The sequence below is a fragment of the Mustela lutreola genome, chromosome 1 (assembly GCF_030435805.1).
Source record: "Mustela lutreola isolate mMusLut2 chromosome 1, mMusLut2.pri, whole genome shotgun sequence".
Lineage (NCBI taxonomy): Eukaryota > Metazoa > Chordata > Mammalia > Carnivora > Mustelidae > Mustela > Mustela lutreola.
The window spans coordinates 124,130,332-124,418,689 of NC_081290.1; the positions used below are offsets into that span (position 1 = coordinate 124,130,332).

The window sequence follows — 288,358 nt, forward strand, 5'->3', positions numbered from 1 at the left end:
TGCTTTTATAGCATAAGTGGGACCTTAAAAAATATTTTCCCAAGATCATCCATGGAGAAATTGACTCAATTTACAGAGCTGTGATTCCTGCCAACCTTCTGAAATCTACTTCTCTGTCTTTTTAAAAACAAGGAAGAAAAAAAAGCCAGAAAAGAAGAGAAAAATCAATCCTACTCATTGGTCTGCTTTTGACTTCCCTAGTAGAAGATCTTCCTTATAAGTATAAACAAATAGGTTAATGCAGCCACTATTTTAGAAGTTTATACACATAACTTTCCCAAATAGAGTAGAAGTATGTACAGAAGTCAGAAGGATAAGAACTGAATCTCCAAAAGTGTAGACTCAAAAGAAAAATGACAGGTTTTACTGGATTTCATATTGACCTTAATTTATTACCTTGAGGGTTTCTAGGTGGGTATATTTTGTAGCTCTATGTGGTAATAGTAATTTATACTTAATGACTATAGTTGGGCCTTTGTAGATTGTTCTAACCTTCCTACAAGCATCCTTAAGTAAGAAATAGAATTAAAACATGAAAGAAATGGAAGTTTCCAAGTGAGTTCTCGCTTCTTCATCTTTAGAGACAGTGTGGTACATTGGAATGAGAGTCCAGTTTTAAGTCTGGATTAACAACGTACTCCTCAATCTCAGTGTCTAACATGTAAAATGGTTACAATAAGATTAATCCTTGTTGTGTTTTTACATAAGACATGCAAGTAAAATCAGTGTCCAGTGATAGCTAGGTCTCCTTTCTTAGACATAAGAAATAATATTTTTATTAGAAAATGTTCCTCCTTCCCTCCCTCTGGGAGGACACAGCACAGGCATGTGGTTTGGCCATGGTCAGTGTTTCTGTGGCATCAGAAGGCAGCTTTTCTTACTCCAGGCACCCTGGAGCCAGAGCCCATCTTGGTGACTTAGAGAGCTGAAGTTAGGCCCTGCTCCTCCCACTCTTCACACACAGCCTACTCAGCAGCCCTAAGTAGATGATGGGAAGGAGCCAGAGGTGTGCCAATCAGACAAAGAGCTTCCCATGTGGAGGAAACAGCAAGTGTGAAGGCCTGGAGAAGGGGATCAAGCCTGGTAAGCTTAGGGAACACCAAAGCTCCTGAGCTGAAGAACCGTTACCAAGGGGAAGACAGGTAGAAGATGAAGTCAGAATGTTGAGGAGGAGCTAGATCTCACTTCCCTGCAGGACAGGGATAGGAGTTGGGATTTTAGTCTAATTTTAGAGGAAACCACTGGAGTGTTTTGTACCTAATCTGAATTCTGATTTGTGTGTGTGTGTGTGTGTGTGTATGTATGTATGTGTGTGTGTATGTGTGTGTGTATGTGTGTGTGAGAGAGTATTCCTCTATTTGCTAAAGGAAATGCTACCCGATGAATTCTGCTTTAAAAAGATCATTTTGGCTGTTGTAACACCAGATGTAAGGGGCAAGAATGGAAGCAGAAAGACAGGTAGAAGGTAACTGTCAAAGTCTACCTTGGGCACCTGGGTGGCTCAGTGGGTTAAGCCGCTGCCTTCGGCTCAGGTCATGATCTCAGGGTCCTGGGATCGAGTCTCACATCAGGCTCTCTGCTCAGCAGGGGGCCTGCTTCCCTTCCTCTCTCCTACTGTGATCTCTCTCTGTCAAATAAATAAATAAATAATCTTAAAAAAAAAAAAGTCTACCTGACAGATGAGCTACTCTTACATCAAGGTAGTGGTTGAGAAAGACTAAGTATGGGGACTATTCTGGAGGTGAGCACCCTAGGACTTGATTGATCTGAAGAGTATAAGGGAAAGAAGGATTAAAGATGACCTCTTGAATTTTGCCTTGAGGAAATGGGGAGATGGTACGGCAGTGGCCTAGAAGTTAGGAAGATGGGGGATGTGCAGGTCTGCTTAGGTAGAAGCAAGAGGGACATTAGGTTTGAGATGTTTATTAGACCTTCTGGTGGAGATGGAAAGTAGGCAGTTGGGAATATGAGTGTGGACTTCAGGTTAAGGCTAAAATGTAACTTGGGACTCATTAGATGTTACTCCTACTTTTAGAAGTTGAACATTGAAAGAAGGGACTGCAAAGCCACTTGAAGAGGCATAGATGGGCACTCACAGCTGTATGTCACACACATCATGAGGGCCATTCCCAATGACCTAACATGACATACCTGGTGATGACACTGTCCGTTGGAGAATGAACCAGTTTGCTGATTATAGCACATCTCTGGAGCCATCAAATCTTTTTTTTTTTTTTTTTAACTTTTGTTGCTTTTATTTATTTTGCTAATTTAACTGATATAAAATGATGCATCATATTTTAATGCACTTGTAAAATAAACCACCTGCTTGTTTGCTATTTTTCCCCTTGTTATATGAGCACTCTGTTAATATCTTTCCAACTGGCTATTGTTAGTAACGATTGCTTACTTTCATTTTGGTTTTGGTTGACTTTTTTTTTTCACTTGGGATTGTTTTTAGCTACTAATAAAAGAAAACTTGAGTACAGTGAGAAGGGGTTACTTCTGCTTGCCCAAACAAGTTATCTAAAAGCAGGTGATCTAGCAATTCCATGATTCCAACATGGCTCCATACTTCTGGGTTTCCAATCCATTGTCCTCAATGTGTAGCTTTCTTTCTCAAGCTTGCCTGATGGCTGCAGACCTTTGCGCATCACATCTATATTCCAGCAGGAGGAAGGACACAGAGTAGAAGACTTGTCCTAGCTGAGCCTATCACTTTTCATCATGAAAACAAGAGCTTTCTTTGAAGCCGTGCCAGTAGAGGTCTGCTTATATCTCATTGACCAGAAACAAGCCAAACAGCCATGCCACGTTACAAAGGAGTCTGGGAAGATGACAATTTTTGTATTTTTTTTGTTATGTTTTATTTTGTTTATTCTTTGTTTTTCACTCATGCATCATTCATTTAATCATATTTAAGCCTTTAGCATGACCACATTCAGGGTATCCTGTATAAATCACATTTTACTCTACCTTTAAAAAATTTTGTCTTTAATTTCTTAAAAATGTATTATTTATTCATTCATTCATTCATTCACTCATTTGAATTGGGGGGGAGAGAGAGTATGAGTAGGGGTAGGGGCAGAGGAACAAGCAGACTCCCCACTGAGCAGGGAGCCTGATGGGCTTAATCCCAGGACCCTGGGACCGTGACCTGAGCCAAAGGCAGACACTTAACAAATTGAGCCACCCAGGTGTCCCCAAAATGTATTTTTTAGGTAAAAGCTTCTATTATTTTTAACTTTAATTTTTGCACAAAATTTATCCTTTTCATTGTACAGCCTTACGAGTTTGGAAAACAAATCAGAAAATGACTGTTTTTAACTGTGAATACCGCTGGTTGGTGTTTTCATAATGGAAAAGGACCATTACTTAACACAACAGAGTCATCTGAGCAAGGCAAGGACCCTTATTAATGCACCTAATCAAAGTTTCCTGAGATGAGATGAAATGGAATAAAGTTAGCAAACAATTGGTCTCCTTAGGTCAAGGGGACAATTTGCCTCTTAAGAGTACTTGATCATAACCACTAGGTTTCTGTATTCCTAAGAGCCATCCCTTCTGGGCCTTTTCTCCCAGCAAAGATGAGGTTAGGATCCCAGCAATGAAGGTGGTGGTGGTTTGACGAAACACTTGGTTTTATTGTCATGACTGGATGAAGCCCAAAATGGATGTGTAGCAAATAGTTGTTTATGTACATTTTCATTAAGCATTCCCATTTCCAGTATTTCTAAGTGATAAATGACCAGTGATAATAAGTAATTCAAATAATTGAATATCAGTATCAACCTTACCATATGAAGGAAAGGTCAGGCATGTTCCCACAATGTGAATACATGATAATATCATTACTAGCATTTATTGAGCACCTATACTAGATGCTTACCATATAGCATCTCATTCAGTCTTCACAACCACCATGTGACCTGGTGTATTGAATCTTCTCTGGACTAGAGACAGATGATTTAGACTTGACACTTCACTGTCAATTTTATGTAGAATGTGTTGAGATGTAACTCACATTTATAGATTTGCTTGGTTTTCATTAATATTCATTAAGAAAAAACAAACAAGGGTGAATAAAGTAAAAAACATGTCAATATCTTGTATGTTTCAAAATAAGAGTAGATTTAGTAAGTTTTATGTGTGCATGTGTTTTAAGTTTAATTTTTTTTAAGGTTTTTTTTTTTTTTTTGAGAGAGAGAGCGCATGGAGGGAGGGGCAGAGGGAGAGAATCTTCAAACAGACTCTATACTGAGCGCTGAGTCCAAGGTGGGGCTTGATCTTATGACCCTGAGGTCACCATCTGAGCCAAAACTGAGAGTCAGACCCTTAACTGACTGAGCCACCCAGTGTCCTTTTCATTCTTTTTTTTTTTTTTTTTCCCTTTAAGATTTTTATTTATTTATTTTGGGAGAGAGAGGCAGAGAGAAAGAAGTTTATTTAATTTTACAGTAATCTCTACACCCAGTGTGGGGCTCCAATTGAGTACACCAAGATCAAGAGTCGTGTGCTCTTCCAACTGAACCAGCCAGATGCCCCTAGGTATATATATATATTTTTTTTCAACTTAACTTATGTGGATCTAATTTAAAATTGATTAACTCTAGTAAGCTATCTCCTTAGTGCCTCTTCCATGCTTTAGTTTTGTGTAAATAATTTGCGTATTAATTCATGTTTATAAGAATTTTTTTCAATTAAACTTATTTCTACATAGTTCTCCACAACTTTGCCACTAAAACTTGGATATTTCTCAGCCTGACTGGGCTTCAGTTTCTTCTTCTATAAAATTAGGCAGTTGGGCTATTATTTCTTGGCCAAAATTTTTCCAGCTCTAATATTCTGTGACAATTGAATATTGCCTACAGGCAAATTATGGAGTAAATGACAAAGGAGTCTTCTTTGGAGAACAAGTTTACTTCAAAACATGGATGCTACTTAGTGGGCCATAACTTTTCTGTTATTCATGAGTCAGCATGAAAACTACCTCCAGAGAAGGCTAAGTAGGTCAGATTTATCTAAGAAGACAGCTGTGTAATTCCATATCCCTCTCCAGCCCCATGGCACTGTAGATACATAATGCTGGCTTTTTGAACAACAGTCAAAGAGCATTACCCACTTTGTAAAGTACACAAGACCACAACCTGAAAATGAAGCTGGCCTTCAAAAAATTTCAGAAGGAGAACAAAATAAAGCTCTTTTTATATATGGTCCACAGCAATTTTCTTCTATCTTTAAGGTATATTCATGGATTCTGTGATACTGGTTAGTGTGAGCAAGACTTTAAGTAAAAAAAATAAGATAGTTTAAAAATCAGTCAAAAAGAAAAAAAATAGTAAAAAAAGTTTTGTACCATGACTGCTTATTAAACCTGTTTCATAAAACCTGTTAGGTCATCAGTATTTGCTTGCTTTCTTTCTAAGTCCTAAGAGGACTTAAAAATACATAATATAAACAGGCCAATGAGAGAACTTTCATTTAAAAACAAACTTGGAAGGTGCAGTTACTGTCTACTTTGGCTATGCAAATTTTTTTTTTTTTTTTTCCAGAAGAGGACCCCTTAACACAGTGGGAAAACCTTCAGAGCTCAAGGGGCAAATACAAACCTAAGAAGTAAAATGAAGAAAAAAAGGGACACATTAGAATGGGATTGAAGATCCTTGACGCAGAAAGGAAGATGCCAGCAGGAACACATGGAAAAGGCAGGGAACAGAGTGAACATTGGAGGTGTGGAAGTTGGATAATGCAAAGTGACTTTTTCCTTGGGAGAGAGAGGACCCATGATTGATTTAGTCCTTTTTTGGCATCTGTCCTGCTCTTTGACCATTGCTTTCCCATTGTCTGGACTGTAAGGCACCAGAAACAATTAGAGAATCAGTGTAAGCAGACAGGTGTGCCCCAGCCACTGCCCCGCTTACTTCTACACTGCTCATATTCTCCACATTTCATACAAATCACTCTGGAAGCAGCAATCTAGTTCAAAAATCTTAAGACTGCAAATACTTCCAGGTAATGCAAAGCGATTCCTGAATAAACCTTTGTGATATCGTTCGCAAAGGCATGGTCTTAAACTTAGATCTCAGACATTAGGTGTACTTTTGGTTATAGGCATCAAAATACTGGGGTTAGAAAATCCGTTCTCAAGGGTTCCGTGTTTCATCCAGTTAATGTTAGAAACAGGCAACTGACCACGTCCTCGATCTCAACCGTGTTTCAGAAGAGGCTAGCCGAACTTTACAATATGAATCTTACGGGGGGTATCTGCAGGGTCTTTAAAGCTATCAGTGCCCTAAGAGGAGGTTTCCCCACCTGTCACAACCTGGACCGTCTCCATGGAGGCTGCCGGGCACACCACCGCCACGCCTCGCTGAGGTCAGCCTCTCGAGTCTTGGGAGAGCTCTTTTTATTCTAAATTACAGACTTTGCAGCCACCGGATATCCTCGCTGCATAACTGGCAGTAGCCATGTGGCTGCACTAGCGTTTCCTGACAACCACTGCATTATTTCCACTAATATCCTGTCTGAGGCCTCTGGTCGGGCGACTCCCCGCTCCCACCGTCCAGCGGTACCCTTTCGCTCGTGGATAATAACCCGACTGTGCCCGCGTGCCCAAACAAAGAGGAAACCACTCGAAAGTTCCTCAGATCGCACTTGGCGACAGTGGCCTGCTACTGCCTCTCGACAGCTCTTCAGCGACCACTGCACGGCCGCAGACAGAGCCCGAGGACCGCGGATCTGGGAAGGACGCGGCCGCCTGCTGAGGGGCGGGCCCGCAGCCGTGGGGTCCGCGCCCGGGCGGGGCGTCCTGGGCCGCCGCGTTCGCATTGTCCACGTCCCCCCGCGCCCCGCCGCGTTCCGTCCCTCCCTATCTGTGGCGCACACGCGCGCAGAGCGAGCGGCGCGCGCGGGGCCAGAGCAGCAGCGGCGGCGGCGGGGGCGGGGCGGGGGCGGCGCGGGGCGGGGCGGCGCGGGGGCGGGCCCGGGGCGAGGCAGCCCCGGCGCCAGCGAGCGAGCGGCGAGCGCGGCGAGCACCCGAGAGGAGCGCGAGCACCAGCATGGCGGGGCTCCGACGCCCGCAGCCGAGCTGCTACTGCCGCACCGCCGCGGCCGTGAACCTCCTGCTGGGCGTCTTCCAGGTCCTCCTGCCCTGCTGTCGTCCGGGAGGGGCTCAGGGACAAGGTCAGCCTTGCGCCGCCTGTGCTCGCTCGCCCTCTCCACCCCGCCCCCCCTTCTCTTTCTTTTAGGGAACTGCTGAAATCTATAAGACGGCGAGGGGAGGAAGGGGAAAGGGGCAGGAGGAGGAAGGAAAGCGGTTGCAATTCTCGGCTGATAACATTTTCTGACCGCAGCGTCCTCTCCCGCGCCCCCTGCCCTCAGACAAACAGAAAGCTGGGCAGTCGTGGAGCCTGGGGACAGCGGCGCGGACCGCTAGCCGCACGCGCCCCAGAGCCTTTGTGCGCGGGCCCCGGGCGCCCCGGGCGCAGCCCCCGCTTTGTGTGGCGCGCGCTGGGGCCCCGCCGCGGCCCGGCTTCCTGCAGCTTTGTTCCACGAGCCTGGCCGCCCGGGACCCATCCCGCAAACGCCCGCCCCAAATGCTGCGGGATGCGGAGCGCCGTGGCCGGCGGAGCAGCTTCCCCATCTCCGTATCCCCAGTACGCGAACCCCAGACCTTGCACGCTCCCCGCGACAGGGGGGCCGCCGACTTGCACCCCGCTCATTGTGCTCTTGTCCCCGGCTGGCTCCTCCGGGGGCCGACACTTTAAGGAGAGGGTGACTTGTTTTGGTGAGGCGGGTGCTTGGGGGCACGGCAGGGAAACAGGAAGCGTTTCTTTTCCTTGCATTAAAACGCGCTGTATTTTTTTGGTTGTTCGTGCAGCGATTGAGCCCTTGCCCAACGTGGTGGAGCTGTGGCAGGCAGAAGAAGGGGAACTCCTACTGCCCACTCAGGTGAGGACAGCCAGGTGACAGGGCGGGTGTGGGTGTGCGAGGGAGGAGCGGCCGCGAGGGAGGCCGTCGGCCCTCCAGCGGCACCCGCGCTCGGGCCGCTTTGCAAGGCAAATAAACGGTCGGGCCAAGCCTGAACACCTGGCAACGGTGGCCTTCCCAGCCTCCTCCCGCGCCATGTGACAGGGCGTGAGTCACGCCCGCCCCAAGTTTAGGAGGTGGGAGCCCTGGCCTCCTCAGCAGGGCCGCGGGTCGGCCAGGGCAGCCTCGTGCAGGGGAAGGGCGGGCCCCAGGGCGGGCTGGGGGCCTGGGTGCGCGAGGGGCGTGTGCCCTGTTCCCTAAGTGAGCCAGAGCCCTGTGCCCCAGGACAACAAGGAAGACTGATTGCAGAAGTGTTAGTGAGTGGCACTTGCCATTCTCGTGAAGTGGCTTTGCAGTGAAGATGGGACTTTAAAAGGTTGTAGTCTTGGATTTTTTCCAAGTGCCTTTAATTCTCTTAACAACTTGAATTTCAGGTTTGGGGGGTTCTCCCCCCCATATGATACAATAATTGCATGTGGAAAAATAATTACTAGCATTTCATTGAGAATCCGTGGCATCATACAGGGTTTATTTAGGGCTGCGGTAGATACAGTTCTGCAAGGCGTTGTGTTAAGGTTTAAGGTCTAACGTTTGAATGCAAATGTGCACAATAAAATATAATATTGTCAACTGCTTTTCAGCAGCGACAGTAGTGATCCCTGAATACTCTTTTTTTTTGGAGAGGGGAGGGTTTAATTATAAGGGAATATTCAGCTTGTGTGGGGTAATTTTTAAGATGTTCATTACTTCCCACATTGGTGACAGCACTTAATTCTATGTTGTTTCTTGCGGCTCTTTGGAAAAACAGGATGTCTAGCTGTAAGTCCACGGCTATGCAGTTTTACATTTGAGTTTCTCCCTCCTATGTGAAGCATTAGAGTGCTGGTTTTGAGACATTCAGAATATTCACTTTAACCAGGACTAATGAATAACAGCTTCAAGGCAGAGAGGTGATTTTTAGAGGAAAATTTTCCTGGACCTTCCCTGAAGGCCAGCATGCTGAATAAGACCAGTCCTTTGAGAAAAAAACCTCATCGGGATGGAGAGCAGATAGTCTGTCCTTCTCTTAAAAGTTTATTCCCAAATGGATTTTTTTTTTCCCCTGATTATAAATAACAGATGTGTATTATGGAAAGTTTGGAAAATACAGAAAGATAAAAAGAACCAAATAGAAATCGTTAATGACTCTACTGAGAGATCCACATATAAAACTTGACGGTTTTACTTTTTAAAAATATAGTTATATTTGTGTGTATCAGAGTTGTTTAAAAGCAGCATTCGTGACATTCTGGGCTGGAGACTTGTGTCTTGTGGAGACTATCCTGGGTGGAACTCTGTGTCTTGGGGGCTACGAGATGCCCAGCTGTTAAAGCATCTCTGTCTCTACCCACTAGATGCCAGTGGCACTTTCTCCTCCCTCCCCACCCCCCCTTGTGACAGCTAAAAATGTCCCCAGACATTGCCAGATGTCCCTGGGGAGGAAAATTGCCCCGGTTGAGAAGCACTTGTGTATATCTATATGCATTTGCATTTTTTACTCAGTTCTGGCCTGTGCTCCTTACTGGTTAGTGTTGGAAGCCAACCCAGACAGAAAGGAGAGTAAATTATAGACACTCGTTTGTTGTAGTATTAGTTGAAGATACTGTGCTCAGAGATGGAAATGTCAAGGCCTATGATGTGATTAATGATTTTATTTATAGCCTTCAGAGTTGTTTTATACAATTCTTAATTTGTGGTTTTGTTTTGTTTCATGTAGAACACAGTTTGTTTTGGTAAGAAAAAAAAGCACATAATTTAGAAGTTGTCTTTCTGGACTACTCACTATAAAAGCATTTGTAACTAAGCTATTTTAATCAGAGCTATAATGAAAGTGAAACTGATATTCAAAATAATTTTCTAAATACTTCGCCTCTGTCTATATGTCTGTCTTTTAGAGACTGTTTTACCCTGCATGTACCTGGGTGGGGGGAGGGGATGTATATGGATCTATCTATGTAAACTGTAGGTAAACATGCATATGGATCTCTCCAAGCTGCATATATATACACACGCACTCGTATGTGTATAAACTGCAGAGGGTTCTAAAGAAAGTTATTTTTAGTGGATTCTCTTTAAAGTATTTTGACTTTTTTCCCCCCAAAACTCCCCTATGTGTCATGGAGTCAGCTGAAAAGAGTATTTATAGGTGTTTTTAAATTTGAGCATTTCTGCTTAATTAATCTGTAGGTTGGGCTCCTTTCAGTCAGGAACACTCCAAGGCAGAAGCTAAGATTTGTCAGTGATAGGTGAAGTGGGAGCACCAGAGAGCGTGGCATTAAAAAATAGAATATTAACATTTGTCACCATGAATTATTTGAACTGTTGTTTATTTTGGAAATGTTTTCTGGTGATTGGGTCTTTCTTTTTTTCTTTTTCTTTTTCTGATGGGTCTTTAAGTGACCAAAGACTAGAAAAAGGCATCATTAGTAAAACCAAATACAATAATTAAATTGTTATAACCTTAAAGACCCTCTGGATAGGCTTCCAGGTTTTGACTGCTGGTTCCATCCCTTTTCTCAGTTTCTTCATCTGGAAAATGGGGGTAATTCTCTTAGGATCAGCAGTGCTTGAAGTATCCGGAACTTAGTAAGCACTTCACGTATGTTACCTATTCTTTTGGTATATATCTCAGCTGACTCCTAGATTCGGTTGCTGGAGGGCATGGGACAGCTTTCCTGCTTTCCAGGGCCGAGAATTCAGTACTATCATATGTCTACAGGTGTATAGATATGTTATGTTATTTGTATTTTTTTGTTATATGCTGTTTTATGTGGTCAATAGTTGGCGTAGGAACATAAAACACTTTATCCATGACAATAATGAGAAAGAAGGAAAAAAACGTAATTTTATTCTTAGATTTACAGAATTTTTCCTCTCTTCTGACTTTACTTCTCCCATCCTTTAATACAAAGTGGTGATGGTTAGGAACCAGACACATGTTTTCATTAGCTTATTATCAGGAAATAATGGCCTGTGTGTGAGACACTGCATTGTGTACCTGCTCTATTCACCTTCAAGGTACAAACCCTTCTGTGATCCCCTTGACCTGCTCTGACTCTCGGGCCCTTCCTGACCTTGTGTGTCTTTCCAGTCAGTACCCTGGGATGCTCCCTTTAGCAGGCCCCACATGTATCTGTTGAATGAAAGGACAAAGGCTATCGCCGTGCCGTTCCCATTGGAGCCAGTCCTTCCAGACCTCTAACTCAGTGGTTAGAGGTCTAGCAGTGGCACTGTTGTCATTTCTCTCTATGAGTTTGAGTGTCTGGATTTCTTCTTTGCCTTGCCTGTACCTTCTTGCCCTGACTGGATTCCCTGTAAGAGAGTTTGGGCTTCTAAGCTTGGTGGTCCCATTGTGGCGGCAGTTGAGGAGAGCCAGTTATCAGTGTCTTGTCCTGTTTATGAGGTTAGTTTCAAAGGTGGCTGGCGGAATGCCTTAAGTGTTGGTTTCCTACTGTTCTTTGTTTTTGTTTTTGTTTTGATATGAGTGCTAGCAGCAAGAATGGCAGTCTAGAATTTTTTCTTCTAATCCATTCAGACTTTGCTGAGATGAGAAGGCTCCTAACACCTCCGGTTAGATTTGAGACACTGACATTTTTGCTGAATACAAGCAGCTGTTACCTGATACAGAACCGTTTTGGTCTGGTTTGGGGTGGCTAGGCTTAGTGCTTTTCTGGCCTTGTTTGTTCGTCTAGCAGACACTTATCATGGGCCTGACCCAGTTAGACCCCTGGGATACAGCAATTATAAGTAAGAAAGTCTCTGCCTTTAAAAATCTCATGTCTTACTCCCTTAAGTGTGATGGTATAGGTAACGGAAACTGGTAGAAAGAAATGTACTATTGTACATTGAATATCTGAATTCTTTATTATCTCAGGTACTGTGTTACGTAATCACATCTTGCTCCAGTCAGTGAATCATTGACTGGTATTTGGAAATCTTTTTGTCATAGAGATTTATTTTTAGTTTAATCTACTTCCACTGTCAACATAAAAAATAATACCTAACATGAGTTGAGTATCATTGGCATTGTTTCAGCACTTTATGTGTTACTGATACTCACATTCATATACTTAAAGTGTGAAGTGTTATGCCCTGACTTTACAGATGAGAAAACTGAGGCACAGAGTCATTAGAAAAATTACCCAAGGCTGAAGGAATGGGCCAGTGGTATGATTTGAATCCAGGAGGCCCTGAGCTTCAAAGCCCATGCTAGGTCACTGTGTGAGTTTTTGCAGTCTAAACAGTATTGTGGTGGTAAAGTTCCTGGGTCTGAGGGAGATACTTTTGTGTTTTGTTTTGAATTAGAAAAATTTGTTTCGTGAAGTTTTAAAAAATGGTCATATCCACTAGTATTTTTGAAATTTTTGTTTAAAAATTTTTTTATGGGGCATCTGGGTGGCTCAGTGGGTTAAAGCCTCTGCCTTCAGCTCAGGTCATGATCCCAGGGTGCTGGGATCGAGCCCCGCATCGGGCTCTCTGCTCAGCGGGGAGCCTGCTTCCTCCTCTCTCTCTGCCTGCCTCTCTGCCTACTTGTGATCTCTGTCAAATAAATAAATAAAATCTTTAAAAAAAAATTTTTTTTTTATGGAGGCATAATTGACATTTTACTTTCAGGTGTGCAACATAACAGTAAGTCTAGTTACCATCTGTCACCATACGTAGTTACAAAGCTTTTTTTTTGGCTTATGATGAGAACTTTAAAGATTTTTTTCTCAGTAACTTTCAAATTTGCGGTATAGTATTATTCACTGGTCGCATGCTATACATTACATCCCCAGGACTTCTGTACTTATTTTATAACCGGAAGTTTGTACCTTTTGACCAACTTCACCCATTTTCCCTGCCACTTCCTAACCCTCTTGGCTCCCCAGCAATCACTGGTCTGATCTCTGCATCTGTGAGCTTGGCATTTGTTCTTAAATTATTTTATTTATTTAGAGTATGATCGGCAGGGGGCTGGGGGGGAAGGGTGGGCAGAGGGAGAGAGAGAGAATCTTTGGCAGAGTCCATGCTAGCATGGGGCTCGATCCCATGACCTTAGATCATGACCTGAGCTGAAACCAAGAGTTGGAGACTCAACTGACTGAGCCATCCAGGAGGCCCTGTTTTTGTTCTTGTTTCTGAAATTCTGTATCTGAGAGCAACCACAGGTATTCTCTTTCTGTTTGACTTATCTCACATAGCATAATGCCCTAAGGGTCCATCCATGTTGTTGAAAATAGATTGCGTTTTTTTAATGGCTGCATAGCATTTCATTATATGTATATGTACATATATGTTTATATGCATGTACACATATATATGCACACACATACATACCACATCGTTGTCCCTTCATCTTTCAGTGTACACTTAGGTTGTTTACGTATCTTGGCTGTTGAAATACTGCTATGAACAGGGGGTACAGATAGTTTTTTGAATCAGTGTTTTCAGTTTCTTCAGTTAAATACCCCAAAGTGGAATTGTTAGATCAATTTTTAATTTTTTGAGGACCCTCCATACTGTTTTCCAGAGTAGCCACACCAGTTTGCCTTCCCACCAACAGTGCATGGTTGTTAATTTTTGTCTTTTTGGTAGTAGCCATTCTAACAGGTGTGAGGTATATATCCACTAGTATTTAAGGAACAGCTAGACTGTACTTAGCTCTGCAGACATTTACAGAGCATGTACTGTGGGCCAGGCACTGGTCTAGGGGTTGCAGATGTCACGTTGAACAAAAACAAAACCCCTGCCCTCATGGAGCTTGCAGTCTAATGGAGGCATATAGATGGTAAATACGAAGTAGAATAGATTATATGTTCTTTAGTCTGTTAGAAAGGCCTGTATGGTGGCAGACCAGAGGAAGATTCAGCTGATGGGAGCTGGAGTTTTAATTTAACAAGTTGAAGTAGGTTGGTTTGAGAAGACCTAGAAAGCAGTGAGAGATTTGGAATAGTTAGTGCAAGGGCCCTGAGGCACTGCCAAGAGGGTGGGGTAGCGAAATTATAGGATTTGGCTCCCGCCTTTGAGAGCCTGGTGGTGGTGGGGAGATAAGGCTGGTACTACCCTGAGATAACATTCAAGTGCTGAACTGTAGGAACTGAAAGGAAGGAGGCGGAACAGTGCATCTTGGAGGAGTCTATTACTGGCTTAGGGCTGGGAGGGCTGCTTTGATGCCTGCATTAGGGAGGTGTGAATGGGACCTCCTCTAGATCCTTACTGGAGTGACAGCTTTTAAGCAGATGCTTTAGCTGGGAGTCCAGAGCTCCTGGTGAAGTGTGGCTGTAGAGATTGGGATGGGTATGTCAAGGTCATTTGACAGTTGCCCAGTTCCAGGTTATGGAGCTTAGAGTACGTCTGAATCGCAGCTAGGGAGCGGTGGTAGGCTCTTGATATGGGATGCTGGGTCCATACCAAGTGGGTGGAAAGTTGTGACTGATGTTGCAGAAAATCGGTTTTGCGGAGACAAAAGGGGTGGACTGGAGGCAGTGGTCTTAAACAGAGTGAAGAGCGCCATCTGTGCTGGTCATGGAGGCCTGAGGTACTGATGGTGTGGGCTGCTTTGCTGGCAGAAAGGATGGAGAAGAAAGCACAGGTCTGTACCATAGTTCTGTTGAGTGAGTAGGTCTTTATGGCTGGAGGTTAAGGAAAGAGAGCAGTATAAGGTGACCCTAAGGTTTGTCCATAGGTCAAGGAGTGCAATGGTATCCTTGACAGAAGGAAACCAGTTAGAACAGAAACCACTTGGCAGGGGCCCGGGATGTTGCTATAAGTCAGTGTTGATCATTACTGTTTTGGGGGAAGACAAAATGCGTATGTGCTAGAGGCATTTTGTGTTGTGGGGCACCTGCCATGTGCTGGCCACAGCCTGGTGCTGGGCTCCCTAAAGGGGGAGGAGTCTTGCTCTTGGGAAAGATAGGCATTCCCTGAGCAACCACATCTATGATTGAGGAGGAGTTGGGTCCAGTGGTGGGGATTTGGGCCCCACGGTGATAAGCTTGTGTCAACATTGTGAGTGAATTGGTGTAGGGAGTCTGGGCCCAGGAGGACTGTAGTGACAAGTAGGAAGGCAGGGGGTGGAGAGGCAGTAAGTACCAAGAGCAAGAAGCCAGAGAACCAGGAAGGCTCGGTACTCCTGAACCCAGCAGTGACGAGCTCCGGGAAAGAATGGGCAAGACTCTGTCTGCCAGACAAATACATGTAGTATTTAATTGGATCTACCCTTGTGTTTCTATTTCAAGTGACTTTTCTTTTTACCCTCCTGGTATATGTCATGTGGTCAGATTTTGGCCTGGTGAGTCTGGGAGAGGATTTTGGAAGTGTTTTTGAGTGTGATGTTTATGCCATTTATAAAATTGATTAGCCTTTTTATGTTGATGTCAAAATATGTCAGGTAGTCAGGTATCCATGTAGGGGATTCTGAGCTAACCAATCCCTTTTCTATATATATATATATATATATATACATATATATGTATATATATATATATTTTTTTTTTTTTTAAGATTTTATTTATTTATTTGACAGACAGAGATCACAGTAGGCAGAGAGGCAGGCAGAGAGAGAGGGATGGGGAAGCAGGATCCCCCCTGAGCAGAGAGCCCAATGCAGGGCTTGATCCCAGGACCTTGAGATCATGACCGGAGCCGAAGGCTGCAGCTTAACCCACTGAGCCACCCAGACGCCCCTCCCTTTTCTATATTATCATTAAACTTTATTTTATGCGATTCAAGTTAAATGTTAAAAAAAAGGCTTTTGGAGAGAAGAGATGTCAAAGTAGTTTTGAGATTATGTTTAGGTCATGACTTTAAGCAGGAAGAAACTTTATTTACACTGCCTGAGGGATTACATGGCAATTTATGGCTTTTAGGAGTATCATTTTTTCAATAATGAATAAATATTCATTAATATACCTGCTGCTATCAATATCCATAAATATTCATTGAATACCTGCTGTGTATCAGGCACTATTTTTTATTTTTATTTCACTTAAAAAATTTTTTTTTCCAATATTTTATTTATTTATTGAGAGGGAGTGGGAAAAAGGGGAGAAGCAGAGGGAGAAGGAGAGAGAGAGAATCTCAAGCAGACTCCATGCTGAACATGGAGCCCGATGTGGAGCTGGATCTCACTACCCTGAGATCAGGACCTGAGCTGAGATCAAAAATGACACTTAACCAGCTAAGCCACCCATTTTTTTTAAGGCACTATTTTTAGACATTCGTTACAAGTTCATCATCCATGTGAAATTTAAGAATTATTTCTTTTGGAGATTTTTGCGTTCTTTTGAAATAACTGTTAAACCGTGTTTTTTCGTTTGTTTTTATCAATAGGGTGATTCCGAAGAGAATATGGAGGAGCATTCTCAAGAACAGAGGTAAGAAAAACAACAGGAGCAAATACCTGCATTCTCAACATTGCTGCTCACTTTGGATGCTGTCTGAAGTCTTGGTATATGTACGTTTATGTTTACATGTTTAATAGATCAGTGATATGCCTTGCTTTTTGGCGTTGGGGTGTCTGTGGTCTCTAATAATTAATATATCTTTGTTTGAAAATAAGGTTGTACAGAAAACTGTTAGAAATATCTACCCCATCCCTGATATTCAGCTTTGCATTTTCCATGGCGTACTTATGCTGCCCCCCTTTTCACAAATACCTGTTTAGCATCAGGCATAGTGCTGGGTGCTGTGTGTAAAATAAGGACCCAAACCCGTGTTGAATGTAGTGGTGGAGTCAGACGTTACTGTAAACAAAACAAAATGGTTGTGATTACACTATCGACAATCAGATTGCCGTGGTATAGAATAATGAGGAAGATCAGGTGGGGCCCCTCTTAGCAAGTATATTTGAGCTGAAGGCTATGGAGGACTAGCCATGTAGCAAGCAGCAAATGAAGGGAGAGTGCTCTGGGCAGAGGGAGTGGCAGGTGCAAAGGCCCGGAGGTGGGAGGCACTGGCAGCATTCCAGGAACTTGGAGAAGGCCAATGTAGTATGTAGGATACTAAGGTAAGGTAGGACCTTAGAAACCACAGTAAGGAGGTTGGGTTTTATTTTTTTTAAGGGTGGTATGATTTGTTAATGGATTTAAAGCAGGGGCTAGCAAATCTAAAGGTGTAAACTAGATTTTTAAAAGAATACCTTGGGACAGTTGGTTAAGAGTTTGCCTTCAGCTTCTGTCATGATTCCAGGGTCCCTCTCCGTTTGCCGCTGCCCCCTGCTCATGCTCACTCTCTGTCTCTCTCTCTCTCTCTCAAACAGATAAGTACAAAAAAACAAACAAACAAACAAACAAACAAACAAAAAAACTTCGGTGGTGGAGCAGTCTCCGTCACTTGTCATACTGGGATGTCTGGTCGCTTGGAGGTACACGGAGACTGGGCACAGGGATTTCTTTCGGAGAGTCAGCTTCTAGATCTCATTATCCATATAGTCTTCTAAAGCTGATCTGTCTGAGGTTCCAAGCTATCCTTTTCTACCTCCTCTTTTATAATCTCTTTTCCACTTCATAGGAGAAAGACAGACTTCTTCCCTAGCCCCCATCTTATATGTGCTCCATATTGGGCAAACAGAGGCATGATTTGAAATACTGGCATTGGTTAGGAGAAGCGATTAACTCTGACTGGATGACAAATTCTTTTCTAACGCTGGTGGTTTTCAAACCTGACCACAAAATTGAAGGGCACAATCAAATCAGCAATTGATAGATCATCAGCAGTTATTTTTTAATGATAGATCACTCTGCTTTTTGGGTAAACAGGGAGTTTAGAGACTATAAGGACAGTGCTGTAACAATTCTCCTTCCATTCACACCCATTTATGTGAACAAGCTTTTTCAGGGCTTACATTTAAAAAAAAGTAGACAAGAAAAATAATAGTCACATGAATCAAGGATGGAGGTAAGACACTTTCATCCATTTCTTTAAGGAATGCATTTTCAGTAAATTTGTTTCCTTATGTCTAATCACCTGTCAAGACTTACAAATTTGTTGGTTTGATTGGTTGTTTACTAACGAAAATTATACTGGTAACTCAGAAGAAAAAAAATATTTAACACTTAAACCCAGTAAGTCACAGGAAATTTTTTTTCTTAAGACTTTATTTTTATTTATTTGACAGACAGAAATCACAAGCAGGCAGAGAGGCAGGCAGAGAGAGGAAGGGAAGCAGACTTCCTGCTGAGCAGAGAGCCCGATGTGGGGCTCCATCTCAGGACTCTGGAATCATGACCTGAGCTGAAGGCAGAGGCTTTAATCCACTGAGCCACCCAGGTGCCCCAGCACAGGAAATATTTTTAAAAGCCCAACATTTCAGGTGAAACACATAGTTTTGTTTCAGAAGCCTTTCAACATAATGATGTACATGTTAGGTTAAAATTTTTGGAGGGAGGGGCTCCTGGGTGTCTCAGTTGGTTAAGTGTCTGCCTTCAGTTCAGGTCATGATCCCAGGTTCTGGGTTGGAGTCCCGCATTGGGCTCCCTACTTAGTGGGGAGCCTGCCGTCTCCCCTGCTTGTGCTTGCTCATTCACTCGCTATGTCTCTGACAAATAAATAAATAAAATATTTAAAAAAAAAAATCCTTGGAGGGAATATCCAGCCATACAAGAATGCCTATTGGTGTGTTTAAAAATATGGACGATGATAGGACAACTGGCTGGCCCAGTTGATACAGCAGGTGACTCTTGATCTTGGGGTCATAATTTGGAGCCCCATGCTGGGTATAGAGATTACTTAAAAAAAAAAAAAAAAAGAATGATGGTAGATTTCATTGAGTATTGTTCAGATTCCATTGCATATATATATTTTTAAAATATTTTATTTATTTATTTGACAGAGAGAGAGATCATAAGTAGGCAGAGAGGCAGGCAGAGAGAGAGGGGGAAGCAGGCTCCCAGCTGAGCAGAGAGCCTGATGCGGGACTCCATCCCAGGATTCTGAGATCATGACCTGAGCTGAAGGCAGAGGCTCAATCCACTGAGCCACCCAGGCACCCCATCCATTGCATATATTTTTAAAAGTGATGGTGAGTTTTATTTAGAAAACTGTTATTTATAATATGGCAGAAATGACATTCTATGCAGCCATTTAAATTCATAATATAAAATTTTAAATGTGGGATAAATATATGAGGCAGAATTGAGAGTTTGCCATTGTTTTCTGTTTGAGTGTAGGGGAGGGAGCAAGGAGAGGTGAGGATTGCTGGTGGTGGTTCAGACGAGGCTGGTGGGAGTTGGGAAGTTCTGAGATGGATTTTGGGGGTGGAACAGATTCATCAGTTGCTGAATCAGTGGTAGAGCAGGAGGGGAAGAGAAGTAGTCACAGAGGTCTTCTAGAATTTGGCTTGAGCATCTGGAGGGGATGAAAACTGAGATGGGAAAGGAAGTAGGGGAGGGAATCAGGAACTTTGGTTGCCTCATAGGAATGTCAAACTTGATTTGACACGTTCCTGAGGAAGTGGTACTGTGAGCCCCAAGCTAGGAAGCTCTGGGCAGCCTCCAGGGGTGGGCGTATCCAGCCTGTAGGCAGCCCGGTGTGCGCCTTAGCTTTTGTTCTCTTCTGTAGATTGCTGTGCTCTTCTTTCTCATCAGTCACAACTGGTTACTTTCCTCTGTTTTCTGTCAGACTTGAAGGTATCAGTAGATGTTATCCCCGTGGGTCTTTTTACCTAGTGTCAGAGTGCTGGGGAAGGTGTGTGGGGTGGGAGAATGGCAGTTACTCAACACAGTGGCTTTCAAACTTTCTGACAGTGACTCACGGTAAGGGATATATTTTACATCATGTGCACCTAGCTACCCATACACATATATCTGGATGTATGAACTGAGTACCTGTACTACCTGAGTCATACTCTTTTTTCTTTTTTTTTTTTAAGATTTTATTTATTTATTTGACAGAGATCACAAGTAGGTAGAGAGGCAAGCATGGAGGGGTGGGGGAAATAGGCTCCCTTCTGAGCAGAGAGGCTGATGCGGGGCTCAATCCCAGGACCCTGAGATCATACCTGAGTTGAAAGCAGAGGCTTTAACCCACTGAGCCACCCAGGCGCCCCTGTCATACTCTTTTCTATTTCATTTTTTTATTGTGATGAAATATATATAACAGGTCCCATTTAAACCATTTTTAAACGTCAGGTCTGTGGCATCGAGCTGATCCACACAGCTGTGCATCCACTCACTACCATCCATCCACAGACTTTTTCGAATTAATTTTATTTCATGTAAAAAGAAATGCTGGTTACCTCTACAGGAATGATTTTAAAATTTCTTAATCATGAATCCCATTTTGATCAGCCCTGATTTATATGTTTCAATCTCTCAATATTAACTATTTTGTAGTATTTTGCTCTTACATTATCGCTAGTTGCTTTCCTTTTAACTTGGCTTCCAAACCTCTTCCTCTTTGTTTCTTCTGGCTTTTTTTCCCTCCCGCCCTCCCACCTTTGGATTTGTTCCTCATGTGTAAAGACTAGATCACGACAGGGGTGGATGGTACTCTTAGAGAATTTTCTTTGTGTCTGTTTCCTGAAGATGTAGGTTCTGGAGCTCTTTCCAGGAATTCTCACTGTAAGTGTAATGTCCTGTGATAGGTAAATGAATCACCTAAGTACTTAGTATTCATTTACCTTTACTGCACTGTTGAGAAATTTTTTAAATGAAAATTTTAATACCTCCAAAGCTCATATAATGTCTTGCTGTAGTTAAAGTAGAACTTCTGTTTTAGAATGTATTTAGTTTTACAGAGAGGCTGTGAAGATGGTACAGAGAGTTCTCATAGAGCCCTCATGCACTTTACCCAACTGCTAACATCTTCCATTACGGTGGCACATTTGTTAGAACTAAGAAGTCAACACTGGTGCGTTACCATCAACTAAACTCCGCACTATTTGAACTTCACTTATTTTTCCCTGATGTCATTTTTTTGTCCAGGATCCCATCCAGGATGCCGCATTACTTTTAGTTGTCCTGTCTCCTTAAGACTTCTTGGTTGTGACAGTTTGTAATATTTTCCTTGTTTTTGAAACCTTGCCTGTTTTGAGGAGTACCGCCTCAGGTCTTTTGTAAAATGCCCCTCTCTTTGGGGTTGCCTGATGTTCTTTCTCCTGGTTAGATTGGGGGTATGTGGTTTGGGGAGGAAGACCACACCTATAAAGGGAATTGTCATCACATATCAAGGATTTCTCCTGTCAACATGGCTTATCGCTTTGATATTAACCTTAATCACCTGGCTTTTTCATCTCTTCTCATGCTACACTCTTTGGAGGCAAGTCATTGAATGGAGTTAAACTCCACCTACAGAAATTATTTGGAGTTCTTCCCTCATTTATTCATTCAGTCATTTATTTATATCAGTATGGACATACTTATTTTACTTATTTTACGCTTTGGATTATAATCTGATATTAGATTTGCCTTGCTAGCTTAATGTCCTGCCTAAATCTTATTGTGAAGTTATTACTGCCTCTTTACACATGGTTTTAAACATTTTTGTGATTTTTGGTTTTAATTATTACCCCACATACTAACTCTCTATTGATAAATAAGACTCTAAGTCAGTAGAGGCAATGCTTGGGAATTCTGCACCACAAATGCCTCGTCTCGAGAGGCACCATCTAGAGGACCACACTGCAACTCCATATAGCTGTGGCCATAAAAGAGAGTTTCAAGATGTCCCAAGAAAAGTGTAGGTGGCACTGACATCTATCCCTGGTGAGAATCTGAATCTGAAGAGGGCTCTGTGTCTCAGTCGGCAGCCTGCCCAGGGTGGGGCCCAAAGCAGACCACCATTACTCTTGGGGTGAACGGTTCTGGAGTTGCCACCTTATGATCTCAAACACACTTAGGGAAAGCTTTCAGGGAAATTGGCCTCAGTGAAGATTTTGTTTGTATTAACTTGAGTGAATGCTATGTAATTGCATTTGGTTGAAAGCCAGGAAAGCAATATCTGAAAGACTTTCTCCCCTCTTGCCTCTGAATCCACGTTTTTCTCCTGGGTGTTCTCAAATACCAGCAGTAATCTGTTCCTTCGCTGAAAGTGAGAGATTGCATTTGGGATTCAGCAATGAGAGCCAGTGAGAGCGGACTTCAGCTCTTGCGGGAATCGAATGCTCTCTGGGAAGCTCGTCTGGCTCTCTGTACATAGCTCCCATAAGCCTTGCTGGCGTACATTAGAATGTGAACAGTGTGAGCAGTGGTGAGGCGAACAGTATAGTGTATCCACATTTAAAATGGTGATATGAAAGTCGTAAATACTGACTGGTCAAGTACAGTGTGGGACTTGTCATTGTGTTGTATTTTTTTTTTTAAAGATTTTATTTATTTATTTGATAGAGAGAGATCACAAGTAGATGGAGAGGCAGGCAGAGAGAGAGAGGGAAGCAGGCTCCCTGCCGAACAGAGAGCCCGATGCGGGGCTCGATCCCAGGACCCCGAGATCATGACCTGAGCCGAAGGCAGTGGCTTAACCCACTGAGCCACCCAGGCACCCCGTGTTGTATTTTTTTGATGTGATTTTATATGATCAGTTAACAGCAGCAAACTGTGTTCTTCTGAATCCGTTTTGACATCAGTTAAAGGCTGAGCCTAAGAGTCAGGACATGAAGAAAGTCTTGTTAACCTTTCAGCAATATACTGAAAGATATAATTGCAGACAAAAATGACTTAATTGCTAGGGAAACTTCCTTTTGGCAGCGAAGGGGATTTCAGAGCCCCCACAGGGAATGGAACTGCTTTTCACTTTTCTTTGTTCTCCTTTAGAAGTTGAAAGCTGTTTTTTCAGTATAACCCCCCAGTTCCTTACCTGTTGACAGGATCCTAGCTTTTTAAGCTGAGCATGCCTCCCCAGGGTTCCACTGTGGACATTCTTCTCTTCCCATCTGTCGTTTTCTCCGAGGTGATCTCACCTGTTCTCTTGGGGCTTTACCTAAATAGAAAGAACTTGAACTTGGATTGTACCTTCTAGCCAGGGGGTCTTACCTGTCCGGCTGCCCACAGAGAGCTCCTTTTAGCTTTCAGGTGCTGCTAACTTAACTGAGCTCTCAGGCTCAGTTCCTTCTCAGCCCTCCCCCCCATTGTGCACTGTACATTCATTTGTGTAAGCCAGATACCAGGATGCCCCTTGACTCCTTCCCACTCCCCACCCTAGTGTATGACCAGGTGGTGGCTGGATCTCCACATGGTCTGCTACCTCTATTTTATAGCTACCCAAACCTGTTCTCCACCTTCCCACCTGAGTAATGTATCTCAGTGATACTTCCTTTCCTGTCCTTACTTCTACACACAACCTTGCCCTTTGTGACCAAGTGTAGACGTTGGAACATAGCATAGAAGGCCTTCTGTGATCTCGGCCATGCTCACTTCTTCAGCCTTCCTGCCCCTGCTTCTCCCTCCCCTCTTTCACATGGACTCCTGCTCTCCTCTCTTCTCTTCTCTTCTCTTCTCTTCTCTGGCTAAGCCCCTTACCTGACCAACTCCATATAGTACCGGCACTTGTAACACAGGGTCTATCTTTGTTTAAAATCACCTGTCTTGGCATTGTCCTGAGTCTCGATCCACTAATTCCTTTGCACCCAACCTAGTACTTAACATCTAGGTGAAGAACTGCTGAATGAAGGGAGGCAAGCTCCTGATACAAATTTAAGTCTTTTTTTTTTTTTTTTAAGATTTTATTTATTTATTTGACAGACAGAGATCACAAGTAGACAGAGAGGGAGGGAAGCAGGCTCCCTGCTGAGCAGAGAGCCCAATGCGGGACTCGATCCCAGGACCCTGAGATCATGACCTGAACCGAAGGCAGCCGCTTAACCCACTGAGCCACCCAGGCGCCCCAAATTTAAGTCTTTTAAATTGATAACTTACATCATTTCACACGTTCTTTGTATCCAAGCCCACAAACCATATTTGCCATCAGAATCAAAGCAGTGGTATTAATATTAGAGGTTGTGGTTTTTAAATTAGGTCATTGCAGTTGGTATGTTTTTAAAGAAAATGGGTTATTAGCTCTATTGGTGCGTGCCCCGTGGTACTTTCTATAGAGTTATGTGGGCCCTGGGAAGGATGCAGAATGAATGCATTCAGTCATGGGCTGCATGACCCTCACAGTCTAAAGTAAATTTTTATTGATTATAAGAGAGCTGCTAATATAGATATTCTTAGAATTTAAACTTTTCAACAGGGTTCTTGGTATATATTAAAATTGTTTTCAAGTCACAAAATACATTTTTTAGGTTTTTTTTAATTTGTTTTTAGGTTTTGAAATTTTCAGCAAAGCTTTTTGAGACTTATTTATATAATTGTTTAGACCTCAATTAGAATTAATTAGAAAAAATAGTATAGTAGGATCAGTATCCTAATTCTGATTTTATTAAAATTATTACTTCTAGATTTATTTTTCTACAGACTTTGGAGTGATTAAGCTTGTGCTAATTTATATCTTTATATTGAAAAAGATATTTGGGGGCGCCTGGGTGGCTCAGTGGGTTAAGCCGCTGCCTTCGGCTCAGGTCATGATCTCGGGGTCCTGGGATCGAGTCCTGCATCGGGCTCTCTGCTCAGCAGGGAGCCTGCTTCCTCCTCTCTCTCTCTCTCTGCCTCTCTGCCCACTTGTGATTTCTCTCTGTCAAATAAATAAATAAAATCTTTAAAAAAAAAAAAAGAAAGAAAAAGATATTTGAACCAATTTTAATAATTCCAGGTATATTTTAAAGGGTTATTCTAGATTAAAACTAAGCAAAACATTTCATTAATGTTCATGATCCTGAAACCATAAAGTAGAATCGAAATCTCAAGAGCTTGGGTATGGTCCCTAAATGTGGCATAACTTGTGCCAGAAACGTCCCTAAACATGGTGTAACTTGTGCCAGAAACTTGATGTTCATTACTTTAGACTAGGAATTGCCTTTAGGCGGAGTGTCTTAATCCAACACTCAAAGTCTGACTCTTAGCTTGCTTCACAACTGTCTCAGCTCCTTGTCACAAATACTTCACAGTCAGGTGTCTTCTGAAGTCTGTTCAGTGGGTGTGCATCCTGAAGTAAGAGCTAGGCAGATTCAACAGCCCAGGAAGACTTGTCCATGGAAATGACAACATGGGTATTAAAAAGTACATAAAAGATTTCTAAGGAGCTTCTTTCAGATCAGAGCGAAGGTACCACTGTGAGTGAAAGAGAGACTTGGATGTTTTGCCATTTTAAACCCAACCTCCATTTTCAAGAAAACTTACAGCTGTATAGTTAGAGATGAGCTGACACTGTGGTTGTCTTAGGTTTCTTTGATGTTGGGAGAATTGTGCTTTGGTTGCTCTTTACTCATCACGATGCGCTGATGAGAAATAAAAGTACTTTTCAGATGGATCCCAATATACTGACAGCAGTATCCATCAATGCTGTGGAGGCATTCTGGATGTGCTGGGACACCAAACTTCATATTGCTTAAGAGGGTGACAGAGCTTGGGATTTCAAGGTTCAAAGGAGAAATAGAATTTCCCAAGGCAGTATTCTCTGTCTAGGAACATAAGTATTAAAATAAGAGGGTCTCCCGGGAGCTCGTTACTCTAGTTTTAAATGAATTGTCATCAGATTGTTTTGTTGTTGCAGTCTTCCACATACGAAATAAGACTCTGGAGTAATAGTGATTCCCACCCCCACTCTAGTAGGTGTAACAAAAGAATGTTGCCACTTCACAAATAATTAACTATAATAATTTAGACAGTATTTCACAGATGGTGTGCTCAGTAAAGATGCTTCTGGAACCATTGTTTTTGAATTGCTTTGCAAACTCATTTATGAATGATACGGGGAAAGTCTTGTTTATTGTGGCCTTTCCCAATGTTTTCTCCCAAGTAGTGGGGATGTAGTTTTAAAAAGTCTGCTATGAATGTGAAAATTCTTTGAAATTAAAAAAATATATTTTTTTAATTTATTGAGAATTTTAAGTCATTTTAAAATTACTCTCTGATCGCTTTTTTTTTCCCCCTTCAAAAATCTTTTAGTAAAATGTATGTTTCGGGAAGATTGCTGTATTTACCTCATGGGATAATTTTCTGTGCTACACACATACATATCCCAGTTGGAGAAACAAGGTTTTAGTGCCATATATGTTTCTTCCCTCACGGCCAATTCCTGTTGTTTTTACCCAGTTTGTTCAGATATTTCAATCAGAAGACATAGCTCTGGATGGCATATGGCTCTTGGGCTAAACCTAAACATTACCTATTAATAAACTGTGGGGACAACACCAAACTAAAAAGCTTCTGCACAGCAAAGGAAACCATGACCAAAACAAAAAGCAACCTGTGGAATGGGAGGAGATATTTGCAAATGACGTATCTGATTAAGGATTAGTATCCAAAATATATACTGAACTTACACAACTCAACACCCCCCAAAATGAATAATTCACTCAGAAACGGGCAGAAGACACGAACAGACATTTCTCCAGAGAAGACATCCAGATGGTCAACAGATACATGAAAGATGCTCTATACAACTTACCAGGGAAATAAAAATCAAAACCACAATAAGATCCACCTCACACTTGTCAGAATGGCTAAAATCAAAAACACAAGCAACAACCAATGTTGGTGGGGATGTGGACAAAAAGGAACCGTTGTGTACTGTTCATGGGAATATGGGAATGCAAGCTGGTACAGTTACTGTGGAAAAGAATATGAAGGCTCCTCAAAAAAATTAAAATTAGAAATACCATATGATCCAGTAATTCCGGTACTGGATATTTACCCAAGAAAATGAAAACACTCGTTTGAAAAGATATATCCACCTCTATGTTTGTTGCAGTGTTATTTCAATAGCCGGGATATGGAAGTGTTCCACTGAGAGATGAATGAATAAAAAGGAGGTTTTATATCCATATCCATAAAATGGAAGATTATTCAGCCATAAAAAAGAATGAAATCTTCCCATATGTGACAACATGGCAGGACCTAAAAGGTATTATCCTAAGTGAAATAATTCAGATAGAGAAAGATGAATACCATATGAGTTCTCTAATATGTGGACTCTAAAACACAAAACAAATGAATAAGGAGAAAACCATACTCTTCATTACAGAGAACAAAAACGGGTGGTTGCTAGAGAGGAGCGGGTGGGGGATGGGTAGAAGAGGTGAATGGGATTCAGAGGTAAAAACTTCTAGTTATAAAATAAGTCACAGAGATGAAAAGTATAGCATAGGGAATATGGTCAGTAATATTGTCATCCTGTTGTGTGGTGACAGAGGGGACTATACTTATTGTGGTGAGCACTGAGTAACATATAGAATGGTGGAGTCACTATGTTGTATGCCTGAAACTAATATAGCATATGTCAACTATACTTCAGTAATTCTTTTAAACTTCAGAAAAACTTCACCCCCCCACCCCAAAACTAAATTTTTCCTTAGGAAAGATGATTTGCCACCTGTGAAATGTTCAGAGAAAGCCACTGCTGCATTTGAAGGTAGTTCCCGGAGCACAGCTTCAGTAAAAACCAAACGTTGTGTGTGGCTCTCATGTTGAACATTGTGCAGATGTACATAGTAAATAATTCATGTTGATGTAACGCCTTGTACATCGTTAACTTTTTGGGTTGTACTACCTTCTGGCTGTTGGTTCCTTTAGCTGCTACTAAATTACTGGTAACAGGTGAAGTCCAGTTTGAATAACAATCCATCGTTCCAATGAACAGTTACGGCAGATGTATGTAGCATGAAGCTTTGGTGAGGTAATTCCTCTGGGATCAAGACTGATCTATCTTGCTCAAAACCAAGTCTCACTAATCCAGTTAATCCTTAAAACCTGGATTTAAGTGGTTGCCCTTGTATTATACTTGGTAGTTCACAAAATATTTTTACATGAATTGTCCTTAGTTAACTAGGAATTCCCATTTTATAGAAAAAGAAACAGATTGAAAAAAGCAAATCAGTTTAAGATTACAGAGCTACAAAGTGGCAGAAAAGCACATAATCTGAGGTGTCCTCTCTCAAGAAATACTTGTTTTTCTTCATCTAAAGTGATATAGGGGTGCCTAGGTGGTTCAGTCAGTTAAGCCTCTGTTTTCAGCTCCCTCTGCCCATTCCCCCTTGGTGGGGGGAGACCTGCTTGTCCCTCTCCCTCTGCCCCTTCCCTACCCTCGCCCTCCCTTGTGTGCTCTCCCAAATAAATAATAAATACAACCTTAAAAAAAAAAAAAATTGATACAGGTTGGAACATGACTTTCCCAATTAGTCTGCTCTCTGTATAAGGAGACCAAACCTAGGATTGATATGTGGAAGCACCTGAATTTTTTTTTTTAAAGTAACTGAATTCCCTGGTATTATATGGTTCCTAGCAAACCTCTGAGAAAAATGAGTCTGCCTCTTATAAGGGAGACCCAGAACTGAGACTCGAGTACAATAACACTTTACTGTGTGTTAGAGAGTTTCTTTCATTTTCTATTCTTCTTTTTTAAAGAATTATTAAGAGAGAGATTTGCATCTGCACATGCACACAACGCACAGAAGCAGGGGGAGGGGGAGAGGGAGAATCTCAAGCAGACACCCTACTGAGCTTGGAGCCCTAAGCTGGGCTTGGGATCCCATGACGCTGAGATCATGACCTCCGGCGAATTCGAGAGCTGGAGGCTTACCTGTTGGGGCCATTGAGGTGCCCCACCATTTTCTGTCCTGTTCTAAGTGCTGCTTATCCCCTGACATTCAGCGGCATGGTTTTTGAAATCATTGGAAAATATAAACCTGGAATTTTAGAATTACTCTGTGGAACACATACCACTGTAATGTGTGCGGAAACCTCTTTAGCCCTCTGGATGGGCATGTTATCCTGTTTGCATTGCTTTGTGATTAGATATTTTTGGCTTCAAGTAGAAGAAAACCCTGACTCAACCAGCTCAAACAATGAAGAAAGTGTTTTGTCACCTAACAAGAAGCCTGGAGGCTGGGTGGGTCTAGACTGGTTTACTAAGCAGGTGAGCGTCAGCACTGGGCAGCCGGGTTCTTCCAACTCCCTGTTCTGTGGCTAGCTCACGGTGCTGCCCGGCTCCCTTCAAGGTTGCTGAGGCTCAAGCCTCATAGCCTCAAGTCCTCCCCTGGAATCACCAAAGGCAGGTTCAAAGAACCTTCATCCTGTGCCTCTTTCTCAGGAGCGCCCCTCAGCGACCTCCCCTTCCATCTCACAGGTCAAAAAATGGTCCATGCTCACCTTGAACTATGCCTTGAACTACTCACCCTGGTCCGCAGGGTTTACACAGTCGCCAGGGAGTGGTGCTTACTGACCCTGCTGAGGCTGTCCCTGTGTGGGAAAAGGGGGTGGATGGTGGGAAGGCTGCTGGAGGTGCCTGCTGGCTCCAGCCTGGGGTTTGTTGTCAGGGAGGAGTGACAGGTCTCGGGCAGTGTTTCTCAAAGAGGAGTTCTGGACCAAAAGAATCGGCTCAGCCTTGGGAACCTGTTAGACCAGTTCCCAGAGCCTACCCTGGGGCCTACTGAATCAGAAGCTCCAGGGGAGGGGCCTGTGATCTGTTTTAACAAGCCCTCCAGATGATAACACTGTGTGCTCTAGTTTGGGAATCCTTGGTCCAGTGTAAGGCATCTGAGGAAGAACATTCCAAAATCCACTTTGGCTCAAGATTAAATAATGAACAGCAGAAACGGTCTTGTTGGTAAAACAGTGGGGTGGGAGTTTGGAGACAGAGGTTACTTTTTTTTTTTTCTTACCTTTCCAGCCTGGCTTACTGTTACTGGCCCAGTATTTGAGCAAACCTAGAATACATATTCTTTTCAGATGGTATCAAGTTTCAGCCAGTTGATCCAATTTTTCTAAAAGAGCTCTATCATGGGTATGGGGCTAGAAGGTGGGGTTCCACTCATCGAGGTCTGCCATGCTCTGGCACACCTAGTAAACAGGTGGGCGAGGCCATTGCAGGTCAGCTCTCAGGAGAGAACGAAGGAATTTTCTCAGGGATAATTCATTCATTATAAGGGAAATGAGTCTGGCAGAAAACCTTGGCCCTGTAACAAAAAGTCTCAGTTATTGGATGGGAGTGGCCACTCACAGTACAGGCTGGTGAGTGTACTCAGATCTGCCTCCTGGCCCTGCTCCCTCTGGGCACGTGGCTGTGTGTGTGAGACTGAGAGTGTGTGAGCCTGTAGGGGGGATGTTGGGGCATGAGGAAGGATATTATTTAAGTAAAAACTGAAAGAATTGTGCTGAGAATTCTGTGAGAAATGGGAGTGGGAGGAAGCAGAACCGGTACCGCCTACAGGGAAGGGAACTTCCCCACCGCTGGTCACAGACACTTGGACAGGAGCAGGGTGGTGCCCCAGGGACATGGTGGGAGCTGAAGGGAAGGAATGAAGTCTGGACGAGGGCCTAGGATAGCGTCGCTTGTCCTTTAAGAGAGATTCCCCAACCAAACCACAGACTGGGGTTTCCCTGCAGCCCTTTCATGTTGCCATGGGAGGATTTGCCGGCTGAGGCGCAGATGGAGGAAGGCAAGAGAAGGAAACCCAAGTTCAGGTGCAGTGTATTCCTTTTCCTGGGGCTGCCATAACAAAGTACCACAAACTGGGTGGCTTAAAACAGCAGAGGCTTGTTCTCTCCCAGCTCTGGAGGCCAGGAGTGTGAAAGTAAGGTGTTGGCAGGGCTGCGTTCCCTCTGAAACCTGTAGGGGAATTTTCCTTGCCTCTGCTTCTGCTGGTTTACTGGTAGGCTTCGGTGTTCCTTGTCTTGCTGCTTACATACATCATTCTGGTCTCTGCCTTTGTCTTCACACAACATCCTTCCCGTGTCTCTCCATGTCCTCTCGTGGCCATCTGTTTAGAGGGACAGCAGTTGTCTTAAAGGAGGGGCTCCCTCTTCTCCGCAGTGGCCTGATCTTAACAAATTATGTCTGCAAGGCCCTATTTTCAAATAAGGTCACGTTCTGAAGTACGGTGGGGTTGTCCACTTGTAACACACACTCATTTGTGGGCCCGTGTAAGGGTCTCCTCAGCTCCTTTTTCTGCTGTTCCTCAAGTCTGGGGTTCCTGAGAAATAACTGGTGTTGGGCTGGTGCTCTAATTGATTGGCGGTGACTTTTGGTTTCCTGGAGCTGCCCTTCCGGACCGTGGGGGCTTGAGATTGCCAGAGCTCCAGGGGCAGCGGCAGGCCCCATGTGTTTTCTGACCCAGCTCATTGAACCTGGCCTTTTGGTCCAGTGGACTTTATATTTCTGAGTCATTTGTTTTGCACATCTGCAAGAGCCTATCCAGGGGAATTCTGTATGCTATTTACGCAGTCATGAGTGTCAGGAACAAGTATCTTCTCTAATGGATTTTTTTTTTTTTTTTTTTTTTTTTTTTTTGCCTTGTGGGGAGTAAGTGGGAAGATTGATGAGCATTTCAGTATGTACCGACGCTTCACGGGCAAAGCCTTGAAATCAAGCTGTACTCCTTTGATGAGAATCCAGAAACGTGTGGTTTCTGAGACCCCTGGCAGGCTGTGCACGCTGTGCTGCGTCTGTGTGTGGCCTTGCCTGCAACCTGTTTCCTCATCGGTTTCAGCTCAGCACAGAGGAGTGCCTGCGGGTTGCTTCACAAGCCTAAGAAGATTCCCCGGAGCCTTTTAAGGGTTTGGTGGGGGAATCCTTTTGCTGTTTCCTGGAAGCCCGTGCCTGAAGATGAGTCTCTTTCTGCTTCCATGTATTTTAATGGCAGGCGGCTGGGTGTCTCAGTGTAACCCTGAGGAGTAGCTGTGTCATCGTGAACTTAGACACTTCTGTCATTCACTTTCAGGTGGATGAATGGCACATCCAAATTGCCTGTGAGTTTGGCTTTCATGTAACTTAATTAGCAGATTTGTGTTTTGGGAAAGTCTGATCTGTGATCTTGAAATTGGTTAGGGTTGGTGTAATTCATGGGTAATTGGGCACCTTCACAGTGACTCCTCCCATCATTAGAGGGCTGGGGTGGTTTGTGGTGGCACTGGGAGAAAGGGAGAAAGCTCTGGCTCCCCATGCCTTAATCTTTTAATCCATTTAACCTGGGTTTTCAGTGCCGGCTTCATTTTAATTTGAAAGTATGCTAAGGTAGTTGGGAAAGGGTTTAATTTACTCACCACATTTAGACCATAATTAAGGGAGGAAGGTTATCCCCAATTGCCCACATTTCTTAAAGTTACCGTGGATTCAGTAAGGGTCCCTTAAAGTTACACTTCTCTTTGTTGGAAACCAAAATTCTAGTTTAAAAAAAGAAATGAGGCTAAAAGCAAACAAAACAAGCATAGCAAAACCAAACCCCAGTTCAGAGATGTTACGTGGGTATGATCCTCATGAGTTCCGTAGTGTATCCGTGGCACGTAGACTAGAGGTTATGGGCACACAGATACCAAGTAACACACATCAGTTTCTTGCTGAGTTCAAGGTCTGTCACTTGAACATGCATTCTTTACAATGTCTTTTTATTCCTGCGTTTGAATTGGGGATAAAAGGGAAAAGTGGAGAAGGAGAGAGATGCTCCAGGAGACCTGAGCACCTGTGATAGTGACTAATAAAAGAGAAGGGGGAGTAGGTAGGAAGTAAGTGCATCAGGAAACTGGTTAAGAAAAGGAGAGTCTGGATTGCGGGCGCTTTTTGTTTACACCCTTCGTTAGGGATTTTGATCAGATAGATGGTGATTATTGTGTTAATCTTATGAAATTAAGTCACCAGTGTTTTGTGTTATTTTCTCAGTGGTCCATGTCATTATTCTGTCCTCTGTAATCATTCAGGTGATTGGTAAAAATCACTTTTACTCCTCTAAATCTGTTTAGGGACAACTTTATAAATATTTTTTCCATTAGTCATTTTATTCCAATCTGTATGGTTTGTGTATTTGTTTTCTTAATATAATTTTTTTTGGGGGTGCCTGTGTGGCTCAGTCCGTTGAGTGAGGTCAGGTCATGATCCCATGAGTTATCAGATCATGATCCCAGGGTCTTGGGATGGAGCCCTGCATTGGGCTCCTTGATCTGTGGGGAGGCCATTTCTCCCTATGCCTCACTTTATCTCATGAATGAATGAATGAATAAATAAATAAATAATAAAAATCTTTCAAATAAAAGTAATGCTTTTTTAAAAGTTTCTTTAAGTAGGGGCACGTGGGTGGTTCAGTGGGTTAAAGCCTCTGCCTTCGGCTCAGGTCATGATCTCGGGTCCTGGGATCAAGCCCCGCATCGGGCTCTCTGCTCATCAGGGAGCCTGTTTCCTCCTCTCTCTCTGCCTGCCTCTCTGACTACTTGTGATCTCTGTCAAATAAATAAATAAAATCTTAAAAAAAAAAAAAAGTTTCTTTAAGTGATATCTACACTCACTATGGGGCTCAAACTCACAACTCCAAATCAAGAGTCATGTGCTTTACCAAGTGGGCCAGTCAGGTGCCCCCAAATCTCACCTTTTTTTTTCCCTCTAACCCAATCAGTTCAGTACCTTTTTTTTTTTTTTTAAAGATTTCTTTTGGTCTTCTGAGTAAAGACTTTTAATACCAAAAAATTGTTTAAGCTATTATAATATTAATTTTCTATACCAGTATAACTTTTGGAGTATTTTTTCTTGTAATGGCTAGTTTTAGATATATTTGGCAGAACTCAATAGATGGTATTTCTACCATAAAGTAGAAACCTGATTAAGAGACTTTAGCATACTTATTATGGCAAATAAATGAGAAATAGCTAGCTTTTAATTTTTATGGAAATCGGAATCCTAAAATTTTCATAGACGTTGAAGCCCTGGAAAGTTAAGTCTGTTCTGTCCTTCAGGGAGGGATGCTAGGAGGGACAGGCTGACTTGAGCATTTTGCTTTATGCCACTGAACATGGGTTGTCAGACTGGCCTGCTGCCCTTGGGGTGACATCCTCCCAGAGAAGGTGTCTTACCCACATTTGTACAAAAGCACCATATGGGCCAGTCCTGAACTTAATTCTGCCTGCTCCAGTTTTATTATACTAAGCATGTGTTTCTTTTGGAGCCTAAACAGTTCATTTAGAAATTAAATTAAAATGTTAATTATTAAAACTAAGTATGCTTTCACATACTGGGTTTTCTATGCAGACTAACATACTACACTTTATAGTTTAAAGCACATGGCCATGTGTTCTCATTTGCTCTAAGCTTGTAGATTGTATCTCATCTGGAAGAGGGGGGTAATGAAACCAAGATTCTGGGTGTAGAAACATTTATTAACATTTAACATTTCTGTTTGTTTGTTTGTTTGTTTGTTTTTTTTTTAGTAAGTACTAGCTCATTCGTAGGAACCTCTCAAGAGAAAATAGCCTTATTTCAATTTTACTCTGACTTTTGAGACTCATGCCTCTCAAGGTTTCAGTTCTCACCACAAATGAGAGGTGCTGGGGCTGAGACTGGAGTCCAGGGATCAAGCCACCAGACTTTGAATTTCTCACACTCATGGGTGTGATGTTAGTTGAAGTGATTAGAAAATTCTCACTTACTCTCATTTCTTCCTTTAGTTTCCCTCTATTCTGAGATGAGTAGAAAGAAAAGCAAGATAGAATAGTATCATCTAATTACATATACTGAAATGTTAATTCTTGTAAGCTGGGGAAAAGGCAGAATGGAGTTATGGAAACTTTGACCTAAAAAAGAACATTTTCTTTTTTTTTTTTTTTTTTAGAGATTTTTTTTATGTGAGGGATAGTGCAGGTGCCAGCCAGGCAGGATGTGGGGGCAGGGAGGGAGAGAGAGAATCCTCAACCAGACTCCAAACTCCCAGATGAGCATGGAGCCCTGACATGGGGCTGGATCTCACAACCCTGAGATCACCACCTGAGCTGAAATCAAGAGTTGGACACTTAACCTACTGAGCCACCCTGGTGCCCCTAAAAAAGAAGATTTTTTTCATATAAGTATTTAAGTTAGCTCAAGGGGGCTGATCAAAACATCCATGATGATGGTGACCTGTAATTAACATGCTGGTTTGATTGTAGTTAATTCTTAATAGTTAAAAGCCTAGGACTAAAATATTTTTCTTTTGAGTTCACCCTGGATTAAAAAGAGAGGGACCTTGTTGAAAATTTGAATTTTTTACTCACCCCTGTCCAAATCATTACATTTTCCAAATTAATGATGCTTCAATTGGAGAGATCTTCAATGACCATTTTGAATTTATATTAAATAATAATATGCACAAAATTTTGTTTAAATCATTGTCTGAGTCTCAAGGTTATGCATAAAATATCTCAAGCTTGCCAAATTAGACTGGGGAAAATGAATGTTATGCTGTAATTACTGATTAAAAGGCAATATGCTCATAATAGGAAACTGGAATTGCATGGTTACTAGAAAGCCCCCAGAAGCATATTGGTTAACTAGTAGCTTAAAAACACAGGCTCTAGTCTCAAGGAATGTATAGTTTGAAGAGAAAGAACACATGATTTTGGTGGCACATGAACTAATGTATGTTTATGAGCAAAGTTTATAGTTTAGTTCTTTTTACTTGTCTTTTTGGGGGCTTTATACCTATAATGTTGGGTGAGGGCTGGGGGCAAGGTGGAAAAGCGCCAAAGAGAAAATGGGATGAGAATAGGTGAGTGGGAGAGTGGTAGATGGGAGATGAGCAGCAGGCAGAGGTAAGGAGGAGATGGCTGGACTGGGGTCCCTGTCTTCCCCCTACCCTTACTTCACAGGAAGCTGAAGAAATGAGCCAAGGTCAGGAACCTGAAGTGTTCACGTGGGCAGAGCTGTGAAATACTATGCTGAGACACAGGCGGATATGGTAATATTTACCTGAGGTCGGGTATTTTTTCCAACCTCAAGGTAGGAAGTCACTCAAATGGTGTGCGAAATGATGTGCTTGGGGCCAGACCACCTTGATCTGAATTGGACATTCTGCTTCTCAGCTGGCTGCCTTTGGCAAGTTGCCAACATGCCCTGTGCCTTAGTTTCCCTTCTTTAAAATGTGGATATTCTTAGTAGTACCTGGTGGCAGAGTTAAAAATAATTTAACTGGGGTGCCTGGGTGGCTCAGTGGGTTAAAGCCTCTGCCTTCAGCTCGGGTCATGATCTCCGGGTCCTGGGATCAAGCCCCGCATGGGCTCTCAGCTCAGTGGGGAGCCTGCTTCCTCCTCTCTCTCTGACTGCCTCTCTGCCTACTTGTGATCTGTCTGTCAAATAAATAAATAAAATCTTTAAAAAATAATAATAATTTAACTTTATTTAAGAGTTAAATAAAAATACATAAGGCATTTAGGACAGATGGGGCACAGAGCTGCCCTACACAGCTGGGGGTGGGACTGAGATGGCCCTCACCTGGTGGGCAGCGGGTATGCTGGAACATCAGTGCATGGCTCTGGCCCACACCCTTTGCTGGCTTCCAGGAGAGACTGCTCTTTTCAGGAATTGTTGCATTTGAAAAGCTGGAACTAGCGTGGGGAAGGCCCCTGGGCTCAGGGTGTGACCCCATCTCTGTAGTAGCTAGCTTCCCAGCTGCGTGATCTTGAGCCTCTGTTCTCTTATCTGTAAAACTGAGCACCCATCTCACAAGGTTGTGAGGGTTCTTTAAAGGGGTTACATATACATTGGCAGCATCTAGTGTGTGTGTACTTTAAAGATATTATGCTTTCGGGGTGCCTGGGTGGCTCAGTGGGTTAAAGCCTCTGCCTTCAGCTCAGGTCATGATCTCAGGGTCCTGGGATCGAGCCCCGCATCGGGCTCTCTGCTCAGCGGGGAGCCTGCTTCCCCTCTCCCTCTCTGCCTGCCTCTCTGCCTACTTGTGATCACTCTCTCTGTGTCAAATAAATAAATAAAATCTTAAAAAAAAAAAAAAAGATATTATGCTTTCAAGAGTTTCTTGAGGAGACAGTAGGATGTGTTTACAAATATGTAAATGTATATTTACATGAGGAAAAACATATTTTCCCCTATTTATAAAAAACATATAAAAATATTTTTCCCCTATATATAAAAAACTTATTTTCCCATATTTATATAATCAGCCTACTTTATGTTGGGAAAGAAGTAGAAACAATTTATACCGAGGGCATCCATGTAGATAACGTTATAATAAAGTATTGGAGAAAGATGTTCATGACACTGAATTTTTGACAGAAAAATATGGACAGATTACTGGGGTGATCATTTTGCTGCGTGTACAAATATTGAATCGTTATATGGTACACCCGAAACTGATGCTATTTGTCAGTTTTATCTCAATAAAAAAAAATCTTGTAATGAAATCTTGTCATGGCCCCTCCGACAGTTCCATCTCCAGCCTCCAGAACGTCTGCTAGCCCTTCCTAGGGTTCCCTTCTCCAGACCCATAGTCACTCTTGTCCGAGAAGACTACTTCCCACTCTTCAGGTGACACTACCCGAAGCAAGGGTGACAAAGGTACTAATGTTGACCGAGCCTGGGCCAGGTTCTGTGATAGAGTTCCCCACATACTGCTTTGTCTTGTCCTGATAATGGTTCCCAGGGACGTAGTTCAGAACTCAGAATGACCGATATGCCACAGGGCACACGCGCAGTCTTCGAGAACGCCCTGGGCAATGAATGGTCAGTGTTTTTGTTTGGGAGTAAAAGATTATTTTTATTTTTGCTTATTCTGCCATAAGGTACATTACTTTAAAAAAAAAAAAAAAAGATGCCTTGAATTAGGGAAATTCACATTAAAAAGAGGAAACCGATAAATAATGACTTGTAATCCTTGATACTCTGAATGCTGGGAGCCAGGGAGAGCCCCTTCTGCCAAGGTGGTGTTTACACATGGGATGCCCTTGCTTCAGGTAGTGTGACCTGCAGAGTGGGAAGTTGTCTTCTTGGACATGAGGAGTGACTGTGGGGTGGGGAAGGGAATCCAGGGTATTGAGGAGGGTGGAGGTAGAGCTGTGGGAGGGGCTGTGACAGGGCTGACAGCTGTGGGCAGATTCTGGCGAGAAAGTCTAGACCCAGCTCTGAGCCAGGGTGCTGGGAGTGTGGGGGGTGGAGCTCTGCCAGGTGTTTACGCATTAGTTGCTCAATCCTGGGGAGGTGTGAGGGGGTCCTCGGAGAGGAGAAGTAGCTCCTTGGCAAACACGTAGGAAAGCATCTCAGCATGTTAAATGAGGGTGTCTGGACTGGTGCTTAGGGAGTAGATGTCAGCCCAAGCCGGAAAAGAAGTCTGAAGATGAATTCCTAGAATGCCAAGCCAGCCTCACTGCAAGGGGTGTCCCTAAGAACCGGAGAGGTGGTTGGTGGAAGAGAAGCCCATGCAGAGTCAGGGTATCAAAGTAGATTAGGCTATAGATTTAATGGATAGAAGTTCTTTAAAAAGGATCAACCAGTACTTGTCCAGGCATTAGTTCAGAAGACTGGTCTAAACTACAGTTTCAAAAAAGGAAACACAAGATTCTTAAATTACTGAACACTTTATTTAGGCCACTCTATTACAGTGGGGATGGGGAGACCCACTGAGCCAAAGGGACGGTAACCTTCCAAGAACCACCCCGCCCCCCACCCCCAATCTTATTACTCATCTGCAATGGCCATGCATGCCAGGGAGGACTAACCCTCCCCCCAGCCCCAGAGATGTATTCCCGTCTAAGTCATCCCCTTTTGCATAGTTGTGTGTCTTGTGTTACCATGACAGTGTCATGATTGTCCCCTCCATGTTGCCAGCAAATAGTTTAGGGTTAGATGTTTATGAATGACAGTTTTGAAGGCAGTGTTATTTGAGGACCTGAGGGAAAGTTTTCCTCACCTCAGCACCAGTGAGAGTATGCTGCCGAGGGGATGGCAAGGTGGGACATTTCCACAGCTGGACCTGCCTGTCCTGAACTGTTTAGGACTTCATGTCCTGGGAGTCATGTGAGAGAAATCCTTACTTACCTTCTTCTGAGTTAGGCCTCAGCTGCCTGAAGCTGAAAACATCCTGTTACTCCTGTGTCAAGTCTTTGAGAGAAACCTGTGACTCTAACCCAGTTTAAAGCTTTTTGCTCCATGGAATCATCGACCTAGAGAGTTAATTTCACTAAATTGGGTCTCCCATTTTGTTATTCATATTTTCAGAGACATGTTTTTAAAGTCTTCGTCTCAAGTAAAGCATTTCCCACATTACAGTTCAATTTCCGGTCTGTTGGAGCTGCTTTGTCCTGTTCTGGAAAAGAAAGTTACTTGTGTGCTGAACACACAGATATGAAATTATAGCATGTTGACACAAATACCTCACACAGAACAACCACCAAACGAACCATGCAAACCTCATGCACAACATGTACATAGCAAGCACAGCACACACAGCCCACACTCAGACAACACACGCATACCCACAGAAGACAGGCACATACCATGCACGGACAATAAACGTGCTCCCCAGAAAAACTGGCTCTTCTTGTCATGGACTTCATTGTTTCTACCTTTTTTTTGGTTATTGTTGTTGTTAGATTTTATTTATTTATTTATTTATTTATTTATTTATTTAAGAGACCAGGAGAGACAGGGAGATAACATGGGCATATGAACAGGGAGGAGCAGAGAGAGAGGGAGAAGCAGTCTTTCCCCTGATACAGGATTCAATCCCAGGACCCCGAGATCATGACCTGAGCCGGAGGCAGATTCTTAACAGACTGAGCCACCCAGGAGCACCTGTATTCTTTCCCACTCTTTACTGTTTTCTCTGTTTTTAGAGAAACAGAAATACTTAAAAGTGTATTCTTTTTCTTATGAAACATTTCAAAAATAAAGAGAACTTGAAAGGACTATGCAGTGAGCACCCAGACACACATCTCCTGGATTCAGCTTCTCCTGACATCCTTAGAGCTTTCACGAGCTGGGGCCTATGTCTGAGCATTTTGAAGTTTTTGGCTAAAAAAAGAAAAACGTTATGTTGCCTTCTCTTTTCATTTTGTCAGTTTGAAGGCACAGTTCCCTTTCAGCCTGCCTGCTATTCCCTGAGTCTTTGTTAGTTTGGGGAGGCGGGTGGGAGAAGGTGTAGGAGGATGAAAAATGAGCATCTTGCTTTCCTCACAGACATTGCTAAGTGGGCTGTGGATGGAGCCAGGAGTTTTGAGGAGTCCTGTGCAGGAGGCCCTTCCCTTCAGCCCTGTATATGGTTTTGCTGCTCCGAATGAGAATGAAGAGACTGAGGGGCCCTCCCCTGCTGGGAACTCTTCCTAAAAGTCCACTTTGGGTAGAGAAGCAGATTACAGTCAGAGCCAAGGAGGGCCGAGGCCAGCCTTCCCTGCTCTCCCACTCATTTCCGGCTCGCTGTTTAATTTGAAATCCTGGAACATGTGTTTTAGTGAATCGGTTCATAAAAATGTTTTTGCAGGATTCTAGAAGGCTAGAGGCTGTGCATTATTTAGTACTCCATACATGGATAATTGCACTGTGTGAGTGAGTGTGTGTGTGTGTGTGTATGTATGAGAAAGAGACCAAGACAGAGTGTGTATATGTAGATTGTATTTTTGGAGGTGGATAGGGAGGTAGAGGGTGAAGGCAGTTCTTTTAAACTCTCTCTTCACAAGATACACTTAGCACTTATGCCAAGGGTGAACAATGAAGAGTTGAGATTCCTTGGCCCTCTGGATCCCCAGGGTCTTCTCACTTGGCCCTTCTGGGCAAGGCTGGGCCTCTTCTGTTTCAGTCCCTTTGGAAACTAGTTAGAAGGTGGAAATTGAGAAGTTGCCATTTAGAAGTTTATATAACATATGCAAGAGAGTCTGTTCTAGACTTTGCAGTTATATCCACTTTGAGCTTTTCCCAACCTCTCATGCCTACTGGAATTAAGTGAAAGCTCAGCATACTGCACAGCATAGCTCATTCTGCATTGGTAGCATGTATGTGGTGTGTAAGTCTGAACTGGGTTGGTTTTTTTTGCTTTGAATGCAGTCTTAACATGGAGAACTTGGGTTTCCTCTCATTTTCTGAAATTTTTACCTGGCTTATCCTAGACACAACCCATTTTTTCCCTCCTTTAGTATTTAGAGAGGTGGGTTAGACCTGAACTTATTGTTTTATCTTCTGAGCCCTGGTCCTGGGTAGTGACTTTCCCACAGAGACAGCAGGGTTAGGCCAGGCTGTGGCATATCGTTCTCTGGTGCATCGGTCTGGACAGGAGTCATCTAGCCCTGCCAGTGAAGAAGTGGTGTCCTTTGATGACACCCTTCGCACTTGATTGATGATTCAACTTCAGCTTGAATACTTCATATGACGGGGAGTTCACCACTTTGGGAACTCACTTTCCATATTGGAGCGTATCGCTTTGTTAAGCTGATGTTTGGCTATGATTTCACGTTTGCCATCAGAGGCCTTCCAGCAGTTGATTCCAGCCTGCCCTCTGCAGCAACACAGAACGAGTCCACTCGCTCTGCCATCAGACAGATGGCAGTTCCACACAGATTTGAAGACCATTATCAAATATCTCTAGGTTGATTATATCCAATTATTATTTTGATACTTCAGGCTAAATCATTCCTCACTTTTTTTCCAGTACTGTTATTTTGATCTAAACTTGTTTTTATTTTAAGTTTGGCCAATACTGGATAAAATGATTCAGTTGTGATCAAAAGGGTGCCATATGCAAAGAATTGTTTTTTTCTTCCTTTTTTGGGTCTCGACTCTGCTTGTTTAATGAGGACTAAGATTTCATTAGTACTTGTATCAGTCTCTTCCTACAGGGTCTGTGTTGATTTTTTGGCCAGACAAAACCAAGAACAAAAACCAAAACAAAACAACCTCTTAAGACTTTCTTTTTCTCTTTTTCTTTTTCTTCTTTTTATCAGGAACCTGTTAGGTTCTCTTTCTCAACACAGACTTAAAAAAAAAAAAAGTCTTCAAGTATTTACATTTGGTCTTGTTAGGATTCCATTTTGTTGATTTGGACCTACCTTAGCCTGTTGTGACCAAAGGAAGCCACACATGTGCGCGCATGCGCGTGTGCACACACACACACACACACACACACACACACACGCTCTTTTATTTCTCATTGTGAAATTAGTTCCAGACTAACCACATGACTTAGTCTCCTCTCTCCCAAGACCTCATCTGATATGACAGGACAGGAATTTAAAAGGTAGAAAAAGCTCATAATGAATAAATGTTTGGGAGAGGAGCTCTTAGTTGTTACAAGGAATGTCGAAAAAAATTCTGGAAGATCAAAAATGGGTGAAGATGATAACTGACGGAGGACCTAGAGAAAAGCCTACAACGGGAAATATAAGGGGATCTACTAAGCATGACAGGATAAAGAGAAGTTTCTCCAAGGTTTTAGGGGGGGGAGAGTGGGCAGGGTTTGGCAGGGTGCAGTTCACTAATGAAGACACTACAGTGGGAACTAGGTGCTTGAGTGGGGATAGGGGCTTAGCACTCCCACCTCCCAAGGCTGTTGCCAATATTAAAGTAAATAATGTATGTAGTTTGTTTCCTGGCACATGGTAGGAACTCTCAGAATGTGTGTGCAGGTGTTAACGCCTCTCCTGGCCATACCTGCTACTACTACGAAGGTGAAGAAGTGTATCACTTAGGATTAGGATCAGCTTCACGAGACAGAAAACCTGGTGGCATAAACAAGGTAGAAGTGGAGTGAATGGGAAAGGAGTTTGCTTCTGGACCGCTCATTAAGTCGTCAAGCTCGATGGTCCATGGTTGTCAAGGTTTGGCTCCTTCTGTCTCCCACTTCAAAATGACTGCTCAACCTGCATAATCCTGTTCCTGTCACTTCCAGGAAAGAGAAAGGAGCTTCAGTGGCATTTGGCCTTCAACTTCCCTTTAAGGTCACTTCCTGGAAATAGCCCCAGAATTCTAATACACATTTCATTTCCAGAACTTAGTCAACATGATGGCCTCTTTGGTGCAGGGTTGGCTGGGAAAGGAGTCTACTCTCCCACCATGTGCCCGGTTTAAGAATGTAGGGAGAGGGTAGTTGGGTTATGGACATTGGGGAAGGTATGTGCTATGGTGAGTGCTGTGAAATGTGTAAGCCTGACGACTCACAGACCTATACCCCTGGGCAAATAATATAATATATGTTAATAAAAGTAATTTTTTAAAAAAGGAGGAAGGGAAAACAACTGTTGATGGCAGCTAGCCATTCCCTTTGTCACAACAAGCCTTTACTCACCAATATATTAGGACCTCAACTTCTGGAATATAAGATTTGCTCCAGCTCTTTGGGATTTAACACAAAGGTCCATTAACCCAGAAAAGCAGACTTTGGTTGACCTGTGAATTATTATGTGTTAGACTGGGCATTGAACCACAGAAGCTTTTTATATGGCTAACGTGCCTTTAAACATACCCTGCTGAAAAAGCTTAACATTACTTTTGAAAAGATCTGCAGATAAGGGAAACACTGGAAATCACTAAGACTATCTTGAGCGGCTGGTAAGAGTCAGACATTCCCCTCTGGTAAGGAGACAGTTCCTGCAGATTGCTTTGACTGTTAGCAGCATTTGGTGTTCATAGCTTGTTACTTGATCTCTCTGCCCTGAGAGTGCTAACTCTGCCGTCACTCCTGGGAAATCTACATCTTAGATTTTTCACATAATTCCCTTGTGTTTGGAGGATAGCTATGGGGTCCGTGACCTTATTCCTAGATATGAAATTTCTAGAAAGCCAGTTATTGTGAAGTCTCATCTTGCTGGATGATTTTTTTTCCCCCTAATCTTTCTGACCATGTTTATTTCTATTGACCCAAATACTTGAGATTTATTTTTAGTTGGAACAACTCAGATGCCTAAAGGTTAATCTTAAACTCTATAAATTATACATTAAAACAAAGACATAATTTCAGCTTCTCACACTTAACTTGGAGAATGCTTTCTCACTTAGGAAACTTTTCAAAAGGCTTCACACTTAGCAAATGTCCATGTGATGTTTTCCATTGCTGTAACTTTTCTTGTTTAATTCACTTTTTCCCATTAATCATTTTTAAAATGCAAGGGAATTTTCACATTTCAGGGATCTGGTTATTATTCCTTCCCGTCCTTGGAGCATAACATAGCTTTTATTTTTATGTATGTATGTATGTATTTAAAGATTTTATTTATTTATTTTACACAGAGAGAGCAATCACAAGTAGGCAGAGAGGCAGGCAGAGAAAGAGGGGGAAGCAGGCTCCTCACCGAGCAAAGAGCCCAATGCAGGGCTCGATCCCAGGACCCTGAGACCATGACCTGAGCTGAAGGCAGAGGCCCAACCCACTGAACCACCCAGGCGCCCCATAACCTAGCTTTTAAACATAAACTAGGATGGAATTAACTGAATTAAATAAGAAAGAATTAAGGTTCGGTGGCACAAATGGGCAGCTATTTGAAATGTAGACAAAATAAATCAATTCTATGAGTTACTATCATTTTTCAAATTGAGACATTATGCAACTGCTAGGATACAGCTTTGAAAAATCTGTTAGGCTGTCTTTTTGGATACACCGAAATATTAATAGGTAAGAAAAAAACTGCGTATATACGAAATCAATGCCTTAATTCAGTTTGTGGCCAGAGCCAGGACCAGGGGTTGGAGAACCTGGGTCCTGCAGGTTACTAGTAAAGTGGTTTGGGGCAAGTCATTTGACTTCTGAGTATTTCATTACAAGAAGCAAAATAAGGCTGTCTGTCCTGCCAGCCTCATTGCAAGAATGTAATAAGACACTGGTTGTAAAGTGCTTTGAAAATGCTTAAGGGTCATAAAATGTAAGGGTTTTTTTTCTTTTTTTTTCAAAAGATTTTATTTATTTATTTGACAGAGAGAGATGACAGGCAGGCAGAGAGGCAGGCAGAGAGAGAGGAGGAAGCGGGCTCCCTGCTGAGCAGAGAGCCTGATGCAGGGCTCGATCCCAGGACTCTGGGACCATGACCTGAGCCGAAGGCAGTGGCTTAACCCACTGAGCCACCCAGGTGCCCTAAAATGTAAGGTTATATTATGAAAGAGTCATATAACTGAGACTAAAAGCAAATCTTTTTTTTTTAAGATTTTATTTTTTTGACAGAGATCACAAGTAGATGGAGAGGCAGGCAGAGAGAGAGAGAGAGAGAGAGAGAAGCAGGCTCCCTGCTGAGCAGAGAGCCCCATGCGGGACTTGATCCCAGGACCCTGAGATCATGACCTGAGCCGAAGGCAGCAGCTTAACCCACTGAGCCACCCAGGCGCCCTAAAAGCAAATCTTTAATAAGAAAACAGAAAACTCACTGCTTTTCAAAATACATTGTTTTCACTACACATATTGAAGCCTTTGCTTTTAAATGTAGAATGAAGGCTAAATGTTTTGATTCTTTGTGTTTTATCTTACCCAAGAGAAAAATTGACTTATTAGAATGATATTATGTTGCTTGGCTAGTGTAATATAAGTTTTCTTATTAATGAAAACGTTTTTCATTTATGCCCTAGAACTAGCAAAATGTTGTGATTCTTTTAGCTGGACTATAAGATTTGTCTCTACAAAAAGGCTTTTTTTTTTTTTTTTGAATGAGTGAAATTTAGCATATATGACAAGTAGAATCCGTGACTTTTTGCCTCTTCACCACTGGCAACATGCCACTTTAAGGATGGATGCATTCCCTTGAATCTCAGCTAGTTTTTCCAGAGTGACCAGCTAAGAGAGTTTAGAGTTCAGGGAGCCGTGTGGGAGGAGAGGTCAAGGTTGGCAAGGTGTAAGATACAAGGATGTAGGGCGAGTGTCAGGGACCCTGGTAGGAGGATTAAGACAACTTAGGTGTATTTTGTGCTCATAGATATAGATATTTGCAAATAAAGTATGCTAGACTGTCATGAACTCCAGCACTATAACTTCAGTCTTAAACTACAGTGTGAGTAAAAACATGTTTGTGCATCATTTGAATTAGTGTTTGAAAGCATATTATGTACTGAAGGGAAAAAGAAAAATGTCCTGTTTCTCAGTATTCAAGTTCATGTTCTGTTTGGAGGATAAGTTTTGAGCTCATGCCCTGTTAATGGATGTGGGATATTACTATAATTTTATCACCCAGCTAAAATGTCTTATATCCCTGAAATGAGTTGGTGGTAAAATTGTAAGAATTCAGAAGAAGGGAGCCAGTTTGGGGTGAGAATGGTGAGTAGGGCATGCTCAGGATGTCAGGAGGTGCCTGGCCAGAGCATGGGGCATATTTTGTGGTTTCAAACATAAGTCTCCTGGAGAGGTCATACCAGATTTCGATAGCTTGAATTCTTGCCTGGGGAATGAAACTATTCCAGGAAGCAAAAAGGATCAGAGGGAAAGTGTTGGAAATAGAAGACGGTAACAAAGAAACAAGAACTTATGTATAGTTGAGCTGTGAAGAAGAAAAACAGAATTGTGCAGCGGTACTCTTTTTTATTTATTTATAGATTGTATTCATTTTTAGAGAGAGAACATAGACATGGGGGAGTGGAGAGGGAAAGTCATAAGCAGACTTAGCTCTAAGCATGGAGCCCGACATGGGGCTTGATCTCATGACCCTGAGATCACCACCTGAGTTAAAACCAAGAGTCAGACGCTTTAACCAACTGTGCCACCCAGGCCTCCCAGTGGTACTAATATTTAAAATCCAAGAAAACGTTCAGAAAAGAAAAGAAGACTTCAGTGCCCATGAAGTACCTGGGCAAATTAACGCAAAATGAGCAGCTTGGAGATGCTGTCTAGATCAAGCATTACACTTCAGAGAAAAGGAAACAATAGTCCCAAGGATTACTTGCAAAAAGATTAAATAATATGCAAAGGCAAAACAAATTTAACTGTCCTCGCCTTCCTCAAAATGACTTTCAAAGCGAGGTCACTGTGGAGATGCCTTTTCAGAAGAGCTTATGGAAACTGATAACTACGCAGTTCAATCCAACCCACCCGGCCCTCAGTTCCTCAAGTATCAAGCCTAGAAAACCAGCTTTACCCATACATCACCTCAGGGAAGAGTGTACTTTGGAGCCGTTGTTAAGGAATCTTTTAGAGGATGGACTTCATTTAAGCAAGAATGACTAGGGAAACATCAGCAAGGTGACTGAGCCCCCCCCAGCAGATCCTAAGACTAAAATCTTTGGAAGGGGGCGCCTGGGTGGCTCAGTTGGTTAAGCGACTGCCTTCAGCTCAAGTCATGATCCTGGAGTCCCAGGATCGAGTTCCACATTGGACTCCCTGCTCAGCAGGGAGTCTGCTTCTCCCACTGACCTCTTTCCTCTCAGGACCTCTCTCATTCTTTCTCTCTCTCTCTCTCTCTCTCAAATAAATAAAATCGTTTTAAAAAATAAATAAATAAATAAAATCTTAGGAAGGGCCAGGGATGGGAGAATGAAAACCTTCCCTGTAACTGTAATTGGCTTGTTTTCCGCCTCAGTGTGTGTTCCTTAGAAGCAGTTGCTGAGACAGAGTTTGTTGTACAGGATATTTATGAAGGATTAACACTTGGGGAAGGGAGGGGGCAGAGGCAGGGTTGGGTGGCTGGAAAGGTCAAATTGCAGTATAGGTCTGCATCTCTGAGTCCAGTACCACGGGGAACTTCGGGGTGGTTATGGCCCGTCAGGGCTGTCCAGTGTTGGGCGCAAATGGTTGGGCTCCTTGTCTTCATCAGTCATTCAATGTGGACTGCCCTTTGAAGGGCATGTTTTTGGGTGGGTGGCGGTCTGTGGCTGAGGCATACCTTGAAGGAGCTGCCTGGTAGAGGCTCTCTGCCCATAGCCATGTGGGTAGCTCATCTCCAGGTCTGCCATGCTTGCTTTTCCTTTAGTGGGAAGACAGTTGTCAAAGCAATCATTCAGAAGATGAATTTCTTCTCATTGGTGATGGTAGCTGCTCCCTTGCCAGACCAGTTATAAACATGATTCAGCCTTGATCCTTGGACTGGCTGTAACTTAGTATCCTGCTGCAGTGAATGCCTTTAAAATTTGTAGAATTGTGGGGCACCTGGGTGGCTCAGTTAAACGTCTGCCTTCTGCTCAGGGTGTGATCCCCGTGTTCTGGGATCGAGCCCCACATCGGGCTCGCTGGTCAGTGGGGAGCCTGCTTCTCCCTCTGCCTCTGTCCCTTCCCCTTTGTGCCCTCTCAGAGAAATAAGGAAAATCGTAAAAAATAAATAAATAAAACATGCAGAATGGATTCTATGATTGGCAACTAAGAACTTGACACATGAATAGAATGGATTGTGTGGAAAACATCCTAGAGGCTGGGCAAACAGTTAAAAGACCACTGCATAGTCCAGGTAGGGACTAGTGAAGGCCTGAACTAGAAGAGGCTTAGTAGACCATAAGAATGGATTTAAGAAGAGTGTAAAAGAAGGAATAAATCACACTTAAAATGGTTAGGATAAGGAAATGGTGGGGAAGATCAGATCTCATTCAGCATTACCTCTGGGGGATGGATTTGGGTGTGACATAGTGATGATTGGGTGTGTGTAAATAATAGGCAGACATACTTTTCAATTTATACCCTACCGTATGCTGTATTTATTATATGCTTAAAATATTTTTATAGTTTAAAAAAGCTCTAAGTTTTGAACCAGGAAGATTAGAAACATGGTAGTGTTCAGATATCAAATTTTGGTATGTATATTGTGCATGTGTTTGAGCCTATTTTTTTCTAATAGAAGTCGTCACAATAAGTCAGATGAAGGAAGGCTATGAAGACCAGAAATGTAAAGTTAGAAAATTAGATACATGTTCTATCTGAATCTTCCATTCAGAACTTGTAAAGCACAGTGTGCTAAGGTCCTTAAATATTTTCTTCTCACATCTGCATTGTAGATAATGTCATCTCCCAGTGGAGATTGATTAATGGTGTATCTCATTGGTTTCCTTGAATTGAGGAATGTTATTTATTTAATGTTTGCTTTAGATGGCCTTTTTAAGCAGAATCAGGCCTATAAATACAGAGAACAAACTAATGATTGCCAAAGAAGTAGGAACACAGGTTGAAGGGGAATGGGAGATACAGGCTTCCAGGTATGGAATGAATTAAGTCACAAGAATAAAAGGGTATAGCCTAAGGAATATAGTCGGTGATAGTGTAATAGTGATGAAATGGGAGAAGTGGTAGCTACACTTGTGATGAACATAACTTAGTGTATAAATTTTGTCAAATCATTAAGTTGTACACCTGAAACTAATGTAATACTGTGTCAACTCTACCAAAAAAAAAAAAAAAAAAAAAAAAAAAGAGAGAGAGAGAGAGAGAAGAGTCCTCTTTTCCTAAGTCAAAAAGATGGTACATTTTATCTGCATAGAACTCTACCACATATAATGCTTTTTGAACCATTGGTAATACTATTGGTGGGAATGCAAGCTGGTGCAGCCACTCTGGATAACAGCATGGCAGTTTTGCAAAAAGTTGAAAATAGAGCTACCCTACGACCCAACAAACTCACTTCTGGGTATTTACCCTAAAGATACAAATGTAGTAATCTGAAGGGGCACGTGTACCCAAATGCTTATAGCAGCAATGTCCACAATAGCCAAACTATGGAAAGAACCTAGATGTCCATCAACAGATGAATGGATAAAGAAGAAGTGGTATATGGAATACTATGCAGCCATCAAAAGAAATGAAATCTTACCATTTGCAATGATGTGGACGGAACTAGAGGGTATCATGCTGAGTGAAATAAGTCAATCAGAGAAAGAGAATTATCATATGCTCTCCCTGATATGAGGAATTTGAGAGGCAAAGTGGGGGGTTTGGGGTGTAGGGAAGGAAAAAATGAAACAAGATGGGATTGGGAGGGAGACGAACCATAAGAGACTCACAAAACAAACTGGGGGAAGGGGGTCAGGGAGAGGGTGGTTGGCTTATGGACATTGAGGAGGGTATGTGCTGTGGTGAGTGCTTGTGAAATGTGTAAGCCTGGCGATTCACCGACCTGTACCTCTGGGCATATAATACCTTATATGTTAATAAAAGTGTCTTGGTTTGGGGGAAAAATACATTAGTAATAGATCTTAAAATTAAAATAGGTTAGCCTTGGGTTAATCTATAAATCAGAAATAAACATCACTCCTCAATTAAAAACTAATTTTAATATTTAGATAGTTATTAGTTCAGTGGTTCTCAACCCTCATCTTACTATAGAATCCCTGGGGAGTTTTTTGTTTTTTGTTGGTTGGTTGGTTGGTTTGTTTTAATATTGATGTTACTGGCCCTAGCCTAAATTGATCAAATCATAATATGGACAGTCAGAGTTGAGACTGCTGCATCAGCTTGCTTTTGTAATAGACCGACAGCTGCTTCTATGGTGCCCTTGTTTTGATCTTGCTGACGGGAATATGATCTGTCAGGAAAGGAATGACAGTGTTCATTTTGAAGAAGACCAAATTTTCATTTCATTTTATTTTATTTTATTTTTAAAGATTTTATTTATTTATTTGACAGAGATCACAAGCAGGCAGAGAGGCAGGCAGAGAGAGAGAGGAGGAAGCAGGCTCCCTGCTAAGCAGAGAGCCCGCTGGAGGCTCTATCCCAGGACCATGAGATCATGACCTGAGCCGAAGGCAGTGGCTTAACCCACTGAGCCACCCAGGCGCCCCCCAAATTTTCATTTTAAAATGTAAACACATCTGATGATGCGAAAAGGTATGACAATACCTTTCGATATTAAGATTTTGATACCTGATTCTCATTTTTCGAAAAGTATGTGTACGAAACAGCCAAATTAGAATCTGGCTTTGCATAATTTTTTCTTAATTTTTATCCTGTGCTTCCCTGTCATTCCCATCTGCCTTTGACCTTGAGGTCTATTCATGTAGGAGTCTTAAGAGCAGTGGCCTTCAGATCCAAGATGATGCACATCTGGGGATACTTGGAAGCCTTTTCAAGGGACTATGCATGCACCTGTAATTGAAAGAGAATTCATTTCAGATTCTTAGACCTTGAAAGTAATCATTCCTAAAATTGACCTGTGTCAGAAAAATGCTCTTGGCCCAGGTGGTTTGCTGGTTCTCCTTTCATACCTCCCTTTTCAGAATTACCTGTCTTTAAAGGAAAGACAACTTCACATTTCCCCTAATCATCAAGGTGCCAAGCAGAGGGATGAGGAGAATATTGGTGTGGCTGCTGAGAAAGGGAATGACTCTAATAGAAAATGGTCGTTTTGCAAATATAAGTTTCCTGTTCTTTACTGTCCATAAAATTGAGAGGAGATTTATGGAGTGTTCAGCTGATAAGTTATTAAATATCATACCCATGGATGCATATTATTACTCTTTGCTACAAAAATCTTCCACCTCCATCTACCTGTTTATGTGAACCCCTTTTCTCAATGCCTTCATCTGTAAGAACTAAACATAAGAGATTTCATGTGGAATCTTGTCTCAGTCCAGTAATAATCTACAAAGAATGAACTAATACGAGGGAAAGTCCCATCCATGTCATTAAAATAGACATTATTAATTATATATTGAATAATTATTTTCAATTATATTGAATAATTGTATTATTTCTTGGTCACTTTTGTCCTTACAATAGTAACTGTATCGAACTCAACTTAAAAGAAACTTTTAACGTTGAATTTTATGGTTAAATACCCAAATCTCAGTTTGTTTACAGATTTTTGTTACAGAGAGGTAGGGTAGACTTAGGCATAAAAGTATATATAGTAAGACTGTTGTAGGGAAAGTAAAACAGAAAGATGAGCTCAAGGAGAAAGGGATATGATACACAATTTCCAAGTTTTGAAGAGTTTATTCATTTATTTTTTTAAATGAATGTTAGTATGTGAAAAATGCTGACGGAATTCAGACTAGAATACTTTTAAAAGTGATGTAATCATTTTATCTAAAACTCAATATTTACAAAATGCCAGAAAAAATATTCTTTGCATCTGTTTCAGTGTGCAATTTTGAATGTTAACTTCAAATGGTGTAGAGTACATAGTTTTTCGGAAACCTTTTTGGGATTATTCAAACAAAAATGTGAAGAACCCTGGCCAGGCTTATTGTGGGGGCAGGGTAATGAGGAAGACAGGGTCATTATTTTTTTCCTTGCTTGAAATACCTGGAAAGAGGATATTGCTGTACATTTTTAAGCCTCTCAGCAGTAATTTAACAAAAGAAGATTATTTGCCAGATTCTAAACAGGACATCCAAAAATGCACTCTCTTTTCTAAAATCCCTTAACTTCTTAGGCCCAGAGCCTTTAGGCCATTCCTGACATCTCCATGTCTTCCGCCCTCCTCCTGCTAAAAGTTGAATCCCTTTTAGAGGCCTTATTTAGATAAGCAGGCCATTTGTGTTATCAGTATATGTTAATGGCTTTTGTTTTATTTTTCTAAACAAAAACTTCATTTTTTTACATTTATTTTTGAGGTTGTAACACTGACACACAACGTTATACTCTGAGTTTCAGGTGTAGGACATAGTGATTCCACGAGTGTATCCGTCATGCTATGTTCACCACAAATGTTAACTATCAGTTAACGGGGTTTTAACTTAGTTTGTCACATGCAGATAGTCTTCCTGTTCTGCTAATTTCCATTTTTTATCTGCTGGTTTCAGTTATCAAAGAGTCTAGAGAGATTGGGAATGCCTAAGGAAGTAGCTGGAGCCCCTGGAGAAAGAATTCGGATATACTGTGGTCTAATTGTGGCTCTATTGCCAGCAATCTGCTTGAATTTACAGTTCCATTGCAGACTGTCTTGTTAGCCTAAGGGGGCGGAAATCGGTGTTTGCCTTTCTTGTTGTCTTGGCCACAGCACATTTGTGTACTTATTAGGGAAAATTGCAAGACATAACTACAAAAGCTTATTTCTGTTGGTTCTAGGTCTCCACACTGGGTAGATGAGGAACTCTACTTTATCATTTTGGGGTTGACAGTTTCAAAAAGACAGAACCAGAAAATATTTATCAAATAAGTAGACTGAAGATTGAAATATGGCAGATTTGGTTTGGTTTTTATATTTTGTGGGCAGATTAGGTATTGGGGAAACAGTATAGATCATCTTGTTTTCTTATGTTTATTCTGAATTCCTGTACTGATGTTTCAGTAGCTGTCGTAACATAAAAATATTTAATAATATAACCCTTGTAAAATTGGTCTCCATTCAAACATGTCTTCCTACTTAGTATTAGCTTATGTTCACCGATTTCCCATCTAGTAGGTAGCTAAGATCTTTGTGTTGGCAGTTGAAGACAAGAACATTGACAAAGAGTGATTATTTGATGCTTCAAAAGACAGCTGTTTAAATATCAAAACATTAGGGGATACCGTTTTGAAAATTACTAAGGCCCTTAAATGTTTTAGCAAATGTAACTCCTTCTGTGTCCTGTCTTACTAGTTTTTGTTAAGAATTGTGCTAGAAATTCTCAACTCTTGACTCATTCTTTGTTCCTGATGAGACTTACTTAAGGTACAGTTGGGATTATAACAACATTTGTTAAATATAAAATGCTTATTTTCATAACTTAGTTTTGTTTTTTAAAATGTGAAGCCCCAAATAATTCATAATTCTCTTCTCTCTCTCTCTTATACTGTTGTGGATTTTAAGTGGCTTCCTTTGAGTAGCTTTTTTTTTTCCCCCAGGTACTAATTTTCCCTCAAAGATAGCACAGCACAGGCTTTGGCACCATGTACGTTGGTTTGAATCCCAGCTCACCTCCTGGCCATGGGCAACCTTGGCTGGGTAAATCTGTGCAAGCTTTAATTTCCTCCTCTGTAAAGCAAGACTAGCTGTAGCTTTCTCGGAGTGTTGTTGAGGTTTCCCAACAGCATGTGTGTAAGGCGCTTAGTGAGGGCCTATGTGATAGCCAAGGCTCCATGCTGGGACCAGAGGCTGCCATGAGGTATTGACCATGTTACTTTGGTATCTCCGTCCCTTTGGGCTTGGCATTCGTCTCAGCTGTGGTGAGAATTTCTTCTTCTTCTTCTTCTTCTTCTTTTTTTTTTTTAAGATTTTATTTATTTATTTGACAGACAGAGACATAGCCAGAGGGAACACAAGCAAGGGGAAGTGGGAGAGGGAGAAGCAGTCTCCCCACTGAGCAGGGAGCCCAGTGCAGGGCTTGATCCCAGGACCCCCGATTGTGACCGGAGTTGAAGGCAGATGCTTAACAACTGAGCGCCCCCGCCAGGCACTCCAGAAATTGCTTCTTAATGATGTGAAACAAATCAGGAATGTGAAGTAATGGAAGTAGGAGGGCATGTTTCTGTTTTCAAAGTGGAAATACAGTAGTTGTTTATATTTTAAAGGTTAAAATGGCTAATTTTTGAGTGCTTGCCCTGTGCTGGATACTCTTTACAGCCCTCAACCAATGGATGCTCATTTAACTCTTCAAATACAACTGGGAGTTAAATGCCATTATGATGGGTACCTATCACTAACCCCATTTTAGACTAGGAAGTCAAAGGGAGTACCTCCTCAGGCCCACCTGGCAAGTGTAATGCCTGTGTTTAAAAAGTTTTCTCAGGAAATACTACATAAATAAGAAAACTAAAGCCACCATAGAGTACTGAGATCACTGTTTTAAAAAATAGCTTTATTTAGATAGAATTCACAGTTCACACAGTCCCGTGTAAATGTACCTGTTAACGGTATACGGTTCGGTGGTTTTTAGTATATTGGTCCTTGTGCAACCATCACCATAATCTCAATTTAGAACAATTTCATCACCCCAGAAAGAAATCTCATACCCACCTCCAGCCACTTCCCATTACCTCCACTGTAGTCCCTGGCAAGCACTACTCTATTTTCTGTCTTTCTGGATTTGCTTATTCTGAATACTTCACAGGCGTGGGATCGTACAACAGGCAGTCTTTTGTGACAGGCCTGTTTCACTTAGCATCATATTTTTGAGGTTTATCCACATTGTGACATATATCTGTACCTTGTTCCTTAGTATTACGAACTAGTATGTCATTGTTTGGATGTATGGATTTTGTGCATTTGGGATGTTTCCAGTTTTTTGGCTGTTATGAATAATGCTGCTATGAACATTGATTGGTGTATAGGTTTTGGAGTGGACATATGTTTTCAATTCTGTTGGCTGTGTATCTAAGAGTAGCTTTGCTGGCTCCAGTATAAGTCTCTGTGTAACATTTAGAGGAAGTGTTAAACCGCTTGCCAAAGTGTCTGCACCATTTTACATTCCCACCAGCAAGGTTGGGGAGGTTCCAGTTTCTCCATCCTCACCAGCACTTAATTACTGGACATTTTGATTCTAGCCTTGCTAGATGTGCTGTGAAGTGATATCTCATTGTGGTTTGGATTTGCATTTCCTTAACGACAAGTCATGTTTAGCATCTTTTCATGTGCCTAGGGCCCGTTTGTGTTATTTTCTTTGGAGAAATATCTATTCAAACCCTCTACCCATTTTTTTTTTAAAGATTTTATTTATTTATTTGAGAGAGAGAGAGTGAGAGAGAGCATGAGCGAGGAGAAGGTCAGAGAGAGAAGCAGACTCCCTGTGGAGCTAGGAGCCGGATGCGGGACTTGATCCCAGGACTCCAGGATCATGACCTGAGCCGAAGGCAGTCGTCCAACCAACTGAGCCACCCAGGCGTCCCGTCCCTTTGCCCATTTTTAATTGGATTAATTGTATATTGTTTAGCTATACAGTTGACCCTTGAATAACTTGGGTTTGAAATGCACAGGTCCACTGATGTGTGGACTTTTTCAGGAAACCCAGTACAGTACCGTAACTATATTTTCCTTATGATTTTTTTTTTAAGATTTTATTTATTTATTTGACAGACAGAGATCACAAGTAGGCAGAGAGGCAGGCAGAGAGAGAGGAGGAAGCAGGCTCCCTGCTGAGCAGAGAGCCCAATGGGGGCTGGATCCCAGGACCCTGAGATCATGACCTGAGCTGAAGGCAGAGGCTTTAACCTACTGAGCCACTCAGGCGCCCCTCCTTATGATTTTCTTAGTAACATTTTCTTTTCCCTAGCTTACTTTTTTGGTGAGAATATAGTATATATATATACAATATATAATATATATATATTTTATATATACTATATATATATAGTATATATATATATATACAACATATAAAATACATGCTGATCAACAGTTTATGTTAGCGGTAAGGTCAACAAATAAACTGTTAGTAGTTAAGTTTTTGGGTAGTCGGAGATTACCTGTGGATTTTCATTTTGTGGGAACAAACCCCACATTGTTCAGGAGTTAGCCATATACTGAGGTTTTAATGTATCCTTCCAGAACTTTTTTTCCATTAATAGTGTGTATTGTTTTTACTGTGTATTTTTAAATGGGATTATTTGACATGTACAGTTTTGTAATTTTTTCTTTCTTTTTCCAGTTTTATTGAGAAGGAACTGACATATGCCACTGTTTATACAAATTCAAGGTGTGCAGCATGATGGCTTGACTTCTTTCTGTATGTTGTGATTACCGCAGTAGGTCTAATAAGTGTCCATCATTTTATGTAGATAAAATAAAAAGAAAAAGCAAAAAAAAGAACAATTTTTTTTTTCCTTGTGATGAGAATAACTTTTAGGATTTCCAATCTTAACAACTTTCCCATATCTTACTATACAGCAGTATTGACTATAGTCCTCACACTGTATGTTACATGCCTCCTAGTTATTGTAGCTACAAGTTTGTATCTTTTAAACATCTTCCTCCAGTTCTCCCCACCTCTGGTAACCACAAATCTGATCTCTCTTTTTCTGTGAGTTTGGTTTGTTTTCCTGTTTTAGAGTCCACATATCAGTGAGATCATACAGCATTTGTCTTTCTCTGTCTGACTTATTTCATTTTAGCATAATGCCCTCAAGGTCCACGTATGTTATCACAAATGGCAGGATTTCCTTGGGGGTTTGTTTGTTTGTTTAAGGCTGAATCCTATTGCATTTGTGTGTGTTATGTGTGTCACAACTTATTTCTTTATCCATCAGTGGACACTCAGGTTGTTTTCATGTCTTGGCTCTTGGTTTTTTTTTTTTTTTTTTAAGATTTTATTTATTTATTTGACAGAGAGAAATCACAAGTAGATGGAGAGGCAGGCAGAGAGAGAGAGAGGGAAGCAGGCTCCCTGCTGAGCAGAGAGCCTCATGATGCAGGACTCGATCCCAGGACCCTGAGATCATGACCTGAGCCGAAGGCAGCGGCTTAACCCACTGAGCCACCCAGGCGTTCCCATGTCTTGGTTTTTGTAAGTAGTGCTGCTAGGAACATGGGGGTGCAAATATCTTTTTAAGTTAGTGTAACTTTTAACCTTAATATATTGTGACCATCTTTTCGTGTCTGTATCTGATCACGTCACTTGTAATGACTGCTTTGTAGTTCATTATATGAATGTTCCGTAATTTAAAGTCACATACTTTATATATGGGATGTATTTGAAAGGGGGAAAAAAAAAAAACCCATGACACTGCATCTCCAGCTTTGAGCACTTATGCAGTCGTTTCTTTAGGATACCTTCCTTACTAGAACTGGAATTGCTGGGTCAAAAGGTGGGCAGGTTTTAAAGCCTTTGAAAAATATTCCCTGAGGCACCTGGGTGGCTCAGTTGGTTAAGGGGCTGCCTTCTGCTCAGGTCATGATCCCAGGGTCCTGGGTTGGAGCCCCTTATCAGACTCTCCGCTCAGTAGGGAGCCTTCTTCTCCCTCTCCCACTCCCCCTGCTGTGTTCTCTCTCTCCTCCTATTTCACTGTCAAATAAATAAATAAATTTTTTTTTTTTAAAGATTTTATCTATTTATTCGACAGATAGAGATCACAAGTAGGCAGAGAGGCAGGCAGAGAGAGAAAGGGAGAAGCAGGCTCCCCATTGAGCAGAGAAGCCCGATGTGGGGCTCGATCCCAGGACCCTGGGATGGTGACCTGAGCCGAAGGCAGAGGCTTAACCCACTGAGCCATCCAGGCACCCCAAATAAATAAAATCTTTAAAAGAAAAAAAAAATTCCTAAGTGCCCTCCACGAACGTTGGGTTCCATTTTATACTCTGCTGGTTTCCACACAACCTTCCTAACGCTATCAGTATTTTTGTTAATTTTGAGTCTGAGGGCCCCAACTCGTATTCCATACTTCTTTAAATTTGCATTTATTTATTAATGAAGTTGGTTGCAGTGTTTGTTTCCCACCATTGTTCCCTGAGCCTGTGGATTTCCTTCTGTGCCTCTTCCAGATAGCTCTCTGCCTGGGCCCCCCGATCTAGGAAATTTTCCTACCTCTTCCCCCACCTGCACAGACCCAAATACCTTCTCTCTCTCATTCTCAATTGCCCACGTCCTTCCCAACGCCCTGGGAGGGATCGGAGGAAGGTGTTCACATAGATAATGTTTTTTAATTAAATTTTCAGAAGTGAGATATTATTGTGTATTTTTTCTTCCTTGAGCCCCTCCAGTAACTTTCAAAACCCCATAAAAGCTGGATCTCCCTGCCTCTGGGACATGTTACATGTTTAATTCAAAGTTGGGTTGAATGGCACCCGTGAAGTTTAGTGCTCATTAGCTTTTTTAGTATTTGCAAAGGAACTTCTGTTCATCAGAGAGCCTTGGTTCCTAGTAGGGTCATGAAAAATATGATAGCGGTAAAAGAAATATGCTCTGAAGGTTTTTAACAGTTAAGATTAATTTTGTGGGTGGTATGTGTGTTTATGCAATCATGTGTTCCCAAACCTTGTTAACCAGAAGTCAGAAATCTATTTTGGTACATTCCTGATTTCCTGTGATAACCCAGTCAAATTACTCATTGTCCGTATAGCCTCTATCTTAACTCACTCTGATTTACCTCTTTTAAAGCCTTTAAACAGAGTAGGAATCTTTTAGAACCCTATTTTTTAGGTCTTGAAAATTTGCCCAACTTGAGTGATGGGGCTTCAGTGTGATTAACTTTACTAGTTTTCCACATTTCCTGAACTAACCATGTGTGTGTATTGACTAATGGGGTGAAAAAAACTCAATAAACTGTTGAACAGAAATTTCTGACTTGATTTCAGTGAGACCTGAGATCTGGAGCTTGGGGGAAAACACCCAGGACTTTCTGTGGACTCCAGTCTGGTTTGCTTTTAGAAGTGAGGTTGCTCAGCAGGTGTTTGAAATCTCACGGGTTCCCTAGAATGTGCTGTACTCTATGATTGGAGGATTGAACACATAAACTTTACAATGTCTCCTCTCATTTTCCTGAACACCTTTGGGGAGGGAGCTCTGGTGGTGGATCCTGCAGAGTATTTCAAAAGACAGTGTGGCAGCCAGCAGCGAGGTGGGATGGCCAAGAGCAGATCCAAAGAGAAAACTGACTCAGAAGAAGCTGAACCCATGTCAAAGTCTGTGAAAATAGGGAGCAGACACAATTAGCTGAGAAACTGTTAATGGAATAGAAGAGCTTGAAAATGGTGAATAAATTAGTTTTTGTTTCAGCACTAGATCCTTCTGGGGAGAAAAATGTATGTAACAAGTGCGACGTTGGAGGGTCAGAGTGTAGACTAGCGAGAATCTAGCGTGACACGTGGTAAGGGAAAATTGGGTAAATTATTAAGAAATTTCATCATGATTAAAGTCATGTGTGACAGTTTCAAAAAATCATACCAGGCTTTGCTGTATGTTGGCATGTTGACTATAAAAGTGAGTAGCCTCACTTGATGTTCAGACTCTCTTTTCAGTATTCCTAGGATATACGGGAGCTAGTTTTGAGCTTTCAGAAGGAAGCTGTGACTCCAGGGGACACTACTTAGCTACAAGTCGATTGGGCCTCCTCTCTCTTTTTTGCTCTTTGCAGGGCGGGCACCTGGAAATCCTGGTTGTTAAGGCCGTTACGGATCTCCAGAGACTTTAACCTGTGGTTTACTTGTTATAGTTGAAACTTTTGAACACCTTTCTTACATTTCCTGTGATTGGTTTTTAGCCTCCCTGTGTGGTATTCTTGTCCCTGCCCTCCTGGGGGGAGAATTCTATATGTAAAGGACTTGCTGAATTGGTGATATGGTCAGACAATCTTAGGAACACGTGAAGCGTGTGCTGGTGAGTCAGAGAGGTGTTGTGGCTGTGTGGGTACTACCTTTTGTTCTTGGTTGAAAGCTTTGATAGGGAAAGTTCTTTGGGATTTCAACAGCAGTTGTTCTGATGTCATATGTAAATATTGTCTTTTTGAGTTGCTTGCTTGGGGCCAAGCTTTTGGTGAAAGTTGCTGAAGTGATAGAGGCCGCAATAGAAAATTATTTACTGGCATTGCATACTTATTTTTGAGCTTGAATCTGTATACATAGGTCTCTCACTTTTTTAAAAAAATATTTTATTTATACATTAGAGAGAGAGGAAGCACAAACAGAGGGAGAAGCAGACTCCCTGCTGAGAAGGGAGCCTGACCCGGGGCTCCATCCCAGGACCCTGGGATCATGACCTGAACCAAAGGCAGATGCTTAACTGACTGAGCCACCCAGGCGCCCTGGTCTCTCACTTTTTATTCTTGGCCAGGGAATGTGAAGATTTCCTCAAATTTCAGGTTACATTAATACCGTAGAACAAGGAAAGCTGAGATAAGATTATGCAGACACTTTAAATTGCCATGGAAGGAATTTGAGTGTATGTACCTGTCCAGTTCTTATTAGCTAACACATTTAGACTATGGAGAATGAGTAATTTTAAACTTTTATCCTTGGCTCCACATAGGAGGGGAACAACAGGTGCATGGAATTTTAAAACAGATGCATGAATTTAGTACACACGTAATTTGGCCATTTCCCTTTGGCAGGGATAAAGGAAAAGGGGCTCCATCCAACAATAGGGTAAATGGCTGTTCTCCCCCTCAGAAGTAAGGGGCTTATCAGGCTTTCAGACAGAAATTCACTGTGAGTCTCTAGGAAGATGGCCTGTTGGCTCCTTACACACTTTTTTACACAAGGACACTGGAAAGCCTGCTGCCCTGGGACTCTGTGATGTGTCAGAAACAGGATTCAGTGTGGTGGACAGATAGGGAAGCTTGGCCTTCCTCGATCACAGGGAATTTACACATTTATGCATGTGAAAAAAAAAAACAAAACCCACCAGGGTAAAGCCCAGTCCGTAAATGCCAAGCGAATCATCCAGCTGCCATTTGCTCAGGGAGAGAGATTGTCAGGTGTACGCTATGTGGGGGCCCACAGTGAGTGAGGACTCATGTGGGGGACAGCCAGGGCTGGTTTCCTCATCTGGGCTAACTCTGGGGCTTTGGGGGTCTCTGGAGGCCTTGAACCTACATGGTTCATCTTTGTCTGTTGCCAGTTTTTCTTAAGACTCAGAAGGAAGAATTTTAGAATAAAAGTTCTGAGTATTGTGGTCAGTTTGCATCCATCTTAAAAATAGAGGACTAGGGCACCTGGGTGGCTCAGTTGGTTAAGAAAGTGCCTTCGGCCTCAGGTCATGATCCTGGAGTCAAGTCCCACATCAGGCCCTCTGCTCATCAGGGAGCCGGCTTCTCCCTCTGCCCCTCGCCCCTTTCATGCTCTTTCTTTCTCTCTCAAATAAATAAAATCTTAAAAAAAAAAAAATAGACGACTAACCTTTAAACATTTGCACACATCAGGCTGGAGACTGGGAAGACCCTAGATCCCTGGTGCATTTCATTCCCCACTGTCGGGGTGGTTAGTGGGGAAAGTTTGAGAAGCGCTGATGAGAGACTAAGAAGGATCAGCTCCTCAAGTCTCCTCCTTTTTCCAGTGACTCAGTGGGTTTAGGGAGCAGTGGTTTTGGTTGGGTGATAAAGGATTCTGTTGTGCTGGGGTCCTTGAGCGAGATGGATTCATTATTAAATGCACATTGGGCTCCCTGCTCAGCGGGAAGCCTGCTTCTCCCTCTCCCTCTGCCTGCAGCTCCCCCACTTGTGTGCTCTCTCTCCCTCTCTCTGTCAAATAAATAAAAAAAAAAATTTTAAGATTTTATTTATTTGACAGACAGAGCAAGAGACAAAACACCTGCAGGGGGAGTGGGGGAGGTAGAAGCAGGCTTCCCACCAAGCAGGGAGCCCGATGTGGGGCTCCATCCCAGGACCCTGGGATCATGACCTGAGCTGAAGGCAGACACTTAACCGACTGAGCCACCCAGGAGCCCCTGAATTCTTTGCATTTAATAATGAATCCATCTCGCTCAAGGACCCCAGCACAACAGAGTCCTTTATCACCCAACCAAAACCACTGCTCCCTAAACCCACTGAGTCACTGGAAAAAGGAGAGGAGACTTCAGGAGCTGATCCTTCTTAACTTACTGAGGCTCCCAGGTGCCCTGAAGATTTTTTTTTTTAATTATTTAATTGTGATAAAATATATATATACTATAAAATCACCATTAACCAGCCACATCACTGGGCTACCAGCACCATCAACTCTCCACAGGACTCTCTTCATCATTCCCCCTCCCCCAGCCCCAGACAGCTACTTTCTATCATTATAGATGATACTCTAAGCCCCACATGTAAGGGGAGATTTATTTCACTTAGCATAATGTCCTCAGGGTTCATCCATGTTGTAGCATGTGTCCCTTGTTCTGATTGTTCCTTGTCTTTTATTCCTTATGCTAATTACAGAAGAAATACACGTTTACTTTACAGTCTTTCAGCAGTATAGAGAAGAAAAACGTTCCATGATTCTTCTACCCAACATAAGTCTTGCTGTGTTTCAGTACGTGCTTCTGCTAAGACTGCCTCTTAAAACAGAACAGTCTAGAGTGAAATCTCCCCTCTGCTGGGGCCTCTGGCCTCTTTGGATGTGAGGGTAGCTGTTGAATGTAAATTTGAAAGACAATGAGAAATGAATATCATTTAAATGTCTATGGAGCTGTGGTGACAGGGGGTGGTAGGGGAGAATGTGGAGGGGTGAGGTGGGAACCCGCAACCACCTTTTATGAAATGGGACATTCTCATCTTTGAAGCTTCAGCTTGTGGGTTTTGAGTTCCTGTTTGTGCCCTTTAATTTCAACTTTCTAAGTTCATCAGTTTGTAATAAATAGATGTCCTGGCTTTCATTATGTGCAAATATGAAGGAGACCTCCTCGGAAGCGCAGTTTCTTCCCTCCAAGGTGGGTGGGTTGGGAGAAGAGCTCTGTGCTAACAAGCACGGGGAAGGGAAGAGACCCAGCATAGAAGGAAGGATATATGCAGTGCTGAGAGGCTGTGCTCTCTGGGTCCCCTGAGACTCAGCCCCCCAGTCGCTTCCAGGAAGTCCCAGAGCCTTGCTTCTTCTGCCAGAACTTCTGGTGCTCTGCCCGCCTGGTTCTCAGTCTTTAGTTTGCCTCCATGTGGTGAGATGGAGTTCTTTAAGAGCACAGTCCTGTTACTTTCTTATTTTGGTGTCCCTGGTGTGCTTAGCTGGGTGCCAGAGCCGGAGATGGTCTTTCATGGGTGTTCCCTCCAGTGAAGGAAGAGCCTGGCCAGAAGGTGTCTGCTCCTGCGTCTCACATGGGGCTCTGCTGTCTTGATTGTCACCGCAATTCTTCTGTCCTGCAGGGCTCCCTGCTCCCCCACTGGGCCCCTTCAGCACCAACTTTGCTAGGAGCTCTGCCTTTGGTGAGTTAAGTGATTTTTAAAAAGGTAGAGGAAATCCCTGTCACCTCTGCCTCAGGGCTACAGAGATCCTGGGTTTCCCCTCAGCCCTCTGTGATACTTGGTGGTTAGACTGGGACTGGACAGGACTAAAGAGATTGAGCAGGTTTTTGTGGCATCGTCTAATTAACTTAACCATCGTGTAATATTTCCATGGTCCTGTGTTTTTCTTTGGTCTGGAAAAGTGCTTAAAGGCCATGTGACTGTAGGATGACCTTTTTTGCCTTTTAAATTTGTTGTGCCTTTAGTGTTCTATGTCAAAATAAGACCTGAAGTCTCCTGTGAGCATAATTCCCAAATGTTATGGCAGGCATTGGCAAACCCTATTAATTAAAAGTACCAGAATTATGTTGCTTTTTAAGTAGTAGTTTTGAGTCTTAAGTATTTTCCGTTTGTCTCTCTTTTGCTGTCTTTTGAATGGAATTCCTTTTGTAAGATGCAAGGTTAGGAGCTTTGCCTTAGGTTAGGGAAGGGGGTATAGTTATCTCAAGAATGAAATGGACAGCAGAGAGAAGCATAACAAACAAAAAATCAAAAATTTGAAGGAAAACATCATTGCATTGTGTAGGAGGAAACCAAATCTGATGCACACGTGCAATGTAACGCTTGGGGCCAGGAGAAGCGGAAGTTTTTGAGGAAGAGGAATTGAGGCTTTACAAATGCAGAGGCAGACATTTGCAGAGTTGGTTGGCTGTTTTGCAGGGTGTGCTGAGGAGAGCAGTCAAAGGGAGGTTGGCTGTATGCTTTCTAACTCACGGGTCAGGTTTTGTAGTGGTGTTCTCAGGTGATCATTGTTTAACATATTACTGTTGATAGGCTTGTGGGAAATGTCTACAGTAAGCTAGTGTTAAAAGAAAATGAAAACTTACCTCCAAATCAGGACCACACCCAGAAATGAAGCTATCATCTAGATTATAGGGAATGTTTTATTTGTTTTTTACCCCTTGCTCAGGGCGATACCCAAGGTTCCATTCAGAAGTCTTAGACAAGGGAATCCATTCTAGTTGAATATCAACCCTGCCCTTCCTTCATGACAGAATTTCCCATTATATTTCTCATTACCAAATTCATATTTGTGATAGCAAGCTTAGTAATTCAGAAAAGAACAAAAAGGATAGAAATCATTCTGTGAGCCCCACTCTGCTCAGTAATACTGTCTTGCCTGCACCTCTCACGTTAGGTACGCAAGGCTGTCCTTTTGTCCTTCCCAGATTTCACTTCTGAAGTTTGACTTTTTCTGTCCCTCCTGCAGAGAGTCTAATGGGGAGTTTGGTCACTGGCTGCCCAGGAGTGCCCTTCTCAACCCTTCTCAACGCTTTGCGTGCCGAGGACTCCCTTAGAGTTCGTGTGGTCTGGGAAAGGGCACTGATGAACCTGCGTTGAGTCGCATGCAAGTCCCTGTGGCAGGGAATACTGGGTCTCTAACTGGAAGGAGAGAATGGCCAAAAGTCATGGTTCCTCTGGGTTAGCAGTTAAGTATTCTCCCACAATACTTTGTAAATTTTTAGAAGACAAAAAAAAAAAAATCGTTGTTAGTAATGAGCACACAGATATGGCATCTTTGCAGGTAAAATATGTTATATGGGAGTTACGCTTTTTTGCTTTATCGTTGTCTCATTTTAGACATAGCTTAATAACAGTGTATGCTTCTTGTCTATGTTAAGGGACTTTTGTAAAGAAAGTAAGCTTGTGTGGTAGCACAAGGATTGGTTAATAGGAGGCCTGGGTTTGTTTCTCATTTGGCTTCTAATGACATTTCTGTTGTTGGGCAAGGGATCATTTGGGTTTTCATTTACTGGCCGAGAGAAGGAGAGATTTAGAGAGATTTAACATCAAATTCCAATGCTATGGCTTGATTTTATCACTTTATATTATTTAGAGGGTTTGGAGTTGTGTCATAGATTTTGTGCAACATGGTCATTACTGTGATTTATTTGGTGTCTTTGGCCAGGATGTGACCCTTCGATTTTACTGCACTTCCCATGGGAAGATATGGTTATGGTTTCTAGGAATGTGCTGTGAAAGTAAAGCAGGGATTGTCTCTGGGTAAGAAACTTCATTGGGTGGCTCTTCTGATGAAGACAGCAGTATTTGTGTAGTGACACACACTTAGCATGCTAAAACAGCATGGCTCTCCAAGTATTTGACAGGTGGCTTTTTACAGTCCCTTTGTGTTGGTTTTTCCTGCCTTATTGGAGCACCTTACATTTATTTCTCTCTAGTTTCATCTTTTTGGTACCACATTTTTATAATCTGAGAGGCTTTGATTTTCGATCTTGTTTATTTTAGGGTGTTAGCCACACCATTAGTTTGAGCAGCTGCTTTTTCCTGTGGTCTGTTCTGAATTTCCTGGCCATGCTGAAAGACATTGCGTACTAGGCCTGTGACGTCCATTCACTCATTGAGATTATCTTGTCTCTGTGAAATGGAGAGCATTGTGGCTACGGATGGAGCTGTAGAACTGGGAGTAAAATATTGTAGCCTCAGCTTACTTCAAGAATTTGGCATTAGATAATATAAGATGTATTGCAGCCTGCCTCTTTGAAAACTGTATTGTTGAGTTGTAAAAATGGGAATGTATTGATAGGGAGAATCTACTAGATGAAAACAGAACGGAGAGTAAGGCTGTATTTGAGCTCCTAGCAATTGGCATTGGTAGATTTGTGTGGGTTGAAAACATAAGTTTTAAATTTAGTGTATCCTCTTCCAGTGACTGGAGAAAACTATGTGGCATGTTTTAAAATACTGAAAAAAGAGGACCAGTTTTAAAATAAGGAATGTCCAGTCTGGTTGCAGTAATGCAGATAAACCCATCCACCTATGGAAATTTAGGGGGAAACCTCTAGGTTTAAAAACAGCAAGACAGTTAAAATTAAGGTGAGAACAAGCGTCAGCTTAAAAGCAGGTAGAGGAGGAAAAGACTTATTTTGGAACTTAAGGAGGAAATAACTGTCGCTTCCGTTTTCTCTTATGTTGTTCTTTCTTTAAAACACTGGTCTTGTCTCTGTGGGTCCCCTTCCTGGACCTGTCTCATAAAATGTTTATATTGAAGTTGCTGTGTATCAAGCAAAGCAGTTGACAATGCACGCTTTGGTTTTAGAGTTTCCAAGACTAAGGGAAGTAGCATAGGGGAAAAAGGAATTGGTTTGGGCTTGGCGGAGCTGACCCCTCTCTCAAAGAGTATGGCCAGGAGATAGGTTAGAAACTCAAGAGAAATGATAGCCGTAGTCCTTATCTGATGATATGTGCTATAGGATTGTTGGATTGTTGCTCCCTTTCTGTAGGGCAGCTTTGCATTTAGTCTGATCTGGGAGGATCACATCGTCTGGAAGTAGGGTTCAGTGAGGTGAAGAACAACCTCCCATTGCTTTTACCCCACTGTCCAGCACTGTCCAGTACCCCACTACTCCAATGTTTGGAGACCATTCATCAGTTCCATTATCTTTAGTGATCTGCTGGGTAGTTTGTAATTAATTGTTCCTTGATGCTTAGGAGGAATGACATTTAATCCAGTACCCATGAACTTTGACTTTCATCTACAGAAGGTGGAAACTTTTTTCAGTTAGTTGGCTAACTGAAAAAAAAAAAAATAATAATAATATCAATAGTAATAAAATGGGATTGTTCTGTTCCTTATTGTATTGAGTTGGTTGTATTTGCAGTAGTAATAGAAATGATTGATGATGCTGAATTTTCTATTTAAGGAAATTGCATACAGCACGCTTATAAAATGGGGAGGATGGAATGGAATCCTTTTATAAAAGAAATAGAAGTGAAGTTTCCACTTAAAACAAATTAGCAAGTTTTCGCGGGTGTGCCTGTTCTACCTTGAGCATAACTTGAAGAGAAACCTACTCTATGTATATGTTTCCACTTACTGAAAGTGAATGTGTACAGTGAGAAACTTATGTGCATTTCTTATTCAGAAACCGGTGCTGCTGCTTTGGAAGGCCAAAAGATGTGAAAAGACAATGAGAAGAGAAAACTGAAACACTGGGTGGGTGGGGGGGAGGATCTTCATGTAAGCACAAATATGACACCAAGTTAAATCTAGGAGTACAAGTAGTTTGCTCACAGGAGAAAATAAATTAAGAAATTAAGGATGCATGTGCATCTTATACTATAGTGTGCTGTCTGACCTGACTCCTTGTGTTAGGAATGATTTTATTTGCTTTAAAGCTCTCTCTTCACTCCTCACCCTGGCCGGGTAACTGTGGGAGATTTTCCGTTATTCAACATATGCCCATATTTTGAAGTCATACGGTGTTATTGTATTAAGTAAGATCTGATTGCAAAAATGGACACTGTGGGCTGTTACACAAGATGTTACCATATGTTCATTCCACGAGACCTCACACATGCTTTAAGAAGAGAACAAACGTTTTTCTTTCAAATCCAAGTAGTTTGTAGTTAATATTGGGGTCAAATATTTTAGTTGCAGCATCTAAAATTCTTGCTGTGTGTGTTGTTCTTTTTCCTTAGGTCTCTGCTGCTCCTCCGAGGAGAGCAGCTCCTCCTGGTCAGAGGCCTTTATCCTTGTGCTGTGGTGGACATACAGTTTAGAAAATACTGCGTGAAAAGTACTGGTTGAATTTGGGCAGATCTTGATGATGTGATTACTAGCGTTTTCTTGTGAAGGTGGCGGTAATATATTTTTTATTAATCCTATCCACTTTGTTTAAGTGGCATCGATTTGGTAAATGACGGGGTTTGGGGGCAAAGGTCCAGTTTATTGGATGACAAAAATCAGGACCCTATAAAATACCTAGAGAAGGCTGCATTATGAGTGGAATCAGAAAAGAAGAAAGATAATAGGTTCAGTACTGGGATCTGAGTGAGCTGTCGTTCCCACAGGAAGGGGACATGGAGAGAAGAAAGGCCAGAAGAGGTCCTGGGGGTGAGGGAGACAAGAGAGTGTTCAGGGCTGTGGAGTGGGGGAGTGCCTTCTCAGTTGGCTGCGGAGCTGAGGTCCTCTGCTCAGGGCAAGGCTGGCATGCTGGACTTGGTTCTGGTGATCACTGTTGACTGCAGTAGCATCAGAAGCACGTTTAGCTCATGGAAGTGGGCCTCTGGGGGGTAGCAAAAAGTGAATGAGTCTTCCCTACTTTGACTTAGTGGCTGTGTGGCATAGGACCATCAGTGGTGGCAGAGATAGCTCTCAGGTCCTGTGATCCCAGCTGATGGGATGTTCCTGACTCAGTAGTCCTAGAACTGCATCCTGGAGTGGTACACCTCCCTAGTGTGACAGGTGGCACACCTCCCCAGTGTGATCAGTATTCTTGCTGGGGCCGCTTTCCTCTTGTTCTGGGAGTCCCTTCTAGAGGCCCAGCGGAGAGACTGCTCCCTTGAACCTTCCAGCAAGCTCATAAGCATCTAATTCCCTATGTGAAAATCTCTCTCTGCTTAAAATAGCTAGCTTGTTTCCTGATTCTCAATGAGACCGAAGAATTTTGTGATGAGAATGAATGAGCTGCGTTGGAAACAGACGTTTCCCTGGAAAAATCCCAGAATGAGCAGCAGAGAGATGGGTAAACGGATCTGTGGTTCTGTCATGCACATGCTACTTCTGTTTTCCTAATGGGGACAAGAAGACTGGAGTTGCCGGAGGGAGTTGTTCTAACAATGCGGATTTCCAGGCTCTATCTCCTGAGATTCTGACCCAGGAAGAGGTGATGGATTCCTGAAGTCCATATTTTAAAAAAAGCTGTACCTGGTTATCTCTGAAGGATGCATAAATTGGATACCAGTGGACTAATTTCTTGAGTCTAGGAGCTGTGCTCATGATGATCTCTTTTTTTGTTTTATTTTTAGAATTATTTATTTATTTGAGAGAGAGCACACTTGCTTGTGCCCGCCGTCTGCTAGAGGGGAAGGGTAGAGGGAGAATCTTCAAGAGAGAATCTTCAAACTGACTCCTGCTGAGTTCGGAGACTGAGGTGGGTGGGGCTAATGGCACCACCCTGAGACCATGACCTGAGCAGAAATCGAGAGTCAGAGGCTCAGTTGACTGAGCCACTGAGGTACTGCATCATGATCCTTTTTAAAGATTCCATTGCTGAGGATTAACCTTTTCTTGAATTTAACAGGATTAATTCTGTGACTACCACCATAATGTGGTACTATTTCTAGAGTGAAGTGTGCAGGATTTCCTTCTTTTGTTATTACTAGAGGAAAGAAATATATTTCTGAAGTGTTACTGAGTATAGGATAAAAATTGAGTTGTTTCTAGCAAGAGTTAACAATTTAAGGTGAAGTTTCTGTATTTTATTTATTGTATAACTATGGTATTTTACACTATAATACCACCATTTTATTGTATAAAATACTATTAGTACATTTTAAAATCTCTGTTTATAGTTAAGGGAAAATCACAATGAAAGCTATTTAAAACACAGAAGTGCCTCCTCAGAAGAGAGGTCAAAGGATTATTTGGAGAACTGGCAAATTAGGAATAATTTAGTGGTTTCAGGGTTCACTGAGCTCTGTAGACCAGGTGATTTAAGGATCAGGGCTCACATGTCCACGTAGATTAATATGGGGATGGAGATAGCAGGTGGGTAGAGGACCTTTCTTGGTGTAAATAGTGTTCTGTTCTTACTTGATTTCTTCACCCAGCACCCACCCCCACCCCCAGAAAAAAAGAAAAAAAACAGTCCTGATTTCTGCACTTGTCCTTCATCCTCTCATGCTGGCTTTTTGAAGGTACAAGCTAACAGATGAAGAAGGAAGTCACCATTATTCTGTAGTCTAATAGTGCCTACTTGATTGAAATTGATTAGCCCTAGAAGACTGGAGTCCTCATAGCAGCGGGGGCTGTATGTCAAATGGGCCTCCACAGACGGGCGAGACTGCTTTTCCTCTGCAGCTGCTTGGCTGCTCGAAATTAGGCAGAATGATTTTGTACTTGGATAATGGGCAGGAATTAACTGCAGCTTACCAAGTGCTGCATAATGATGGGAAATGTGGAGGGCGCTAATCAAATGCATCTGCATATGGCATTCTCATTATGTGTAAGAGGCATCTGTGTGCACAGAAAGGAAATCAGCTTGGAGGGCTTGGGTGGGTGTATGTTGGGGAAGAGGAAGGGGCCTCCTCTGTCCCTTGCCACCCTGAATCCTGATGGAATGACTGAACAAGGAGGCTGGCACTGTGCAGTTGCTTAGGTTCTTAACAAAAGCACAGCTTTATTGAGACATAATTCATATACAGTACGATTCAACCATTTAAAGTACACTATTCATGGTTTTTAGTCTATCTGCCAGACTAGGCAGCCATCACCACAATTTAATTTTTGAACATTTCTGTCCCTTTTAAAAGAAGCTATTGGTTCTTTTGTAAAGAAAAGGTAGTTTGCACTTTTGAAGAGACACTTTTTTCTGTTTTGTTTGTTTTTTTCTGTTTCTTTGGTGGGGATAGAGATGATATTATGCCCTCTGCAGAATCAGCCTATTTCTCAGAAAGCATGTGTTTTTATATATAGTCATAAAATAGATTTTAATGTTCCAAAGGTTACTTGCTTTTCTGACTTTCGGATCCAACCTCATGAGTTACATTTTAGTTACTAGTTTTGTCTAACTACTAGTTGGGACCTTTTCAGCCTCAGGTGACAGACTCCAATCATTCGGTTAAGCATTAAGGGAATTTGTTAGTCCTTTTAATCCAGAAGAAGGAGGGTTGTTGACTCCAAGGAGTAAGTGAATTTCGGGATTCTCCCTCCCTCTCTTGGATCTTTTACCTCCATGTTGGCCTCATGGAGGACTAGTGTGGGGCTGGGGTGCACCTGGGTTCCCCTCTGGTGCTGATCCAGGGTTTGGTTTTAGGGCTCATCTCAGCTCGACTTGGGTTTTGTGTACCCAGTATTTATAAATACAGTAGGTTTTGATTTCTTCATTCTGGAATTATGAATCTACTCGCTTAAGCAGCGGGACAAAACAGTCATCTCAGCCATGCTGTGGTAATTAGTGATGCGGATTCGGGTGGTGTCAGGGATTTGAAGCAGGCCCTGGCCCTGGATGCTTCCTTCTTAAAGATTCTGCCCAGCCATGGGTGAACAAAGCGGGTCTCCTGTTCCTATCTTTACTCTTCCAAGATGTTCTGTGCCTGATCCACTGCCTTATTTTCCTCAAAAGGTTCACTATCCTGTTTTTAAAAATTTCTTAGTTGACTTCTTTTTATGATTTTATCTATTTGAGAGACAACAAGAACAGGGGAAGGGCCAAAAGGGGAGGTAGAAGTAGGCTCCCCACTGAGCAGGGAACCCAGTGCAGGGCTCAATTCTGGGACTCCAGGATCATGACCTGAGTGGAAGGCAGACAGATAGATGCTCAACCTCTTAACCAACTAAACCACCCACGTGCCCATTAAATTTCTTAGTTGTCTTGACATCTAGACATTTTGTATACCCTTGACATGACTAGGCCTGACTTTTTTTTAAGATGAATAAAAAATACAACCTAACTGATTTCTAATACAACTTAACTGGTTTCTAAGACTGTTGTATACATCGTCCATTCATTTGTTCTTTCTTTTCCTTAGAATGCAATTCGGTAAAGGTTTAAATTGAAATTTGGAATTTTTTTTTCTTTTCCTTTCTTTTCTTTTCTTTTTTTATGATCCTGTGGTTCTGCTGTGTTATGGTGAGACTGACTTTATACTGGATAATTAAAAAGGTATTCTGAGGCCTGAACTGTCATTTTATAAATCCGTGACATCAGCTGAAAAGGTTTTCTTTTACTTACCAAATCCTATCCAGCAACTGTTCTCTTGGGACACGTTGGCCCACAAGACAGACCAAAATCCCTGTCCTGGTGGAACTTGCCTTCAGATCGGGGATGGGAAGGAGGCAGCAAACCTAAATACAATAAACAGCTGAAACCAATGGGTGTTTGAAGACCCTCTGTGGTATGAAGGAGGTTGGGCAAGGGAAAAGATGAGGACTGTGGGTGGGGTGGGGACTGTCATTAGAGTGGGGAAGCTTTTCAGAGGGAGAGATTTTTTAATACAGATTTGAAGGAGGTCATGGGGTTGGCCATGAAGTTGTGTGAGGGAAGAACTTGCTGACAGAAGAGCCCCTCCAGAGGCTCTTGACGGTGGGAACTTAGGCCTGGGAGCGCTCACAGAGCAGACCACCTACCAAGGAGGGGAAGGAATTGAAGGCAATGAGTGGGTGGGGGTATGTGTGGTGTAGGGTTCAGGGGAGACATTAGCAGTGGGCTGTCTTTGCGAGGGTTCTGAGCAGAACACAGTGAGATGATCTGACTTAGATGTGTAAAGGCTGGTGTGGGGCCTTGACAGCAGGGAGAGCCCTTGAGGTCTGTTGAGGCCTTGCAGCCAGGAGTCAAGACAGGGAGATGAGCATCCTTTGGCCATCCCGGAGGCAGTGAAGGTGGTGAGGCTCTGGATATGCTTTGAAAGCAGAACTCATAAGATTTCCAACAAACTGATGTGGGGGGAGAGGCGGAGAACAGTCCAGGATGATTCTAAGAGTATTGGCTCGAACAACTGAGCTGAGATGGCTATCGACAGAGCCAATGGGGTAAAGAGTTTTGTTTCGGACTTTTTTTTTTTAATGCCTTGTAGACATCCAGTTTGCTTGGGGGTGCATAGCCAAGGGGTGGGACTGGAGAGAGGGCTGGGCTGGAGATGTAAGCTTGGGGTGATGTTTGGATCCTGAGATTGGACCAGATCAGCCAGTGAGGGCACATAGGCAGGAGAGAGAAGGCTTTCAGCCTGGGGTTCTCTGTCTTGATGAAGTAATGAAGGAAGAGGAGTCCCTGGGGGACTGTGGAATCTAACCAGTGACTTAGGGAAGTAGAACAAAGTAACAACCCAAGTGTTCTGGAATTGAAGCTTCTGTTAGCTTTTAAATAACTTTATAAATGTGGAAATGTGTTCTTGGAATTGATCAAAAGAAATGATCATAAGTGATGTTTAAAAAGAGTGCCTTCCTTTTGCTCTTGAGTTTCCTAAAACCACATAACTGAAAAATCTTCATTATTCTCAGAGATGTTAAACCGCTTAACAGTTTTGGAGAATTGGGGTAGAAGGAGATGTTCCTGACATTGCCCTTAATTTTAGTCCTGCCTTCTCCTGTTCTTCTGTGTATTTTTTTTTTTTTTTTTAAGATTTTGTTTATTTATTTGGCAGAGAGAGATCAGAAGTAGGCAGGCAGGGATGGAGGGCGATGCTCAGTCCCAGGACCCTGAGATCATGACCTGAGCCCAAGGCAGAGGCTTAATCCCGCTTAGCAAACCAGGTGCCCCTCCGTGCATTCTTTGGTTGTAATCATTGTGCACGGGACAGTTTTGTTTCTCTTTATTTGTTGGCAGCATTTTTTTCGTGTGCTATTATTACCTGCAATACATAGTTTTTATTAGGTCACTCCACGTTTTTGGGGATGAGAGTACCTTGACAAAAGGATGGAGTGGGTCAAACTGTAGGCACTGGTTATCTCTGCTTTCCCCTCCCTTCTCTGCTGGGCCCTGGAGTATGCTCTGGATTCATCCTGGTCTTTGTCTAGGGGTGGAGAATGCCTAAAGCAGAGGGGGAGATGTTAGAGATGGAGCTGGGCTGCAGTGCTGGGGCCAGTTCTGACCAGTGGGAGGGTAACAAGCCCACAGGGCCAGACAAAGGGAGGGAGGGCCTATGAAGAGAGGCCTCTCTCCTGGGCTTGAGTGACCACAGGGCCACTCTTTCTTCCGTGACATCTTCAGCAATAACACTTGAGTGCCTCAGAGGTTTGAAAGAAAAATTACAATTTAAAAGGAAAACCTCTCATGCACTATTTGCATGTGAGTGGCGCCTGTATAATTAAGAACAATTAAATTCCCTGGGCTGAAATGAAAGGGTGGCTGCAGCTACTTTTGCTGCTGTTCCAGGGGAGTGCAGCCTGGAGCTGTCAGCTCTCTTGAATTAAGTTGGAGGCATTCTGCCTGCCTGCCTCCCCCAGCCACCTAACCCCCTACCCACCCACCCACCCCCCCACACACAGACACAATAAATTCAATTATAAAACAGACTCTTTTAACCTTGTCCTGATTTGTTTCTCTGGAGTCTTTGGAAATCAGAATACCAGTCTTTACTATTTTGCTTTTCTTCGACCTTAGAACTGATACTTCTCTAAACACTCTGCTGGGTGCTTTGCAAGCTCTTTACATGTAAATTTCATTTAATCCTTGCAGAGGACCTACCTACCTATCTTAATTTTCTAATAGTGAAAACTGAATTCTGGCCACAAGAATAGTAGGTGATCTCTTGTACTCATCTTTCTAGTTAATTCCGCTCTTGTGTTTTGGTTTCTGATGGGGATCCAGTCACCTACCGTAGGCCTTGGGAATGCAGCAACCTTCTTTCATTGCTTAAACCTTCTTGATCCTTGGAGTCCTTCCTCCCAGGACAGAATAGGAAGCAGGACACCATTATCTCTGTTCTTCCTCTTCTGGCTTTGCAAGAGCTCTGCAGTTTGTCACAGGGCTGAAGGACTTTGGGTACAGCAGGAGGATTGTTGCTTTCTGACCTGGGGCTCCCGACATTCATCCCCAGGGAAGGAGGCAGTGCATGTCAATAATTGAGTGTGTTTCAAGCAGTCTTTGAAAAGTAGGCTAGTTTTTATTCCTTGCCTTCATGGCAATGTAAATGGTATTGGGCTCTTATTGGCAAGGCCCCTTCGAGGACTTAATCCTAGCAGATCAGGTGGGGACAGCACCTGTGTGTTTCTTCTAGCACATCTTATATTTTTGGTGTGGTCACATCAGTAGGGAGTGCCCTCCTACCCTGGGTTCCCTAAGTGTATCATAGGGGTCCTTCCAGCTCCCTGCATGGGATTGTCCCTTCATATGTGCTTAGGAGCAGAACGATAGGTTCTAAACTATAAGGTAGTTTCTGTGTGCCCAATCCTAAAAGTGGTTCATACACAAGCATTTCTCATTTTACACCAGCTTGTGAGCAAAGCTACTGAAACCTACTACCACAGTCAATGACTTTTCCCAGTAAAAGGCGGCCAGGAGCTATCCTTTCTTTACTTAAAAGTTTCTTTGTTTTGCCATCAGATTTGGGTTACATTTTTTTTTTTTTTAAAGATATTATTTATTTGACGGAGAGAGAGGAATCACAAGTAGGCAGAGAGGCAGGCAGAGAGAGGGGAGGAAGCAGGCTTCCCGCCGAGCAGAGAGCCCGACGCGGGGCTCGATCCCAGGACCCTGGGATCATGACCTGAGCCGAAGGCAAAGGCTTTAACCCACTGAGCCACCAAGGCGCCCCAGATTTGGGTTACTTTTATTGCTTTAACTATGTAGCCTTCTGATTAATTAGGAAGCTGTGGTTCTGGACCACATGAAAGGGAGGCGGCACTGGGAGCCTATGGGGGGGGCACCCCCACCCCTGCCCCGGGGCCAGCAGAGGGGGGAAGGGTGGGTAAAGTTACCTGGTATTAGTTCTGTTCAGCAGTGGCTCCTGCCATTTCTGGTGTTTGAGAAGGGTGAGAAGCTGTTTTAGTTAGAATTAAGTTTTTGGTAACAGAATTTTAAGATACCAGAGGTTTAAAACAAGATGGATCAAAAATATATGAAGAGCTTACCAGACTCAACACCCAAAAAAACCCAAGTAATCCAATCAAGATATGGGCAGAGGACATGAACAGACATTTCTGCAAAGATATCCAAATGGTCAACAGACACATGAAAAATGCTCCACATCACTCGACATCAGGGAAATACAAATGAAAACCACAATTAGATACCACCTCATACCAGTCAGAATGGCTAAAATTAACAAGTCAGGAAACAAGATGTTGGCGAGGATCCAGAGAAAGGGGAACCCTCCCACACTCTTGGTGGGAATGCAAGCTTGTGCAGCCATTCTGGAAAACAACATGGAGGTTCCTCAAAAAGTTGAAAATAGAGCTACCCTACAACCCAGCAATGGCACTACTGAGTATTTATCCCAGAAATACAAATAGAGTGACCTGAAGGGGCACGTGCACCTGAATGTTTATAGCAGCAATGCCCATAATAGCCAAACTATGGAAAGAGCCAGATGTCCATCAACAGATGAATAGATAGAGAAGATGTGAGATATATACACACAATGGAATATTACTGAGCCATCAAAAGAAATGAAACCTTGCCATTTACAACAACATAGATGGAACTAGAGGGTATTATGCTAAGCAAAATAAGTCAGTTGGGTAAAGACAAATACTATATTGATTTCATTCATTCGTGGAATTTGAGAAACAACAGATGAACATAGGGGAAGGGAAGGAAAAATAAAATAAGATAAAAACAGAGAGGGAGGCAAATAATAGAGACTCTTAACTCCAGGAAATAAACTGAGAGTTACTGGAGGGGAGGTGGGTTTGGAATGGGGTAACTGGGCGATGGGCATTAAGGAGGGCACCTGATGTGATGAGCACTGGGTGTTGTGTACAACTGATGAATCACAAACTCTACCTCTGAAACTAATAATACATAATATATTGATTAATTGATTTTATATAAATTTTTAAAAATAAGGCAAAAAAAAAAAGTAGTTTTGTCTCTTCTGTGAGAGTCTGGATTCCACAGCTTTTGGCGCCAGGAAGTGTTCAGGGACCACTGCTCCCTCCAGGTCATGCATTGCCTTCCCTAGGGTCCTGGGCCTGGTACTCAGGATGCAGGGCGGAGACACTTGTATCCATGACAGCAGGTAGGAGGAAGGAATGAAGGAGAGGTCCAGAGGGTTCCTGGAAGCAGCTGCACAATACTCCAGCTTACCTCCCATTTGTTGGAACTTGGTCCCATAGCCATACCCAGCTGCAAGGGAGCCTGGAAAAAGCCAGCAAAAAATGATATATAAGAGGGAGAGAAGAGATAATAAGGCCTGAAGAACAAATTCCTGTCACACAGAACCCTGGGAAAGAAACCACGAAACCTTTACCATTATCTCTCCAGGGGAGATTGTTTTTGACACAACACGTTTTTAAGCCTTCCCCACTCACCCGCTGCAGTCCCTAGGGAAAAAAAATAACCCAGCCCCTCTGATTTGTAGTAAGGTGTACTTGTCTTTCTGGGAACATTCTAGTCTAGTTTCTCCGGTGTCAGTATTACTTGGGTTTCACATGAGAAAAACCAGCGCCTGAGCCATTCTGACAGGGTGTTCTGTCCTACAAGACGTGAGTTTGGGAGTTGGAAGCCATGCTCTGTGGGCAAGGGTGTGGTGTGTGCCATGGTGTTTCGTAGACAGCTTGACAGGCCAGTTAAAAGAGCTGCTGCTACATTAACAACAACAACAAAAACAAACCAAAAAAATCAGAGGGCAGTTTCACTTTTTGTTTCACTTTTAAAGAAGAACTGACCTTGTTGGAGAGTGACTTGTCCAGGTATTCTGAGAAACAGGAATGCCTGGACACACAAGTTAGCATTGGACGAGACTAACCATCGCCTTGCCTTCCCAATAAGCTCATGCCATGAGTCGTTCACTTGCTCTGGCCAAGAAGGCCACGATAAACAGTTAAAAAGTATTGACATTTTTCACTAAAGTTTTCCAACAGGATTGCTAATAGTCTCTGTAATTGCCTGAAGATGATTTTGCTATATTGCTCACATTGGGAATTAAAAAAAAAAAAACAAAAAAAAAAACTGGGGCACCTAGCCAACTCAGTTGGTAGAGCATCTGACTCTTGATCTCGGGGTCATGAGTGCAAGACCCAATGTTGAGTGTAGAGATCACTTAAATAAATAAAACTTAAATTTTTTTTTTTTTTTAATGAGTTCATTGTGTTGGAATTAAAGTGTTGCTCTGGGATGTGAAATGACATAGTATTATTCTTTCATTCTACCAAGAAACTAAGAAATTGCTTTGCATACGTCAGTGTTTTTCCTTCTTTGCCTTACTGTGGTCTGTGTGCCTTAATTTCTGTTTCTCCCCTTGTCTGGAATTCCTCCTTCATTTCACCTGAAGACAGCGTATCCAGCCTTCCAAGCCCTACTCTGTGCCACCTCTTCCAGAACACTTCCTAACCTGCTCCACACCCATTTTTTCCATCTCAGGGACTGTGCTCCACCTTGTCTTATATGCAAGACCATAAGCCTTTGGTTCAAACTGCTTTGGCTGTTATAATCTCTTAATGCAGGGAAACTGAAGAAATTAATGGCAGTGTGATTTGGCATTGCTGCTTTCATCATGTGAATAAGTATAACTATCCAGTTGCTGAAAGGGTTGTAGATGAGCTTTAAAAAATAGCTGGGTCTTAATGTTCAGAGAACTAATATTTAAAGTTATATGGACACTTCAGTAGCTCATATTTGGTTTTCTAGAAATAGCCATAGTATTGCAGAAACTTGGATTGTCTACCTGTGACTGAGAAGGATAAGTCCTTCATCCTGAGTCTCCCCATTCCCTTAGTGTTCATGTGAATTTCTGCCTTGGCTTCCACTTCTGATTGTAGCATCTGGCCAACTCTTTTGCTGCTTAGAGACTGAATTCCTTTTTCATCCTAACTTGGTGTCCTAGAAATGGAAAGGTAGTGCAAAATGCATTTGGTGTTCTGCAGATATAAAAGTTACAATTATTTTAACATATAGTAGAATCTAGGAAAATGTGTTATTACATCTTTAAACTGTAGATGGGAAGCCATAAATTGCACTAAGGCTTAAGTTGGAACAGGAGTTAGGAAACATGGGCTTAATTATTGGCCTCCTCTTTCATTTATTTATAAATTTATTTTGCCTTTTCTTTTCTTTCTTTCTTCTTCTTTTTTTTTTGCAAATTTAGTCCCTTAGCTAAAGGAGTTCTTTATGGCATGTGGATTGTGATGTAAATACAATAATATATTTTAAAATTATTTGAAATGAAAAGACAGTGCTCTTTGAGGGTTCCCAGATCCAATTCCAATGTGCGTGGGTGTTCCCCCACATATAACACCAAGCAATTCTAGGACACCAGCAGGATGTCCAAGAATTCAACTCAGTTCTGACTCAAAGATTGCATAAGTTAAGGGCTCAGACCTACAAGACAGCCCTCTCCTCTGGCTCCCACTTCAGATGACAGTCACAAGCCTGTTGGCATTGTGACTGTTACTTGTGCTTCTGACTGACAGGTTCAGATTGGTGGTTCCAATGACCTTCTCCTTAGGTTTGATTAATTTACTAGAATGCTGTCAGAAATCAGGGAAACACTTAGATTCATACATTTTTTAAAGGCTATCATAAAGGATATGAATCAACAGCCAAAGGAAGAGACGCATAGGACCGGGTCTGGGGAAAGGGCGCTGAGCTTCCATGCCCTCTCTACACCTTCCACTCTTTCTACCTCCCTACCAGTTCACCAATCCAGAAGCCCTAGGAAGTAGTCTCTGGTTTTATGTGGAGGCTGGCTTGCTTGCTTGCTTGCCTGCTTTCTTTCTTTCTTTTTAATTTTTAATTTTTTTGAATTTCAGTGTAACAGAATTCATTGTTTATGCATCACACCCGGTGCTCCAAAATAAAGATAGATTAAGTCACTGGCCATCAGCTGAACCAATCTCCAGTGCTGTCCCCCACCCCTACAAGAGGAGGTTGGGGCAGAGAAAGAAAGTTCCAAGTCTCTGATCACAAGGTTGTTTCCCCTGGCAACCAGCCCCCCCCCCTCAGTTGGGTTCCAGCATTCATTAACATAACAGAAGACTCCTTTATCACCCTTAACATTTGGGAAATCCCAAGAGTTTGGGAGCTGTGATCCATAAACTGTGGACAAAGACCAAATATATATGAGAAATAAATAGTAACAAATGACAGTATTGCAAATGCCTTTTGAACATAAGGTCCTCTTAGTGCCACTAGAAGGCAGGGACAGATCTGAGGGGTGTGAATGTGTCAGGTCCCCACAGGGCCTTCAGCATCCATTGCATGGGGAGTTCAGAAGAGTACAGGAGTCAGAATCTCCACAAGTCTCCCCCCGGGCAGGTAGGCCATCAGTCACCAAGATGGGCAGTCCTATATCCACTGAGGATAAATTTCAAGAGCCCCCGTGGATGCCTGAAACTCAAATAGTACTGAGCTCTATCTGTGCAGTTGACCCTTAAACATAGTGGGGCTGGAGGTACTTAACTCCTGGTGCAGCTGAAATAACTTTTGATTCTCCCAAATCTTCACTACAGACTGACTGGTTGACTGGAAGCCTTATTGATCACCTAAATAGGCTTTTAACACATTTTGTAGGTTCTGTGAATTACACACTGTATTCTTACCATAAAATAAGCTGGAGTGGGAAAATGTTAAAATCATAAAGAAGAGAAAATTCATTTACAGTATCAAATTTATTGAAAAAAATTTGTGTACAAGTGGACCCATGCACTTCAAACCTGTGTTCAAGGATCAGCTGTGCTGTTTTTATTCCTAATCATACATACCCATGATAAAGTTTAATTTATGAATTAGGCACAATAGCAGATTAACACCAATAGTAACAAAATAGAACAGTTATGACAGTATACATGAAAGTTATATAAATGTGAGCTCTTTCAAAATACTTTATTGTACTGCACTCACCCTTCTTGTGATAATGTGAGATGTCAAATGCTGCCCTAGTGAGATGTAGGAGGTGAGTGCTATAGGCTTTGTGACTTAGCCTGAGGCTCCTATTGACTTTCTGGCTATGTACCAGAAGAAAGATTATCTGCTTCTGGACTGGGGGTGATGCAGGTGACTGAAACCACAGCAAGAGCAACCATGGCCTGGGGGAGACTAGTGGGCGGTGCCCTGTGATCCAACAGTGGAGTCCCAGCCAGATGCTGAACTCTGCCATGGATTCCATTGGGACAGGGCTGGAGGCCGTCTGTGGGATGGTGTCTGGTACATTTGGAAACCCAAGGCAGGAGCTCAGCAGAGGGGTCTAGGCCACAGATATACAGTCTTGGGAAATGAATCAGTCAAACCACAGAAACCAGTTATGGCTGATTGAAGCAGGAAAGGAATTTATTGAGAAGATGTTGGGCCGCTCTCAGAATCTCTAGGAAGACTGAAGAACCAGGCTCAGAAAACAAAGCAAGGAAGTGGGTTGTAGCAGATAGAAGCACAGCCAGGATTGTGCCATGGAAGCAGATGCCGAGGACACTGCTGTCCTTGACTTCTGCCCCGCTGCCTGGCTGCCCAGCTCATTCCCAGGATGATTCTCTGCTTCCTTCCCTTCCATGTGGCCCCAGCTCCCGATGCCCTCTTCTGGCAGGCGAATCTGGCCAAGTCCCAGTCACATGTCAGCATCTTGACTACAAAGCAGGGCTAGAAAAATGAGTAACTGGCCCTTTCAGAATCCAGGAGGGGTGGCACTGGGAAGTCTGTGGTTAAAGTAAGGAAACCTGGATGCTGCACAAGGAGATGACAGATGTCCATATAGGAAAGCATCACCTAGCTGGTGATAGCTGAAACTTGTGGGTAGATGTGACAGGCCAGAGAGAGAATTTAGGGAGCACTGAGGGGACAGTCATGTGGAGGAGAGGAGCTTGACAGGGAGCTGAGAAGGAGCAGCACAGAGGAAAGGGGGAGACTGGGTGAGATTTTCTAGAAACCAAGGAGGGACCCTTCAGGAGAAGAGCCAGGCAGATTGAGTAACGTCAGCACTTGCCTTCCTGGCATGTCCTCACTGATGACCTCAGCAAAGCATTTCTGGGAGAGTGAGGGGGCAGGACACCAGCGACATTGGTGGGAGACAGTGTAACACAGGGGCTTCTTCCCTGTCAGTCACCTGGCAGCGGAGTGGGCTTTGGCTGGTTGTTTAAATGCCCAAAACTTCGGTTTCTTTGGGTATGGAAATGCAATAATAATGGTGTCCACACAGGGTTCTGAGGATTACATGGGACAGTGCTGGGCTCAGCATCTGGTACACTGTGAGTGCTTAGTAAGTGTACTTGCTGTTGTTACCTTTGCCCAAAGCTGAAGGGATGAAGGTCAAAGGGTTTTCCCAAGTGACAGAAGCGTGAGCCTCTCCTGTGTCTAAGTGGAGAAGGAGGACAGCAGGAGGGGACGTTGAACATCCTGGAGAGGGCATGGTGGGTAAGGACCTGTCATCAACCCAGGTTCCATCCAGAAACGTGCCTTAGAACCTTAGTCTTTGAGAGAAGGAATGCCTGCCTCATCCATGGGTGGTATGAACTGGGAGAATGCCTTTGCAACTCGAGGGACAGATTGGTGTGCACAACTTTTGTCCTGGCCTTGGGAACATGCCATACCCCAACACGCGGATATCCCATTACCAGTGAGAGTGTCTCTGACAGACTGCTGCTGGTATTATTGCTCCAAGGACTTTCCTCTTGACTTTGACCTTAAAGTCAGAGGCTTTCTGTAATAGAAGCTAGGAAAATCATGTCCAGCCAAATAGTTTTTTCCCCCCATTTTGGGAATTCCAGGGGGAAAATACTGGTGTCTGCCTTCACTGTCATGTGGTTCTTCACCAGTTGTTACTTCTCCAGGAAGAATGGCCGTTCTGACCTTAGGAGATGTGCGTGTGTCTATCATATTTTTCTTCTGTAAACTTCTGGGAGAAATATTTTTTAAGTTAAAAGTAAGAGCTGAAAGCAGTTTGTAGTACTAATATTACAATGTGGAATTTCATAACTCATGTACTTCTAGAACTTACTTCATAAATCATGCAGTTTGGGCTTTTTCACAGTGGTCTGTAAAGCTGGGCACCATTGAATCACAGAAGTGATCAGGGAGGGCCGCTTCTGGGCTTCCTGTCCGTGGGGACCTGTGGAGGTCTAACACTGGCATTGGCAGGCTTTGGTAAGGGCTGCCCAGGCAGGAGCTGTTTCTGTCTATGCAGGGGTCCTTTCCAGTTCTCCTGTATAACGGAAAAGTACTGAAATCCCTCCAGGTTCATGGGAATAACAGCTGAGTCCTGAAAATACCTGCTGTTGGCTCAGGGTCCAAGGGGTCTGACAGTGTACGAATCTCTACCTTTGTGAATCTGTAGGTCTTTTCCAGCATTGGCAGCACTGGTCTCTGATGGGCACCCCCAGTTCTCCCAGCTAGGGAGAAGAGCCCAGGAGGTAGCTCAATAGCATAACAGGTTTTTCTTTGAATGTTTCAGAGTCTAGACAATAGTATTATTATGCTACGGTCTCCTTTGTTACCTTTCTCAGGCAGAGAGGGTTTTGCAGAACACATGGGAAGCCAGTCCTCTTGTCCTGGTGCTCATCCAGTGCCTATAGCCTGGTCATGGCCCTCTCTCAATGGACTGAAAGAGTTTGCATGGAAAAGGCAGAGAGCTGCAGCTGTTAGGGCTTTGAGAGGCTAAGGAAAACCAGGCCATTTAGGAATATGGAAAACCAGACAGTTCCATCCTCCCTGGAGCTGGTCACCATTGTTTCTCAGATCCCTGTCAAAGCTTAATTTTTACCTGTTCAGCAAGGGTGACAACAGCCTGTGTGTGCTATTTTCGGAAACTCGTTTGTCTTCTCCAGAAACTGATTAAACCTTCAGGTCCCTTTAGGAGTAAAGGCCCGGCACAGACCTACAGTGCATGAGACCCTTTTCAGGGCACATTGTGGCGCATGTTAGGCTTGTGTCCTCACCCGCGTTCTCGTCCTCCAGCAAGGCCTCATCGTTGGCTGCCCCCCTTTCTGCTCCCTCCTGTCCTCACTCTTCCTGCTCAGCACTCCACCATTCAGAGCTGCCAGGCCAACTGTCTAGTGTGTTTTCCTCGCTCGGATGGTGTGCTCCAGATGTGGCCAGTGCTCTCCTTAGCCTCTTTGTCTTCCCTCTTGCTGTTAGCTTTGTTCAAGTGGCCTCCCTTCAGTTTCCATTTGAGGTCACTGTTCTTTGAAGCCCCTGACTCCTCCCACCCCCACCCCCGAGCTTTCCTGGCCATTTCAGAGATTTCTGTTCTTCTCTTTGAATTTTCTTGATCTTTGAGTTTGGCTTATTGGCCTACAAGCCTTGTCTGGTGTCCTGGATCATAAGCTTGAGGGGAGAATCTTCCTCAAGCTAAGCCTCTGCCCCAGGGCAGCCAGTCCATACTGAGTGTAGGCCAGGAGGCCAGGTCTGCAGCTGCTGGGCCCTGTTTCTCATTCCAGAGAGGTGGAGCACTGCATTTGCCCTAATGCGTTTGTTGGTCAGATAGCATTTCTGAATGGCCAGAACAGTTGGTTATAGTTAATCCATTTCCATGTCGGAGTCACTGGACTGAAATGTTTCAGTGAGTGTGTCTGATGTCAGAGATTTAATTTTCCTAGGAATATGGAGTCTGGGCATCTGAATGCTCCTGTAAGGATGTCAGAGCCGTGCTCCTGCAGTTTGCCAAAGAGGAAACTCAAAACGGACCTGGGACCTGAACCAAGGTCTTCTCTTTTCCACAGAAATTCCTTTTCTCTTATGCTACCCACTTTTTGGAACTGTTTTTGTTGTTTTGTTTATTTTTTATAGAAAGAGAAAAGAGCTGAAGTTTCTGGAAAAAAAAAAAAAGAAGATAAAAGAGGAAAACATTCAGATAATCTTAGGTGATGATATTCTTTCCAAATATCATGTGTAGAATTCCTTGTCCACATGTCCTGCTGGTGAGATAGGAGTCAACACTGGGACAGCCAGTGTCCTCAGAAGGGCTAAGAGAGTGTGGGGGGCAGGGTTCCTATAAACAAGAGCTCCCTCACCTCAAATAACCGTCACCTCGACTCCTCTCCCTGTGCTCCTGTTAGGGAAGCAAAATGGCCCTTTGTTTATTTTCCTCTTCTCATAAAGGGCTTTTCCTTAGAATTATCTTGTTGGTGGGACTGGGGTGAACATTAGAAATATGTGGCATGAATTTATCATTTGTTTTTGTAAGATATCTGAGTTTCTTTTATGCCAGATGAGGGGAATCCTAAGAGTGAAAGAGGGCAGGTGAGCTGTGGCGTAAGGGAAGCATTCACACTATTGAGGGACACACATATGAAAAGGTTAATGCTGACTTTTTGAGTAAGGGAGAAAAAGGAGGGAATTTTGTCTTTTACTGCTGTAACTCCTAAGGCTTAAGTTACTTGGATGTCATCGAGTTGGAAATGAAACTTTGGCATCTTTAAACACAGTGTAATTTCTTTGCCACCAGTGATATTTGAGGATGGTTGTTGATGTCCACAGTTGGCTTAATTTTGGCAGTTTGCTCTGTCTTTTCCCCCTTCAGTTTTTAACAAATACTTGAGGGCGTGTGTGCGTGAGCAGGTATTGTCCAGGGTAGTATCTACACTAAAGCAGTTTTATCTTTGAGAACTAACTTTTTAACTCAAGACAGTGATGTTAAAGCTCCTTATAACTTGATCTCCTTTCCAAATTGTCAAAGTCAAGTGAGCTGAAACTGACCAAAGAGAAAAAATAAATCTGTTCTGTGAGTTTTAGAGAGAAATAGTGACATGATTTTACTTCTCCATGATAAAATTAAAATAGGGTTGTTTTTTTTTTCTGAAGTTAGGGAAATGCTGACCATGTGTAGTTTATAGCTTTAAGGTGGACCGTACATAGCTGACTACTGTTGGGTTTGTGAAACTTCCTGATTGTGGGCTTTAAAAATCTCTGGTTATGATAGGAGATGGCCCAGGTTTATGTTTCATTTGTTCTCTCTCTCTTTTTTTTTTTTGGATGTTAAATAGTTGCATATTTATTTATTTAATAAACATATAATGTATGTTTATATTTCATTTGTTCTATTCAGAGAGAATTACTGCTACCCATTCGGGACTTTTAAATCCCCAGGTCAGCTCTGACTCAAATTCGATCGGCTTCTCCATCTGCTCTCATTACTTTTCTTGTCAGGTGACAGTCTTCCTCTAAGTAACATGATCTAATATTTATTGCACTTTTAATTTTAACTATGTGCCAGGCACAAAGCAAAGGCATTATTCTCTCATTTTAACCTCAGGATAATTATATGGTAGATACTGTTGCCATCTTCATTTTAAAATTGTAAGGCTGGGACTTGTGAGAAGTGATTGACCCGCTCAGGACTAGAGAGTGGTGACCTTGGGCCTGGAATTTAAGTTTGTCTGCATTCTGAAGCCCAAACCCTCACCCAGCCACTAGACTGCCTTGGTTCCTTGGGTGGGTCCTGTGAACTTGGATAAGCCTGAACTACATACTAGCTTCAAGTTTCTGACCTCAACAGACCTGCATTGGAATTCTGGCTCTCTTAGTAGCTATGTGATCTTGAGTGAATTGCTTAAATCCTTAAAACCTTGTCTTCATTCTGAAGTTGGGTGTGAAATCCAATGTAAGTCCACTTCCGGTGCACAGGACAGAGGAGACTATAGTTATTTTGCTTAATACTTATGCAGTAGCCTGACTTTTCTAAGACAGTTTTTGGCATGTGAAGTTGCCTGTTTTGTTTTTCTTCTGGGATGCTGAGCCCTGGCCAGCTCGATCTGATGTTCACATTTCTTTACATCTGTCACTTACTAGGATTCTCCGAAACATTTCTGGAGGCAACTAGGTGAGTTAGTGGCCTTTTTGTACACAAGTTATGGAGGGAGTCCTGGCCTTTTGGGGTTGGAGGGAGACCAGTAATCAGCATGCCTCTTCTCTGCTCAAGTTCAACACAAGTGGAGAAGTGGCAGAAGTTGGGCTGGTGAAGACTGAACTGTCCCCTTGATTTAGATAGGGGCAGTGAAGTGGAGGGAGGAAGGGAAGATTGCAGCCAGGATTCTCCCTGTCAGATGAGGGTTTGGGAGGGGTTCTCTGGTCTCTTGTTGTCTGCACCTTAAGGGAAAATGGGAGACCAGCTTGCTGAAGGTCACAAAGCTTCTATTGGCCAGTGGCTCTGAAACTCAGATGTCCACTCCTGGACCCAGTCTTGGGACCATGTTTGGTGGAGCGCTAGGTGGAAAGATTGTATTTTGGAAAGTTTGCTGGAGTTTTTGAAAATAGCTACACTTGTTACATTTTGGGGCTCTTCAGTTAAATGTTTTTGAATTACATGGCTTCCGAAGGTCATATAAACCGGGTGCCTGGGTGGCTTAGTTGGTTAAGCATCTAACTCTTGATTTTGGTTCAGGTCTTTATCTCTGGGTCATGAGGTTGAGCCCTGAGTTGGACTCTGTGCTCAGCATGGAGTCTGCTTGAGATTCTCTCTCTGTGTGCATGCTGTATCTCTCTCTCTCTCAAATAACTATTTTTTAGAAAATAAAATGTCATATGATGACTGATAGTTTCTTGGTGTATATATCACACATACACACATACACATACATATCATGTGCTTTGCATTTTATGTCATTAAGTGTATTTATGTATGTGTATGTATATTGTGTTATTATGTTATACATATGTTTTTTCTTCTGTTTGTTTTCTTTATATGTTTTTTTGTATGTTAATTTATGTCTTGGTTCTAAAGAAAAATCATTGTAATGATTAAGAACTGCAGAAGGATATGACCTGCCATGTGAGGTTTTATGTAATGATTATTCTTATAAATACAGATTTGGGGATGGTTTCAGCATTGAGGAGCAACCCTGTCTACACTCCCCCATCCTTTCCCTGTTACAAATAGTCTACTAATTTAGAGACCAAATCTCCCTCTCTAGTCGCTCACCCCCACCCACCTTACTTGTATGTCTTGTCTTGATTTAAAGTTTATGAAAATAGTCATGTTACTCAAATGCATCCAGAAATGAAGCCTATTAAAACAGTCTGTTTTTTGGTGAACACTTATAGAATCTATACATTTGATATGAAGTTACATTAACCATCATCTAAAAGTATCTTAAATTTTTGCAGCTGTAGAATTATATTAGACTTCTCATAATTCAGTTTTTACATTTAAAACCAATTTAGACTCATCTATAAGGAAGGAAAATTATGGCTCATGAGAACCATTGGCCTAAGTATATATTCTTAACTCAGCATTTAAACCTCAAAACTACAACAAAATTAATCTGTCTTGTCTTTTCTTTTTTAGCTTTTCAGACAAACTGTTCAGTGGAAAGGGCTTACATTTTCAGCCATCAGTTCTAGATTTTGGAATTCAGTAAGTATCTTTTCTTTATAATTCTTAATAAATTGTTTTATTTACATTTTTTGTTTTCAGGATATCATTTATATATATATATATTAATATATTTAAAATGTATTTATATATAGCACATTTATATATCTATAAATAAAATGTTAAATACATTTTAAGTATATTAGTAATATGAGGGATATTGATCCTGGGACTTGTTCAGAGGAATATTTTTGTGAAAGGGAGAATGTAAGATTGTTTTAGCCATTTCTTTTTTTTTTTTTTTTTTAAGATTTTATTTATTCATTTGACAGACAGAGATCACAAGTAGGCAAAGAGGCAGGCAGAGAGAGAAGAAGGGAAGCAGGCTCCCTGCTGCTGAGCCGAGAGCCTGACACGGGGCTCCATCCCAGGACCCTGAGATAATGACCTGAGCCGGAGGCAGAGGCTTAACCCACTGAGCCACCTAGGCGCCCCGATTTCTTCAGTTTTTAATAAATACTCCTTAAAATGTGATTGGAATTTAATAAGAAGTGATTGAAATTTAATAAGAAGTCAATATTAAGTGACTGGAATTTAATAAGTCAATATTGTTTTTCTGTAACAAATCAAGTTATTTTATAGTGAAAAATACTATAATTATTGATGGTTTTGGAATTCTTTGCCTTAGATCCATTTGCTTGTTTTTACTGCTTGTTATGCTTTGTTATGCACAGTGCAGACATTAGTTGCTCCATTCAAGATTTTGAAACACAGTGGGAAAGACAGCATATAAGCTGCAGTTACTTACTCATCCTAAGTACAATGATGCCCTCATCACGTTCAGAACCCTGAAGATGAAGGGAACATGACTTGATTGTTGGTTGAGGGACGAATCTGGGAACTTGGAGAAGTTAGGAGAAGGGCGATGCTGAGCAGAAGGGAGAACTAAAGGACTCTTGTAGGCTGTAATGCTTACAGTGGTTGAAGTTGGAAACCTCTGGTATTCAACACCTTGGATGTAGAATGTCTTGGCTCTGAGGAGATACTGTGCCACGTTCCTAGAGTTTCAAGTATGGAAGTAAAAGTGTTTAGGTGTCAGAGCCCCGCTTGCTTCAGCAGCCTGGAACATTCATTTCATGAAGAGCTGTTTTGAGTTACAAGAAGAGTTAGGTGAGTGAAGTAGGCATGGTGTTGGGAGAGCACCTGGGACGCCCTCCTTGACTCCTCTGGACGGCCTTCTTGCCCTTTCCTTCTGGTCAGCAAAAGGTTAGAGCTGCCGTAAAGGAGAAGGAATGTTAAACGTAGAATTAAGTACCGTGTTGAGCTTTTAATGGTGATTCTGTAAAGGGAAGAAGAGAGGAAAGTGAGAAGGGTGCTGGCTGTCTTTACAATATTCTAGGTGTCTGCCTCTTTGTGTTTGAATTTGCACATTTTTACTGTTCAGTAAAGAAGTGTTCAAAGCTGAATTTATGAAAAAACTTCACTGGTTTGAGATTCTGAGAGATCGCTTTACTTACGTGAAAAGTCTTTATGGTAAGTGGGAATTTTAATGCAGGACCTACTTTTACAAATACATACATTGTCTATTATATACAAATACAGCATTAATACCTACAAATACAACATTGTTTATTACATTGTATGTTAACTAACAAATTTAAATAAAGATATGGAAGAGAAAAAAGAAAAAAATATTACAGTCTGGTAGATAGTGTAAAATGAATAGTAGTAAGTACAGTTAGATGAAGGTAACAACTCCAGTTGATGGGATGCTGGCTATGATATATTTCCTCTTCAGTAAGATAAAAGTCCTGAGAAGAGTGCACATGGATGGATGGATGTCTTGGCTACAAATGTTAACTGGCTATTTGCATCCCTTTCTGGCCCTGATAACTGGAAGCGGGTTGAAAAGCAAATGTTTTAAATGTTTTATTTACAAAGGTTATTAACAAAGGTTAATAACAAAGGTTATTTAGCCTTGTCTCACCTTTGGATGATTCAGTTTTGTTTGTGTAGTACTTTGTAGTTCTCAAAGTACAGTTGTATCTCTTGTCAGCTGAGTCTTCTATCAATCCTAGAAGGATAGTGGAATACTGGGGGGGCAGGCATTATCTGAGAGAGAGAGAGAGGCAGAGAGTTGTGTGTGTGTCATTTTCAAATTGTACTTGAGCATGAACTGCAGATGCTCATGAATTTGGTGCATTTCACTAGAAGTGACAGAATAAGTCTTCTCCAGCACATACCTTTTTTTTTTTTTTTTTTTTTTTGGTGAGCTCTAGGATATGATTATGGGAATAAATTATTTTTTCTAAAGTTTTTTAAAAATCTCGGTAAGAACAAATGGTAACCTAAATTAGAATGCTTCTTTATTTTTTTTTTTTTTGAGATTTTATTTATTTATTTGAAAAAGAGAGAACATGAGTGGGGTGAGGGGCAGAGGAAGAAGCCAGCTGCCCACTGAGCAGAGCCCAATGTGGGACTCAGTCAGGTCCTGGGATCATGACCTGAGTTGAAGGCAGATGCTTAACCGACTGAGCCGCCCAGGCATCCCAGAACATTTCTAAAATTAGTCAAATTCTTCCTTACTTTTTACATATGGTCTATTTTATAGGCATTAGATTCGAACTTCAGCCAGAGAGTTCTCCTCCTGATTTCTTCACTGCCTTTGTTCAGCTTTTGCTATTGTTTATTTCAAAGTTGACCTTGGGCAAACCCCACCCCTTTTCATCACTGCAGTTTCCCTCTGGGATGAAGAATCAGGATCTTGTTACTCACCTGCATTCTGCCCACTTCTTAGGGTTTATTGTAAGGGTTAATATTCCACTGGTCCGGAGATTAAAAGTGCTAATCATTCATAAGAGATTTTAATCATTCTTTTGTAGTATTAAATTAGTAGAGTATCTTCCAGTTGTCACTAGTGACTGAAATTCTTATCCTCATAACACTTTTAAAAATAGAATTAAAAATAGAATAAAAATAGCACAGTGGTAACTAGGTCTGCGCTAGGTCTGGTGAGGTTTCTAGTGGATGCAGTCATGGGGCTCTGTAGAATTACAGTTTGGGGTCTGATTTTCTAAAATGTTTTTGTTTGGGCAATATCTGTATTTTTTTAAACTAAACATCTTGTATTCCAATGATACAAAGCCTTGAGGATAAGTAGTAATAACTTTGCTGATTGAGCCTTGTATTTACATAAAACCTTAAATGATGAAGTCTTTATTTAATTTAACTTAGTGAAGGGAGAGGGCAAATGTGAGCCCAGTACACCCAAAGCAGAGCTCTCAGAGGTGACCCCTTAGGGTAATATAAAAAATTTTAGTTGTATTAGATAAGAACATCAAAAAAATAATAAAGAATCACATTAGTGTGTATTTTATTTATAACTGGATGTAACGGACTTATTTTTTAAAATACACATTGGTTGTTTTAAATTTTCAGTAGAGACTTGTGATTAAAAGTAGGAAGTGTGGGTACCTGAGTGGCTCAGTCGGTTAAACATCCGACTCTTAATATCGGCCTTGGGTCTTGATCTGAGGGTCATGAATTCCAGCCCCACACTAGCCTCTGACCTGGGCATGAAGAGAAAAAAAGGAAGAGGAATATGAAGGATTTTATGGCGGGATATGGTAGTTTGGAAATCCCATTGTCCATAAGACAACATGTACTTCATTTTCTCTAAAACACACAGTTCTTGGTATCAGAGAAATCAGAATAAAATCAGACAAATACAAGTATAATGTAGATGAATTTTTAACATAGAATATAGTTTTATTTCTAGGCCATGTTAAGGAGAGCGGTATATTTGGGTCTCTGCTTCTGAGGAGGGCATTACATCTGGAGAAGGGGCTTCAGTGAAATGTATGTGGCTCTCTGTGTATGACCATGAAACTGAACTGGTAGGAATCTGAGGGGAAGGATTCCAGGGACCATGGCAGGGAGGCGGGCCCAGGTGGGCCAGTGATAGCTCCATTCCTCTGCAGTTCCTTTGCTTTCCTTGCAGCGGATGGAAAAGAGGAGGAAGGGAAAAATCAACATGAGCATCCTCATCAGTGAGGGTGTTTGCTGGAAAGCAGATATCCTTACCTTAGAACGTGAATGTTTTGAAATTATGTCTGAAACTTCTCTGTGCGTCTGTCTGTGGAGGGAGGAGCCAGAGCTTTCATCAGAATTTTCTAGAAGACTCATGATTCAAACGGATAAGAGCAAGCACTGGAAAGTGCTGCTGAGTTTGGTTCTCAGAAGAATGGTCTTTAGCAACAGTTAAGTTTTTCCTTTCATGAGACAGGATAAAGTCTCTTTGTAAGTAGAAATCCATTCCCCCCAAAAAGCCTTTTTAAACTTATCACTCAGAGAAGAAACTCTCAAAAAACCTGGGTTTTTCTATGAATACAGCTTCTTATCCAAACCTGTTTTCTTTTGAATTAGAGCCCCGTTAGGCGAGTACCTAGTTCCTACTGTGTATTTGCAAGCATGTAACGGCCTCTGCAGGTTGAATTCTTCCAACACCAAAGTCGGAGAGGTGTTACCATTGGTTGGCATAAGTGTCTCATAAAAGAAAGGATTCTTTTAAAAGGTTTTGACTTGTGAATTAAATGTTTTATTAATAGCCGGATTTAATCACTGCTGCTTTTAGCTTTAATGAACACCAACAGCTTTCTGGGTTGAAAGCATATACATGGTGCGTGGGTGGAGCGGTGGGTGGATGGCCGTATTTACGACCACACAGTCCATTGGGTTTTTTTTCTCCTTGTTCCCCTCCTAGGTTCCTGGGTCACCCTGCAGCAAAGATTCTCTATGCTTATAACCCTAGTAGGGATAGGGAGGTCGTGGTGAATTCAGTGTTTACAGCTGCTAGACATTTTCATGTGCCTCCTGTTCATTGCAGGGTAAGTGTTGATATACTCTTGGAAACTATGCTGTGGGAGGCTGCCAGGCTTTCTTGCTTTCTTTGGCCTGCATTTTTGACTTTCTGCTCCCTGTCTCCCCTTTTCCTGCTACCCACACTCTTTCCTTCTGCGTGTTTGCTTTAGCGTTTATTTTTTCAGTTGTCCATAATTTTGGTGGCTCTTGATATCTCCATGGGGAAAAAAAAGTTTAGAGTCTAAACAAGGTATAATGTTGTATATCTAATAGGACATTTTCATGATTAAAGAAACTTAATATTATGGGTCTTGAAATGACGACAACTGCTGAACCCTTTAGTAATCATTACAAGTTTTTAGAATTGTGATCTCTGCCTGGAGAACCTACTAGAACAGGACTCCTTTCTAAATACAGGAATAGGAAGGAGTGAATGGCTCCTTATAAAGTTAATAGGCAGCAGAGAGCTACCAATCCCTGTTCTTCCTCGTTGTTTAGATTTCAGTGGTCTTTAACGTTGAGTGAAGATCCCAGTTACTAGTAGGTTTTATTTGTTTATTTAGCTTGCTTATGTCTACCCGATACATTTTTTTCCTTTTAAATATGGGACTGAGGAGATGGTGCAGTAGGGAGCCCAGGATTTTGTTTATGATAGTCCAGATAGACGCAGCTCCTGACTTTCTTTAGGAATTGTCAAATTTGTACATTGCTGGCTCCTTTTACTTAGGTGGAGTTAGAACTGTGTTTGGTAAAGGCCATTGAACACATGGGTGCAGAAGTGGAAGGAAAAGGAAGAAGGTGAGGGCATAGGATTCCCAATCTGAAGTGAAAGGACTTGGCAGCTGCCTTGTGGTCAGTCTGTGGTGTGTTCTTTGAGAACATTCTCTTCGATTATTGGATTTTGATCCATTTGGTGATTCTGGGACTCATGATACTTCTGAATCAAGGGTACAGAATAGGCATCTGTTAAGGGGAAATTGTCAAAAAAGGAAATCTCTGAAAGACATTTTTTTACAGAGGTTCATTCCAAATGGCTAATTTGGTACCTTCCCTTCAGGTAATTCCAGCAATGGGGAAAACATCCTTCAGAATTATTTTCTTACCTACTGAAGAAGGAAGCATTGAAAGTTCTTTATTTATTAATACCTCCTCCTATGGAGTCCTTCCCTATCATGTAAGTAACTTTCCCCTCTCGTCCCTTGATTTGGTTGTTGATTTAACAGGGGGGTTGGGTATTTTATAAAGGACTTTTGTAAATGTTGCTGCCTGGTTTATATCATTAGAATGAAAGATTGTTAATGACGTAAACTCCCCAGCTTTCCCGCTTCTTCTACCTGCCATGCTATACACAGTTGGCTGTCTTGAGCCCAAAGCACAGAGCTGTAACTCTCACTATGGATCTTTGAAGGGCATTGGAACAAAACCAGGAAGTCTACCATATTATATTTTTATTATAAAATTGAGTGGGCTTTCAGAGCTCTGCCCTGACCTCATGCACAGTCCAGAGGGAGAAGCTATAAAGGCAGTCCCTAGTGCTTCTGCCTCCTTCCCTCCTGGGCTCGGGAATATTTCTGATCAGGGGATATGGATTTCATGTTTTGGGGGGACCAGTTCTCGGGGAGCTCACTGTTCATATCAAGGCACCAGGGATGGAGGGGGAAGAGTTTTTTTGTTGTTTTTCAGGAAGTAGTTAGGAATATTTATCTTAAGTGGTATCTGACATCTTTAATAGGATGTGACATCAAGCCAAGATCTATCATTTTTGTGGTTAGTTCTTACTGGTTTCCATTAAACATTTGGTTCCATATCAGAAAAATTGTTTATTTTTGCAAAGGCTTGCTATAGTGAGGAACATTCAGCTTAAATATAGCAACTTTTGTTGCTTTCTTTTGTAAACAAAAATACATGTAATAATTGGATTAATAGAGTCTTACAGGCCACAGTGGTGAATACAAATTTCCTTTCCAAAGGTATTTTAACATTATGGCAAATATGTTTCAAAATGAATAGGGGAGTAATTAACTTTTTTTTTTTTTCGGAAGGTATCTGGAATTGGCACTCGAAGAGTCTCTACAGAAGGGTCTGCAAAGCAGCTACCAGACGCTTACTTTCTGCTTCCACAGGTCCAGAGCATTCGACTTTCACAGACACAGGTAATTTTAATAGATTTATTTTGAATTCTGGTATGCACTAAACTTTGTAGTCCTCTAAATTGAGGTATCTTTTGCTGCCCTTTTTATATAGGATTGTTAGGGATGTTAAACTCACCAGGTTGCAGAATTGGGTTTTTACTATTTTTTGCTTTTTTGGAAAAAAAACCCTGATATATATATATAGAAATAATATACATATGTGAAGTGTTGGTGGAATCTACGTACTTCTTGTGAAAGGCTGTATAATCTATGGTGTTGCTTTCCCATAGTTAGCTTAATCTTGTTTTTGATCATTTGAAATGTTTCCAGTTTCTCATTATTATTACCATTAGGCCATGTACAAGTTTTATAAGTTTCTTTATTTCCTTTTTGGCTTTCCTATTTCCTTGGGGTATGTTTTGTAAGGAGAGATTCCGTAGTTAAAGAGTATGAACCATTTTATAGAGCTTGTTAAATCTTGCCAGGTTGCTTTTCAGGAAGACAGAACCTCTGTGGTCACCAGTAATGGTATTTTTTTAGGAATGTCTTACTGTCTTCCCCTCTCCCTGCTTCCAGTCTTTCCTGAGTGGATCTCAGTGGAAAGAAATGTCGATGTTTTAGAGTGTGTATCCAGTCGACCCTTGAACAGTGCAGGGGTTCTGGGGGCCCACCCTCTCTGCATTTTATAATCTGTGTATAACTTTTGACTCCCTAGAAACTTAACTACTAATAGCCTACTGTTGACCAGAAGCCCTACAGATAACATAGTTGACTCACATGTTTTCTGTGTTGTAGATCTCATATACTGTATTCTTAGAAAAAAGTAAGCTAGAGAAAATATTATTAAAATCATAAGGGAAAATCCATTTACAGGACTGTACTCTATCAAAAAAGAATTTGCATATAAGTGGACCTTTATAGTTCAACTTCTATTGTTCAAGGGTCAAGTGTAATGATAATTTAATGTTATTTCAATATGCATTTCATTAATAGGGTATAGAGTTTGATCACTTTTCCCCCTTGACTTATTTCCTGGTGACTACGGATAACTTGGGAAATGGAGAAAACTCTTGAACCAATGTAGGATGAACTTTTCCACCTTACCTATCCTTTTTTCTGATTAGTGAATAAAGAACATTGCTAAGAACTTTGTGTGGGTCACAGTAGTATCTGGGACTTTCCTTCATTCAGTAGTCTTCTTGAGCCTCTACTATAGGCATGCACTGTTTTAGCATTTCCATCTTCCTGGAGCTTCCATCCCAGTGGGAAGACAAGCAAAACTAATTTACCCGAATGGAATGTCTGGGAGATTTGTCATCATTTTGGATAATTCTTGGGGCTTTTTAGTATTATTAGTTGTATTATTTTAAAAAAAAATTATTTTTTTTTTTTAAGATTTTATTTATTTATTTGACAGTCAGATCACAAGTAGGCAGAGAGGCAGGCAGAGAGAGAGAGAGGGGAGGAAGCAGGCTCCCTGCTGAGCAGAAAGCCCAATGAGGGGCTCAATCCCAGGATCCAGAGATCATGACCTGAGCCGAAGGCAGAGGCTTTAACCACACTGACCCAGGCACACCTATTATTTTTATTTTTATAAAATTGAATAACACCCCTTCCTAGGACTTTAAGGACAATTACTTAAGGTTTGCAAATTTGGATTTGGTTTAAATCCTAAAACCAGTGGGAATCTATTGAAAGGTTTCAAGCATAAGAATAGCATGATCTGACTTGCATTTTTTGTAGGGGTTGAAAGGCTGGAGTAAATGTGACTTGCATATGCTGATAGCATAGGTTTTTCCTGCTGAACATTTTTAGCCTTATCTCAGGGCCCTCCTTCAGCAAAGGGGGCCCACTGCGAATGGCCAGGTTTCTCTGGTTACTGAGACTGGAAGCTTTGAATGCCAGCTTCTGTGTTAGTGGTAATAAAAGTATTGAAACAGAGACAGGTGTTCAGATATCTTAGTTAATAGGGGTTAATTGAAGGAAGACAAGGCGGTAAGTAAGGGAGAGGGCAATGACCCTGCTGGCCTCTCCACGAGATCTGCTGGAGACTTTGTTATGAAGAGAGCTTGCACGTCAGGCGCTGTACCTGGCAGACCTTGTCTGCTAGCTGTGATGCCCACTGCCCTTTCTTGGGTCCAGGCTGTCATCGTCTCTCTCCCAGGCAATTCTGATGGACCCGTAACAGACCTGCCAGTGTCTACTCTGGCCTTTTCAAAAGTCTCTGTCCCCCAAATTCAAATTGGACCACACGTGGGATGTGATAAAATGCACTACATTTAAGAGTTTGTAGCTAAAACTCAAATTTGGGGGGCTGATCTTTTGTTAGAAACCAGTATTTTGAAGATCTGAATATCAAAAAATATCTCTTAAAAGGCGACTATTTTAATCTTCTATTTTTACTGTGATTCAGAAAAAAGGAAACTATATTTTTCAAGGCTTACTATATCAAAAAAAAAATAAAAACAACAACAAACCCTACAACATTAGACTAAAGAAATCATTATGGCACTCCTCAGAAAAAATTCTGACTGTGATATTTCTGCATGGAAACTACATACATATATTTGTGTGTTGTGTTTTAAGTGGGCATAAAATTGCCAGCTAACCTTCCTCAGAAAGAAATGTCTTCATTTTGATATTCTCTCTGTCTCAAGGTTTCTTCATTCTGTTTTTTTGGTCGAGAACCCAACATCTGGGTAGTGTTTGAGTTCAGCTTCCTTCAAAAGGGGTTAGAGGGTCTTTTTATGAGAAGGTACTCATAAAATCACCTCTGGCTCAGTTTAGAGCTGGAAGGTAGATCTGCTAGAAGGCTGGGGAGTAAGAAGGCTTAGGCAGAAATTAGGATGTCCTCAACTTTGCTTTCACTTACTTCCTTCGCTCCAGATGAAAAGAAATAACTTTATTGTGTCTAGGAATAAAATTTGAAGTTGAGAAAAGAAATACAACTGCTTCATGTGAGTCCATTGAATCCTAAGAGAACTGAAACTAAGGTGATAACAATCATTTAAAAGAATTCTCACTCAAACAATAAGAGGGCCAAATAACTTTTAGATTTCTTTGAGTAAAAGGTACAGCCTGCTATACGTTCTGGTTGATGTCACATCTGAGCCTAAATAGAGTTGGATTTCAGTTTAATTGCATATTAAAAAAAAAATTACCTGGCTTAAACATAGGTAACAGGAGACAAAGACATGCACACAAGGATTTACCCAAGGATTCCTGAATATAAAGTGTCTAGAAGGTGAAGGCTCCAAAATGAGCAGATGCTGCTTGATTCTACCGAGCTATAGACTTGCTAATCAGGGAAGGAAAAACAGCTGAAGTATTTTGCAAAGCTAGGAGTGTTGTTCAGCAAAGCCCTTCTGGTGCTCTGTGGAGGAAATATAAATGAAACGGCAATTTTAACATGACCATGAGCTATTGCTTTAAAACGTCAAAGAAATTTGAGTTGTCAACATCCTCAGTTGTCAGGAGGATCACGGAAGGCGTCAGCTGTTTTGCGGCTCCAAACCCAACACAGTTCCATGGTGAGAAATTAAGTTGAAAGTAATCAAGAGACAGCTGTGTACAGCTGCAGATCACTGTAACGTGTATGGCTTCACACACCTGATGCAGGTGCCTCCACTGTAACTCAGACATCGAGAAGCAGAATGAGGTTTTGGTCATGTGCCAGGATGGCTAGGAGCATGGAGAGCTCAGTACAAATAGTGACAGCTGTTCGTGCCTTTCCCTCACTTAGAACCTCAGCTCCGCAGGGCAGAGACCATTGCTCTACTGACCCCATCATAGGTGCTCAAATAACAGGCATCGGCATGACTGTGTGAAAGTCATTTTACACATCCAGGGATAAACAGGAAAATTACCAAATAAGATTATGGAGTACAAAAATGTACATAGTTTCAAGGAGGCTTTAGGGAGATTGCTAGAAAAAAGCATTTAAATATGTTATTAGTGGAGAGCTAGGGCTACACAGGGAGGCTTCTAGAACCTTTGGGTTAAATTGCATGATTATAAACCATTTTTCCCAGCGTGCTGTGCTTTACGTCTCCAGGACTTATTGCTTTTATAATCAGGAGTTTGTACATTTTCACCACTGTCACCCGCTCTGCTCCCCCTGCATATCCCACCTCCGGCAATCTTGAATCTGTTGTCTCGTGAGTTCAGTTGTGTGCGTGTGTGTGCACGCACGCATGCATGTGTGTGTGTGTGGTTTTTTCCTCCATAGAGTCCACATATAAGTGAGACCATGTCTGTTTTTCTCTGTCTTATTTCACTTAGTATAATGCTCTCTGAGTCCACCCATGTTGTTGCAAATGGCAGGCTTTCCTTCTTTTTTGACTGAATAATATTGCATTGGATATACATATCACATTTTCTTATCCATTCATTCGTTGACAGACACTTAGATGGTTTCCCTGTCTTACCCATGATTAAAAAAAAAATGATCGGGTGGCTCAGTCGGTTAAGCATCCAACTCTTGATCTCGGCTCTGGTCTTGGTCTCACAATCATGAGTTCAAGCCCTGTGTGTTGGGCCCCACCCTGGGCATGGAGCCTACTTAAAAGAAAATGCTACAATGAACATGAAAGTGCAGATATTTTTCCCAGTTGGTGTTTTCATTTCCTTTGGATAAATACTCAGAAGTCGAATCGCTGGATCATAGGGTAGTTCTGTTTTCAGTATTTTAAAGAATGGTTGTATTGTTTCCATAGTGGCTGCCCCGTCTTACATTCCCACCAGCCACCAAAGGTGCACTAGGGCTCCCTTTTTCTCCGCATTCTTACAAACTGTGTATATGCGTATGAAGAAGTAAATGTTGATGGAAGACAGGGGAGCTCTTTCCACTGGGGATCTGCTATACTGAGTTTTTCATATACAGGAGGTTGTCACGGCTCTTCTCTCACACTTCCTTAAAATTGCTTCCTGGGGTAACAACTAGAAATTTTATGGCATCACTCACATATCCTTGCCACTTGCTGCAGATCACCTCATGCGAATATACTGTGACGTCCATCAGTGTTACTCTCACGAAAACCATTGAAAGATTCAGGTAGCTGGGGCAACTGGGTGGCTCAGTTGGTTAAATGTCCAGCTCTTGATTTCAGCTCAGGTTTCTTGGTCGTGAGTTCAAGCCCCACATTAGGCTCCATGCCCAGCATTTATTTATTTATTAATAAATTAACAAATAAGATTCAGATAGCTGTGACATAAGTTAAGTTTAGGTAATGCCCCAAAATTATGGATTTATTTTAGGGATACAAGCTGGAGGAAAAATTAATTTCTTGTATGAGATTAAAAAGCCAATCTTATACCTCTGTGTGTTTCCAAGAAGCCTTGGATCTTTCCACTGAGCCACCCTACCTTTTTTGGAAGCATTAAATGAGCGTCTGTAAAGCATACAGGACAGAGCTTAACCTCCAGAGTATAATTTTATTAAAGTACTCTGAAAAGGGCATTATTTGGTATTTTATCCTCCTTTTCTAAAAGAGCATATGTTTAGGAAAATTGGTCCAACTGTCCATTTTATTTAATCTTCTCTCTACTATTAGGGGGAAAATAGTGTTCATATTTGTATTGTCATATAGATCATAATTGCTTCTGCCCTCTTTTTTTTTTTTTAAGATTTAATTTATTTTAGAGATAGCAAGACAGTGCAGTGGGGGAGGGGCAGAGGGATAGGGAGAGAGAATCTACCAGCGGACTCGCCGCTGAGCATGGAGCCTGATGCGGGGCTCAGTGCCATGACCCTGAGCTCATGACTGAGCTGAAACCAAGAGTTGGGTGCTTAGCTGAGAGTGCCACCTGGGGAACCCCTGCTTCTGCCCTTCTAATATGAATATCCTAAGCTTAAGATACCAGTTTGTTGCTTGGAATAACAAAAAATGGGTCTATCTCATGGAATAAACTAGGGTGTCAGTGAACAATTATTACCTAATTTTTTTGCAATATAGGCTCATTTTGGTCTTTTTTGTTTGTCTTTCACCTACTGGTATCTGACTTTTGCATTTTTCTTGCTCAGTTGAATCAGATGAAATGGCTCGCTCACTTCTGGAAACAGATATGTGTGTGTGATTCGTCTTCTCTCTAGATTCTTACTGGCCTGGTGTGTTGTAGCGGCTGCCGAGTTCCGTGGAGAGGAGGGTGTATGTTTCTGTCAATCTGCTGCACATGTGTGTTTGCTCTTAGGAATAAAGTAGAGGAACATGAGGACTTGAGATTGCTTTTAACTTTTTAAACCTTCTCATCTGGCCCTTCTTTTTCATTTATTTTGCCCTTTATGAAATAAGGGTTCCTAGCAGGTGAGAAGTCACTGTTACAGTGGGTCCCAGTAAGAGTCTGAGGTCCCTCTCCTTTTGCTGTAGTCTTGTCGTTATTTGGCCCTTGGCTTTTTCTGGTCATTCTCCACTCCAGTGCATGTGCCACACCGCTGCTCTAGCATTCTCCAAAGCAATGTCCCTCAATGCTTCCCTGGGCTCTGTACTATCTGACTCCCAGAGCTTGGCGTAGGAGGCCCTTGGCCTCTGCTCCAGCTTCCTCGGCAGCCCCAGATGTCCCCTACTTTCCTCCTCCACGCTGGCCTCCAAAACTGCTCACTGTAAGAATATGCCATCCCTTCTTACATATACTGCCTTCCCTTCATAAGCTCTCACCTCCTGTAATTCTCACAGTCCTTCTCATTCCATCCTTTGAGACTCAGTTCGGTTTCACCCCCTCTGCAGGCTTCCCAGGGTCCCAGGTGAACCTGTGCTCCAGTCCCACGGTACTCTTTTTAGGCCCTTGCTTGAACATTTGGGGCCCCGGTCCTCTATCATTTCTCTCCCATGCTTTTCCATGAGGCTGGCTGGGACAGGGCCTCTTTCCTTCTCCTTTTTACAATCTCACCATCAGTGTAATGTTCAGTACACTGAGGGCCCCAGAGTTTATTTGTTTGTTTGTTTTTTGTTTTTTAATTTATTTTTTATTTATTTTCAGCACAACAGTATTCATTATTTTGCACCACACCCAGTGCTCCATGCAATCCGTGCCCTCTATAATACCCACCACCTGGTTCCCCCAACCTCCCACCCCCCCTCTTCAAAACCCTCAGATTGGTTTTCAGAGTCCACAGTCTCTCATGGTTCACCTCCCCTTCCAATTTCCCCCAACTCCCTTCTCCTCTCTATCTCCCATGTCCTCCATGCTATTTGTTATGCTCCGCAAATAAGTGAAACCATATGATAATTGACTCTCTCTGCTTGACTTATTTCACTCAGCATAATCTCTTCCAGTCCCGTCCATGTTGCTACAAAAGTTAGGTATTCATCTTTCTGGTGGAGGCATAATACTCCATAGTGTATTGGCACCACATCTTCCTTATCCATTCGTCCGTTGAAGGGCATCTTGGTTCTTTCCACAGTTCGGCGACCGTGGCCATTGCTGCTATAAACATGGCCCCAGAGTTTTTAATAGATAGGTGAGTCAGTGGGCGTCCGACTTGAGATCCCCAAATAGCGTATCTACCTGTCGTTCCCTGTAAGATTTGTATGACTTCACCTTTTCACCACATCAGCCACACTGACCTTCACCAAATTTATTCCCAGGGCAGGTGGTAATATTCTTATTTTAGAAATTGTAGAAGAGACTCAGAGTTTAAATTACTTGGTGGAGGCTGAGAGCTGAATAGGGATCCATAGCACAGCTCAGTCTGCTGTAGGATTTTCTCAGATGTGCGAAGCATCATGATGACTCTAATATCTGTTGAGTCTGTAATTCATGTTCCACAAAACACAAACAGCAAGTGAAATGTGGTTTTGGGCCACATTTTTGTAATGGTAATAAAACCGTAGAAACACCTTAAAGGCTCAACAGTAGAGGGAGGATTCGATGAGTTTGATTACATCAGTATGGCAGACTATTAAGTGATTCTTCCAAGTTATAATCATGGTGCTTAATCTGACAAGTGGATAGTAGAATAGAAGGTAGGCTCTACTTGATGATTGTAACTGTAAGATAGAAGGTGAAATAGAATACATAAATAGAGTTGTGTTAGGCTTGTGAAAAGTGAAAGTTTTTATTTTTTAATTTTTTTACAGTGCTATTTTGGTTCTAAACCACTGAGATTTGAGGAGTGTTTCTGTGGTTTATTTGAGCATAATTCAAAGAATATTTGAAACTGGCATTGTCTCAGAATCTGGCCTAGAGTCTCACTGTTGCAATTGGCTTGTCTCTGAGATTTACAAGGACTCAAGTTATTGTTATTAGGATCATTGTAAAATAATGTTTATTGCTAAAAATAAAATGGTAAGCCAAACTGGGAAACCCAGAGAAGTGTAGAAGTGAGAGGAAAGCCCATGGCATACAGTCTCACCAATTAAAGGGGTATGTGTGTCCTAACATGGTGTCATATTACCAAATTATCTAAAAGTGAGATTGTTGTTACAAACAATTACAATGTAATCCTTAGATAAGGTGGGAGGGGACCAGAGGACTGAAAATTTAGAGGTAAGACCCAAGACCACCGTCATCCTTGGCAACGAGAACCAGGACCGATGTTTTATCATCTGCTCTCAGTGTGCTTTCTGAGTGTGCATGCCTGTGATAAGGGTTCCACTTCCCCACCACAGTCTAGTGTTGCTGGACGGTGTGAAGGAGAGCTTGAGAGCTTCTTTCTGGGTGTGCAGTGTGATACCTAATGCACTTCAGACTAGGAGTTCCTCACCTTTTCAGATGGACACAGCCCTCACTTTTGGAGTGGTGATGTCAGGCCCTTGTGCCTGCCTGGGACAGGTGTTGGGCAAGTGTTGCTTGGAGCCCCATGCCTGCCAGGCTGGGGGAGGGTGCCCCAGGGTGCTTTCCTGCTTCTCGCCTTACAGATGCTGATCCCTGTTAATTAAGTGTGGCAATCTGAAAGGGAATCTAAAATCACTATGGGGCGGGGACCAAGGGAAAGTCTTTTTAATCACAATTCCACAAAAGAGAAGGGGGCACATTTCTCACTAAGTTGCAAGAGTCTGATCCTGGATTTTGAGATGGAAGATTGAGAACCGGGAAATGTAACCTCTCTAGTGGCCCTGTTTTCTTGATGGGCTTCCATAATTAGTTAAATGGAAGAAACAGATTTTCTGAATGTGATAGCTGAGAATGCCTACAAATCTGTGTGTCATCAATAATGTATTTAGTACTGTTTCTTTGTGTGATAAAAGTTATTTGATTTTTTTTGAACATAATATGATACAGTGTTAGTCTCTGGAAAAGTATTACTATGTGTTAGATAAATGCCATTACTTAATTTTTGTCTGTATACTTGCCTCTGAATATGGCTTTTATTTTGTTTTTATTTTTTGGAAATAGAATCTTTATAAGGGATGTGTGCATTTTTAAAGTTGATACTGGACATTAAGAGAAGGACAAAAGAATACTAATATATCAATAATGAATACAGTGCTATAGAAATAGTACACATAGGGAGCAAGTGAGGAGCATTTACATGCATGAAAATGGCTTTTAAAAGCAAGGGAATTGGGGGGAAAACGCAAGGAATTGCTTAATTTTATACCTTTTCCTCTTTTTCGTCTCATCCCAATGAGGATGATTCAAGGGGATGGGACTGTGGGAAGTGGAGAATAGGGGGCCTGTGAGTGGAAGGAAGGGGAGGGAAAGACTGGAGGGAGAAATGCCTAGGTGTGTGGGGGTGGGTATCTCTTCCTTCTGTTCGACAGAGCAGGGAGTGCCTCCCCTCCGTCTTCTCCCTGTTGCTTCTCTAAAATCTCTGCTGTCTTGGCAGGAGCGAACAGTGTTCTTGGAGAGCAGTTACCTGATCAGTTCTTTAACTCGGCACTTACCTTGTTTCTTTTCTCCCTCCCAGGAGAATTGGCTGGCTCCTTACGGAAAACCCCGAGAGATCCCTAGCATAATAAATACAGTATTCAGAAGTTTCTGTTTTTAAATGTGTATTTTCCTTCGCCAAGATTATAAGCTCCTCAAGAGCAGGAATCCTGTCTTAGCCAGTATTTGTTTTCTGATTACCTAGCACAGTCTGACCATATAACACACAGTGAATAAGTGACCTTCAAAGGAAAAAACTATCATTTCAGCTATTTATGAACTTAAGAGACAAGAATCTTTTTTGACTTCTTTCAAACATTCATTATGTTAGAATATTCTAGAAACTTTTGTTGGGGTATTTGAAGATGCCCAACAAATAATGCCTGTATTCCTGGCCAAGTTCTAAACTAGTGGACGTGTAGTTAGGGGTGGTGCCTGGGTGGCTCAGTAAGTTAAGTGTCCAACTTTTGATCTCTGTTCAGGTCTTGATCGCAGGGTTGTGAGTTCAAGCCCCACACTGGGCTTCATGCCAGGCATGGATAATACTTAAAAATAGAAAATGAGAAGTCAGGGAACCAAAATGCCAGTCATATTGCTGATAAGCCACATTCTTATGTATCAGCTGAGCTCAGAGAGAAAGTTACCAACTCTCTGTTCCATTGGGTAGATCACAGAGTGGCCCGTCAGAAGGGGGTTTTGAGTCTGAAGGACAGACCCTCTTCTCAAGAGTAGAGAGGAAAGAAACCAGCTCCTCTGTGAGCCCCTACCCTTCTCTGTGCTGTCCTCAGTACAGCATCATGTTCTGGCAACCCCCTCTACCTCCAAGGGGAGAGGAAGAGTTGGGGCAATAGGATAGGTGAATTTAGGGAAAGAGAATCCTTTCCTTGTAACATTCCTCAGTTTTTGTACCTGTGACCCACAGGGCTTGCCTGTTATCAAGATGGGGTTTTCCTTTCCTCTGGCAAGGAGATCAGCAGACTCCTGGCAACTGTGCTCCCACTGTCCTTGGTCTGTTCCTCCTCCCACTGGAACCAAACCCCCATTTCTTTGATCCTCCTCAGATTGTTGGGGAACATTGCTGAGTTTGCCTCTTGAAAGCTCTGAGACAGATTAGAATAATTCACTAATAGTCCATTCCAAAGGCACACTGCAGTTAAGGTTGAAAGTTCATGTCCTCATCTGTTTCCCATTCTGAATTCTTTTCAAGTATGATATTGAATACAGCTTATCAGAGTTTTTGCAGTGGTATCAAATAACAGAATTAAGATACTCCAATAAAAAAACACCAGCCATATAAGTATGTCCCATCATAGAGATTATAGTGTAGTGAATAAGGTGCATTCTAAAACCACACCACCTGGGTAAAAATCTAGGTCACCTCTGAGTGACCTTGGCCAAGTTACCTAACCTCCTTGTGTCTTAATTCATCTAAAATAAATAATAATAGAGTACTTCATAGGATTGCTGTAGCTGTTGACTAAATTCATGCTTATAAAATGCTTAGAACTAGTACCTGAACCCTAACTAAAATTTGCATTCATCACTTAACTTAAAAAAAAAAAAAAAAGATATTTTGACTATAAACCTTCTCCTATTGTGAAACTCTTGGAGAATTTTTAAATTCAGAGATTCAGTCCTCTGGCAAGATGTGAAAATTCAAGTCTATAGTCCCATATCAAATTATCTTGGCTTGTGAGTTAACATTAAAAGAATTTGAAGCCCTCCCCAGTTTCTTATTTTTTTGGTCTTAGCCCGAGAGGTTTTCCACACCTGTGTGAGCTGGGGAGCCTTCAGCAGCCAGAGCCCGGGCCTGCTCTTGCTAGAACGCATGAGTCTTCCTCAAGTTATACTGACTTAATATTAAGTCACTCCGGGCTCCTGGCTGGCTCAGTCAGTAGACCATGATCTTAGGATTGTGAGTTCGAAGCCCACGTTGGGTGAAGAGATTGCTTAAAAATTAAAAGGAAAAAAAAATCTCAAAATGTATCAAGTCTCTTTTGAGCCTTCCTTGAGTCTAGACTCTTAAGATAAACAGGAATATCGGGTATCAACCTGCCATCCACCAGATTTGGAAAACATGCCTCCCATTCCAGCCCTCAAGGGACTAATTCTAAGCAGAATGATTCCTAACACTTCTTCTGGCCAAAAAGAGGGATGGAGGATGGAGAGCATCACCTTGGTTTTGGCTTCAGTTTATGCCAGTTGTTTTGATTCCAAGACCTTTGTATTTAAACTCAGTGAGGAGAGATTGCCCATCAGGAGGCTGCCTTGGGACCTCAGGAGCTTGGGGAAGTGCCCCTTGCACAGACCAGCTCCTCTCAGGAGCGAGCCCCAGAGGCACTCTGGTCTTCCCTCTGAGTGAGCACTTGGCAATGGTGGCAGCCTGGTGACAGGTGTGTTTTTGTTCTCCTTCCTGTAAGAAGCCCTTGTTTCTGGAATCTCTGTGCTGGAAGGTGGGGACACCCTGTTGAGGACAGAGGGCTGCAGTGCCTGGGCAGGGGCACTAGGATCTGTGAGCACAATGGTTTCCACAGCTTCTTACAGTAGACTCATTTAGGTTTCTGGAACCTACTTTTTCTTCTTCTTTTTTTAACAAGCCAGTCATAACATGGTAGGATTCTAGCATTAACTTGTTAGTCGTGGCAGTTTTTACTTCACAATGTGAGGTTTTTTTTTTTTTTTTAAATTAACATAGAATGTATTATTTGTTTCAAGGGTACAGGTCTGTGATTCATCAGTCTTACACAGTTCACAGCGCTCACCATAGCACATCCTCCCCAGTGTTCATCACCCTGGAACCTACTTTTTAGAGAAGGCTTTTCCCTTTCAGCCCCACCTGTTTCCAGTGGAGCATTGTTCTCACCTGATTCCTGGAGGGGAGCTGCTACTGACATTTAGGAAGCTTGGGGCCCGGTGGGGATAGCGTGTTGGCCGTGAGCCACTCACCGTCTCCCCCAGGTTGTGAGCTTGCCTCGCTTTCTCTGCCATTCGGGGCTATTCCTCCAGAATGTGCTTGACTTCTCCTGGCCCCTCTTCCTCTCAGGAAGGCTCAGTTGAGTTTCTAGCTATTTTTTTTTTTTAAGATTTTATTTATTTATTTGACAGAGAGAGAGATCACAAGTAGGCAGAGAGGCAGGCAGAGAGAGAGGAGGGGAAGCAGGCTCCCTGCTGAGCAGAGAGTCTGATGCGGGGCTAGATCCCAGGACCCTGAGATCATGACCTGAGCTGAAGGCAGCGGCTCAATCCACTGAGCCACCCAGGCACCCTGAGTTTCTAGCTATTTAACCAGCTTCTTTTGTTGGTCTTTTTCTTTCTCAAACATCTGTAAGGCTGCTACTGTTTTCTGGAATTGGCTAAGTCCTTTTTTTTTTCCTTGTTCTTTTTGATCTGTATTTTATATATATATATATATATATATATATATATATATATATACACACACACACATACACACACACATATACATGTACATGTGTGATTTTATATATATATATATATATATATATACTTTTTTCTCTTCTCTCTAGATGTTTCTTTAGATATTTTCTTGGGAGTTCTCCTAAAGGAAGAGAGATGAAAATCAATGAGTTCTGGGTCTGCTAAAAGCATCTGCTTTCAAACAAATCTTCTCTTCCCTGTGTTGGAGAGTCTTCCTCTGGAGATGCTCCTATCATACCAACATCTAAATCAGGCCTGGGGGTCAGTCTGTCTCCATAGTCTTGCCTGGCTCCCCTTGAATGGGTTTCCTCTTCTTGCTGCGCCTTCTCTTAGATTGAGTCCTACTTCTGTGAACTTCATAAACATGTTCCTCCAGGGCATGGGCCGTAGCTGTGTCTCCACCTTGTATTCTCTGAGCATTCTGCTCTGAACCTCCTGTCCTCTGTATCCCTGAACCTCTCCAGATCTTATGTAGTTGTCCTGGGTTTAGCTGTCTCAGTCCTCAGCTGTTCTTACTGTGGATTCTGCACCTGGCTTTACAAGTGCCTTTCTCCATACCTCCTGTAATGGAAGCCTGGTTTCTTCAGGGGGAGCAGTTCCTTTCTGCTAAGGTCTTGCTTTTCTTCTTTAATTACATTTTTTATTTTTTAATTTTTACTTATTATTATTACTTTTTTTTAGAATTTTCTTTTTAAAGATTTATGTATTTGAGAGAGAGAGCACAAGTGAGAGCGAGCACAAGCAGGGTGAAGAGCAGAGGGAGAAGCAGGCTCCCTGCTGAGAAGGGAGCCTGATGTGGGACTTGATCCTGAGACCCCGGGATCATGACCTGAGCTGGGGTCATGATCCAACTGAGCTTAACCAACTGAGCCACCCAGGCACCCTATTCCATTTTTTAAATGCTCCAATGAGCACAAAGGTCTCTCTCCCTCACTTCAGTTAGCTACCAGGCTATGTCCATCTCTCTGGATTCTGTTGAGCTGGACTTTTGAGGCCTCATTTTCTCAGTCATGTTCTGTCTAATTGTTCTCTAAGAGGTTAATCTTTCTCTTAAGGGGAGCTCTCACTCCCTCCTTCTTCCTCCATCTGCCCTTTTTGTTCATCTTGCTCTGATAGGAAAACTAAATCATGTGTCCCTAACCTTCCAGCACTTCTCTGATGTCCAGAGTGAACGGATTGTTCTAACCTTAGTGGTTGCTTTCTTTGTGCATGCGGTTAATTCTGTCAAATTGCTTGTCTGCCTCAACTCAAGATAAGAGCATCTCTTCTATCTGATTAGCTTATTGCTTCTTTATTTATAAAATCTGCCATCTGTCTGTGTATCTGTCATTTTGGATCTTGAGCATCTAAAACAGTGGTTAGCATTTAGATGATTAATAAATCTGGAGCCAGTGTGATGGGGAGGAACTTCTGAGTCTGTAGACCGGCCCACATGAATTTAAGTGAGAATTTAAACTCTTTCGTAGTTCCAACTCTTGGCCATGAAGATAATGCATAAAAAAGGAACAGAATTTGGAGCAGCCTGTCTGTACTGTCTGTCTGGAGTTGGACCCAACAGTTTCTTCCAAGATCTGGCAATAAAAGCAGATGGTCCAGCTCTGGGAGCTCTCTCTATTGTGAGAGGAGTCCTCACTAGAACATCTTTTCCTTTTCCTTTTTCCTTCTCCCCTTCCCTTTCCCTTTCTAGTGGTGAAGTATATGAACCATAAACTACCATTTTAAGTGTACAGCTGAGTGGCATGATGAAGTACATTCACACTGTCATGCGATCATCACCATCACCCATTCTAGAACTTTCTCATCTTCCCCAACTGAAGCTCTTACACCCACTACATAGCAACGCTCCATTAACCTTTCCTCTCAGTCCTCCCCAGGACCATTAGTCTGCTTTCTGTCTCTATGAATTTGACTGTTCTAGGCCCCCTCATATAAGTGGAATCACAGAATATTTGTCCTTTTGTGTCTGGCCTATTTCACTCTGTTACAATGTTTTCAGGGTCCATCCGTGTTCTAGTATATGTGTCAGATCTTCCTTAAGACTAGGTAACATGCCATTGTATGGATACACCATGTTTTGTTTAGTCATTCATCCATGGATGGATTTTGGGTTGTTTCAACTTCTGACTACTGTATGTAATGCAGCTATGGATTTGGGTGTACAAATACCTGTTCGAGTTCCTCCTATCACTTTTGGGCATATACCTAGAAATAGAATTACTGGATCACTTAGTAATTCCATGTTTGATTTTTTTTTGAGGAACCACTATACTGTTTCCCACTGCGTCATCCTTTCTTCCATAGCCATGGCTGACTTTTGCCATGGCTACTCTTATTTAGGTAAAAGCTACACCCACATTGCTCAAGGTCTAGCTTCCACCGCCTGCATCATGAAAGCCCCAAATTCTGTGGAACCTGGGCCCAGGGTCAAGACCTGAGCCAGGCCTTCAGGACCTGCTTGCCATTTGCTCAAGGCCCACAGCATCCAATTGTATAAAAATAGCTGCTTGCCTTTGGATCAAGTCACCATATGCCACATGACCTACCAAGGTGAAAATCCCACAAAGCTCTCCTGAAACTGCCAACCCAGCTTGTAACAGCGAAAAGCCAGCTTCCCAAGTGCAAAAGCTGAAGTATTGCACCATGTAGGCTACTGGCATTTGGTCCAATGACAGGTCTCAGTATCTAAATGCTAACTTGCTTTCCACATTGCTTTTTGCTAACTTGGTTTCACGGTTTCTGGCGCATTTCAGGAAGGTAGAAGCTTGTGGGCAACACATGGCTCTTCTCTTTTCTTGGGTTCTAAACCAAATGTGAAATAAGACAAAAAGAACTTGAAGTGTTTTAGAAATGACAACAACAACCCTCTTCTCTTAGAAACCAAAAGAGTGTGGAAGAGGAGTTTCCCTCTCTTACAACCTTGATGTGGGAAAAACCATTTCCCAGAAGCATTTAAGTTATTTTCTGTGAAGTTTTACTCATTTAATGCATTAATTGTGAATGACCAAATGAAAACAATAATACTCCCTTTGGAAGGTCTACCATGTGTTCTGTGTGTGCTCTGTGGGTTTTGTTTCGGGCTCATAACATGGCTGTGACCTCACTAACTCTGTTTTATCAAAGAGGAAACTGAGTCTTAGGCAGGGTAGAGGATGCCCCTAAGGTTTTTTGTTTGTTTTAAGATTTTATTTATTTATTTGACAGAGAGAGGTCACAAGTTGGCAGAGAGGCAGGCAGAGAGAGAGGGGGAAGCAGGCTCCCCGCTGAGCAGAGAGCCTGATGCGGGGCTCGATCCAGGACCCTGAGATCATGACCTGAGCTAAAGACAGAGGTTTAACCCACTGAGCCATGCAGGTGCCCCACCTCTGAGGTTGTGGCCGGGGTTTCATCTCCAACTGAGTTAACAGCAAAGCCTTTTCTGGAAAAGATGTGGATAAGAGAAAATGCAGCACATGAGCTTTTATCCCTCTTCCCTTAAAACAAAAATGAATTTCAGCCATTTCCTAGGTTTTTACAGATATTTTAGCAAGGGGTCTGGCAGGGTAGATGAATTTTGTTTCAGTGGTTAAATATCTGAGGATTAGCAGAGCAGTGGTTAGGAAGAGGGCTGAAGCCCAGTTGCTAGAGAGGAGAGAAAGCAACCCTACAGTGCTGACTAATAACTCCACTGAGCCTGGCTGTTGTACAGGAAACACTAAATTAGGAGTTGGGTTACAGAGCGTGGCTCTTGTATGGAAGGGACCCAAGAAAGGGCCTGTTTTATGCAAACTTACTTGCTGTATAGATTGTGTTGTACCTAGCACTGTAGATGGGGCCACTGTCTGGAATGGTCACATGGCTTATACAGAATCTGGATTCCTGCTGAAAGACATTTACCTGGAAAAGAACCTTTAAAATTTAGCATTAAAAATTGTAGAAGGGGAGAAAAGTGAGACCTAATATTGGAATTTATCTATAATTCTTTTATGTATTCCTCAAATATTCCTTAAATGCAAGTTTTCTGTGTGTGGTCATTACTGCCAACGCCCTGATTTCAAGGCTCTTGATCACTCTGTTTGTATCAGTGTATTATAGATTCTCATATATTTTTGCTACGATATTGGTTTATTCTTGTTTGTAGAAGTCATCTAAGAGGGCTGGATTTGAAGTCTATCATTTCCTTTCCTCTTTACTTATACATGATACCCCAGATGACACTCTGCCTGGGCCTGCTGCCCTCAGACCAGTTTCTTAGCCAGAAGAGAACTAGGTGATTTCTTCTCTCTCAGATCCAGTCAGCTAGAGTCATAACACAAAACCATGGGAATATAAGCCATTACAAAAGGGAGTTTTTAACCCTGCCATTTTCTGGACTGTTGCATTTTCTCCTGGTAGGGTTTTTAAATACATGTTTCCATGGTGAAGAAATTTCCAGCTTTTAAATTTAGGAGAAGTATACTTGGTCTGTTCTGATTTACTTAGAAAAAAGTACTGACCTGTGTTAAAGACCTGCTATTTTTTTTTTTTCCTGGTTTCCATTAGCTAACCTTAGGACCTTTGATAAGTCATTTAAACCTGCCAAACCACATTTCCCCCCAGCTTCTACAAGGGAATAATACCATTGTACTGCATGGAACAACCAAGAAATTATTTTATTTTTTGGCTGTGAAATTTATGAACTAATTTGTTAAAGTGATTTTGGAGGGTTTGAAAAGTAAAGAAGTAGGTTTCTCTTTTCCTTTTATAATCTGCCCAGGCACACACACAAGGGGATGTCCCACCGTCTTAACACATGTGCTCAGCTGGGGTCCTTTCAGAGAAAATTGTGTGTGTGTGTGTGTGTGTGTGTGGTCCTTTCAGAGAAAATTGTGTGTGTGTGTGTGTGTGTGTGTGTGTGGTCCTTTCAGAGAAAATTGTGTGTGTGTGTGTGTGTGTGTGTGTGTGTGTGTGTGTGTTTGCCCTAAGTAGCTCATGTTTTGGTTATAGTTTACTTTCTTAAGTCAGGATTACATTAGTTTTGTTCTTTTGATGAAGACATGAGCCTTTAAATTGCTCTTTGAGAAAAATTGGCCTGCTTCAAGGACAGTTTGGAGGTGTTGGGACTCCCCCTTGTGGGACTCTGAAATGTTCTACAACAACTGAAACAATACAGTAGTGTATTTTTATTGCCCTTTCGACTAAGAGAGGAGTCTTACTTAAAATGGTAAATAAGAAATTGATCCAGAAACTTACCAAGAATGACCAAATACTGGGCTTTATATTACATCAGATCACCCTGCAAATTGGATTGTTTCATCGTGTTCAAAAATCCTAATTCTGAACTTATAATATTTCAACATTTGAAGAAATATTTAGGTAAGAGAATTACCTTCTGAGGTTAAGGCTTATAGTTAAATTGCTGTAAATTTTCAAAAAACACAACTATTATAAATGCATATGTTAAAAATGTGTTGATAGGGGTTTTTCTTTAAACTTTTTTTGTGGAGGGTAGTTTTAGGTCAGAAGTACATGTCAAGAGACAGGTTTTGGTATATTCTTTTATTTTGTAGCCATTGTTTATTATTTTTCGTTTCTTGCCTATTTCAGACTTAACCTTTTTCAAGCAAGCATCTGTGGCTGTGTGCCCACTTCTCTTTATTCACTAACTGCATATTGAATTTAGTGGTAGGCTCTACAGTAAAAGCATCAAACAAGGTGCTTGCAATCTTCTGGGAAGACAGACCTGGGCAGGTTGTCAGGGGAAAGGTGCCGTGGGTGTAAGTAATGGGCAGTTACCTCAGCTACGGTGTCAGGGAGAACCTTGGTGAATGGGATGTTTAAGCTGGACATGAAGGTTTAGCTTAGTAGAGGAAGGCTGGATTTGGGGATGTGAGTCCACAGCAGAAGGATGAATTTGGAGGTTGAAGGCAAACAGCAGAAAGTAGACTAGTGAGGCGAGAGCATAATTAAGGTGGTGAAGACTTGGGAGGTGCCTGAGTTTTGTGGCTACAGTAAAGGATTTGGTCTTTGATGGGCTTTGAGCAGATAGTGGCGTCACCTGATTTGCATATTTGTAAGCTCACTCTTGATGCAGTGTGGAGACTGGAATGGAGAGGACAGAGGTAGACACAGGGAGAACGCAAGCCCACCTGTCTCCTCCCTCCCTCCCCTCCCTTCCACGAGGACAACTGTCCCTAAACTTTTTCTGTAAAGGCCTAAAGAGTAAATTTTGGCTTTGTAGGCCATGTGATTTCTGTTGCAAGTAGTCATCTCTGCAGTTGTAGCATGAAAGCAGCCATAGACAGTCCATAAAAGAATGAACACAGCTGGCATCCAATAAAGCTTTATTTACAAACACAGGCAGTAGGCTGGACTTGGCCCATGGGCATAGTTTGCCGACCCTTGATCTCCAGGGTATTAGGAATGAAGAGAAGTGAATGGATTCAAGGGTACTGAGGAGGTGGGGTCAGTATAACTTGGTTATGGTTTTGTTTGAGAAGGGTAAGTGAGGAGGTAGAGCGAAGTTGGTGTTCAGGTTTCTGTCATAAATAACTATGAATAATGGTGCCAGGGCAACACGCACAGCAAGGGTAGCAGCTGTCTTGGCGAATGTGAGCATTGAGGAGGAGTGGACATGGGTATGCGGACAGGGCTGAGCTGGAGAGAGAAGTGCAGGCAGCTTCCGTGTCTCTTCCCTGGGGGGAGAGAGTGAAGAGGGCAAAAGAGAGAATCCAGAACAACTCTAACATCTTGAGAGGAGAGAGGAAGAGCCTCAAAGAGGAAGGAGAAGAACCAAGAGATGTGGATAATGGGGTTAAATTAGCAGATGAGTTGGACAAAATGAAAAAAGTGTCTATTAGATTAGTGTGTGAGCAGGTCTTTTATAACTGGCTAAAGCAGTTTCAGAAGTGGTGGGCTTTTTCTTTTTATGTCTTTGATGGTGGGACTCATTTACAGAGAGACAAATTCAGAAATCTGGTTCTTCCTTAAGATTTTAGATTCCATTTACAAATGGTATTGTTCTGTTTAAGTCTAGCAGATACTAGCAATTGCTTTTTAAAAGAACTTCTGGTTAATATTTGGTCCCGCTTACAAGCTTGGTTAAACTTCTTAACTATCTTCACTGCATTTTAAAATGCATTATATTTGACTCCAGTTTGGCTACTTTAATCACTGAATGACAATTGCAGTTGTTAAAAATGTGTTTTTTAACATAATAAACTTAGGTAATTCTTAATAAATCTGACAAGTCAAACACTACTGTGGTTCTTCTACTTGATACTGAATCTTCCTGGAGTGAAGAAATGCTTACCCACAATTAAGTCAGCCAAGGATTTGGGGAGTGCCTCTTACTGTACTGAGATTTCCTGGTGTCCTGACTGTGGCTGCCAAGCTGAGTGCCTTTTTAAATTTTATAATCACTTTGCCAAACACATCAGACCTAGCAAAACAGGAACTCTCGCAGCCATTTGGATTTACATGCCTCACTACCTGACTGCCCTGTGCCTTCACTGTCTGCATCCCCCTCCCTCCCACCCACAGGGCTGTATTCCTGGATTGGGGTTTGCATTTCCTCCTCTTAAAGATACATCAGTTATCATCCCAAGCAGCTGTTCCGATCTCTGCGTTTGATGAAATTCTGCATTCTTTTCCTTTGCCTTGGTCTCTTCCGGCCGTAGCTCTTTTACATATTAAAAAGGATGAGATGACCAGTGGAATGTTAGACTCCTCTGAGGGTCTTGTTACCACTTGTGACATCATTCCACTAATGGAAGGCTGGCATAAGAACAGCTAATTGGCTGTTACTGGGTGAACCTACTTTGAAATGAAAGACTCCTATGTTGAAACAGAACGTTCAGAAAGTATATGAAATGCCAAACTACAGTGTTCCTGTGTATATTTAGAACATATTTATCTCCTTTCTGCCATAATAGGAATTTTCATGTTGCCCAAGGGAGAGCTTATGATTTCTATTAGAATGTAAGCTCAGTGACAGATTTTTATGTCTTATTCATGTTCATTTCCAACTACTAGAATAATACCCAGCATTTAGTAGATACTCAAATATTTATTAAATGAATCAATGAATTTCCTGAATAAATGATAGATTGCTTACTATGAATATGAGATTGAACTTTTTTGCCTCTTAAGTTTTTAACCACCTTCTTCTTTTAGGCGGAAACCACTAATACTAGCCTCTTGCAAGTGCAACTGGAATGCAGTTTACATAATAAAGTGTGTCAACAATTAAAGGTAAAATAAAAAATTCAGTGTTTTTATCTTCCCTTTCCTAACTTTTGGTTTGGAAACCAAAAAGAAAATGACACATTCTCTTTTCAGAAATGCGCATGTCCTTACCATAGTGTTTTTCTTTTTCTAAAATTTGAAATCACAAAGCTTTGGATGATTTTTTTTTTTTTTTCCATCCATCCAATCTCAGAGTTGTTATATGGAATCCGATGATGTTCTGCGGCTACAAATGAGCATAATTGTCACCATGGAAAACTTCTCAAAAGATTTTGAAGAAAACACACAAGATTTGTTAGATCATCTTTCTATTATTTATGTAGCTACAGATAAATCTGAGACCTCAGGTAAGGTGGAATCTTTTAAAATTTTTATTATGATACATTTTGATGAGCCTGCATCATCATTTACCTGAAGGTTGTATAATTGCAGTGCAAAACCAAGAGCCTTTGCTTTCTCTCTTAAGAGGTTGAAACAGGGGGCGCCCGGGTGGCTCAGCTATTAAGCATCTGCCTTTGGCTCGGGTCATGATCCCAAGGTCTCTGGGATCGAGCCCTGCATCAGGCTCCCTGCTCAGCGGAAAGCCTGCTTCTTCCTCTCCCACTCCCCCTGCTTGTGCTCCCTCTCTCGCTGTGTCTCTCTCTGTCAAATAAATAAATCTTAAAAAAAAAAAAAAAAGAGGTTGAAACAGTAACTGATCCTCAACCTGCAGCTGCTAGTAAGGTTGTGTTATTTTGGAGTACATTAAGTGGCAACCAGGAATTATTCTGAATTTCCTTGGGGATACCTTTTTTTGGCATTCTGGTGAACAAGTTAAACAGGCACAACAATCTAATATAAATATTCACAGAGTATTTTAAGTCTCGCATCTCGCGCGCGTTCCATTGTTACTGATTTGCAGAAGCTCAGTTAAATCACGCCGTTTCATTCTTTTAATAGTTGATTGGGTGCTGGTTGCTCCTAGATGCCTAGCAAGTTAGGATAGTGTGAATTTTAGTGTTCATTTCTGTGAATTTTGTCTTGGAAAATGTGTGTCCTGTGTACCAGAAGTTGCCTAGTTCATCACTTTAAATTTCTGAGAACTTTGTTAGGCAACACATATTATATGGCCCTTGACGTTTATATTATCCATTGGTTAGCAAGGCTGTGCTGGTATATATGTATATATATGTAGTTGTCTGTATATATATACATACACACATGCACACACATACAAACACATATCATATACATATTCGGAGAAAGAATTGGTAGCAAAGTGTACTTTTATTTGGGAGTCTTAATTGTCGGTCAAGCCTCATTTACTTTCCATTCCTCCGAATTGGTTATAGTAGTAATGGTTTAGCAGGAAAGCTGCCCTGTCCTTGGGTTCATAGTTTTGGTGATTCTCAGAATGGCCAGGTGGACAACAATGGAGAGAAGACCCCTGTCCCATAGGAGCACTTTTTTTTTTTTTTTTTTTTTTTTAGATTTTATTTATTTATTTGACAGAGATCACAAATAGGCAGAGAGACAGGCAGAGAGATAGGAAGGGAAGCAGGCTCCCTGCTGAGCAGAGAGCCCGACGCGGAACTTGATCCCAGGACCCTGGGATCAGGACCTGAGCCGAAGGCAGAGGCTTTAACCCACTGAGCCACCCAGGCGCCCCCCATAGGAGCACGTTTGATGAGGGTGAAAAGGAAGACTGTGCTTTGAGATCTGAGGGTTTTGCTTTTCCTCAAATGTGACCATCTAAATAAGGAAATGAGGGGCTAAGCAACAGGAGGATATAGCTTTTTTAAAGCTGTCCCATTAGTTAGGCTCATCTACAGGAGTAATAGTATGACCTAATTTCTCCACTGACAGTTCATCATTTAGGGATCCTATATTGGTAAGTCATTCTTTTTGTGTGGATCTTTTTCTCTTGTGACTTATAAGGATACCCAACAGAAAATAGCTCCCAGTTTCAATTGTAGTGTTGAAAAGCGAGTCCTGTTTTGTATAGAAATGTGTAATATGGTATTTTAACTGCTATATTAAGGTGCGAGAATTAGTTGCCTCTGTGTTTTAATCTCGTCACTCTGATTCTTTTGGACAGATGATTCGGCAGTAAATATGTATATACTACATTCAGGAAACAGCCTTATTTGGATACAGGTAATTGTAAATGCTTACAGAGAGTAAACCTTAAACTGAGAAGTGTGTGTTTAATTGCAGAACGTGAGAATTGTTCAGGAACAGATACAGGAACACTTGTCTCAATTCTCCTTTGCTTTAATTTACACCCATTTTCCCTTGCTGGACCCCATATTAGGATGAAGGTTATCGGCACCCTCTTCATACTCTTCTAGACACATACGCTGAGCAATTGCTTGTACGCCAGTCTGAGCTACTTAGCTCTTTGAACAGATTTGATTCAAATTGGATAAATACCCAGCTAAGAATAGTAACTTGGATTTTTTTTTTTCATGTAGGATGTACATCATTTCTCACAGAGAGATGCTCTGTCCCTGCAGTTTGAACCAGTCCTCCTACCTACTTCGACAACCAACTTTACAAAAATCGCCTCTTTCACTTGCAAAGGTACAGTTTTTAAGAATATCAGAGATTGTCTTTTTTATTTTCATTATCCAATTACGATCATTCTTTCTGGGAAATGACTTAGAGCTATAGAGTAATAAGCGAGGTTTTCAGAAAGTGAATGGGTTTGAGTAAAATACTGCAGCCTGGGTGCCTGGGTGGCTCAGTGGGTTAAGCCGCTGCCTTCGGCTCAGGTCATGATCTCAGGGTCCTGGGATCGAGGCCCGCATCGGGCTCTCTGCTCGGCAGGGAGCCTGCTTCCTCCTCTCTCTGCCTGCTTGTGATCTCTCTCTGTCAAATAAATAAATAAAATCTTTTAGAAAAAAAAAAGAAAAAAAAATACTGCAGCCTTCAGAGGTCTAAGAGGGAATGATGGAAAAAATGATTGTGGATTCAACTTTTATTCTGCCACACGTGTAAGATTTTGCATTTAAAGGTTAACTGAGTTGGTGATTTGAGAGAGCAGGATATACATGTGTTTGGTGGAGGGGCTGCTTTCACAGTTCGAGAATTCTGCTGCCCTCGTTGTATTTCTTGGTGTAGAACGCAATACAGATCTCGTGAGCATAAACCCAGTCCTTGCTTTGGGTTCTTATTTATTTATGGCAGAATTCTGTAAAAAAATGCAGATGGTTTTAAGCATATGAAAACATGCCCTGCTTCACTTATATTTCAAGAACTGTCAATTAAAGCAGCAAATGAAATATAATTTATTACTTAGATCAGTAAAGATAAAAACATTGTCAATATTCTGTGTTGGTAGTGATTAGTGGAAAAAACAGTTGTTTTTAACAAGAGTATAACCCAACACAGGCTTTTTTGGAGGGAAAATTGACAGTCTGTGAACTTTTAAAATTCACATAGATGCTATTTGATCCTTCTCCATCAAGGAACCATCTATAGATACACTCATGTACATATGCACAACTGTACCTGCAGAAATGGGCCCTGCCGGGGAGGCAGAGCAGTGTCCCCATCCATCAGTAGGGGGCTGGTGAAATTGTCATGCATTTCCAGGAGGGTGTGCTCCGCAGCTTTTAGGAGACACACGAGCAAGCATTGTGTGCACACTGGGTGCTGTTTAAAGGGTGTCTGTGTACTTGTGTGTGTGCAGAACACTGGATGAATGCATAAGAACCTGCTAGCAGTTGTTAACGATAATTGGGGACTCAGGTGAACGATAGACTCTACTTTCACATTTTCGTTAGTGTTTGAATACTTTTTGGAGCCATGTATGTAACTTAAGAAAAGAAAAAAAAACAAAGGACTAGGGGATCCTGGGTGGCTCAGTTGGGTAAGTATCTGCTTTCAGCTCAGTCAAGCCCTAAGTAGGGCTCCTGGCTCAGCACGGAGTCTGCCTATCCCTCTCCCGCTGCCCCTTTCCCCCCTCGTGCTCGATGTTTCTCTCTTGTCTCTCTCAAATAAAAGACTTGAGTATTATAAGAATTCTGTACCAGTACCTAACTATTACAGCCTAGCTCATGGAAAGCTTAAATGTGGTTTTGATAATTCACAGTGTTTTGGACTTCATTCCTACTTTCACTGTGAAGCTCTTTCTTGCTGTTTTGGTTGTCTTGCTTTCTTGCTCATGTCTCTACGTGCTTCTCTTCACCCCACCCAGTGGAGCGTCATGTCTCACTTTTGTCATCCCTGGCAGAACTACTTCCCTATGTTTAAGGTGAATGCAGATTTTTGTAAAGAGAAGCCACAGTGTTCTCTCTCTCTCTCTCTCTCTCTCTCTTTTCCCCCAAAAGAAGAAATGAGAGGTTGGTTTAAAAAAGGGGTGGATGTGGGGGGAGGGTGGAAAACACCATGTTCCAGAAGATTGGCAACAAGCCAGTGGAGAAAAAGATAGGAGTGTTGAGAAAGGATTTTACCACTAATATCTGATGCACGGTTTTAATGGAGGCTGAAAAGTGGAGTAATTAGGAAGTATAAATAAAACATAGATACTGTTTTCTTTCAGGGTAAGGAAAGAAAAGAGGGTTACGCTTCACATTTATTTCTTTGTGTCTCGAAACAGCTACGTCGTGTGACAGTGGAGTTAAAGAAGACATGAAGAAAATAAAAAAGACTTCAACACTAAAAGCATGTCTGTCCTCTCCTGTGGTTCAAGGGTAGGGTGATTCCACTCTCCCTCAAATCATATGCTCATTTGTTTACTTTCATCTCACAGGAATTTGAAAATGTGACTCATAAGATGTGTATGATACTCTCTCTCGGGACTTGCCTTCCATGCATTAACCTTGCTAACAAGCAGTTGGGGGCCTGGCTGCAGAATGGGAGAGAGGAAACGGATGGTTCAGTTTGAGGCACAGGTCCTGGGCCAGGGAGCCAGGTGTGGGAAAAGGAAGAGACTGTGCCTTTGGGTCCTGGCTTTGCCCTGGCGGCCTCCATGAGCTGGTCTGGTCCTGGCCTGCTCCCTTATCCTCTGGCCTTTGGGTGCTCCCCTTGTGGGCATGAAAGTTGAAGAAGGCCATCTCGAAGCTTGTTTCCTAGCACTCCTGACCTTTATTCTCTGACATTCTATGATGCTCTTCTTTCTGCACTCTGAGGCACGGTGAATGCTAATGGCCATCTCACACTCCGGGCTGATGGCATGCATGTCCTGTGTTCACAGGTATTTTAGAATGGACTCCTCTGCAACCCAGTTTTACATAGAGGCTCACGAGAACACCTCGGGAGTTTGGTCAATGTGGTACCTCAACCATTTTGACCGCAGTGTTGTATTAAAAGATGTGTTTGTTTCCAAGGAGACCAAGCATGTTGTAAAGGTATGAATGGTATTTTTATCCAGGTTTTATCCCATTTGAAGCTTTGTATAAGGTCAGATGCTGTGGAATTAATATTTATAAAATACCATTTTACTTCTGATTTTTAAAGCAGGTATTTTTCTTTTAATGTTTTCAGAGTTACTTCTGGGATCTCCTTTATTTTTTTAAACTGTTGTTCAAGATATATTCTGAAATGATATTTGCTCTTAGCATTGTTCAAAAAGATGACAATGTATAGCTTATACTAAAAAGATTATATTTATTAAAAGTAAGCTTAATTAATGACAAAGTAAACTTTTTCAAAATACCACACATGAAAATTTCAAGATCGCTTTCGTGAATTTTAAAAATAGTAGCATATAAAACATTTAAAACCTGTCATTTGTATAAAAAAAATGTCAGTCTTTGACCTGGAAATAAGTAAGATTATATTTTTAAAAGTACAGAAGAACTTTAGTATCACGCTTTCTAAGGGTCTTAATCATAATTAGTGATAGGAAAAGTAATTTCTCTTACTTTTTTTCCTTTTAGATTCTGAATTTCACTGGCCCTTTATTTCTACCTCCAGGCTGTTGGAATATATTTTCTTTGAAACTTGCTGTTAAAGACATTGCCATAAACCTATTCACCAATGTGTTTTTGACTACAAACATAGGTGCTGTTTTTGCAATACCTCTACAGATTTACTCAGCCCCATCCAAGGTATCATTTATAACCCTATGTGTTATAACTTTCGTAATAATTACTGTCTGTGAACTTAACGGTGCTTGGGTTTTATTGGCAGTTAAGTTTATGTTCTCTAAGTCTATCTAAGAATTTTGAAGGGTAGTACCAGGCCATTTTTAGATGGTCAGTTGTTTAGATAGGAACTCTTTATTTGGAAAAAGTTTCTCTTTTTCATAAAGTAATTTGAGGTTTTTGAATAAAATAAGATAATACAAATAGATAAATATCATTTTCATTTGTTTCCAAAATTTGAAGAGCAAGGAATATATGCTTGGTATAGAAGGCACAGTTGAGCTTTTGTTGCATATCAGCAATGAATTGAAGCAAACTAGATGGTTAAATGCTTTAGTTAGGCCTCTGGTAAGTGACTCCCTGTTGCTTGTAATCCTCGCATTTCTTTAGTGGGCCAAACCTAAAACCTGAAAGGTTCTCAATTTAAATGCTTTCTAAAACCTGGGTAAGCCTATTTAATTTAGATCTTATCTTAAACATGTCTCATTTTTTTTTCTTAATGTTTATTTATTTTCATTTGGTTACTGTTATTGCTTCTTTTTGATCCAAGCTCTTACTGTATAACGCTGGGTTCTAATTTTTCACTATGAGACATTCATGCAACCATCTTTATGATTTTTCTCACTTATTAGCATTGGTGTTTCATAGGTAGAAATGCCTCATGCTTAGCTACAGGCTTATAGGTAGGACCTTAAACTACACAAGATGTCAGGTTAATTCCATTCATCTGTATTTCGAGCAGGGGAGATTTCTTAGAAACTTCCTTTTTCCAATCAAGAGTCGCATTTTAAGAAGAGCTACTTGTGGGAGGGAGGAGGCAGGTTTCACGTATATTTGGAGTAGCAAGTCTGTGCTTTCCCAACCTGTAAGAAGTGAAACATCAGTTTAAATGTCCCAAGTGGCTTAGGAGTTACTATAGATTGGTATACTGCTTTTCAGAAGATTACAGTTAAAAAACAAAAACAGAAAAACCTATCAGGAGCGTCCTGAAATTAACCTCTACTTCAGAAGGCACCTTTGTGTTTTTGGGACCCAAGGATTGACACTGTGGGCATTGATGTCTGTGCAGAATCCCCTACCGTGATCCTTCCTATAAGAGGGAGTTCACAACTTTCATTCAAGCAGAAGGGAAGCCAAGAATTCACTTTCTTGTTGTTTGGCTTCCAGTTAAAGAGAAATTCGCCAAGGTGGAGGCCATTGTCTGCTTCGCATTTGAGTGCATTAGGATTTTTATGTTTAGTGTTGTGTTTTAAGTTATTCATATATTACTTTTCAATCTAGGAAGGGAGTCTGGGTTTTGAAGTGATAGCACATTGTGGCATGCATTATTTCATGGGAAAATCAAAAACAGGTAAGTATTTTGCCCTTAGGCTTTCTGTAGAAATCTAGTTTGGGGCTGGGTGGGAAGTAGTGAGGAAAAACAGCATTTGTAGATGGAATAATCAATACTGTAAACATAATTTTATCATATTTTATTCTTAAAGAGCATGATGATTCACAGAATGACTTGAAATTGTTAAGAATCCTCCAAAAAATCCCCCAAGGTACTTGGGTAAATAATGTCCCCTTCAAGAGCTTGGATTTTTTGTTTAAGGGATTTTTTTCCCATACACATAATTTGATGGTCACAGCAACCTTGTATCCAGGAAAAAAATGAAAGGTTCTGGTTCTGTTATAAAAGGGCTGACAAGTTAGTAAAAATAACCTGTTGGGGTTGCATTTGAAGACTTTAGTTATAGGAGCCTAAACATCTCGCAGGCAGTGCTAGTTGTGGTATGGGACTGAAATGCACAGGGCTGATATAGAAGCTCTTTCTAAGCCTTTTCCTGCCTTCTGGTTGATTAAAATATTTAATGTAAAGAGACTGTTATAGTACAGTACAAGATGTCTTTGGGGAGATTCCCACTTGTTCATCCTGGTACGATCTTTAGCACAGATCAGACAGAATAGATAAGCAGAGAGAGCGAGGTAAATGGGAGGCCAGGTTGTAAATATAAACACGCACCTTCTTCAGGCCCAGCCCTTGGTCTGTGCCCTTCTTTAGGAGGACCGTCGTTGGTCCAGCAGCACTGATCATAGCAACCGAAACACTTGGGTGATGACCAGCTCTGTTTACAGAGAAGCAGTTTAGCCTGTTAGACTGAAAGCTGTTAAAAATGTTCTAAGAATACTTTTAACTTGTTTCAGGCTGTATTCATGAGCCATGTGTCTTTTATGTTATTACCTTTACATAATTCGATTTAGTTTTGTTTTATACATGTTTATTTGATTTGATATATCATCTACCATTGGGTTAGAGGGACTCCTAGTAAACCAGTCAGAGGAAAGGGGTGGGTGTTGATTTGCTTGGCAGTCCTCTCAGTTTGAGAAGTTTGACAGCGTTCTTTCCTAACTGAACTGCATTTCCTGTACATCTAAATATTACATCTGATCTAACTTGTAGAAAATCCTAATTGGGAAGGGAGTCTTTCTCTGGATCAGTCTACCTGGGACGTGGATTCAGAATTTGCCAATAAATTGTATGAAAGATGGAAGAAATTTAAAACTGGTGACGGCTGCAAGTATGTCTTCTGTGTTCACCTTTCCTTCAGCACTGGCTTGGGGAAGAGGACACTACTGCGTAGTACTTTATTGAAATTGCATGACTGAGTTTTCAGTAATTAGTATTTCTCTTCGGCCTTTTATTTTGACAAATTTCCAGCCTCAGAAATGTTGCAACTGTAGTGCTGTGAATACTCAAATATTCCTCATCTGGATTCAGCCATTGTTCACATTTTACCACTCTTGTTTTATTTCTCTCTCGACCTCTGTATCTTTGTATACACCCCCCCCACACACACACGTTTTCTTTTTGCTCAGTCATTTGAAAGTAAGCTGCACATTATTGTACTTCAACCCTCAGTAGTTTATTAGAAAATATTTTATTTCCTCAGGAGAATATCCTCCTATGTAGAACTACACTACCATTATATACCCCACAAATTTAACATTGATACAGTCAAATTACCTAGTTACACAATCTGTGTTCGGATTTCTCTGTTTGACCCACAAATATCCATTATAGCTGTCTTTTTCTTGTTCCTTTTTTAAAATCCAGGACCCATTTAAGGGTCATGTATTGCATTTGGTCATGTTTTCTTAATTTTCTTTCTTTTTTTTTTTTTTAAGATTTTATTTATTTATTTGACAGAGAGAGATCACAAGTAGGCAGAGAGGCAGGCAGAGGAGGAAGCAGGCTGAGCAGAGAGCCCGATGCGGGAATTGATCCCAGGACCCTGAGATCATGACCTGAACCGAAGGCAGCGGCCTAACCCACTGAGCCACCCAGGCGCCCATGTTTTCTTAATTTTCTTTAGATATGTTTCTTTGGCCCCCCTTCTTCAATTTCATAATGTTGGCACTTTAGAGAGAGTCTTAGCCAGTTGTCTTATAGAACCTTCAGCACTGTGGGTTTTGCGAATTGTTTCTTCAAGTTTACACTCACATTAAACAGTTTTGGGGAAGAGTGTTGACTACTTGGTTAGTCTCTGAAAGGACATAATGTCAATTTGTCCCACTATTGGTGATAAGTTGAATCACTTGACACTCCCCATTGTATGTGTGACAGAGCTCTCTCCATTATAGATGGATTTTTCCTTTAATAAGTAATTAATAAGTAATACATGCTATGATAATTTAAAATGATAAATTTCCTGTTCCCTAAGAACATGTCACTGATAATTCTTGTGCGGATTTATTCGTTGTTAGAGTGATGGCTGCAAAATGGTGATGTTTCTAATTATTTTGTTCATTCTACATTCTTTTTGAGCATCCCTGTGGATTCTTTATTCATTAGCACCATCTACCACAATTATTATTTCTGCTGCTAAGTTGTCCCAGATTTGGCCAGTGAGAGCCCCTTTAGGCTACCTTGTGGGTCCTTAAACATTCTTACCATTCATTCTTTGAGCATTCCCTTGCTTTCCAGTAAGACAGGATGTTTCAGGATCATTTTGTACTTTCTCTTCCCCAGACTCAGAATAAGCCCTGTTTTCCCCCCCAAGAACCCTTGATCCTTTTAGTGGGATTGGTATTTAGTGATTTCATTTTTTTCCTATGTCAAAATGATTTTTCAAAGTAATTTCTTTCTTTATGAATTACACAGGAGGACTGTTTTAGGAATGACTCGGTTTGGCCGCTTGAAGAAATCCAAGGAGTCAGAACCCTTTGTTTTCCTTCTGCCTCGTTTGATTGCAGAGCCCAGCCTGGTGTTAAACTTCAGCGCAACTGCCCTGAGGAGCACCGTGGTGAGGGTCGCGGGTCTCCTTGTCAGGGACGCCTCAGCTCTTGGGTTCTTGAGTTACCAGTCTTTCCACCTTGAGAATACTGTCCCAGAACCAAAGATAATTTAAATTCATTTTAAGTGGCACACGTAAGCTTTTTAGTGCATTTAGTAGGGAGATACCACAAGAACAAAATGAGTAAAAGTCAAAACAGACTGAAAATGCATGAAATAAATACACTTTCTGAAATTTGTTTTCAATTCAAAATCTATCTGCCAAGAAAGTGTTCAATTATGAACAGAATAGATCTTTTTTTTTTAAGACTTTATTTTTTTTTATTTTAAATTTATTTTTTAAGATTTTATTTATTTATTTGTCAGAGAGGGAGGGAAAGAGCGCGCGCAAGCAGGGGGAGCAGCAGACATGGGGAGAAGTCGGCTTCCTGATGAGCAGAGAGCCTGATGCTGGGCTCGATCCCAGGACCCTGGGATCATGACCTAAGCTGAAGGCAGATGCTTAACTGATTGAGCCACCCAGGTGCCTTTTTTTTTTTTTCTTAAATCATTTCTCCACCATCACGTTGCTCTCTGTCCTTAGTGTGCCGACTCCCTCCCTCGTGTGTGTCTCCCTCGAGGAGCTAGGGAGGCCCAGAGGAAGGCCCAGGCAATGAAGGGACAGCAGCAGGCTTCCATGTGCGTCCCCCGTCTCACTGCCAAAGAGCTGCCTGCGTCACATGTGGTCTGGGTGATAATTTCCACGCTGTGAGGCACTCACTGGGTTTCTTAGGGGTGGCATCTGAAGACTCTCAAAAAGATGTTCATTTTTAAACCATTTCAACTTAAAAGTTTCCAGAATAGTACCAAGAACTCCTGATCATGCTTCATCAGGATTCACAGTTTTCTATGTTTGCCACATTTGCTTTATCATTGCTTTTCTCGCTCTGCACATACATACCACACGCACTTTTGTGAGCCATTTGAGAGTATCAGATGCTGTGCCCCTCTTACCTCCACTTCCATGGGATTTTCCTGAGGACAGGAGCATCTTCCCACCTGCCAGAGTGTAATTATCAGAATCAGAAAATGTGACATCAATCAGCATAATGTTACCTGGTCTGCAGTCAATATTCAGATTTTCCCAGTTATCCCACTCACATACTTTATGGTATGTTTTTTGTTTTGTTTTGTTTTTTCCCGCCAGTTCAGGATCCAGTTCAGGATCTTGAATTGTGTAATCGTGTCTTTTTTGTCACCTGTAGTCTTCCTGAACCTTTTGTTGTCTTTCATAGCAGAGACATGGTTGAAGTGGGCAGGCTCTTTATTTTCTAAAATGTCCCTCGATTTGATTTACATGATGGTGCCTTGTGAACAGATTCAGGTTATGAATTTTTTGCAGGCTTATTTCAGGGGCAATGCCTTGTCCTTCTCTGGGTTTTGATTTGCCTTTCCCCATATCTAGGTGAAGTACTTTGTGGTGAAGAATCCTTCCTCTTGGCCAGTCTCCATGCAGCTCCTGCCTCTCTCCTTGTATCCTAAGCCTGAGGCTGCAGTGCGTCTGCTCCATAAATGGTAAAGCGCCTGGTAGAAGACTTTCTGACAGGGTTTGGGAAATGCTGTTATAACTCAGGATTATTCCAAGTCCTTCACATCTTTCACCTGGAACCTGTATGTGGGTGTAAACTGTATTAATCCTGGTACCTGGATCCCCATCTCCTCGGGGCATAGGCCTCAATGGAAATGGCCACTTCCCTTTGTCAGCATGTGGCACCATGTGGCAGCTTCACTGTACTATGTCAAGGCTAGTTCCGAGCAGATACTATTTTCTTTGACCAGGGAATCTTTACAACTGTGATTTTCCCACATATACTCCTAAAATTTAGAATCTAAATCACAATGATCTCTGGGCAATTCAAGAAAATGTGTGTAGGGTGTTAGTACATTTTAATCGAGCATTAAAAAAGAAAAGATGATAATCCTTTTCATTCATGGCTTGAAAGATGTTAGATATTCACGTCCTACGTGATTTTTACGAAGCAATCACAGTTTCACTTAGAATGTTTTTTTTCCTTGGCTTAGTAGAACCTACTCTGATCCCAGGGTTTCTCAATTTCAGCACTACTGACATTTTGGACAAGATGATTTTCTGTTTGGGGGAGGGGGGCTGTCCTGTGTTTCGGAGGATGTTTAGGAGCTCCCCTGGCTTCTCCCCAAGAGGTGCCAGTAGGACCTCCCCAGCTGTGGTAAACAAAAATGTCTCCAGGTACTGCCAGTCATCCCCTGGGAGATAAAATTTTCCTTGGTTGAGAGTCACTTCCTGTCAGGTTCCGAATGGACCATTTGGAGAAAAAAAATGCTTCATATTTAGAACTTTTTTTACCACATGCTTCTTTACTTTGTGTGCTGCCAAAGTCATTCATTCATGAATATTTATTGAGCACTCCCATTACACCAGGTACAGTTCTGGGGGTGGGACATGGTAGTGCCAGGACGGGGTGAATTGTGTATGCAAATAGGTGGGCTCACATAATAGGTGTATGTGCACACATCTTAGTCTTTCTTTTATTGGCAATCTGAATGCTATTTCAAACGTTTTTTCTCTTTATAGGTTTGGCACCGATATGCAGATGATTAATTTCACAACTGGTGAATTCCAGCTCACCAAAGTTTGCCCTTACCGGGTAGGATGTCCTCTTTAAATAGCAAAGGAATGCTAAACAAACTATACACATAGTGTATGGGCTTTACTGATTTGTGTTTCAAGTGTCTTTAAATAATATATGCAGCTCTCTTTTATATTCTAGACATTAAGCATACATAGCAGATTTTTCCAATTAACGACTGCAGCAGGAGCTGCACAGTTCATGTTAGCCTGTAAATCATTTTAATTTGATAGTTTGGATTCATGTGACTGAAGAAATAACAATTGAATCAGGGCTATGTAGAAAACCATAAAACTTGAAACCCGGGAATTTACAATTCTTTTAGATTCCCCATCCAGTTTTTTTTAGGGCCGCATAAGGTAAAAATACACTTAAAAAAATCTTCTCCCACCAAACTGGCTTCATGTTTTTAGCAAGTCACTCAGTTTCTGTGATGTTCACCTCATCTGTAAAAAAGGATTTCTCTGAAATACTTAAGCCCCTGGGCACTCATGAGGTCTTGCACAAGTACTTAGGAGGAGGAGTAAACATGGTAAACATGGTGAAGATGTTGTCTGGGGACTTGGCAGCCTTGTTTCTTAGTTTCCACTCAGTAGTTCCTTGGCTCTTTGTAAGGACCTGAGTGTTTTCCTTACAAGTATCTTATGTGTGAGATCAAGTCAGACACAGAGCATCTGTTAAATGAGTACAAACACACACGCAAGCACACATAGGCACACAACTATATTTCTAACACACACATATTTAAATGCCTTGGGTATTTGCTTCTTTCTCCGCACTTAACCCTCTGAAGATACACTGTTGGCTCTAGGTGAACTTGGATAACAGAAAGAGGGAAAACAGATAACCTCCAACTCAGAGTTAAAACTCATCAAAGCAAGTTTTTAAGTGGATTTTTAACAGAAACTTAAAATGGGAAATACATTACAGCAAATGTTCTTTCTCTTCGTAAGTGGTCTAGGCGGCAGCACGGTCTTGTTTTTGTTAGCAAGCCTGCCAGTGCTCATTCCCTCTCATTCTCTTTTCCACCGAGCAGTGTCCCAGAGCCATTGGGAGGTAAATTTGTCCAAAATACTAAGACATCTTTTGCCCCAGGGGTTGAACCATACATAATTTACGATTCCAAAAATAATGCCAAATTTCTTTTACATATAAATGTTCTGTTCAGATTTGAACAAATGGTGCAACTCATTTGTTTTCCATCTGTTATCAAAGGTTCCCCAAGGAAACAAAAGGCACACCTTTTGCCATCAAGGTCTCTATTACCATCAAGAATAATAAGAATGCCTTTGAGACACTTAGAAGTTTAACTCAAAGTTCTTATTTGAACTCTGTCATGTAAAGAAAGGCTTGTGTTTTTATGATGTTGGTGTGCTTTTAGAAATGTAATGCCTTTAGTGAAAAGCAGGGGGAATTGCACAGTCAGGATTCCGTACCCAGGGTCATAACATGGGCTTGCTATGTGACCCTGAGCAGATTCCTTAACCTCTCTATAGCCTCCTCTCTCTTGCTTTCAATAATGCTAGAAGATTCAGTAAGGTTTATGGAATGTTCAGCATCTTAGAGACCTTATCATATTCTCGTGCCCAGCATATAAGAACTATTTAATAAAGAATGTTTTTATTAGAGTTTTAATACTAAAAATCAGCAGCTTTTTATCCAATATTTATATTAAATCTATGTAAAGCCAGGTTTCTTCCCTCATGAAGTTTATAATTCTAATGGACACGAGCCAAGTACCCACTATTTCTTCCCTCAGATAGCATGGGGACATGCCAGCAGCAGTTTCAGGATAAAACACATTGAAAAATGAAGAATACATTGTTACCGTGCAGATGTGTGATTGTAGCCCTAAGAAACTAATAAATTGTTTTTAGTGAAAAGGAGCTGGGGAAAGCAGTGGAAAGAAGAAAAATAATGAAGAACTCAATCTTGGATGCTAAATTCAGAACACAAGATCTGGTCAGAGTTAATCTTGGGGAAAGTCAAGGAGGATGTGAAGAGAGATCTTTCTCCTGAGTGCAGAGACCGAATGTAATAAAAGATGGTTTCTGTATAAACTGAAGCTCAGTATGAAAGAGAAATGTGGGGGTGTCCAGCAGCAGAGAGGTATCTGGTCCACTCCCCGTAGCGTTCAAGCAGGGGCTGTTTGTTCTGTTTTCCGAGGGATGTGTTACAGTCAGAGCATCTTGGCAGAGAAGGCTGCTTCTGGCCACAAGTCCCCTCTGAGCCAGGAAGCAAATCCCCTTTTGGACATCCGTGGCCAGTTGTCCTGCAGCCTCTTCCTACACTTCTCAGCTGTGGTTCGAGAGCTGCTTATTGGTGTGAGCTCTCAGGGTAAACAAGCTGAGTAGGTCGATGGGGGTAGTCTCATCTGGACATTAAAAGAAGAGCCGTCATGGTCATCCTCAAAAATGCATGTAGACAGAAGCTTGTCTTACAGGATTCACTGACTTGCACGTATTAAATTTGCAGGGCATGCATTCTGAAGAGTCCAGGGCTGGTATCCTCCACTTACATTTGCAGCCTCTGGAGATGAAAAGGGTCGGTGTTGTGTTCATGCCAGCTGACTATGGGAAAGTTACATCACTCATACTAATCCGGTAGGTGTTTCCCCATCCCGGAGCCCATTTCTTTCCCATCCCTTCATGCATCCAAGTCTCATCTCAAGAATCCATAGTCTCTTTAGTTAAGGGCTGACATTAGTCTCTTAGTCAGGAGGGTAGGGATGAGGCCATGTTGCAAGTCAGGAAGAGTAAAGGCTGCCTGAGGCTCTGTGCTTACTTCGGTGGGGCCTCTGGCCTTGTAAGGTGGAGGCCGCATGCCCTTCTCCCCAAGAGTCACAATGTATTTTGCTTACCATCTCCTCTGTTGCAGTCTCCAAGGGCAGAACACACACACACACACACACACACACACACACCTCTGACCTTGGCTTGGAAAAGTAATTGAAACACTACTGTGTATGTTTTCATTCCACAGTGTTTGGATTTACTCCACTCTCATAGCTGCCTTGCTTGTGCAATTTCTGTAACCCCAAAGGACAATGGACTAAAGATTATTGAGCCCATTGGCTTTTTAAAACTTCTTTTTCTTTCTTTTAAATGACAGAGGTTGCTAACTGATTTAAGCACCTGATGTTTTTCATTGTTTAATCTTTTTCATCTTTAGGTAGTCTGTATTGAGAGTCTTCTTTCAAAAATTTACAGTAAATACAGATCTGTGTTGATGTTCTCTGCATTGGTGAGAGGTCCAATTTTTAATAAATGACATTTTAGTTTCTTTTTAAAGCTTTTCTAGTATCAGCAGGCAAAGACTTTCATATTCTGAGCTTCCTTTAATATATCACATGATTTTTTTCTACAAGTGAATGCCCTGAAAAAGGAAAATGTACTAAAGTTTTTAAAGGAGTGTGTTCTGTTAAGCATTTTAACTTCTCATGCCCTGTAGTGTCTTTCATTTTAAACCCATTCTTCTTTGAAAATCTAAGGTCTGGGGAAGTATAGAGATCAACTTTACCTCATCCCAGGTTAAACTCTCTTGGCTTTGAAAAGTCTAAATTATTTAGAGTACTTAATTTATTTTTGATGTTTCTGTATTGATAGTATTTTTCTATAGACAATAGCATAACATAACTTAAAGCCTTTTTAATGGTGGAAGATTGTTAATTCTTTAGGTAAAGATACAAAGATATTGGGGCACTTGGGTGGCTCAGTGGGTTAAGCCGCTGCCTTTGGCTCAGGTCATAATCTCAGGATCCTGGGTTCGAGTCCCGCATTGGGCTCCCTGCTCAGCAGGGAGCTTGCTTCCCCCTCTCCATCTGCTGCTCCCCCCACTTGTGCTCTCTCTCCTTCTCTCACTCTCTGTCAAATAAATAAATTCTTTAAAAAAAAATACAAAGATATTGGTGTATTTTGCATAATTAGGCATGAATTCCTTCTCTGCTTCTACAGTATTTATGTTAATGAGGACTGGCTTTCACTCTAGTCTGCATCATTTAAACATCTGTCCATTTAACTTTTTATGTCCTAGCAGTCATGCTTTGAGTTACTGAGAAGGCAAAGCTAGTCTGAATTTGTGTTTGATGACTAAGAACTCGAGTAGATATAGGTTATTTATGGGGAGACATTATAAATCTTTGGTTCAATAGAAACAGTAGGATTCTACTTCTAAAGTTATCCCAAAAGCAGAATTTCCTATAGTCACGATTACAGTATAAACTCCTTCATTCACTCATAAGCACTTTTGGTCAGTTAGTCTAAATTTGGTAATATTTCTCAGAGGTCTCCAATTTTTCAGGGTTCCCCCCCCCAGTTTTTTTTTTTTTTCTTTTTCCCTCTTGGAAGTCCAGTCACCACCCTGGTAGCTGATTATTAGAAAACACGGCTTTGCATTCCTGGTGATGAAGAGCGTTCACTAGTTCTTGCTGTGGGCAGCCTCACCCTTCCTGGTGCTCAGGCAGCTTCCATTGCCCATGGACACCCTCTAATTCCAGGAGATAGCCAGAGGTAACACACTATTTAAACTAATTTCCTCTTTCACAACGATACAACTGTTTGTGTCAGCAAGGAATGTTTAAGTCTAAATACACTGTGTCTTGTGATTCTATTGTAATGCCTTTGTGTTTCTATGTGTTGCCCGAATAGGAATAACTTGACGGTTATTGACATGATTGCTGTGGAAGGGTTCGGAGCCAGAGAGTTACTGAAAGTGGGTGGAAGGCTTCCAGGTGCAGGAGGTTCACTCCGATTCAAGGTGCCTGAGTCCACGCTGATGGATTGCCGGCGACGTGAGTTCATGCGCGTAGCCCTCCAATGGGGAAGGCTTGGTGCTAAAGGCAAGGGCAAAAGGATTCCATAATTGACAGTAAATTCATGGCATTGATACAGATAATTAAATCAGGCGAACATACGAGCATATATGATAGGCTAGTACTACTTAGAAAAATAGCCTTAGATATTTAATCCAACTTAAATGATACCTAGGTAAGAAGTATAATTGCTAAATCATCAGCATAGTGATAGATATTTAAGATAAATAGCATGAAATGTCAGTTTGATTATCAGCTACATCTTCATAAAAAAAAAAAATCATGTCAAGAAGAGTTAAAGAAGAGTTAAAGATCTGCTAACTGGTAGAATTTATGCAGTAGTGCAAATTCTCCTTATCTGTGTCACCCAGGACAGCAGAGATGTGTGGTTAATGAGCATATAAAAAAAGTATCGCTGGTGTGAGCTGTTAAATTTACTTAATTTTAATTTTAGCCATGTATATCTAGTGACTACTGTATTAGACATTGCAGATTTGGAAACTTATCTAAACATTGCATTAGAAATTTCCAAATTGTGCATGTATTTAAAGCAAATGCTTCTAAAATAGTTATATTAGTTTCAAGAACTTCCTCAGGAACCAAGACAAAAATCAAACAATAGATGTAAAATGTTTTTGGTAAATTCCTTGTTTTCCTATTATTATCTTGAATTTCTGGAACACACTGAAAACATTTTAGTGTAACACCATGCATCCTATGGAGAAAGCTGGTTGGTGAAAGTATTAGATAGTTTGTAGCACTGTCTAATGCCTGATGGGAATTTCTTTTTTAAGAAAACTCTGCTAATTGAGCATTGAGTTTGAAAAGATTTATTGACCTTTTGTGTTCAAAATTCAGAGTATTTACTTTTTTATTCATTCATTCAGTAATTTAGAGTTGACCTTGAAAGATGATACTAAGGAAAATTATAAAAACTACAGACCTAGATAAAATTTTAGTTGTTATATGGAAAAGATTGCAGGTTATAAATTTATAGGAATAATTTAAAATTGTGCTAATTTTTTTTTTTTAAACTTTCCATATAAAATATGGTCTCACTTTGTTGCAGGGACTTAGTGACTTACCCTCTGAATGTAGTGGGTATTTGAACTGTGTTTCTAGAAGCACAGACCTGTGCCCTTAACCAGTCCCTGTTCAGTATGAGGATCCCAGGAGTGAAGCGTGCATGGTGTCTAGGGGTATCCCAGTTACTTGACTTCTGAGAAGAATAAACTTGTAACCTTAACTTTTAATAAGTACAAGAACAAAGAAGAAATTCTAATTACTTTTGGTACCTAGGAAGGTCTTTTAACTTAAGAAAAATCTTAACTTGTTAAATGTTTTTATTGTATCCTGGTAGTGTTAAGAGAATCTATGACTGTTCTAGAAATTAGAAGTCATACTTTGAGCTTACATTGAATTTTTTTTTCACATTTTAATAATATAGGTCATGGTTTATTGATTCAGTAAATGTTGATTCAGTAAATTATTCTGAAATAAATTTTTGCAGTTCATACATACTAAATATCACTTTTTGTCCTCACTAGAACTGAAAGACAGCAAGCAAATTTTATCTATTACAAAGAACTTTAAAGTTGAGAATATTGGACCACTTCCTATAACTGTGACATCTCTGAAAATTAATGGATATAATTGCCAAGGTTATGGATTCGAAGTGCTAGATTGTCGTCAGTTCTCCTTGGCCCCAAACACATCCCGGGATATCAGCATTGTGTAAGCATTGGGTTTTAACCTCATTTAGGTTTTGTGGTGCATTTAATAATGTGGGGGAAGAAAACCTTTTTTTACATTGGTAAGACATGTTAAGTTGTTTTTATATAAACGTTTATTGTAAGTAAGAAATATGGCTGCTGTTGCAACTATTTTGTTTTGTGCCTAAAATTAAAACAATTTAAGTTCATAAAGATGCATCTTTGCTTATCAGGTTTACTCCAGACTTTACCTCTTCCTGGGTCATCCGCGAGCTGACGCTTGTCACGGCAGCAGACCTCGAGTTTCGCTTCACTCTCAATGTGACCCTCCCTCATCACCTATTGCCCTTGTGTGCAGATGTGGTTCCAGGACCCAGCTGGGAGGAGTCGTTTTGGAGGCTTACGGTCTTCTTTGTCAGGTACGCTACCACCTTCAGGAGAGCCGCATGAAAGTGTATTTTGCTTGGGTGTAAAAAGCATATGAATCATCAAACAGCATATTCAAAGACTGTGAAAGTGAGTGGAATTTACATGGCTTTTTGAACCTCAACATATGTGAAGTAGAGTAGTAACTGATGAGCTTTAAGACTGTAGGAGAGTCACAAGACCTTGAGGTGTAAGAGTTCATTGTGCTCCCTATACTTCCCTTAGCAGTCGCAGTGGAAAATATGGATGTTACTGCTGTTGGCTTGGTGCAGTGGCAATTTGAGATTGGAAGACTATGATGACCTTTCTGGAGTGATTTTATCATGAAAATGCCTTTGAAAATGGAATTGGAATGTCAAACTTACAAATGTGCACATTTTTAGGAACTCGGAGCTTTTTAAATCTTTAATTCACATCAGAATTATGATGTGATACATTTTATGGAATTCATTGCTCTATATTTAGATCTTTTGCATCAACCACTCATTGCTCCTCTGTAAGAGAGCTGGTCTTTTTAATGTCAGTCAGGACCATGCAGTAATGAACCTCCTTGCTTTCTTCCTCAGTTTGTCCCTATTGGGTGTAATTTTAATAGCCTTCCAACAAGCACAGTACATTCTTATGGAATTCATGAAAACAAGACAGAGGCAAAATGCTAGCTCATCTTCACAGCAAAACAATAATCCGATGGATGTAATCAGCTCCCATTCTCACAAGTAAGAATTCTTGTTGTGTGTGTATGTGTGTGTGTTCATCCTTTGATATTACTCGGTTCTGATTTTGAGATAATATAAATAATACTCTGATTCCAGGTTTGTCTTCATAAAATTTTCTTGAAGTCATGGTGTGGCAGCTATAATCGTTTTTACAATAAGATAGACTTCATAGACGGACTTAGTTTGTTAAACTCATGGGCCTTTGGAAGAAGGAGAGCTAGGACCCCTTAATATACTTCTTTCTCCTGGGTCTTGAACCAGAAGGGTAGGGTTTGATTCCATTTGGCTTTCTGTTAAATGTCTTTCTTCTTAATTCAGAAGCAACTGTAAGAACTTTCTTGATACCTACGGCACCTCCGATAAAGGCAGAGGAAAAAGCTGCCTTCCAGTGAACACTCCACAAAGCAGGATCCAGAACGCCCCAAAGAGGAGCCCAGCTACCTACGGTCATTCTCAGAAGAAGCATAAGTGCTCAGTCTATTACAGCAAACACAAACCCAGCCCATCCATCACCAGCAGTGCCATCGCCACTACTGAGGAGAAACAGACTCCAGCCCTGGGCAGCTCCCTGTCTGCCCCGAAGGAGGACGTGTGCACTGAAGTCATGGGTGAGAACTGGATCAGCCTCAAGTATGCAAGTAGCATCAGCGTTGACCTGCAAAAGAATTTAACCCTTTCTAAAAACTTACTGAATAAAGAGGAAAACACACTGAAAAACACAATTGTTATCAATAACACTTCTTCAGAATGTCACATGAAGGAGGGAATACAGACATGTATGTTTCCTAAGGAAACGGACATTAAAATTTCAGAAAACATAGCTGAGCTCAAGGAACGAGAGCTCTGTCCTCTGAAGACCTCTAAGAAACTACCTGAAAATCACTTGCCAAGAAATTCACCTCAATACCAGTCAGACTTGCCAGAGATTTCCAGGAAAAATAATGGTAATCTTTTCATCCTCCTGGATGATTCTTTTTTCTGGTTTGTCTTCCATCTGTTGGTTACAGAATTTGATCTCATCTGTGACTTTAATTTTAATCCTGAATGCTGCATTTTTAGTTTACGCACGAAGTTTTAGCAAAGGTAAAAATGTTGAAATATGGCTTGTAAAATGAGAAGTTGAGGACGAGGCACCACAGTTTTAGAATGTCGTGGGTAAAGAAGCTTACTTTTTATTTTTAGTACATATGTTGAGAGTGATGTGAATGTCGTATTTTATTGTTGGGAGGATATGAACGCTGTTTTTAATTATTTTCTATCATGGATTTGCAAACTCTTGGTGAAAATCAGCCCATAAAATATTTCTGACTGAACAAAACTTACCAACTTTCTATATTTAGCAGCTGCTACCATCTCATGTTTCCTGGCTCTGGTGCTTCTCTGATTGTGTCCCTTGGTTAAAAGAAGACAGATGTTCTCTCACAACAAGTACAGTTAGTGAAGGCATAAGCAGGACGAGACTCAGAAAACATGTAAAATTGTCATTAAGCTGTAACTGACCCCTTTGGTCTTTGGCATAAGAGCCAGTGCTTCTTTTTCTTGGCCATTCTGACCATTTTAATACGCACACTTCTGCACTCATTAAAAGATTTGGGGGGCACTTGGGTAGCTCAGTCATTTAAGCACCCGACTCTTGATTTTGGCTCAAGTCATGATCTCAGGGCCTTAGGATCAAGCCCTATGTCGGGCTTCATGCTCAGTGGGAATCTGCTTGAGATTCTCTCTCTCCCTGTCCCTTTGCACCCCCCCAATAAATAAATCTTTTTTTAAAAAGTCAGATTTTTGACACTTTTTAATCTGGAAAAGCCAGTTACCTTTGTTCTTATTTGAAACATCTAAGTATAAATAGCTTTGTATTTATACTCCCTATTATTGGAGAGAAGGTACAAAAGTGTTGTAGATGGGCCAATTCTGATGAGCTTTAGGCATTTAACTAAAAACCCAAACTGAATTGTAAGTGTTCCATAAGAGGACCTCTCTCGTTGGAAAGAAAGCTGGAGTGCCCTGAGCGGAACGTGGTTTAGGCAGCTGCACCTGTATTCCTGGTGCCTCTCGTTCCAGCGGGCTCACACCATTACCCCAGCCTCAGTGTGTGTTTGAGGCGGACTCCCGTCTGCGAGTCAACAGTGCCCCCTCCACTCCCGCCCCTGCTGGGTTCTCTCCACTCGGCATGGGAGGACACACTCGGAGTGATGCTTTCAACCAGATCTTCAAATGACATCTTAGCATACGTTGTCTAAGCATGTTTCACGGTGGGGCACACAGGGTGCCTCTCATTCTGTTTCTATAGGGCCCAGACCACAAAACCTTTGTGAAAGGGTGAAATTAGGTGGTGAGTCCTACTGGGTTTTTCCTTGTTTTCTCCCATTGAGGCCCAAGCACAGTATTTGACCTCAGCTGCCTTGACACAGACTTAAAATCATAGTTGTTTGGGGTGCTCCTATGATCCACTGCATCCCTGAGTTGTCTGCATAAATGTGGCTCTGAACACCATGGCTGTGGCATTGTGGACAGATGGTGGGGGAAGGACCTTCTGCTGCATCGTGGTTGAAATGTAGAGGCGTGGACCCGAGTTGCAGGCCTGGAGTGGGTCTGAGGGTTTGAATTTGTGCTTCGAGACTTTCCCGTCCAACACTGATATTTAATGCCCAGAGTCGATCCTTGATGACCCCATGTATTAGCACTTCCGCAAGTGTGAGTAAACTTAATGTGGAGTCCAGAAACACAGGATTTGCTTTTATCACCATAGATGGCGGTTCTGCCCAGAATCTTCGCCTCCGGCACAGATTACTAGGCTCTTTGTGTTTTAAATGGAAACACGTATCTCCCCATGCGAAGTCTCTTAAAATTGCTCTTTGGTGGGATCAGTAGCACGCTAAGTGCTGTCAGAGTGACTGTTGATCAGATCAAATAAGAATTGTTGAAAGAACTTTGGCTTCCTACCAGGCTCAGGCCAACGCATTCAAAGGTGCTAATTCACAGGGCTGTGTTTCTCTCCAGAATGAAAGTGTCGGCAGGAGAGTCCTCACAGGGAAAGCTGTTCATTGACTTGCATTTTGTTCTGTTTTCCATTCACAGCACTAGTCTAGGAAATATCAAAGAGGTTTAAAAACTAAACATATTGCCTGCCATCATTTTAGAATTTAAACATTTTAAAGAATTGGCAATTTTAAAAATAAGAAAGGACTGAATAGAGGAATAGTTTGAAGGCAGGGTATGGAGGGGTTTTTTTTTTCTTTCTTTCTTTCTTTTTTTTTTTTTCAGTAACATCAAGGGTCTGGGGTTCTTTTTTCACATTTTAAAGGAAAGCATTGTCATAAACTGGCAGATGGTGAACAGGCATATATAATTGGCAGGGAATCCATAATGTGTGAAGAATGCTCAAGGATGAGGAAGCCGTTTATACATGAGAACTTTCCAAGTTTTCGCTTCCAACTTTGAGCTTTAGTTCTTTTTTTTTTTGAGAAGTGTTTTTCTTTGTGAAAAACATGTTTCCATCTTAAAATCATTCTAGAATCTGAAGAAAATAGCTTCAGCTTTAGTAGCTGAACTTCGCCCAGCGGATGGCAGGAATCCTCAGTTCCTGCACTTCATTTTCCATGTCCCCCACCAGAACGGGGATCTTCATCTTGCTCAGGGGAAACCAGCCAGCGTGTTGGCCACATCCTAGCTATTTCTCCTAAATGACACAAATCTTCCGGTAGAAACAAGTCCAGTGATAAGATTGCCTTTGGAAAAAGTGGGGGGCAGGCGGTCAGTTTCCTAAGAGTGCCTGAAGTTATTTTATTAACCTGACAGATGTCCTTGAGGCACCTGAGGAATTGTGTCTTCTATTCTGAGGCTTTTTTATTTTTCCTGAAGGTAACATATCGTGTGAGAAAAAAACGTTCCAAAGCATGTATTAGTGGGTCTGGTGCTACTTGCTCATTTTTTGGGTTGAGAAACCCAGAATATTTTCTGAATAACAGAAATGTGCTTATCCCTTTCCTGTGCTTTCTCTGCCCTTCTTCTGAGAGGCCTGTGATAAATCATAAATTAAAATTCCCCATAAAAATGAAGTCTGTTGACAGATGCTTCAGAGCTCTGTTTTCACACACTTGCTTTTGGCATCCACCTGTCAAACAACAGTTCAGTTTTTCAGACATTTGTTACGTGTTCCAGAGTCTCTTGAGCATCTGACAAAAGTAAAACTTTATATGTCATGTAAATGATCATTTAAATATGTCTCTTTTTCAACTACTTATTATTTTCTAATTGTATAATCAAAATTCTAGATCTGTATGATTTTGATCACTTAATTTAAGAGTAATAGCTCTGGAATTAAGGCTAAAGATAAGCAGCTGGCCTCAGCATTACAAAAGAGGAATAGAGGAATAGTTAGATTATTTTCTTGCTTTCTGCTTATATTAATGTGAAGGATAATAAACTTTTAAATTTAATAATGCCCTAAGTCTTGGAATTAACAATACATGAAAGATTTCACTGCATTCGATAGATACCTCCAAATTCTGAAATACCAGTATTTGAGAAATTAAAAAATATAGCCTCATTGTCTTATAGATACTAATAACTTGAAGATTAGCAGTTTGCTCAAAATAAACTTGATTGGATTTGATACCCTAGCAATTTAAGCAGGATTCTGGTGAGTTCACTTGTTATTTGTTTTATTCCCTTTTTTATCTTTATGGCTCAAACACTGACTCTGTGAGATGGGTGTGAGAAAATTATATAACACCATAAATAATCATGCTTAATAAGATGACATGGCTTGGCTTCCACAAAATTTCTAAATTCTTAGATATTGTCATGCTAGAATTTGTCAAAGACTTAATGAAGAACTTGTTAGAATTCCTTTTACAATTGGTCCTGATTCCCAGCCCCATGGGAGGTGTTACTAAGAGTTTGTGTTTTACCACTTTTGGGGGGTAGTTCAGTATTGGATATTAAGTTCAGGTCCTTCCTGAGAAAGTTTAATGATTAATACTTTTAGTGCTGTTCTTGGCCCGATAAAAGCTCAAGGAAATCCATTTTTTCATGAATTAAGACTCTAGGAAATTTAGTGGCACATTTTTGGGGAGAGTATATGTGTTCTGTTTCATATGTATGGTTTGCAAAATCCAAAGTGATGTCCTTAGTTATGATTTATTTTTCTGTTTCGGACCCTATCATCTTGGCTCTCGGCTCTTTCCTTTACCACTTCATCATGGTGGATATTTTCCTCTGTAGGTGTCTTAACACCCAATTTGTGTCATAGAGGAATTAATCCTTCCCAGTGTTTTTATAGTTACGTAATACTTACACAATTTTCCATTAGCAAAATAAAAGTATGCTTACTTGTCAGTGTTATTGGCAAAATGTATGGATCTTGCTTTGAGTGAGGTCGACTTAGGAGTTTCAGAATTGGAGGGCATTTGACTGCTTTCATTCTGTGGGCAGAGACCTACCCCGCCCCAGGGCCCCAAGCAGGGCCAGATTGGAGCCTCTGCGGAAGGTCTGATCAGGCGGGCATCTCACCAGAGCCTGCAGCCTGCTTTGCTGTGAAATCTTTGTACTGTGGTCATCTAAACTTTCTCAGACTGCCCAGGTATGGTAAGGGAATTCCTAAAGAAAAAAGGAGCAGGTGTTGCAATACTTTGTTTCCTATTAGGACCCTGAAGCCAGTTACTGTGGGGTGGGGTTGAAGTTTATCTGACTTTATTTTGAAGTAGGGGATCGAAGAAGAAATATACTGATGAGTGAAGTCACTTGAAAGGAAAGCGGGGAGAATCATTGTTTTCAGGTGAAGTTTCTACCTGCACCAGCTTTTGCCATGTGATTGGCCTGCTGGTCATTGTCAGCTTGTAGGCACTGGTCACCTGGAGCAGGTGAGCACAGACTTTGGAAAGAGGGCCTGCCCGGAAATAGGTCCTTTGTTTTTGATGGGGCCCTTTCCATGTATATGTCCTCCAGTTCCGTCTTTGTAACAGTCAGAGTAGGCAGAGAAGGTGGCATTTGCATCTTATAAATCAGGAAACCGAAGCAGCTCGGGAAGCTTGAGATTTCCTTTGAAAATAATTTGTAGCTATGTAGTCATTACTAGAAGGCAAGTCCTTAGCCCCTCCCCCCCTTCAACTTTAAAAAAAAAAATGTGATAAAATAGACATAACATAAAATTTGCCATTGTAACTATAAAGCTCAGCAGCATGAAGCACATTCACAGTGCTGTACAGCTATTACCATCATCCATTTTCAGCACCTTTTTGCCATCCCAAAAAGAAGGTCTGTACCCATTAAACAGTAAGTATTTATATTTCCTCCCCCCAGCCCCTGGTAGCCACCATTCTACTCTTCATCTCTCTGATGACTCTAGCTCCCTCAAACAAGTAGAAACATTCAGTGTTGGTCTTTTGGGGACTGGCTTATTTCACTCAGCATAATGTCTTCTGGGTTCATCCATGTTGTGGCATGTCTCACAATCTCATTGCTTCGTCTTTTCCATCTCTGCCGTTCTTGAGTGTACAGTTCAGTAGTGTTAAGTATAGTCATGGTGTTGGGCACTGATTTGTTCCTCTTTAAGGCTGAGTGGTATTCCATTTTTTGTGTACCACATTTCTATACTTCTTTCCTTCCATCCATGGACATTTGGGTTGTTTCTACCTTTTGGTTCTTATGAATGATGGTGCTGTGAATAATGGGGTACCTCCTCACCTTTTTTCCTTGACCTCTTTTAAAGACTGTTTGTAGGGGCGCCTGGGTGGCTCAGTGGGTTAAAGCCTCTGCTTTCGGCTCAGGTCATGATCCCAGGGTTCTGGGATCGAGCCCCACATTGGGCTCTCTGCTCAGCAGGGAGCTTGCTTTCCTTCCTCTTTCTCTGCCTGCCTCTCTGCCTACTTGTGATCTCTGTCAAATAAATTTAAAAAAAAAATCCCTTTAAAAAAAAATAAAGACTGTTTGTAGAATTCTTCAGGTAAGCCCATTTTTACTGGTAAACATACCTAGAACATCATGAATGTCAGGAACAATCCTCAGGTCTAAATATCATTAGGGTAGATGGCTTGGTGTAGGAAAGAGATTTAATTATGGAAACGTGAATGGAAATAATTAGCTAGAGATTCAATCATTTTTATTTATTCAAGGGAATAACCAGCAAGTGCCTGTCAAGAATGAAGTAGACAACTGTGAAAGTTTGAAGAAGGCTGACACAAAGTCTTCCTCAGAAAAGAAGATTCACAAAGCATCGAAAGAAGACATTTGTTTTGAGAAACAGGATGTACCTTCAGTCGAGGTCTGTATTTCTTTTTCTCTTGCCTCTTAGAACAAAATCCATATTTAGGGCTGAGAGGGCAGTTATCGGTCTAGTAATTGTACATGTGTATTTCATACCTCTCAAAGGGGGTTAGTTATCATGCATTTGAATTTGCATTTATAAATTGTGAGTTTGAGGTGCTTGGAAAGTTTTATTTATTTTCTAATTATAATAGGAGATACTAAAATAATTTATAGTAACATCAGATAGCTTTTATTCTCAAAGGAAACTGTTCTTAAGCAAATGGGTTACCTTCTGGCAAAGCTGATGGAGTAGAAGCAGTTCACCTGTCTCTTCTCTCCAGTTTTGTCACCCAACATCCATTTTAGAGCCTGCTCTTGCTGAATTGGAAGCATAAGCCAAATGCTCAGGAGAGGAATGCCTGTCTGGCTTAGGTGAGTGGGCCTTAGTACAACAGAATCTCAGAAGAGAGCGCGTAGTTGGACACAGAGTTAGTTGGACACAGAGTTGCACATTGTGCTGGAGAGCAGAACCAAGCCCTGTATCTCAAAGGTGAAAGCAGACAGGTCCACGATCAAGGTGGGAAAGGTATTTAGGAGAATTTATCTAGTTTACATCAGAACAGAAGTATTCATGTATTAGTATAAGCCCAGTGGAAAAAAAATAGCATTCTAACTACGCTGATATTGATACATACCGTGTACTAAACACACACACGCGTGCGCGTGCCGAGTAAAAGTGAATGAAAGGAATAGAACATGGAAGACAGGGAAAGATCCTAATCTAGAAGAAAGCCTAACTTTGAGAATACTTCATACTACAGATAATGTACTCAATAAAATAAGAGTTTTTTTTGAAAGGCAAATTAAGATTCTAGGATGAGATTTTTAAAAGAGATATTATAAAAGCTAAGTAACTAAATGAAGACCCAAACGACATTTTACAGACAGCTGCCAAAAATGGAATTGCTGACCCTGAGAAAGGCTTTGAGATCATCAGGGTGAGTGTGAAGGAAAAAATTGAAGAGCTGGAAGCATTTAGATATGGGACAAAGAAAGACAAAGCAGTCCAATGTAAGAATAATGAGTGTTTCAGTAAGTGGCCCAACAAATGGGTCTGAAGGTATTCAGAGAGGTAGTAGAAGAATACGGTCCTGGTAGGAGGGCAGAACTGAATTTATGGAATGGAAGGGCACACTATATAGAGGAAAAATTGATATGTAATAATGGATATAGGCAGAGCCTGGCTAAATTACTGATCTTAAAACATAAACAATGGTGCAAAGTTAGGAAGATGGAGAAACACTCACTCAGGCTCACTCCGACTTCATGGAAGCATCTGATCCAGGGAACAGTGGAGCCATACCATTCAGAGAATAAAAATGTGAACAGGAATATTCCAGTCAAGGAAACACTCAAGTACAAAGGCAGCAAGGAAGAGGCATCCTTAAACACAAGTGAACTCCTCATGAGCCTTTCTTAAAAAATGAAGTTAATGAAATTTAGCCGACCAAGATAGATGTAAAAATAAAGACGCAGGACTACAGAAGTTGTGTTAGTGGTCTCTTGTTGAGATTTCTCTCCATTTTATATCCAGATCTAAGACGAAACATTTGGCAATTATAATTGCAGAACAGATTGCGTATATTACAACTTTAATAAAGCAAAAAAGTAACATAAAGCTGCAGAAGCTGCAGGAGGTGGTATTGAATGGTAGGTGACAATGAGTTTTAATTCAATGGTAGAGAGTCAATACTGTGTAAAACTGAACATATCATTGAACAGAGTGAAAACTTGGGAAAATGTCTTTCATGGTCTTTTGCCTAACCTTAGAGAGATCCTTAAGGCACTAATACAGCATGTGGAGAAGAAATAATTATTTGAAAGTTGGCATTTCCCTGGATTCTACTTCAGTTTCTTATTTTAAATTCAAATAAAACTGAACATTAAACTTTTATTTAAAAATAATACATTGTCGTGATCGCTTCAGCAGGACATATACTAAAAAAAATAATAATAGTTGTCCCAGTATTATAAATTATTCCCATCATCTGTGTTGCCATCCAAATGTGTCTGTAGGTTCATAGAGAGATGGCAAAAACAAGATCTGCCAAAAAATCAATGGCAGACTGTTATTCTGAGTAGTGGTGTTTGCAGTGATCTTTTTCCTTCTTTATATTTCTGTATTTTTGCTTAAACTTTATGTATGACAAACACAATTTTTCATTTAAATAACATGAAAATGATGCAAAATAAATATATCCTAGACATCTCAAACTGGGAATTTGTAGTCTTTTAAGGACAAGACATGTCCAATAGTTAAGTGCCCCCTCCCAATCAGGACAGAGTGGAAGGGATTTCAGAGAGTGAAAAGTCAGGTGAGCCTGTAGCGGGCACAGGAAGCTCCTAGAGGAGGGAGAAATGTGGACAGGCAGAGAAGGGAAGGTAGGCAGTGGCCCCACTGAGCCCCACAGCATAATCAGGAGGAGTAGGAAATCTTTGGGAAGAGGCTCAGTCAGGAAGGGGAAGTAATGTGAGGGAAAATGGGAGTCATTCCAAATGCAAAGGCCTTGGCTCACCAATTTCAAGTCTGGACCTTCTCCACTCCTTCTCGGCTGGAAGGGCAGACAGGGAACTCGGTGAGCCCGGGAGTCGGAAGTGACGGTGTCTGTAGAGAACCAGAGAGAGCATGGTTGCTTGTCTGCTAAGGAACTTTAGAGCCCGAGTCTTAAAAGCACATGTGTCCAAACAGAACATCTTTTTGGAAGATTTGGCTTCAGGGTGTCCAGTTTAGGGGACCCTGGTGCAAAGGACAGGGAGTAGGGAAGGTTTCTGGACTGGGGGGGTGGATGGAGTGAGGGTGGGTAAAAATTGGAAAACAGCCTTGAGGCTGAGATTTTCTTGAAGGTCACAATAATGTTTTTCAATTCAGGTTTGCAAAGATGGGCAGAATGCCTATTACAGAGATCATACAGCACAGTTTTGTAAATGCTTGAATGAATGTGTGAATAATGGATTTCTGGAAGATCAGTGTGAACATTTTGGAGGCTGGGCTGGAGGGGCAGGAATGGACACCAGCTCTCTTCTAACAAGGAGGCTGTTACTCGACTGGGAGGTGTGACGTAAGGCTGCGCTTGGGCAGGAGCAAGGGGGAAGGACAGGAAGAGTAGGTAAGAGTCTAGAAGAAAAACTAACAGGATTTCCCTGTCCCTAATTGCATAAAGAGAGGAACTGTCTTCTCTTACATAACTATTTGCAAAAATAACTCCTAAGTTTTAAGTCCAGCTAATGAGAAGATGGGGAATTTCTGACTTACACAACAAGTTCATTTTTCTGTTTACCAAAGTCGTGTTGCTTGTTAAGAGCATGGACTTTGCAGCCACAATTGTTGGGTTTGAATCCTGGTCATCATTTATTTGCTCTGTAACATTGGGTGAGTTACTTAATGCTGCAGTTTCCTTATCTGACACATGAGGGTACTAAGAGCATGCCTCCCTCCTAAGTTTGGGAGGAATGGCTGAGTTAACGTGATAAATGCTTGGAGTAGCTCACGTACCAAGCGCTGACCAGGGGTCAGCCCAAAGAGAATGACTGTGTGATTGCGACCGACAGTGGGTGTTACAGAACCAGAAAACTAGGTATTATATGGCAAACTTGGGCCTAGAGCTTGAGATGTGGGAGCCGTGGAGGTTAGAACTGAGAGGCAGCACCGAGTTCTCTGCGGTGTGTGTGCACAGGGAAAGCAGGGCCGGAACATGATGCTGGGTGGTGGTGAAGCTGCAGGTGGCCCGAGGGTGCAGGTATAGCAGATGTACAGAAAGCGAGGCCCTTGAGACTATGAAGGGCCATGCTCTCCGCAGCAGAAAGAAGATTTGTGAATTTGGGGGAAGAGGGAATGGGTCAAGGAAAGAAGTGAACCTCAGCAGCCCCTTGCCAGGGGCTTCAAAACTTCCATGTGGCCCTGCGTGAGATGGAAACCAGCCCTGAGGTGTGACCACGCAGTGGCTGACGGCCTGCATGAGGGTGGAGCAGCCAGGACTCGCGCCAAGTCCGCAGGTCCTTCTGAGGGCCCTTAGGAGGGGGGGGGCCCGAGGAACCCTGCCTCTTGGTGCTTCCATGAGTGGGCGCCATTCCTGGACTTCAGACACCGCTTCCCACCCCCACCCCCACGCCAGACTCAGCCCTCTACGCTTGTGCCCTGACTCCAGGCAAGTTTCTTAATTTCTTCCTGTTGTTTTCTTCTCTGGGTATTGTCACCATTCGATCTTTGGGGTCCCAGGCCTTGCCTTTTCTCTATCCCAGGAGCGCAGACTCGGCTTATATACAGTCCCAGTAATTGGGTAAGCTCCTCCTTCCTTTTCTGGTCCGGAGCCCGTACATCGAAAGATGGCAGCCAGCCCTGCAGGAAAGCTGCGGGGAGTTGGAGGATCTGGGGACCATAGACCCCATCTTTTTTTTTTTTTTTTGGCTGTCTCCGTGACTCACACCCAGTTTTGCTAAAAGCTCTTCTTTAAAACCCTGTGAGTATGCTTTCCATTTCATTGTTCATTTGAAGAAATCGTTCTCAATAAACACATTCCCAAGGGCAGTACTCAGTGTTTGTTTTTCTTGTACATTCTTAGGGCCTAACTTTGCAGCTTAGAAAATTACATAAATCTGTCTATAGTATGTGGAAACATTCCTCTAGATTTATTGGCAAAGAAGATTGAAGCCCAGATTTGAGAGCTACAAACTGAATTTTAACCCTAACCCTGCTGTTTTATTTTTTAAAGCAGATTTTTCTTTCTCTTAGAAAAGGAACTCATGATTATTACAATAGCATAGAAAAGGGGGTGAGAAAAGTCTATACAAAATGAAATACTTTGTACATTTTTCTGTATTTTTCATGCAACTTTTTAAAAAAACTCAGGACCATCATTATGTATAGGTAGCTTTCTTAATAATGTTATAATTCTACACTTTCTCATGTTCAGAACAAGGGGAACTTTGTTTCCAGTGGTTATATAACATTCCATCATTTAACTATGCTCTAATCCTAAACCATTCTCTTGCGGTCAGACATTAAAGTTATTTACAGCTTTTTATTTTCATAAATAGCACTCTGATGATTTACATTGTTCTGAAGTCTTCCCTAGATACCTAAAGAATCCTTGTTAGAGATTTCTAGAAGTAGAATTGAAGAGTGTCTTCCTGCGTGCCCCAGATTGTTTTCTGGAAAGGTGGTCCCAGTTCTCATTCAATCAATGCCATGGGGCAATGCTGGCCTCCCACCAGCACTGTGCATTCATTGTTCCTTGCAAAGACTTGGTCAGTGTGATGGGAGAAAGTTTTCATTTTCATTCCAATTTGCATCTCTTACCAGGGAAAAGTGAGTGCTTTCCTTCCTTTCCTTTTTTGCAAAATTCTGAAAAAATAAGTTAAAAAGTCATCCATCCAAAATCCTAGCCCTGAAATCTCTCCCTCCCTCGCTCCCTTCTTCCTTATCTTCTTTCTTTCTTATAATTTGGAACTGAATGTCTCACCCAGTTCCACTTGTGCTGCCCAGAGGCAGACTCTGTTAAGAGCCCTGTCTCCCTAGCCCGCTCCCGCGCCAGCCCTCTCCTGGTGTCTGCAGACACAGACAGGCAGTATAAACACACTTGGGTTTTTTAAAACCAGCACGGAAAGATGAGCTACAAGCTGATCTATAATTTTCCTTTCCTAAAAGCATACTTTATTGTTAAATATTTTGGATGGAGTCTTCATGGTTTTTAGCCTTTTATATTTCTTTTGCAAATTTGCATGTCGTGTGCTTTGCCCACTCTTCTGTTGCCCGTGTTTTTCTTATTTTCCGTCAGAACATATGGCACAGTATTGACTCTGCCTATCAGAAGCAATGTGTGGTTTTTTTCCTTCGTCTGCCCTTCCCTCTTATTTTTTATTTGCTGTTACTTCTATACAGCAGCTCGAAGAATGTTTTGTGGAGTCAGTGATTCCTCTCCTTTGATTTCTTTGTTTGCTTTTATTGAAGTTTCAGGAAATCTTTTTATTTGCCCGCCGCATAATCAGTGAAACTGTTCCTTCTAGCAGGGATTTCCAAGAACTTCACGAGTTCAAGTAATTCAATAACGTGAGAATAGGACATCTTCTATAAAGTGCTGGCTCTGTGTCAGGTTGCTTGCTTCTCACAACAGCCCGTTGAAGAAGATGCAGGAAATGGAGGCAGAGAGAAGCTGAGTGACTTGCTCAAGATCGCACAGCCAGTAAAAAGCGTGGGGTGAGCTTCAGTCCAGGCTGTTTGACCTCAGAGCTGCAATCTTACTTGCAACTCTCCCTGGGCTCTTCCCCTGGTTGGGCCCGCCTCCCCCCTCTTTGAGACTCCCTCTCCACCAAAAAGCAAAGAGCCAGAGTCTCCTTTTATTCTCCCTTTCATTTCTTGCAGGTCTGTTGCTTTGGGTCTCTGGTGTCCTCCCCTGCCCCCCGCCCCCCACCATCTGCTACATCCAGGGCTGGCCTGTTCACCTCGAGCCCATGCAGGGCCCTTCCTCACTGCTGTTCTTCCCTCCCTTGCTTTCCCCCACCACACACAAGTGTGCACACACACACAAAGGCCATTCACTCGTTTTTCATTCCTCCATATGTCCTCTGTCTCTTCCCCCTTTTGTCCTCACTCTTTTCCATGCCTTACTTTGTTTGCTCATGGATGTTGCTTCTCGTTCATTCCACACACCCGAGTCCAGCGTGCTGAGCACTCTTTGGATAATCACTCTGGCTCATATTCAGAGATAGCAACCATGCCTCGGACCGCCCTGTTCCACGTCTCTGTAGTCCCTCTGGTTTGCACAGAATGGCATCTCTCACCAGACTGATCGGAGAGAGGCAGCCAAGTGTCATAGTGGCCGCTGACCAGTTCACTCTTTCTCTGACCCCTCTTAGAAACAGATCCTTTCTTTGTATGTGACTCTCGAGGGACAGAAAGGCTCAAGGACTTGTGTGATGAACAGTTTTTCTTGGCCCCAGGAGAGGGGAATCCTTTTCTCTCCCAAAGCTGGAAATATACAAGGACCAGTACATGAATAAATACGGTAGATAGCCAATGTTTAACTTTGGAGAATGTCTGATCATATGTTATTAATGTGTTTGTTGAGCCTCAGACTTCAGCAGTTAGCATTAAGATCCTGTAAGATAGGGCTTTGTGTGTTTAACCTGTCTTGTTTTTAGAATACCTTCAGAATCAGAAAAAAGTTAATACTTAACATACTTAACATAAAGTTAACATACTGGGGGAGAAACTAAAGGAGTATTAAGGAAAAAACGAAAATCCCATTAGTCTGCCACATGTGCAGTTACAATTTCATTTTCTGTCTAGTGTGTATTGTAGTAAGCCTCCTGCTTTAATAGATACCTGAGGCTTTGGGTACCTCAGATCTGTAACATGTAGGCATTTGAAACCTCTTATTTTTCTTCTTCCAAGTCATGTGTGTCAGCCAGGTTTATGTTAGAACATCCTGCATTTTCCAGCTCTGATTCTTGGACCAACCTTCTCAAAAGAGAAGGTAAAATGAGCTGGGCTTTATTCTTTATGAAATGTGAATCCTAAGGGTCCATAGGAATATACTCACCGAGTTGGATTTGCTTCTGGGAGGTCCCCGAGGATGCGATTTTTGGGTTCTCCATTTGCGAGCTCTGTACCACCTCCCACACGACTACAGTACCTGAGCTGTAGGGGTGGAAGGAAGCGAGAGAGAGTATAAGAGGACGCAAGGCAGGAGCTGCTTCAGAACGCTCTCGGGCAGGGGACTTCTCCCCTTGAGCCAGTTAACAGACTGTGCCTAACATAAAAGGAAAAGGCCCAAATTAAAAAAAACAATTAAGTGTGTGTGTGTGTGTGTGTGTGTGTGTGTGTATAAATAGGCGTAAATATATACACACACATATGTAATTTTTTAAAATTTGTGTACACACACATATAGAATGGATAGATAAATATGTATTTCATGCTAAATTAAGATTTGCAAAACCACATTTAAAAAACATGAGACACATTCTTATTTATAAAAGCTTAAACTATTTGACGCACTCAATGGATATCGGCGGTCTCCGAAAGTTTTTCCGTAAACAAATAAAAACAGCACTGGACGAATTAACCCTCCGTTGAGTTTTTACATGACTTTTCTTCGGTAGTAACTCATGTGAATTGCACATACCAAATTAACAGGTGAAGTCGGAGAATTTATTGCTGCCGAAGTTAACAGCAAGCTGACCCTAAATTGCTAACAGATGTTTTTCCTTTTTAGCCCCTTTGGAATTCTGTAGGCAACAATTGTTTCTTCTTTTTGCCTAGAAGAGAGGTAGAGAAGGCAGGGGAATGAAAACAGACTGGAGATTGAGAAATGTATGTCTCCATTTTCACCAGTGTTGGAACATTCTGAATTTGTATAGAGTTGTTCTGCGAAAGTTTAAAAAAAAAAAAGTTTTTTTAAATGTACATTTAGTCAGTTTAGACCTTTATTTAAGGTTTCTTTTTTTTCTGTAGCAGGAAGATCCTTATAGGAAGAAGAAGCTTCAGGAGAAAAAAGGAAATTTACAAAATTTAAGTTGGAATAAAACTCGAACGTGTAGAAAAAACAAGAAACGGGGTGCTGCTCAGGTCTTGAGGTGTGTTCATTTTTACAGTCCCTTTAAAATGTTCCTCTGTTTTTTTTATTCTATAATTTTACACCTAGCTGTTATCTTTTGGTCTTATTTTGGTGATGTTGGATACTGAGAATAGAATATTGACGAAAAAGTCTGTTACTAAAATTAATATGTATTCTGGTTATATTTTCCTTTATATTATTAACTACCTGAAAGTGAATAGATTTTTTGTCTTTTTAACCTTAAAAAAAGGCTCGAAGCTACAGGAGGTTTTAAAAAGAAAGAGCACGAGGCCTCCTCTGTGCCCCAGCTTTCAACCAGCCCATGAAGGGCCAGAGGGTTCCTGAGGCAGGGGAGGGTGAGACCAGCTGGGTGCCGGCAGGCCTCCCCTTTCCCACGTCACCCTCGCGCATGTAGTGAAAGAGAAGAGTCACCATTCCCAGAATCTGAGGTTCAGTCCCGCAGAAGCCAGGTTCTTACACAGTTGGTAAAGGACAAGCCGGAATTGGTATTCTCCTCTGGAAACCTTGCTTCCTTGGGTTACTCATCTCCCTGAGCTTTTGTTTGCTTATCAGTAAAATGAAGGCTCTGGGTAGTGTTTATGCGGGAATCCCCTGTATTTTTTTTTCAACAGGTCAGCAGTACCAACATTTTTTTTTTAAAGATTTTATTTACTTATTAGAGAGCACAAGTGGTGGCCAGGGAGTGGGGGGAGTCACAGAAGAGGGAGAAGCAGACTCGGCGCTGATCAGGGAGCCCTGCCCCTGTGCCAGGCTCAATCCCAGGGCCCTGAGATCATAACCTGAGCTGAAGGCAGATGCTCAGCTGACTTAGCCACCCAGTCGCCCCAGTAGTGCACACATTTTGACTTAAAATCCACCTGGGGGTATAGTCTCTGAATTTTGATTTCTTGGGTTGGACTTCTAAACACTCAACATGTGCCCAAGTCGAGAGACCAGTAGAAATTCTTTCTCCTGCCTTTTCCTCCCTGAGTCCACGGATGGAGCTTTTCTGGTGTCTCTTGCACTGACAGTGCCTCTTTCAAGGACCATAGTTTAATTTAGGGAAACAGTTCTGGCTCCCTAACTCTTGTGTGTGACTGTCCTTCAGCGGGGAATTAAAACCTAGCCCCTGGGCTTGAAAGCCTCTTTCCTCCTGAGTAGTCCCTCCATCTTCACTGCTCTGGCTTTTGCTCCTTTTGAGTTCTGTCATCTGGGGATTTCTTTCTTATAGGCTCAGCTAGGTATTTGCATGTGTTTCTGCCCAAGTGTTCTCTAGTGGCTCCAAATCTTCCTGTGGAAGGGGCCCCACCTTGCTACAGTAAGGCTTGTCATGGGAAGGGGACTCCGCAGCGCAGCCCACGTGGAGGCAAGGACCACCGCATGGGAAGCACATATGGTGCTGCTCACGGGGCTGTCCCTAGGTCCCGAGGCGGCTGCAGCCTGGAGCTGAGAGGCAGTGATTCGGCATTGTCATGTTGTATGCGCTGCTGGCGAACAGTCAGCAGCTCCAATAAAATCGTTAAAAAAAATAATAAAACAGCAAAATCTTAGTCTTTTTTTTATTCCTCTCCAACTCAGTGTCTTCTCCCCCAAAACCCTAAGAAAAGAGGTCTTGAGTTGTCCTAGGTTCATATTTTCAGCTCTGATAAGTCCTGGATATCAAGGATGGATGGATGATAACATTTGGATGTGACCTTTTTTGATTCTTGTAGGCCTTCTGAGCAGAGTGAATTAAAACTGGTGTGTAGTGAATTTGAAACGTCTGAGCTGAGCGGTGATATCAATGTCAGAAACTGGTGTATACAGGAAAATCCTGGGGAAGTCTGTAAGCCAGATGCTGGCGTTGGAAGCAGCTTACCAGCTACACAAGGAGAGGCAGGTATGTAACTACAGCGAGTGGTGAATGCTTCTGTCGGAAGTTCGGTTCCTCCAGGAAGTATCCTGTGTAAAGCCGTGGGTGTTGAGGAGATTATCACTTTCTAGGCACCTTAGCTTATGGAAGCCCGAATGGACCGCTGTCAGGATGAGCCTGGAAACCTGTTTTGAACCTGGACAGCCTCGAGTGTTGCCTCCTCCTACCTCCTCCTTCCCCTAAAACCTGGTCATTCTCCACTCTCCCTATGCAGAGTGCTGAAGGCACAGAGCTTGCTTACTCTCGGGGGTTGACCAGGAGAGAACCGTCTTCTTCTCACACACCTGAGCCAGGTGGTTCCTTGGTTTCCAAGAATGGCTGGGCAGTGTCTCTGGGAGTGGGAGATAGAGGGCGCCCAGAGCTAGGTCCAAGGGAGGGCAGAGAATGGTGGGAGGCTCAAGGGCCATTGAAACTGACTGTACATGTGGGGGAGGGGGTGGGGAAGTTGTCATCCTCCCGGCTAGCACCTGTGTCTCCAGACACACGTCCACATCAGTGAGAGCAGGCTGGCAGACACACAAGCTGACAGAGTTAGCGAGTTTCTCTCTCTGTCCTCTCATTCGTTCCCTTGACACACCTGTGCCTTTTTGGTCTTACTGGAAGTTCTTTCTACCCACACATAAATCATGCTTGGAAGCTCTTCATGGAAATCTTCATAAAAGCGAGGGGCATATTACCTATAAATTTCCAGTCTGGTTGAGCAGCTGTTTGCCTCCCTGGAGTGTTTATTTCCAGAACCATCGTTCAATCATGGTTATCATTGGTATGGACGGCCTGAGCCCCAGACAGGTGGGAATGTCCAACCCATAGGCAGAGTACACAGAGCTCATCACCCACCGTCCCTTCAGGTCCCCTCATTGGTCTCAGGTAACTTCTTCCTTCTCCCTGGATGAGCAGAGGGAGCCAACCCTGAAGCTGAATGTGGCCTCTGTCATAACATCCCCTCTCTCCTTTGAGGAGACATGGCAGCTAGAGGAAAATTGTTTAAATGAACGTGATGTCTCTCTGCCTTCCTACAGAGGGCTACTACCCGAAGCCTGGGAAGAAGTGTGTGGAGAAGCCTTGCTCTGACTCCAGCTCGGACTGCGGCAGCTCCTCAGGCAGTGTGCGGGCCAGCCGGGGCAGCTGGGGCAGCTGGAGCAGCAGCAGCTCCGATGGGGACAAGAAGCCTGCGGTGGGCCCTCCGCACTTCCTGCCAGCTGGTGAGTCCTAGGGGCCGCCCGGGCCCTCCGAGCAGACCTCCCCGCTGGCCTGCCTCCCCCCATGCCCCTGAGCCCTGTACCAGGCCTAGATCTGCCTTCCAAGCCTGGAGCACACACAGGACTGCTGACTGGAGTATTGACTTAGCTGTGGATTTGATTCACTCTCTTGATTTTTCCTCCTTCCTTTTTCTCCCCTCTGCATCCCATCCATCATCATCATCATCATCATCATCATCATCATGTCTATCTTTGAACTGGCTCAAAGAATGTCCACATTTGTTTCAGTACTTGTACATTTTTATTATGGTAAAATAGTTGTAACAGAATTTACCATTTTTAAGTGTACCATTCAGTGGCGTTAAGAGCACTCCTGATGTGTAACCGCCACCACCATCCATTCCTGGATCTTCTCATCAGCCCAGACAGACTCCACACCTTTAAACAAGGGCCATCCGGTCCCTACTCCTCCAGCCCCTGAAGCCTCGCCACCACTTCCTGTCTCTGTCTTCCTGCCTCCAGTGATTACTCTGCTGTCTAAGTAGAATCACACAGTGGTTGTCCTTTTGTATCTGGCTCATTTCACTTAGTGTAATTTCTTCAAGGTTCATCTGTCCTTTCTTTTTAAGGCCCAGTAATATTCCATTGCAGGTATATGCAGCATTTAAATCATCCATTCATCTGTTGATAACCACTTGGGGTGTTTCCATGTTTTAGCTCTTTGAACAATGCTGCTATGAACATTGATGTCCTCTCTTATTTTTGAGAAATTTGAAGATTTGGGACAATTCAAGGAATTAACTTACTTTTGTTATATTTACCCTTTTTAAATTTAAAATTTAAATTCAATTAATTAACCTAGAATGTATTATTTGTTTCATGGGTACAGGTCTGTGATTCATTGGACTTCTATAATACCCATTCATTAGGGTTTTTTTTTTAATCCTTATAGTTTGTCTCACTTTGGCTTCCTCAAGAGAATCACTGTCCACTCTCATGAACTTGGCATGTATTCTTTTAGTCCATATTTTGTTTACCTGCATGCGTCCATCAACAGAGTATAGAACGTTTGTGACTTACATAAAGGAAATCGTACTTCAGTATATCATTCTGCGTCTTGCTTCTTTCTCTTGGTGTTTTTTAACCTCCATGACTATATAAAGATGGAGTTCATTCCTTTTCACTGTTGTTTTCAAAATAGTAAACTTAGTCTTTGTGTGAGGAAACGGTGATGAGATTGAGAAGCTCACAAGTGTGAGGCCTTCGTTTGCTGGTCACACTGGCATGGCTCCCACACAGCCTTGAGAGGGAGAGCCAGTGGCCCTGGGCTCAGAGGGGTTGGCGGCTTATTCCACACCCCAGTTTGCTCACCACCCAGAAACCCTGTCTTCTCCCCCAGACAGGCTGGCTGCTTCAGGCAACCAACAGCTCCCTTCAGCAGGTTCTGGGCTGTCGCTCTTCTCTGTCTCCTCCCAGTGGTGAGACCAATAAAAGAAGGTCTTTTCTGAGAGATGGGGCACAATAGCCATAAAAACCTACATAAGGCACCCAGGTGTGTCTTCAGACTGTGTTTCTTTATCAGCTTCCCCAACCCCCAGGAGACTTTGAGACACTGATTTCTTAATGATCCTCCATAAAATTTTAATATCACTGATATGCACTGTTTATTACTGGGTACTGTGCTTTAGGCACAAAAAGATAAGATATTGGTGCCCAAGAAACACAGCAGTCCTGCCCCCTCTGGGGGACACTGCCATCGCCCACAAGGAGACACTCACAGACTCAGATGAAGGCAGGCAGGCCCAGGTGCTGTGAGAGCAGGGATGCATGTGGCCTGAGGGAGCTTGGTTTTCACAGCCTACACCAAGCACAGCTCCATCCACCGCTGAAGACAAAGGTTGCCGGACAAAGCATAACTAAGGTTTTTAAAAATCAGTCCTCAGTAACAAAGAATAGAAGTGCTGCTTTAGCTTGAGGAAGGCCAACGGGAGCAAGATGATAATAATTACTGATGGTGTTGCTGTATAATGGCTTAACATGTTTGTAAGTTGTCTGAAGGTTATGTACTATTGGGAAAATGTCCCCAGTATAATTAATGGTGTAAGAGACCGTAAAGACAAAGTACGTATGAAGCATGGCCCCAGCTTTCCACACATGTATACACATAAAAGAGTTTGTGAGGAAATATAACTCATGCTCAACGGCAGCATGATTGCAGATGACTTCCATGTTTCTTCTCTGAACTTCTGTTTACTTCCATAGACTTCCTACAGTGTCACTTACAAACTGCAGGGGTCGATTTATATAGCAAGATTTCTTTTATCAAAAAATCCCTATGAGAAACTTACATAATATTAATGGCTTCAGCTTTTTTCCACAACTGAAACACTGTGAATCCGAAATTCATAGATTTAAATGTTGAGTTTTTAGCAAGTTTTCAGTGAAAAGAGAAATATAAGAAAGATTTTTAAAAAATGAAATTACTGAGGGGCGCCTGGATGGCTCAGTGGGTTAAAGCCTCTGCCTTCGGCTCAGGTCGTGATCCCAGAGTCCTGGGTTCGAGCCCCACATCGGGCTCTCTGCTCTGCAGGGAGCTTGCTTCCTCCTCTCTCTCTGCCTGCCTCTCTGCCTACTTATGATCTCTGTCTGTCCAATGAATAAATAAAATCTTTAAAAAAAAATGAAATTACTGAATATGAAAATCAATCAGAAGTGAGAAGTCGTTCATTTGGGGTTAGTGATATTAGCAGTGTGCACTTTTAACATAGTACAGTTGAATTAAACTTGCAAAACCTTGTGATAATTGTTTTTGCTTTTACACAGGAGACAGTGTTCCGCAAAACGACTTTTCTTCAGAAACTCCCATCTCCTTGAATCTTTCTCATAACATCTGCAATCCCACGTAAGTTTCTCACTCTCTTGCTTTGACAGCGTGTTTTATATACTTACTGTTTTTTCTGTCATTGTGCTGCTGCTTTGTAGTTAGTTCTGCAGTGGAAATAGGAAAGATTTTTAAGAATGAGAGAAAGTAACTTCCAATTTTGCTAATAATTCAGCAAGCAGGATCCTTCTGGGTACATATGTTCCTTGTGGAGATGTTTCTGGGAGCCCATTACTGCCAGTGATATAGCCACATTAGAACACATCCCCTTTCTGGGGGGCCTGGATGGCACAGTTGGTAAAGCGTCTGCCTTCAGCTCAGGTCATGATCTCAGGGTCCCGGGATCGAGTTCTGCATTGGGGCTCCATTAGGTTCCAAGCTCAGGCTCAGTGGGGAGTCTGCTTGTCCTTCTTCCTCTGCCCCTCCCCTAGCTTGTGTGCCTGTGCTCTCTCTCATACAAATAAAATTTTAAAAAGAAAAAAAAAACAAACCCATCTCATTCCTGAAAGCAGAAAGAGAAACAGCAGTTATTGCAGGGATGGGCATCATTCCTTCCTCTGGAACTTAAAATAAAATGGAGCCCTGATGATGCAGGGAGTTTTGCAGGAACAAGCAGGTACTGACATGGTTAGGACTCCCACTGTGTGATGGTTGCTGCCGCATCAGACAAAACAGACGAGTGGCTCTTATTGAGCAGGACAAGAGGAAGGGACACAGTAAGCAGAGGGTTTTCGAGGGAGAACGTGATCATGTTTCCATGGGCTCCAGTCACATGGTGAGAGGACAGGGGGCTGTCGTTACCATTAAATAGATGCACGTGTGAAAAAGGAGGTTCGGCAGAGGGGGCGAGGCAAGCTGTCTGTGGGGGGTGTCTGCAAGCAGGGAACCTACGCTAACTCAGGACTGACTCCACTCAGCACTGCCGGCTGGTGCTGGGCAGACGGGAACCTGCCGTGGGCCTCAGTTACACTGATTTTGTTGTTTATTAAAAACAGGCTTTGCTGGGTCTTGGAAATTTGGTAACCTTAACCCTTTTCTGGCCATGTACCTTTGTGTCTCTAGCATTTATGTTTCTTGACGGAAGAATTCCTGTAAAACTCAAGACATGGTTGAATAGAGTTGGTACATCCTTTTACAGAAGAAATCGTAGATCTTCATTTTCTGGCTTTCTCCACAGAAACATGAATGATCTGCCACAGTATGCAGAACCTCCCTGTCCCAGCCTTCCTGCCGGGCCTACAGGTGTTGAAGAAGATAAAGGTAGGGCAGACTCTCACTCCAGACACCAGCCGGGGGTTCCTCCACATGGCAGGACAGGGAGCTTGTGGAGACGAGTAGGTTGGAGGCAGGGGCAGGGCCCTCTGGTCCAAGCCATGTCACTGGGCTTCCATGCACCGGCCCCTCAGGACCCGTGTCATCAGGGGCCTCTGACTGCACTGCCTCTGCCTTGTAGGCGAGGCTCTTGCATCTCCTGTCTCTTCTAGTGCCTGCTTCCCGCATGGCTAGGGTCGGGGATTGTGGCAAGATAAGCCTGGTGCTTACTCCCGATGGCATCATTGAGCTCTAATACACTTGTTTTTGCATGTATAAATTCTGCTAGATGTGAAAACTGCCCTGCATCTTGGAGCCGACTTTGAAAGCATGGGCTTCTGTGCCGTTCTTTGGATACATTTTGGACTTGCTATGGTTGAATTGTCAGTGGAACAGTGGCATTCTCCTTAGACCCCATCTTCCTGCTGTATACCTGAGAGTATATCCCAAAAGGGATCAGGGAAGGCAGAAATGGTCAGCATGTGTGGGTGACTTACAGGAAGTGTTTTCTAGAAGTAGAGAAGGAATGTTGTAGAAAGGATGGGATGCGGGCTGAGGAGGGAAGAGGGGAGATTGAGAGGACTTGTTCCCTTCCTCAGGTCTTTACCCAGCTGGAGACCTGTGGCCCACGCAGCCTGTGTGTGTGACAAGCAGCTTCAACTGTGCTGTGGAGAACCGCGTGCCTGGCGTGATGCAGGGCCCAGCTCCCGTGCATAATAGGTATGGACTCCCTTCTCTGATCATTGCCTTGCTTAGCGGCAGGACTTGCTGAGGGGATTGGAGTTCAGTCTGTTAGATGGGCCTTACAAAACTGGGGGCCAGGCTTCCTTCCCCAGTGCACCTCATCTGGATATCTCCATCTGCCTGTTGGAGTTGCACTGTGGTGTCTTAGAAAACAACAAAGCAGGAGGGAGAGAAACATGAAAGGAAAGAAGAATAACAGAGCTGTTGACCACATCATCACTTTCCTCAAGCTGAAAAGATGGTCTGTTAATAGAGGCTGATTTGAAAACACAGTCACTCACGATTCCTACCACCTGATGGAGCAGTGCTTTCCACTTTTCCGTGGCATCCATCATGAACACATTTAAAACATTAAGAAAGATCAGATAGTTTGCATATTGAGAGGCCGTTCCACTCGAGCTGTTTCTTTAATTCGCTGTTGGATGTCAAAGACGTTCAGCAGTGAGAACGTGATAAAATGTTGGCATCTCTGTCTCATCACAGAATCTGAAGTTTTCTTTTTTGGTTCCTTTATTACAGTGGTATTTACTCTTTTCTATCTGTCATGAGACTCCGGTTTGTAACTGTGATCAAAGTATCTGTTGCGAATCAGTCTTGATGGTTGTGGTTCCCCCCCCCAACCTCCTGGACAAACAGCGACCCTGCTTGGGGGTGGGGCACTTTAGAGCAGTACCTGCAGGTGTTGGCCAAGAGTCTTGGGGTAGTGCAGTCCTCTCCCAGAGTGCTCCAAAAGCCACAGCCTTGGATCTGCCTTGGGTTAGAGTTAGCCCACCTGGGTGACCAAGGAAGCAAGCTCTTCGCCTGAGCCGTCCATCCTACTAGGCCGAGTCGTTGGTGGGGAACGTTTGGTCGGTTGGGAAGTCTTTGATCCCATGACTCAAGAAAGTACATCTTTTCTCTTCCAAAACTGAGGGATGAGCAGTGATTATGGTGCTGGATCACAAAATCGTTTTCCTCTTTCTTTACATGGTCTTTTGACGTCCTGTTTCTGAAACGAGACCTCTTGTGTTTTATAGCAGTTTCATTGACTGGAGTGCAGCCTGTGAAGGCCAGTTCCCCAGCGTGTACTGTCCATTGGAACTGAGTGATTATAATGCCTTTCCGGAAGGTAAAAGCTGCTTGAACAATCTGATGCCATTCTTTTACTCAGAAAAGTCAAAGCAGGAAGCATGTGGGCCTGAGGCATTAACTGCAGAAGAACGTACTTCCTTTTTTTTTTTTTTTTAAAGGATTTCTTTTTTTTAAAGATTTTATTTATTTATCAGAGAGAGTGTGGGAGAGAGCGAGCAAAGGCAGACAGAATGGCAGGCAGAGGCAGAGGGAGAAGCAGGCTCTCCGCTGAGCAAGGAGCCCGATGGGGACTCGATCCCAGGACGCTGGGATCATGACCTGAGCCGAAGGCAGCTGCTTAACCAACTGAGCCACCCAGGCGTCCCAGAACGTACTTCCTTAAAGCAACTTAGATGTAATTGACACAGAACATTGTATTAGTTTTAGGTATACGACATAATGATTAGCCTTTGGTACGTACTGGGAAGTGACATGCAGTCTAGTCTAGTCATCACGCATCCTCGAACATGGTCACAAATGTTCTCTCTTGTGAGGAAAACTTTTAAGGTCTCTCTTAGAGCATCTTACAAATACATGAGAGGATATCGTTAATAACTCTGCTCACCACGACCTTACATTATGTCTCCAGTCCTGACTCATCTTATCACTGGGAGTTTGTACCGTTCAAGCACCTTCACCCATTTTGCATACATCCCACTCCCCTCCACCCCTGACCCCTGCCTCTGAGAACCCAGTCCATTCTCCATATTCATGAGCTTGGTTTTTGGTTGTCATATGTCTGCTAGGAATGTGCCTTTAAAAACAAAACAGATGAGCATAGGGGAAAAGAAGGAAAGATAAGACGAAATCAGAGAGGAAGACAAACCATGAAGACTCTTAACTCTAGGAAACCAACTGAGGGCTGCTGGAGGGGAAGTCGCTGGGGGGATGGGGTGAATGGGTGACGGCCTTAAGGAGAGTGCGTGATGTGATGAGCACTGGGTGTTACGTGCAGCTGGTGAATCACAAATTCTTCCTCTGAAACTAATCATACACTGTATGTTAATTACATTGAATTTTTTAAAAAAAGAAAAATGCGCCTTTAACAGTGAGAACCTTTGAGAATGACCTTACAGGCAGCTGCCGAGTAGCTTCATGTGGGTTCAGTTGTGCAGGCCTGCCGTGTGTAATTCAGATGGCCTCAAAAAGCCCTCTCAACCTGGCTGTCTGGGAGTTTCTGCAAGCAACCCCGATCTATTTAGTCCTTTGGACTTGGTAGACCTGGGTCCCTTGGATTTCCATGGACCTAAGATTGTAAATTATCCTTCGGGAGTTTGAGGCTTTAGATGTTTGCTATACTTTCCAGGCAGACAAGTCCTGTGTGAAGTGGAAACATGCACGTGCTTATTCCTCAGCAGGGTCCAACTCTTCTGACCCTGAGTGGTGCCACAGAAAGATGGAGTGGAGAGCCAGGAGGGGAAACTGGGGGAAATGGCTGGTGCTTGGGCTCAAGCATTGGTAATGATAAACAATAATAGCTGTGAGATTTCCCTGATAAGCTGCAGAATGTTCTTCTTATATATTACAGAGCGATCTTATATATTAAAGAGCCCCCATAGTGGGGCTACCTGTTCAGGGAAGCTCTAAATGGCCTGAGAAGATGGCTCTCACTGGAGTCTGATACCTGCCTTGCTCCATGCTAACCACAGGGGTATGTTGTGGTGACATCCTTCCCAGGCTTGGGAGGCTCCTGTGTATCACAGCGGCGCCCCATTAACCCCAAGTTGTGTTTTCTGTGGTTTTGGTTACCGCAGTCAGCTGCCTTCCACAACAGATGAACCTCCTGCTCATGTTTTGTCGGAAGGTCTCTAGTAGCCTGATGCTCTGTCACAAGGTCTTTCCTTCACCTCCCCTCACCTCCTCATGTAGGCACTTTATTATCTCTCAGCATCCCAAGAAGGGTGGGTGTGGTACAGGATACTCTGAGAGGGAAAGAAAAGGAAGGCACATTCCCATAACTTCTGTTACAGTGTGGTGTTATTTTATATTTTATTAGTTAATCTCTTCCTGTGCCTACTATATAAATTGTACTTTACCCCGGATATTTATGTATAGGAAGAAAACATAACATACATAGGGTTCAGGAGGGTCCGCGGCTTCAGGCACCGACTGGGGGTCCTGGAATATATCTCCCATGGCTAAAGCAGGGACAGCCGTACCTTCCTACTTAGCTAAGAAGTGCTGGTTTCATATTGCTCTGGTATCTCCATACAGTGTACGTTGCAGGAGGCTGAGGTTGGCCCAACAGGTAATAAAAGCAAATGTTAAGGGCTGGTAAGAATCCTGTCACGGGTCCAATGCGCAGGAGTCTTTATTAGAAAGCCTGTCGGCTAATCGTCAAATACAGAACAATCAAGCCCAGAGGACGGACCTTCCTTCCTGAGGGCTTCCCAGGTAGCCTATCTTATCTGCTAAATAGTTTTAACCTTGAGAATGACAGTGTAAACTACACTGGCCTTTACCTCAGAGGTATGGGAAGGCCTTAAAAACTTTTGGCCTGAGGGGCGCCTGGGTGGCTCAGTGGGTTAAGCCGCTCCCTGCTCCCTTCGGCTGGGGTCATGATCTCAGGGTGCTGGGATCGGGTCTCGCATCGGGCTCTCTGCTCAGCAGGGAGCCTGCTTCCCTCTCTCTCTCTCTGCCTGCCCCTCCATCTACTTGTGATTTCTCTCTGTCAAATAAATAAATAAAATCTTAAAAAAAAAAAAAAACAACTTTTGGCCTGAGAATGAGAATTCAGATCTCACCGTAAAAATGTTTACCTGTGTTGTCTTCCACTTTTTGTAGAAAACATGAATTACCCCAATGGCTTCCCTTGTCCTGCCGAAATTCAGACAGACTTTATGGATCACAGCTCTCCTTCTACCTGGAGCCCCCCACCCAACATGCCGACTGCCTGGGGACACGCGGGTCTCCTCAATTCTCCGGTCAGTGCTGTGACCCCGGGGCAGCTCCAAGTTCTTTCTGGTCCTTCTTTAATCCTGGTCTCACTTTGCTTCAGGGTCAGGTTCAGATCTGTCAAAGCCTGGCTTGTGTCCTTTAGATCCCAGAAGCCAGGCTAGCCACCTTCTGAAAGAGCCTTAGGCATAGTCAGACAGGTGGGGGCTCGCAGATGTGGGTTGTCTAGCCGCCCTGAAGAGAAAGGCCACCCAGAGGACACGGAGGAGCAGTGATGGGTCGATAAAATTGAATTCGGGCTGGGAAGCCCTCTGTGACCCAGCTGTGTCTCAGTGGTCCTGTGCTCAGAGAGGGTCACTCACTGGTCCTGAGGGCTTCCTGCCTGTCAGCACCCAAGAGCCCCGTGCCTCCTCACTCTGGCATCCACTCAAGACATGTTTTACAGACCGAGGGCATTTGACCTAAGGGTTTTTTCTTGGGTTGAAAATAAGTTTATCTAGGAAGATGAAGATTTCACAACACTCTGAGAAAAATGGCTTTGAGGCAACCCAGAAGGTTGAGAATAGTTTAATGACTTCCCTGTGACTTGGATGGGTAGCACTGTGGTGTCCAACTTTGATGTTGGCTTTCTAAAATCTCTAAAAATTTCTAAAAATTTCTTTTTCCCCCTCCTCATGTACACCTCAGCCCTACCTCACGAGCACCCGAAGTTTGTCTCCAATGTCTGGACTTTTTGGTTCCATCTGGGCCCCACAAAGTGACGTATATGAAAGTTGCTGCCCCATCAGCCCCACCACGGAACATTCGACTCACATGGAAAACCAAGCTGTCATGTGCAAGGAATACTACCCAGGGTTTAATCCGTTTCGTGCCTATATGAACCTGGACATATGGACTACCACGGCAAACAGGAATGCAAGCTTCCCACTATCTAGAGACTCAAGCTACTGTGGGAATGTGTGAAAAGAATTTGATTTTTAAACAATGTGAATAAAGAGGCTTGTGTTTTGATTACTAGCGTAAACTGGTTGTTGAGATAGATTATGACATTGGTGGATATTTTGGCACTTTTATATGAAAATAAATTTTTTTAATGAAGTCTGGGTGCTCTTTTTTTTTGACCCATTACAAGTCACTGGTAGGAACTTCAGCATCCATATGTCATAATTTCTTCATAACTCAAGAAGGGTGTCAGATATGCCAAATGTTTTCAATTGGGAAAAGGGGGGATTCTAAGAAGGTGTAAGAGTTAAGAACGGAGGGACTGCTATGGTTCTCCCTCCTTGGGCATTAGAGTCCTCCCCCCCACCCCTGGGGAACTTCCAAAATAACATCCATCTGGTGACATTCTCAGAAATTCTGAATGAACTGACCCAGTGCTCGAGCCGTCAAGTTTTGGCTTCAAGTTCTCCACGGACTGCAACACACAGCCAGGTTGGGATGCCTGCTGAGCAGCTTGCTCCACTGCCTGGACAGACCCTGCTCTGGGCGGATAGTGGCTCTTCCCAAGCCCAGTGGTCATGGTAGCTGGGCGAAGCAGAGAACCAAGCACTGCCCTGCCTGTTCAGCAGAGTGAGAATGTTCCCTCCCCTCTGTCCTGCCAGTTTGGGGGCAACAGCAGCAGCGGGCACATTCTGGTAAGTGTTTGCTTTCCCCCTGAGTGAGCAGGCTTTCTCCAAATGCAAATACAGGAGAGTTAAGTAACCAAAGCCGGTTTGCCAGACCAGTGTGTATCTGCTTGTCCGTGATTTTAGAAATCCGTAAGATGGTGGAAGAGTCTGTGTGCATGTGTAAACTTTGGAAACATTTTTAACTTTTAATAAAAACTTCTGATTTTTCATTTTGTCTCGTCTTTATTGGAAATTCAGTAGGAGAGTGTTTCGAGTAGAGTGCTGGGTATGCTGGCTTTGGATTTCTCTTGGCCATGGCTGCCATGGCGGGGGCAGAGAGGAGTGTGGTGGGGGGGGAGGGGCTGGGACAAGGAGGGCAGGCGGACTGCAGACCTGGGACTGCCCTTCCATGAGACTGCTAACTGGCATGCACAGCTGCCAGAGACTACTCAGGTGGCCAAGTTCAAATCCTAATTTGGGTAAAGCAGACCTCCCACCCCCAATGGGGAATAATGTTAAAATAATTTGGATTCTAGGTATATACCCAAAAGAATAGAAAGCAAGGACTTAGAGAAATGTTTACATACCCGTGTCCATAGCCACATTGTTTACAAGAGCTGAAAGGTAAGAACAGGCTAATTGTTCACTGACAGATGGAAAATCAAAACATGATATATACACAGAATGAGATATTCAACCTCAGAAAGGAAGATGATTCTGATCCATGCCATAACGTGGAGGGACCATGAACACTCGACCCTCAGTGAACTAAGCTGGTCACAGGACAGCTACCATCTGATTCTTCTTGAATGAGGTTCATAGGGTGGTCAGATTCACAGAGACAGTAGGATGGAGATTCACAGATTCACAGACTGGGGCTGAAGGGAGGGGGTGGGGGTGGTGGTTTCATGTGTACATTTTCTGTTGGGGAAGATGAAAACGTTGGATGGATGATGGGGACAGTTGCACAACAGCATAGACGTCCTTCGTGCCACTGACTTGCACGCTTCAAAATGATTAAAATGGGAAGTTTTGCATTGTCTTATTTTCCTACATACAAAATAATTGAGATTGATGAAAAAGTCCCAAAGCATTTTCAGAATCAAATTCAAAACTATCAGGGGAGAGGGTGGGAGATGTTAAAAGTACATTCTGTTCAGTGTGATTGCTGATCTACTTTATTTTTCTACTTTCATCCATCCCCCAATTCTCCATCAGGAAAATGTGAGAAAACAAACTAAGCTTTTATTTCACTCCATATGAGGAAAAAGTAAATGTCTTCACTTTGACTGGAAGATTATCTTTAGCCCTAAGACCAAAATCAAAGGCTGTGTGACATGTGCGCAAGCATAAGAAGCCAACTCAGGGGTGTGCCCCTAATGGAAGAGGTGTGGCTTTCTCTTCCTTTGTTCTCCCTTGGGCATCATGGCGTGGACTCCTGACTCAGCTAAGGGTCTGTGTCATAGCATCAAACCCAACATAGCTTTCCCCACTTGTCTGGTTCCCTGTTGTCTCTAGCACCTGTTACGGGATCTGGTATATAGTAGGGAGTGTAAAGGAATAGGAGGGAAGAGGGCTTACAATTATCTGGCAGTTGGAGTGAGTCTTAATAAAGAATAATCCAGTTCTGTGGTTGAGAGAGAAGCAAGGGCCACCAGAAAAGCAGCCAACGGAGGAGAAAATGTTACCACAATTCTTCACACATGAGTGAACTTTGAGATGTCAATCTCCGTGCCAAGAGCTCTTCGTGACCACTGTTGTCACCCTGGATTACAGTAACACTGGGGAAGACTTGATAATCACTTGAGTAATCAAGGAGGTAGAGGGGAAGACTGGCCCTGCCTTCCAAGACCTTCAGTTGGAATGGAGAACTCACCAAAGAGCCGGACCTTTGGGGTTCCTGAGGTCTAATTCCAACTTCACCACATTCTTAGTTCCTCCATGCCTTAGTTTCCTCTTCTGTAAGATGGGGACGACAGTGGTAACATACCTCCTAGAGGATTAAATGAGTGTTTAGATAGTAAACCCTTGGCTGGCTGCAATTATTTGGTATAATTACTATTGTCAATTTCAATGAAACAACAGGATGCATAGGAAATGAAGTCTGAGGGTTGATGGGGGCAAGTGAGGTAGGCACGCTTCATGTTGCTGATGTGATTATAAAATTGTTGGCAATGTATATCAGGGAACTTGAAGACTCTTCTAGGAATCGGCTCCTACAAAAATAGTAAAAGATGTGCACAAAAATCAGATGTTAGTTTTCTCTTGCTGCCATTAAAAATTCCCACAAACATGGGAACTGGGTAGCTCAGTTGGTTAAGCGTCTGCCTTCAGCTCGGGTCATGACCCTGGGGTTCTAGGATCCAGCCCCACAGCGGGCTCTCTGCTCAGCAGGAAGCCTACTTTCCCCTCTTCCCACTTCCCCTTCTTGTCTTCCCTCTCCCACTGTTTCTCTCTCTCTATCTCTCCCTCTGTCAAAGTCTTTAAAAAATAAATTCCCACAAACTTAGTTGCTTAAAACAACACAAATTTATCATCTTACAGTGTTGTAGGTCAGAAATCCAACACAAGTCTCACCGGTATAAAAGCATGTTGGTGTCACTGTATTTATTCCCATGTGGAGGCTCTAGGACAGAATCAGCTCTCTCCCTTGACCTCTCCAGCTTCTTGAGGCCACCCACGTTCCTCTGCTCGTGGCCCCCTTCTCCATCTTCAAAGCCAGAAATGTAGCATCTCTCTGGTAACTGCTTCCATTGTCACAGCTCTTATATGAGCTTAACCAGGAAAGAGTCTCCTAATTTCGGAATCCATGTGATTAGATTGGGCCCAGATCATCTCCCATTTCAAGGTCCTTCATTTATCCCATCTAACAAAGTCTTTCTAAAAATGGGGGCCATTTTTCTGCCTGTCACAAATAATGTGTGAGCATATTTATTACAGTGTTTAGAACAGTGAAGAGTTGGAAATAAATACTCAGGAATCTTTACAGTACAGATGTTAGAATTCTAGGAAGCCTCTAAAAACTAAGACAATGACAGGCAGTGAAAGAAGTAGGATACAAAGTTATATACAGCATGACTATGGATAGTTGTTTACATATGAATATGGATACTTTACACAGTATGAACATGATAGTTGTATATAGCAGAATATGGACTTGGAGAGAATGGTGTGCCATCTGGTGAATGGGTTTGTGAGTAATTTTTTTTTGTATTTTTTTTGTATTGTCTATTATAAGTAGGTTATGATTAGTTTATCTCCCAAAATTTTAATTAAATCTGAAGGGAAATTATTTTATTTAACAGTGGGGAAAAGTAAGCATATTAAAAACAAATGCTAAAGTCTTAATAAAAGTTACATCATGCTATAAAAGGATATAATTTTAAGGCAAAGGCAAAGTGAAACTTTCACTAAGCATTCCCTAATAAAAATCCTATAAAGTGAGGTATGTGGTAATTATGTGGGCTATGATTAAAGGCACGTAAGAATGTCTTTAAATACTTGTATAGCCAATATACAAAGTGCAAGGCAGTCTAATTATGATGAATTGAAATATTAGACAAGCATTATAAAAGTTACTTTAAAATACAACTGTTAAAATATACATAATACTTATACACACTCAAATTAACATTTCAGAATAACTTCTGTTTGACCTGGATATTTGAGTAATTTAATCCTCCTCCTAGAGTACAGAGAAGATGTCAGTAAAATAGAATGTATTATTTATGGATGTAGAATGTACTCATGACTTATAAAGGGAAACTCTTGCTTTTGAAATTTAGTAATTTAGTAATTGAAAACTTCGCCCAGTGTCCCCTCATCTGGCCAGTCGGATGTGTATGCCTTCCCTGTAGATGTAGAACTTACTTAAAATCTTGAAAATGATGGAAGAAATGAACCAAGCAGGGTGACCTCAGGCTCGGTGGGCTGCCCCACCCCCCCACCGGCGTGGGAAGGGACCCCTCAGGCTATGACTCCATAGTAAAAGAAAAGGAGCGAGTAGTCCTGGGTCAGGCCAGCTTCCCCGTCCATCGTGTGTTCTCGATCCACAGTGCTCGGAAGCCAAACCAGCCACTTGTTTGCCCTCCTGCTTTCCTTCAGGAAATTTCATTACATCAAAATGGGTAACATTTCAGAACTGAGTTGGTGTTCTTTGGGACAGGCTGCGTTATGGGCAGCAGTAACTGATCCCCGCGCACGTTCAGAGGACCCTGCAGGTCAAAGGCCCTCTTGTGTGACTCTCATTCAGGCTGCTCTGCTGTCCCCATAAGAGGACTCCTTCGTGTCCACCCTGCAAGAGCGCTCTGGGAGGACTCAGCCCTCAGTGTCCCCTGCGCGGGCCAGGGGCAACTCACCCAGCTTCACTACTCACAGCCCATTGGTGGGATCTGGTCACATGGTCCCACGTGGTGGTGGAGGGGAATAGGGGCCTCCATGCCTGTGGTGCGCAGTAGCCATCCCTCCAGGCTTTCATATTGGGTTTGGGGGTGCTGACACCGACCATAGCGAATGGGCATCATAGTGCCAGCCCAGGAGGCTGACCTGCAAAGAACAGTGCGTGCTCCCTACGTGGCTTTTATTTCAGAAAAACGTAAATTTTAGTAATGGTCACAAATGTATGTCAACTACTGAGGAGCTCTTCAAACAAACAAACACTTTACCCTACTAACTTGAATGCCCAAAATCTTGGGAGGGGTCATGAAAGGGGTCATTGCCGGATTAACTCAAAGTAGAACTTTGAAAAAGAGTTTGTAGTTACACTGTGGTAAAATGTCGGCTTCCTGATAGGAAGTGGAAGTCTAATAAGCTTCTGCTGGGGACTGGGAGAAAGGCAGGAGCTGTCTTGAAGGCCCTGGTTTCTTGTGAAGGCTGCTCTGAGGAGGTTGCAGGGAAGGACACTGGCAATGACACTGGGAATGATGCGGGGCGGGGGGACAGCCTCGCTGTAGGAGTTGCAGGTGAGGCTGCCTCCAGGGGCTGTGAAAGCTGTGGGTGTGCGAAAAATAAAGGCTAGGCTGGTGTGGTAGCAGGAAAGGGACTTGAGAGGCAGGTGGAGAAATGTTCCAGAGAAAAATGGCTGTCAGGATGAGCCAGAGTGAGCTCGGCAATGTGGACGGTGGCCATAACATGATAGCCAGGACCAGAGGTTTGTGTTCCTACCCAACCAACTCATTTCAAAATGAGGTGGGATGATGCCCTCAGCAACCACTGTCCTCCCTCCTCTCCTCACTGGGTTATAACCTTCATCTCTATCTTTAATGACTTAAATGAGACTGATTTTTAAATCCATCATTTCCCTGCTTTTGAAGCAGAAATACTGTTATTGGTTGTCCTTTCTGTAGAAAATACGCTTAATCAAAAGGAAAAAAGAAAAAAAAAAGAATCATAATAATCCGACGACCCACTAAGAAGCACTTAACATTTTGGTATGTTTCCTTCCAAACTTTTGTGTGTGTGTGTTTAAAAAATGGGATATAGACACTATTCTGTTTTTCTCACTTCAAAAGCTACAATTATTTCTTTTTTTTTTATTTTTATTTTTTATTTTTTTATTTTTTATAAACATATATTTTTTATATACATATATTTTTATCCCCAGGTCTGTGAATCACCAGGTTTACACACTTCACAGCACTCACCAAATCACATACCCTCCCCAATGTCCATAATCCCACCCCCTTCTCCCCAACCCCCTCCCCCCGGCAACCCTCAGTTTGTTTTGTGAGATTAAGAGTCACTTATGGTTTGTCTCCCTCCCAATCCCATCTTGTTTCATTTATTCTTCTACCCACTTAAGCCTCCATGTTGCATCACCACTTCCTCATATCAGGGAGATCATATGATAGTTGTCTTTCTCTGCTTGACTTATTTCGCTAAGCATGATACGCTCTAGTTCCATCCATGTTGTTGCAAATGGCAAGATTTCATTTCTTTTGATGGCTGCATAGTATTCCATTGTGTATATATACCACATCTTCTTGATCCATTCATCTGTTGATGGACATCTAGGTTCTTTCCATAGTTTGGCTATTGTGGACATTGCTGCTATAAACATTCGGGTGCATGTGTCCCTTTGGATCACTACATTTGTATCTTTAGGGTAAATACCCAATAGTGCAATTGCTGGGTCATAGGGCAGTTCTATTTTCAACATTTTGAGGAACCTCCATGCTGTTTTCCAGAGTGGCTGCACCAGCTTGCATTCCCACCAACAGTGTAGGAGGGTTCCCCTTTCTCCGCATCCTCGCCAGCATCTGTCATTTCCTGACTTGTTGATTTTAGCCATTCTGACTGGTGTGAGGTGATATCTCATTGTGGTTTTGATTTGTATTTCCCTGATGCCGAGTGATATGGAGCACTTTTTCATGTGTCTGTTCGCCATCTGGATGTCTTCTTTGCAGAAATGTCTGTTCATGTCTTCTGCCCATTTCTTGATTGGATTATTTGTTCTTTGGGTGTTGAGTTTGCTAAGTTCTTTATAGATTCTGGACACTAGTCCTTTATCTGATATGTCGTTCGCAAATATCTTCTCCCATTCTGTCAGTTGTCTTTTGATTTTGTTAACTGTTTCCTTTGCTGTGCAAAAGCTTTTGATCTTGATGAAATCCCAGTAGTTCATTTTTTCCCTTGCTTCCCTTGCCTTTTGCGTTGTTCCTAGGAAGATGTTGCTGCGGCAGAGGTCGAAGAGGTTGCTGCCCGTGTTCTCCTCAAGGATTTTGATGGATTCCTTTCGTACATTGAGGTCCTTCATCCATTTTGAGTCTATTTTCGTGTGTGGTGTAAGGAAATGGTCCAATTTCATTTTTCTGCATGTGGCTGTCCAATTTTCCCAGCACCATTTATTGAAAAGGCTGTCTTTTTTCCATTGGACATTCTTTCCTGCTTTGTCGAAGATTAGTTGACCATAGATTTGAGGGTCTATTTCTGGGCTCTCTATTCTGTTCCATTGATCTATGTGTCTGTTTTTGTGCCAGTACCATGCTGTCTTGATGATGACAGCTTTGTAATAGAGCTTGAAGTCCGGAATTGTGATGCCACCAACGTTGGCTTTCTTTTTCAATATCCCTTTGGCTATTCGAGGTCTTTTCTGGTTCCATATAAATTTTAGAATTATTTGTTCCATTTCTTTGAAAAAGATGGATGGTACTTTGATAGGAATTGCATTAAATGTGTAGATTGCTTTAGGTAGCATAGACATTTTCACAATATTTATTCTTCCAATCCAGGAGCATGGAACATTTTTCCATTTCTTTGTGTCTTCCTCAATTTCTTTCATGAGTACTTTATAGTTTTCTGAGTATAGATTCTGTGTCTCTTTGGTTAGGTTTATTCCTAGGTATCTTATGGTTTTGGATGCAATTGTAAATGGGATTGACTCCTTAATATCTCTTTCTTCTGTCTTGCTCTTGGTGTAGAGAAATGCAACTGATTTCTGTGCATTGATTTTATATCCTGACACTTTACTGAATTCCTGTATAAGTTCTAGCAGTTTTGGAGTGGAGTCTTTTGGGTTTTCCACATATAGTATCATATCATCTGCGAAGAGTGATAATTTGACTTCTTCTTTGCCGATTTGGATGCCTTTAATTTCCTTTTGTTGTCTGATTGCTGACGCTAGGACCTCTAGTACGATGTTGAATAGCAGTGGTGATAATGGACATCCCTGCCGTGTTCCTGACCTTAGCGGAAAAGCTTTCAGTTTTTCTCCATTGAGAATGATATTTGCGGTGGGTTTTTCATAGATGGCTTTGATGATATTGAGGTATGTGCCCTCTATCCCTACACTTTGAAGAGTTTTGATCAGGAAGGGATGTTGTACTTTGTCAAATGCTTTTTCAGCATCTATTGAGAGTATCATATGGTTCTTGTTCTTACTTTTATTGATGTGTTGTATCACATTGACTGATTTGCGGATGTTGAACCAACCTTGCAGCCCTGGAATAAATCCCACTTGGTCGTGGTGAATAATCTTTTTAATGTACTGTTGAATCCGATTGGCTAGTATTTTGTTGAGTATTTTCGCATCTGTGTTCATCAAGGATATCGGTCTATAGCTCTCTTTTTTGGTGGGATCCTTGTCTGGTTTTGGGATCAAGGTGATGCTGGCCTCATAAAATGAGTTTGGAAGTTTTCCTTCCATTTCTATTTTTTGGAACAGTTTCAGGAGAATAGGAATTAGTTCTTCTTTAAATGTTTGGTAGAATTCCCCCGGGAAGCCGTCTGGCCCTGGGCTTTTGTTTGTTTGGAGATTTTTAATGACTGTTTCAATCTCCTTACTGGTTATGGGTCTGTTCAGGCTTTCTATTTCTTCATGGTTCAGTTGTGGTAGTTTATATGTTTCTAGGAATGCATCCATTTCTTCCAGATTGTCAAATTTGTTGGAGTAGAGTTGCTCATAGTATGTTCTTATAATAGTTTGTATTTCCTTGGTGTTAGTTGTGATCTCTCCTCTTTCATTCATGATTTTATTTATTTGGGTCCTTTCTCTTTTCTTTTTGATAAGTCGGGCCAGGGGTTTATCAATTTTATTAATTCTTTCAAAGAACCAGCTCCTAGTTTCGTTGATTTGTTCTATTGTTTTTTTGGTTTCTATTTCATTGATTTCTGCTCTGATCTTTATGATTTCTCTTCTCCTGCTGGGCTTAGGGTTTCTTTCTTGTTCTTTCTCCAGCTCCTTTAGGTGTAGGGTTAGGTTGTGTACCTGAGACCTTTCTTGTTTCTTGAGAAAGGCTTGTACCGCTATATATTTTCCTCTCAGGACTGCCTTTGTTGTGTCCCACAGATTTTGAACCGTTGTATTTTCATTATCATTTGTTTCCATGATTTTTTTCAATTCTTCTTTAATTTCCCGGTTGACCCATTCATTCTTTAGAAGGATACTGTTTAGTCTCCATGTATTTGGGTTCTTTCCAAACTTCCTTTTGTGGTTGAGTTCTAGCTTTAGAGCATTGTGGTCTGAAAATATGCAGGGAATGATCCCAATCTTTTGATACCGGTTGAGTCCTGATTTAGGACCGAGGATGTGATCTATTCTGGAGAATGTTCCATGTGCACTAGAGAAGAATGTGTATTCTGTTGCTTTGGGATGAAATATTCTGAATATATCTGTGATGTCCATCTGGTCCAGTGTGTCATTTAAGGCCTTTATTTCCTTGCTGATCTTTTGCTTGGATGACCTGTCCATTTCAGTGAGGGGAGTGTTAAAGTCCCCTACTATTATTGTATTGTTGTTGATGTGTTTCTTTGATTTTGTTATTAATTGGTTTATATAGTTGGCTGCTCCCACGTTGGGGGCATAGATATTTAAAATTGTTAAATCTTCTTGTTGGACAGACCCTTTGAGTATGATATAGTGTCCTTCCTCATCTCTTATTACAGTCTTTGGCTTAAAATCTAATTGATCTGATATAAGGATTGCCACTCCTGCTTTCTTCTGATGTCCATTAGCATGGTAAATTCTTTTCCACCCCCTCACTTTAAATCTGGAGGTGTCTTCGGGCTTAAAATGTGTTTCTTGGAGGCAACATATAGATGGGTTTTGTTTTTTTATCCATTCTGATACCCTGTGTCTTTTGACAGGGGCATTTAGCCCATTCATATTCAGGGTAACTATTGAGAGATATGAATTTAGTGCCATTGTATTGCCTGTAAGGTGACTGTTATTGTATATGGTCTCTGTTCCTTTCTGATCTACCACTTGTAGGCTCTCTCTTTGCTTAGAGGACCCCTTTCAATATTTCCTGTAGAGCTGGTTTGGTATTTGCAAATTCTTTCAGTTGTTGTTTGTCCTGGAAGCTTTTAATCTCTCCTTCTATTTTCAATGATAGCCTAGCTGGATATAGTATTCTTGGCTGCATGTTTTTCTCGTTTAGTGCTCTGAAAATATCATGCCAGCTCTTTCTGGCCTGCCAGGTCTCTGTGGATAAGTCAGCTGCCAATCTAATATTTTTACCATTGTATGTTACAGACTTCTTTTCCCGGGCTGCTTTCAGGATTTTCTCTTTGTCATTGAGACTTGTAAATTTTACTATTAGGTGACGGGGTGTGGGCCTATTCTTATTGATTTTGAGGGGCATTCTCTGAACCTCCTGAATTTTGATGCTTGTTCCCTTTGCCATATTGGGGAAATTCTCCCCAATAATTCTCTCCAGTATACCTTCTGCTCCCCTCTCACTTTCTTCTTCTTCTGGAATCCCAATTATTCTAATGTTGTTTCGTCTTATGGTGTCACTTATTTCTCGAATTCTCCCCTCGTGGTCCAGTAGCTGTTTGTCCCTCTTTTGATCAGCTTCTTTATTCTCTGTCATTTGGTCTTCTATATCACTAATTCTTTCTTCTGCCTCATTTATCCTAGCAGTGAGAGCCTCCATTTTTTTTTTTTTAAATTTTTTATTTTTTATAAACATATATTTTTTATATACATATATTTTTATCCCCAGGTCTGTGAATCACCAGGTTTACACACTTCACAGCACTCACCAAATCACATACCCTCCCCAATGTCCATAATCCCACCCCCTTCTCCCCAACCCCCTCCCCCCGGCAACCCTCAGTTTGTTTTGTGAGATTAAGAGTCACTTATGGTTTGTCTCCCTCCCAATCCCATCTTGTTTCATTTATTCTTCTACCCACTTAAGCCTCCATGTTGCATCACCACTTCCTCATATCAGGGAGATCATATGATAGTTGTCTTTCTCTGCTTGACTTATTTCGCTAAGCATGATACGCTCTAGTTCCATCCATGTTGTTGCAAATGGCAAGATTTCATTTCTTTTGATGGCTGCATAGTATTCCATTGTGTATATATACCACATCTTCTTGATCCATTCATCTGTTGATGGACATCTAGGTTCTTTCCATAGTTTGGCTATTGTGGACATTGCTGCTATAAACATTCGGGTGCATGTGTCCCTTTGGATCACTACATTTGTATCTTTAGGGTAAATACCCAATAGTGCAATTGCTGGGTCATAGGGCAGTTCTATTTTCAACATTTTGAGGAACCTCCATGCTGTTTTCCAGAGTGGCTGCACCAGCTTGCATTCCCACCAACAGTGTAGGAGGGTTCCCCTTTCTCCGCATCCTCGCCAGCATCTGTCATTTCCTGACTTGTTGATTTTAGCCATTCTGACTGGTGTGAGGTGATATCTCATTGTGGTTTTGATTTGTATTTCCCTGATGCCGAGTGATATGGAGCACTTTTTCATGTGTCTGTTCGCCATCTGGATGTCTTCTTTGCAGAAATGTCTGTTCATGTCTTCTGCCCATTTCTTGATTGGATTATTTGTTCTTTGGGTGTTGAGTTTGCTAAGTTCTTTATAGATTCTGGACACTAGTCCTTTATCTGATATGTCGTTCGCAAATATCTTCTCCCATTCTGTCAGTTGTCTTTTGATTTTGTTAACTGTTTCCTTTGCTGTGCAAAAGCTTTTGATCTTGATGAAATCCCAGTAGTTCATTTTTTCCCTTGCTTCCCTTGCCTTTTGCGTTGTTCCTAGGAAGATGTTGCTGCGGCAGAGGTCGAAGAGGTTGCTGCCCGTGTTCTCCTCAAGGATTTTGATGGATTCCTTTCGTACATTGAGGTCCTTCATCCATTTTGAGTCTATTTTCGTGTGTGGTGTAAGGAAATGGTCCAATTTCATTTTTCTGCATGTGGCTGTCCAATTTTCCCAGCACCATTTATTGAAAAGGCTGTCTTTTTTCCATTGGACATTCTTTCCTGCTTTGTCGAAGATTAGTTGACCATAGAGTTGAGGGTCTATTTCTGGGCTCTCTATTCTGTTCCATTGATCTATGTGTCTGTTTTTGTGCCAGTACCATGCTGTCTTGATGATGACAGCTTTGTAATAGAGCTTGAAGTCCGGAATTGTGATGCCACCAACGTTGGCTTTCTTTTTCAATATCCCTTTGGCTATTCGAGGTCTTTTCTGGTTCCATATAAATTTTAGAATTATTTGTTCCATTTCTTTGAAAAAGATGGATGGTACTTTGATAGGAATTGCATTAAATGTGTAGATTGCTTTAGGTAGCATAGACATTTTCACAATATTTATTCTTCCAATCCAGGAGCATGGAACATTTTTCCATTTCTTTGTGTCTTCCTCAATTTCTTTCATGAGTACTTTATAGTTTTCTGAGTATAGATTCTGTGTCTCTTTGGTTAGGTTTATTCCTAGGTATCTTATGGTTTTGGATGCAATTGTAAATGGGATTGACTCCTTAATATCTCTTTCTTCTGTCTTGCTCTTGGTGTAGAGAAATGCAACTGATTTCTGTGCATTGATTTTATATCCTGACACTTTACTGAATTCCTGTATAAGTTCTAGCAGTTTTGGAGTGGAGTCTTTTGGGTTTTCCACATATAGTATCATATCATCTGCGAAGAGTGATAATTTGACTTCTTCTTTGCCGATTTGGATGCCTTTAATTTCCTTTTGTTGTCTGATTGCTGAGGCTAGGACCTCTAGTACGATGTTGAATAGCAGTGGTGATAATGGACATCCCTGCCGTGTTCCTGACCTTAGCGGAAAAGCTTTCAGTTTTTCTCCATTGAGAATGATATTTGCGGTGGGTTTTTCATAGATGGCTTTGATGATATTGAGGTATGTGCCCTCTATCCCTACACTTTGAAGAGTTTTGATCAGGAAGGGATGTTGTACTTTGTCAAATGCTTTTTCAGCATCTATTGAGAGTATCATATGGTTCTTGTTCTTACTTTTATTGATGTGTTGTATCACATTGACTGATTTGCGGATGTTGAACCAACCTTGCAGCCCTGGAATAAATCCCACTTGGTCGTGGTGAATAATCTTTTTAATGTACTGTTGAATCCGATTGGCTAGTATTTTGTTGAGTATTTTCGCATCTGTGTTCATCAAGGATATCGGTCTATAGCTCTCTTTTTTGGTGGGATCCTTGTCTGGTTTTGGGATCAAGGTGATGCTGGCCTCATAAAATGAGTTTGGAAGTTTTCCTTCCATTTCTATTTTTTGGAACAGTTTCAGGAGAATAGGAATTAGTTCTTCTTTAAATGTTTGGTAGAATTCCCCCGGGAAGCCGTCTGGCCCTGGGCTTTTGTTTGTTTGGAGATTTTTAATGACTGTTTCAATCTCCTTACTGGTTATGGGTCTGTTCAGGCTTTCTATTTCTTCATGGTTCAGTTGTGGTAGTTTATATGTTTCTAGGAATGCATCCATTTCTTCCAGATTGTCAAATTTGTTGGAGTAGAGTTGCTCATAGTATGTTCTTATAATAGTTTGTATTTCCTTGGTGTTAGTTGTGATCTCTCCTCTTTCATTCATGATTTTATTTATTTGGGTCCTTTCTCTTTTCTTTTTGATAAGTCGGGCCAGGGGTTTATCAATTTTATTAATTCTTTCAAAGAACCAGCTCCTAGTTTCGTTGATTTGTTCTATTGTTTTTTTGGTTTCTATTTCATTGATTTCTGCTCTGATCTTTATGATTTCTCTTCTCCTGCTGGGCTTAGGGTTTCTTTCTTGTTCTTTCTCCAGCTCCTTTAGGTGTAGGGTTAGGTTGTGTACCTGAGACCTTTCTTGTTTCTTGAGAAAGGCTTGTACCGCTATATATTTTCCTCTCAGGACTGCCTTTGTTGTGTCCCACAGATTTTGAACCGTTGTATTTTCATTATCATTTGTTTCCATGATTTTTTTCAATTCTTCTTTAATTTCCCGGTTGACCCATTCATTCTTTAGAAGGATACTGTTTAGTCTCCATGTATTTGGGTTCTTTCCAAACTTCCTTTTGTGGTTGAGTTCTAGCTTTAGAGCATTGTGGTCTGAAAATATGCAGGGAATGATCCCAATCTTTTGATACCGGTTGAGTCCTGATTTAGGACCGAGGATGTGATCTATTCTGGAGAATGTTCCATGTGCACTAGAGAAGAATGTGTATTCTGTTGCTTTGGGATGAAATATTCTGAATATATCTGTGATGTCCATCTGGTCCAGTGTGTCATTTAAGGCCTTTATTTCCTTGCTGATCTTTTGCTTGGATGACCTGTCCATTTCAGTGAGGGGAGTGTTAAAGTCCCCTACTATTATTGTATTGTTGTTGATGTGTTTCTTTGATTTTGTTATTAATTGGTTTATATAGTTGGCTGCTCCCACGTTGGGGGCATAGATATTTAAAATTGTTAAATCTTCTTGTTGGACAGACCCTTTGAGTATGATATAGTGTCCTTCCTCATCTCTTATTACAGTCTTTGGCTTAAAATCTAATTGATCTGATATAAGGATTGCCACTCCTGCTTTCTTCTGATGTCCATTAGCATGGTAAATTCTTTTCCACCCCCTCACTTTAAATCTGGAGGTGTCTTCGGGCTTAAAATGTGTTTCTTGGAGGCAACATATAGATGGGTTTTGTTTTTTTATCCATTCTGATACCCTGTGTCTTTTGACAGGGGCATTTAGCCCATTCACATTCAGGGTAACTATTGAGAGATATGAATTTAGTGCCATTGTATTGCCTGTAAGGTGACTGTTATTGTATATGGTCTCTGTTCCTTTCTGATCTACCACTTGTAGGCTCTCTCTTTGCTTAGAGGACCCCTTTCAATATTTCCTGTAGAGCTGGTTTGGTATTTGCAAATTCTTTCAGTTGTTGTTTGTCCTGGAAGCTTTTAATCTCTCCTTCTATTTTCAATGATAGCCTAGCTGGATATAGTATTCTTGGCTGCATGTTTTTCTCGTTTAGTGCTCTGAAAATATCATGCCAGCTCTTTCTGGCCTGCCAGGTCTCTGTGGATAAGTCAGCTGCCAATCTAATATTTTTACCATTGTATGTTACAGACTTCTTTTCCCGGGCTGCTTTCAGGATTTTCTCTTTGTCATTGAGACTTGTAAATTTTACTATTAGGTGACGGGGTGTGGGCCTATTCTTATTGATTTTGAGGGGCATTCTCTGAACCTCCTGAATTTTGATGCTTGTTCCCTTTGCCATATTGGGGAAATTCTCCCCAATAATTCTCTCCAGTATACCTTCTGCTCCCCTCTCACTTTCTTCTTCTTCTGGAATCCCAATTATTCTAATGTTGTTTCGTCTTATGGTGTCACTTATTTCTCGAATTCTCCCCTCGTGGTCCAGTAGCTGTTTGTCCCTCTTTTGATCAGCTTCTTTATTCTCTGTCATTTGGTCTTCTATATCACTAATTCTTTCTTCTGCCTCATTTATCCTAGCAGTGAGAGCCTCCATTTTTTTTTTTTTTTAAATTTTTTATTTTTTATAAACATATATTTTTTATATACATATATTTTTATCCCCAGGTCTGTGAATCACCAGGTTTACACACTTCACAGCACTCACCAAATCACATACCCTCCCCAATGTCCATAATCCCACCCCCTTCTCCCCAACCCCCTCCCCCCGGCAACCCTCAGTTTGTTTTGTGAGATTAAGAGTCATTTATGGTTTGTCTCCCTCCCAATCCCATCTTGTTTCATTTATTCTTCTACCCACTTAAGCCTCCATGTTGCATCACCACTTCCTCATATCAGGGAGATCATATGATAGTTGTCTTTCTCTGCTTGACTTATTTCGCTAAGCATGATACGCTCTAGTTCCATCCACGTTGTTGCAAATGGCAAGATTTCATTTCTTTTGATGGCTGCATAGTATTCCATTGTGTATATATACCACATCTTCTTGATCCATTCATCTGTTGATGGACATCTAGGTTCTTTCCATAGTTTGGCTATTGTGGACATTGCTGCTATAAACATTCGGGTGCATGTGTCCCTTTGGATCACTACATTTGTATCTTTAGGGTAAATACCCAATAGTGCAATTGCTGGGTCATAGGGCAGTTCTATTTTCAACATTTTGAGGAACCTCCATGCTGTTTTCCAGAGTGGCTGCACCAGCTTGCATTCCCACCAACAGTGTAGGAGGGTTCCCCTTTCTCCGCATCCTCGCCAGCATCTGTCATTTCCTGACTTGTTGATTTTAGCCATTCTGACTGGTGTGAGGTGATATCTCATTGTGGTTTTGATTTGTATTTCCCTGATGCCGAGTGATATGGAGCACTTTTTCATGTGTCTGTTCGCCATCTGGATGTCTTCTTTGCAGAAATGTCTGTTCATGTCTTCTGCCCATTTCTTGATTGGATTATTTGTTCTTTGGGTGTTGAGTTTGCTAAGTTCTTTATAGATTCTGGACACTAGTCCTTTATCTGATATGTCGTTTGCAAATATCTTCTCCCATTCTGTCAGTTGTCTTTTGATTTTGTTAACTGTTTCCTTTGCTGTGCAAAAGCTTTTGATCTTGATGAAATCCCAGTAGTTCATTTTTTCCCTTGCTTCCCTTGCCTTTTGCGTTGTTCCTAGGAAGATGTTGCTGCGGCAGAGGTCGAAGAGGTTGCTGCCCGTGTTCTCCTCAAGGATTTTGATGGATTCCTTTCGTACATTGAGGTCCTTCATCCATTTTGAGTCTATTTTCGTGTGTGGTGTAAGGAAATGGTCCAATTTCATTTTTCTGCATGTGGCTGTCCAATTTTCCCAGCACCATTTATTGAAAAGGCTGTCTTTTTTCCATTGGACATTCTTTCCTGCTTTGTCGAAGATTAGTTGACCATAGAGTTGAGGGTCTATTTCTGGGCTCTCTATTCTGTTCCATTGATCTATGTGTCTGTTTTTGTGCCAGTACCATGCTGTCTTGATGATGACAGCTTTGTAATAGAGCTTGAAGTCCGGAATTGTGATGCCACCAACGTTGGCTTTCTTTTTCAATATCCCTTTGGCTATTCGAGGTCTTTTCTGGTTCCATATAAATTTTAGAATTATTTGTTCCATTTCTTTGAAAAAGATGGATGGTACTTTGATAGGAATTGCATTAAATGTGTAGATTGCTTTAGGTAGCATAGACATTTTCACAATATTTATTCTTCCAATCCAGGAGCATGGAACATTTTTCCATTTCTTTGTGTCTTCCTCAATTTCTTTCATGAGTACTTTATAGTTTTCTGAGTATAGATTCTGTGTCTCTTTGGTTAGGTTTATTCCTAGGTATCTTATGGTTTTGGATGCAATTGTAAATGGGATTGACTCCTTAATATCTCTTTCTTCTGTCTTGCTCTTGGTGTAGAGAAATGCAACTGATTTCTGTGCATTGATTTTATATCCTGACACTTTACTGAATTCCTGTATAAGTTCTAGCAGTTTTGGAGTGGAGTCTTTTGGGTTTTCCACATATAGTATCATATCATCTGCGAAGAGTGATAATTTGACTTCTTCTTTGCCGATTTGGATGCCTTTAATTTCCTTTTGTTGTCTGATTGCTGAGGCTAGGACCTCTAGTACGATGTTGAATAGCAGTGGTGATAATGGACATCCCTGCCGTGTTCCTGACCTTAGCGGAAAAGCTTTCAGTTTTTCTCCATTGAGAATGATATTTGCGGTGGGTTTTTCATAGATGGCTTTGATGATATTGAGGTATGTGCCCTCTATCCCTACACTTTGAAGAGTTTTGATCAGGAAGGGATGTTGTACTTTGTCAAATGCTTTTTCAGCATCTATTGAGAGTATCATATGGTTCTTGTTCTTACTTTTATTGATGTGTTGTATCACATTGACTGATTTGCGGATGTTGAACCAACCTTGCAGCCCTGGAATAAATCCCACTTGGTCGTGGTGAATAATCTTTTTAATGTACTGTTGAATCCGATTGGCTAGTATTTTGTTGAGTATTTTCGCATCTGTGTTCATCAAGGATATCGGTCTATAGCTCTCTTTTTTGGTGGGATCCTTGTCTGGTTTTGGGATCAAGGTGATGCTGGCCTCATAAAATGAGTTTGGAAGTTTTCCTTCCATTTCTATTTTTTGGAACAGTTTCAGGAGAATAGGAATTAGTTCTTCTTTAAATGTTTGGTAGAATTCCCCCGGGAAGCCGTCTGGCCCTGGGCTTTTGTTTGTTTGGAGATTTTTAATGACTGTTTCAATCTCCTTACTGGTTATGGGTCTGTTCAGGCTTTCTATTTCTTCATGGTTCAGTTGTGGTAGTTTATATGTTTCTAGGAATGCATCCATTTCTTCCAGATTGTCAAATTTGTTGGAGTAGAGTTGCTCATAGTATGTTCTTATAATAGTTTGTATTTCCTTGGTGTTAGTTGTGATCTCTCCTCTTTCATTCATGATTTTATTTATTTGGGTCCTTTCTCTTTTCTTTTTGATAAGTCGGGCCAGGGGTTTATCAATTTTATTAATTCTTTCAAAGAACCAGCTCCTAGTTTCGTTGATTTGTTCTATTGTTTTTTTGGTTTCTATTTCATTGATTTCTGCTCTGATCTTTATGATTTCTCTTCTCCTGCTGGGCTTAGGGTTTCTTTCTTGTTCTTTCTCCAGCTCCTTTAGGTGTAGGGTTAGGTTGTGTACCTGAGACCTTTCTTGTTTCTTGAGAAAGGCTTGTACCGCTATATATTTTCCTCTCAGGACTGCCTTTGTTGTGTCCCACAGATTTTGAACCGTTGTATTTTCATTATCATTTGTTTCCATGATTTTTTTCAATTCTTCTTTAATTTCCCGGTTGACCCATTCATTCTTTAGAAGGATACTGTTTAGTCTCCATGTATTTGGGTTCTTTCCAAACTTCCTTTTGTGGTTGAGTTCTAGCTTTAGAGCATTGTGGTCTGAAAATATGCAGGGAATGATCCCAATCTTTTGATACCGGTTGAGTCCTGATTTAGGACCGAGGATGTGATCTATTCTGGAGAATGTTCCATGTGCACTAGAGAAGAATGTGTATTCTGTTGCTTTGGGATGAAATATTCTGAATATATCTGTGATGTCCATCTGGTCCAGTGTGTCATTTAAGGCCTTTATTTCCTTGCTGATCTTTTGCTTGGATGACCTGTCCATTTCAGTGAGGGGAGTGTTAAAGTCCCCTACTATTATTGTATTGTTGTTGATGTGTTTCTTTGATTTTGTTATTAATTGGTTTATATAGTTGGCTGCTCCCACGTTGGGGGCATAGATATTTAAAATTGTTAAATCTTCTTGTTGGACAGACCCTTTGAGTATGATATAGTGTCCTTCCTCATCTCTTATTACAGTCTTTGGCTTAAAATCTAATTGATCTGATATAAGGATTGCCACTCCTGCTTTCTTCTGATGTCCATTAGCATGGTAAATTCTTTTCCACCCCCTCACTTTAAATCTGGAGGTGTCTTCGGGCTTAAAATGTGTTTCTTGGAGGCAACATATAGATGGGTTTTGTTTTTTTATCCATTCTGATACCCTGTGTCTTTTGACAGGGGCATTTAGCCCATTCACATTCAGGGTAACTATTGAGAGATATGAATTTAGTGCCATTGTATTGCCTGTAAGGTGACTGTTATTGTATATGGTCTCTGTTCCTTTCTGATCTACCACTTGTAGGCTCTCTCTTTGCTTAGAGGACCCCTTTCAATATTTCCTGTAGAGCTGGTTTGGTATTTGCAAATTCTTTCAGTTGTTGTTTGTCCTGGAAGCTTTTAATCTCTCCTTCTATTTTCAATGATAGCCTAGCTGGATATAGTATTCTTGGCTGCATGTTTTTCTCGTTTAGTGCTCTGAAAATATCATGCCAGCTCTTTCTGGCCTGCCAGGTCTCTGTGGATAAGTCAGCTGCCAATCTAATATTTTTACCATTGTATGTTACAGACTTCTTTTCCCGGGCTGCTTTCAGGATTTTCTCTTTGTCATTGAGACTTGTAAATTTTACTATTAGGTGACGGGGTGTGGGCCTATTCTTATTGATTTTGAGGGGCATTCTCTGAACCTCCTGAATTTTGATGCTCGTTCCCTTTGCCATATTGGGGAAATTCTCCCCAATAATTCTCTCCAGTATACCTTCTGCTCCCCTCTCACTTTCTTCTTCTTCTGGAATCCCAATTATTCTAATGTTGTTTCGTCTTATGGTGTCACTTATTTCTCGAATTCTCCCCTCGTGGTCCAGTAGCTGTTTGTCCCTCTTTTGATCAGCTTCTTTATTCTCTGTCATTTGGTCTTCTATATCACTAATTCTTTCTTCTGCCTCATTTATCCTAGCAGTGAGAGCCTCCATTTTTGATTGCACCTCATTAATAGCTTTTTTGATTTCAACTTGGTTAGATTTTAGTTCTTTTATTTCTCCAGAAAGGGCTTTTATATCTCTCGAGAGGGTTTCTCTAATATCTTCCATGCCTTTTTCGAGCCCGGCTAGAACCTTGAGAATTGTCATTCTGAACTCTAGATCTGACATATTACCGATGTCTGTATTGATTAGGTCCCTAGCCTTCGGTACTGCCTCTTGTTCTTTTTTTTGTGGTGAATTTTTACGTCTTGTCATTTTGTCCAGATAAGAGTAAATGAAGGGGCAAGTAAAATACTAAAAGGGTGGCAACAACCCCAGGAAAATATGCTTTAGCCAAATTAGAAGAGATCCAAAATCGTGAGTGGGGAGAAAGGGGATAAAAAGAGGTTCAAAAAGGAAGAAAGAAAAAAGAAAAAAAAAAAAAAAAGAAAAGAAAAGAAAAGAATTTTTTTTAAAAAAGAAAACACCTAAGAAAAATGTAAATATATATATATATATATTAGATAAACTAGTAAAAAATCGTTAAAAAAGAAAAAGGTAACAGTTAAAAAAAAAAAATTTTACCCGAAGGCGAGAAAAAAGAAAAAAAAAAAATGAAAAAGAAAAAATTAAATTAACTGCAAGACTAAAACAAATCACAGGAAAAAAGCCATGAGTTCCGTGCTTGGCTTTCTCCTCCTCTGGAATTCTGCTGCTCTCCTTGGTATTGAAACCGCACTCCTTGGTAGGTGAACTTGGTCTCGGCTGGATTTCTTGTTGATCTTCTGGGGGAGGGGCCTGTTGTAGTGATTCTCAAGTGTCTTTGCCCCAGGCGGAATTACACCGCCCTTACCCGGGGCCGGGGTGAGTAATCCGCTCGGGTTTGCTTTCAGGAGCTTTTGTTCCCTGAGCGCTTTCCGTAGAGTTCCAGAGGACGGGAATACAAATGGCGGCCTCCTGGTCTCCGGCCCGGAGGAGCCGAGAGCCCAGAGCCCCACTCCTCAGTGCGCCCTCAGAGAACAGCGCCCAGTTACTCCCGTCTGCCTGACCTCCGGCCGCGCTCCGAGCTCACCGAGGCTGCGACCGGTTCAAGGTAACACGGAGCTGCGAGCTTACTGTCGGCTCTGTCTCTGTAGCCGGCTTTCCCGTTCCAATACCCGCAAGCTCTGCGACACTCAGACACCCCCGATCCTTCTGTGACCCTGCGGGACCTGAGGCCACGCTGACCCCGCATGGGCTTCGCCCCGGTTTAGCCTCTGGAGCGATGTCCCTCAGCGGAACAGACTTTTAAAAGTCCTGATTTTGTGCGCGGTTGCTCCGCCGCTTGCCGGGAGCCGGCCCCTCCCCCCGGGGTCTATCTTCCCGTCGCTTTGGATTCACTTCTCCGCCAGTCCTACCTTTCAGAAAGTGGTTGTTTTTCTGTTTCCAGAATTGCTGTTCTTCTTCTCTTCGATCTGCCGATGGATTTTCAGGTGTTTGCAATCTTTAGATAAGCTATCTAGCTGATCTCCGGCTAGCTGAAGCAGTCTCAGCTTGCTACTTCTCCGCCATCTTGACTCCTCCCCAAAAGCTACAATTATTTCTAAGTGCCTATTAGACAAAATACTGGCATTTCATGCTCCTTGTGTCAATACCAAGCCTACCACTTACAGTCTACAGCTAACACAAACCTCTGCCTCAGTTTGTTCACTGACAAACTTATTCATTCAATATCTCCGCATACAGTAGGGGCCTACGTCACATCACTTATGATGTTTTTATTTCATTAGCCCTGGTACACTCTGTAGGTAGCCTGTGACCTCCTGGTCTGCTCACTCAATGAAATCGAGCATCTCACATGGGCCATATTTTGTGTTTTGCTCTGGGCATACCCAAGTGAACAAGGTAGGCATGGTCCCTTTCGCCAGGGTGTGGACACTCCAGAGGAGGAAATAAACAATACATCTGTGTATTAATTATTTATTGGTGCACCTCAGAATTTAGTGACAACATTTACTACCTCACAGTTTCTGTGGCTTAGCTTGGGACTTCTGCCTCACAGTTTCTCAGGGGCCACAGGCAGGGTGCTAGCCAGGAGGCAGTCACATTAAGGCTCTGCTGAGGGAGAACTTGCTTCCAAGCCCTTTGGTGTGATTTCTTGCTGGTGGTTGGCTACCGGCTGCTTCAGTGTTTGGCCACATCCACCTCTCCATTTGATCAGCTTCATCAGAGCAAGCAAGTGGGGGGCGGGTGGATTAACGTCTTTTAGAATGTAAGCTCTGAAGTGACGTCCCGTCGCTTTGCTGTATTCCATTTGCTAGAAGCAAGTCCCTAAGTCCTGTCCAAACTCAGGGGGAGGGATGACACAAGGACATGAATATCAGCAGATGGGGATTTGGGAAAGCCATTTTAGAAGGCTCCAACCATATTCACAAACAAGACAATTCCCAATTGTGTTCAGCACTAGGAAGGAAATCGAATAGGTGCAAGACAAGCCCCCTGGAGCGTTGGGAGGTCCTCCTGAGTGAGTGGTCAGGGAAGACCTCGGGAAGAGGTAACAGTTCAGCAGAGACCTGAATGACAAGAAAGAGCCCATCTGAGAATATGCCTTCCAGACAGAAGAAACAAGAAGTGCAAAGTGGGAGGGTGGGCTCTCTGTGTTGGGGGAAGAAAGTGGTGGCCAGTGTCACGGAGCAAAGTGAAGTGAGAACTTTCTAATGAACCCATGAAGCAAATATTATTTACATTTTAGAATAAAGAGTAATTTCTCTAAGATCACACAGCTTGGAAGTCCCAGAGCACACAAATGGATCTGAGGTTGGGTCTACCTGATGTATTAACTTGAAATCCAGATTTTTGCCACACCAGTACCTTTCAGTTCATTGCAGAATCTACTAGAAGAGATGATGGCGAGTGATCAGCCACCCCCGTGGCCCAGTATCTAAAACCAAAATAGTCCTGAAGGAACTGGGATAGTTGGTCATTGCAAAGGGAAAACATGGCCAACAGGCCCTTTAATGTGGCATGAAACCCAGGTGAGCCAGCAGCTGGGTAAGACTTGGCTGTGTCTTTTGTAGCTAAGAGAATAAACTGAGTCATAACCCCACCTTGTTGCTAAAATCAGAAGTTTATATACTGCTGCTTTGTTTCCTTTTATTCTTCAGTCATTCCTGTGAGAAGAGCTGGCCTAACGTGCAGGCAGGGAATCTTCAGGTAGGGAAAGGCCCAGGCTGGTTTGTGTCGGTCCTCAGCCACTGAGCAGGACCTCAGGTGTGGGGCAGGGCTCCTTGCTCCCTTGGACAGTTTTCCCATGGGCCCTTCTGCTTTGGGCCTACATCCTGATAACTTGAGTCCCTTCCTGAATCACAACTCTTTCTCCTCTTGACCAAAATGCTCAGTCCGGTGCCTGGCCTGGAGAAGGTACTTCATGAAAGTTCAATGCTGAGTGACAGGACATTTACGTGTACACAGCAGAGCAGGATGTGTCTGAGCAGCAGAAGATGGAAGCTGAGCTGTAGCTATTTTTTTTTAGAGGAATGATTGATTATTATTAATTTATTTTAGAGGGAGACAGGGAGAGAGCCAGTGCACATGGGCGAGGGAAGGGACAGAGGGAGAGCACGAGAGAAACAGACTCTCCACCCAGTTGGGGAACCCAATGCAGAGTTCAGTTCCACCACCCTGAAATAATGACCTGAGCTAAACCAAAAGTTGGATGCCTAACTGACTGAGCCACACAGATGTTCCATATTTATTTATTAGTGAGGGAGGAGCGGGGAGGGGCAGAGGGAGAGACAGAGAGAAACACTCTGCTGAATGGGGAGCTGGACATGGGGCTCAACCTCACAGCCCTGGATCATGATCTGAGCCAAAAACCAAGAGTCGGACGCTCAACAAACTGAGCCACCCAGGAGCCCCTGAGTTGTAGCTATTTCTTTGCTGTTCACGTTGCCATAGGCTGATGACCTGAACCAGGGAGTCAATGACTCTAAGATAGCCCCAGTGGGACTTGGCATCTCTCATCAAGGCAGTGGTTTCTCTACTTCTTCATGAGATCTGACGCTACAGACCAGCCCTCCTTTTTGAACCTCTCCTACTATAAATTCTCCCACTGGAGGTTTTCCTCTGTTCCCCATTACTCCTCCTTTTCTAACTCCTCCCCTGGCCTCCTTATTGCCCTGTGAGTGAATGACAATAAGACTGGGCCCTGGGCCTTCTTCTCTCCCTCTCTAGAGGACGCCACACTCAGCTGTAACTTTCACTTTCACTCTATGCTGGTGACCTGCTAAGAGGTCTCAGACCAGACTGATTTCAACTGGACACAGGGTAGATCCCATCCACTATCTCCCCTGGGGTGCACAGCACCTCTCTGTGGGCAGACTATACTTCTTTGTCCCATCATCAGGCTTGGCCTACTGTCTAGTTTGGCCATAGAAGGTGGGCAAAGTTGACAATGTGCCAATTTCCAAGAGGAGCTCTAATAGGGCCTCTGTCCCAGGATATAGCAGGTAGACACTAAAGTGGATATCCTCCTGTCAAGTGTAGGGGGACCCGTGACTTACTTGTAACCAATAGAATGTGGTGAAGGTGATGGGATATCTGTCACTCCCATAAATATGTTACTTTGTATAAGACTCCATCTTGCTCGCAAACTCTGTTGCTGTCTTTGAAGGGGAAAGCTGTCATAAAGTAAGGGGTCATGTTGGAGAAGCCCAAGTGGCGAGAAAGTGCAGGTGGCTTAGTCTAGGAGCCAGCAATGACCCCAAGCAAGAAGCTAAAACCTCAATCAAAACGTAAGTAAATGAATTTGGCTGAAACCAGGAGGGATCTTGGAGGTGAATTTTTCCTAGTTTAGCTTGTGATGAGAGCCCTAGTCGGTACCTGGATTTCATCTGGATAAGAGCCTAAGTGGAGGACCCAGTGAAGCCATAGCCTGCCATGTGGTCTCCCCCTCTTCCTGACAAGAATTGAGCTCACGAGGGTGGAGAGTTTTGTTCTGTTCACATGTATTTCTTCAACATCATTGCTTAGCATATAGTGGGCATGCAATAGATATGAATGAAAAAATGGGAAGGAACTTTTTTTCGCTTAACTTAAAAGAGAGATAGCTGCCCATAACAAATTCATTACATAAAAGATATACACGTAGTAAATGCATTACATATACTTATCACATGTATTGGAATGGCTATAGCAGTTAAACTTTGTCACAGGATTATGATCGAATTCCAAGGTGCATTAGGCACCAAGCTGACAGGATTTGATCCATGGTAGAATTAACTTTATGCTAAAGCAAAAAGTAGGATCATACAAAATGAGTGTTTCTTAATCCATATCAACAAAACAAAATTTCCACTGGTCTTACCTGTGTCATGAGAAAATGGCTGTCAGTATTTTCACCAGACATGTCTGGAATGGTCTGACATACAATTTAGGCTGCATAATGTATGTGAAGTCACTTAGTGGAATCCGGTGTTTTAAATATGAACCTCAATGTGTGTCATGAGGACAGGCCTCAATTTGGCATAGAGCTGTTTCTCCTTTAGGCAACTTCATAAACATATTATAAGTATTTATTCTATGATGGTAGTTAAAATTCTCCCGAGAAATGCAAGAGATGAGGAGGCAGCCAGAAATCAGATACGTGGATGTTCTGTGGTAAATGTTCTATAGCAAAGTGGCTTCCCTCTATCAACTATCAAATTTCTGGATTCTTTTCCACACAACTTGTGGTAGAATTACGGTCCCCCAAAGATGTCCACAACTTCACCTCTGGAAGCTGTGAACTTATTATGTTGCAGGGCAAAGAGGAATGAAGGTTACTGCCGGTGGAATTAAGGGGGCTAATCAACTGGTTTTGAGGTGGAGAGATCATTCTGGATTATCTGGGTAGGCCCAAGGTAATCACCAGTGTCTTTATAAGTGAGAGGAGGCCGAGGAGTCTAAGTCCTAGAGAGAGCTGGAGGGACAGAGCAGCCGGCTTTGAAGATGGAGGAGAGAGGCACGAGCCACGGAATGCAGTGGCCTCTAAAAGGCAGAGAAGGCATAGGAACAAATTTTTCCCTAGTGCCTCCAGCAAGAGATGCGGCCCTGAGGACACTTTGCTCTTAGTGCAAGGAAACCCATCTGGGGTGTCTGCCCTCCAGCTCTCTGTCAGATAGAAAACCTGTGTTGTATTAAGCCCCTGAGTTCATGGTCATCCGTGAACTCAGCAAAGGGAGACAAAGACAGCACTGTGAGGAACAACGAAGTACTGGAGATTTTGCCCTAATTGCGAAGGAGCCCGTCTTATTTCAATGGATGCTGGCAGAACACATGTGACCCCAGAGACAAAGAGAAGCTTCTCATTGACTGATGGCAGAACAGCTGCTGGCAGGTCAACATTCTGCATGGCTCACCGAGCCCAGACTCCCACAGGGCAGCATGAAGACGGCCAGGTGACTTCTGCTCAGGGGCTCAGGTGATGAGAGAGGAACCTTGACACTAGGGAACTCAAATCATTCACACTGGGCAGCAAGCACCCCTGTCCTTTCCTCCAAGGGAGGTGTCCTGTCTTCCAAGCTGAAAAGCCATAACAGTAATAGGCATGAGGACAGTGGTTTGAGTTTACAGATGACTTTTCACCTCTACCATCTAATTTAACCTTTATTTTAAAGATTTCATTTACTTATTTGAGAGAGAGAGAGAGCACAGGGGTGGGGCAGAGAGAGAGATTCCATGCTGAGCAGAGAGCCCAATGAGGGGCTCGATCCCAGGACCCTGGGACCATGACCTGAGCTGAAGGCAGACGCTTAACCAACTGAGCCACCCAGGCGCCCCTAATTTAACCTTTCAATAACCCCTTAAAGGTTCCCAAGCACCTGAGGCCCTGAAATACTGAATGACACACTTGAGGCCACCCACCCAGTAAGGGCCACCCACCCATCCACATTTCCTGTGGCTTCCCATTCTAATACTCCCGGTAAATAGATCCATTTGTGCAGCTTTTCTCCCTTTGAGGGTATGAAAGTCTTGTAAAAGAGTAAATTGTTATTCAGGCTCTCACTCTGGTGACCTACAAATGGCAGATCCTCAACTCAACCAAGAGAAAGAACATGGTCTTTGGAATTAGATATCAGTGGTTCAAATCCTGACGATGCCTCTCTAATGTCTATGAGCCTCAGGCTGCCAATCTGCACAACGGGATCATAATTCTTTCATAGGGATTTTAAGAGACTTGTGCCTCATGAGTCATGTTGTTCAGATTCAGGTTGTCTCTCCTGGAACTACTCGCTCAATTTGTCTCTTCCTCACGACTGCAAGCTTCTTGAGGTCAGAGGCCATGGCTTTTGTGCTGGTCCCCCTACCAACCAGCACTGTGCCTGATGAAAAGACATGCTAAATAAGCATGTGTTGACTGAAGGAGTCTACCTGGCCCCCAGTGGGAGCTTGATAGTTGCCTCTTTCCACTTTCCCTCCATAAAACCTTTCGGAATCTGCTTCCTGGACAGATGGCAGCATGCCAGACAAGACAAGGGACAATTTCCATACCAGAGGAAGTCTGGGTTCTCCACAGTCACTTTCGTTTCCTAAAACTGAAATTTCTGTGATACATATTATGCAAGAGCAAATAAGGTAGCTGCTCACTGGACAGCCGGAGCCAAACAGAGTCACCCGTCCTGGTTCCTGGCATAGCTGGCGTGGGCCCAGTTGTGCAAGTTTCTGAGGTTTGAAACAGAACAACTCTTCTAGTGTTTCTGCGAACACCAGGGAAACATCTCCTGGCAGACCTATCCTTCATTCTTGGAAAAGAGAGCCATGCCCCTTTCCTTCCCAAAGCCAAGTCCCATGGCTCTCTCCTGTGAAAGTGAATAATGGTAAGTCACTGTTGGGCCCACAGACTAGGGCTGTAGCCATCCCGTAATGAGGAGGTAAAAAGCCTCCACAAATGCAGGCTTCATGAACTGGGTTTCTCCCCACCTCCTTTTTCTGTCCCCTCCTATTTCCTGGACTCGATTCTCTACTTCTGATGGGATTCCCCTTCTTCCCAAATGCTTTCCCTTTTCTGTTCCAGCTGAACCTGCAGGAGGCAATGCTCTGACCTTTACCCATTCCAGCAACACCCTTACTTTCTGAGGGAAACTGAGCTCATCCCAGAAGGAAACAATGTTCATATCAAAGTCAGAAAGCCCAATAATAATTGCATTTCTTAGTGTATGTGCTTTTTTCTTTTTCTTTTTTTTTTTTAAGTTTTATTTAACAGAGAGAGAGATCACAAGCAGGCAGAGAGGCAGGCAGAGAGAGAGGGGGAAGCAGGCTCCCTGCTGAGCAGAGAGCCCGACATGGGGCTCGATCCCAGGACCCTGAGACCATGACCCGAGCTGAAGGCAGAGGCTTAACCCACGGAGCCACCCAGGCGCCCCAGAGTATGTGCTTTTTATCAAAGGGGCTTATTAGTACAAGTGAATGCTGTTTCTGGCACAATTTCCATAGAGAATTGTTGGCCAGTTTGTCTTTTCCGGGTCCCTCAGGAACAATTCTTGCTTGATAATGTCTGCCTTTTTGAAAGTAAAGTAATGGGGAGCGTTAGTGATTTTATATTCGGTCTACACTGAATCAAGTGTCTCCTTGTCCTCTGGGTTATAGAGCTCAGTGGGTCAGAGACTAGACGGGTTTGCAGGCTGATCCTTTGAACAGTAGTCATCTATCTGATAATTTCCCTAGCAGTTCTCTTAAGATCAGAAACAAATGCTTTTTAGGAGAGTGAGGGAAAAAATTTACCCAGAAGTCCATATCCATTCACATTGTTTAATTTTCTCTTTTGAATTTTTATTATTTGTCAACGTAGCTTTGAAGCTGTGTGATTTAAAAAAAAAAAAAAAGATTGTATTTATGTATTTGACAAAGAGAGAGACAGCAAGAGGAGAGAGGGAACACAAGCAGAGGGAGTGGAGAGGGAGAGCAGGCTTCCCACCAAACAGGGAGCCCACAGCTGAGCTTGATCCCAGGACTCTGGGATCATGACCTGAGCTGAAGGCAGCAGCTTAACTGACTGAGCCACCCAGGCATCCCTGAAGCTGTATGATTTTATGTCTAAAAGTTCCTCAGTCAACTGACCAACAATTCCCCTTTCTCTTCTCAATTCCCCCATGGTTACCTACTTTTGCCTAATGTTTGTGCTCAGATATTTACAGACAGTTGTGCTTCTCCAGTTGATTTTCCATAAAACAAGCACATTTATTCATTTGGCTCTACTTACCAAGTAACCCATATCTCGTGTTTATAGATGCTGGTACCCGATGAGTCCTGCCTGGGCCTTGCCTGATTTCCATGACTCTCTGACATTCACTTCTCAGGGACAAGACTCGGGTGCAATGGTGCAGTTAGCAACAGGACTCACCATCTCTCGTAACCACTGCACCACACTGCCTTCCTGTGCTATCCTCCTGATGTCAGGAAAGTTTTAAAATCACTCTGAAATATTTTTCTCACAACAGACAAGAACTATTGCATCCTAACTTTCCAATAGACAGTCTGGACCTTTCGACAGATGAACAGTTAAGGTAGAACTCGAACCCACTGGACCCATAGCATGCTCACACTGATGAGGTGGTATTCCCACTGTTCCCTCCATACCTGGGGATGTCATCAGAAAGCCCACAAGGTTCTTGGGGGGTCAGGGTAGGAGCTCCTTGAATCAGGAAATTAAAGGTGACCAGAACCAGAAGTGACTATGGGATATTCTTTTCCCCAGGACAGATGTCCTCATTATTTGCATCCTGCCCTGTCAGCAACTTGATTGGACTGGCCCAATCTCCAGCAAACTGGAGTGGTCGAAGTTCCCGTAGTCTAAATCCTAGGGCCTTTCCTAACAAGAACATCTAATACTGAGCCTTTACCAGGTTCTGGGTGCTGTCTTCTGGATAAGTATCATCCTGTTCCCCCACCCACGCCATTTAATACATGTAAAAACTAGGACTTGTGATCTGCTGGGTCATAAAGCTAACCTGTGCAAGAGACACAGCACCAACCCTCAATAGGCCCAGTCCCCATCAGGCTGTGGAGGTGGGGCACAACCAGGTGCGTGGAGCCCTGGAAATCAGTCAGTTCAGCTTTGGGTGTGTGCTGCCTGGGCCACGGTTGGTGGGTGCCCTGGATCACTCCAGGAGCTGATTTATGGCCACGACTCGGAGGGAGTCTTTCAGAGCCAGCATCGAATATTTTTAAGAACCTGTATGCTTCTGTAGGACAGAAAGTGAGAAGCTCCAATGATAATGATGATAATAATAGCTAATAATTGATCTCTCTCTGAAGACCAAGCATTCTGTTAGCGCATTGGATACATGACCTTGCTCAAACAGGACAGAAAATCAACTGGGATTTCAGTGTCCTGGGGTTTCAAGCCATGATTCATTTATCATTTAACTTTCTTCTTGGACTTACCAGAGCAAGTGACATCATTGTAGGCAACGTTGATTCCACTTACGACTCTCCCATGTGGCAATCATCCTTGAATTGCGCCATGCATTTGGGCCACATCTGTGTAAAGAAATCTTGCAACAACCAACAACAAGACAGAACAAAGAGAAATTAAGGAGAAATCTTGCAACAAAATGGGCACACAGACACCCATTCCACCAAAAATTCAGTTTTCTAGTATTTGAGTGTTTACTAATGTTCTCATTGAATAAGTGTAGCAAGATTATGAAGCATAGGAACCTGTCTGTGGAGATCTAGTGAAATGTGTAGCTTGTGGGCTTTGAAACCAGACTGATAATGGTTCCAATCCCAGCTTTGTTACTTAGCAAGTTCCTGAGCCCTTCTGAGCCTCCTTGAATTTAAAAGGAAGATAATGCCCCCCTCACAGACTTGTTGCAGGATTAAACAAACATCCATAAAACAGTGAGCAGAGGTCTTGGCACAAGATAGGGTCTCAACAGGAGTAATTTCCTCCCACTCCTCCATCCCCAAACTGGCTTCGACAAACCAAATTTGATAGTATTCCCTGACTTCTCCTTCTGTACCCCAATTTATAGTTCCTTTTTCTTGATTATCTTGATTTGCTCATTTATTTATTTAAAGGTTTTTAGCAAATACCTATTGTGTGCCAATTACTGGATAACCATTGAAGATACATTGATGAACTAAATAAAGAAAAAATTCCTTTTCATTTTCTGGTGAGAGAGGCAGACATTAATCATACAAGTGGGAGGGTAGTTAGAAAGGGAAATAAATGCTGTGAAGGAAAGGAACACATAACAAGGCTTTAGAGTATGGGACATGAAGGGTTGTTGAGACCGAAGAAGTGAGAACATCGATGGCAGGTAGTGCTCAGGCAGGTGAAGTGGACAGTGATGGTGAAGGGGGTGTTAGTAAAGGATGGCATTCACGAAAGGGATAGGCAAAGGATGTCGGTGGGTGTGGAGACTCTGTGTGTCTGAAAACCTGAGAGACCAATGTGGCTGGCACACAGATGATGATGGGGAGAAGGGACAGAGACCAGAAGTTTAAGCAGAAGCCATTCCACAGACTCTGCCAGGGTCTTAAGATCCTCAAGCTAAGAGCAAGTCAGAAGTCTCAGAAGAATTTTTAATATGGGGGTAGTGTGACACGATCAGATTTTGCCCTGAAAAAAGATCATTCTAGATCTGTACTATCCAATAATGGTACCTATTAGCTACATGTGACTCTCGAACATTTGAAATGTTGTTGGTCTTAGTTGGGATTTACTGTAAATGTAAACTATGCACTGGGTTTCATAGACTTAGGATGAAAACAAGAACGTAAAATGTTTCATTCATTTTAACATATTGATTCCATATTGAAGTGAGAATATTTTGGGTGAAATAAAATGTACTTAAAGTCAATTTTACCTCTTTCTTGCTGTTTGGGGTCATCGGGGTGGAAACTGGACTGGAGAGGAGTGCAGTCTGGGAAAGAGGTGAGGAAATAGGGACATTGAATATAAAATCTCTTTTCAGAATTTGAACTATAAATGGGGAGAGAGGGAGAGAGAAAGAGAGAAGCTTGAGGGAGATGAATTTTTTTGTTGTTTGCTTTTTTTTCCTATTTATTTTTTTAAATTTTTATTTATTTAATTTCTTTTCAGTGTTCCAGAATTCAGTGTTTATGCACCACACCCAGTGCTCCATGCAATACATGCCCTCCATAATACCCACCACCAGGCTCACCCACCCTCTCACCCCTCCAAACCCCTCAGATTGTTTTTCAGAGTCCACAGTCTCTCATGGTTCATCTCCCCCTCCAATTCCCCCCAACTCCCTTCTCCTCTCCATATCCCATGTCCTCCATGTTATTTCTTATGCTCCACAAATAAGTGAAACCATATGATAATTGACTCTCTCTGCTTGACTTATTTCACTCAGCATAATCTCTTCCAGTCCTGTCCATGTTGATACAAAAGTTGGGTATTCATCTTTCTGATGGAGGCATAATACTCCATAGTATATATGGACAACATCTTCCTTGTCCATTCGTCCATTGAAGGGCATCTTGGTTCTTTCCACAGTTTGGTGACTGTGGCCATTGCTGCTATAAACATTGGGGTACAGATGGCCCTTCTTTTCACTACATCTGTATCTTTGGGGTAAATACCCAGTAGTGCAATTGAAAGGTCATACAGAAGCTGTATTTTTAATTTCTTAAGGAATATCCCCACTGTTTTCCAAAGTGGCTGTACCAACTTACATTCCCACCAACAGTGTAAGAGGGTTCCCCTTTCTCCGCATCCCCTCCAACACACATTGTTTACTGTCTTGTTAATTTTGGCCATTCTAATTTGTGTAAGGTGGTATCTCAATGTGATTTTGATTTGAATCTCCCTGATGGCTAGTGATGATGAACATTTTTTCATGTGTCTGTTAGCCATTTGTATGTCTTTGGAGAAGTGTCTGTTCATGTCTTCTGCCCATTTTTTGACATGGCTATCTGTTTTGTGTGTGTTGAGTTTGAGTAGTTCTTTATAGATCCTGGATATCAGCCCTTTGTCTGTATTGTCATTTGCGAATATCTTCTCCCATTGTCTGGGTTGCCTCTTTGTTTTGTTGACTGTTTCATTTGCTGTGCAGAAGCTTTTGATCTTGATGAAGTCCCAAAAATTCATTTTCGCTTTTGTTTCCTTTGCCTTTGGAGATATGTCTTGAAAGAAGTTGCTGAGGCCAATGTCAAACAGGTTACTGCCTATGTTCTCCTCTAGAATTCTGATGGATTCCTGCCTCATGTTGAGGTCTTTTATCCATTTTGAGTTTATCTTTGTGTGTGGTGTAAGAGAATGGTTGGGTTTCATTCTTCTACACATAGCTGTCCAATTTTCCCAGCACCATTTATTGAAGAGACTATCTTTTTTCCACTGTATATTTTTTCCTGCTTTGTTGAAGATTATTTGACCATAGAGCTGAGGGTCCATATTGTTGTTTGTTTTTTAAATAACTGGAAGAGACTTGAGCAGGTGTAAATACTGGTAGTAATGGTCTGTAGTGGCAGAGTACAGTGAGAAGCCATTATAAGCAGGGCATGGTTCCTGAGAATGCAGGGAGGGACAATGTTCCATACTGGACTGACTGGGGGTGTGTGTGGGGGGGGCGGACCAGCCACACTGCAATAAGGGCTCCCCCTTTTATTGTGGCAGAGGGAGGAGGATGGGTGTGGATGGAGATTCAGAAGTGGGAAGTTGTAGGGATTTCTTCAGATGACTTTACTGTGCTCTGTGAAGTAAGAAGGAAAGTCATACCTGAGAGGATATGAGGGGGCAGAGATGGTCAATGGCAGGAGAAACGTGGTGAGAGGGTCACATATGGTGGAGAGTGAGGGTACTTTAGTGAGAGAAATGGAATAAAAATGACTGCTGTCCTCTTATAAAGCAGGTGGGAGGGCACTCTTAGGTTTGGGATTTAATGTCATATAGGAGAAATAGAAACATGAGGAGAAGAGACAGTGGTGGGTCTAGAATTTCTGTTTGGTAGAGCAATCTGATTCAGGGGAGGCAGGGCTTGAAGCTTTTTGTGTGGGATTTTACATGCTATTCTAGTGAGGAAACACAGATTGTTCATACTGGACATACTGAACGGGGAAGACTTATGGAGATTGGGGAGGTCTTTGGAGGTAAAGCCCTGGTCTTCAACCCCATGTTTGGCAATACCAAAGAAAGGTGTTACAATGATATGATTGTGAATGAAAGGGGCTGTGCATCCCCAGCACCCCACCCCTCCACCCCCAGCAGCTGGCAGGAAGGTTCCGACTATCTGGTGGCCATGCCCAGCTAGATTTTTCTATAAAAAGAAGGAAGGAGCTATTTCCTGGTGAATCAGGAGTTTTGGGGTCAAGTACAACTCTCCATATGGTGCTGAGAGAATGAGACCCCTAGGGGCTGCTGACACCTCCACCTGTGAATGCCAGCTTGCACCAAACATTGGCCTCAATCTGTACTGAATGAGCAAGGAAGACAAGGAAGGAGATGACTAATGGATTGGGGAAAGAGGAAGGAAATCAGTGTACTCTGAGCAAGACGCAGGAGGCCCGAGTTAATCGCTGAGAGCTTGGATGACTGTTAAGTAATGACCAAGTCCAGGAGGGGGCTGAGGTAAAGCAGAGGGAATCTTCTGCGAATAGAAGGTAAAGGGATGGAGAGGCTTCTGGAACAGTGAACTCCTCTTGACTACTAGAAAATCTTGGAAAGAAGAATTTCTAAGGGCTGGTGCCAAAGCCTTCAACAAATGGGAGGAAGGGACTAGGGGGTCAGCAGATGGGGACAGACATAGGAGGCCAGAGGTCAAGTAGCGTGCTTGGAGCCCTTAACCCCAGAGAAACTGGTGTTCTTACAAAGGATTAGGGTTCCTGGGTTTGATGATGCTCTTTGCAGAAAACCATGAAACAACATCAAACGATGGATTTAATCCCATCATATGAACTGGGATTTAGCACAAATCATTTTAGTGATCAATGTGGGCTGGAACTGACACATGGTAAATAATATATTCACCGTTGGGTCTTTACCAGTGACTGAAAGCTCACAGGAACCATAGCCAAAGGAAAAGCAGAAAGGCACTGACAGGACACACCTAAGCAGACTGACATGGAGGCCGAGTCTGTCTCAAGTGACAGGAAGTGATGGCAACAGGCAGCTGAAGAGGAAGAGCAGCAGTTAACGTGGGGAGGAAGGAAAAGACGTGGCAATTTTTTTTTAACTGACTCAAATAAAATTTTGTTAACGTTGGCTTTTTTAAAATGTCCTCGAAAATTTTTGTTTGCAGAGGTAATTCAGAAGTTCACTTTGGCTTTATGATTAATATTGAGATTACTAAATTCACAAAGTTAAAAACCTTGTCTTTCCTTAAGGTTTTAGGTTTCATCAGATGTTTATAAATCTACCAAAATTTATAGATCACTTTAAAAGAGACTTTGGCTTACATTTGTCCTATTTACAAACGTAGCTAATCTTTAAAACAGTTCAAGTGGGGGTCACCTACGTGGCTCAGTCCTTAAGCCTCTGCCTTTGGCTCAGGTCATGATCCCAGGGTCCTGGGATTGAGCTCCACATTGGGCTCCTGCTCAGGGGGAAGCCTGCTTCTCCCTCTCCCCTTGTCTGTGTTCCCTCTCCTGCTGCCTCTCTCTCTCTCTCTGTCAAATAAATAAATAAATAAAATCTTTATAAAAAATAGTTCAAGCCAATCAATATAAGTAAAAAAACAAAATAGTTCAAGCTAGATTTATAAGTGTAAAATACTTCATGTCCTCTTTAAATGTCTCTGTTGTTTGAGTTAACAAAACTATGATGAGTTCACAAATAGCTCCCATATAACTAATACGCTTACAAATATGGTGAACTTTAAACTTTCTTAAGCATTTCCATATATAACAAGTGTTCAAGCCATGCTTCTTACAAACAAAAATTTCAACTTGAAAATCACAAGTATGAATAGTATATATTTTATTTTATTTTTTAGTAAGGTGTAATTGACATACAACATGATATTAGTTTCAAGTATTCCACCCTTGTATGCATTGCAAAATGGCCACACAATACGTCCACTTCCTGTGGAAAATCACCTTACAAAGTTAATATAACATTATTGACTGTATTCCCTATGCTGTACATTACACCCTCATGGCTTATTTCTTTCATTGCTGGAAGTTTGTACTTTTCAATCCATTTCAACCCTGCCTCCAATCCTCCCTGTCTCCGGCAACCACCAATCTGTTCTATATGAGTCTGGATTTTGTTCTGTTCTGTTTGTTTTGCTTTTTGGATTCAACATACAAGCGAAGTCATGCGGTATTTGTTTTTCTCTGCTGGATTTATTTCACTTAACATAATATCCTTAAGTTCCATCCATATTGTCACAAATGTAAGACTTTGTTCTTCTTTATGGCTAAGTAGTAGGCCATTATGCATATAGATAACACATCTTCTTTATCGATGCACCCATTGGTGAACACTTAGATGGTTTCCATGACTGGGCTACTGGAAATTACACTGCAATGAACATAGCGATGTATATATTATTTTGAATTAGTGTTTTCACTTTCTTTGGACAGATACCCAGTAGAGGAATTGCTGGAACATGGTATTTCTATTGTCAGTTTTTTGCAGACCCTCCATACTGTTTTCTACAGTGGCTTCACCAACTTACCATGCCAGTGACAACACATGAGGGCTCCCTTTTCTCCACGTCCTCGCCAACATTTGCTATTTCTTGTCTTTTTTGTAAGTCATTCTGACAGGTGTGAGGTGATGCCTCATTGTAGTTCTGAACCACAGTTATATAGCTCATATCCCTGGGATTGTGTCATATCATGACTTCACTTTTTCTAGCCACATAGAGGTCACTCCCTCCACCCAGCCCGCCACACAACAGAGTCAGATTGAGCAATTATTTGATTTCAATATATTTTCCAAGGAGTTCCAAAGAAGTTGGAACTTGATTAAAAAAAAAAAAATCCTGCCTTCTTTTCATACCCTTCCTGCCTAACAAGACCATACAACCCTTACAGATAGCCAAGTAATACCACTTGTTCACCCATGGTTTTCTTTAAGTTTGGAAGTCAAGCACTGTATTTCTTCATCTCCATCTTTAAAAGAGGTCTGCTGTTGTGTGGCATGGTTAGGAAGTCAGGGCAGACTTCTCTCCCTTGAAGTCCCATTGCGTGTCTTCAACAACGGCCACTTCAGGTGTTTCTACTCCATTTCTTCAGACCTAACTGATGTCCTGAAAATGCAAGTGAATTCACCACTTGATAACTAGTAGTTGATAAGTGCCTACTTTGTTGTAGGGACAGGAGATACTTCACAGCAAAGGGAGAAAAACATCCACACCCTCATGAAATGTACATCCAGCTGCATTCAGTGCACGTGTGCAAATTTGGAGTCTCCTTTTCTGTCACTTAATGGAGTTCTTGTAATAGATGAAAGTCATTGGCCTTGTCTTTGATAGTCTTGCGTGTTTGGTTCTATCCTATAACAACTGACCTCGTGTATTATCCTCATGATTTGGTCCTTTGTTTCTGGGACAGTCCACCAAACAACTTGGAGGGAAAGTCTCTTTCTCTCTTTCTTCTTCCATTTCCCAAATAGTTCCTGAAATATTTATAAATTCTCTACATTAAAGAAACAGCAAGACTTTTGTGGACTTTCTGTTCTGAGTTAACTTAACATTGATGTTTCTAATCCTAAGATACATACAAAGAAGCCTGAAATCAGCGTAGATCAGCCATTTGGGCCAACATATGAAATAGTCAGTTTTATTTGGAGAGGATTTTGTTAATCGATCTTCCCTCCCTCTCTCTTTCCCATCCCTTCTTCCCTCCAGAAGGGACACTGAAATTATTTTCCCAAGAATATCTTATTTTCTGGAATCATTACAGTATGATGAGTTTAGTCTCTGAATAGACTTCATGGAAGTTGGGTGATGAATTGCCCTGAATAGGCATGGAGGGATATTAGGAAGATGGCAAGCTGAAAATGAGCATTAGATAAGGGATAAAACTATTGGCATACAATATTAAAAGATTTTATGATATTATATTTCTAGGTCATTTGGAATTTCTGAGTTATTTAAGAAATTTAATTTTCTTTCCATCAATAAATATCTTAGAGCTCTTTTGGTTATGAGAGAAATCAATGTCAACTTATTAAGGAAAAGGGAGATATTTTATAAGTGAGTATATTTATTTTATGACTTCCTAAAGAAATTAGGTGTTTTCTCCTTCCTTCTCTCAAAGAGCTAGCAAAAAGCCAGCCCCTCTTTTTTGGAGGCCATTGAGAAGGCCATCCCCCAACAGGAAGTATCTGAGTTGAAGAATAATTCTAGTTTTTAAAATGGAAATATTCATATAGTGAAATATTCTCAGTTTTCAAAACTTTGTTCTGTGTTGAATTAGAATTTTACTCTTATTTTGCACAAGAAGTATTAAGAACATTCCTCAAAAATTACAGATGTTAGTGAAATCTTTTCAGAATAGAAAAATTTTGAAGAATGGGCATTTGTGTTTACAAGGGTATATAAAATAGTGCAGGGATTGTACTAGATTTTCATTAAGTGATTTTTGACAAATGTATTACTTATTATTTTATTTAATTATTACAAGGAACTTTGTATGAGAAAGATGCAGACTCTGAATTTTGATAGCTTCATTTTAGAATTACAGTCAGATGCTCAAAAGTATAAATATCTTCCACAAGTTAACCTTTCCCAAACACCTTTCCGTATTCTGTGCTCATTTTTTCTTTTTTTTTTTTAAGAGTTTATTTTTTTATTTGTCAGAGAGAGAGAGCACAAGCAGGGGGAACAGCAAGCAGAGGGAGAAGCAGGTTCCCTGCTCAGCGGGGAGCCTGATGAGGCAGGTCTCAGTCCCAGGACCCTGAGATCATGACCTGAGCTGAAAGCAGACACTTAACCGACTGAGCGTCCCAGGTGTCCAGCTTGTTTTCTAACCTTAAAAAATAGGTTTTGGGAGCACTTGGGTGGCTCAGTGGGTGAAAGCCTCTGCCTTCGGCTCAGGTCATGATCCCAGGGTCCTGGGATCGAGCCCCACATTGGGCTCTCTGCTCAGCGGGGAGCCTGCTTCCTCCTCTCTCTCTCTCTCTGCCTACTTGTGATCTTAATAAATTAAATAAATAAATAAATAAATAAATCTTGTAAAAAAAATGGGTTTTGTAATGAGTTGTAGGAGGTCTTATGCCAAACAAAATGCAGACTGACTGACAAGTCTTGGAATCTAATCTAGATTTGTCTCCATGTGATTTGAGATAAATTCTCCAATCACTTGAGCTGGAGGGGTAATGATATCAGAACTATTTATTTCATGTATTATTATGAGATTCAGATGAAAAGATATATTTAAAAGGGCCTTGAAAACATTTATGAGTCTTTATTATACATAGATGACACTGGTAGTAACTTGTGGGTAAATAAATGATTTCTACCTGACAGCCAGAATATTCTAATTGGCTTTGGGATTACAAAGCAATAACATCAATCTAGACAGGTCAACTAAAGACATATAGAGTTTATTAGATTCGGGGAAAGGTACTGGAAAGAATTTTTCTTAGGTACGCAATTGAGAACTCATGAGGAAGAGAGGTGGGGATTTTGTAATAAGAAGAAAACCTTTTCAGGGAACCGCAGAGCCTGGATCATTAGGGAGAGAGAGAAATGTCTGCATAGTCGGTAACCTGTATAGAAAATTAGACTCCACCCTCTCAAGATCACATTCACGCCTTTTAAATTTGCCTAATATCAGAAACTTTAATGAGGATTAGGAATGTGAAATAGGGCAAGAGAAGAAACCCTGGATTTATGGTAAAATTCTCATTTCAAACCTCAGTTGTGTCACAATTTACATGGCATTTCCTCCTTTTTAAAAAGAGAAACAAGAATGCTTTCTCAGCCTTAATCTGTTAAGATCAAATGTAATTATGAATATAAACTGTACTGTATGGATATTATTAAGGCAGTTTAGTTTAGTTTTTTTTTTTTTTTTAAAGATTTTATTCATTTACTTGACAGAGAGAGACACAAGCAGGGGGAATGGGAGATGGAGGGCTTCCCGCTGAACAGGGAGCCCCATCCTAGGACTCTGGCATCATGACCCCAGCCAAAGGGGGGGGGGGGGACATTTAACGACTGAGCCACCCAGGCGCCCCAAGGCAGTTTAAGTTTTAAAAGGTAGTTTGTTTCCCTTATAAACATTCTTCAGTAGTTTCTGAATGAAACTAGTTTTCTGGCAATGAAAAAAGTCGATCTTAGACTGTTTTTGGAATTACTTTGAGATGGAAGTTCCAGGGATGGAACAGAGCAAGGTTAGGATTTGGATTCAAAATCCTCGAGATAAGTGGGAGACCCCCATCTTTCATGGTCAGAATATGGACGCGACAGTAGGTGCTCCAGTCAGTGAACCACCGGGGACAGCCTCAGGATTGAAAAAAAAAAGTCCTTTTTTTGCTCCTCAGGCGAAATTTTGCTCTGTTGGTCTGGATAGTGACTGGTAAGCTATTTTAATATCGGACAGCATAGACAGGCGGATGGGCGCGGACCCTGGAGATACCGCGAGCGGGTGATAAGTGTTGGAGCCCGGCGCGGGGAGAAGCATGAACCTGAGCTCCCAAGGATGGAGAGGAAGGGAGAAGGGGAATTTAAAGACTGCGTGTCCGGGTACGGGAGGCTTTGAATGCCAAAGCTTCAAGAAAATACTGGTTGGGTAACTAGCCACCGATTGTGAAATCTTCCTCCGTGCTCCGGGAATTCACTCACCGGGGCCGCTGGCAGTCTCGGTTCTCTTTTCTCCGCCTCGGACCTCCAACAGCCCCAGCGCCCTCCTGGCACCCTGGCGGCCCCGGGTTTCCCCCCGCCTCCGTCTAAGTCATTTGAGTAGCCCGGGGCCAAGGCGGCGGCTGCGGCGGCGCGGACCCTCTGGCCTCGCCTCCCCCGCGCGGCGGCGCGCGTAGCGGACGGGCGTCCCCGCACCCCGCGAGGAGGGACCGCAGGCCCGCGCACTTTTACTTTCGCTGCCCTCCTCGAACGGGGCGCGTCGCGTCGTCCCGCAGCAGAGTAGGCGCGGCCCGACAGCGGCTCGGTCAGCTCCCAGGTACGTCGGGCCTTTCCCGTCACCGCCCTTCAAAGCTGTCCCCGCAGCAGTCCGCAGGGGTGCGATGGGCGCCGACGCGGTCGCGGGGGATCCCCGCTAAGCCATCGTCTGAGCGCGGAGCCGGAGGCTGGCGGGCGGGCGGGGGTGGGGGAAGAGCCCCCGGACACCAGGACCCGACGCTCTCGCGGCCCGGGTCTGCGCGCCTCGCTTCTCCCCGGACGGGGGCGACGACGGTCTGGTAGAGCTTTCAGGTGGCGCGAGCGTCCCTCTGGGGGTGTGTCTGCGCTCCCCGGTTACTGCAGGGACCGAACCCCGCAAGTGGGAAACCCATCGCCGCGAGAAGTGGGGAAGGGTCAGTAGTGCAGATCCGCGCGGGACTCTCGCACCCTAACCCCGAGCCCGGCCTCTGCGCTGGGGTGAGCTTCACTGCCCCTGCGTGTGCCTCCGTCCTTAAAATATCTGATGAGAAAGTAACTTAGAGCTTTTAAGCTTGGGTGAGTTCTTGAAATAAGAATGCCAGGAAGTTCCCCCTTCTAACTTTAACTTCTGTAAATGAGAACTTGTGTTTAGAACTTAGATACAAGCCAGGATAGAGTTTTTTACTGCTTTCTGGGGGACGGGAGTTGATGGGCTGATTAGGTGTAAACAGCTCAGCCGGCTGAGATGATGCTACTCTTACTGAAGGTCTTGTCTGCACTTGTCATTAACTCAGATCTTTACCCAAAAGCAACTGGTGGATAGGGTGGCCTCACTTGAAAGCAGAGATCAAAAAAGGAAATGGCAAACATCCTATTTGAAAATGGCTTATTCACCGGTATTTTAAGTTTCTTCCTGTTCTAAGCAGAGAACATTTGCATCTTTAAACTTTTATAATGCACTCATTTTATGAAAATTGCCAGAAATTTACAGCATGTTTTGTTTCTAAGGTATCAGTTAAAATTTTTTGGATTGTTTTCGTTAAGAATTTGGCTTCGTTGATTAAATACCTTATTTTGATTTTCCTGATTGAGCATGATTTATGGTTAAACGGCATTGTGGGGGTGACCTTCTTATCAAGATCTCCTAACAAATATAAGTTGTGTTTACTCCTTATTAATAAGAAGCTTGCTTTTCCAGATGCCTGGGTGGCCCAGTGGGTTGAGGCCTCTGCCTTTGGCTGGGGTCATGATTCCAGGGTCCTGGGATCGAGCCCCACATAGGGCTCTCTGCTCAGCAGGGAGCCTGCTTCCCTCTCTCTCTCTCTCTGCCTGCCTCTCTGCCTGCTTATGATCTCTTTCTGTCAAATAAATAAATAAAATCTTTAAAAAAAAAAAAGAAACTTGCTTTTCAAAATTATGTTTTCCCCCAGAATAGCATTTAAAATTTATATTATTTTTCCTCGTACCAAAAAGCCAGGCCTGAGTTTTGAACGCTGTCTTCTTTATCAATTACTAAATTTAAAAAAATGCAATCGTTACTTCTTGCTGCTTACTCTTACGAAATTTATTTATTTATTATTTATTATTATTATTATTTATTTTTTAAATTGTGGAAGAACATATGTCTCGGGGTACTTCTTTCAAAGATGGACTATGGATAAAAACTATTTTTTTTTGCTTTTGAATGTCTGAAAATGTCTATCTCACCTTTGCTCTTGAATGATAATTTAAATGGGTCTCGACGGCTAGATTGGCAGGTGTGTCTTCCCTGCCCTTTGAGGATTTCATTACATTGTTTTCAGGCTAGATCAGGAATTTTTATTCTTTTTTGCTGAGGATTCAATATGTATTTATAATTTGGCAACTTATTTTTTTTCCAGTTTGAAAAAAATGTTTAGCTATTCTGTCTTTTAATATTTGGATCCACAGCAGCGTACATGGCAGGCTTGGAGTTCTGATTTCTTACAGAAGACTTCTAGTAGGCTGGGATTCAGCTAGGACCAGAGGGCAGAGACTTTTTAGATCCCTGTTCAGATAAAGGGTAGCCTTTTCCCTGCTTGTGGCTTTATGGAGAGTACACTTTCAGTTCCCAACGGTGCATTGGGCTCTCCATTCCTTCTCCACTCCGGCTTCGGCTTTGTGCAACCATTACAGCAGTAGCCTTGATGTGGGTTATCTGGTCATGGTTCACTAGAGACCATGGGACTTCAGGTTCCTCTCAGTTCTGGATCCGCAGATGTGCACAGCCTAAGTTGCCGGTCCTGCCAGGCTTACCTGTCAGACTGGTATCTTTCCCTGGGTCTTGGGCCAGTAACGCTTCGCCACTCTGTCAATATTATGAATTCTTTAAGCAGATGATTTTATACTTTGTACAAACCCACAACCCTCATTAGATAGGCTCCCACTCTTGCTCATTGTAGCCACTGCTTTTCCCTTTCTCAATGTCTTACTCCGTGGAGCTCTCAGCCCCATGCTGTAATGTTGAGGGGAAATGGGAGGAGAGAGATGTGACTGTCATCTTCAGTGCCAAGTTGTAAGTGGTCCTGTTGGCATCACTGGTAATTGTTATTTGTTGAAAAGTCACCATACCATAAGTACCACATAATATTTGTATGAAACGCCCAAGATCCCTGCTGTTACGAATTTTATAGTTGAAAGACAGAAGGCTAGGAAACATTTTAAAAATAGATGTATTTGACCTTTTTTTTTTTTTTTTTAAAGATTTTATTTATTTATTTGACAGAGAGAGATCACAAGCAGGCAGAGAGGCAGGCAGAGAGAGAGAGAGAGAGAGAGGAGGAAGCAGGCTCCCTGCTGAGCAGAGAGCCAGATGCGGGACTCGATCCCAGGACCCTGAGATCATGACCTGAGCTGAAGGCAGCGGCTTAACCCACTGAGCCACCCAGGCGCCCTATGTATTTGACCTTTAAGTCTCAGCTGAAAACTAGTATAAATTTCTTAAAATTTGTGCTATTTATTATAAAATGGAATTGATCAAGTGAATTTTGGTTGTCCAGTACAGTTCATACTAAGATGATTTTTTTTCAATAACTGATTCAGCAGAAAGAACAGAAAGACAATGGGATAACTATAGTACCAAATATAGTACCAAATATTTTTTTTCAATAACTGATTCAGCAGAAAGACAATGGGATAACTATAGTACCAAATCATCTTACCCCTGTCAGTTTTAGGAGTAGGGACAATACTGGATCTATAGTCTTTATGGGTTAGTTTCTGTTGCCTGCTTTTCTGCTCTTCTCTACTCATTATCTTTACTTCCTATAGTACCTGGTTGTCTTTTATGGTGTACTGGACATACACTTTGAAAAACTGTTTGTAGGAAGAAATTTGAGGCCCAGATAATATTAGTCTCTTCTAGAGAAAATTTCCCTTAACTTCTGCAGGTAGCTGTGAGCACTAGCATTCCAGAAATCCTCTTCATCCATTTTCAGAGACAGAGACTGTCTGAACCACCCGGATAGATCAGAGCTGTGCTATGGTCTACCTAAGGGCTTAGTTTCTCCTGGTTTAGCTTTACCTTTCCATCCATGATTGCCCCAGACCTTAACCTTAAATGTTCCATCCCTTAAGGCTGTCAGAGTGTCGCGCAGCCTATCAGATGAGGCTTATTGTATTCAAGGTGATAAAGGATGAGGTTGAAAATTTTGGCAGAGAACTGGAAACTGTAAAAAATGACATAGCGGATGGGGAAAAGAACCAAAGAGAAGTTAAATAGATGAAGATGGCAATAACTACAAAATTTAAAAGCCATGGATGGATCCACCAATAGATTAAACACAGCTGGAGAGAGAATAAATTAGAAAGTACATCAGAAGAGAGTATCGAGACTGAAGCTTGAAGAGACAAAATATGGAAAGAACAGAAGAGAAGGGGCCTGGAAAATAGAGCTAAACTAGTGCTTAGATGAAAACGTCTGACCATAAATGAATATATTAGAAATGAAGAATGGCTGAAGATTAATGAGCAAGCATGTACCTTAAGAAATTAGAATAAGAACAGTAAAATAAATCCAGAGGAAGCAGAAGGAAGGAAATAGTAATATAAGAATAGAAATTAGTGAAATAGAAAAGAAATAGAAGATCTATGAAATGAGAAGCTGGCTTTTGAAATGCTAGTAAAAAATGATAAACTGCTGACCACCAAGACAATAAAAAAAAAAAACAGGCACAAAGAACTCCATCTAAGGGATAAGACAGGACATTGAAATAGTCAGAGGATGTTCTGAGTAACTGTGTCAATAAATTTAAAAATTTAAAAGAAAATGATAGATCCCTTGAAAAATACAATTTACCAAAAGCTGACAGATAAGAAAAAGAACATCTGAATAGTTCCATAGCTGTTAAGTATATGTAATGTATTTTACAAAAACAAGATAAATGTACAGATAATAACAACAAAAACTGCAGGCTCAAAAGGCAGCATTGGTGAATTCTACTCAAGGAAAGGAAGTGAAATGTATACGGCAATTTTACTCTCAATATAGATGGAAAATTCTAGAGAAAATATTAGTGAATAAAAATATCCAGTAAAATATAAAAAGTATAATATATCCAGACTAACTTGGTTTTATTCTAAAAAGACAACATTGTCTCAGCACTAAATAAATCAAAGTAAATCACCAGTATTCTTAGAGTGAAGGTGGAAATCCATGTAATCATCTCAGTGGATACAGGAAGATAAAAAAGAATTTGATAAAATTCAACATTCAGTAATCAAGAAAACAAAATAAAGGTATTCAGATTGGAAGAAAGAAAAAAGAACCCATTACTTCTGGGTGATATGATTGTGTACATGGAAAATAAAAATAATCTACAAACTGTGGAATTACTAAATCAGTTTAGCAAGGTTGCTTAAGTGCATGGTAAACACATAAAATTTAATTGAATATATATATATATATGTGCGTGTATATTTCCAAATAGTGTTACCAGTACAAGGCTAAGACAAATAGATCAGAATTGAGAGCAGTGAGACACACTCACTCCTATGAGGACATGTGGCTATTGGCAAGGGTAAATATTGTTGATTGTTTCCCCAAAATGATCTTTTTAAAAATGATGCTGGGTCAATTGAATATCCATATCAGAAATAAAACGAATCCAGTCCACTATTTCAAATATTAATCCCTAGGAATAAAAGGCAAAGCAATAAAGGTTTTGGAGAATAATAAAGAGGGGCACCTGGGTGGCTCAGTCAGTTGGGCATTTGCCTTTGGCTGGGGTCATGATCCCAGGGTCCTGGGATTGACTCCTTAGTCAGGCTCCCGACTCAGCAGGGAATCTGCTTCTCCCTTTGCCCCTCTCCTGCCAGCCCTCCTTGCCCTTTCTCTCAAATAAAGAAAAAATAATAAAGAGAATATCTTCATGATACCATAACAAAGGCTTTTTAAATAGGCCACAAAAATGACTACTAAGAAACAAAATAGAAAACACAAGAACGTCTGTTCATCAAAAGAACTCATGTAGAAAGTGACACGGAAAGGTGTAGAGTGGGAGAAGATGGAGTCATACCTTGTTTTGTTGCCGGGGGGTGAGTTCTGGATTTTTTTACAGATTTAAGTTATGTAACAACCCTGTATTGAACAAGTCTGTTGCTGTCATGTTTCCAACAGCACTTGCTCACTTTGGGTGTCTGTGTCACCTTTCAGTAATTCTGGCAATATTTCAAACTTTTCCACGCTTATTATATTCATTATGATGACCCATGATCAGTGATGATGACTCACTGAAAGCTCAGATGATGGTTAGCCTCCGTTAGCAAGAAATTGTTTTTATTTTTGTTTTACTTTTATTTTTTTAAGATTTTATTTATTTATTTGACAGAGAGAGACACAGTGAGAGAGAGAGAGAGAGCACAAGCAGGGGGAGTAGGAGAGGAAGTAGACTTCTGGCTGAGCAGGGAGCCCAACATGGGACATGTCGACATGGGATCCCAGGACCCTGAGATCATGACCTGAGCTGAAGGCAGACACTTAACTGCCCGAACCACCCAGGTGCCCCAATAAATCATTTTTAAATGAAGGTATGTACTATTTTTTTAAAGACATTGCACATTTAACAGACTACTGTGTAGTGTAAACTTAGCTTGTGAGTGCACTGGGAATCAAAATTCATTTGACTCCCTGTATTGGGATAGTTGCTTTATTGTTGTGGAACTGGAGCCGCAATATCTCTAAGGAATGCCTGTATCTGTAGCACATGCATCTTCTATTCTGAGAGTATATATCTTTATTTATGTGTATAAATTATTAAATTAAGTATTAAGTATATATAATTTAATATTTATTATAATTATTAAAATAATGACAATCCAGTAGAAAACAGTAGGTCAAACACTGAAACCGTGCACATTGCAGATGAAGATGTTCAGACTCCTTAGTAGTCCAGGAAACAGATTCAGATTACAGTGAGATGACACTACCTCCTACCAGAATTGCTGAAATGAAAAAGATTGGCCGTGCACAGTGGTGGCAAGATGTAGAGCAGCTGGGCTCTCATACAGTGCTGATGGGAATGCCAACTGTGGCTTATCCATACTATGAAACACTGCCACCCATTGGGAAAGAATCAGAAATGTCAGGGGCACCTGGATGGCTCAGTTGGTTAAGCATCTGCCTTTGGCTCAGATCATGGTCCCTGGGTCCTGGGATAGAGCCCCACATCAGGCTCCTTTCTCAGCGGGGAGTCTGCTTCTCCCTCTCTTTGTGCGTGCGTGCTCGCTTGCGCATGCGCGCGCTCTCTCTCTCTCTCTCTCTCTGTCAAATAAATAAATAATTTTAAAAAGGAAAACCTATTTAAAAAAAAAAAAAAAGAATAGAAGTGCCTCTCTGTGTGGAAGTAGGAAGATGTCAAGCTACATTGTTAGGTGAGAAGTGAAAGTCCAAAATAACTCTGCATAGTGTGGCCCCGTTTATCTAGAAGAGACAGGAGGTGATGCCAAGCAATTGCATTAGGGCGGCCATAAAAAATCTGGCAGCAACAGCTATTAATTTCCAAACCAATTTATGTATTAACATTATGTATGTTTTAACTCTCTCTGCCTATAAATTATATAGCCTGTGTTTTGATAATCTCTCATTCTGTGAAGGTGGGAAATTAGTTTTACCTATAAAAAGTGTCCTTGGGAGCATGAGCAGGGGGTGAGTGGGGGAGAGGGAGAGCAGCTCAGCAGGGAGTCTGATGCAGGGCTTGATGTCAAGACCCTGAGATCATGACCTGAGCTGAAGCCAAGAGTTGGACACTTAACTGAGCCACCCAAGCCTAACTCATTTCTTCACCTGCTGGCTTATTCGTTCCTCCATTCATTCATTTCCTCATTCTTTTGGCTCATGCTTAGTGAGTCGTGCTCTGTACTCCAGATGGTATTGGGCTTTTAAGTCATGGCATAGGGGCAGAAATCTTGGTCGGTATTGCTGGATGTGTCAGGGAACTCATTTGTCATCCTCATTCATACATTCCATTTGCCTCTGTTTTCCTGGTAGTGTGTGTGTGTGTGTGTGTGTGTGTGTGTGTGTGTGTGTGTGTTATGTCTTACAAAACATTTCTCAGGAACAGGAGTCGTGATAAACTGTCAAACACAACTGCTCATTTGAACCTCTTTTATTTGTAGGTTGGACCCCTGGACGATGTCACGTGTTTTGTGGACAGTATGGATGTTGGGGGCTGTAACCAAACTCTCCAAGGAAGAGGGCCCTGATCAGGCTTCTTCTCCATCCTGTGACCCCATGGGTGTCTGTGATGGCCGCTTCAGATCTTTAAAGTCCATCCCGTCAGGGCTCACGGCTGCTGTGAGAAGCCTTGACCTCTCCAACAATGAGATTACCTACATCCGCAACAGGGACCTGCGGGGCTGCGTGAACCTCAAGGCTCTGAAGCTGGCGTCTAATGGAATTAATGCCATAGAGAAAGATTCTTTTATTTCTCTGCAGAGTCTTGAACATTTGGACTTATCCTATAATCTCTTATCAAACTTATCATCCTCCTGGTTCAGGCCCCTTTCTTCCCTAAAGTTCTTAAATTTACTGGGAAATCTTTACAAATCCCTTGGGGAAACGCCTCTTTTTTCTCAACTTACAAATTTGCAAATTCTGAAAGTAGGGAGTATTGACAGATTCACTGAACTTCAGGAAAAGGATTTTGCTGGGCTCACTTTTCTTGAGGAACTCGAGATTGATGCTTCAAATCTCCAGAGGTATGAGCCAGAGAGTTTGAAATCCATTCAGAACATCACCCACTTGGTTCTTCGTATGAAGCAGCCTGTTTTCTTGCTGGAGATTTTTGTAGATCTTTCAAGGTCCTTGAAACATTTAGAACTGAGAGATACTCACTTGAACACTTTCCAGTTTTCGAAAGCATCCATCAGGGAAACAAATACATTGATTAAAAAGTGGACGTTTAGAAACGTGAAAGTCACTGATGGAAGTTTTAGCGAACTTGTGAAACTGCTGAATTGTGTCTCTGGAGTGTTAGAAGTCGAGTTTGAGGGCTGTACCCTCGATGGGCTTGGTGATTTTGACATATCCGATATGGACAAAATTAAAAATATAGGTGGGATAGAGACCTTAATAGTACGGAGGTTGGCTATTCCATATTTTTACTCATTTTATGATATGAGGAGTATCTATTCACTTACAGCAAATGTGAAAAGGGTCACAGTAGAAAGCAGTAAGGTTTTTCTGGTTCCTTGCTTACTTTCACAACATTTAGAGTCACTAGAATATTTGGATCTCAGTGACAATTTAATGGTTGAGGAATCCTTGGGAAACTCAGCCTGTGAGCAGGCCTGGCCCCTCCTGCAAACCCTAATTTTAAGGCAAAATCGTTTGAAATCATTAGAAAAAACCGGAGAAACTTTGCTTACTCTGAAAAACCTGACTAAGCTTGACATTAGTAAGAATAATTATGTTTCTATGCCTGAAACTTGTCAGTGGCCAGACAAGTTGAAATACTTGAACTTATCCAACACGAGAATATACAGTGTCACCCGTTGCATCCCCTGGATGCTGGAAATTTTAGATATTAGCAATAACAACCTCGATTCCTTTTCCCTGATTTTGCCACAACTCAAAGAACTTTATATTTCCAGAAATAAGTTGAAGACCCTACCAGATGCCTCCTTCTTACCCATGTTACACGTCTTGAGAATCAGCAGAAACACAATAAGTACTTTCACTAAGGAGCAACTTGATTCTTTTAGCACATTGGAGGCTTTGGAAGCTGGCAGTAACAATTTCCTTTGCTCCTGTGAATTCTTGTCTTTCACTCGGGAGCAGCAGTCGCTGGCCCAGATCCTGACCGACTGGCCAGACAACTACCTGTGTGACTCTCCATTCTCCGTGCGCGGCCAGCGGGTTAAGGACACGCGGCTCCCGGCCTCTGAATGCCACCAGGTGGCTCTGGTGTCTGCCGTGTGCTCAGTCCTCTTCCTGCTGATACTGCTCACGGGGGTCCTGTGCCACCACTTCCATGGGCTGTGGTACCTGAAAATGATGTGGGCCTGGCTCCAGGCCAAGAGGAAGCCCAGGAAAGCGCCCCCCAGGGACGTGTGCTATGATGCCTTCGTGTCCTACAGTGAGCACGATTCCTACTGGGTGGAGAACATGATGGTCCAGGAGTTGGAGCACTTCAACCCTCCCTTCAGGCTGTGCCTTCACAAGCGGGACTTTATCCCCGGCAAATGGATCATTGACAATATCATTGACTCCATCGAGAAGAGCCACAAGACCATCTTTGTGCTCTCAGAGAACTTTGTGAAGAGCGAGTGGTGTAAGTATGAGCTGGACTTCTCCCACTTTCGACTTTTTGATGAGAACAACGATGCTGTCATTCTGATTCTTCTGGAGCCCATTGAGAAGAAGGCCATCCCCCAGCGTTTCTGTAAGCTGCGGAAGATAATGAACACTAAGACCTATTTGGAGTGGCCCACAGATGAAACTCAGCAGGAAGGGTTTTGGTTAAATTTGAGAACAGCACTAAAGTCCTAGATTCCTTCATTAAAGGCCAGTCTGGGTCTGCTGGTGGTCTTTGTATATCACTAGTGGTAGCTTATTCTGACACGGTTGTATGGAAACTGTTTGCATACTTGCTTATTAAAACCAGTAAAACTGTTGATATTTTGCTTTTGTTTTATAAAAACTACCAGAGTAAAAATAAAAGGTTCTTGGTTTTTCTTTATCCTGTGAGATAATCATGATCTAGTCCATTACTGACATCAAGATTATCTGTAGCTTAGTTCCTTAGGAAATAGCACAAACGAACAGACCTCATAGGAATATGTTGGTCAGTTTTCTGCAGAGATACTCATTTGTGTCTGCAGATGGCAATCTCTGCCCCACTTGACTGTCTCCTCTGTTTGACTACTCTTGAGAACAACAGGGCAAAATGTTGGGGAACTCAGCCAAACTTGTCGCTATTCCTAGAAAAAAAGTGCCTTGAAAATTTTTCAGGATGCAGAATACCTACATGGTGATGTCACGTGACCTGGGTCTGCCTTTCTAGGTGTTGGATGGGTTTCTTCAGTCACAGTTACTTGAGAGAGACCCTAGAACACCATATACAGTAAATTGTATCTTTCCATGGAAATGACACTGGTGAAGAAGAGCTGACCTTTGAATAATGCAGGAGGGGCAGTGATATATCCTCTCCCCACTGTGCACTTGGAAATCTGTGCATGTGACTTTGACTTCTCAAAACCTAAGTACTAGTAGTTTATGGTAGACCGGTAGCCCTGCTGATAAACAGCTGATTGACACACATTTTGTATGTTATATGTATTATATATGGTATTCTTACAAAAAAGTCAGCTAGAGAAAAGAAAATGTTAAGAAAATCAGTAATCTGTGCATAAACGGACCCACACTGGTCAAACCACTGCTGTTCAAGGGGCAAGTGTGAATAAAATACTCTATTTAGAGGACTTCAAAGGAAGCTCCCATATCCCTGACTCTGATCTTCCTTCAACCTTTTAGCTCAGTGTGAAGTTCTAATGAGTTCCGAGTTACCCAATATTCTAATCCATTTCCTCTGGAGCATCTTGCTTTTTTTTTTTTTTTTTTTTTTCTTGTGAAAAAGCCTTATTTCTAACTCTAAAAAAGTCTCTTTCTTCTCCCTCTGAACATGTGAGCTAAATAGATTTTTAAATTTATTTTAAAATCTCTATACCTAGAGATTTCTCATAATGACTCCAAAATAGTTGATACACAACAATTTAAAGACAGACACTACTTCTGCATGTTAATTTTTAAAAAGATTTTATTTTTAGTTTTGCAAGAGAGAGGGAGCATGAGCGAGCATGAGCAGGGGGGAGGGGCAGCAGGAGAAGCAGACTCCCCACTGAGCAGGGAGCCGGATGGGCTCAATCCCAGGACCCTGGGATCATGATCTGAGCCAAAGGCAGACACTTAACCTTCTGAGCCACCCAGGCGCCCTCCATATGTTAATTTTTATAATCTAGAGTTAATACTACATTTAATGCAATTAATTAAGCTCAGAGCTATTCACTGATTCATTCCAAATTTCTTCCTAAACTGGGAGCCACTTGTGAAAGAAAGTGAACTTTGCCTGACCTGCTCAGTTCTTTTTTTTTTTTTTTTTTTAAGATTTTATTTATTTATTTGAGAGAGAGAGTGTGAGAGAGAACACAAGAGGGGAGAAGGTCAGAGGGTAAAGCAGACTCCCCACAGAGCTGGGAGCCCAGTGTGGGACTCGATCCTGGGACTCCGGGACCATGACCTGAGCCGAAGGCAGTAGCTGAACCAACTGAGACACCCAAGCACCCCGTGACCTGCTCAGTTCTTAGCCAGAACTGGGTTTGTGTGGTTGATTGGCTCTGGAGTCCAAAAAACCTGGGTCCATAAATGTGTATCCTTGGGCAAGTCACTTAAGTGACCCCAAATACTGTTCTGCCCTTAGGATAGGAACACTAATATGTACATCATGTAGGTCTGAATATACAGTAATTTAGGTAAAACACGGAGTGTGTGGCCCTTGATGACCATTCCCGCTGGAGGGGGGAGGACAAGGGGACCAAGCCTCTGAGAAAGGGAACTATTCATGCTCACCAGGGGTGGCAGTGGTGCCTATGTAGATTAGCTATTATTATTTTTTCTCAGAGAAGTGATTTGTCTTCTCATAGATTATAGTTTGTAAATGTATATTTTTCTGTTACGGGTTCTCTCAGCGATCTAAGGGACCCTGTTTTTTTTGCAGAAAAATACCGCAGAGAAATAAACTCATTAAGTACAAAGCAGTTTTAGTCCTGAGGAAACTCAGATAGTGTTTCTTCTCTCTCATACCAACTCCTGGGAAAGTGTTATGGAAGAGATAGTAGCCAGCCCAAGAAATACAATGGACAAGTTCAGGAGAAGGAGAGGTGTTACAAAAACCAAAGACAATAATGGATTTTTGCTTTATTTCTCTGTGCCCTACATTTAAGCACGATTTAATTATCACGAGAACCAGACAAATTTAACATAGATTTGGTCTGTAGATTTATTTCCAGTAATTTAAACAGCAAGAGAAAGCGCTCCATAGTTAGTTGGTAGATTGAAAGTAATGTTATAAAAATAACCTTTATTTTTCTCATTGTAGATGCTAAACTGGTTCACCATAGAAATTTTGGAAAAGAGATAAGAGCGTATAAAGAAAGTAAGAATCCACTCTTATCCCTTTCCCTTGTGGTGAAAGGATACTAGTGGTTCTCCTAGTCACTGTGTAGTATATAGCTCTCCATAATTTTTTCAAAGTGTATAAACATACTGCTTCACAAAATTGGGATTAGATTTTAAATACCTAAACTATAAAGAAAATACCATCTCTCTCTTTTTTTTTGCAGGTGAAGTTGTTTAGTGATGATCCAACATTTCTGACTCTAGGGGTCATTCAGAATTCCACATAGATACATACTGGTCTACCTGCCCAGAGTTCTAAAAGATTCTAAAGTCTACACTCATGCAGCTGTCCATGAAAGATAAATGAGAGGGACACCTGGGTGACTCAGTCGGTTAATAATATAACTCTCAATTTTGGCTCAGGTCATGGTCTCAGGATCCTGAGATCGAGCTCCACATTGAGCTCCTCACTCAGTGCGAAGTCGGCTTGAGATTCTCTCTCTCCCTCTGTCCGTCTCCCCTGCTCTCTCCCTCTTAAAAAAAAGTAAACTAGAAATATATCAGAGGTCAATTTAAGGGCTCATTCAAAAACTTAGTTAATCCAACAGTGAAGACTTTCTTTTGTCAGTAGACTATAAGCTCAGGAATCCTGCTTTATGTCCTTAATCCTTGAATATGCCTGGTATATAGTATGTATTAAACTACTGAAATATTTGTGGAGTAGAGAAATAAACCAGAGTTAAATCCAGTAATCTGGCCGAACCCATCATAATACTGAGACGTGGCAGTTTCAAAAAGGAAAATGACCAACAGGTAAAAATCTTAGCATGAGTTATCTCCATTATAGCTGTGATGGGACTTTGAAGAGCATTAAGTACATTTCCTATGTTTTTGACAATCGGTGTATTTCCTTTCTACGTCATAGAAATGTAATGTCTCCAGGTATGCAGAATAGATGCCTGATATTAGGTATACAGTGGTGGCCCTTTAAGAATTCACCAGCAAGGAAGGGGCACCTGGGGGGCTCAGTGGGTTAAGTCGCTGCCTTCGGCTCAGGTCATGACCTCAGGGTCCTGGATCAAGTCCCACATCGGGCTCTCTGCTCAGCAGGGAGCCTGCTTCCCTCTCTCTCTCTGCCTGCCTCTCTGTCTACTGTGATCTCTCTCTGTCAAATAAATTAAAAAAATCTTAAAAAAAAAAAAAAAAAAGAATTCACCAGCAATTTAAAACAAATACTTTTGGGACGCCAACATATTGCTCGAGTTAATTCTTTTTGACTGTTCTTTCCTATTCCGTTAATTCTGTCCCCTCCTGCAGGATTAATTCATTCTTTAAACAAATATTTATTGAGTGCCTACTAGATGCCAGGCACTACTCCGAGTGCTGGAGATATAATAAGGAACTAGATCTATAAACTTCTCCATCTTCACAGAGAGGAAGACGCACAATAAAAAAATAAACAGATGTATCATAGTGATTTCGGGTACTGAGAAGCACTATGAAGAAAATAAAACCAGAACACAATGGAAGAGAGTGGTTTTCCTCCAGTTTAGTGCAGCCCTTGATGGGTCAGGTGCATTTGGAAGGCCCAGGAAACAGTGGACCCCTGGCCCATTGAATGGGCTGTGGTCCCTAATGCTAGACATTTCTGGAATAACACCCTCTATGCCAAAGGGTAAGAGAAGACCATATTGTTAAACTGTAGATTACGTAACAACTCTGTCTCCTTCTTTGAAGACGTTAAACTCGTCAGAAGATATTAGCTATCACTAAAGACTGTATGTAAGAAGTACATTATCAGGGGCACGAAGGTGGCTCAGTGGGTTAAGCTTCTGCCTTCGGCTCAGGTCATGATCTCAGGGTCCTGAGATCGAGCCCCCCATTGGGCTCTTGGCTCAGCAGGGAGCCTGCTTCTCCCTCTCTCTCTCTGCCTTCTGCTCTGCCTACTTATGATCTCTGTCAAATAAATAAATAAAATCTTAAAAGATAATAAGCAAATTAGAGGTTGGCTGTCCAGGGTGGGTTGTAACAAATGTGTTGCATGGATTAGAAAATGATCATGGTGGGAAAGATGCAAAGTAGGCTGTATTTTTTTGTTGTTGTTGTTCTGTTTTTACAATTTTACTTACTCATGAGAGAGAGAGAGAGAGAGAGAGAGAGAGCACAAGCCAGTGGGGAGAGGCAGAGGGAGAAGCAGACTCCCAGAGTGAGGAGTCCAACTCGGGGCTCGATCCTAGGATCCTGAGACCATGACTCAAAGGTAGATGCTTAACTGATGGAGCAACCTAGGCACCCCAGAACCAGTTTAGTCTTACAAGCAAAGCTTGATGTAGCTTATCTTGCAAGACAAGTGAGGCTAACTGACCCGGGTATTTCTTTGCTTAGGCCTCTGAAGATAATAAGCAAAACTTAAACTGTTTTCCTAAAATTGATATGAGGTCATCACTAACCACTTCCCTTTCATTTAAGAAAATTTCAGTATTTTAACCAATCTCTGTGAAGAATACACAGTCCCCGTCTCCGCACCCTGTAAGCTGTTGTCTCACATATACCTCTGAGCTTTGTTCTGTGTTTTGGTCTGAGTGCCCTGGTTTGCAAACGATCTTTTTGCTGTGTGCACAATAAACTTTTACTGATGACTACTTTATTGATTCATTGGTTTTACTTCTGTTTTTCTCTGAACTTTTGACATTCAGCTTCCCTTTTAAATTCTTGCCACAGAGATTGCCTTTTGGAGGGCGCTTTTATTCATTTCTCTAAACTCTTGGGCTCATCTCTGAAATTGAAAAAGCAGTATCAATAATAAAGAAAGGATCAAGGATTTAAGAATATTTCAATATGTCGCAAGCTGCTTCTGGAGTAGGTGTGCTGTACTATTCCAGTCCTAGGGAGTAATTAATGCCTTGAACTATTCCAATCACCACGGGTTGCCAGGCCACCAAATAACGAAGCCAATCAAGGATTTGTCCATAGAGAAAGTGTGTGCGCTCCCAGCTAAATCTCAGTTAAGGAGGTTGCTCTCTGGGCAGCCAGGTAGCAGAAATATTCATAAATCTCATTTGCAAATATAATAAGCAATGCAGCAAGTGGGTATCTCCTTTCTTGTTAATTCTATATGCCCACTGAAAAGCCCCTTCCGTGATTTTTACAGCATTTGGTCATCGTTGTTATTTACATGACACTGAATTTCCAAAAGCAAATAAAAACGGCTTACAATAAAATCCCAGACTCTGAAACAAGAACTAAAGGCAAGGGTCACTACTAAAAGAGAGCAGGAAAGGGACATGACTACCCCGGAAAACCAAGGATCATGGAAACGTTTGTAAGTGAGCCAAGACAGCCTTGGGCTTTGCTGTAATTGGCTCATCAGAGGGAAAGCATTGTGTATTCCAAAGAAAAACATCACAGATCAGATAGACTTTTCCCAGATTCCTTTGATAGATTCTGCTGAGGGGATATAACTAATACATAATATCTCTGACAGCAATGTTGTGCCCATAAAGACAAATATTCCCCAAATAACTTTTTTTTTCTTTTTTTACTGAGTCTCAGTAAAAAGAGTACATGTATTATTCAAAAGCATATGCTCTCAAGACAATATAGAGTAACCTGTTGTCATTTGTTATTTACGTGATCATTTAAGGTGACATTTAGGATGATATTATCATCAATTTTATAACAAAGACACATATAGTTTTGTTTCATAAGGGATAAACCAAAAGCGGTTCTGGACGCGGTATCCCCCTATTAGAAGGGAACTTCAGGGAGAGTGCATGAGAAGGAGGGAGAAGCATCACAGGCCGTCAGTGTGGTTGTGCTTGAATTGCACTGACTCCCTGAGAGAGCTCAGGCCTATAGATGGAGCTGGGGGCCCACGGATGTGCTCTCTGCTGCCCAGGCCCTAAGACACCCATGGTGTTGCTTCCTCTCCTGCCCTAATGGCAATTCTTTCCTTGGTCTGCCGTTCTCAGGGATGGGAGCATTGCTGCCAAGAGCCATTGTTACATCTGAATATTTAGGGCTGGTGAAGAGTAGGGGAGTGGGTAACAAGGGAAGGAACTCCTTTAGCACGGTAAAACGTGGCTGACCGGTACACAGGATGTATAGAAAGGCTGGCTGTCCCTTAGGAGAAGAGAGAGTACTTGGTAGGTTGATGCCAACCTCTCAGTGTTTTCTGCTTAAGGTTAGGATATGTTTTAATCCCATTTACCACCACCCCCGCCCCTGGAAGAGAAAGATTATGGTCTTGGGCCAGTGGGGTTGAGGACTAAGTCTTTGTAATCAGATCTGGATGGAGCCATTGAGGCTTCCAGTGGTCTCAGTTGGAGAACACTGGTATCTATAAATATCTTAATTATTGCCATAAGCTGTCTGTAGGTCCTCCTTTTCTTTCAGTATTATTATCCCTAGGGTTAAGCCCAAGACAAGATGAGACATGGCAAGGAATTTAAAGGCCAAAATACAGGGGGTAAAAAAAATTCTCTCTGGAAATAATAAAATTTAGTACAACTTAAAATTTATTTTTTATACTCTAGTTCACATCTGGGGCTTTTAAACTTTCTATTCTAGGGGCACCTGGGTGGCCCAGGTGATTATGCATCTGTCTTTGGTGCAGGTCATGACCCGGGGGTCCTGGGACTGAACCCTACCTGGTGCTCCCTGCTCAGTGGGGAGTCTGCTTCTCCCTCTCTTCCCTGCTCCTCCCCCTCAAAATCTCCCCACTCTGTGCTCTCTCTCTCTCTCTCAAATGAATAAGTAAATAAAATCTTTTTAAAAATTTCACTTCTATTCCAGTCTATATGTCTACCCACCCACTCACCCCATCTATCATCATCTATCTGCCTACCTACCCATGTGTCCGCCCATCCATCCATCCATCCATCCATCCAACCATCACTGATTTATATATTTATCACCTTCCATATTTACCTAACTCTGGCAATATCCCATCACATTTCCACTAAAGCGCTTATAGTGGAATATATGGAATATGTAGAGTAGAATGTTTGTTTTTTGGCATTTAAGTTCCTAGCCAGAGTCGTAACATGGGCCCAGGGTAGGAGAGGAGACCAGGGAGTCATTTTGAAATAATTGGCTAAGGAAAACAAATTCCTCTGCTAAAACTGTGATGAAGAAAATGAAAATTCAGGTTGAAGTCTGCATTACCAGAAACATTTAAGGTAACACTTGACAACTTTTTAGAGAAAGGATACGGGTTACTGATCATCCTCTTCAAATCAACCTTCTCTTTGCAGTAAGGGCAAGTCTGCTTTTTACCAACTATACACCAGCCTCGGATGCAGAATTCGTGAAAGCTTAGGCATCTTGTTAAGGAAGTTTCTAGATATTGAAGGGCAAGGTCTGCTTCACGATGACATAATGGAAATGACCCCATCTGTGGGGAGGAAGTAGAGGGTGAGAATGGCTGTCAGTCATGACCTGACTGTGCACATCACCATCTAAGGAAGATTGTGCAGGGCAATGGAACCCCCAAAGACTGGGAGCTGGCAGTCAGAGCTGCCATAGCTCTAGGACCCTGAGGAGTTTCCACAGCTCCTTGGCTTTATTTATTCTTCTTGCTTCACTCGATCCTCCCAAGATTTAAAGTAGATAAAGAATATGAAAATTCTTTTCTGCAGTAATATTTTATGTATTTTATGTAAATACAAAAGTGCTTTTTTAAACAATAATTTTATGTAAATTTATGTGCATACTTTATGTAAACGTATCATGGCATTTCTCTGCCTTGCTGATTGTGCGCTTCTCATGCATTCCCCATAGTATTTCCCTATTCCACTTTCTGTGCATTACTCATGACCTACTATGGAATCAGACTTGTCTTAGACACTTAGACAAGCTTCAGTTATTTGTAGTCATAAACCGCCAACTTATGGATATTTCTATTAGCCTCATATCTCCTATCTCAAGTTTTCTATTACTGATAAGGAGATACTTATTTTTAATAGACTATAAACCTAATAAAATTCTGAAACTCCAGGCATTGACAGATTCATTAGTACATATCTCTTTGTCTGGAGAGTTTAACCCTTTGCCCCTAAAGTTGAGAGCGCATCCGATGTTCTCCCACTGCATCAGGGGGATGCTCCTGTCAGAGTTCATATCACATTGTGTTATGACATTCTGTGCGCATGCAGGTCTCTCCTGGCCCACCTGCTAGCTGTGGGACCATGTCTCATTCTCTGTCTTCAGTACCTTAAGCAGTGCCTAAGGGCCTAATGATGAAATAAATACTTGAATGAATCACTCAAAACCAATTACTTTTGCAAATATATTCTCTTGGTTTCCACAACATTGTAGATCGGAGCAAAGTGACGAACAGTTACGAGATCCATCCTAGAGGCTTATTTCTACAGCTGTTAATCTCAACGTGGCTTTCTGGAACCAGATACCATGATTTTCTGACTAGCCTGCTGTCACCCATGTGAACAGCAATGATGTGGAAGTCTCCTCCCTAAAAAATGGAGAGCAGTGAAGTATAGACAAATTGAGGCCATGTGTGAAACTCCTCAGTATAGATCTGTATGCAACTAAGAATTTCCATTATTTATGTTCTTGGAATTGGGTCATTTTTGCAGTAGGCTTGGATTAACATAAAGTGGTGTATTCTAAGAAAAATTTTAAACCCAAAGCCCTTACAGCCCTTTATTCAAAGCACTGGAGTACGGCCCCATCTTCTAGATAGGTACAAAGGTCAGGGGTCAGGAAACAGCGTTGAAATGGCTACCTCCTCCTTAATATTCTTTGTCTCATCTTCAAAATCCCATTACTGAAAAGCCTCCAAGCTGGCAGAATTGCTGTAGAGCGACAGACTCCTTCCCCTGCCCCACCTTGTTCATGTGAGTCATGTTTGCCCACTTCTTGGTCAAATGACTCATGCTGAAGTGGGTCATTAATAATACTCCCTGCAAAGCAAATTTAAGGGTGACTACATTTTAGATTACATATGCACACATGTACAACAATCCCGAAGCACTTCTAAAGGTGGAGAGAGAAGATATTTCCACTTGCAAATGGGAGAAGGGGCTCTGGTCCAACATTTGAAAAATAAATCACATTCAAAACCAGGACCAGATTGGGAAAATTTCTTCCAAAGAAGGATCCCTTTTTTGGGAAAGGTATCACCCTGAAAAGCTACCATAGAATTCCATATGGGAAACCTTTGTGTCTCTTATCTTAAAATAGTAAGGCTTAAAGGTTGGAGTAAGGGGTCCTATTACATTTCAGGTGAAGTTAGTCCATTTTTTTAACTCTCAGGATTGAATAAATGGAATCTGTCCAGATTAAATAGAACTGAATCATAGGCACTGTGCCTCTAGGATATTACTAAGTTAGGTGGGCTTCAAAGGCAAAAGACAGATGGTTTAACCACCTCATCATGCCAGAGCTTTGAACTAAATGTAGAGCAATATTATCAAGTTGATGTTGTGCTATACAATAAAGATAAATGATACCTTCTTTCCCCTTGTATTTAGAAAAGAGTTAAAATACTGATCGTCCACCAACCCAAACACAACTTTGGTCTTCAGAGTTCTATACTGGGACAGCATGGGCTGCTTTGCTTGGGGCTCTGGATCCCAGTATCTTTCCACATACTGAAGTCTTCCTCCACAGTGACTGGAATTCTCAAAGAATGCTGGTTTCCAGGCCCAGGTGTATCCTAACACCTAAAGATCCATCAGCTATTTGGGGCAGAACTCCCAGGTAGAGGACCCCAATGGTTCAAGAACTGAGTGCTCAAGCTCTGGTCCCTCTTTCTATAATCAAAGGTGTCTTGCTACCCATGGCGTTGTCCTATTTTCAAGACCAAACCTGATACTGGGCTGCGCCCACACCGGACACAAGCAAGTTCCCGGGGATTATTCCTAGGCAGAGCCCAATGTGTTGTGCTCAGTCCCGTGAGATTCAGACCCAGGTTCCACCTGCTTTAGTCCTGAGCTCCTCCCTGCACCCGAAACTCCACTTTTTCTCACACCCAGACCCTTCTCTCCCTGGTCCTTCTTGGCTATCTGTTCACTTACAGCTTTCCCAGCCAGCGTCTTGAGCACACACACTGCAGCTTTTCCGTCCGTGTGGCATTGAGATTCAGTTTTAAAAAGGAAATTACGAGCAAAAGAGTAAATTATTCAGCAGGGATTATCCGAACGGAGAGAGATGGCTGAGGAGGATCAAGGCCTGGGGCTTGGGGGATGGGAGCTAGCTAAGGGAGGCAGAGGAGATGGTGAGAGGGGGAGGAGGAAAGGAGGCGACAGCGCTCCCTGACTTGCCATCTCCCATGACCCACAGAGAGTATATGAAAGTTGTCTTCCATCACTGGCTTGATGAAGCCCACGTGGTTTCGTGTGAAAAGGATACACATGATTGCAGGAGAGCTGGTAGGTGTTTTCAATGAGCCCTTCTTCATCGAGTTCCACAATGATCTTCTGGCCACAGACAGCACAGATATTGTCTGACAAGCTCCTTGTGGGCATCCCACTGACGCTGTAGAACTGTTGGGGGAGATGCACAGAGCACTGTTGGAAAGGAGGGCCAGTGCCATTCATTCCCTGAACACAGCAACCCAGAGTCCTTACTGCTTCTTCCTTGGTTTAGGAGCATTCCTCCCCACAGGAATGCTTCAGTGGGGCTGAGGTCTTTAGGCAAGAGCCCACTGAACCCCACATGGACCCAAAGCACACGACTAACTATAACCTTCAATTTAACCTCCTCAATGTGAATCCTTCAAGGGGAAAGTTCTCTTATCCAGGGCTATAGTTCATAGCTTTTTAAGGAAGCTTTTTAAGGTTACCCAGACACTGACCCTTTCTCTTATTCTGGAGATTGATTCACAGGTCTGGAGTTGCTTTATTTCTTAATTCCCACGTGATGAGAAGGAGCACATGGACTAATCCCATTGGGCGCAATGTTTTTAGAATTCTAACTTAGGATTCCGGCATCTTTTAGTACCACAGATGAAGACTGATTCCAATATTGGCAGTGTTATTAGAGTCCCTAAGTGTTGGAGGCTACGGCACGGGTGGAGTCGAGGACCAAACCAGGCCCTGACTTGTGTCTCCTTCAAAGTCTGGACACCTTGACAAGGTTAAGCACGGGAAAGTGGAGCGCACTGAGAAAGGGTGGGTGCTCTGTCTTGCGCTTGCCTATGTGACTTCCCACACACTCTCCCTGCAGGAGGTGAACAATGTGGCCCGAGTTCTTAGTTAATCCTTGTTGTTCTGTACCTCCCAAGATCCACTCCCTGTTTGATTGTCTTGCTAATGGATTTAGCCAAAATTATCTGGGCTCATGAGGTTTGCTTGTACTTAATGTAAACTTGTTATAGGAACTTGCGGTCATCTAACTAGGTACTGATGTAATGCTCCTCCTATTCTGGTTTGCCTTATAAATGCTTCTAAGACGTGGAATCAATTTGGCACTGTTGGTCATCCTCTTCAGTGTCCCACCTGGCCCCATCTCTTTGTCTCTTAACATTTTTTCATCATCCTCTTAGCCCCCACGGTTACCCTGGTCGATTCATTGCGCTGGCTGCGACACTTAAGAAGCTTGTTTTTTTAAGATTATTTATTTATTTATTTATTTATTTAAGAGAGAGAGAGAGAGCACAAGCAGGGGAATAGGGAGAGGGAGAAACACTTCTCTGCTGAGCAGGGAGCCTGATGTGGGGCTCCATCCCAGGACTCCGAGATCAGGACCTGAGCTGAGGCAGATGCTTAACAACTAAGCCACCCAGGTGCCCCTGTTTTTATTTTTTCCCTTCTAATCTAATGTCCTTATTCTATTCCAGAATCTCATCCAGGATACCACTTAGGCTCCTCTTGGTTATGGTGGTTTCTCAGATTTCAAATTTTTTTTTTTTTCAATGACTTTTACAGTTTGGCAAGTATTGTGTAGAATGTCCCTCAAATGGAATTTAGCTGGTGTCTTTCTCTTGAAGACACTGATGTTACGGGGTTTAGAGAGGTAGATAAGAGAGGTGACATTCTTATCACACCATAGGGCATGTACATGCTTTCAACAGGACTTACTGCTATTGCTGTTAACCTTGATCACCAGGCTTGTAACAGTGTTGTCACGGTTCTCCATTATAAAGCTATTCTTTCTTGTATTCCTTCCTATTCTGTACTCTTTGGAGGAAAATCACCCTGAGCAGCCCATTTGTAAGGAGAAGGGTGTTGTGCTCAGTCACTGAGGCTTCTCCAGAGAAAAGGGAAAAATAGGATGTGTGTGTGTATCTAGACTAGCGTTTGGGTATTCAGTCAAACAATTGGGCACCCTAGCCCACCCAAGCTGACACAAAAAACTTGACCATAAAGCCTTCTTAAGGTTGGAGTACCTACATAAATTATGTGGAATTCTTTGGCATAAGAGATTTGTCTGTTCTCCTCCACTCATTTATTCATATCAATATGGAGTCGTGATATTTATTTTAGAATTGGGTTATAACCCAATGCTCCTGCTACTACTTCTACTGCTGCTCTTTTGTTACACAGATTATTCCAGCTTTGGCCACTGGCAGCTTTTTCAGTTGGCTTCTGTATCTCTCTCGCTAACCCTTATCATTGTGGTATTTTTTTGTTTGGTTGGTTTTTTGAGTCCTTGCTTAATTTCTGGCAGTACAATATACTCCAGGCTCATTTTTACATTCCCTACCAAGACCTAGAATCAACCATTTCTCCAAGGAGCCCTGGTTCCTTTTGTTGTAGAATAGTATTAGAAAAGATCTGGGCTCAGAGCACGTGGATGGCTCAGTCAGTTGAGCACTGCCTTCGGCTCAGGTCATGATCCTGGGGTCCTAGGATCGAGGCCCACATTGGGCTCTCTGCTCAGTGGGAGCCTGCTTCTCCCTCTGCCTGCTGTTCTCCCATTCATGTTCTCTTTCTTGCTTATCTCTCTTTCTCAAATAAATAAATAAAATTCTTCAAAAAAGAAAAGAAAAAAAGAAAAGATCTGGCCACGAGGTGTGCTCGTTGTACTAGGGTGTCATTGCTTCTAGGGCTTCTTAGCTAACAGAGCCAGGAAATGTATCTGTATATACTAACCCATGGTGTTCAACATAGCAATAGATAGCCCTGTATCCATCTATATATATTTTTTTAAGATTTTACTTATTTATTTGACAGACAGAGATCACAAGAAGGCAGAGAGGCAGGCAGAGAGAGAGAGGAGGAAGAGCCGAGCAGAGAGCCCAATGTGCTCGATCCCAGGACCCTGGGATCATGACCTGAGCCGAAGGCAGAGGCTTTAACCCACTGAGCCACCCAGGCGCCCCGTTTGTAACCTTCTGAGAGTGAGAGACATAGCTCCCACTATGGGTCCTCCATTTGCTTAGGTGTTCAGTTCTGAAATACATGGATAGCAGTATCAGAATTGTTAACCCATAGCCTCGAGGGAAACCACTTTATGAACTAGAGTACAGCACTTATGTTTGGTTCCTTTGCTTTTAATCTTTGATCTCTTCTCATTTCAAAGGTATTTAAGTCAGCACTTTCTTCTCCTACTCCCTGCATTGTGGTTATCTCATATATTTGTAATACAGTTAGATTCTTTTGTCACAGTCTACACTCTCTCCTGGCATTCTCTCCTATCCTAAATGATTTTCTATATTTGTATACATTGTTTCACCCTTTCGGCTACAAGGCACTATTGAGTTTTATAAATGTACAGTGTCATGTATTTACCATTACAGTCGTACAGAATTTCACTGCCCTTAAAAATTCCCTGTACTTCACCTATTCAACCCTGTTCCCCACTGATCTGTTTACCATCTCCACAGTTGTGCCCTTTCCAAAATGTCATATAAATGGAATCATATAATATGTAGCCTTTTCTCATTGCCTCCTTTCACTTAGCAATATGTATTTGCAATTCATCCATGTTCTTACATGGCTTAATAGCTCATTCCTTTTCCTGAGGAGCTTTTAAAACGAAGCAGATGCATTGGCTCCGCTCCTAGAGATTCTGACTTAATTAGTCGGCTGAGGGGCTTTAGGCACTGGTGTGAGAATGGAAACTGCTCCTCCTTTCCCTCCTCCCTATCTCTGTCATAAGCATATGTACAAGCATGCATGCACGTGCACACACACCCCTCATCAGTTCAAGTCAATGTTGGCTGTGCCAAGAGATAGCTTGAAGCAGGGATGTTATATATTTGGTAGATGGAGTTAAGATGACAGAGGAGAAGCCTCTAAAAAGCTGTTGCTTAAAAACTTGTCTTAAGAGGTTGAATCTCTTCTTCCTGGTCCACTGGAGGACAGAGAACATATAATTCTTCTCCTTGTCTCCTGTCCATAGACAAGCACAAGAGACTTTGGGAATTTTTTAGGGAATACGGCTTCTGGCCTTTGCTAGAGGAAGTAGGAGTGGAAGTGTTCCCTTCTGTGCTCACCATAAACATTAGAAAAAAGGCAGTTGTCTCATAGATGATGCTTGGTAGAGAAATTCCCAAAGGTATCTTGTTCTAGCATTATACCACATAAGTGGATTCCAGGCTACAGGAAAAGAATAAGATAGAGCCTACAGAAATGGAGAAGGGCAGATGGGATGGGGGTGAAGTCAAGGTCATGTCTACTTGGTCCTGCCCCATAAATGGAGAGAGAGAAGAATGGTCCTGAATTACACTCTTCTCTTGCCACTCTCACTAGCTTTTCCACTTCATATCTGGTGTGTACCAAGAGAACGGTAGAGGACAGAGACAGGAATTCTTGAAACCACTGGGTCATCCCTGGAGCCTCTGTAAGTTTTTAAGAGATACGCATGTGTCAGATGTGGATGAATGCTCCTAACATTTGAATCTGAAATCCACCTAACCAGAAAGTATGTATATTTGGAGTTTTAAGAGAGTTTTTGAAAAAGCTATTAGGGATATATATATATTTTTAATTCTAGAGAAAAAACACGCAGTCAGGATACATTTAGCTCAGTTTTTGTATCTTCTACTTCCTCTAATGCTGTGTAATAACTGATCTTTATGAGGAGTAACCCTGAGACACTGATGGATCCCAAAGTACTTTATGTGCATCAGATATGACTTTCTGTGTTAGGCAGATGGAAAGATTTTTGTTATTATTGAAATTTTTACTAATCCTTTTCTTTTTTTTTAGAGAGATGAGGGAGGGGCAGAGGGAGATGGAGATAGAGAATCTTAAGTGGGCTCCAAGGCCAGCATAGAGTCCACTGTGGGACTCGATTTCATAACTCTGAGATCATGACCTGAGCTGAAATCAAGAGTTGAACGCTTACCCGATGGAGCCGCCCAGGCATCCCTACTAATCCTTTCAGTTGGAGTATGCTACTTATTGTTGCTTCCAAATAATTATTTTATTTAAAAAGAGGCCTTTGGGGGTGCCTGACTGGCCCAGTCTATACAGCAGGTGACTCTTGATCTCAGGGTTGTGAGCCTGAGCCCCATGTTGGGTGCAGAGATGACATAAACATAAGTAAATAAATAAAAAGATGAGATGCCTTACTTCCAACCACTTTATATAAGTAAGAAGTGTATTTTCTAATCAACTAGCAAAGATAATTTTTGATGCAAGGAGATTCAGGGAGCACTTGGCCTGGGAGAACCAAAAAAAGACCAACATGTTTCTGAAAACGGATGCAGATGTGTAAGATGAGACCATTTCTTCAAGTGGTTTCAGAGAATGAAAGCAACACTTACCCCTATTGTAGAAGCCATGTAATCTGAACAGATCTCTGCAAAGTCTCTCCCCATCACACCATAGTAGAGGCCATAGAACAAGGATACGATACCAAAATCCATTGAATCTCTGGCCTTGATTCTGTTGAAAACAACAGTGGACCGAAATAAGAACGTGGCATTCGGGGGGCTTGGGAAGGGCTCCAGCTTAGAAGACAATTCCTGCCAGAGTATCTAAGAGAAATTTGGGAGCTTTTTTTTTTTTTTTAATTGATTTTTAAAAATTCCTTCCTTCCTTCCCTCCCTCCCTTTTCTTTCTTTCTTCCTTTCTTTCAGAATTTTAAATTCTCTAAATTCCCCTCGGATTTTATTACTCAGTGGCAAGTGGACAAAGTAATTCTTGAGAAGGTACTTCTAATAAGTGGTTCCCAGGTTGGGCTGTGCAAAGAAAGGCCTGGGCGGCTTGTAAACCTGCCCCCTGCACCTGGGCCCCCCAGGCCAATGACATCTGACTCTCTGGGGCTGAGGCCTGTGCGGCAATATTTTTGGAACCTCTCCAGACCCCAGGTGATTCCAGGGGGCAGCTAACATAAAGAACCTCTTTAACTGAGCTGTGGTTCTCAGCCTGCAATATAGATTAGAATCACCTGGGGGGAGGCTTAAGACTCTGGGGATCAGGAGCTGTAATGTATGTGGCCTGGGCTGGGTCAGCCTAGCAGTGCTTTTTAGAAGTTTCTCAGGTTTGGGAATCTCTGCTTTCAAATACTTTACTTAATGGATACTCCAGATAGATAGGATTATCCCCACTTTGCATTGATCCAAAATTGGATCAAGCTCCAATTTTGAGGCCTTTTGGTACTGTGCCACTGTTGCCATGTATTAGGAAAAAAACCCAAAAAACGAAACTGTGCAAGTTGGATCACATTTCAAGTATAATAGGATTCTCTAAAATAACCCCACCCCATTTAAAAAAAAAAAGATTTTGTGTATTAGAGAAAGAGAGGGCACACAAGCAGGGGAGAGGCAAAGGCAGAGGGAGAAGCAGGCTCTCTGCTGAGCAGGGAGCCAGAATTCAGGCAGTGAGCCCAGGACCCTGAGATCATGAACTGAGCTGAAGGCAGCCTTTTAACCACCAGGCACTTTACCCCCACCCCTTTATTTATTTATTTATTTATTTATTTATTTGACAGACAGAGACCACAAGTAGGCAGAAAGGCAGGCAGAGAGAGGAAGGGAAGCAGGCTCCCTGCCTAGGAGAGAGCCCGACGCGAGGCTCGATCCCAGGACCCGAGACCATGACCCGAGCCGAAGGCAGCGGCCCAACCCACTGAGCCACCCAGGCGCCCCCCCACCCCATCATTAAGGGAAATATTTCTTTAAGAAATTAACAATTGGCCCCTAATATAATTAGCTCCTAATTTAAAGAATCTTAATCATTAGGTACTAAGGTCTTAACTGGAGATACTTACTTGAAAAGTAAATTGAATCCACACATTGTAAACATGATAGCCAAATAACCCACAACACCAAATGCATAGCTGAGTTTGTAGATTAGGAGAAACCATTTGTAGACCAATCTGTGAAGGGTGAAGTGGGGATAAATACAGAACATGATATATTATAAAGTATTTTACCTTCCTCAAACATTTTTGTAAGTCAGTTTTTAATTTCTAGAATTCTATTTTTTATGTAATATATGTGAGTAGATTATATCATCTAAACTCAATAATAATCTACAGTTTTAATATATCAACAAAGCGTATAAATAGTATGCACACGCATATACAAATTCATTGTAACTTATCTACATTCTTCATGTAAGAGTGATCTTCAGGGATGGCTTCTCTGTCTGGGACGCTGCCTCCCCTTCTCTTTTTTGGCCCTACGGTTATCTTAGAGTGGCTTTGGCAGGAATAGCTTGGAAGTAAGCAGAGGAGGAACAGAGAAGTCAGGAGGAGGGAACCTCCTGTCTTGGGAGTTTCTCCCCACTCCTGTTCCTGCTACCCTTCCACCCCTCCCCCAGGCCCAGGGCAGATGTCATCAGTAGTGAGCTCAGCCTCATCCCAAGTCCTCTCTACTCACAGAACCCCTCCCCTAGCCCTGGGATGGAATCAGAAGTGAGCCTTGGGCTGGTTTTCTCTTGCCCTGTGGATAGGTCCAGGCATGTACCCTGACCACTCTTAAAGACTTTCCTTCTTCCCATGGGGTTGAAATGGAGAAGTGGGAGATGGCGATAGAGAGGAAGGGTATAGATGATCTGGCAGAGAACCCCATACCCTGTTTGTTTCCCTTATCCCTGGCAGTAAAATCCATTAGAAAAACTACAGAGGGGGCCACGTGGCTGCTTCGTGCCTGGTAGGATGTGGGAAGAGGTCAGGAGCCCAGATCCCTGGGCAAGTACCACAGAGCAAGGTTGTGAGCACTGGAACAAGAAGAGGCGGTAGAAGGAGAAGGAGCAGCTGGGTGCTGTCCTTGGGTCTCAGAGTAATGGCTGGACTGTTGCTCCCAAGTAGGAGGAACAGTGGGGGAGTGGGGGGATAGCTAACTGGGTGATCAGAATTAAGAAAGGCATGTGTTGTAATGAGCACTGTTTGCCTCTCAGCTTGTCCCTCTGGTTCTCAGAAGCCCCTGTTCCTGCCTTTAACAGTGCTCTTCACTGTTAGAATGCGTGGAGAATGAGTGGAGAATCACACTCCAGAGACTACCATGCTGTCTTACCTTCAGCCCCTGGAGCCCTGCCTCCAACTCTCTCACCTCCCCCGGCTTCCTCTCTGTTGGAGCCATTGCTCCCAGTGCTTAAGTTCTATGATATTACTGATGCAGTGTTTCGAAGTTATTTTAAAAGATGTCCTGCTTCACTGACTTCTAGTCAGACAGGACCTTGTGAAGCATGATGCTTTACATGGGGTTGGTGGGCTGGCTTGAGACACGAGTTGTCATTTACATAATTTCTTTTTTTTTTTTAAATTATGTTAGTCACCATACAGCATATCATTAATTTTGATGTACTGTTCAATGATTATCTGCATATAATACCCAGTGCTCATTACAACACATGCCTTTCTTAATACTGATCACCCAGTTAGCTATCCCCCCACTCCCCCACCCTCTGAAACCCTCAGTTTGTTTCCTGGAGTCCATAGTCTCTCATGGTTCATCTCCCCCACCACCGATTTTCCCCTCTTCAGTTTTCCCTTTCTTCCCCTAAGGTCCTCAGTGCTATTCCTTATGTTCCACATATAAGTGAAACCATATGATAATTGCCTTCTTCTGCTTGACCTATTTCACTCAGCATAATTGCCTTCCGTTCCATCCATGTCGATGCAAGTGGTGGATATTCATCCTTTCTGATGGCTGAGTAATATTCCATTGTATATATGGACCACATCTTTATCCATCCATCTGTTGAAGGGCATCTCGGCACCCTCCACAGTTTGGCTGTTGTGGACATTGCTGTTGTGAACATTGGGGTGCATGTGGCCCTTCTCTTCAGTACATTTGTATCTTTGGGGTAAATACCCAGTAGTGAAATTGCTGGGTTGTATCATAGCTCTATTTGAAAGAAATTGAGGAAGACAAAAAAAGATGGAAAAGCATTCCATGCTCATGGATTGGAAGAATAAACCCTGTTAAAATTTCTATCCTACCCGGAGAAATCTACACTTTGAATGCCATCCCTATTAAAATACCATTGGCATTTTTCAAGGAACTGGAACAAACAATCCTAAAATTTATATGGAACCAGAAAAGAACCCGAATTGCCAAGGGAAGGTTGAAAAAGAAAAACAAAGCTGGGGGTAGCATGTTGCCTGACTTCAAGCTATATTTCAAAACTGTGATCACCAAGACAGTATTTTTGTACAAAAACAGACACATAGATCAATGGAGCAGAATAGAGAGCCCAGAAATGGACCTTCAGCTCTATGGGCAGCTAAAATTTGACAAAGCAGGAAAGACTATCCAAAGGAAAAAAGAGAGTCTCCTCAGTAGATGGTGTGGGAAAATCTGGACAGCCATATATAGAAGAATGAAGCTCTACCATTCTCTTATACCACACACAAAGATAAACTCAAAATGATGAATGACCTCAATGTAAGACAGGAATCCATCAAAATCCTGGTGGTAACCTCTTTGACATTAGCCACAGCAAACTCTTTCAAGATACATCTCCAAAGGCAAGGGAAACAAAAGCAAAAATGACCTTTTGGGACTTCATCAAGATAAAAAGTTTCTGCACAGCAAAGGAGGCGGTCAACAAAACTGAGAGGCAACCTACAGAACGAGAAAAGATATTTGCAAATGACATTACAGATAAAGGGCTAGTACCCAAGTTCTATAAAGAACTCATCAAATTCAACAGTCAAGAAACAAATAATCAAGTAAAAAAAAATGGGCAGAAGACATGAAAGACACTTCTCCAGAGAAGACAAGCAAATGGCTAACAGACACATGAAAAAGTACTCAATCTTGCTAGCCATCAGGGAAATACAAATCAAAACCAAAATGAGATACCACCTTCCACCAGTTAGAATAGCAAAAATTAACAAAACAGGGAACAACAAATGTTGGAGAGGATAGCTGTTGGAGTAGATGAAATATTGGAGTGGAGAAAGGGGAACCCTCTTATACTATTGGTGGCACATGCCACTCTGGAAAACAGTGCAGAGTTTCCTCAAGTAGTTAAAAATAGCGCTACCATTTACATCATTTCAAAGATGAAGGGCTGGGCTATGTGGGCCACGCCTCCTCCTGCAGCTTTAATCCTGCCCATGGGGGTGGTCGCTCCGTGGGGAATTCCACAGAGCCGGAAACTGAAACAGGACTGCACAAGGTGGGTCAAGTCGCTCTGAGCCTTTGTCATCTCTAAAATGAGTCAGCGAGGGCTCTGAGGGGGGTCTTTCTGCCAAAGTGACTCCTTGGTCTTTTGTTCCTTTTGATTTGCCAGTGCCTAGCAGTTTTGATCACTGCTCAGGGCAGTCCGGTGGAGGCTAAAGTCTGGTGTTGCTAAAGTCTGGGGAGAGCGGCCAGTTCTGAGAGGGCCTCCCTGTCTGCCCTCACAGCACCTGCCAGCACCAAAGTGGGGGTCCTAGAACTCCAGGTGTACTCCAACTCGATGTACTTGAGATGGGCCCCTCAAGGTTGTGCCAGCACCATAGGTGTTCCTGACTCTGAACTTTGGGGTTTCTCTGCTAAGCGATTTGTTGATGTCCTAAAGGGACAGCATGCTGGTGGGAGGAGGGGTTTTGCATGCTGCTTGTCCTTGGTATGATTCTGGGCTCCCCTTCCCCGTCACTGCCTGTGGGACTCTGGCCATCTTACTCTGGCATTTCTTCTTGGGAGTGCCCCATTTATAAAGTGGGGGTGACCACACTCGCTCCTGTGGTAGTCCTGAAGATTATGTGGGACAGTGTTAAGAAGCCTCGGCACATTCAATACTCAATATGTCATATATAATTATTACAGATGTGTTAGATTTTTCCAAATCCCCCACCCCCAAATCTTCCTGCTTATTGGGGATACATGTTTCTAGAGTGCTAGAGTCCAGAACTCCCTTGCTACTTAGATTACAACTGGAAGGCAGAGAAACCGGATTAGGACTCGTGCAGCCTCCACAAAGACAGATATGGCCAAGCCTGGCTCTGTTGGCCCGTTTGTGGCCTGTTTTTGAGCCTTAACTCTACTGCAGTAGAGAGGAAACTCCCTTTCCTTTCTCTTACTCTGACCTACTGGTCAGGGCTTGGTATATTCTGGGGGAGGAACAGCTGGTTTTAAATGGTGTTGGGGCAGGGGACCCCTCCCCTTGGGTTTGCCTTTGCACCTTGCTGATTTGCTCTGACCAGTTTTCCCAGTCTGTAATGAAATCCTGTTTCCAAATGGCATATGGCTAAGAAGTGATTTACTTATGACATGATGATTAAACAAAGATCCATAAAGATCTTTAGGGCCTCCTACCTCTCAAAAACAGGAACTTCTCTTTCTAGGCTGCTTTTCTAGGAGTTAATGGGATCCTAATTAGCCTCTCCCATTGTCCTCTCTTCAAATGGTGGCTAGGTCTTTCCTTAAATGGTAGTGAGGCCTTGTTGGCTGTCAGGCTCTGTCTGCCAGGGCTCTGAGTGTGGAGGCAGGAGAAGCTGAAATGGGTATGCGGTGGGCACAGATCCCTGGCCATCTGAGATAAATGAGGCATGGAGTATAACGAGGTAGCATTTGCATATTCCTTGTCATGAAGTTCCTCTGCAATGAACCAGCTAACATGCACAGAAATACTGTCTAACTAGGTTGATTCATTCTATACTGGAGAAGTGAACTAGTCTCACTGAAATACAATATAGATTATATCCAGGGAATGGAAACAAGTACATTTTGGTTCATCCAAAATTTGGATCACTTTCACAAGTCTTAAATAACTGGCAATATTTTTTTAAGGAGAAATTGTGCCATATGTCCATGTGATGATGGGCAAGTCAGGCCATGCAAAGGCTCCCAGTTTGGGAGGTCTCCTAACACCACCCCAAAGCTCTTCCCAAAGTGGGATTAAGTTAAACATCAACCTGAATTTACTTATTTGAATGCCAATCTTTTAAAAAAATTATTTATTTTTTAAAGCAGTCTGTGCATACAAACGTGGGTCTTGAACTCATGACCTGAGATCAAGAGTCACATGCTCTTCTGGTTGAGCTAGCCAAGACGCCCTCAAAGATTCATCTTTATCATTACATTTATTTATCTGATTTTTCTCACTGCATATTTTTTCTTCTCCAAAGTAGAAGGAAAAGTTGGTATTCGTCTCTCCCACTTTTTTAGAGGATTAAGAACAAACATCTGAATGGCTAAACAATCACAAGAGCATTCCACAGGAGCTGAGGATTTATTCTTCAACAAAGATCAAAATTTGACATTGTCTTATTACCATGTAACACTTTACACATTTTTTCCTTATCCCATTTCAATTTTATCTAGACTCAGATTCAGATTTTTATCCAGAGAACAAAGAGAGCAAAAGCAAACTTGGGGGCGCATTATGAGGTTAAAAGCACTTTCGAAAGATTTGCAGATGATATGATGGGAATTATAGAAATGTCAAGAGGTTGGCCATGGTAATTAAGATGATCATTGGAATAGGAAAGCCTCATTTGTTATGAGAGGAGTAAGTTGTCCATTGCTTATGATTTGTCTGACATAAAATACATACATAGTTGTTAGAAATGCCAACATTGAACTCTTGTTCTATTATAAAATATGTGTAACTCAACATACAATGGAGTCAAACAAAATGCTGAGCTAAAAATAAAGATGAAAATGGTGCTCTAGAAAGTTTAAACTTTTACTTTTCTTCCTTCTGGCTTTCATCTGAAGCAATAAATGTTATAGGTATGTCCAAATCACTATTAAATAATGAACATGTACAGCAGTACAGCTAATCTCTAAATAGTTTGTCTACTGAAGGCAAAAGAAGTGTAATGCTTTCCTTCCCCATCCAGGAAAAAATGGAATTAAAGTATACTTCTTAGTGGTTACAATAAGGAGGACGTCAGGGAAGGAACAAAGGGACTACATACCGTGGTGTTCTCCCTGAGAGGGGCTTTCGGGTAGCTCTGAACAGGATGTAACTGGTGATAACCGAGAACATTCCCCACAGAGAAAGAAACCGCCACCAGTAGAGTTTTATTGTGAAGTAGAGAGGGACAACCCACATTTGCAACAGTGTCACCAGCTGTCAGAAAAATGAACAGAAAGGCTCTTTCAATGACTGAAGACCCAGAATGGCAAGTCCACCAGTAAATGATTCAGAAGCTACTCTGGGGGGGGGACCACCTCTACCACCCTGTCTATAACATGCAGCTGGCTCACCGTCCAGCTGTAAGTTCTTCTGTACATGCAAAGTTTTGAGGGACTTGGTTTGGTCATCTGAGAATTCAAATTGGAAAGAACGCCAAATAATCATTTTCTTTTACGTCTTTTTGCCTGGGTATTTTAGATGAAAGCAACTTTGGGCTTCAAAAGCTACATGACTTTGGACAAATGAGCCTCACTTGTGTTGTAAAATTGGGGGTAATAATGCCTGTCCTGTTTGCCTCTGCTGACCGAGGGAGGCTCAGACCATCACAGATAGGAAAGTGCTCTGGAAACAGTATGTAATAACATGGAGCCAAGCGACTGTTTTTCCTATCACGAGCACATGTACAAATGCACAGTGATGGCAAAGGAGAAAGTGACGTCACAGCAGCTCCTGGGAACACTTTTGTCTGCTGCCCCAGTGCATTGTGTAGGGTTAACCCTTGTGTCCCATATGTGGGATCCCCTCATCCCCTGACTATTCGATATGAAGCCCATCGTTTTGCTTCTTGCTTTGCCTTTTTAGGTATTGGTGGCTTTTCTAGGTAAGCCAAGATGAGAAGTAAACTCCTTCCTGTTCATCTGTGTGTAACTCCGTGTGGCCTATACCACTGACCCGAGTGCGAGTGACCTTAGAGGGTTAAGTTGCCTGGCCCCAATCCCATATGGCAGAAGCAGGAGGGACTGAGCTGCTGGCTTGTGGGTCAGCTTGATACTATCACCACACTGACAGGCACATTTTTTTTTTTTTTTAAAGATTTTACTTTTTGGGGCGCCTGGGTGGCTCAGTGGTTTTAGGCCTCTGCCTTTGGCTCGGGTCGTGGTCCCGGGGTCCTGGGATCGAGCCCCGCATCGCTCTCTGCTCAGCGGGGAGCCTGCTTCCTCCTCTCTCTCTCTGCCTGCCTCTCTGTCTACTTGTGATCTTTGTCTGTCAAATAAATAGATAAAATCTTAAAAAAGAAAAAAAAATTACTTTTTTGTTTGACAGATAGAGATCACACATAGGCAGAGAGGCAGGCAGAGAGGAGAGAGCAGGCTCCCCGTTGAGCAGAGAGCCCAATGTGGGACTCGACCTGAGGACCCTGGGATCATGACCTGAGCCGAAGGCAGAGGCTTTAACCCACTGAGCCACCCAGGTGCCCCCAGGTGCATTCTTTAGATCAGGCCCAATACCAGCTATCACCTCTACTGGGAAAAGCAGACAGGCTTAAACAACAGCCATAACCTCTGATCTTTTGTTTGATTACATGCACACTAACCACCTATGATCTGCTCAGCACCAATGTAAGAGGGGAATGGCAAAGATAGTTTGTTGCATGTGAGGATGTTCATTGGTGGGCACCAGGCAATGTTCTGCTGAGGTGAATTCTGAGCCCGGGGCTTTAATTTTCCATCCTACCTTGTGAGAATGGTTATAGTGAATCCATGAGTTAGCTGCTTTATTTAGGAAATCAAGATGAATTTGGCTTTGCTTAAGGAAGTAGAATACTGGGGCACCTGGGTGGCTCAGTCGGTTAAGTGTCTGCCTTCCGCTCAGGTCATGATCCCAGGGTCCTAGGATCGAGTCCCACATTGGGCTCCTAGCGCAGCGGGGAGTCTGCTTCTTCCTCTCCCTCTGCTTGCCACTCTGCCTGCTTGTGCTCTCTTTCTATCTCTCTGTCAAATAAATAAATAAAATCTTAAAAAAAAAAAAAAAAAAAAGGAAGTGGAATACTCTTCCTGAGGGCCAGAAACTACATACTAAGTAAGACTTGCTATACTTGAGAACTCAGCACTAGCCAACGTGACCCTCTGCTATTGATAGTAAACGTGGGAGGTGCCCTTAAAGAAAGTCACACGAGTATTTGGGTATTTTACTCCCTACAGCTGATTTTGGAGATAGTTATCTATGATAAATTACATGTTTTCTGGCTTTTTTAGTTTATTACTTCTGATATTGAAAAAGGAAATGGACATGATTTCCCTCTTTCAAAATCTGATCATCTACCTTTGCATTTTTCATCTTTGTCTTAACAGTTCGATTTGTCTTGAGCTCCCAGTGTTATATGTAGGTGATGAGTCACTGAATTCTACATTGGAAACCAACATTTCACTGTATGTTAACTAACTAGAATTTAAAAATTTGAAAAAAAAACCCAATTTGATCATTTTTATATTTCCCCCATAAAAATGCTGAATTTTTAAAGAATAATGATTCAGTTCATTTTAATTCAGCAAAACTACCATACCTCTATATTTTATACTTTACATCATAAGCCAGAATAGGTTAGACTAATCCATTTCCTCAAGTCCATGGAATTATTATCATCTATAATACTTTGGAGTAATGATTGGGTTATATTTTTATGATACTAGTTCTCCTTGTGAATCAACCCATTTCTAGAAGAGCTCAAATTTCTCTTACTCGATGCCTGGGCTTAATTAGCAGTGAATAACCATGTTCAAATATATAGACATGCTACTTTTAAAAAATAGGCCTGAGAGATCAGAAATAAAAGAAAAGCAAAGAATCATCATAGCAGGAATGCAACTGTGTAATTTCTTAACTATCTTTAAAGTGTAAACCCAGTGCCATATTTTCTCAACATGCACAGGGCAAGATTAGAAATGTGCATTACGAATTCACTAATTGTAGAGGTCATTTTGAAACGAGGGCCGCATTTCGTATCAATTTAAAAGATTCTTTATCAATTTCCAGAGCAGTTCAAACTTCTCATTTTAATAGCAACTGCCACATATGAAATGTAGGAATTTGGTGCCTCATAAATAAATACACGAAATCTGTGAAATCGAGGTGCATGCTTGCAAATGAGGAGGCCTGGCAGCTGGGACACATTAATAATGCCAGAGGGGTCACCATCTGGGCACGTGCATATAAAATAAAGCTGCATTCCTGGCCAAGGGCAGCCTGTGCATCTGGATCCCATCACCAAATGTTCTCCCCACCCACATGTTGTGGCAGAAGGAATTTCCTGACGAATCAGATGCTGCCCAAAGGTACCATGCTTTTCCTTGGAGCTAGGCACATCATAAATCGGAAAAGAACAGCAAATCAAGTCAAAACAAAGATAGCTTTTTATTGGCCTAATTATATAGAATGATGATTGGATCACACAACATAAAAGAGAGAAAAGGAAAGGGAGGTGGGAGAGAGAAAGAAGAGAGAGAGAGAAAGAGAGAGAGAGGAGGCAGGGAGGGAGGGAGGGGCAGAAGTAGGAAGTTATGTGATGCTCATTTCCTTTGCACTGCAAATCCCTAAGTATTTGCAGCCATTTGTCCATGTTTCTCTGTGTGTTTGTGCAGGTGGAGGTGCAGCAAGAGCAAGGAGATGCCAGAGGTAAGCAGAAAATGATCAGTAAATAAATGACTCCAGGAAATACTGCTGCTGTGATCAGTGCCAAGGCAATGAAGGAGCGTGGACATAAATCAGACAAGTAGAATGATGGAATCTTGGCATATGAAGGGCCATTAGATTTTCACTTGGTCCTTACTTCTATATTCAAATCAATTCAGACTGTTGATTTTGCTCTTCAAATTCTTCAAGGAGATTCTGCAATGTTATGTATGTATGAAACTGTATCTATTTGTGTGTTGCCTCATTTAAAAAAGATTCAAGGAGGCAGAAGGCTTTACTGGTATGGTAATACGTTCTAGTGTTTCACAGCTATTAATAGGCAAGAAGTTGATTTAAATAGAGCAATATTTCAATCTGTGGCAAATTATTTGCCTGTGTGTGGAGGCAAATTAACAGTGTATCTGAAGTCCAAGTTCTGTGTATGTAGTCATCAGGCCTTCTAGTGATCTGAAGGGAAGTACAAGTATTCATTTTTGGCCCCTTCCCCTATTTCCTGCAGATATGAAAAGTAGGATATATAAAAGGAGGTGGAGAGGGTGGTGTGGAATGAGATTTTATTTTTTAATTAAATGCTGTTTAAAAAATGCTGTTAAAAGCATTTGGAAATAATTTAACTTTGAAGTTCTGCCAAGTCCACACCATATCAACACTATAAGTTGAAAAGAGCAAAATTCAAATATCCAGATGCTCTATCTTGTACTAAAACTGTGACTATTTGGAAACATCCAGGTATTTAGTAGTATTCCAAACAAAATAAGAATTTTCCACTTCTCACCTACTTTCTCTCTTCACTTTTTGACATCACACAGGAGCAGTTAATGTTCTATTTTTAAATGTTGTTTTCTAAATAACATGTTTCCTTTGATCTAGGTATTTATAATAAGCTGCTCTGACACACATACAGTTCCTACAGACCATGGAACAGAATCTAAGACAAACCAAACAGTCACTTCAGAAGCTAGACATTTCTTAAAAGTTGTAATCTGAAAATGTTTCCAGCATTTTAGATTAGTCCCCTCCCCCCTGAAATCCAAATTGTTCATGAAATGATGTGAAACTAATACTATTTTATATGTCGTAGATAATACCTTCAAGGTGTAAATAAATAATAAGTGACCTGGCTCCCACCATGTGCCATTTATTTCTTAATTGTTCCCTTCCAGGATACATATGGAGCAGTAAGGGGTTTGCCATACTCCCATGGGACACTTTTTATCAGTTGCTCATGTGCAATTCCCACTGCCTTACTGGTATAGACTCCTCTGATTTCCAAAGGGACTTAGAGCAGTACCTTTCCCCCCTAATTCCCTTCAGTGAAGTAGTTTCATACATTTGTAATGTCACCATCTGTATTTCCTGGGAATTCTCCAATCTCCTAAATGGAATTTTTAAAAAATTGGCATGCCTTAACTTCCGCTCGGTGTCCTGTACTGTTCAGTGGGATTTGACAAACGCATACAATTTTGTATCCACAATAACAGTATAATACAGGTCAATATTATGGCCCTAAAGTCCTCATTTTACTTGTTTGTCCTTCTGTCTTCCCTCCTTGAGCCACTGATAGCCAATGGTCATATTATGATCATGCCAATGATCATTTTCTCAGAATGTATTACTGGAATCCTACAGCAGGCAGCCTTTTCAGATCAGCTTGTTTAACCAAGTTTCTTTCATGTCCTTTCATGGCTTGATAGCCTCTATCCTTTTACTGCAGACTAACACTCCATTGTATAAATATACCACAATTTATTCCAATTTTAAAGGACAGTTTGGTTATTTCCAGTTTTGGGTAATTATGAATAAAGGCACTATTAAATATTTGCATGCAGGTTTTTGTGTCAATGTAGACTTTCATTTCCACTGGGTAAACACCTAGTAGTGTGATTGCTGGATCACGTAGGAAGACTATGCTTTTTGGGAAACTGCCCAAGGGACTTCCAGAGTGGCTTTAGAATTTTGAATTCCCACCAAGATTTTCTGCTTTCTGTATCCTCATCAGCATTTAGCATTGTCAGTTTCTTTGGATCCTAATCATTCTAATATGTATGTATTAGTATCTTATTATTGTTTTAATTTTCAGTTTCCTAATAACATATGCTGATGAACTACTTTTCATATGTTTATTTGCCATTTGTATATTTCCTTGATGAGCTCTCTTTTCAGATCTTTTGGCATTTAGCTTATTTTCTTATCATTGGGTTTTAAGCATATTTGGGGTAACTGTCCTGGGATGGATGTTCGTTTTGCAGTTATTTTCTCCCCTTCTGCGACTTGTCTTTTCATTCTCTTTATAGTATCTCTCACAGAGCAGTTTAATTGCTATAAAATCCAACCTACCAATATTTTCTTTCATGTATCATGCTTTTGGTGTTCTAAATTCATCAAGATTTTGCCCCCATGTTATCTTCTAGAAGTTTATAGTTTTGCACTTTACATTTAGAACTGTGATCTACTTTGAGTTAATTTAACGTTTTAAAAGATTTTATTGGGGCGCCTGGGTGGCTCAGTGGGTTAAAGCCTCTGCCTTCGGCTCAGGTCATGATCCCAGGGTCATGGGATCGAGCCCCGCATCGGGCTCTCTGCTCAGCGGGTAGCCTGCTTCCTCATCTCTCTCTGCCTGCTTCTCTGCCTACTTGTGATCTCTGTCTGTCAAATAAATAAATAAAATCTTTAAAAAAAAAAAAAAAAGATTTTATTTATTTATTTGTCAGAGAGAAAGAGAGAGAGAGAGCATAAGCAGGGGGAGCAGCAGGCAGAGGGAGAGGCAGTTTCCCTGCCAAGCAAGGAGCCTGACGCGGGGCTCGATTCCAGGACCCCAGGATCATAATTTGAGCCGAAGGCAGATGCTTATCCAATTGAGCCACCCAGTCATCCCAAGTTAATTTTAGTGAAATATATGTTCCAGATTTTTCTCTCTCTCTTTTTTTTTTTTTTGGCATATGCGTGTCCAGTTGTTCCAGCACCATTTGTTAGAAAGATTATTCTTTCATTGAATTATCTTTGCCCCTTTGTCATGGATTAGTTGACTGTATTTGTGTGGGTCTATTTATGCGCTCTCTGCTCCAGTCCATTGATCTAAATGTCTCCTCTTTCATAAATGTCACACTGTATTGATTACTATAGCTTTACAATAAGTCTTGAAGTTAGGTAGTGTCAATCCTCCAACATTGTTTTCTTCAGTGTTCTGTTGCCTATTCTGGGTCTTTTACCTTTCCATATAAAATGCAGATTTAGTTTGTTGATATTCACAAAATAGCTTGCTATGATTTTTTTATTGGGATCGTATTGAATCTATAGATCAATATCTTAACGATATCAAATCTTCCAATCCATGAATATGGATTATCTTTCCATTTATTTTAGGTCTCCTGTTTTTATATATACATCTTATACATATTTTGTCAGATTTATACCTAAATATTCCTTTTTTGAGTGCCATTGTAAATGGTATTGTGTTTTGATTTCAAATTCCAGTTGTTCATTGCTAGAATATAAGAAAGCAATAGACTTATATATATTGACCTTATATCCCGCAACTTTTTTATAATCAGTTATTCGTTTCAGTGTTGTTTTTGTTGTTGTTGATTCTTTGGAGTTTTCTACAGAAGTCATGTCATCTACAAACAAAGATGCTTTTATTTCTTCCTTCCCAATCTGTATTTATCTGCCCCCCCCCTTTTTCTGTCTTATTGCAGTAGCTAAGACGTGCAATTCAGATAGATTTTCTTGTATTCTTCCTTATCTTAAGGGGAAAGCAACCTGTTTCTCATCATTAAGTGTAATGCTAGCTGTAAGTTTTTTTTTTTTTTTTAAAGATTTTATTTATTTGACAGAGATCACAAGTAGGCAGAGAGGCAGGCAGAGAGAGAGGAGGAAGCAGGCTCCCTGCTGAGCAGAGAGCCTGATGAGGGGCTCAATCCCAGGACCCCGGGATCAAAACCCACTGAGTCACCCAGGCGCCCCATGTAGGTTTTTTTTAATAGATATTCTTCATCAATTTGAGGAAGTTCTCTATTTCTAGGTTGCTGATAATTTTTATATGAATGGGTGTTGGACCCTGTCAAATGCTTTTTTCTACATCTATTAACATGATCATAGACTTTTTTCTTCTTCAGCATCATAATGTGATTGATTACATAAATTCGTTTGTAATTTCTGAACCAACCTTACATATCTGGAGTAAATCCCATTTGGCCATAGTGTATAATTCCTTTTATACATTGTTTAATTTGATTTGCTAGTATTTTGTGGGGGATTTTTACATTTGTGTTCATGAGAGATATTGGTATGATTTCTCCTTTTTGTAATATCTTCATCAGATTTTGGTATTAGGGTAATGCTGGCCTCAAAGAATGAGTTCTGATGTGTTCCCTCTACTTTTACTTTTCGGAAGATTGTAAAGAATTCTTCCTTAAACGTTTTGTAGAATTCACAATTGAAATCATCTGGGCTTGGTGCTTCTTTTTTAGAAAGATACTAATTCTTGACTCAAAAAAATTTTTGGGGGGTGCCTGGGTGGCTCAGTGGGTTAAGGCTTCTGCCTTCGGCTCAGGTCATGGTCTCAGGGTCCTGGGATCGGGCCCCACATCGGGCTCTCTGCTCGGGGGGCAGCCTGCTTCCCCTTCTCTCTCTGCCTGCCTCTCTGCCTACTGTGATCTCTGTCAAAATAAATAAATAAAATTTAAATTTTTTTTTTTTTAGAAAGAGCAGAGTTCGGTGGGGAAGAGGGAGAGAGAGAGTCTTAAGCAGGCTACAGGCCCAGTGCAGGGCCTGATGCGGGGCTTAATCTCACAGGCCTGAAAGCATGGCCTGAGCTAAAATCAAGAGTCCAATGCTTAACAGACTGAGCCACCTGGGTGCCTTGACTCAGGGTTTAAAAATAGATATCCACCAGAGGCAGGAAGTATGGGGAGGGTTAAATGGGTTATGGTGGTCAAAAGGTATAAATCTTCAAACTTCAAGTTATAAGATTAAATAAGTCTTGGGGATGTAATGTATACCATGGTGACTATAGTTAACAATAATATGTATTTGAAAGTTGCTAAGAGAGATCTTGAAAGTTCTCATCACACACACAAAATTATAACTATGTGTAGTGACAGATGTTAACTAAATTTACTGTGGTAATAACTTCATGTCATATGCATAGATCAAATCATGAAGTTGCACACCTCACCTAAAATTAATGCAGTGTTATATATCAATTATATCTGAGGAAAAATAGATATAGGCCTATCAGATTATTCATTTCTTCTTGTGTGAGTTTTGGTATCGTTTATGTTTTTTGAAGAATCAGTCTATTCTATTTAGGTTATCCAGATTTGTGGGCATATAGCTATTCATAATAGTCCATTATTTTTTTTATGTCCATTGGATCAATAATGATGACCCCTCTTTCTTTTCTGATATTAGTAATTTGTGTTTTATTATTTTTCTTGGTTTGCTGGCTAGAGCTCTACCAAATTTACTGACCTTTAAAAAAAACAGTTTTTGCTTTCATTTAGTTTCTCTATTGGTTTTCTGTTTTTAATTAAATTTTTGCCCTAATTTTTATTATTTCTTTTCCCTAATTTTTATTATTTGTTTTCCCTGCTGTAAGTTTACATTACTCCTTTCTTTCATTTCCTAAAGTAGATGCTTAATTGATTTTAGATCTTTCTTCTTTTCTAATACATGAATTCAATGTTATAAATTTCCCTCTAAGCACTGCTTTAACTTTATCCCACAAATTTTGATATGTTGTATTTTTGTTTTCACTTAGTTAAAATTATTTTTTAGTTTCTCTTGAGTCCTTCTCTTTGTCTCATGTGTTGTTTAATCTCTAAATATCTCAGGATTTTTCCAGCTATCTTTCTATTATTGATTTCTAATTTAATTTTTGTGGTCTGAGTGTATACTTTGTATACTTAAATTCTTTAAAAAATTTTTGGTGTGTTTTATGTCCTAAATGTGGTCTATCTTGGTGAATGTTTTAAGTGAGCTTGAGAAGAATGTGTTGTTGGATGAAGTATTCTATAAATATCAATTAGGACAGATCGATGAACTCTATCCTTGCCAATTTTCAGATCAACTCTATCCTTGCCAATTTTCTGCCTTCTTGCTCTATCAACTGCTGAAGGAAGCTGCTGATCCAACTAAGCAGTGGATTTGTCAATTTCTCCTTGTAGTTCAATTAGTTTTTGCCTTGTATATTTTGATGTTCTCTTGTTAGGTATATGCACATTAAAAATTGTTATCCCCTTTTAAATAACTGACTCTTTTATCATTATGTATTGCCCCTTTTTTCTCCCTGATGGTTACATCTGTATTCTTATGAGTTTCTTGTCAACAGTATATAATTGGGTCTTATTTTTAGTTTTCATTTGTTTTATTTTTTATTCACAGTGACAATCTCTTTTAATTGATGTATTTAGCCTATGTACATTTGAAGGGACTATTGATATAGTTGAGTTACTATCTACTATATTTGTAACTGTGTTCTGTTCATTGCACAATTTTTTTTCTTTCTTTTCCTCTCTGCCCCACCCCCTTTTTTAGGCTCTCTGGCTTTAAGTGAGAATTTTATGATTCCATTTTCTCTCCTCTCTTAGTATATGTATTTTTTAAGAAAGAGAGAGAGAGAGCGAGAGAGCGAGCACAGGCATGAATGCACACAAGTGGAGCTAGGGAGAGGGGTAGAGGGAGAGGGAAAAAAAGAATCCTCTTTTTTTTTTTTTTTTTTTTTGGAAAGAAAGAATCTTAAGCAGGTTCCATGCCAGCACAGAGCCCAGCACAGGGATCAATCTCGTGACTGAGATCATGACCTTGGCCAAAGTCGAGAGTTGAATGCTTAACTGACTGAGCCTCCCAGGTACTCTAATTACATATTTTTAAAAAAGTGTTTCAGTGGTTGCCCTAGAGTTTGCAATATACATTTACAACTAATCAAAGTCCGTTCTCAAATTATACTATTCTGTTTCACTGGTAGTGCAAGTATCTTATAACACAGAAATCCCAACTCCTCCCTCATGTTTCTTCTAACATTGCTGTCATTCATGTCATTTACCCATATACTACAATCAACCAGTACAGTAAACCCTTGAACAACATTGATTTGAACTGCACGGGTCTGCTTATATGTGGATTTTTTGACAGTACCATATCATAAATGTATTTTGTCCTCCTTATAATTTTCTTAATAACATTTTTCTTTCTTTAGTTTACTTTATTGTAAGAATACAGTATATAACATATAACATATCAAATATGTGTCAACTGACTATGTTAATGGTAAGGCTTCTGGTCAACAGTAGGCTATTTAGTAGTTAAGTTCTTGGGAAGTCAGAAGTTATACACAGATTTTCAACTATGTGGGGGTTCAGCATCCTGAACCCTTCTGTTGTTCAAGGGTCAATTGTACATTGTTACAATTACTACTTTGAACAAATAGTTATCTATTTGGTCAGTTAAGAATAAGAAGTATCTTATTTTATCTTCATTTATTCCTTTCTGACACTCTATTTCTTTATGTAGACTTGAGTTTCTGACATATATAGTTTTCTGTCTTTCTGAAGAACTTCTTTTAACATTTCTTGCAGTCAAGTCTATTAATGAATTACCCCATTTTTTTTGTTTATCTGAGAGAGAAATTATTTTACTTCCACTTTTGAAAGATAATTTCTCTGGGTATAGAAATATACGTTGGTGGATTTGGAAAAGGATTCTTTTATTAGTAAACTGCTTTTATAATGTATGGCTAAATTTGTGAAACTGTTTTATATACATCAATTTCTCTTGAATGCACTCAGAGTCAACTAATGGTACTGAACACTCACTATATATCAGTTACCAAGCTAGAAGTTCTCACAGGAAAATGTTTCTGAATCACAATAACTTTGGAGACAGGTTCCTTTCTTCAGTAGTTCCATTTTGCAGATTAGGAAACCATGGTTCAGAGATATTTAAGGAACTCATCCTTGATATGAAACAAACAAACAAACAAACAACCTAGTGAGGTTGGATTCTAGTCTCTACTCCGCAACTAATTAGTTACACAAACTTGACTAGGTTATTTAATCTCTCTGAACTATAATTCACAAAAGAAATAAAAAATAATTATCTCCCAGGGTAACTTAATGTATAAAAAGCTCACTATCACAACTATAACAGTAACAGTAATTTGTATATAAATTTTTGTATTTAGTAATTTATATCTAATAGTAATTATAATTAACATGTTACAAATATTAATATATTACTAATATACTGATGGAGATTACAAAGTTAAATCCTCATATATGGCCCCTTGTAAAAAAGAGCCAGGAACTCATGAATCTTGTAACTGTGTTCAAAGCTCTCTGTAGCTCTGCTAGGTGTCACATAATCTTAGGTGCCAAGAGAAGCAATTTAAAAGTTAGGGTCTCCCTGGATGGTAAGGTTGTTCAGGTCAGCATTTGTGGAAACATGACCATATCAAATTCCATCCCAAAGTTGAGAAGTATGTCAGGCAAAGGGATTTTTTTGATACAGTTCACGCAGGGTACGGTAAGAATGCTGAAAACTGGTGCTAGTATCAGCTACTGTTGCTCTGGAAATCATTTCCAGATTCAAGACTTTCAGGTACCACCAAGAGTTCCTAAAATGGCTGTGTTCTGATGCCTGGATCTGGCACTGAACCCTTAAGAATTGCAAAGTATGGGGTAAATCTGAGGCAGTAATATGGGAAAGATCAGCCTCACATGCTGGCTCTCACTTTGAGCCAAAATTATCAACAGAGACATGCAGGGGAAAGGGACTGCTCCACCCATTCCTTTGGGACATGCAATAATAGATATAGATGGACTGATGGGCAAAGAAGTACAAAATATTCTAGAAGCCAAGCATGTCTATGAGCTCATCTAGGAGAGTCCCAAAGGGCCACCATGAGACCCAAATAGTCCTTGACCACTGTGGGGTATCTTTATCTAGGCTCCTGGCTTTGCCAGGCAGAATCACTCTACGAGAGGCTCCTATCACAGGCATCTGGTCACCTACAAGGGGTTCTCAGAGCCCCTCTGGGTAACCATAAAATAGAGCAATTGTGTGATAGAAGAACACAGAAGTAGCAACCTTGGAGAGCAGAAGTTGGAGGATTAAGGGAGTCTAGTTGTTGGTGAGGGATGGGGTGCAAGCAAAAGTAACAAGCCCGGAAAGTTATTTCAGGCAGCACAACTTGTGGCGGTGAGCGGCAGGAAACAATTTGGGAAGGCCAATCCAGCTACCCAACACTTTTTAAGCTCAGGGATGTCTACTTGGTGCCAGTGTGGCCTGAATCATCAAGGGTTTGAACCTCCAAAGGCAACAAGTCCTTCAAGTGGCCTCTGATTCACGGGCTGATCTGTCTGTGGCTAGGTAGAACCAGTGTGTGAGCCTGACATTGACCAGTGTTGTGAAATACCTCTTCAGAGAATTGACAGAGGGGCAATTTCTCCAAATATAAGACAGGGACAAATTATTCTTGGCGTAAACTACCTCGAAAATCATCAAATAAAAATGGTGGAGGAGTAGTGGGACATAGTGCAGGTCAGCTGGCTCACGAGGCATTTTCTTTTCAGGAGGCTTTCTATGTAAAATTTACACCAGAGTTGTCATGGAAACTGAGCATGTTTTGAAATATCTAATCCAGAGATCATTATCAGTTATAAGGGAATAATGAAATAGGGCTATGAATGGTTTCCTTAGGAATCCAGTTTTCTTCTTACTTAAGGACTCGAGAAATTCTGAATATTAGGTTATTTCCATTTTGCAGATGAGAAAACCATCGTTGTTTTATTTAAGAAGCTTTTCTTTGACATGAGTGAATAACTTATGAAGTTTTATTCCAGTCTTTTTCTTTTAAAAACAATTTGTTCAAGTATTATATAGAGGATGTTTATTTTAATTGACAAGACAGTGGTACATAGCAGAAAATTAGTGTGTTTGCTTAAACAACAAAAAGACAAGATTTCCCTTTCTAAATAAAATGTGTAACTTGTCTAAACTTAAACATTCTACAGAATTAAAAAGAATCCCTTTAGACCCTGTGCTACACAGGGAATAATTTCTATAATGGGTAAAAATAAAAAACAATATAATATTGGTCTAAGTCAGCACTTCATATGTCACAGACAAGTTTTCTTATATAATGACCAGTCTAAGACCCACAACCAGGTGGAGTGTTAAATGAGGATCTTCTTTCTTTGCAACATACTCAAGTCTAAATGATTGGTTCTCAAATGTGGTCTCTGGCCAAAAGCATCAGCATAACCTGGGAACTTGTCAGACGCGCAAATTCTTGGGCTCCTATTGAATCAGAGACTTTGGGGGTGAAACCTAGGAATCTGATTGACAGTCTGATTCACCTCTCCAGGTGATTCTGATGCACCTTAAGATTTGAGAACCACTGCTGGAAACATTACAATGGCAAGATCTCAGGCTATGATCCTGAGGCCCCAAGATGGTAAGGTTCTCATGGACACGCTCAAGTGGGATTGGTCTTTGCCAACGGGATCATGCTTTGTGTTGCTGAGGTCAGTATAACATTTGCATTAACCCATTTTCATGGATACGCCAACTATTGATGCCAGCTGAGTTTATGGCTAATTAAACAAAGTTAGCCTCAATCTTTTGTTGCTGCAGTTCCTAATCTGCCTTTTCCTAGGCCACTTGCAGAAGTTGATCATGCTAAAGGAAAACTAATTCATTTAAACCAAAGTTTCTTAGTCTTGTCATGAGTGACAGGAGCTGTCCTCTGCATGTTTAGTGGCATCTGTGGCCTCTACCCACCAGATGCCAGAAGCATCTCCCATCCGCCTCTCCCCTCCCACTAAGGCGTGACAACTGAAAATGTTTCCAGATGTTGCCATGTAACTCCTGGGGGCAAGACTGCACCCTGTTGAGGGCCACTGACTTAAACCAAAGGGTTTCCTTCAAAGCAGTGAGAAAGGAAGGATGCAGCAGGAAGAGGAGCAGGCTTCCAGAGGCCCCTGGGGGCAACTCACGTTGTAGGACCGGCCATGCCTTTGTCTCCACTGTACCAGCACTATCTGGGCGATGACCAGGGTGCAGAGGAAGATCAAGATCATCTCCACGTGCATGGACTCATGGCCCCGGTGCATCTTGTGTATCCTCTCCTGCTGCAGGCTGGAACCAGCAAATGATGTCATCTGAAAAAGGCTTCAACCCTTGCACTGCACATGTAGGGGAACAAAATGTCTGGGCTCATGGAAAGCAACTGGAGATTTCAAATGTAGGGGGTTTTAAGTTTGAGTACAGTTTTCCTAAGGTTTTCTTGGTTTTGCCTTTTCTCTCAGGCTTGAGGAGGGGCAGCAGAGAGGAGGAGTCTGAGTTCATTAGGAAAACCAATTCCTCTCAGCCCTTAGCTAGCCTGTGTGGTTTGGGCTTCAGCCTTGTCCTTTCAAGAGAAATGATGGGGCCAAGAAAGTCACTGATGGGCTCTGGAAAGACCTGGGTGCCAGTCCCCAGTCTGGCACACTATCGTCATACAGACTCACAGAAGTCACTCATCCCTTCTGCACCGCGGTATCCTCCTTTGCAGACTTAAAATCGTCATCCCTCTGTACCTCACAGGATTGTTCTAAAACTCTAAAGCCCATGTTATTTGTTCTTAAATGAGGAATAATAGTGATTATCATGTTAAATCATATAAAATTGCCATTTCTGAAATTCAAAACAGTAAAATAGTGGTAATTCCAAGTAACTTTAAATATTCTTAAGTAAAAGGATATACCGCACATGATACCGATGAAGAGAAACTTATCCAAAGGACTCCAGAAAACTCCTCAGTGAGCTGTATACATTTTTTTTTCATTATAAGGAGAAAGAAGCAGCCCAAGTATTACCTTAAGCAAGTACAAACATTCAGTTGATGGCTGAATGTCTCAGTTTTTAGATGAACTCTTGGCTTTGCATAAAGGTAGAGAAAACATGATTATAGTACATCATCTGGTTTAACTTCCCATAGTGGAAGTAGCTTCGGAGGAAACCTAGAGCAGTGGTTCTTGTTGTTGGCTGTAAACTGAAAATCACTGGGGAGCTTTTAAAAGTCCCAAGGTCTAAGCCGTGACCAGATCAATTAAATGACTGTTTTTGTGCCTTACATGGGCTCAACCGTGCTCACCCCCATTCATATGCTCAAGTCCTACCCCCCAGTTCCTCAGAAGGTGACTGTATTTGGAGATAGGAACTTTAAGGAGTTAGCTAAGGTTCAATGCTGTCCATGAATGGGCCCCAATCCAATCGGACTGGTGTCCATCTAAGAAGATTTTTATATATAAACTCCCATGGAGGGAAGAGTGTAAGGCAGCTGCAAGCCAAGAAGGGTTGGGAGAAACCAGACCTGCCAATACCATAACCTTTGACTTCTTATCCCCAGAACCATGAGAAACGAAATTTTTGTCATTTAAGCCACCAGGGCTGTGGTACTTGTTATCGCAGTTCAACTTCCACATGCGATTTTCAGGTGCAGCCAAGATTGAGAACCACTGGGTTAGAGGAAGAGAGAGCAGTCCAGGGTCAGGATTAGGGAAAATGGGAAAATTGTGAATGCTGCCAATCAAGTACTTTATAAATAGTGGTTAGCATTACCTTTCGCTCTGGATGGGGCATCATCAGTCACGAAATCTCTTGAAGTTTCACTTATGACTGGATATAGTCTGCACTTGCTGTACTGATCAGAAAACACTGCAGGGTACTATTCTGTGCTGTGAGACTGTGACCTTTTAAAGGCACTCACTGGGTATGTGGGCTGGGTTTTCCCCCTTTACCAGTAATTTCCACCACTACTCTGAAGAGTGAAGTACCAAGTGCTTCTGAAAAGGGCACTGAGGGTGCCCCCTGCTGGAGAATGTGTAGCAATGAGCCTGCAGAGCCCATTAAATACCGCCCGAGTTCTCCTTTGAGATGGAATCTTAGAACCTGGATGCTGGGAGGCACATTAGATGTACCTACATCCCTACCTTTATCAAATGAAGAAGCTAAAGTCCCTATCAGGTAAGCAACCTTAAAAAATTACATTGTTAATAGTCTCTGTGTCGGAAGCTGAGCTTAAGAAACTCATTAAAAAATACACTTGTTCCTTTGAAGAAATGGGAAGTGAAGAAAAATTAAAGGGTACAAGCACTTACAGTTTTTATAGCCCCCAATCCAAAGTAACTATTTAATATTCTACTTGGTGAACAGACTTTCAACTTTGGGCAGGGAGACAGAAAAGTGACTTTATAATTGGTCTAAAATAGGGCTTGCATAGACATAAACCATGCTTTATGACATGCATCGACTTTGTGTATATATAATGAAAACCTATCTTAAATGGTTAACCTGTATAGAATTACTTTGGAAAGTATAAAGTAGTGTGCAAATATAATAAGTATTTCCTGTTTTGATTAGGAATACATTCATCATTGATTACCATAATGCAAAAAAAGGAAGAACTTTTCATTTTTATTTTATTTCTTTTGGTGCCCACAGGGCCCTAATGGCCCTACAGTAAGTACTAGAACACAGGTGAAACAGCATATATAAAAAACCAGATGCATCATATGCCTAAAGTAAATACTAACTTGACATTGCCCTATTTTGAAGGACATACAAATCCAGTTTTGGGGGACTATGTGGGGCACACTGTAGGAAACAGAAGAAATCCAAGTGGTTCAAGTTCATCCTATTAGTGCACATGCATGCTGTGCTAACCGACCTTCTGTAGCCTGAGACATTTACAAATAAATCATAGTTTCATTTAATTTCTCCAACTGTTAAGGTGGAGATGGAATTTTTAGATAACAGCTGTAAAAAAAGAAAAAAGACTCATTACTTACTTCCACTCATCATCTGCAGAAAGCTTTGTGTGAAAGATCTGAAAAAAAAAAAAAAAAAAAAAAAAAAAAGCCCTTTTCAGAATTTGTTTTTCTTTCCAGCTTGTAATGTACAGAGGGAAAAAATGAATACAATGATAATGATGAAGATGATGATGATGATGATATTTTCAGAGACATCTCTTTTCTAGTAGTAGTTCCCTTATTTTACAATATTTTTCTCTAGGGTGAAGTCTACTTTTTGACATTTTTTTCTGGTATGTTACTAGGCAGGCCCATTCAATATCTTACAAGCATTTATTTTGGATACTAAAGTGACACTAAAATTCATCTGGAAAAATAAGCATATAAGGATGGCCAGGAAAACTCAGAAGAGTAAATACCGGAGTAGTGGCCTACCAGACACTGAAATACATAATAAAGCCACAGAAATTAACTTTCTATTACTGGTCTAGGACTAGGAAGATAGATGAGTGGACAGAACACAGACAGCATCCAGGAACAGACCCAAGTACATATGATAAATGAATCACTTCAAATCAGTGAGGAACAAAAACGGATTGTTCAACGAATGTTGCTGAGACAAGTGGTTTTGGAAAAAAATATAGAGCTGTATCCAAACCCCATCTCAAAATAAAGTCCATGTGGATCAAATATTTAATTGTAAAAAAGAAATTCTTGGGGCACCTGGTGGCTCAGTTGGTTATACATCTCTTTTCAGCTCAGGTCATGATCCCAGGGTCTTGGGATTAAGCCCCATATCAGACTCCCTGATCAGTGGGAAGTCTGTGTCTCTCTCTGCTCCTCCCCTGCTCATTATTCTCTCTCTCTCAAACAAATAAATAAATCTAAAAAAAAAAAAGTCTTAAAAGCACTAGAAGAAAATATGGTAAATGTTTTAATAATCATGTAGTAGACAAAGTATTTCCAAGTATGAGGTAGAGACCTGAAATTGTAAAGTTAAAAAAAGCAACAGATTTTTTTTTCTAGGCAGAATGAAAGTTGGAGCTTTATTTTGAGGATGACGGTGGTTAGCCAGGAGGAGCTCAGGATCAGAGCCTTGCCTAAAGGGATGGTGGAAAACTTGTGGGACTTTGGGGAATTTGGTTGGACCAGAGACCAGGTTGGGGTCACAAAGACAGCCTCAGGGGTTCCACTGAGAGGGCTAGTTGAATCTACAGACCTCAGGGTCCCCAGCACCACCTTCTCTTAGGGACAGTGAGGTGGCTGCCTGGGCTAAGGGACAGGCAGGCAGAGATAGTAGGGGAAAGGGTACAACCCTTCACCCCACATCCAGGGTGGCAGGAGGGAATGGGGCACAACCACTTTATTACTGTGGGCAGAGAACCTAGGGTGCTAGGTGAGATAAACGGGGTTGGATGCGAGGTGGTCCCTGCATTCTCCTGCTTCTGAATTTACCCCACCCCCCAGAAGGGCTGAGGGTGAGAGGGGGCATCCGTGGCATTGGGAAAGATAACACCCTATGAGCACTGGAATCTTCTGGGAGCACGAGAACCCCAATGCCCTGGTGTTGAGCGCCCCCTCCCCCACTGGGAGGGTCCACCACCAGTTCCTGAGAACAGTTGAAGGTTGTTGCCTCTGGAGAGTGGGAAATCAGGAATGGGAAAGGGTAGAGTGGTGACAAGGGTTCCATTGTTTTTTTGTTGTTGTTGTTTAAGTGCTGTAGAACTATTTGACTGCTTAAAATGTGGATGTCCATAATTTTAATACAAATTAACATTAAAAAGAAAAAAAAAGTAAGATGAAAAGGGGGAAAATGTCTAGCAGCTAGTGCCGAAAATGGCTTCCTCCTGCCCTTCAGATGCATTGTATACATTAAGACAGTTTCTCTGAACAGATTAGGTTAGGTATGTCAAAATTTTAAGTGTTCGCTTACCCTATGTAGAATAGTCTAGGAATATTCTCTCACAAAATAAGGTGAAAAATGCACAGGGAAAGATGACATAGGTGTTTGCATAGTTTTATTTATAATATTGAGAAATTGGCAACAATCTATGTGTCAACCCATGCGGGACTGGTTAATGAGTTCTGATATAATAAAGAAAATCTATTGGGTCTTTAAAATGATTGTTCAGATCTATATTTCTTGACACAGAAGTATCTCCATGACATATTGTTAAGAGAAAAAGCATGCTTTAGAAATGGTTGTATATACTGTAAACCTATTAATGTAAATACAGAGTTGCACTGAATCAACAAACATCCAAAAGAAAGCGGTGTCCAGAATGGTCACCAAAGTCCTAATAGGAATGATCTATGAGTGCTGATGTCTGCTGGCATACTTACTCCTTTTTTTTTTTTTTTTTTTTTTTTTTAATAAGTTGTACTTATTTATTTATTTATTTATTTATTTTTAAAGATTTTATTTTATTATTTGACAGACAGAGATCACAAGTAGGCAGAGAGGAAGGCAGAGAGAGAGAGAGAGGGAAGCAGGCTTCCTGCGGAGCAGAGAGCCCGATGCGGGGCTCGATCCCAGGACCCTGAGATCATGACCCAAGCCGAAGGCAGCAGCCCAAACCACTGAGCCACCCAGGCGCCCCTACTTACTCCTTTTTTATACTTATTTTTTTATAATCTGCATGAACATATGTCACTTAAATGAAGAAGTCATTTTGAATCTGCTTCTCCTTTCTCCTTCTCGTCTGTCATTGCCAAATCCTTTTTTCCCTGCTAGCACATCCTTATTTATCTCTCCTCCCCTTTTTGTTCACTTCTGAGCTTCAGATTCTTCTACCCAAGTGCCTTTTACAGATTTCCACTTGGATGTCCCCCAGACACACAAACTCAACCTGACCCAGACTGAACATATTCGTTTCCCCCAACCTACTTCCATTTCAGTTCCCCCTCTCACTCAGCAACTCCATATCCCATCTATCCAATCATTCAAAACACAGATATGGGGCACCACTCTCGACCCTAACCCTCCACCACCAACCCAGTACCCTCCTGCTGACCTTACAAAAATACCTGACAACCCACTTCTTTCCACCTCAATGGCCTCTGTGCCAACAATTTTCTTCATTCATCCAACCAGTATCTATTTACTACCTCCTGGGTGCCACACACTGGGATAGGACCTGGCATATGATAAAGGTGAGTAAGACAGAAAAGGTTCCTGTTCTCATGAATTAAGCCTTGTGTTCTAGAGAAAGTATGGACAATAAGCAAGTAAGGAAAACAATGACCTAATGTGGTAAATTCTATGAAGAAACAAAATTTAGTGTGTGGTAAAGAGCCAGAACAGGAAGGGGCTCTTACTCTTTAGACTGCCTGGCAAGGGAAGGCCTCCAGCCTGGTGTGCAGTGTTCCCCCCCCACCCCGGAGATCTTAAGCCTTCACTCCTTTTCTCCCTTCAAACAATGAGGGTGATCCAATGACAAGCAGACTGGTCCTTTCTGATCCTCTGCTCGTAACCCAAGTGGCTGCCCTTGTCACTAACAGGACTCCTGCGGTCCTTGTCAGCTTCATTTCTCTCCACAGCCCCTGAACAGCCTCTGGTCTAGTCAAGCAGAACCTTCCTCCCCCTGAGTGCTCTTCCTTGTCCCCCAGACACGCTTTGGGGATGCCCTAAATTCCACTTCCTCCAGGAAGCTTTTAGGGTTAGGCACCTCTGGTAGATCCACTGTCCACTGAACACTGTCACCACAATGCATGGTCACTGGTGATTTATTACTTGTCTTACCCTGAATACCCCCATATGACACAGCATGCCCTCAATCAACATAGAGTTGAACTTTGAACAATGTGGGGGCTAGGGGCACCAGTCCCCCGTATAGTAAAAAATGTGGATATAACTTTTGATTCCCTAAGGCTTATCTACTAATAGCCTGTTGTGGACTAGAAGCCTTCCCAATAGCATAAGAAGTTGATCAACACATACTGTGTATGTGATGTGTATTATTACTGTATTCTTATAATAAAGTCAGCTAGAGACAAGAAAATGTTACTAAGAAAATCATAAGGCAAATGCATTTACAGTACCACACTGCCAATAATCCATGTACACGTGGACCTGTTGTTCAAGGGTCAACTGTATTTGAAAACTGCCTCCCTCCCAGCACCAGCCCTCCTCATTTCTCACCTCAGCTGCTGCCTCCAAATGGGTCTACCCACTTTCAACTCTTCCCTCACAAAAACCCGTCTGTTAGAAAAATCTTGCTAAAATGCTTGGCAAAACTGGAAGTGTGAACTCAAACTACTGGTGTCCCTGATACATATGTGAGGGAGGTACAGGTGTGTCAGACTTGGAGGGCCGTGTTTAGTGATATGGAATCCATGTCACTGGGCAAGCGCAGAGCTTCCATGACTGGAGGGGGAGGAAGGGGTTGTGTCAGGCCTACTCTAAGGCAGAGAAGAATTTGGGGTAGAGGTGGGTCCTCTGGGGGAAACAGAGGTTGCAAAGGAGGCCTCAGACAAGAGGAAACTGATGAATCCACTCTGCCTGCTTTCTTGCATCCCAACTTTGAGGAATCAGGAGCAGACATGGTGTAGCTGGCTTGCTCTTGTGACCCCACAGGGGTTCTAGCTGGGGAGGAGGAGGGTTTTACTTGTCACAAAGGGCTAACACTGGGAGCTGGGCAGCCTAGAGTCTGGATCATGAGGTTTTATGTTCATTACTCACTCACATATTTGTCGAATAAACATCTCCTGAAGCTCTGCCTTTTGCCAGGCTCTGTGCTGGGTCCTGGAAATACAGTAGCCAGCAAAGCAGATCAAGTGCTTGCTCTGCTGGAGTCCAAGGGGATGGAGGTTCTCAGAAAAACAAGTACACAAAGAAATATGCTTCAGGGGGTGATAAGGATGTTGAATGAACATTAAACAGGGTAACGTTTCAAGTCAGGGTGCTGTCATACACAGGGTGCTCCGTAAATTCTTATGGGGTTGGGGTGCTCAGTAACCATATCTATTTCTCCTTTATTATCTGCAGCTCTTACAAAGTCTGTTTTAAACTAGCACTTCTCAAACTTTGATGTGCAGTCAGCCAGGGGTTCAGTTAGCACACAGATTTTAAGCCTGCAGTTTTGGGGTGGGGGACTGAGACTCCATTTCTAATTGGCTCCCAAGTGACACCTTGGCCCTGGGTCCCTGGACCACAAGGCTCTGCCATGAGGGGTTAAGGGAAAAGCTGCTGAGTTCCCCCTAGGGAAGAATTAACAGAGGACCATGCCTCCTGAGGGCAGCAGGCAAGGTAGCAATGGCAGCCTTAAGGGAACAGCAAGAATCAGCCACAGAACTGACTCTGCCAGTCTTCTGTCCTTCCCAGCTTGCAGACTTCTTCGTCCATAACCTGCTGTGAATGATCTGATCTGGTTCACAGGAGAGTGAAACCAGCAAGTCAGCCAGGGAGTTCCCTTACAGCTTCCCTATTTTAGAGAATAGATCCCCAATACATAATGTGTTACAAGATTTGTCATAATCCAGCTCTCTCTGCCTACAAGGATTCATGAGCCCTGGATTTCTGCCAGGATCATAAAGAATATCCACTCCTACCCCTACCTTTCTCCATGCTCACCTCCCAGCCCCCACCAATTTTTTTCACCTCCAAGTAATTTCATATTCCTGTTTCCTCCATGGAGAATTCTCATTTCCCCTCATGGCCACATGGAATCTCATCCATTCTCCAAGGCCCTGCTCCAAAAAGCCATGCCATCCCTCTCTCCCCCATCAGCCTTCCCACCCTCCCTGTCAGAAGCAGTTCCTTGCTTCCTAGAAAGTCTACAAAACTTCACTCCAACCTCTTATGGGGACAGTAATCTCTTCCTACCTTCTATGAGTTATTTTATCCTTGTTATACTTTCTTCCCAGGATGCGAGCTCTGGGGGAAAGGTCTACCTCTAACTGCTTCCCCTTTACCCATGCACAGTTCCTGGTATGTGATCACGGCCTAAGAAGAGTCCATAAATGAAATATAGTAATGACTTGGATTTGAAAACACCGAAGGGTTCGGGGGAGGGCAGGATGCGAGGGGAGGAAAGTGCTAGCCCAGAGCTTCTCTAACCTTGAACATCAGCACCTCCTGGTAACTAGTCAGACTTGCAAATAAATGATCAGCCACTATCCCTGATATCAAGAATTAGAAACCCGGGGCATAGCCCAACTATCTGCGTTTTAACAAGACTTCCGAGTGATTATGATGAACGCTGAAGTTTGAGAACCTCTGAGAACCACAAAGTCAAGCCTAATGTACACCCAGCACCCTTCAGCTGTTGTCTTCCAATGCCCACGGCCTTCGCCTGGGCCCTGGGGCTTCTGTCAGGGAGAGGGTGGACAGAGGGGCAGCCAGTATGGAGGACAGGGAACGGATAGGGATGAGTCCAACAAGGGTCCTTCTGGAGGAGACAAGTGGCAGCGGGGGGACGAAGTTGGAAGAAGGAGGGGTAAGGAAGAAGAAAGGGGAGAAGAGGGAGAAAGGGGAGAAAGGGAAAGAGGGCCATGGAGAGGGGTTCGACTCCCATGGGGTGGGGTAGGGTGAGGCGAAGCAATGAGCACCTTCCAGAAAGGTCATCCGCCCCTCCATCCCGCGCCCGGGCGAAGGACTCGGAGACCTGTCCGCGCGGCCACCCAACCCCCGCGTGATCCTCGGGACTCTAGCCCCGTGTCCCCAGACTGCGGCCCGCGCCCCATACCTGCTCGTGCTGCGGAGGCGCCTCCAGCACCGGCGCCGCCTTGCGCACCGCGGCCCCAGCGGCCATACCTCAGCGGCGGCGCCGGTCCCCGGCCGCGCAGTCCCTCGCTCCGCGCGGGCGGGGGAGGGTCTCCCGGAGTCCGCTGGGGGCGCTCTGCCTGGCGAGCGCGGGGGGCGAGCGGTGCGTACGGCGGCCCCGCCCCGGGCCCTGCGGCAGCGTGCGCAGACGGCCTCCGGGAGCGCCGCCCCTCCGGCCGGTGTCCGCGCCCCCGCCGCCCGCAGAGGCGCGGGCTCGGGATCCTCCTTCCTGCCACGGCCCGGGGGATCCTTCAGGGATCTTTCCCTCTGTGGCCCGGCAGTCGTCGGCCACCGTGGCTCTCATCGCGTGCGGCGCCTGGCTCCTGCCGGCGGTTTTGTCACCAGGTGGCAGGGCTGGACACCCTGCTCAGAAGTAAGGTGGGAAGAGATGTGGGGAGGACGGAGAGTGAGAAGTGCAGAGGAGAGAGAGGGAGCGAAGGGACGATTTCTCCCGGCTCTTTGCTTCAGAAGCCTTTATCTCAAGACGGGAGTTCAGGCGACTCTCCAAAACCTGGGAGGCTGAACTTCTGTTGCATCTCCGGTTGCGTTTCTGTTCCTGGGCCCATCGGCCCTTCTTCCCTGTTAGCTGCAGTTTTAATTATCTGGACAGGTCCCTGTTGAAGTCACCCTTGCCTCCTCCAAAGATGACAAAGGAGAGAAACTCAGCTGTGGGGAGAGAAGGAAGACCCTCTGGGCCTTTGTGCTGCTCTGCCCCTGCACTTCCTGGTGGGAAATTATCCACAATTTGCCTCCGTCTCCTCCACCTTCAGGGGGCATTCTCCTTCCCCTCAGCTGTAGACCTAATATGGATTTATGGCTGGGAACAAGCTGGAACATTGGGGGAACGCATTGGTAGAGCAAGAGACAAAAAGGGAATATGTTAGTAGATAGACTGACTTACAAAATATGGCTGGCTCCTTTCCAGTTTGTGGTGGCTCACAGTTTCCAAGAGCTACAAGGAGCTACCAGTGGAGGCTTACCAACAGGTGGATACATCTCTGCCCTTGTAGAACTTCTAGTCTAGCATGGCGTGGAGACAAACATCCAGGACGACTACCTGGTAAGTTAGTAAGTGGTAAGTGCTTCCTCCTCCAAGTGCTTGACTCGTGTCAACTCCTTCAGTTGTCACAAGGCCACCAGGTAGGTGGTGTTATCTCCATTTTACAGGAGAACATTAAATCACAGAGAGGTGCAGAAATCTGCCCAAGTTTCAAAGCGAGTAGGTGGTGCAGTGGGAATTTGTATTTTGGCTTCAAGGGTGGGCAAGAGGACTCAACTATGGCTCAAGCCAGAAAGCTGTTGCTATAGTTCAGTTAAAGACAGCGTAGCGTATGTAAGTATGTGCAGGGTTGGGGTGGAGTGGAGATGGAGAGATGTTGATAGAGTCAAGAGATCTAGGTGATAAAATCTGTAAGACTTACTGATGGCTTCCAGGCTTGTGGCTCCAGCAGCCTGAAATTTGGGCAGGGGTGCTGAGAGCAGGAATATTGAAAGAGCAGCGTATTTCTGGGAACAAAGATAAGGAATTCATTTGGATGTTTTGCCTCCCTTCCTAGCTCTTGGCCTATTTTCCTGTGGCAAAGACCTTTTTTTTTCTCCCCAGTCCCTGATGTCCTCACATTCATCTGGGTTCATCTAAATCAACTACCTCTGCACCCCCCCTCCGCTGGTTGGTTGGAAATAGAATTTCCCTATCCTATAGGGATAATGGTTCATTATCATTATATAAGTTCTGACTCTGGGGTATGAGATTCTCTTCTCTGGTTGACTGACACCCGAAACATCTATAGGTTTCACTGGAGACACATGTGAGCCCACAGGGAGTCATCTTCCTTCTGATTTCAACTCAACAGTCATCAGGGAATAAAACTCAAAAAGTCAATTTCTTCCCCACTGGTAGTGATGGACTTGCTCTGGTCTACTGTATCATATCTGGTTCTCTTTCATGACTCATTTCCAGATATGGAACTAATACCTTGTTTCCCAGAGGGTAACCGCCGCTTTCTGGAGAGGTTCAGCCAACCAGAGTTAATTTCTTCACAAATTTGTTTCCTAAATCAAATACTTGGCAACTGACAGTCGTAAATCCTGGAATAAATCAACAGCCTTCCTCTCACTTAGCACTAATATCTTCAGCATATTAGCCATAGCTCATGCATTCCCCGTTCTGTCTTGATGTAGAGCCCTGAAGTGATTGTAGTGATGTAATGAAAGAAATGAGCTAATGCCATAAAGGTGTTTGAAAAACAAGGTGGATTCAAGAATAGCTAGAAAATTAAGTATGCTATTTGGTGCAGGAATAGCGAGATAGAACCATGGAGCGACCAGAAAGCCCTCCAAATAGACACATGGATCTACGGGAAACTAGTTTTAGGGCAGGAGTGATAAATCAGCAGGGATACATAGACTATTTAGCAATTAGCTTGCCATGCCAAGACAAAACAGGTGGTTTAACAGGCAAAACTTGTAGAAGACAATTTAAAAGAATAGTTTTATTATCTCAAGATGTGAAGAATATATTAAACAAAACTCAAAAAGAACAAATCATAATGGGAAAGATTAGTAAAACTGTCTATGTTAAGATATTAAACTTCTATACGATAAAGAGTTGACATTAAAAAGATTCAAACCAGGATACCTGGGTGGCTCAGTCAGTTAAAGCCTCTGCCTTTGGCTCAAGTCATGATCCTGGGGTCCTGGGATCAAGCCCCACATCAGGGTCCTTGCTCAGTGGAGTCTATTTCTCCCTCTGCCTGCTGCTCCCCCTGCTTGTGCTCACTCTCGCTCTCTTTCTCTGACAGAAAAAAAAAAAAAAAGATGAAATCTATTAAGAAAAAAAATAAAGCAAGCCAAGGACCAAGAGAATGTATTTGCCTACATCTAGCTGTCAAAGAATTAGTGCTTGAAAAAAATAGAACTGTAAAAACATTAATTTTTAAAATGTATAAATCAGGGGCCCCTGAGTGGCTCAGTGGGTTAAAACCTCTGCCTTCAGCTCAGGTCATGATTCCAGAGTCCTGGGATATAGCCCCACATTGGGCTCTCTGCTCAGCAGGGAGCCTGCTCCCCCCCCCCCCACCTGCCTCTCTATCTACTTGTGATCTCTGTCAAATAAATAAATAAAATCTTTAAAAGTGTAAATCAGTAGAATGTGGGCAAGGGATAGAATCCAATTTTAAGAAATAAAATCATGAGACATTTTGTAATTTTAAGGGAATTAATTACTGCGTTTATGTATATGTGAATTACTCTAGAATTCACTTTACAGGAATGCCTTGTGTATGTTAAATTACTTATTACAAAGTGACTGCCTTCAGCCTTCCTATCCACTTCTGACCAGCAATCATTAACTTTTCCTTTCTGCTGTCCTTCTCAGGACAACTCAATTGCTCTGGACTGAGGGTGCCACCTGATGGTTAGATCTTATGGAAGTCCTCTCTGTTGTCTTACAAATAGTCTTTTCCAAGTAACTTTCTTTTTCAATTTACTCCTTTCCTCTTTTCTCAAGTGTTTTTCATATTTACAGATAAAATACATATATCTGATCCTTAGCCTCATAGCTAGAATGTGTGATTTTGAACGTCTTTGACCAGGTGTGGTAAAGGGGGTGGCAATAGTAGGGTCAGTCTAGAGGTGTCAGATTAAAACCATCCACGCGATGTGAGTATCCAAGAGAGCTTGTCTGGTCTCAGAAATCAGTGTGAAAGTGGCACCAAACCTTCTGCGCTTCGGTGAACCTTTGGGGGCCCCTTCGGGGTCAGGGGCAGACTGGGTTGTATATGAGGGTAATCATGTTTGAAAAGGAGAGGGGCATGGAAGTTAGGTCCTACCATTGCTGATGAAGTGGCTGCATAGAAATACTCTGGCTAACTTTTTCAGTCATCCTCCACCCGCTAAGACCCCTGGGTGCTAGGTTAGCCTTCAGGTGCAGACACTGGTCTCTTAGAATTGGGGAGATCCTGCAGGCTGGTCTGATTCCCACCTGTGGGGGTTCCTAACTACAGTCCGTGTTCCCTGGCCTCTCAGCCTCACTGAATAGACATTTTCATCCTCCGTTTACTAAATGTGCCTGTGCTTAAACACTACTCCTCAAGACAAATGAAGGATACTCAATTTTATTATTTCATTCTTAAAAAAAAAAGATCTATTTATCTATTTATTTGAGAGAGTATACACGTGCATGTGCACACAAGTGGGGGGAGGGGCAGAGGGAGAGAAAAGGAAAATCCCAACCAAACTCCCCACTGGGTGGGGAACCCGAGGTGGGCTCATCTCACCACCCATGAGATCATGACCTGAGCTGAAATCACGAGCTGGACGCCTAACTGATTGAGCCACCCAGGTGCCCCGTTTATCTCATTCTTTAGTTATTAGTATTGTAGTATAATTGCCCTCTACTGTTTTTTTGGCTAAAATGTACAGAGAGTACCTACATTATGATTACAGGGAGTTTTGTGAGCTGGCGTGTGGCCCTCATCACCATTTATAACATTGCATTCTGCCTTTCAAACCACAGACTTCCAAATGCACATTTGGAACACAATCCGTTTGTGAGTTGGGAACCCTCTGTATTAATGTCTGCTGGCCCAGGGCAGCCCCACAACCAAAAGACATGTGGTTTAAGGTTCCTGTAACAGCCGGTTCATTTAAATAATGTCTGCTGGAGTTCAGTTCAGGTTCTCAGGTTTCTGGTTAATTTGGAAGAGGGGCGGCGGCAGAGTCCCAGTGTTCAGACAGCATGTGTGGGGCGCCCCACTCCCTGTAGAGGGATGACACATTCCTGCTTTTCGTGATTTACCCATAGGTTTCAGGATTGAGCCTCTTCTGAGGGCAAGCTTTTAAGTTCTGTTGAACAATTGATCTTGAAAAAGAACTGCTTTTAAAAACCAACTCTGCTTTCCAGGTTGGAAGTTCAGCTAGGGTCATTCTCATTTACTGAGTACAGGGGCTCTCTCAGTAGGAGGGAAAACCACATATGAGTCCTTGATGGGGCTCCTTGCCCTCCCCTCTCCTTGTTTTCCTTTCCTGGTGTCTCCTTTAAGATGTCTCCTCTTCAGTAAGTAAGAAGCCAGACAAGCAAGCCAGTCTTTACCGTCCTAACTATAAAAAAAAAAAAGGTTAACATTTATGAAATGCCCACAGTGTGCCAGGCCCTGGGCTAAGCACACTATGTATCTGGTGTCATTTCCTCTTCAGAATGAGCCCCAGTGACAGGTATCACCGTCTACATTTTACAGATGAAGACATTGAGTTAGAATAAGGGCATTGCTTTATCTAAGAATGTATAGCAGCAACCACTGCTTTCCTGGATCCCTAATTGCTGGGTGTGATGGGAGGCTTTATTGGGGGTGACCCCAGGAAACTTGGTCCTGGAGTGGAAGTTGTATTTGTCATTTCTAGTTGAGACCAAGGACCTGCCATCCCAATTCCTACACTTCAGGTTAATTGCCAAGACCACAACACACCCGTGTTCTGCAAAAGTCAACATGCTCGTGGAAGAGAAATACAAATGTTCCTTTTTTCCTCTTGACTTCAGATATTTGTCCTCCTTGGGGGCTTGAAACAAGATCAGTCACAGAAGCAAGAGGACACACAAGTTACTTTTTGCTGGAGGTTAAAGCCCTACAGGGGGCACTCCTGGTGTTACCAACCTCCCGGCCCACGGCCCACGATAATAGCTACAGCTTTTAAAATGCCTGCTAAGGCCAAGCACTTTCTTTATATGTAATCCTCAACCTACCCTCCAAGATAGGTGTACTATTATTATCTTCATTCTATAATTAAGGACAATTAAGATCACTTCCAAGCCATGGCCTCTGCTTATGATGCCTTTTTCTTTTCTTTTCTCATTTGAATCTGCAGAAGTCGTCCCTCCCCATCCCATCCAAAAGCCTGACCAGCCCTGTTCTCTCACCAGACTCTCCCAGATCTCCAGTGGGAATACATTTCTTTCAACCCTGCGCAGCACAGCTTTTCTGTTTGCCTCTATTCCGCACTGCCTTGTGTTCTAGGCGCGCTGTTGCGTACATCTCTACGAGCCGCCAGCTGCAAACACGGGGGGGGGGGGGGGCGGGCGGGATCAGAGACTCTGTTCTCATCATCTTTTCCCCACTGCTGTGTCTAGCACAAACCCTGGCCTGGGGCCAGATTGAATTGATGGTGTGGTCCCAGTTCCAGGTGCTCCTGCGTGTGCCTCAGGCGTCTTCCTGGCTTATGGTGGGTGACTGGGGACAGGTGGATTCCCTCAGTCTATTGTCTATTGTCCTTTGGGGAAGAAGGGGCTGTTGTCACTGTGTCCACAGCCTTTTGCTATCTACCCATAACAGGACTATTGAGACCTCTGCACACATTTGAATATAAACTTAAAATACAAAAAAAAAGAAAAGAAAAAGAAAAAAGAGGCCTAAATTGTGCCCTTAACATAATTCCATGGAGTCCTGATATGTATCTACTACTATTTATTTTATGATGTGTCTTTGTTAATCAGAACGGGGACCCACTTTTGCCAACACTTAGAGATGCTGAGATGTGAAAGGGGGAAGGAAAGCAATGTAAAGGGTAAGGCCTGGGTCTATTTCTTTCTACCTGTTACCTTAGTCTTGTACTGAAGGAACATAAATTTTTGTGTCTAACCACATAACTGCTAAGAATATGTGTCACACATGGGTGTTGGAGATGAATTGTTGTCTAGTTTATTCTGTAAGTGCAGTAATCCTCACACATTATGTAAATAGTTGAGATAGTGTGTGCATGGAAATAAAACATGTATTTACTATATTCTAGAATATCAGAAAAATGGAATATCAGTGTTTTGGATTGTTTGTTGTTGATTTTGCTTTTTTTCTGGGAAGGATTTCAGTTATTCTAAATTGCCAAATGGTTAGAAACAAAATTTTTGTGCTGGGCATGTTGTCTAATAACTTTTTAAAACTTAGGGGCACCTGGGTGGCTCAATGGGTTAAAGCCTCTGCCTTCGGCTCAGGTCATGATCTCAGGGTCCTGGGATCCAGCCCCACATCAGGCTCTCTGCTCAGCAGGGAGCCTGCTTCCTCCCTCTCTCTCTCTCTCCCTGCCTCTCTGTATACTTGTGATCTGTCTGTCAAATAAAAACAAACAAACAAACAAACAAACAAAAACTTAATATTTTGTGGCGCCTGCTTGTCATGATCGGCTAAGCTTCTGACTCTTGGTTTCAGCTCAGGTGTGTGAGATATTGAGCCCCATGTCAGGCTTCGTGCTCAAGGCAGAGTCTGCTTAAGATTCTTTTCCCTTTCCCTCTGCCCCGCCTGCTCATGCTCTCTCTCTCCCAAAATAATATAAATCTCAAAAAATTAAAAAAATTTAACATTTTGTTATAAAGTTACATATGTTTAGTTTTTACACTACGCACATTTAGCTGGGTCTCCAAAGAAGGAAAATTTTGGAAGTCATCCTGGATACAGTAGTTAGAGGGCAATTTAGGGAATAGCTAGACTTTACTGGTTTAAAATTTTCCTGCATCATATGAATATCCACCAAAGTGGCCATAGTTTTGTGGACGACTTTCAGCGAATAACTCAAAGGATGTTTTATCCTTTTAGAAACATGGAGAAGTACAGAGACAGACTGACCCAAGAAGAAAGTTAGGGATAAAGAGAGACTTGGTTTTTGATAGTGGTGAACTCTACAGGAGTGAGTATTTCTAGAAAGCCTGTAATGTGAGAAAAGAAGGAGGTCCAGGAATATACTTGGTAATTAAGACAACAGGATTTATAATCAAACAAATTTGGCTTCAAGTCTCAATTATAACACATTTGTGTGTCACCTTAAGTCTTGGGACCTCTGACTTTTTTCCCTAATGGACTTAAAATACAATTCACATGCTATACAATTCAGCATGAATCAAAACACTCAGGGGTTTTTAATATATTTACAAAACAATGCAACTACTACTGCTGTCTAATCCCAGAACATTTTCATCACCCCAAAAAGAAACTCATTTTCATTAGTAGTCACTCCCCATTTCCTGCTTCCTTCTTCCCGTAGCAATCACTAATTTCTTTGTGTAGATTTGCCTGTTGTAGATGTTTCATATAAATGGAGTCATACAGTTTGTGGCCTTTGTGTCTAGCTTCTCTCCCTTAGCATAACGTTTTCAAAGCTGATCTATGTTGCACTATGTTTTGGTACTTCATTCCTTATTATGACTAAATAATACTCTTTCAATGGTTATACAACTTTTTGTCCATCTACTCATCAATTGGACTTCTGGGTTGTTTCTCCTTTTTTGGGTATTATGAATAATGCTGCTGTGGAAGTTCATATAAAAATATTTTTGTGGATATATGTTCTCAATTCTCTTTGAGTATATATTTGGGAGTACAGTTGCTGGGTCATATGGTTACCCTATGTCGAAGATTTCGAGGAACTGCCAAACCGTTTTCCAAATTATCCCATTTTACAACCCCACCAGCAATGTATGAAGGTTCTGGTTTTTCCACATCTTTACCGACAGTTGTCATTATCTGACTAGTTGATTTTAGCCATTCTAGTTGGTGGGAAGTGGTATCTCAGTGTGATTTTGATTTATGACTAATAAGGTTGAACATCTTTTCACATGATTATTGGCCATTTGTATATCTTCTTTGAAGAAATGTCTAGATCCCTTGCCCATTTTAAAATAGGCTCACTAATCTTCTTATTGTTGAATTTTAAGAGTTCTTTGTATATTCTGGATACCAGTTCCTTATAAGCTATATGATTTGCAAAGATTTCCTCCCATTCTGTGGATTTTCTTTCTATTTATTTTTTGACAGTATGCTTCAAAGCACAGAAGTTCTAAATGGATCTATATTTTCTTTTGTATGTGTGCTTTTGGTATCATGTCTAAAAAAATCATGACCTAATCTTAGGATGTGGAGATTTACTGCTGTTTTTTTTTTTTTCTAAGACTTTAATAGTTTTAGTTCTTACATTGAGGTTTTCATCTATTTTGAGTGAATTTTTGTACGTGGCTTGAGGTAGAGGTCCAACCTCCTACTTTTGTATCTCAATATCCCGTTTTCCCAGCATCATCTGTTGAAAAGACTATTCTTTCCCCATTGAATTATTATCTTGGCCTCCCTTGTCATAAATCAATTACATAAATATAATGGTTTATTTTTGGATTCTCAATTCTATTCCTTTGATCGGTGTGTCTATCTATCCTTGTGCTAGTACCACAAACTGTTTTTGATTACTATAGCTTTGTATGAAGTTTTGAAAATGGAAAATGAAAGTCTTCCAACTTTGTTTTTATTTCCCATGATTATCCTAGCTATTTTTAGTGCCTTGTATTTCCATAAGAGTTTTAGAGTCAGCTTGTCGATTTCTACAAAAAGGACAGGTGGAATATTGATAGGGATTGTATTGAATCTATAAACCAATTTGGTGGTAGTATTGCCATATTAACAATATTAAGTCTTCCAATTCATGAACATAGGATTTTTAAAATTTGGTTAGTTCTTTAGCTTCTTTCAGTGATGTTTTATAATTTCCAGTGTATAAAACTTACCCTGTATTTGTTAAATTTATTCCTAAGTATTTTATTTTTTTAAATTTTAAATGGAGGCATTTTCTTAATTTTATTTTTGAATTGTTCAATGCTTGAGTATAGAAATACAGTTTATTTATTTATTTATTTATTTTTAAAAAATACTTTATTTATTTATTTGACAGAGAGAGATCACAAGTAGATGGAGAGGCAGGCAGAGAGAGAGAGAGAGAGAGAGAGAGAGAGAGGGAGGAGGAAGCAGGCTCCCTGCTGAGCAGAGAGCCCGATGTGGGACTCGATCCCAGGACCCTGAGACCATGACCTGAGCCGAAGGCAGCAGCTTTAACCCACTGAGCCACCCAGGCGCCCCAGTTTATTTTTTTATGTTGACTTTGGATCCCATAGTCTTGCTGAACTCATTTATTAGTTCTAATAGTTTATTAGTGGATTCCTTAGGATTTTCTATGTACAGAATCATGTCATCTATAAATAGAGGTAGTTGATTTCTTCTTCCTTTCCAGTCTGGATTCTGGTGCTCTCTCTCCCTTTCTGTCTCTCCCTTCCTCTCCTTCCCCCTCCGACCTGTTCCCTCCTTTCCTGGTTCCTTCCCTCCCTGCTTCTTTTCCTCCATTCTCCCCTCCTCCCTCCTCTCTTCTTACTTTCCCTCCTTTATTCACTTCCCCCCACCCCCAACCATCTTTTTTCAGTAGGCTTTCTCAAGTGCTTTTCTGTATCTATTGATATGATCATGTGGGTTTTGTGCTATGTTCTATTAATAGAGTGTTTTACGTAGATTGATTTTCATTTTGTTAAACCAAAATGAAAGTGGGATGCGTCCCACTTGGTCATGGTGTATAATTCTTTTAATATGCTGCTGGATTGTTGAGCATTTTTGCATCTGTATTCATAAAGTATATTTGTCTATAGTCTTTTCTTATGATTTTTTGTGATTGTTTCTTGTGATTGTGATTTCTTGTGACCTGGTTGTGGTAATCAAGTAATACTGGCCTCATAGAATGAATTGAGAAGCATTTTCTTCTCTTTTGCTTTTTTGGATGAGTTTGTGAATGAATGATGTTAATTTTTTAAATTTTTGCTAGAATTCACCTGCAAAACTCTCTGGGCTAGAGCTTTTCTTTGTGGGATATTTTTTGATTAGTAATTCAGTTACTTTACTTGTTATAGGTCTATTTAGATTTTCTATTTGCTCTTGATCAACTTTGGAATTTGGTGTCTTTCTAGAATTTGCCCATTTTATTTAGGTTGTCTAATTCATTGGCATAAAACTTTTCATAGTATTCCCTTATAATCCTTTTTACTTTTGTAAGTTTGGTAGTAATATCCCTCTTTCATTCCTGGTTTTAGTAATTTAGATTTTATTTTTATCAGTCTACCTAAATTTTTGTCAGTTTTGGTGATTTTTAAAAAAAGATTTTATTTATTTGAGAGACAGAGACTGCATGAGAGCATAAGCAGGGGGATGGAGCAAAGAAGAGGGAGAAGCAGACCCCCTGCCAAGGATAGAAACTGGGGCAAAACTAGAACCTAGGACCCTGACTGAGTTCATGACCTGAGCTGAAATCAGATGCTTAACTGACTGAGCCACCCAGGCATCTCAATTTTGGTGATCTTTTTAAACAATCAAGTTTTAGTTTCTCTATTGTTCTCCTAGGTACAATTTTATCTATTTCTGCTCAGCTTAATCTGTATAATTTCCCATTTCTTCTGATTGCTTTGGGCTTAGTTTGCTCTTCTTTTTTTTTTTAAGACAGAAGGTTAAGTTATTGATTTGAGATCTTTCTCCTTTTTTACTGGAGAATTTACAGCTATTTCCCTCTGAGCATTGCTTTAGTTGCATCTATTGGTCTTTGGTATCTGGAGTTTTTGTTTTCATTCACTTAAATTTCAAACACATTTAGGAAGGTGTTGTTTAATTTCCATATATTTTTGGATTTCCCAAGTTTCCTTCTGTGATTTATTTCTAATTTTATTTCATTATTTTTGGAGAACATAGTTTGCATGATTTGGGTCCTTTTAAATCTATTGAGGCTTGTTATATGGCTTAACATATGGCCTGTCCTGGAGAATGTTCCCTGCGTACTCCTGTGGTGAGGTTAAGGATTTCAGGGCTGATCAAGGAAAGACAATAACTTGAGATGGCAGTATTGCACAATAGTATTATTGGGCCATGTTTTGCTGGGGGTTCCAGGAAAGGGGAAGTCCCTCCCAGCAGGAGACTGACAGAAGAAGAGGGAAAGGCAGGTCTCTGGGAAGAGGTGAACAGAGAAGAGCTTATGTGTCTAAATGGTGTCATTTAGTGGCAGGATGGGAGGATTGAAGTCAGCACCAAAGGGCAACAGGGGTTTGGGGACTTTTATGACCACAGGGTTTGTCTTATCTATGGCTAGTGGATATTTGGTACAGGTTTGGAGGGAATGCAAAGCAGGCAAGTTCGAAATGGCTAAAAATATTATTTTGGATATGTAAGAATTGGAGTTTGGCTTTGAGCTAATGGTACTAATTTGCTGTGAAAAAGTAAACAACATAAGGGCCAATATACAGGGACCATCTTTTGCCCATTTATATAACAACATGAGAAAAATGTGTATTCTGCTGTTGTTTGGTGGGATGTTCTATATATGTCTGTTCAGTATAGTTGGCTTTAGTGTTGTTCAAATCTTCTATTTCCTTCTTGACCTTCTGCGTATTTGTTCAATCTGTTATTGAAAGTGGGGCATTGGAGTCTCTATTATTGTTGGATTTTCAGTTTCTCCACTTTGCCCCCTACTTGCACATCTCTCCTGCCTCTCCTTTGTCAAGATAACTCTTTCTCGTAACATAAAAAGTTCAGGATTTATGGTGGTGGTCTGGCTCTTCTGGGTAGGGGGTAACTTTATTGGTTTGGGGGAACATTTCAGTTTAATTTTTATTTTCTAGACTTCCATCACATTTGATTATTATTATTTTTAGATTATCATTATTATTATTTTTTTGCACATTCTAATCCTTTATTGGATAAGAGTTTAATGCAGTTAGGCCAGGAAATACAATAGGGATCATGCTAGGCTCACAATCTCTCCCTTTTCAATTTCAGTAGATAGTGAGTGTTAAGCTTGGTAAAAGTACAAAAGACTAAAAAAGAGTATTGTGACCTCCCCCAACCATTTCCTAATATTCCTTCTTATTTTAAAGCGTGTAAATATACAGTGAATTTGTTGTCTCCTGTTAACTATTTTAATGCTTTAAAAGAATATATCAAAATCAAATGCTTTTCTCCTTTTTCCCTGTTTTTGGAACCCCTGCTTTACTGGCATCCTGAATACAATGTTTTGCCACCACGGAATTAGATACTACAAGGAAGTCTCCTTTGCTGCATAGAGCTGGGTGCCAAGCATCTGGGGCATGACTACCACTTCCAACTCCCATGCCTGTGTGGACGTCATCAAAACAATATATATATCCTCTTCCACCAAAAGTCTGTTCATGTCTTTTACTCATTTTCTAAGTACATTTTGATTTTTTACTGTTGAGTTTTGACAGTTCTTTATATATTCTGGATATAAATCCATTGTTAAATATGTGGTTTGCAAAAGTTTTCTCTAATCTGTAATTTGTCATTTCATTCCATTAACAGGTTCTTTTTTCCCTCTCAGCTTTACTGAGGTCGAATTGACAAATTGTGAGGTATTGAAGGTATACAATGTCATGTCATTATTTGATGTTTTTTAACAGGATCTTTTGGACAGCAAAAGTTTTAAATTTTGAAGAGTTTTTTTTTAGTCTGTTTTTCCTATTATAGATTATGCTTTTGTTACCAAATTTAAGAACTCTTTGCCAAGTGCTAGGTCTTGAAAAAATACATTTATCTTGTCTTTTTTGTTCTAAAACTTTTACAGTTTTATGCTTTATATTTAAGTTCATGATCCATTTTGAGTTAATTTTTATATACAACATGGGGGTTTAGATTATTTTTATTTTTTTGCCCATGAGATATTCAATTGCTCTAGCATTATTTGTGGAAAGTGTTATCTCTGCTCCATTATATTACATCTTTGTCAAAAATTAATTGGGCATATTTGTATGGGTTCATTTCTGGGTTCTCTATTCTGTTTCATTCATTCATTCATTTATTCATTCATGTATTCCTTCACCAGTAGCACACAGTCTTGATTACTATAGTATAACAGTAAGCCTTAACATTCAGAAGGATAATTTTTCCCACTTTCTTCTTTTTTATTTTAAGATTTTTATTTATTTATACTTGAGAGACAGAGAGAGAGAGAGGCAGAGGCAGAGGGAGAAGCAGGCTCCCTGTGGAACTGGGAGCCTGACTTGGGACTTGATCCCGGGACTCCAGGATCATGACCTGAGCTGAAGGCAGACAGTTTAACTAACTGAGCCACTCAAATGCCCTTCTCCCACTTTATTCTTTTTCAGAATTATTCTGGCTCTTCTAGAGCCTTCACCATTCAATATAAATTTTAGAATAATGTTTTCAATGTTTAGAAAGAAGCTTGCTGAGATTTTGAAATAAGAATTACATAAAACCTATAGATCAATTTGAGGAGAATTGACATCTTTACAATGTTGACTCTTCTTTTTTTTTTTTTTTTTTAAAGATTTTATTTATTTTATTTGACAGATAGAGATCACAGTAGGCAGAGAGGCAGGCAGAGAGAGAGGGAGGAGGAAGCAGGCTTCCTGCTGAGCAGAGAGCCCGATGCGGGGCTCGATCCCAGGGCCCTGAGATCATGACCTGAGCCGAAGGCAGAGGCTTTAGCCCACTGAGCCACCCAGGTGCCCCCAGTGTTGAGTCTTCTAATCAATGAACATGATATGTCTTTCCAATCTCGCATACCTTGAAGAAATCCAACATGCTTATAATATATTATTCTTTTAATACATTGTTGGATTTGATTTATGAGTATTTTGTTGAGAAATTTTGTATCTAAGTTCATGAGAAATATTGGTCTAAAAAATTTCTTTTTTCATGCTGTTTTTGTGGTCTAGTTTTGGTGTAGGACGAAACTAGCCCCATAAAATGAGTAGGAAAGGATGCCCTCTTCTATTTTCTGGATGGAATTGTGTAAAATTGGTATCCATTCTTCAAATGTTTGGTGGAATTTTCCAGTGAAACTTTCTGCGCTTGGACATTTTGATTTTTATTATTATTTTATTGTGAATTTATTTGTACCCTGAAGAATACAGCACTCAGAGAGACTGTGTCCAGGAAAGTCAGGAGAAATATGGGTCTCATTTAGTGTTATCTGTCACATGTGTTTGTGTCACGTTAGATTGTGAGCTTCTTCAGAGTGCCCATAGTGTGTTGGTCATCATTGGAACCTCAGCACCTAAGATAGCACCTGGCACACAGTAGGTTGCTCAGTGTAAAATCGTTGAATAATAGAATGAATTCTCAGCCCTAGGATTATGCAGATTGGAAGCCTGATGTAGTTAGAGAAGACTAGTGAGGAGAAGGCAGCATGGAGGTGCTTGAGTCCTTCCTTGGGGGTGGAAAAATCTCTTTGGAAGAAAGGAGTAGATAGTATTTACAGCTCCATTTCTTCCATTTACCTGATTGAGCTGCTACTACCCAGACTCTGATCACCCACACCAGCTAGAGCAGCTCATTGTCCTCAAGAACTTGAAGAGTATGAGGAGCTCGTAGAGGAGTGGGGTAGGTATGTAGCGGGTAGGACTAGGGCTAGCTGTAGACTGGTGCTCTTTACTGCTGTGGGTGTTTCCTTACCCAGAAACAAGCTCTGAGAATTATATTTCAAAATTGAGGATGGACAGGAGATGACAGTGTATTGAGCTTAGGCATAGTTTATAGAGTATGAATTCTTTATTTAGAACTGAACAGTCTCAGGTTTACAGAAGTAATTAAATGGCCTTGGTCTCTCTGAATTTCAAAAGCCACCCCAAGGTGTTTTCCACTTACTGTTGTTTCTAGTTGGCTAAGTGGTTTGTTTTGATATCCCTTTATACAGTTTTAGAAGATTTTCTGCCAGAGTTGCATTTGTGTGTGGGTGCACATGAGAGTACATACTATGCATGAGTAAATGAATAGGTTTTTAGGTGTCTTTCTACTGAGGATCCAGTTACTGAGTTCTAGTGTTTTGTTTATTTCACTGCATAGCAGAATGCCTAAATTGATTAAATAAATGATTTTTTAAAAAGAGGATTTATTTATCTATTTGAGAGAGAGAGGGAGCATGCATGAGTGGGGGTGCAGAGGGAGAGAGAAGGGAAGCAGACTCCCCTCTGAGCCCAGAGCTAATGCAGGGCTGGAACCCAGGACCTTGAGATCATGACCTGAGCCAAAGCCAAGAGTCAGTCACTTTAACTGACTGAGCCGCCCATGCACCCCAGTAAGTGATTATTATTACTCTGCATTGGGACATCTTGTGGCATTTAAATTCTTTGATTTTTTCTTCTAGCACCATTTGTATTAACTGCTATCTTTAGTAACTAAAAATTTTTTTTAGCACTCACCTATCACCCTCTGGACCATCATGGGCTGCTTTTAAAAATATTTTATTATGTTGAATTGCTATTTGTTTCTGAACTAAATGTTGATCCATTGTTTTGTCATTTAAGAGTTTTGGAATTTTATGGATTATAAAAGCAGTGGACCTTATGTTAGGTTTACTGGTAGTCTCATACTAGAATAATATCTTCCACGTGATAATTCCGCAATACTATAGTTGATTAGTCAATATATAAAACTCATTATAAATACTGAATTCCTTAGTCTGTGTCCTAATATAAGATACTCTGGTGTAATTCACTGAAAGTTCTCTCCTTGAAAGCACCTTTGCCCTGATCCTAAACTCAACCTGAATGAAATACTCTGTTTTATATTTGAGTTAACTACTCTCTGTGTCATCCCTCGGCATGTGTACATTTCCCTCTTCACACAGAGTATTAGAATTATTTGTTTACCTGCCTTTTCCCCTTACTGGATTGTTCATTCCCTTTGGGCAGGATCCATCTTTTTTATGGTGCCTAATATAATTCCTAATTCAAAATATAAGCTGAAGGAGGAGAATCACTTTGTATCCACTACATAGAAGAGTGCCTACATGCAGGAAAGCATTCAGTATATTATCAAATGAATAAATTTTGGTGCTCAGTAAATCTTCAATGGGTTAATGGGTCAGTTTGTAGTTACCCAGTGTGCTCCATAGGCAAAAATCACAATCATAATCCAGAGTTAGTAACCGCATGAAGGATACATATGCCTGAATTTGTTTTTCAAGGTGGCCCTCTTCCCACATCAAGAACATTGAACACCTGATAGGAAGCAAGAGTTGAAAGGTAAAAAATCCAGTCAAGTTGCAGTTGGATAGGAGAATAGACAATGAAGCGTGGAGGGTGCTATTAGAAAACATGGATTCTTTTTAAGCCTATGAATTTCAATACATCAATGTGTGCATGTGGATAGAAACTGTCCTCCACACACTTAGGAAATGCTACTCAAAGAAGTTTTATAGATTTACTCTTGTGCAACAAATAATTTCTCAAGTTATTTAGGAAAGAGAAGAGGAAATATATGCATAGTAGATAGGTAGTTTTCAGATTTTTGGACTTTTCTATTTCGGCAGATCACCTGCAGCATTTTAGCAGTTTATAAACAGATCATGGATTGTCTTAGGAAATGCAGAAATGTAGTATCTTCTGACTACCTGCTTCCTTTCTTCAATAATGATGATGATGATGATGATGATGATAATATATAGCTGATATATATTTGAACCATTATGCCAAAAAGAATGAAAAATCAAACAAAAAACCTACCTGCCCTGCCCCAACATGTCTCATTGGCTCATAGCTGCATCAAAGATGGGAACAGGTGGTGGAAAAGTCCATAGAGAGGCATGACGGCAGGAGGTAGGGATGGGAGTGATGTCTTTGCTGCTGGTTCCTCAAAGTAAGAGTGAGAGAGGCCATGTCTGGCATTCACTTGTTCTTCAGATCTGAGGCTTTTTCTCCCATTAGATGCGAAGGGACTTCTGACTTGCCCGGAGAGGGAGCATTCAGATATATCAGAGTTTTCAAAATTACTGATTTTCATTAGTTTTTGATGCATCATATATACTTCCCCCTCCTAATTCCTAATTCCTTGGTTTACTATCTCCTTTTTTTTTTTTTTTTTTTTTGTCTTCTTTTTCTCCTTTTTTTTGTCTTTTGCAGGGTCCCTGGTCTCTTGTTCCAAACACTTAAAATGAGTTTTAGCCTTGATCCATGAGCATCTCTCTTCTAGTCTAATCCAGAGGGGCGTGGTAGGAAGGGGATTTATCTTGAGTTTGTGGAATCAGATGAGAAGCAGTCAAGTAGCCACTTAGAGGAAAATGGAAAGGGTCATCAGAATCAAATAGCCCAGGTAGTGGGCAGTACTGACTTTGGTGCCAGAAAACTTTGAAGTACTGTAGAGAGGTCATGGATGTATGTTCAGGAAACTATTAAAGTAAATCCATGAAATGCTATCAGATAAAGCTTCACATGAATGCTGGTAAAAATTTCAGATTTGACAGGGACACTCTATTGCTCTCACATATTACCTCTAGTTATGCTTAATGTAACTGATAAGTTGTAAATATATAATAGTAATTGTGATCGTTTATTTTGTTTTCACTCCCTTATATAAGCTCCATAAGAGCTAGGATTAATGTATGTATCCCCAGCACTTAGAACAGACAAGGCTTGTAGCAGATTCCCAATAAATATTTGCTAAATAGATAAGTGCTACCAGATTTCTGTACTCCAGTCCTAGGTGGAATAGAAGACAGAATTTGTTGTCTGAACGGCCTGAATTTCAGCCCTGGCTCTGCCTCTTAGGACCTGTCTGTCTAGCCTCTCTGAGCCTCAGTGTCCTCATGCACTTAACAGAATTTCTATGGAGGTTCCCACATAAAATAATGAAGCATTTGGATGGACATTTTGTGGCTGGACATCTGTCTGTCTCCTTCTCACCCTAATGCCAGTTCTTCACCGTCCCTTCCCTACCCTCTGCCTTACAGTAGATATCCTTCAAATCAAGGCTCTGTATCTAAGGGTTAGAGTTTAAGTGGAGATGGAACTGACATTCTTGCAATGGTTCTTTTCATTACAAAAATCTCAGGAGACAAGGGGCGCCTGGGAGGCTCAGTTGGTTGAGTCTGCCTTCGGCTCAGGTCATGATCCCAGGATCCTGGGATGGAGCCCTGCATTGGGCTCCCTGCTCCTTGGGGAACCTGCTTCTCCCTCTGCCTCTGCCTCTCTGTTTCCCATGAATAAATACAGTCTTAAAAAAAAAAAAAAAAAAACTCCAGAGATGAAGAAGAGCACAACTGTAAGGGTCATGAACCTCGGGTTTAGAGTAGTGTTGCCATATAGCTACAACTGAAATGTTAAGAAAGGACAAAAGCAAGAAAGTCCTTTGTGAAGCCTGCAAATCTGTTCCTCTTGGCAGGGTCTGCAGTGGTAAAATGTGTACGAGATCTGAGGCATGAGGTGACAGCCAGGTGGTGTGTGGTGGGGGCAGGAGTTCGGGGACACTTTCCTGAGTCACTTAAGATAGCAGATCCTTCAAACCACAGTGGGGTTGGGCCTCAGGACAGGGGAGGCGACCACTCTTGTATGAGGCCTTCCCATTTCCTTCCACTAAGAAGAAAAGACAGAAGACAGGCAGTAGGTAAAACAGGATGTAAAGTTTATATACAAGAATATAATGTTTATCTGAAATATTTACAGTGTTGGTTAAAGCAATATTTTTACAACTTTTTAAGGTCAACTACTATGTATATTACAGGTAAGCTACAATGGTTTAATTTGCAAAATTAAGTAAAAAAATGTTTTAAACAAAGCTTAAAGTACTCAGGTGAATTATAAAATCTGTCTGTTTTGCCCTTTAGCCAAAGAACTCCTGCTATGATGGTTAATGTGCTTTTGATGAATGGAAGTACTCTACCCAGAAATGCAGGATTTAAAATGACAGGTGAATTATTATAAGGCTTAGGTTCTCAGTCTCAGGGTGGAGCTGAGAGATGTCGAGATAACAGCCAGCTTTATCTCAAGGAGGTTTGTGACCCACAACAGTTGGGGCACATAGAAGAATGAAGCCATTTGCACGTTATGGCAACAACAGTGGAAAGTGAAAATCGGTTGACCCAAACCAAACAGAAAAACAGACAAAAAAAATCAGACCCAAGTCACAGTTGTACCTCTTCAAAACTAAAGTGAGCTATTTAAAAACTTCATAAAAATATTCATGATTTTATTAGTTTGAACATTTCTACAAGATCTGGGTGGGTTTTCCTGTATGTGAAAACAGCTATCCATGCCCAAGGCCTCCTAAGGCCGTGTAAGTCAGGAGAGGCTGGGGGTGCAAACGTGCAAAAAGGCAAGGGAAGCTGCTCCAGGCTGAGGCCTGGAGCCACAGGGCCTGTGCTTGGGAAATGAGAGCTGAGGACCCAGAGCAGAGAGGGTCTCCTGGGCACCCCCGGAGCTAGCCTGGGGGGCAGACTAGCACTGCAGCTTGCGGATGCTGCGGGAGATGCGCTTGAACTCCCTCTGCCCCTTCTGCCACCGCTTCACAGAGGTGATCACCAGCTCCCCACCCAGCTTCTGTCCCATGACCAGATAGGGCGCATTGATGTCGTTCATCTCCTCGCAGGTGCACTGCAAGCTGTCTTTGAGCCACAGCACCGATTTCTTCAGGTCCCTTTCAGACACACCATTCAGTTTGTAAATGGTCTTGCTCTTGGTCTCCAGGATGATTTTGGTATCTCTGTTGATGTAGGTTATCTCCTTCACTTTTATTTTCAGTGCTACGAAGACAAGAGGGGGTAGGATTATACCAGTTGTAAGAAGGGAATGCGTACAGAGTGGGAGCTCTCCTCACCTCACATGTTTGTGAGACTCGGCCTGGGGGAGGGAAGAAGAGCTTCCTGCAGCTAATGAGCCTGTCAAGGGCAGCAGCTGGCTTCATTTCTAAAGCCTCAAAGGGCTCGCCAGGCACCTTACTTCCAATCAGCCATCCTTCCAAAAATCTCTTTGCAAGACCCAATTAACTTTTCTTCCTCACCCTTGTGTTCTTGTGTTTCTATGTCCATTGCATGTGGTTTGCGCTCTCCTCAACAAATGACTTCCCCTATTGGAAACTAAAGCATGAAAAGAAATGCCTGACTCTTAGGTGAAATGTGATCCTTCTGTGGCCATAAACTTTAAACTCCATTTATTACGTTGGAGAGGTTTTTGGACAAACCTGTAAGGAAATTATATCACACAATCATTGTTTTCTAAAGAACAGACTACAGGGAAGGAGAATTGATCTTGCAGCAGCTGCATTTGATTTGGTAAAGCAACTGGGAGAAAAAATACCCAAAACTCTAAGAGCACAACATGTTTAGCTGTAAAAGTGTTTTTCTGAAGATCTCATTCTCATCTGCTATCATTTGCCTGTCTGTGGCCAAGGAGTTTACAGATCATATGTACCGTTTCCAAAATGGATAGCATTCACTAGAATGCTAAGACCAAAAGTAAGTGGTTGACTATAAAAGACACATTTTACAGTCATGAATAGTCTGCTTTGGGAAAGAAAACCCTACAAACATACATGCTGGAATTAAACTTCAAGAGTCCATGAAGGCAGGGAAAGGGTAGAATCTTAAGGTTGGAAAGGATCATCCCATTGAAATCTCTTGTTGATACACAAAGAATTTGGAAATCCAGAGAAGTTAGTGACTTACATGAGGTCACCCTGTTAGGTTGTGTCCTGGCTAAGTCTAGCTGTCAGAACGCTGGTTCCCACACCTCCTTGTCTAACACTGCTGTGGTCTCTTAAATTTTTGATCCTGTGTGGGACATGAACATGCCCAAGTGTGATGTAGCCTAAGACTCTTAATGACACTGACAGTGTTCGGTATAGATGGTGTGCGAATGGCACTTCCTGACTTTGATGAAGTTGGATGCATTATTTAAATTAGTCATAGAGGAAGAGGGTTTGTGTGTGTGTGTGTGTGTAACTGCTTTGGGGATCTCTCTCTCTCTGTCTGTCTCAGAAAGGGAATTTGATTTTAACCGTGGTTTTTCCAGCTGACCAGGAAATGACTGAAGCTCAACTCAATAAATCAAAGATGCTGTAATTTGGCCAATGATTGTTTTGTCTGACGTGCATCTAAACTGTAGTACTGAGTTCTCAGGGTTTATGGGACTTAAACCATGGAATAAGTCACATGGAGATGTCACCTGTTCCTGATGCCTCCGCATAAGGGCTAGGGTGGGAAGGTTATATGGTGGGAGAAGTGATGATATGTTACACACATAGAGCATGTGTGATAGAGCTCCTGGTCATATAAACATTCATAAGCTCCACACATGAGAAAAACGTTACTTTTAATCATGAGGAAGATTTGTTACTTATCTTTTCTTGTTACAAAATAACCAACTTTGCAAAAGCTCACCATGGGAAAACATTACCCATTTCCTCCCTGGATTTTCAGCTGGGGCCAAATATAGGGAATAAAAGCCCTAAAATAACTTTTCCTGCCCTGGAATATGTGAGTGGGGATGCAGGAGGTGGTAGGAGGCAAGGGGAGTGGTACTACTTGCTCCAACAGCAGGTTGCATGCACAGGGAAGCAGTTCTGGGCGATTCCTTCTGCACCAGTACTTTTACCATTGCAGTAAGGAGGCCTCTCACATTTTCCCTGTACTTCAGGAGTGCAGTGGGGGAAAGAGCATGATGCTTTCGTGGATGACTTAAGTTAATTATATTAGATTTCTATCCTTGTTCCTTCTACCTTTCCATTACTTTCCAAAGTAGAGAGGGAATATAGAATACTGCTTATAAACCAGGAGTATAAGATATAATTCCT

General features: G+C 41.9%; 4 protein-coding genes and 1 long non-coding RNA gene across 13 annotated transcripts in view; 2 read left to right on the forward strand and 3 right to left on the reverse strand.

Moving 5' to 3' along the window:
- The first annotated feature begins 6,990 nt into the window (after positions 1-6,990).
- On the forward strand, positions 6,991-166,420 carry TMEM131L (transmembrane 131 like). 5 transcript variants are annotated; one of them, XM_059173493.1, is made up of 35 exons: positions 6,994-7,182; positions 7,880-7,950; positions 16,381-16,424; positions 88,286-88,354; positions 93,075-93,198; positions 94,230-94,346; positions 95,215-95,325; positions 116,680-116,757; positions 116,945-117,098; positions 118,829-118,887; positions 119,205-119,313; positions 121,334-121,427; positions 121,931-122,084; positions 122,616-122,786; positions 124,104-124,173; positions 125,266-125,383; positions 126,967-127,108; positions 128,543-128,652; positions 129,689-129,761; positions 132,219-132,346; positions 134,390-134,532; positions 136,101-136,287; positions 136,499-136,684; positions 137,258-137,407; positions 137,726-138,351; positions 144,523-144,671; positions 153,168-153,289; positions 154,983-155,149; positions 156,202-156,384; positions 159,205-159,283; positions 160,440-160,522; positions 161,173-161,293; positions 162,334-162,425; positions 165,212-165,351; positions 166,010-166,420. In XM_059173493.1, the coding sequence occupies exons 1-35, from the start codon at positions 7,059-7,061 to the stop codon at positions 166,283-166,285; spliced, it is 4,824 nt and encodes a 1,607-aa protein (XP_059029476.1). In that variant the 5' UTR covers positions 6,994-7,058; the 3' UTR covers positions 166,286-166,420. The 5 variants fall into 5 exon arrangements, with proteins under 5 accessions (XP_059029488.1, XP_059029476.1, XP_059029485.1 ...); XM_059173502.1 differs by having other exon boundaries at positions 153,171-153,289; XM_059173497.1 differs by having other exon boundaries at positions 126,970-127,108.
- Positions 166,421-188,946: 22,526 nt separating this feature from the next.
- LOC131831510 (uncharacterized) lies at positions 188,947-207,825 on the reverse strand. 2 transcript variants are annotated; one of them, XR_009353664.1, is made up of 3 exons: positions 207,702-207,825; positions 197,377-197,486; positions 188,947-189,301 (listed from the first exon to the last, which is right to left on the reverse strand). It is a non-coding gene; the product is annotated as an uncharacterized LOC131831510 (long non-coding RNA). The 2 variants fall into 2 exon arrangements; XR_009353663.1 differs by having other exon boundaries at positions 188,947-189,527.
- TLR2 (toll like receptor 2) lies at positions 207,826-218,149 on the forward strand. 3 transcript variants are annotated; one of them, XM_059173510.1, is made up of 2 exons: positions 207,826-208,035; positions 215,586-218,149. In XM_059173510.1, the coding sequence occupies exon 2, from the start codon at positions 215,602-215,604 to the stop codon at positions 217,957-217,959; it is 2,358 nt and encodes a 785-aa protein (XP_059029493.1). In that variant the 5' UTR covers positions 207,826-208,035; positions 215,586-215,601; the 3' UTR covers positions 217,960-218,149. The 3 variants fall into 3 exon arrangements, with proteins under 3 accessions (XP_059029493.1, XP_059029499.1, XP_059029503.1); XM_059173516.1 differs by lacking the exon at positions 207,826-208,035 and adding an exon at positions 208,406-208,529; XM_059173520.1 differs by lacking the exon at positions 207,826-208,035 and adding an exon at positions 213,852-213,998.
- A 4,379-nt stretch (positions 218,150-222,528) lies between these two features.
- On the reverse strand, positions 222,529-266,090 carry RNF175 (ring finger protein 175). Of its 2 annotated transcripts, none has more exons than XM_059173521.1 (9): positions 265,912-266,090; positions 259,265-259,302; positions 256,430-256,571; positions 241,801-241,955; positions 235,711-235,818; positions 234,263-234,383; positions 228,958-229,091; positions 225,798-225,899; positions 222,529-223,578 (listed from the first exon to the last, which is right to left on the reverse strand). In XM_059173521.1, exons 1-9 carry the CDS (start codon positions 265,975-265,977, stop codon positions 223,458-223,460), a joined length of 987 nt encoding a protein of 328 aa, XP_059029504.1. In that variant the 5' UTR covers positions 265,978-266,090; the 3' UTR covers positions 222,529-223,457. The 2 variants fall into 2 exon arrangements, with proteins under 2 accessions (XP_059029504.1, XP_059029506.1); XM_059173523.1 differs by lacking the exon at positions 265,912-266,090 and adding an exon at positions 263,911-264,044.
- A 19,081-nt stretch (positions 266,091-285,171) lies between these two features.
- SFRP2 (secreted frizzled related protein 2) overlaps positions 285,172-288,358 on the reverse strand; it is an 8,646-nt gene continuing 5,459 nt past the window's right edge. The window contains exon 3 of the mRNA XM_059173544.1: positions 285,172-286,310. Coding sequence (XP_059029527.1) covers positions 286,006-286,310 — 305 coding nt within the window. The 3' untranslated portion in view covers positions 285,172-286,005. The remainder of the gene's footprint in view (positions 286,311-288,358) is intronic.

Bases quoted from the DNA above. Each gene is read 5' to 3' on its own strand.
- TLR2 (XM_059173510.1), top strand. From the start codon at position 215,602: ATGTCACGTGTTTTGTGGACAGTATGGATGTTGGGGGCTGTAACCAAA.
- TMEM131L (XM_059173493.1), top strand. From the start codon at position 7,059: ATGGCGGGGCTCCGACGCCCGCAGCCGAGCTGCTACTGCCGCACCGCC. The intron at 94,347-95,214 runs GTAAGTAACTTT...TTTTTTCGGAAG, and splicing joins ATGGAGTCCTTCCCTATCAT to GTATCTGGAATTGGCACTCG. The intron at 122,787-124,103 runs GTATCATTTATA...TTTTCAATCTAG, and splicing joins TTTACTCAGCCCCATCCAAG to GAAGGGAGTCTGGGTTTTGA.
- RNF175 (XM_059173521.1), bottom strand. From the start codon at position 265,977: ATGGCCGCTGGGGCCGCGGTGCGCAAGGCGGCGCCGGTGCTGGAGGCG. The intron at 259,303-265,911 runs GTATGGGGCGCG...TTTTTTTTTCAG, and splicing joins CGCCTCCGCAGCACGAGCAG to ATCTTTCACACAAAGCTTTC. The intron at 241,956-256,429 runs GTGAGTTGCCCC...TTTTTCTGACAG, and splicing joins GGCATGGCCGGTCCTACAAC to CTGGTGACACTGTTGCAAAT.